Source organism: Bos javanicus, chromosome 17 (assembly GCF_032452875.1).
Source record: "Bos javanicus breed banteng chromosome 17, ARS-OSU_banteng_1.0, whole genome shotgun sequence".
Taxonomy (NCBI): Eukaryota; Metazoa; Chordata; class Mammalia; order Artiodactyla; family Bovidae; genus Bos; species Bos javanicus.
Window position 1 is genome coordinate 914,107 of NC_083884.1, and position 254,265 is coordinate 1,168,371.

At 39.5% G+C, this 254,265-nt stretch overlaps 2 protein-coding genes across 5 annotated transcripts; both read left to right on the forward strand.

Moving 5' to 3' along the window:
- The first annotated feature begins 18,953 nt into the window (after positions 1-18,953).
- Positions 18,954-193,636, forward strand: KLHL2 (kelch like family member 2). 2 transcript variants are annotated; one of them, XM_061383886.1, is made up of 15 exons: positions 18,954-19,206; positions 32,561-32,686; positions 55,242-55,348; positions 83,023-83,144; positions 110,936-111,098; positions 160,700-160,809; positions 168,903-169,019; positions 170,228-170,377; positions 176,323-176,440; positions 185,779-185,976; positions 186,365-186,466; positions 187,741-187,869; positions 188,507-188,647; positions 190,762-190,905; positions 192,521-193,636. In XM_061383886.1, the coding sequence occupies exons 1-15, from the start codon at positions 19,181-19,183 to the stop codon at positions 192,547-192,549; spliced, it is 1,782 nt and encodes a 593-aa protein (XP_061239870.1). In that variant the 5' UTR covers positions 18,954-19,180; the 3' UTR covers positions 192,550-193,636. The 2 variants fall into 2 exon arrangements, with proteins under 2 accessions (XP_061239870.1, XP_061239871.1); XM_061383887.1 differs by lacking the exon at positions 32,561-32,686 and having other exon boundaries at positions 19,078-19,206.
- Positions 193,637-199,753: 6,117 nt separating this feature from the next.
- MSMO1 (methylsterol monooxygenase 1) lies at positions 199,754-216,580 on the forward strand. Of its 3 annotated transcripts, none has more exons than XM_061383889.1 (6): positions 199,754-199,860; positions 204,154-204,439; positions 209,910-210,058; positions 210,991-211,117; positions 212,741-212,895; positions 215,609-216,580. In XM_061383889.1, the coding sequence occupies exons 2-6, from the start codon at positions 204,185-204,187 to the stop codon at positions 215,802-215,804; spliced, it is 882 nt and encodes a 293-aa protein (XP_061239873.1). In that variant the 5' UTR covers positions 199,754-199,860; positions 204,154-204,184; the 3' UTR covers positions 215,805-216,580. The 3 variants fall into 3 exon arrangements, with proteins under 3 accessions (XP_061239873.1, XP_061239874.1, XP_061239872.1); XM_061383890.1 differs by having other exon boundaries at positions 199,801-200,033; XM_061383888.1 differs by having other exon boundaries at positions 199,802-199,932.
- The last annotated feature ends 37,685 nt before the right edge of the window (positions 216,581-254,265 follow it).

The window sequence follows — 254,265 nt, forward strand, 5'->3', positions numbered from 1 at the left end:
GTCTGAAATCCACAGGGCAAGCTGTCAGGAAGGGCAGGCTAAAACTTGCCCACATGAGCCAAAACTGCAATCCATTAGGGGAATTTCATGTTCTTAGGAACACCTCCGTTCAGCTCTTGTGGTCTTTCAACTAATTGAATCAGCCTTACCCAGATTATCTAGGAAACCATATAACTAAGGACTATACCCTAGCCAACTGTCACATAATTTTCTAATTTTTATGTCAATTGTCTGTCTTCTGTACTAAAGATAAATCCCATGAAGGTGAGAGGCCTTTGTTTTGCTTGCTGATGTATTCCACAGTAAATATTCAATAAGCATTCATTCAATGAAATAACATCACACCCTCAGGAAGTCTTCTCTGACTACCTGCTGTCCATCACCCCAGAGACACTCACATCCCCTAAATAAGGTGCTGTTTTTCTTCTCATTGATCTAAAGTTAGTTAAATCCATTCACTTCAATCAGACCAGTCTAACCTCCTTATAGGATACAGCACCAGAAATAACTAAATACCTTATGGTTTTATTTAAACTTCTCTCTTTGCTCACATTGGTCTCTTATTTTCTATCTATTCCTTTAGCTTTCTTCTATGCCCTTTTCCTACTCTACTTTGACAAACTGGGAAAAAATACAAAGAAGGATTGTTACAGTTAAATGTACATACATAAAGAATCCCTTGGACTTCCCTGGTGGTACTGCTGCTGTTGCTGCTGCTGCTAAGTCATTTCAGTCGTGTCCGACTCTGTGCGACCCCATAGACAGCAGCCCATCAGGCTCCGCCACCCCTGGGATTCTCCAGGCAAGAACACTGGAGTGGGTTGCCATTTCCTTCTCCAGTGCATGAAAGTAAAAAGGGAAAGTGAAGTTTCTCAGTCGTGTCCAACTCTTCGCAACCCCATGGAATGCAGCCTACCAGGTTCCTCCGTCCATGGGATTTTCCAGCAAGAGTACTGGAGTGGGTTGCCATTGCCTTCTCCGCCCTGGTGGTATAATGGTTAAGAATTCACCTGCTAATGCAGGGGACATAGGTTCAATCCTGGCCAGGGAAGATTCCACATGCTGTGGAGCAAGTAAGCCTGTGCGCCACAACTACTGAACCCATATGCTGCAACTAATGAAGCCCATGTTCCTAGAGCCTGTGCTCTGCAATAAGAGAAGCCACTGCAATGAGAAGCCCATTCACTGCAACTAGAGAAAGTCCACATACAGCAATGAAGACCCAGGGCAACCCAAAATAAATAAATGAATAAATAATTCAGGAAAAACTAAAGAACCCTATGCACAAAGCCAAAGGCAGTGTTGAGTTGTTAGACACCTTCACCTGCAGAAATAGTTAGCAGCATGCATCCATAGTTTTACCAGCATTTCTTAAGCACCAAATATATCAGACATTGTATGAAATATTGAGACCACAGAGGGAAAAGTCAAGGTATCTGCCTTCAAGTTGTTTACAGACTTGTTCAGAATGATGAAGCAATATCCTAGAGACTGAATCTAGCCCTTATTCATTATTAGTTCAACTTACACATTGTTGGCCTATGTGGTATTTGATATTTAAATTAGTTATTAACAATGGAAAATGAGAAGATCTCACATAAAAATCAGAATTTGGGGTTTCCTTTGAAATATGAGAGGATATAGAAACATTGGCAATAGCCGCTCAGATCCAAGGAGGAACTTCTTGAGTGCTCCGTCTTTAGTTCTCCATCTTTCCTACCATTGTTACTCTGTATCAAGGGCAGAAGCCAGGTCCTATTATCTTACCCTTGGCCTCATCTGCTCATTTAGGTTAACTTCCTGGCTGCCTGTGGGCATTTGCGTTTTAGATTGCTAGACGAGTGGGTTGCATTTGATTCAGTTCAGTTCAGTTCAGTCACTCAGTCATGTCCGACTCTTTGCGACCCCATAGACCAGCACACCAGGCCTCCTTGTCCATCACCAACTCCTGGAGTTTGCTCAAACTCATGGCCATTGAGTCGGTGATGTCATCCAACCATCTCATCTTCTGTTGTCCCCTTCTCCTCCCACCCTCAATCTTTCCCAGCATCAGGGTCTTTTCCAATAAGTCAGTTCTTCGCATCAGGTGGCCAATATATTGGAGTTTCAGCTTCAACATCAATCCTTTCAGTGAATATTCAAGACTTATTTCCTTTAGGATAGATTGGTTGGATCTCCTTGCTGTCCAATGGACCCTCAGGAGTCTTCTTCAATACCACAGTTTAAAAGCATCAATTCTTTGGTGCTCAGCTTTCTTTATAGCCCAACTCTCACATACATACATGACTACTGGAAAAACCATAGCTTTGACTAGATGGACATTTGTTGGCAAAGTAGCATCTCTGCTTTCAATATGCTGTCTATGTTGGTCATAACTTTTCTACCAAGGAGCAAGCATCTTTTAATTTCATGGCTTAAGTCACCATCTGCAGTGATTTTGAAGCCCCAAATATAAAGTCTGTCACTGTTTCCATCTATTTGTCATGAAGTGATGGGACCAGATGCCATGATCTTAGTTTTCTGAATGTTGGCTTTTAAGCCAACTTTTTCACTCTCCTCTTTCACTTTCATCAAGAGGCTCTTTAATTCTTCTTCGTTTTCTGCCATAGGGGTGGTGTCATCTGCATATCTGAGGTTATTGATAGTTCTGCCGGCAATCTTGATTCCAGCCTGTGCTCCATCCAGCCCAGTGTTTCTCATGATGTACTCTGCATAGAAGTTAAATAAGCAGGGTGACAATATACAGCCTTGTCGTACTCCTTTCCCAATTTGGAACCAGTCTGTTGTTCCATGTCCAGTTCTAACTGTTGCTTCCTGACTTTCATACAGATTTCTCAGGAGGCAGGTCAGGTGGTCTGGTATTCCCATCTCTTTAAGAATTTTCCACAGTTTGTTGTGATCCACACAGCCAAAGGCTTTGCCATAGTCAATAAAACAGAAGTAGATGTTTTTCTGGAAGTTTCTTGCTTTTTCAATGATCCAACGGATGTTGACAATTTGACGTCTGGTTCCTCTGCCTTTTCTAAATCTTCCCTGAACATCTGGAAGTTCATGGTTCATGTGCTGTTGAAGCCTGGCTTGGAGAATTTTGAGCATTACTTTACTAGTGTGTGAGATGAATGAAATCGTGCGGTAGTTTGAGCATTCTTTGGCATTGCCTTTCTTTGGGATTGAAATGAAAATTGACCTTTTCCAGTCCTGTGGCCACTGCTGATTTTTCCAAATATGCTGACATATTGAGCACTTTCACAGCATCATCTTTGAAGTTTTGAAATAGCTCAACTGGAATTCCATCACTTCCACTAGCTTTTTTCATAGTGATGCTTCCCTAGCCCCACTTGACTTTGCATTCCAGGATGTTTGACTCTAGGTTGGTGATTACACCATCATGATTATCTGGATCATGAAGATCTTTTTTGTATAGTTCTTCTGTATATTCTTGCCACCTCTTAATATCTTCTGCTTCTGTTAGGTCCATACCATTTCTGTCCTTTATTGTGCCCATCTTTGCGTGAAAAGTTCCCTTGGTATTTCTAATTTTCTTGAAGAGATCTCTAGTCTTTCCCATTCCATTGTTTTCCTCTATTTCTTTGTATTGATCATTGAGGAAGGCTTTCTTATCTCTCCTTGCTATTCTTTGAAAGTCTGCATTCAAATGGGTATATCTTTCCTTTTCTCCTTTGCCTTTCACTCTCTTCTATTCACAGCTATTTGTAAGGCCTCTCAGACAGCCATTTGGCCTTTTTGTATTTCTTTTTCTTGGGGATGGTCTTGATCCCTGCCTCCTGTACAATGTCAGGAATCTCTGTCCATAGTTCTTCAGACACTCTGTGTATCAGATCTAATCCCTTGAATCTATTTCTCACTTCCATTGTATAATTGTAAGGGATTTGATTTAGGTCATGCCTGAATGGTCTAGTGGTTTTCCCTACTTTCTTCAGTTTAAGTCTGAATTTGGCATTTGATTATACACTATTAAAACAGTCTTTGACTCTTCAAAATAATGCTGCTTCTATGATATAATTTGATATTCATAATAAATCTCAGATATAGGTAGGCCAAATATTATTAGTTCCATTTTTCACAAGATGTAATGAAACATTGGAGAGGTTGAATTACTAGTCTGGGCTATAGAGATGGTTCTAAAATTCAAATTTTCTGGTGAGTCATCTGAGGCATTTTACAAAGGTATCTCACCCCCTCCTCAACTTTCTTCCCTACAACATTTCAGACTGAAGTTGTTGAAGGTTGAGGAAGGAAGAAGGATTAACACAAAGCTAAAATTGGAATTTTGAGTATTACTTAAGACTGAGCTGTGGCTTGCTAGAACTATGATTGACTGAACGGTTTTTTTTTATTTTCTAAGAGTGATGAGCCTGTTTAATGCTTCATGTTCTGGCAAGAAAAGATAATATCAATGAAAACATATTGAAAAGGAGAAAAGGACAAAAATTGCATTTTCCATATAATTAAAGTGTTTCATATTTGTTCAATTTACTCATTATGCACAGGGATGCATGCACAACACAACACACATGTGCACATTTTTCTCCTTGCACATGCCTAGATTCATACGATACAGAATATTTCGTAACTTCCTTTTTCCTTCCAACAGTGTCATCTTTCTACAACATTAAATAGTCTTATCTTGTAACAATTTTAATAGTTCTATATAATATGGTGGTATTATAGTATTTGGCCAGTCACTCTTTGGTCAATTTAAATTTCCAATTTATTATTGTATGAAATACTGATTTAATATTCTGACAGATGACTTACTATGTGCATCTGTGATAACTTTTTTAGGATAAATTCCTAGGAGTAGAATTGCCATTACAGGACATATCTATTTTTTAAATATTTTTGATGCATGTGTAATATATCTTAGACAAAGCCATTCCTTCTAAAATCTCCCAACAAGTCTTTCCACTTCAGCTGAAAAAAATCTCACTAAAGTAATGCTTGCATATTTTACTTCCTTGTTAAAGAGCTTCAGTGTCTTTTAGCTTATTAGATCAATTTTAAAACACCCCAACTCAGGATTTGGGAAAACACCTTGCTTTACCTGTCCAACCTCATCTCAGTTCAGTTAAGTTGCTCAGCCGTGTCCGACTCTTTGCGACCCTATGAATCGCAGCACGCCAGGCCTCCCTGTCCATCATCAACTCCCGGAGTTCACTAAAACTTATGTCCATCGAGTCGGTGGTGCCATCCAGCCATCTCATCCTCTGTCGTCCCCTTCTCCTCCTGCCCCCAATCCCTCCCAGCATCAGAATCTTTTCCAATGAGTCAACTCTTTGCATGAGGTGGCCAAAGTATTGGAGTTTCAGCTTTAGCATCAGTCTTTCCAATGAACATCTAGGACTGATTTCCTTTAGAATGGACTGGTTGGATCTTCTTGCAGTCCAAGGGACTCTCAAGAGTCTTCTCCAACACCACAGTTCAAAAGCACCAATTCTTTGGTGCTCAACTTTCTTCACAGTCCAACTCTCACATCCATACATGACCTATGGAAAAATCATAGCCTTGACTAGATGGACCTTTGTTGGCAAAGTAATGTCTCTGCTTTTTAATGCTGCTGCTGCTGCTGCTAATTCGCTTCAGTCGTGTCCGACTCTATGCGACCCCATAGACAGCAGCTTACCAGGCTCCCCCATCCTTGGGACTCTCCAGGCAAGAACACTGGAGCGGGTTGCTATTTCCTTCTCCAGTGTATGAAAGTGAAAAGTGAAAGTGAAGTCACTCAGTCCTGTCCCACTCTTAGTGACCCCATGGACTGCAGCCTACCAGGCTCCTCTGTCTATGGTGTTTTCCAGGCAAGAGTACTGGAGTGGGGTGCCATTGCCTTCTCCATTTAATATGCTATCTAGGTTCAATTCCAGTTAGGGCAGATCTGATATTTCTGCCAGATCCACCAATTGTTTTTTCCTTCCCTGTATGAGGAAACTGGGCTTCCCAGGTGGTGCTAGTGGTAAAGGGCCCACCTGCCAATGTAGGAGATGGAAGAGAGATGGGTTTGATTTCTGGGTTGAAAGATCCCCTTAAGTAGGAAATGGCACCCTGCTCCAGTATTCCTGCCTAGACAATCCCATGGACAGAGGAGCCTGGCAAGGTACAGTCTATAGAGTCAAACACGACTGAAGTGACACAGCACATGAGGAAATTGCTTCCTTTCTTCTCCACTAATACAAATCCTATATATTTCCCAAAACCCAGTTCAAGTTATACCTCTTCCAGAAAGTGCTTCTGGGATAATTTCACCCCCAAATTATCTTTTCACTCATGAATCATATTCCCCTATAATTTTAAGTATGTATATCTCATTTCCTCAGGGTGGGCAAGCTATTCCCAGACAGGTTATTTTTTGAATATATTCCCAAAGCAAACAGAGCTAGATGCTGAATCTTAAAAAGGACTATAAAAGTATAGAATGAGTTACTGGAGAAAATTCTGAAATATTGCCTGAATGCCTTTCAATCTGGTCATACTCCCATATGAAATTGGATGAATAAATCTGGTGAGTTTTCAAAATGGCTTCAGCTATCTTTTCCTAATAACATGACTATAACAAGTTTTTGAGGAAATATAAATAATTTTTAGCTAGTCATTTGAAGGACATTTTCACTTATTTGCAAAAATTAATTGGCATTAAATTCAGTATAAGAGAAATCTCTCAATGACGATTTAATCACAACAATTACAAAGTAGTTAGTGGTGGCCATATGACATGGATTTTGAAAACCACATTAGTGAGATTCTATTGTACAAAGATGTTTTAATTCACAGATTATGATATAAAATAGAAATAATGAATTTTAAAATTACTCTAGACAGTGAACATTAAAAAAACTTTAGTTCATTTAAAAATACATAAATTGTTTTCATTCCACCTCCCCAAAATATGGTACTTCACTGTTCCCAAAATACTACACATTCAAATAAACTGTAATTATGAACATATATAGCTTCTTACAGTTAGAACTTTAAAAGTAGATTGTGCTAAATAAAATGCAAGTTACTGCAATATTTAAATATGCTTTAAAGTAAACATTATAAATGGGCATGTTATTACTAGAGTTTTAGGGAAGTTTAATCAGGAACCAAAACACAAAAGAAAAAAATTTCAGTGGCTCTTGAGCAACATAAAATGAACAGATATTCATCAAATTCATCTCTTCAAGACCTTCCTCACATCCTGAATTTGAAAGAGAAAGCCTTCTTTTTAGATGATGTAATGGGATGAAAAAATATGGAGAGAGAAATTACAGATTGAAACAAAAGATGTGAAAAAAGAAATAGAGAATCTAGAAACACTCAAGATTTCTGGAAATGTAAATCTAATTTTAAAAAACTAATTTATACTGAGGAAGTAGTGACTTTGAATCTTGCTCCCTCAGGATTAGAGTAAAAATGAAATTTCCAAAAGAGTATGTTTGCTTTGGTGAGAGAAGAGGAGAAAATTATCTGTGGTACTAAGATGCAATGGAGTGTTTATCTGGCAGGGTACTATTTGATTCATCAGCCAAACTTCTGATGTTCACAATCTTCCTGTTCACTGATGCTTGAAATTAGCATCAGTTAAAATCCTGGATGCACTGGCAGCTGGCAGCTCAGCTCTCCCTGCCTGGGTCCCAAAGCTACAGCAAATTGGCAGTAAGGTTTCCTTAGCAGGTGCTAACAGGCTAAATGGTACCACACAGCATGATTCCACCTATGTGAAGCAAACAAATACAAACCCATGTATTTTTATATGTACCACACATGTATGTAACTGTGTTGAAAAATGTTTGAAAAGATACATAAAACTGTTAATATGTGTAATTTCTGTTTACATAGAGGATTTGAGGAGAGGTAGATGGATACTTTCACTTTACGGTTTGAATTTTAACTATAAGAATGTAATCATGTATTATTTGCACAACTTTAAAACTTAAAAGTTAAGTAAGCAATACTGGGATGCCAACCTATATAGAGACATGACTGAGTGAGAATAGTTCTCACTTTCACTTTCCTTATTTCCAGGGAGCACTGATTTTATGCTTCCAAAAGTAAAAAGAAAACTAACACATACATGTAGTTTATAGCTGTTAAAATGCACATTGCATGAACTTGAGTTAAAATGTATATTTTTGGAGGTAAACTTTTTGGTTGGTGTACACAACCATGCCAGTTTGTCCATCCAACAGTATTGCTGTGGACATACTATTTGCAGTACTCTTCCAGGCCCTGTGGGTTTAGCAATGACTAAGAAGACAAAATCCATGCTTCATAGATATTACATTCCAAGGGAGAAGTTAGGCAATAAATGAAAAAAAAAAAAAAGTAGAACACATAGTTTATCCAGTGGCAGTAACAGTTTTGGGGAAACATAAAACAGGAAGGAATTTAGGGAGTACTGGTGCATAGGTAGCTGAAGTTTAAAACAGGTCATCAGTATCTCCCCTGACTTGCATAGAAAATAAGTTGATATAATACATAAGATTGCCTGAATCATTTTGCCTCAGAAAATATGACTAGGAATATTTTTCTCTTGACTTAATTTTAGTTGGCTTTTAACAAAGACTTCAAACTGGCACCTTAGGTTCATTTTTAGTTCAATGAAGAATAGTTCTCATATACATGCAGCATGGATTCAATTCTGTTCCTTGGGTTGGATCCTTACCAAGATCTTAAGAAGAAAAATGAAGAAATATGGTTGCCTCAGGAATTGACTAACTACTTAGATCCTGCATTAAACATGCTTCTCTGCATCCAGAAGCTGACTAGTACCAGATTAAGAATGAAAAAGGATTTCTTGGCAAAGGATCTTTACTTGCAAAAATAATTCCAAGACTTGGGCTAAGCTCAAATTTTAGGATTTATGTGGAAACTCAAGACTTTTCTTTTCACATTACCATATGAACAAATTGAACAACAACAAAAAAATACAGGCTCTTAGAGATTTGGTGTCAAAAGGTCTAGAGTTTAAGAAGAATATTTTTCCTCTCTCTCAGAGTGGTCCTTTATTAAAGCATTCCTTTGACAATGTTATACAGAAATACCTCTATTAATGAAAAGGACATACACTTTATTGTCAAAAATGTTGTTATTGAAATAATGTAGAATGCACTGGAAAGCATTCTAGGAGAAATAAGACTAGGGGATAGGGTATAAACATATCATTTGGCTAAAATAATAACAACTTGAAACAATACCAATATTACCCCTTTGTGTTATAGTGTAATCCACTAATCATTCTAAGTGATACTAGATAACTTCGAAGTTTGATTAGGGATGAAGAGAAGATAGTAGAGTCCTGCAGATGGTGAGGGTCACAAATGATAGATATACAGATGCCAAAAGGAAAAAAAAGAACACTGGGGAAAAGGAGAATGGCAAAAATACCTCTTATTTCACAATTTAGCTTAGGCTCCATGCTATTAACAGTTATAAGTGATGGATAAACAGAAACTGTGTGTAGAAGAGTATGTGTATGTATATAACTTGAGATTAATGACACCAAGCTCATAATGCTTTGTATAATTTGTCAAGTGCTTTTACTTGCTTTTTCTTCTTCCAGCATTGCTGACTGTGTAGAAGGAGGTTTGTGGTGTTTCAGTTCAGTTCAGTTGATCAGTTGTGTCCGGCTCTTTGCAACTCCACGGACTGCAGCATGCCAGGCTTCCCTATCCATCACCAACTCTCAGAGCTTGCTCAAACTCTTGTCCATCGAGTCAGAGATCCCTTCCAACTATCTCATCCTCTGTTGTCCTCTTCTCCTCCTGCCTTCAATCTTTCCCACCATCAGGATCTTTTCTAATGAGTCAGTTCTTTGCATCAGGTGACCAATGTACTGGAGCTTCAACTTCAGCATCAGTCTTTCCAATGAATATTCAGGACAGATTTCTTTTAGGATCAGGTTTGATCTTCTTGCAATCCAAGGGGCTTGCGAGTCTTCTCCAACACCACAGTTCAAAAGCATCAATTCTGTGGTGCTCAGCTTTCTTTATGGTCCAACTTCACAACCATACATGACTACTGGAAAAACCATAGCTTTGACTAGATGGACCTTTATGATGTTTAGTCCTGGGTAATTCTATAATGAGGTATTACATCACCAGACTATATAAATAGATACCATATAACTATATACAAGTAAAAATAGATTAAGCAAATTTCCTTTTCTTAAAAAAGTGCAGAGAAACTTCTTACCCGATATACATTAGTGTGAAGTCTATTTGGGGATATTTCCTGTACTTTACAGAAAACAATTTGCTTTCATTTTTTCCAGGAATGTCTGATACAGGATAACAGGCAGGTGTGTTGTGTTGGAAGTAAGATTTGTATCTTAAAGATTACAAAAACAAGGAAGTGACATTTGTAGAATAAACTGGACTCATAGCAATGAAAGGTTCCTTCAATTAAAGATTTTCTACTGGTCTCGAGCAGACTAACATTACCCCCATTTAACACCACAAAGCCTGTAATAAATACCTTCATGTATTGAAAAATCCATTTGCAATATAGCAAAGTCTGACAAAAATAACTTGAAATGCCTCATAATATATTCTGTACACTAAGCTGCTTCCAAATCAAAAGAATAAAAGCAAAACCCTGATTTAAAATTAGAAAAGCAACTCAAGTAATGCATTTTAGACTAACCCTTTAGGATAAAAAATAAGACTTTTTAGAATGTCTCCATCTTCTTTAATATGCCTTTTGTTTGTTTGTTTCTGTCCATGTGGCTTGCGGGATCTTGATTCCCTGACCAGGGATTGAACCCAGTCCTAAGCACTGGATGACCAGGGAATTCCGTAATATCAGTTTTGAATGAGTGATGCTTTTCATCTTGCTACCATTACATTGGTAGGAATTACAAGGACTCTTACTGTTTTATATCCTTTGGTGAAATTAAGTCTTTACAGGAGCAATTCTTCGCTTCCAGATTCTTGCCATGTGACGTTTGTGCTTGCCAGGTCATGTCATTAGTTCCACTGAACCATCTGATTTGACTTAACAGCTAGTGTCGCAGACTTGTTCCTCTGCATGGTTGCATCTGTGGCTCAGCTGGTAAAGAATCCGCCTGCAGTGAAGGAGACTTGGGTTCAACCTCTGGGATGGAAACATCCCCTGGAGAAGGGAGAGGCTACCAACTCTAGGATTCTGACCTGGAGAATTCCACAGACTATAGAGCCAGCCCATGAGGTCACAGAGTCACACATGACTAAATAATTTTTTCACTTTCACTTTCAGTTCAGTTCAGTTCAATCACTCAGTCGTGTCCGACTCTTTGCAACCCCATGAATTGCAGCACGCCAGGCCTCCCTGTCCATCACCAACTCCCAAAGTTCACTCAAACTCACGTCCATCGAGTCGGTGATGCCATCCAGCCATCTCATCCTCTGTTGTCCCCTTCTCCTCCTGCCCCCAATCCCTCCCATCATCAGGGTCTTTTCCAATGAGTCAACTCTTCTCATGAGATGGCCAAAGTACTGGAGTTTCACCTTTAGCATCATTTCTTCCAAAGAATACCAGGACTGATCTCCTTCAGAATGGACTGGTTGGATCTCCTTACAGTCCAAGGGACTCTCAAGAGTCTTCTCCAACACCACAGTTCAAAAGCATCAATTCATCGGTGCTCAGCTTTCTTCACAGTCCAACTCTCACATCCATACATGACCTATGGAAAAATCATAGCCTTGACTAGATGGACCTTTGTTGGCAAAGTAATGTCTCTGTTTTTGAATATGCTATCTAGGTTGGTTATAACTTTTCTTCCAAGGAGTAAGAGTCTTTTAATTTCATGGCTGCAGTCACCATCTGCAGTGACTTTGGAGCCCCCCCAAATAAAGTCTGACACTGTTTCCACTGTTTCTCCATCTATTTCCCATGAAGTGATGGGACCAGATGCTATGACCAGATGCTATGATCTTAGTTTTCTGAATGTTGACTTTTAAGCCAACTTTTTCACTCTCCTCTTTCACTTTCATCAAGAGGCTTTTTAGTTCCTCTTCACTTTCTGCCATAAAAGTGGTGTCATCTGCATATCTGAGGTTATTAATATTTCTCCCAGCAATCTTGATTCCAGCTTGTGCTTCTGCCAGCCCAGTGTTTCTCATGATGTACTCTGCATAGAAGTTAAATAAGCAGGGTGACAATATACAGCCTTGACGTACTCCTTTTCCTATTTGGAACCAGTCTGTTGTTCCATATCCAGTTCTAACTGTTGCTTCCTCACCTGCAGATAGGTTTCTCAAGAGGCAGGTCAAGTGGTCTGGTATTCCCATCTCTTTCAGAATTTTCCACAATTTCTTGTGATCCACACAGTCAAAGGCTTTGGCATAGTCAATAAAGCAGAAATAGATGTTTTTCTGGAACTCTCTTCCTTTTTTCATGATCCAGCGGATGTTGGCAATTTGGTCTCTGGTTCCTCTGCCTTTTCTAAAACAAGCTTGAACATCTGGAAGTTCACAGTTCATGTACTGCTGAAGCCTGGCTTAGAGAATTTTCAGCATTAGTTTACTAGTGTGTTTGATGAGTGCAATTGTGCGGTAGTTTGAGCATTCTTTGGCATTGCCTTTCTTTGGGATTGGAATGATAACTGACCTTTTCCAGTCCTGTGGCCACTGGTGAGTTTTCCAAATTTGCTGGCATATTTACCAGTGGTATATTCTAATTACTTCCATTCACTTTAGGTAATGAATACTAATACAGCAACTGTTCTATTTCAACAGTGTAATAAGTGAATAGACTTCTAAATTAATAAGATCACATCCCTCTGTGGGGGAGTCAAGAGTTCATCTCAATAAAAACTGGTAGATGATTGGAGCTAATAACCTGAGAAGGGAGTCAAACACTTCAGCATGTCCAATTAGTTCTTATGCCAATAGAAATGGAGATAGGAAGTCTTTGGTGGTCTTGGCCTTTTTTTAAAAAATAAATTTTATTTATGTTTTAATTGAAGGATAATTGGTTTACAATTTTGTTTTCTGTCAAACCTCAATACGAATCAGTCATAGGTATACATGTCCCCTCCCTTTTGAGCCTCACTCCCATCTCCCTCCCCATGCCACTCCTCTAGGTTGATACAGAGCCCCTGTTTGAGTTCTCTGAGACGTGCAGCAAATTCCCGTTGGCTATCTATTTTACTTATGGTAATGTAGGTTTCCAGGTCACTCTTTCCATACATCTCACCCTCTCCTCCCCTCTCCCCATGTCCATAAGTTTGTTCTCTATGTCTGTTTCTCCATTGTTGCCCAAAAAATAATTCTTCGGTACCATCTTTCTAGATTCCATATATATGCTTTAGTATACGATATTTAGCTTTCTCTTTCTGACTTACTTCACTCTGTATAATAGGCTCTAGGTTCATCCACCTCATTAGAACTGACTCAAATGCATTCCTTTTTATGGATGAGTTGGTGATGGACAGGGAGGCCTGGCGTGCTGCGATTCATGGGGTTGCAAAGAGTCGGACACGACTGAGCAACTGAACTGAACTGAATATTCCATTGTGTATATGTACCACAACTTCCTTATCCATTCATCTGTCGATGGACATCTAGGTTGCTTCCATGTTCTAGCTATTGTAAATAGTCCTGAAATGAACATTGGGGTACAAGTGTCTCTTTCAATTCTGATTTCCTCAAGGTATATGCCTAGGAGTGGGATTGCTGGGTCACATGGTGGTTTTATTTCTAGTTTTCTAAGGCATCTCCATACCGTCTTCCATAGTGGCTGTATCAATTTACATTTCCACCAACAGTGCAAGAGGGTTCCCTTTCCTCCACACCCTCTCCAGCATTTATCATTTGTAGACTTTTTGGTGATGGCCATTCTTTCTGGTGTGAGGTGATATCTCACTGTAGTTTTTATTTGCATTTCTCTAATAATGAGCGACGTTGAGCATCTTTTTATGTGTTTGTTAGCCATCTGTATGTCTTCTTTGGAGAAATGACTATTTAGGTCTTTTTCCCACTTTTTGATTGGGTTGTTTGTTTTTCTGGTATTGAGTTATATGAGCTGCTTGTATATTTTAGAAATTAATCCTTTGTCAGTTGTTTCATTTGCTATTATTTTCTCCCATTCTGAGGGTTGTCTTTTCACCTTGTTTATATTTTCCTTTGCTGCACAAAAGCTTTTAAGTTTAATTAGGTCCCACTTGTTTACTTTTGTTTTTATTTCCATTACTCTAGGAGGTTGATCATAGAGGATCTTGCTTTGATTTATGTCATCAAGTATTCTGCCTATGTTTTCCTCTAAGAGTTTTAAAGTTCCTTCCAAAGCATTTGGAAGTCTTTGGTGGCCTCATAATCTTTTACTTCAGAAAATGGTGAAACTGACATATAAAGGAAGACATAATAAAAGTCTCCCCCCTCTCCCCGACAGATGGATTTGTGCCCATCTTGCCAAGGTTTGTTTGTTTTTCTTGTGTTTGGTGAGATGAGGTTAACTGTTGAGACTGTATCTGTCCAAGGACCAGTTTTGTGCAGTTACTTGTCCCATACAAAGATGAAAATGGAAACTGGGCTCATAAATTGCTACTTTTCTTAAACAGGTATGCTTATGTCTGAAAGCCAAAGGTCCTATCACTTTTGTCTTTTCAGAAAACAACAAAGGTTCAGTATAAACCAACAAATTTTCAAATTGCTTCAAGACTCACAGATGAGATATTGAGCTGTGGACCTGGTTCTTTCTCTTCTCTGCAGGGAGTGGAGTCAGGGCAGAGAATTGAATTAGGAAAATGGACCATCTTAAAATGCACAATGACCATCACACTAGGAATACTAGAGCATGTGGGCTGATCTTTAACTCTTAGCAAGCTTGAGAATAAAAAAAAAAAAAAAAGTACTCTTTCTCAGGCCTATGAATTTAGGGATGGGTGTGAAAAAGAAAAGGTTTGAGTAAACATTTCACATGCTATCTGAATTGGATCCCTTAAGAACCATAAAATTGTACTGGACTAAACAGAATTGTACCAGACATAATCCAGGGGAGGATGTGAAACTGGCTATGGTTTGGAGTTGTGTGCTCACTTGTCAGATAGATATAGCCTCACTTTTCAGTATTTATTTGTACCTATAACATTATTTTGGTGGGAAGACACACAAGCATTAGAAGAATTTTGTTTTTGTTTTGTCCTGAGACAGCTCCTAAAATGGCTGATTAAACAGTCCTATTCACTCTACTTGCATGTAGAAGAAAAAAGTCAGACCAAAGGTTTGATCAAATCTAAGTTAGTATGTATCTCTTGGGTCTAGCACTTAACTTCAGTTCCCAACTGAATCAAGTATAACTGATAGTCACGTAAATGTGTAGAAATAATGATAGCAATGATAGCCAAAGAATGTTCAAACTAATATACAACTGCACTCATCTCACACACCAGCAAAGTAATGCTGAAAATTCTCCAAGATAGGTGTCAACAGTACATGAACTGAGAACTTCCAGATGTTTAAGCTGGATTTAGAAGAGGCAGAGGAACCAGACATCAAATTGCCAACATTCACTGGATCATAGAAAAAGCAAGAGGATTTCAGAAAAACATCTACTTCTGCTTTATTGACTAGGCCAAAGCCTTTGACTGTGTAGATCACAACGAACTGTGGAACATTCTTAAAGAGATGGGAATACCAGACCACCTGACCTGCCTCCTGAGAAATCTGTATGCAGGTCAGGAAGCAACAGTTAGAACTGGACATGGAACAACAGACTGGTTCCAAATTGGGAAAGGAGTACGACAAGGCTGTATATTGTCACCCTGCTTATTTAACTTATATGCAGAGTATGTAATGTGAAATGCTGGCTGGATGAAGCACAAGCTGGAATCAAGATTTCCAGGAGAAATATCAATAACCTCAGATGTGCAGATGACATCACCCTTATGGCAGAGAGTGAAGAAGAATTAAAAAGCCTCTTGATGAAAGTGAAAGAGGAAAGTGAAAAAGCTGGCTTAAAACTCAATATTCAAAAAACTAAGATCATGGCATCTGGTCCCATCACTTCACGGCAAATAGATGGGGAAACAATGGAAACAGTGACAGACATTATTTTCTTGGGCTCCAAAATCACTGCAGATGCTGACTGCAGCCTTGAAATTAAACGATGCTTGCTCCTTGAAAGAAAAGCTATGACAAACCTAGACAGTGTATTAAATAGCAGAGACATTACTTTGCTGACATAGGTTCTTCTAGTCAAGGCTATGTTTTTTTCCAGTAGTCATGTATGGATGTGAGAGTTGGATCATAAAGAAAGTTGAATGCTGAAAAACTGATGCTTTTGAACTGTGGTGTTGGAAAAGACTCTTGAGAGTCCCTTGGACTGCGAGGAGATCCAACCAGTCCATCCTAAAGGAAATCAGTCCTGAATATTCATTGGAACGACTGATGCTAAAGCTGAAGCTCCAATGCTTTGGCCGCCTGATGTGAAGAACTGACTCCTTAGAAAAGACCCTGATGCTGGGAAAGACTGAAGGTGGGAGGAGAAGGGGACAACAGAGGATGAGATGGTTGGATGGCATCACCAACTCGATGGACATGAGTTTGAGCAAGCTCCGGGAGTTGGTGATGGACAGGGAAGCCTGGTGTGCTGCAATCCATGGGCTCCCAAAGAGTCAGACAGGACTGAGGAACTGAACTGAAATGAATGATAGCAATGAACATTTATGAAGGGACTCCGTTATATACAGTGCCATATACCTAAAATAGATTATTTTAATTCTTACAATGACCTTATAAAGCAGGAAGTTTTATTTTAGATCTGAAGAAAACCATTACTAACACTAGTTAAATAACTCAATTACGTATGCCCTCCTCATGGTGGGTCAACAATGCCACCAAGTTACTGAGGGGTGAGCTCTACTAGATACAGTGTTTTCCTAGCACATATCAGTAGGTTACCAAGACATTACTCCTACTTCACTACTGCTCCCTTTTCTGTTTCCTTTGCTAAATCCGCCTTATCTTATTGTTTTAGTGTTGGAGGGCCCCAGGTTCACTCTTTGGTCTTTTCTTTTCTCTAGTTATATTATATAGTTGATCTTAATCAGACCTTAAACACCATCTATATAGTGACAATGCCCACAGTTATGCCCACTCCAGGTATCTAAATGTCTACACCTATCTACACATGGATACTTAACGGAAAATCTGTTTCTTCTTCATCTTTCAATCTCAGTAAATGTCAACTCCATTCTCCCAAGGGCCCAGACCAAAACTTGAGATCATCTTTCACTCTGCTCTCTTATATTAATGTTTAATCTATCAGTAATTCTGATCTGCTTTATATTTTCAGAAAAATCAGAATCTATAAACTTCTATCACTTTGATCATCCCAGCAGGTAATTTTTTGTTTGCTTTCTTGCATCTGTGGCTCATATAGCAACAGAAGATTCAGCTTACACATAAATGACTAACTCTGTGCACTCATCACTCAGCAACAAAAATTAACACTTTTTGCCATCTTCTTTCTTCCATTCCCTACCCTCCCTTTTTTGGTGGAGGATTTTAAAACAAATCCCAGCAAAGTCATCCTTTTAGTGATCAGATCACCTTGCTCATAGCATTTATTTCTCTTTTCAATAAAAGCTGAAATCTTTTCAAAGGCCTGCTGCTGCTGCTGCTAAGTCGCGTCAGTCTGTCCGACTCTGTGCGACCCCATAGACGGCAGCCCAACAGGCTCCTCTGTCCCTGGGATTCTCCAGGCAAGAATACTGGAGTGGGTTGCCATTTCCTTCTCCAATGCATGAAAGCGAAAAGTGAAAGTGAAGTCGCTCAGTCGTGTCCGACTCCTAGCGACCCCATGGACTGTAGCCTACCAGGCTCCTCCGTCCATGGGATTCTCCAGGCAAGAGTACTGGAGTGGAGTTCAAAGGCCTGCCAGGCCTATTTGATCTGTCACTACACATGGGACACCATCTCCTTCCACTGTCTCCTGTCCTGACTGCTTCAGATACCACAGAGGTCCTTAAACCTTTAGTATCCTCTGGAAGGCTTGTCACAGCACAGGCTGCTGGTCTTCATCCTCAGAACTTCTGATTCAGATCTGAAATGGGCCTCGAGAATTTTCCTTTCTAACAAGTTCCCAGATCCTACCACTGCACAGCGGCATACTTGGGGGAAACATCAGCTGCACTGTACTCTTTCATTTCTTCAAGGTCCAGGAGTCTTTGCACTGCTCTTCCCTCTGCCCTGAGCATTCTTTGATTCGCTTTCTCAAGATTCGCTTTCTTCCATCTCTTCTATATGACATATTTTGAGAGGCCTTTCCCTGGTGGCTCAGAGGGTAAAACGTCTGCCTGCAACGCAGGAGACCTGGGTTCGATCCCTGGGTCAGGAAGATCCTCTGGAGAAGGAAATGGCAACCCACTCCAGTACTCTTGCCTGGAAAATCCCATGGACAGAGAAGCTTGGAAGACTACAGTCCATGGGATAGCAAAGAACTCGGACACGACTGAGCGACTTCACTCCTTGACCACCATTTCGGTCTCCTCACCTGACTATTCGGTATTTTCATGGCAGGCAGGTGCGCGGGCACGGATACCCAATTTTTCTCTGCATCCCATTACAGTGCTGCAGATCTCTCCCAGTAAGTGCAACGAGGGGATCACAGCCTGAGAAGGGAGGCTCCAGATGCTGCTTGGGACTCTGGACAGGCGAGACATTTCTTCTTGCCTCAGTTTCACTATCTGTAAAGGAAGGATCGGCTACGCCCACTCCTCCCGCCTCCCTGGCGGCAAACTGCTAGAGGACAAAACAAACGCGCCTGTGGAGTGGAGCAGTCAGAAACGCCAAAAGCCGGGACCACGCGCTTTCCGGCCGGACCCCGCCCTCACGTCTCCCGCTCAAGGGTTCGGGCGGGCGAACCCACCCTGGGAACCCACCCTGGGAACCCACTCGGCGGCGGCAGGAAGAGGCGGGGCGGGGTCTCGAGGGCGCGTCACACCCGGAAGTGCCCTCCTGCCGCTCCGCCCCCAGCATCGCCGGCAGGCGGAGAGCGCCCGTGAAGTGCGGCTGCAGAGCTGGGCCGGCTAGCGGGGCCGCTTCTGGAGCGGGTGCCGGTGCAGGCGCGGGTGCGGGGCGGCGGAGGGCTGACGCCCGGGCGGATGGGACGCGGCGCGACGGGCGGGCGGGGCAGGCGTCCGCAGCTGGAATGGTGCTGGCGGCGGCGGGCGCCGTAGAGCTGAAGCCCGAGAGGAGCCGCCATGGAGACGCCGCCGCGGCCTCCCGCGTGAGTGAGCGGAAGGGCAGCGGGCGGGGCCGCAGCGGCCGGGCCGGGCGGCAGGCGGAACCCAGCTGACCCGCGGGCGGGGCGTCGCCGCGAGGGGCTGTAGGGAGGGTCCTCTGCTGGCTAGCTGGAGCCCAGGGAGGGCCGAGCATCGGCGGGATGGAGACACAGGATGAGCGCGAGGCCGTCGGAAAAGGAAGCTGCAAAGTACAGACACCGGTGCCGAGAGGAATTCCTCTCAGCTTGCCTGTTTCTCCGAATTCCTAGCAAAATTTTGTCCGAGGAGCTTGCACATCGCTCGGAAAAAGCTGAGCCGCGGCTGTACAGGGCATGTGACCTCTTTTACCTGGCATTGCAGACAATCGTATCTAGAAATCACAGCATCTTCTGTTTCTCTGGCACCTTGGGCGAATTAGTAGTGTACGACCTGCCAGGCACAGGTGTCTTTTCCTTGGTACCCAAGTACATTCAAGACCTGCAACAAAATTGCTTCCAAAATAAGCTGAACAGTTACTTGGGAGACATTGAAGAAACTGCATTATTGAATACAAGATTTTTCTTTTAGCATTTTGTTAAAAATGGACTATTAATCCCCAGGAATTTTGAACATTTCAAGTTTGATTTACTTTCTTTAGTTTAATCTTTATAAAGGGACAAGAGCCCTTTGAATCTGACGTTTCAAACCGCCAGCAAATTTCTTCTGAGGAACCATGTGTATTTTTATGACAGCTTATTCTTGGAGCTTTATCATTTTTCATTTACATTTGGCCAGCTTCACTTCAGGGCAGTTGTATGACAGCAGCCTTTTATAGCTATTTGACAGAATGTCAGCCAAATTTGTTTTGGGCTGGAAGTTTGTTTGGTGTTGAGTCCTTTTGGGAGAGCTAATAGAATTCTGAAACTACAGTTTATAAAAATGCCTTACAGAATTTTTAGCTTTAGTAGAACCAGGTCATGGGGATTAAGGAGTACCTGAGACTCTTGAATTCCTGGACTGGTAGGAACAGGAGCTCAGTTGCTTGATGATGGTTGTGGCTTTGAGGGCTTTGTGATTTGTTCATGTTCTTCAGCAGGTTTGGGAACACTCCTGAACCTCTGGGAAACATGATGGTGATTGTTAGCATCAACAATGTGAGCATAGCGTCAGCATATGAGTTCTGCTCAGGCTCAGAGGCATGAAAGGAATTGCTACCTGACGGTAGACAACACATGGTATAGAGGATATCTTAGGTAGGGTATTATTTGCCGTAAACCTGCCCCATTTTTATCAGTTCCCTGCAGACCCTGTTTTACTTCGGAAGCAAAGTGAACTAAAGGAAAGAAAAGGAGTACCTTAGAATGCAGATGAGAAAAAGGTGTGGGAAAGCAGGCTCTGAAGGGAGGAAAAGAGAACGTTACACATCATTTAAATATAAGTAATGAAAAATGAAATAAATGTGTGCGTGCAAATACTGATAAACTGAATCTAATACAGATCAACCAAGCAGAATTTTAGTGTCCAGCATAGTTCTTTGCTATTAAGACTTCATCAGTAGTGCTGCAACAATGAGAGGCTGAGATGTAATGGAAAACCAGGGGTGAAAGAAAGTTAAAGAAAACCAAAAAACTCCTTTCAGTCTTTGGTGGCTTAAGTTGGTAGACATTTATTTCTCTTCATTTAATGATAAATAGAAATAGGTTTTATTTTCATTTGGTCTATCTAGGAATACTATAATTCCAGAACTGGAGTGTTTTTAGAGAAGGCAATGGCAACCCACTCAGTACTCTTGCCTGGCAAATCCCATGGACAGAGGAGCCTGGTAGGCTGCAGTCCATGGGGTCTCTAGGAGTCAGACACGACTGAGCGACTTCACTTTCACTTTTCACTTTCTTGCATCGGAGAAGGAAATGGCAGCCCACTCCAGTGTTCTTGCCTGAAGAATCCCAAGGACGGGGGAGCCTGGTGGGCTGCTGTCTTTGGGGTTGCACAGAGTCGGACACAACTGAAGCGACTTAGCAGGAGTATTTTTTACCTTTCTGTACATCAAAAATAGTTTTTCTTCCCACCCCTTGGCCTCTTTGCCTCCGCTCCCAATAACTTTGTTTTTTCCTTCGGCACTGACTCATGGGTGCTGGATTTGAGAAATGACAATTTTTAGGGAAGGAACTTTGCTGGGCCTCGCTGTGCTAGAACTGGGCTAGGAGGCCAGTGTGGGTTATTGAGAGGGCTCAGCTTTTTATAAGGTTAAATGTTTAGCCTGAGCATAAGTGCAAAGAAAGTTGGTTGATGGGGACCTATGTGCTTTGGATGATGTGGTTGGAAGTGGGGACTCACATCCTCTTTGTATGAATGTCTTTTTATTTGTGCAAATATTTGTTTCTCCAAATAGTTGAAATGCCTGTCTCTACTGGAGTATTATACTTTTGCTTGTGATTTTTTTTAACAACCAGTTTTGCATCATTTTCAGATCCCACCTTGCTCCTTTTCAGCCTGTTACGTCTTGGAAGGTTGGAGGCGACTGTATCCAGGTCTCTGGTTCCTTTAGATGGGCTTGTTGAGATTAGGTTTTTTTTTTTTTTTCTTTTTCTACTCCTTGCCTTCAAGTCTTCTCATCCTCTTTGATTCTCATGTTGATTGTCATGGACTTTATATCTCTGTTTGTTGTTTTTTGCATCCTTGAGTATATGTGTCTTTTAGATTCTGTTATATTTTTGGGTCTGGGCAATATTAAAACCATGGGATATTTGCCTCTGATTGAACCTGAAAAGTGTTCAAGTAAAATTTATATAGGTTAGCAAATGAGTTGTCTCAGGCAGTACTGAGATGTGTGAAAAACAAATGTAAGCTGATCACCCCTGACCTCAGGAGTGTTTTATATATTTTTAGCCTTTATAGTTACTTTTGTGAAGATTTTCATAATCACTAAGTTGAGGGAAGACTATGAGTATAGTACAGAAGCATCCTTTTGAACTTACTAAAAAGTTTTCTTGGTCTTCGTTTCTCTACTGGCCTTCTTTCACAAGTTAGCTTTCTCCCTACAGGCTTTGGTTTTTTGCTTTTTCTTCATAAAGCTAAGTAAACATGCCTCGGATATACAACTGTATCTTTTTTCAGTTGATTCCACATCACTGGAAGCTCTTGAACATTAGAGATGTTCAGCATAGGCAGACTACCATCTTGTTGACTGTATTCTGAGGGATTTGGAAAGCCAGAAAATTAGTTGAATTAGAGCAGAGGTTCTCATATTTTTGGACTTCACTGACTGAAATTTTTTAAATCCTAAAAGAAGATGCTGTGAAAATACTGCATTCAATATGCCAGCAAATTTGGAAAACGCAGCAGTGGCCACAGGACTGGGAAAGGTCAGTTTTCATTCCAGTCCTGCTGCTGCTGCTGCTGCTAAGTCACTTCAGTCGTGTCCGACTCTGTGTGACCCCATAGATGGCAGCCCACCAGGCTCCCCCATCCCTGGGATTCTCCAGGCAAGAATACTGGAGTGGGTTGCCATTTCCTTCTCCAATGCATGAAAGTGAAAAGTGAAAGTGAAGTCGCTCAGTCGTATCCGACTCTTAGCGACCCCATGGACTGCAGCCTACCAGGCACCTCCATCCATGGGATTTTCTAGGTAGGAGTACTGGAGTGGGGTGCCATTAAAGAAAGGCAATGTCAAAGAATGCTCAAACTACTGCTCAATAGCACTCATCTCACACGCTAGTAAAGTAATGCTCAAAATTCTCCAAGCCAGGCTTCTACAGTACATGAACCATGAACTTCCAGATGTTCAAGCTGGATTTAGAAAATGCAGAGGCACCAGAGATCAAATTGCCAACATCCATTGGATCATTGAAAAACAAGAGTTCCAGAAAAACATCTATTTCTGCTTTATTGACTATGTCAAAGCCTTTGTGTGGATCACAACAAACTGTGGAACATTCTTAAAGAGATGGGAATACCAGACCGCCTTACCTACCTCCTGAGAAATCTTTATACAGGACATGGAACAGCAGACTGGTTCCAAATTGGGAAAGGAGTATGTAAGGCTGTATATTGTCACCCTGCTTATTTAACTTATATGCAGAGTACATCATGAGAAACGCTGGGCTGAATGAAGCACAAGCCGGAATCAAGATTGCTTATATCAATATATAAGCAATATATATCAATATTGCTTATATTATCAATTATCAATTATCAATATCAATATCAAGCCGGAATCAAGATTGCTTATATCAATATATAAGCAATATATATCAATATTGCTTATATTATCAATTATCAATTATCAATATCAATATCAAGCAAAATATCAATAACCTCAGATATGCAGATGACACCACCCTTATGGCAGAAAGTGAAGAGGAACTAAAGAGCCTCTTGATGAAAGTGAAAGTGGAGAGTGAAAAAGTTGGCTTAAAGCTCAACATTCAGAAAACTAAGATCATGGCATCTGGTCCCATCGCTTCATCACATCATGGCAAATAGATGGGGAAACAGTGACAGACTTTAATTTTTTGGGCTCGAAAGTCACTGCAGATGGTGACTGCAGCCATGAAATGCTTGCTCCTTGGAAGAGAAGTTATGACCAACCTAGACAGCATATTAAAAAGCAGAGATGTTACTTTGCCAGTAAAGGTCCATCAATCAAAGCTATGGTTTTTCCAGTAGTCATGTATGTATGTGAGAGTTGGACTATAAAGAAAGATGATGCTTTTGAACTGTGGTGTTGGAGAAGACTCTTGAGAGTCCCTTGGACTGCAAGGAGATCTAACCAGTCCATCCTAAAGGAATCAGTCCTGAATATTCATTGGAAGGACTGATGCTGAAGCTGAAACTCCAGCACTTTGACCACCTGATGTGAAGATGTGATTAGTTGAAAAAGACCCTGATGCTGGGAAACATTGAGGGTGGGAGGAGAAGGGTACGACAGAGGATGAGATGGTTGGATGGCATTACCAACTCAATGGATATGAGTTTGAGTAATCTCCGGGAGTTGGTGATAGACAGGGAGGTCTGGTGTGCTGCAGTCCATGGGGTCACAAAGAGTCAGACATGACTGAGCGACTGAATTGACTGAGAAATTAAAAAAAAAAAAAAAATTAGAGTCCGACATAGAATTGCTAAGTTTTTTGTTTTGTCAAGTTAAAGAAAAATAGTTATAATTATCAACTATCATCTTTTTGTAAAAGAAAGAACGTTTTAGTGCTTCTCCCCAAAGACAAAGAAGGACATAATCTCAGGCTAAAGGATGCTTCTTAAATTGAATACATTTGGTTTTATGACGCTTCCCTGGTGGCTCAGTGGTAAAGAATCCGCCTGCCAATGGAGGTTTGATCCTTGGGTTGGGAAGATCCTCTGGAGAAGGAAATGTCAACCCACTCTAGCATTCTTGCCTGGGAAATCCCACAGGCAGAGGAGCCTGGTGGGCTACCATCCATTGGGTTGCGAAGTCAGACATGACTTAGCGGCTAAACTACAACAACTTGAGGGAGGTTTTTTTTTTTTTTCCCCATATTTATTGGGTGCCTTTGGTGACCAAGCACCCAGTAAATATTCCCAAAGAAATATCTCAGAAAACAAACCAGTCTTTTTCCTCATGGTTGAAACTGACAGTAAACAAATATATGATACAATTACTCCAGAGGGGGGACTCTGAGTACTTTGTGTTATGTGCTTTTCTCTCTCACATTTCAGGCTGTGGGCATTTGCTACAGTATTGTTTTGATCACTGATCCTGTCTTGAAAAACAGGCCCTTGCTCCCTCTGACACTACTTTTTCTTGGTTTCCTGCTCTTGTTTTTAGGTTGTTAAATGAGATTTACTTAATTTTATTACTTTATTTCATTTAATATTGTCAGTAGCCTAGCTTATTAAGTGTGGAAGTGAAGTGGAAATGAAAGTTGCTCAGTCGTGTCCAACTCTTTGCGACCCCATGGACTATACAGCCCATGGAATTCTACAGGCTAGAATACTGGAGTGGGTAGCCTTTCCCTTCTCCAGGGGATCTTCCCAATCCAGGGATCGAACCCAGGTCTCCCACATTGCAGGAGGATTTTTTACTAAGTAGATCTCATTACTTTTCAGGGGTTAAGTTACATTCCTAAGCTTATCAAATAGAGGAGAGACTGTGACTCTAATTTCTGTCTCATCACTTTTTTGGCTTAGAAGGCTTCTGTTCATTGGCAGTAACTGTTTCTCACAGATACAGACCTTGGCCAGTTCTTCTTTTCAATCAACTGTTTATCACTGAGTTGTGGCTCTGTATCTTAAGCCTGATCTCTAGATCTTTGCCTCAGTTTTGAATTTTAAGCTTCTTACTGTACACTTATCCTTAGCGCATACATCAAATTCAGCATGTCTAAAACTGAGTTTTCATAATCTTTTTCTCAAATTGACTTCCGTCTATAACATCTCCACTTATTCAATGGAATAATCATTCTTTTGGTCCTGGATACCCAAAGCCTTGAAATGGTCTTTGATTTCTCTTTCTTTAATTATCCTCCACATTTTATCAGCTCCCAGGAACTGTACATTATTGGTTTCAAGTGTCCATTCTGATTGCTGATACTCTGATGATACTCAGGATTTCATCCCTTGATACCTGGATTGTCTCTCATCACCTTTCAGTTCACCTACTGTTTTGACCGCCTAACATCTAGAGTCAAGTCAAAGACTTTACAAAACCAGGTATTGCAAAGACTGAGGCCAGGAAGTCTCAACCCTCCATCATTTTGGCTTATCTTATATGTTCAAAATTATTTTGTGCCTTAACCTCCTAGAGTAAAGTCTGCCTTATCATAGGCCAGAAGTTTCCAGCATTTTCCTTAGAAAAGCAACTTAGAAATCCTCTAAGTTGGGTGAACTCCGGGAGTTGGTGATGGACAGGGTGACAACTCGGGACAGTTGGTAATGGACAGCCTGGCGTGCTGCGATTCATGGCGTCGCAAAGAATCAGACACGACTGAGCGACTGAACTGAACTGAAGGCCCAGGTGGAGTCCTGTCCCATTCACAAAGTCTTTCATGTTTACTCCAGCTCATTGTAGCTCCTCTTTGCAATTCCTATACTGTTTATAATTGGTAGCCCATAATCTTGCACTTGTGTACTGACTTCGTGCTGTTTTCTGGTGGTTTCTGAAGTGTCTCCTGTCTTAGCTGGTAACTGGAGAAGGCATCTGTGTTTGGCATCTTTTGTATTTCTCACTCTGCCTAGTATAGGGCATTAGTGGGTGTCTAGGCAGTGCCTCCCAGCTTGATTTATTAACAGTGGTGGTGTGGTTTGGAGTATTGTCAGTAAGTTTTAATTTAGTGTTACAATTAAGAATGAGGAAGGCCAAGAAAATTCTTAAAAATATATCTCATGCTTAGTTAGTTTCTAACCCCAACATTTTTCTTAACTATGTGTTTATTTTCACATAGTGTTTAGTGTTTATATGGCTCCCTGAGGCTTATAGGTGAGGTATTACTATCTTCGACTTCCATATGATGTTTACTAGACAGATTTGTAGAATAACAAAACCTTATTTTTAAGTACACAGTCTAAAGCCCAGAGAGGCTAAGTGACTAATCCAAGGTCACTTGGTTACTATCTGGCACAGGCCAGGACTGTGGTTCATGTTTTCCAGCTGATGTTGCTCCTCTTCTAGTGCCTTTTCAGTCAAATGTTGGAAAATGTAGCCCAGTCAACTGAATTGCCAAATCATATTGCTGCCCTCTTACCAACCAAGTGATGGTAATGAGAAACATCGCAAAAGATAGGTCAGAAATATGAGTGATAAAAGACATGGAAATGTTTGAAATGGATCACCAAACTCCTCCCAATTTTAGTATCTCACATATATGCCACTCTGACAGTAACTTTGTTAGTTGTTTTTAATACATTATTTAAAATAAGACTGATCTTGCAGAAGGCAGGGCTTTTTACCCTGGTCACTTTTCTGGTAGTAGTCACTGTCAGGGACAAAAAGTGCTTGCTTGTTCTCTTGTTTGTCATGTAGGTAAGAGGGAAAGTGGGAGAGGGAGCAAGGTTGAACTGAAGCAGCGCATTTTACAGCTCTTATTGTCATTTGATCTGAGAGCTTCCTTCACCTCTCCACCTAAGAGTCCCATTCACATCGTGTGGGTGTTTTGCACACCACATCCTGGGGGAGTACAGGGCAGTGTGTAAGCCTCCATTCTGTCCTCCAGAAGGGTCAGCACTTTGCTTTAAGTGGTAAGCCATTTTAGTAAAATTGGGCATTGTCAGCTTTTCTAGATTTTTTCTTTCTTCCTCTGGGAAATTGGAAATATAACTTTTAGCAGTGTATCTACTATGCTAATGTATTCAGTGCCTTTGTTATGATGTCTGTAAGGTGTTCTGTGGCTGGATGGGAGGTGTTTTTTAATCACATGATGCTTCATAATCAGTTCTAAAAATCTCCGTCCTGAAGGTCTAACTCAAGTTCTTAGATGTCTGTAGGGCAGATGTTAACATTATTTGGTAATACAAGCATATGTTCATAGATTATGGATAGTCTGCTGGGTGTGTACCTAATAAAAGTTTAAATTCTAAGCACTTGAAGGAAATTTGCAGAGCATGTTTTTTTGCCTGTACCTAATTGCAAAATCTGAAAGCACAACTCTACCACAAACCAAAATGTTTCCGGTGGAGAAGGCCTTCCACTTTTACAGCCTCTAAGTAACATGGTGTTTATTTGGGTGAGGTGAAGGATGTGAGGGTATTTTGTTGGGAAACTATAGGTGGCATAACATATGTTAAAATGAGAGTTACGGTTGCGTCTCTACTTCTCATATCCTGGACTTGTTATGGGAGCAGTGTTCTTACGGTAATCAGCTTCTGAATCCAAGTGTACTTAGAAGACAGCAGAGAAAATAGAAGAGATATAAAGTAATGGACAAACTTCATAGCGGTACATCACGGATGGTGACTTTGAAAACAACAGCTTCTGACGTGAACTTGGCAGAAGTTTGTGAGTAATGGTGGGTGACATTGCAGGCAGGGGAATCTTGCAGCTTTTGAGGCGAACAGGCAAAGGAAAGAGCAAAGATAGTGGCCACCCAGGAGCTGAATGTTTGTCTTGAATGTGAAAATGTCTGGTCCACTGTTAAATTTTTCAGCTGCATCACTCACATGACTTACAGACTTATTTCCACCAAGAAAACCTTGAAAGCGTAAACAACCACTGCTTCCTAATGTGTTTGTTCTCAATCTGAGATGATTGTCCTGTGGTAGGAGGTAAGTGGGTGGTGGAGCATATTACATCACTCCCCCCACCCCCTTTTTTTTAATTATACATAGCTGCCTTTCACCTCTATTCCTGGAGATGCTGTCATTCTGGTATACTTAGACCTGTAAAAGGGACTTGCCTGAATCTTCACAGGAAGAAGGGTGATTATGTGTAGTTTAGAAAAATTGCCTGGGTCATGTAGTCCTTCTATCCCCTCCATCCTCCATTGGAAAATGCTGCTGCTGCCGCTAAGTCACTTCAGTCATGTCCGATTCTGTGCGACTCTATGGACAACAGCCCACCAGGCTCATCTGTCCATGGGATTCTCCAGGCAAGAATACTGGAGTGGGTTGCCATTTCCTTCTCCCTGGAAAGTGCTATTCCAGAACAAATAATATGCATCTAAGGAAACTATGTTATTTCACAGATTTCCTCAAAATTTTTGCAGTAGGCTTAAACCTTTGTTTGATTGTGGAATCCTGACTGTTTGAAGAAGACAACCCATATAAAAGTCTTTATTGGCTTCCTCTCTGAGAATCAGTTATTAGTAGTAGTATGTTCTTAAGCAGAGCTAGAAAGGTGGTCTGAGAAGCCAAGCTTGCCTACAACTGGGAGTTTGTAGAAAAGTTAGTCATGGAAGGAAGGCTTCAGGATTGCCTGTTAGAAGTGTTCTGGGATCCAAACCCTTGAGACCTCAACAACTGTAGAGTATGTGTTGTAACAACAGGCTGCTGGGTAATTTTAACACTGGTTATGGGATGTAGAGTTGGGGGAAAGACTTAAAAGTGAAAGAACTTTGAAAAAGTATCTCCTTTAGATACTTTAAAGGTTTTCATAGTGAGGAGCTTTTCTAGAAAAGGTTAGCACTTTGCTTCTCAAGGGAAGCAAGGAGAAGGTGTAACTGCACTTCTGTGTGTGTGTGCTCAGTTGTGTCCGATTCTTTGTGACCCCATTGACTTTATTTTTTTGGGCTCCAAAATCACTGCAGATGTCAACTGCAGCAATGAAATTAAAAGACCCTTACTCCTTGGAAGGAAAGTTATAACCAACCTAGATAGCATATTGAAAAGCAGAGACATTACTTTGCCAACAAATGTCCGTCTAGTCAAGGCTACGTACGGTTTTTCCAGTGGTCATGTATGGATGTGAGAGTTGAACTGTGAAGAAAGCTGAGCGCCGAAGATTTGATGCTTTTGAACTGTGGTGTTGGAGAAGACTCTTGAGAGTCCCTTGGACTGCAAGGAAATCCAACCAGTCCATTCTAAAGTAGATCAGCCCTGGGATTTCTTTGGAAGGAATGATGCTAAAGCTGAAACTCTAGTACTTTGGCCACCTCATGTGAAGAGTTGACTCATTGGAAAAGACTCTGATGCTGGGAGGGATTGGGGGCAGGAGGACAAGGGGACGACAGAGGATGAGATGGCTGGATGGCATCACTGACTCCATGGACATGAGTTTGAGTGAACTCTGGGAGTTGGTGATGGACAGGGAAGCCTGGCGTGCTGCAATTCATGGGGTCGCAAAGAGTCGGACACGACTGAGCAACTGAACTGAACTGACTGTAGCCTGCCAGGCTCCTCTGTCCATGGAAATTTTCCAGGCAAGAATACTGGAATGGGTTGTTATTTCCTACTCCAACTGCACTTATAATGTAACTTAAAAGGTAAACCTTTCCCTCCTATTTGACTGCTTCCTAGTGGATGTTCCTCTTCTGCATTTGTAGTTTTAGACATGTTGTGTTGTTTTCTGTTACTCAGTTCTGCTTCTGAACCAGAGACCATCTGACACAAAATCAAATAGGAATTAGAAAATTGTGGAAAGGAGTTTAGTGTCAGAAATGTAGACCTCTGGCAGGGTTCTTCATTTGAAAGGGACTTTCAATACAGACAATACTTAAAAGAAGCAGTGTTATTCCTTTAATGTTTTGAATAGAATCTTTTCTTTGCAGAGTTTCTGGAGTACATTAGAAAAGCAAGAGCTAAAAATAGCTTTAAGAAAACAGCAATATAGACATTGGTTGTTGAATGGTATCTGTCTTAAAGTGAATTCTTTAATGCAGTAAGTTTTAATTCCAATTTCTTAGCAAATATAAATACTCATGACTCTTAATGATATTTTTTGTATGGCAGAGTTGCTTTTGTTTCCATTGTGAGCATTGAAAGGCCTTATGTGATAGTTTTGCCAGTCTTCAATATTGTATTTTCCCTCTGTTGTAAGCTTAAGTAATTAAACTTGAAGCATATATAAATATCGTCAACTTGCTGCGTATGTGGGTATTCAGTGTTACATGGTAAGAAAGTTTGTGTAGGTTGTACGTATCTACATAATTTTCCCTTTTCCTACTGTTTTCTTAATGAAGTAGTGGTAGAAATGGCATTATGAGAATATGTCTCATACTATTAGGAGTGTTCCCGCTTTCCTCTGTCAGATCTAGATGTTCTTTCTCTCTTGGCTTCTAGACTTACTAGCTATTTCGCTTAGGCCAGGTGTAATTCATCCCTCTGTGTGTTCACACACATACATGAGGCCTCAGAGTAGACACACACACACATACACATATATGAGGCCTCGGAGTAGACACACACACACATATACGAGGCCTTGGAGTAGACACACAGTCTGGGCTCCATTCTCTAGCCCTGCTCTCACATCCTGGAACACATGAGGTGCATAGCGGCCTTTGTGCTGTAGTTATTTCTTCCGTGTTGGCCATTTCCCACCTCCTGGTCCTTGTTCTAATCTCAGTTCTCAATTCAGCCTGTCCTGATCACCCTGTTTAATACTATAAGTTCCATCACCCCCTTATTCCTGACTGTCTTTACCCGACACATTTTCTTTTTTCCATAGTTCTTATCTTCTAACATGCTGTTTACTGGTCTGTTGTGTATATAATTATCCCACCCCCCCCACCCCCCCGCCCCCGCCCCCAGCTACAAATTCCATGAAGACAGGAATTTTTGTTTTGTTTATTGAAAAGTTCCTAGGGCCTAGTGCCTAGAATAGTGCTCGGTACATAGTGCCAAAAATTAGATGCTGAAGTAATAAAATATTTAAAGAATGAGTTATCGTTAGGAAAAGAAGTGGCATGAAGAGAAATGGTGCAATACTAATGATGTTTGCCTTTTGTTCTGTGTGTGATGTATATACAAGAATGTATTTTTTTGGGCTTAATTTAGTATCCTAATTTTTTTATTTAATAGCTGTATTAAGGTATAATTTACATACTGTAAAATTCAGCCATTATAATTGTTAGTAAATTTCTAGAGCTGTGCAACCATCTCAAAAAGTTCCTTGTGTCTGCCCATATGTGGTTAACCCTCCCCACAATGGCACCCTGATTTTATTTGTTAATTTTTTTGGTTCCCAGATCTTGAAATAATAATTTACACAGCCATACTAATAGCTTTGTACTCTTAACAAATTCCATATAACTATGGAATTAACTATCCACTGCTTAATGCAGGAAATGGTATCTAACATTAGTGAAAAGAATGGACTTGAGAGTCAAACTGGCCACATTCTTATCCAACTCTACCATTTACCAAGTTGCGCAAATTATTTTCTGCCTCAGTCTCTTTTTATGTTTTTTGGTGATAATAGTAATTAGCTTACAGAGTTATGAGGATTAAAGAAACAAAATAGAGTACAAAGCCTGCCTATAAGTTAATACTCAGTAAAGAATTAAAGTAGGTGTGAAATACATGTGGTAAATAACCTTGCAGTAGAGAACAAAGTTCAGTTCAGATTCTAAGCTTCTGAAGTATGTATAAAATATGAACCAGTTCCTGTCTTGGTTTGTAAATAGGCCTACTGCAGAATGTAAAAAGCAGGTTAATTTCCAACAGGGAAGATCATTTCTCAGCATTTCTTTTGAAGGTATCTGCCGAACCATTTTACTGAATTTTCTGTGCTCATCTTTGAGAGAGTTTTGACACCAGGGAGGTAATTACCTACTTTTTTTGTTAAAATCACAGTGACCATCAGAAAGTGTTCTGAATTGTCGTTTAGTCCTATGTTGGAATATACTGTGAGACTTCCTCTGAGTAAGTTGGGGAGAGGTGTGATCATTGTATCTCTTGTAACCTGGTAAGTCTGAACTAAACTATCTTTAATAAGATCTTTTTCTGTGTTTTGTTATTTTCTCTTACGAACAGATGCACAAATCAGGGTCATCAGAAGTCTCTCGATTCAAAAGATGATAATACTGAAAAACACTGCCCGGTGACAGTGAATCCTTGGCATATGAAGAAAGCTTTTAAAGTCATGAATGAACTAAGAAGGTATTATTTAACATACTTTTATTTTTCAGTTGTGTATAGGGGTACCCAGGTGGTGCTAGTAGTAAAGAACCTGCCTGCCATTGCAGGAGACTTAAGAGATGTGGGTTCAATCCCTGGGTCAGGAAGATCCCCTGAATAAGGAAATGGCAACCCACTCCAGTATTCTTGTCTGGAGAATCCCATGGACAGAGGAGCCTGCTAGTCTGCAGTTCATAGGATTGCACAGAATCAGACTGACTGAAGCAACTTAGCATATAGCACATAGTGAATATATTCCCTGTCCCTCATGATTGCTTTGTTTGCTACAGAGAACATTTAAAGCTTTTTCTGTGAGTTTTTAAAGGAAGGAAAAGAGCAAGTAATTTATCAGAGGTGTGAATGGTATAAGGCTGCTCTGTCCAATATGGTAGCCACTAGTCATATTTGGCTAGTCTGTTTGAGATATTCTGTAAATGGAAAACACATAATGGATTTTCAAGACTTATTACAAAAAAAATGTAAAATATAAGTTTTAAAAATATTACATTTAGAAATGATTTTTATTATTTTATAATATTGGATATTTTGAGTTAAATAGAATTCTACTTCTATTAAATTAATTTCAGTTGTTTATTTTTAAATGGGATTACTAGAAAATTCTGACTTGCATTATATTTCTGTTGGACTGGCTAGTCTAGGGTTTCTAACTTATCATTGCAAAGCATATGAAAAGAAAACTTTTATTAAAATTTTTTAAATTGAATGGTTAATTTATGTTATTAGTTTCAGGTGTACAACATAGAGACTCAACAGTTTTATAGTTTATACTCCATTTAAAGTCTACAGAGTAATGACTGTATTTCCCTGTGCTGTACAATATGGTCAGTTCAGTTCAGTCGCTCAGTCGTGTCCGACTCTTTGCGACCCCATGAATCGCAGCACGCCAGGCCTCCCTGTCCATCACCGACTCCCAGAGTTCACTGAGACTCATGTCCATCGAGTCAGTGATGCCATCCAGCCATCTCATCCTCTGTCGTCCCCTTCTCCTCCTGCCCCCAATCCCTCCCAGCATCAGAGTCTTTTCCAATGAGTCAACTCTTTGCATGAGGTGGCCAAAGTACTAGAGTTTCAGCTTTAGCATCATTCCTTCCAAAGAAATCCCAGGGTTGATCTCCTTCAGAATGGATTGGTTGGATCTCCTTGCAATCCAAGGGACTCTCAAGAGTCTTCTCCAACACCACGGTTCAAAGGCATCAATTCTTCGGCATTCAGCTTTCTTCACAGTTCAACTCTCACATCCATACATGACCACTGGAAAAACCATAGCCTTGACTACATGGACCTTTGTTGGCAAAGTAATGTCTCTACTTTTCAATATGCTATCTAGGTTGGTCATAACTTTTCTTCAAGGAGCAAGCGTCTTTTAATTTCATGGCTGCAATCACCATCTGCAATGATTTTGGAGCCCAGAAAAATAAAGTCTGACACTGTTTCCCCATCTATTTCCCATGAAGTGATGGGACCAGATGCCATGATCTTCATTTTCTGAATGTTGAGTTTTAAGCCAACTTTATCAGTCTCCACTTTCACTTTCATCAAGAGGCTTTTGAGTTCCTCTTCACTTTCTGCCATAAGGGTGGTGCCATCTGCATATCTGAGGTTATTGATATTTCTCCCAGCAATCTTGATTCCAGCTTGTGCTTCTTCCAGCCCAGTGTTTCTCATGATGTACTCTGCATGTAAATTAAAGAAGCAGGGTGACAATATACAGTCTTGACATACTCCTTTTCCTATTTGGAACCAGTCTGTTGTTCCATGTCCAGTTCTAACTGTTGCTTCCTGACCTGCATACAAATTTCTCAAGAGGCAGGTCAGGCGGTCTGGTATTCCCATCTCTTTCAGAATTTTCCACAGTTTACTGTTATCCACACAGTCAAAGGCTTTGGTGTAGTCAAGAAAGCAGAAATAGATGTTTTTCTGGAACACTCTTGCTTTTTCGATGATCCAGCGGATGTTGGCAATTTGGTTTCTGGTTCCTCTGCCTTTTCTAAATCCAGCTTGAAGAACTGGAAGTTCACGGTTCATGTATTGCTGAATCCTGGCTTGGAGAATTTTGAGCATTACTTTACTAGCGTGTGAGATGAGTGAATTGTGCAGTAGTTTGAGCATTCTTTGGCATTGCCTTTCTTTGGGATTGGAATAAAAACTGACCTTTTCCAGTCCTGTGGCCACTGCTGAGTTTTTCAAATTTGCTGGCAAATAAGTGCAGCACTTTCACAGCATCATCTTTCAGGATTTGAAATAGCTCAACTGGAAATTCCATCACCTCCACTAGCTTTGTTTGTAGTGATGCTTTCTAAGGCCCACTTGACCCACATTCCAGGATATCTGGCTCTAGGTCAGTGATCACACCATCGTGATTATCTGGGTCATGAAAATCTTTTTTGTACAGTTCTTCTGTGTATTCTTGCCGCCTCTTCTTCATATCTTCTGCTTCTGTTAGGTCCATACCATTTCTGTCCTGTATCGAGCCCATCTTTGCATGAAATGTTCCCTTGGTATCTCTAATTTTCTTGAAGAGATCTCTAGTCTTTCCCATTCTGTTGTTTTCCTCTATTTCTTTGCATTGATCACTGAGGAAGGCTTTCTTATCTCTTTTTGCTATTCTTTGGAACTCTGCATTCAGATGTTTGTATCTTTCCTTTTCTCCTTTGTTTTTTCCTTCTCTCCTTTTCACAGCTATTTGTAAGGCCTCCCCAGACAGCCATTTTGCTTTTTTGCATTTCTAGCCATTTTATACATACTAGTTTATATTTCTCATACCCCACCTCAGTCCCTTCTCTCCCCTCCTTTTCCTCACTGGTAACCACGTCTGTTCTCTGTACCTGAGTCTGTTTTTGTTTTGCTATATTCACTGGTTTGTTTTCTTTTTTAGATTTCACATATAAGTTCAGTTCAGTTCAGTCCAGTCGCTCAGTTGTGTCCAACTCTTTTCGACCCCATGAATTGCAGCACACCAGGCCTCCCTGTCCATCACCAGCTCCTGGAGTTCACTCAATTTCATGTCCATCGAGTCAGTGATGCCATCCAGCCATCTCATCCTCTGTTGTCCCCTTCTCCTCCTGCTCCCAGTGCCTCCCAGCATCAGAGTCTTTTCCAACCATGTAGAATATTTTTCTTTGTCTGACTTACTTCCCTTAGCTTATATAATACCCTCTAGGTCCATCCATGTTGTCAATGGCAGAATCTCATTCTTTTATATGACTGAGTAGTATTCCATTGTGGGGTTTTCCCTGGTGGCTCAGTAGTAAAGATTCCGCCTGCAGTGCAAAAGACATGGTTTGATCCCTGGGTTGGGAAGATCCCTGGAGGAGGGAATGGCAACCCTCTCCAGAATTCTTGCCAGGAAAATCCCATGGATGGAGGAGCCTGGTGGGGTACAAAGAGGGTTGCAAAGAGTTGAACGTGACTGAGCACACACATATATATCACCACTATCCAGTATTCCACTGTATAGATAAAACACATCTTTATTCATTCAACTGTTATGGACACTTTAGTTGCTTCTGTGTCTTGGTTATTATGAGTAATACTGCTGTGAACATTCAAATGCATGCATTTTCAAATTAGTGTTTTCATTTTCTTCAGATGTGTACCCAGGAGTGGACTTGTTGGTAGTTCTATTTTCAAGATTTTGAGAAACCTCCATAGTGTTCTTTATAGTGACTGTATCAAGTTATATTCCTACCAACAGTGTAGGAGTGTTTCCTTTTTTCCACATCTTTGTCAACATTTGTTATTTGTAGACTTTTTGGTGGTAGCTATTTTTACAGGTGTGAAATGATATCTCATTGTGGTTTTGGTTTGCTTTTCTATGAAAATTACAGATGTTTAGCATCTTTTCATGTGTCTTTTGACCATCTGTATATCTTCTTTGGAAAATCTATTCAGACTTTCTGCTCATTTTTTAATCAGGTTTTTGATATTGTATGAGCTGTTTACGTATTTATATAAATGATAACAGTTTATCAGATGTATAATTTGCAAATATGTTCTCCCATTCAGCAGGTTTTCTTATCATATGTCAGTGATTTCTTTTGCTGTGCAGAAGCTTTTAAGTAAAATTAGATCCCATTTGTTTATTTTTGCTTTTGTTTCCTTTGTCTTAGAAAACAGATCCAAAAAATATTTCTACAATTTGTGTCAAAGAGTGTTCTGCCTATGTTTTTTCCTAGAAGTTTTATGGTTTGGGGTCTCTGTTTTTTAGTTTATTTTTGTATGAAGTGTGAGAAACTGTTCTAATCTCATTCTCTTACATGTTAACTGTTCAGTTTTCCCAGCACCACTCGTGGAAGAGACTGGTTTTTATAGTTTGTGTATTCCTCCCTCCTTTGTTGTAGATTGACCACAGATGCACGACTTTATTTCTGGACTCTTTATTCTGTTCCATTGATCTATGTGTCTGATTTTGTGCTAGTACCATGCTGTTTTGATGATGATAACCTTTTAGTCAGGGAGTGTGATACTTCCCATTTTGTTCTTTTTTTTTTTCAAGAGTGCTTTGGCTGTGCAGGGTCTTTTGTGGTTCGATGTAAATTTTAGGATTCTATACTCTAGTTCTGTGAAAAATGTCATGAGTATTTTGATAGGGATTGAATTAAATTTATAGATTGCTTTTGATGATGTGAACATTTTAACAATATTAATTCTTCAAAACTTATGTACATGGGATATTTTTTATTTCTTTGTATCATCTATTTCTTTTTGTTTTGTCAGTATTTTATAATTTTCAGAGTATAACCTTTTCACCTCCTTAGTTAAGTTTATTCTTAGGCATTTTATTTTTTTGGTGTGATTTTATTTAATTAATTTATTTTTATCTTTAAAAATAAAGATAATTGCTTTTCAATCTTGAGGTGGTCTTTGTGGTACATCAACGAGATTCAGTCATAATCATATGTATTATATATATACACATATATATGTGTACCCTCCCTCTTGAGCCTCTCTCAAACCTTCAGTCCAGCCTTCTAGATGGTCACAGAGCACCAACCAGGCTGGGCCGTCTTTAACACAGCAGCTTCCCACTAGTTACATATTTTATGCATAATACTGTATATATGTCAGTGCTGCTTTGCCAGTTTGCCCTCTCTCCTTCTCCCACTGTGTCTGCCAGTCTGTTCTCTACATCTGCATCCCCTTTTCTTCTCTATAAATAGGTTCTTCATCAGTACTGTTTTTCTAGATTCCATATATATGTGTTGATATATGATATTTGTTTTTTTCTTTCTGATTTAATTCACTCTGTATAACAGGCTCTAGGTTCATCCATCTCACTATGGCTGACTCAAATTTGTTTTTTTTATGGCTGAATAGTATTCCATTAAATATATGTACCACGTCTTATCTAGGTTGCTTCCATGTCCTGGCTACTGTAGATAGTGCTGCAGTGAACATTGGGGCACATGTGTCTTTTTGAATTACGGTTTTCTGAGGATATATGCCCAGTAGTGGTATTGATGGGTCATATGGTAGTTTTATTCCTAGTTTTACAGGAATCTTCATATTGCTCTCCATAGTGGCTGTGTCAGTTTGCATTCCCACCAACACTTCAAGAAACTTCTCTTTCGCCGCATCCTCTGCAGCATTTATTGTTTCTAGTTTTTTTTGATGATGGTCATTCAGATTGGTGTAAGGTAATATAACCTCATTATAGTTTTGATTTGCATTTTTCTAATAAAGAGTGATGTTGAGCATCTTTTCAAGTGTTTATTGGCCATGTATATGTCTTCTTTGGAGAAATGTCTGTTTAGGTCTTCTGCCTACTTTTTGATTGGGCTATTTGTTTTTCTGATAATGAGCTGCTTATATATTTAGAGATTAATCTTTTGTCAGTTGCTTCATTTGTAATTATTCTCTCCCATTCTGAGGGTTGATTTTAATCTTATTTATTGTTTCCTTGGCTATGCAAAAGATTTTAAGTTTAATTAGGTCCCATTTGTTTATTTTTGTTTTTATTTCCATTACCCTAGGAGGTGGGTCAAAGAGGATCTTGCTATGATTTATGTCAAAGCGTGCACTGCCTATGTTTTCCTCTAAGAACTGTATAGTTTTTGACCTTACATTTAAGTCTTTAATACATTTTGAGTTTATTTTTGTATATGGTATTAGGAAGTGTTCTAATTTCATTCTTTTATATGTAGCTGTTCAGTTTTCTCAGCACCACTTATTGAAGAAACTTTAATCCATTGTTATATTAATGCCATTTTTATCAAAGATCGGGTACCCATAGGTGTGTAGCTTTATCTCTGGGCTTACTATCTTGTTCCATTAGTTTGTATTTCTGTTTTTGTTCCAGTACCATAGTGTCTTAATTGCTGTATCTTTGTAGTATAGGCTGAAGTCAGGAAGCCTGATTCCTCTAGCTCCATTTTTCTTTGGTAAGATTGCTCTGGCAATTTGGGGTCTTCTGTGTTTCCATATAAGTTGTGAAATTTTTTGTTTTAGTTCTGTGAAAAATACCATTGGCGTTTTGATAGAGATTGCAGTGAATCTGGATTGCTTTAAGAAGTACAGTCATTTTCATAATATTGATTCTTCCAATCCAACAACATGGTATCTCTCTCCATCTGTTGGTATCATCTTTGATTTCTTTCATCAGTGTCTTACAGTTTTCTGTATATAGATCTTTTGTCTCTTTAGGTAGGTGTATTCCTAGTTTACTCTTTTGTTGCAGTGGTGAATGGAATTGTTTCCTTAATTTCTCTTTCTGATTTTTCATTGTTAGTATACAGAAATGCAAGGGATTTCTCTGTATTAGTTTTATATCCTGAAACTTTACTGTATTCATTGATTAGCTCTGGTAGTTTTTTGGTTGCAAACGTGGGGTTTTTCTATGTGTAGTGTCATGTCACATGCAAACAATGAGAGTTCTACTTCTTCTTTTCCAATACAGATTCCCTTTATTTCTTTTTCTTCTCTGATTGCTGTGTCTAGGACTTTTCAAAACTATATTGAATAATACTGGTGAGAGTGGGCACCCTTGTCTTGTTCCTAATCTTAGAGGAAATGCTTTCAGTTTTTCACCATTGAGAATAATGTTTTTGTGGATTTGTTTTATATGGTCTTTATTGTATTGAGGTAGGTTCCTTCTGTGCCAATTTTCTGAAAAATTTTTTTTAATCATAAATGCTTGTTGAATTTTGTCAAAAGCTTTTCTGACATGTATTGAGATGATCATGTGTTTTTTATCTTTCAGTTTGTTCATATGGTGTATCATGTTGATTGATTTGTGTATATTGACAAATCCTTGGATGCATGGGATAAACTCCACTTGATCATGTTGTATGATCCTTTTAACATGTTGTTGGATTCTGTTTGCAGGAATTTTTTTGAGGGTTTTTGCACCTATGTTCTTCAGTGATGCTGGCCTATAATATTTTTATGGTATCTTTGTCTGGTTTTGGTCATCAGGATGGTGGTGGCCTCATAGAATGAGTTTGGGAGTTTTCCTTCCTCTGTTATTTTCTGTAACAGTTTGAGCAGGGTACATGTTAGTTCTTTTCTAAATATTTGGTGGAATTCACCTGTGAAACCGTCTGGCCCTGGGCTTTTGTTTGTTGGAAGATTTTTGACGATAGATTCAATTTCAGTGCTTGTGATTCATCTTTTTGTATTTTCTATTTCTTCCTGATTCAGTCTGGAGAAGGAAATGACAACCCACTCCATTATTCTTGCCTGGAGAATCCCATGGAAAGAGGAACCTGGCAGGCTACTGTCCATGGGGTTGCAAGAGTCAGACACGACTTAGTGACTAAACCACCACGACCACCTGATTCAGTCTTGGAGGAATATACTTTTCTGATAATATGTCCATTTCTTCCATGTTGTCCATTTTATTGCTTGTAGCAGTCTCTTATGATCTTTTGTATTTCTGTGTTGTCGTAACTTCTTTTTAACTTTTAATTTTATTGATTTGAGTCTTCTCCCTTTTTTTCTTGATGAGTCTGGATAATAGATTGTCAGTTTTGTTTATCTTCTGAAAGAATCGCATTTTAGTTTTAGTGACCTTTGGTATTGTCTCCTTCATTTCTTTTTCATTTATTTCTGCTCTAATGTTCATGATTTTTCCCCTTCTATTAAAAGGGAGATTTTTTTTTTTTTTTTTCCTGTAGGTGCGAGGTTAGGTTGTCTATTTGATGTTTCTCTTGTTTCTTGAAGTAGGCCTGTATTGCTGTGAATGTCCCTCTCAGCACTGCCTTCACTCGCAGGTTTTCGGTTGTGATGGTTTCATGGTCATTTGTTTCCAGGTACTTTTTGATTTCCTCTGATATCTTCAGTGATCGCTTGGTTATTCAGAAGCATATTGTTTAGCCTCCATGTGTTTGTGTTTTACAGTTTATTTACTCTAGTTGATATTTAACCCTACAGTATAGTAGTCAGAAAAAATGCTGGATATAATTTCAGTTTTTTTTAATTTAGCCAGACTTGATTTGTGATCCAAGATGTAATCCGAATAAAGTGAATTCTGTTATTCTCAGATGAAATTCTTGTAGATGTCAGTTTGGTCTGACTGGTCCAATGTGTCATTTAATTTTTGTGTTCCCTTATTAATTTCCTGTCTGGATAATCTCCATTGGTGTGAGTGGGGTGTTAAAGTCCCCTAGTATTATTGTGTTCCTGTCTTACTTCCCCTTTTATAGTGGTTAGCATTTGCTTTAATGTATTATGGTGCTCCTATTTCTTTTTTGCTTGATTCCTGATGATTATGTAGTGTCCTTCCTTGTCTCTTGTATTGATCTTTGTTTAAAAGTCTGTTTTATCTGATGCAAGTATTGGTGCTATGTTGTCTTTTGTTTTCCTTCTGCATGGAATCTTTCCAGTCCCTCACTTTCAGTCTGTATGTGACCCCAGCTCTGAAGTGGGTCTCTTGTAGACAGCATATACTTCTTGTTTCTGTTTCCATTCAGCCAGTCTGTGTCATTTGGTTGGAACATTTAATCCGTTTACATTAAGGTAATGATATATATTTTTTCCTTTCACTATTCACTTTTCCCTTTCACTATTGTTTTGGGTTGTTTTTGTATTTTCTTTTTCTTGTGTTTCCTCTCTAGAGAAGTTCCTTTAGCATTTGTTTTAAAGCTGATGTGGTGGTGCTGAATTTTCTTAACTTTTGGTTATCTGTAAAACTTCTGATTTGTTCATCTAATTTGCATGAGATCATCGTTGGGTACAGTAATCTTGGTTGTAGATTTTTTCCCTTCATCACTTTAAGTATATCCTATGACTCCATTTTGGCCTGCAGAGTTTGGTTGAAATATCTGCTGTTATTCTTATGGGGATCCCCTTATATGTTATTTATTGCTTTTACTTTTCTGCTTTAATATTTTTTCTTTGTGTTTAGTTTTTGTGAGTGTGATTAATATGTGTCTTGGCGTGTTTCTCTTTGGGTTTATCCTGTATGGGACTCTCTGAGCTTCCTGGACTTGGGTGGCTATTTTCCTTTCCCACGTTAGGGAACTTTTAGACTCTTATCTCCTCAGATATTTTTTCATTCTCTTTTTTTTTTTTGTCTTCTGGTATCCCTCTAGTTCAAATGTTGGTGCATTTAATGTTGTCCTAGAGGTTTCTGAGACTGTCTTCTTTTCATTTGGTTTTCTTTATTCTGCTATGCTTCAGTTATTTACACTATTCTGTTACCTTTTCTTTAAACTAGTTTTTCATTTCTTTTACTTCAGAGGCCCAGATATAGCTCTATGTCCTATCTCAATATGAGCTTGAATAACTCAAAATTATTTTGTTTAAAAACCCTGAGGTCACTTCTAAACAGTGTATTCAATAAGTACTTATAGATATCTAGTTCTCCTTTGAAGTCAGCTAGCATGTCTGGAAGGCTGTGTGGGAGCCAGCAGAGCCAGTGTCTGACATTGCCCATGCCCTTTGTGCAGGAGATGTAGAGAAGAGAATTAGGTGGTGGAAGATTGTGTGCAAAATGTGGGTTCTGAAGAGGGTTCTCACAAGAGAAATTCACAGAAGTGGTTTTAGCTGGGCCTGATAGGGGTGCAGTAGGATTCATAAAAAGTACTGGAGACGAAAGGCAGTTCCTGGTCTAGATAATTGCACAAACTAGGGACGGGCCAAATGTATCTTGTTTGGTAACGTGCATCAAAATAGTTCATGTTGGGGAGTCTGTAGAAAAGGTCAAAATTATGGTAGGCTTAAATGATGATTTATTGGGACTTAATTCCTAGGGCAGTGGGAATCAGTGAAGGTTTCTGAGAAAGGGTGTAGCATTGTAAAGCTAGTGATGTCAGAGGAACAACCTTTCAGTGTAGTGAAAGATGCTGCTGCTGAGTCGCTTCAGTCGTGTCTGACTCTGTGCGATCCCATAGACGGCAGCCCACCAGACTCCCCTGTCCCTGGGATTCTCCAGGCAAGAACACTGGAGTGGGTTGCCATTTCCTTCTCCAATGCATGAAAGGGAAAAGTGAAAGTGAAGTCACTCAGTCGTGTCCGACTCTTAGCGACCCCATGGACTGCAGCCCACCAGGCTCCTCCATCCATGGGATTTTCCAGGCAAGAGTACCGGAGCGAGTCTGGTACAAAAACACATCTCTGGTGGGGAAGTCAGCTCTGTATATTTCCTAGACGTGGCTTGGCAAAGGGAGGAGTTTTTCAAAGCACTAACACACTAACATTTTCAAAAGCAAAGCAGTAACCTTTACAGAGTGCTTAACATATGCAACAGAGTGTATTGGGCCTACAAAGTAGACAGAGAAACAGGCTGTATCCCCAGTACACCTTTACTTGAGGACATTACACTGTGAGCTTTTTGAGGTAACCAGAAGAGAACTCTTGGATTTAACGTTTTGCATTTAAAATAAAGAAAGCAAAAATGACTGTCTTCTGCTGCTGCTGCTAAGTCACTTCTGTCGTGTCCGACTCTGTGCAACCCCATAGACGGCAGCCCACGAGGCTCCCCCGTCTCTGGGATTCTCCAGGCAAGAACGGTGGAGTGGGTTGCCATTTCCTTCTCCAGTGCATGAAAGTGAAAAATGAAAATGAAGCCACTCAGTCATGTCTGACTCTTAGTGACCCCATAGACTGCAGCCTACCAGGCTCCTCTGCCCATGGGATTTTCCAGGCAAGAGTAGTGGAGTGGGCTGCCATTGCCTTCTCCCGACTGTCTTCTAGGATATGGGATAAGACTGGACTTGAATTTTAAAAGTTTCAAAGAGTATTAGTGGGAGCCAACCTATTATTTGTTGAGAAGGAAGCTAATATAGATCCTTGGGCCTCTGTGGTTGCTCAGTGGTAAAGAATCCACCTGCTAAGTAGGAGATGTGGCTTTAATTGTTGAATCAAGAAGATCCATTGGTGGAGGAAATGGTAATATACTACAGTATTCTTGCCTGGGAAATCTCATGGAGAGAAGAGCCAGGTGAGCTATAGTCCTTGGGGTCTCAAAAGAGTTGGACATGACTTGGTGACTAAATAACAGCAACAAATATTGATCCTTAAGTTACATTTAGGAGTTGAAACTTTTTAGTAAATCATTGAAGAAGTTTGAATGTTTGCCTGTATATCACACAGAAGTTGTAAATATTTAATTGTTCAGTTATAACAGTTTTACATTCTAGAAGATAGGATAAACATAAGAGCCTGAGGTCTGTCTTAAGGGATTGCTTATTGTAGTTTTCCCTTAGGACTTGAGACATCCTGGACACAGATCACTACTAAGATTGTATCTGTTTTGCATCTATGAAAACACTGAGTTTTGGCTCTTCTTTGGTTATTTGTACTTTGTTTCTTAGGTCACAAGTGAATTAAACAATAAACTGAAATGAGGCTGGCTTTCTTTCACTTCATAGCTTTATATTGCATATTACTGTTTTTTAAAAGGTTTTAGGAAATTGCACAGGGTGTGAATTTTTTTTTTAATTCCTAACTTATATGTGTGTGTATATATACATATGTTTCTATAGTAAAACATTATCAGCTTCTTTTGTTTTCTTGTTGTACTAAAGTAGAATATAAAACATTCCTTGAAGGATAGAGTAGTTGGGAAGAGCCCTAACTCAAGCAAACTCATTTATTTAAGAAAATTTAAGAGACATTTTGAAGCTAACAGTCTCAAGTTAGCTTATAATCTTCTACAGTGTATCTTAAGCACTTGTGATAGATTTCCTATTAGGTGGTATTTATTGACCATGGATAGAATCATTAAACATTTCAAAGATGTGAAGAATGGATGGTAGTAAGTGAACTTGCTTCTGTTTTTCTCTTCTGTTTTGTGGCATTGCTGATTTCCCACTAGCATGCTTCAGAGTTTGCCTTCAGATTCCCCTCCTAAAAGTCAGAAAACTGGAAGATCTTACCTTGATGTTTCTCATTTGAATTATAGCTAAGAGTATCACCCCTTAGTGAAAGAGGAGACTGAAAAAGTTGGCTTAAAGCTCAACATTCAGAAAACGAAGATCATGGCATCTGGTTCCATCACTTCATGGGAAATAGATGAGCAAACAGTGGAAACAGTGTCAGACTATTTTTGGGGGCTCCAAAATCACTGCAGATGGTGACTGCACCCATGAAATTAAAAGATGCTTACTCCTTGGAAGAAAAGTTATGACGAACCTAGATAGCATATTAAAAAGCAGAGACATTACTTTGCCAACAAAGGTCCATCTAGTCAAGTCTGTGGTTTTTCCAGTGGTCATGTATGGATATGAGAGTTGGACTGTGAAGAAAGCTGAGCGCCGAAGAATTGATGCTTTTGAACTGTGGTGTTGGAGAAGACTCTTGAGAATCCCTTGGACTGCAAGAAGATCCAACCAGTCCATTCTAAAGGAGATCAGCCCTGGGTGTTCTTTGGAAGGAATGATGCTAAAGCTGAAACTCCAGTACTTTGGCCACCTCTTGCGAAGAGTTGACTCATTGGAAAAGACTCTGATGCTGGGAGGAATTGGGGGCAGGAGGAGAAGGGGACGACAGAGGATGAGATGGCTGGATGGCATCACCGACTCGATGGACGTGAGTTTGAGTGAACTCCGGGAGTTGGTGATGGACAGGAAGGCCTGGGGTGCTGCGATTCATGGGGTCACAAAGAGTCGGACACGACTGAGCGACTGAACTGAACTGAACTGATCACCTCTTCATGGAACACAACTTTGTTGTGGTGAAGGGGCTTAGGTAACTCAGTGAAGCTATGAGTCATGCTCTGCAGGGCTACCTAAGATAAACGGCTCGTAGTGAAGAGTTCTGACAAATTGTGGTCCACTGGAGGAGGTAGTAGCAAAACACTCTAGTATTCTTGCCAGGAGAACCCCATGAACAGTATGAAAAGACAAAAAGATATGACAGTAGAAGATGAGCCTCCCCAAGTCAGAAGGTGTGTGGTATGAGGAGGAAGGAAATGCCATGAAATAATGGGCCCAGATACCATGATCTTATTTTTTTGAATGCTGAGCTTCAAGCCAGCTTTTTCACTCTCCTTTTTGTCCTTCATCAAGAGGTTCTTAAGTTTCGCTTCACTTTCTGCCTTTAGAGTGGTATCATCTGCCTATCTGAGATTGTTGATATTTCTCCTGGCAATCTTGATTCCAGCTTATGCTTCTTCCAGTCTGGGATTTCATGTAATGCATTCTGCATATAAGTTATAAGCAGAGTGACAATATACAGTCTTCTCATACTCCTTTCCCAATTTTAAATCAGTCAGTGGTTCCATGTCCAGTTCCAACTGTTATTTTTTGTCTACATACAGGTTTCTCGGGAGAGAGGTAAGTTGGTCTGGTACTCCCATCTCTTTAAGAATGTCACACAGTTTGTTGTGATCCACAGTCAAAGGCTTTGGCATAGTCAATAAAACAGAAGCAGATGTTTTTCTGGAATTCCCTTGATTTCTCCATGATTCAACAAATGTTGGCAATTTAATCTCTAGTTCCTCTGCCTTTTCTAAACCCAGCTTGTTCATCTGGAATTTCTCATTTCAAGTACTGTTGAAGTTTAGCTTGAAGGATTTTGAGCATAACCTTGCTAGCATGTGAAATGAGCACAGTTATACAGTAGTTGGGACATTCTTTGCCATTGTCCTTCTTTGTGATTGAAATGAAAACTGAACTTTTCCAGTCCTGAGGCCACTGCTGAGCTTTCCAAATCTGCTGATACACTGAGTATAGCACTTTAACAGTATCAACTCTTGGGATTTTAAATAGCTCAGCTGGAATTCTGTCACCTCCGCTAGCTTTATAGTAATGCTTCCTAAGGCCCACTTGACTTCATACTTCAGGATGTTCAGTTCTAGGTGAGTGACCACACCATAGTGGTTACCCATGTCATTAAGACATTTTTTGTGTAGTTCTTCTGTGTATTCATCACCACTTCTTATTCTCTTCTGCTTGATAGTTCCCTTACTATTTCTATCATTTATTGTGCCCATTCTTATATGAATGTTCCCTTGATATTTCCAATTTTCTTGAGATCTCTCGTCTTCCGCATTGTTTTCCTCTATTTCTTTGCATTGTTCGCTAAGAAGGTCTTTTTATTTCTCCTTGCCATTCTCTAGAACTCTGCATTCAGTTAGGAATATCCTTCCCTTTCTCCTTGACTTTCACTTTTTTTCTCAGTTATCTGTATAAAGACTTCTTAAACAACCACTCTGCCTTCTTGGATTTCTTTTTCTTTGGGATGGTTTTGGACACTGCCTCCTGTACAATATTATGAACCTCTGTCCACAGTTTTTCAGGCACTCTGTCTACCAGATCTAATCCCTTGAATCTATTCATTAACTCTACTGTACAATCATAAGGGATTTGATTTAGGTCATATTTGAATACCCAAGTGGTTTTCCCAACTTTCTTCAACTTAAATCTGAATTTTGCAATAAGGAGCTCACGATCTGATCCCAGGTCTTCTTTTTGCAGACTGTATAGAGGTTCTCCATCTTCAGTTGCAAAGAGTAGAGTCAATCTGATTTCAGTATTAACCATCTGGTGATGTCCATGTGTAGTCATCTCTTGAGTTGTTGGAAGAAGGTATTTGCTATGACCAGCATGTTCTCTTAACAAAACTGTGTTAGCTTTTGCTTTGCTTCATTTTGTACTCTGAGGTCAAACTTGCCTGTTCTGGTTATCTCTTGACTTCCTACTTTTGTATACCAATCCCCTAAGATGAAAAGCACATATTTTTTGGTGTGAGTTCTAGAAGGCATTGTAAGTCTTCATAGAACCAGTCAGCTTCAGCTTCTTCAGCATCACTGGTTGGGACACAGACTTGGATTACTGTGATGCTGAATGATTGCCTTGGAAATGGACCAAGGTAATTCTGTCATTTTTGAGATTGCACTCAAGTACTGCATTTCATACTCTCCTTTTGACTACAAGGGCTGCTCCATTTCTTGCTCCCAGTAGTAGATACAATGGTCATCTGAATTAAATTTGCTTTTTCCCATCCATTTCAGTTCACTGGTTTCTAAGATATCAGTGTTCACTCTTGGCATTTCCTGTTTGACCATGTCCAATTTATGGACCTTGATTCATGGACCTAACATTCCAGGTTCTTATACAGTATTGTTCTTTATAGCATCAACTTTCCTTTCACCACCAGGCCCATCCACAGCTGAGTGTTATTTCTGCTTTGGCCAGCTGCTTCATCTTTTCTGGAGCTATTACTAATTGCTCTTCACTCCTCATTTTCCAATGAGGTGTACTCAGATTGGAAAAGACCCTGATGCTGGGAAATGTTGAAGGCAAAAGGAAAGGGGCAGCAGAGAATAAGAAGGTTAGATAGTATCACTGACTCAGTGAACAGGAATTTGAGCAAACTCCCAGAGATAATGGAGGACAGAGGAGCCTGGTGTGCAACCGTCTATGGGGTTGCAAAGAGTTGGGTACAGCTTAGTGACTGAACAGCATCAACAGTAACAGCAAGGATATCTAGCTCATATTTTATTTCATCAGATTTTTAAAATAATTTTTAATGAAGATGTTTTCCTTGTACATATTTTCCTTTTTCTGCACGTAGTTTTTTCATCACACGTGTTCAGAACTCACTTCTACCATTACTGTTTCCTCTCTGTAAAATCCTCATGTTTCCACTTTGCTTCATCCCTATTATCTTTTCCCTGTTGCTCATATCTTCTTTCACTTTATTTCCAATTATTGGTGTTTTTTTTTTTTCTCTCTTAACTATGACCAAGTATTCTTAGAAGTCCTTAAATCTGGATTCTTTACCTTCCCTTCTCTACAAATACTCAGTAATGTGCTTCTTGCCACATCTTCTTGTGACATGTTTCTATGTGAAATTCTCTATTCTGGGATCCTGTTCTTGTTTAAGGCACTTTCTAAATCATTGACCATGTTGGCCATCACCCTTTCTTATTTTGCTTTGAAATCTCAGCAGGTACAATCTCTGCTGTTTTTCAGGACTCTGAATGTGGTGGTGAACCAGCAGCTAGGTTTTCCTTGTGCTTCACTGCTACAGAAATTCCCATTCTAACCATCATTGTTTTAAGGAGAAAAAGTTGATGGTGCTACCACTTGTTATGGAGTTGTGTTGCTCTTCAAGATTATTGACATTTTAGCTAGGTTACATCTCGCTTGTCTGTTGAACGACATTATCAGTTATAGGAGGTTTGGTTAAATATGACTTATTTAATTAAAACAGCTTGTTTTTCTATCTCACCTCCTCTTGTGCTAAGCAGCCAGCATTTGATGAAGCAGCTTAACCAGCTCTGAGTCTGCCTCTTCCTGTGCACCTGAGCAAGAAAGGTGGACAGATGCTATGTAATCTCTCCACCACCCCCACCTCCAGTCGAAAGTAAATTCTTGTTTCCTGAAACTACCAATTATTTTAGATACCTCAGAGCCTAATGGCACATTCTAACTTTAAGAAGATATACATTAGTCCACTCTTATCCAAGGTTTTGGTTACCGTGGTCAACTATAGTCTGAAAATATTAAATACAAGATTCCAGAAACAAAATTCATAAGTTTTAAGTTGAGCACTGTTCTGGTTGTGTGATGGTATTGTCCTGCCTGCTCCAGCTTGAAATGGGACTCACCCCTCTGCCCAATGTGTCTCAGCCATTCGTCACTCAGCAGCTCTCTTGGTTGTTAGGTTGATTGTTGCAGTGCTTATGTTCAAGTGACCCTTATTTTACTTCATAATGGCCCCAAGTGCAGGAGAAGTGATCCTGGCAATTCAGAAATGCCAAAACTTTAAGTGAAAAGTGTAAATGTTCTTAAGAAAAAAACATCATATGCTGAGGTTGCTAAGATCTGTGGTAAGAATAAACCTTCCATTTGTGAAATTGTGAAAAACGAAAAAGAAATTTGTGCTAATTTTGCTGTCACACCTCAAACTGTGAAAGTTATAGCCACAGGGCATGATAACTGCTCAGTTAAGATGGAAAACACATTAAATTTGTATAGTAAGGTATTTTGGGAGAGCGAGAGTATGTTCACATAACTGTTATTACAGTATAGTTATTGTTCTGTTTTATTATCACTGTTGTTAATCTCTTACTATGCTTAATTTATCAATTAAACTTTATCATGGGTATATATGTATGGGAAATAACAGTACATACAGGTTTCAGTGCCATCTGTGGTTTTAGGGATCCACTGGAGGTCTTGGAATGCCTTCCCAGTGTAGGGAAGGCTTCTGTATATATATATAGAAACAATAGGGTTTTCCAGTCTTAGGAATTCACTCCTTTGATACCTGAAAACCAAAGAGTATGTTGATATATTTGGGTATGATTTATTTTCAAAGGAGTTTTTTCCTGAGAAGGACCATTTGTTACGATGTTTCTCTTGGGAGATGAGTGTCTATCTTTTTTCTGTATCATTTGAGTTTTATATGAGGCCTGTGTAACCCCTGTTCTTCTCCAGACATGAGCCCTTAGAAGTTATTCTCTTTCCGAAGCTTTCCTGTATGTTAGGGCTTGGCTTGTGTGCTGTGTACTCCAACCTCCCACACTTGCCCTAATAGTTGTCATCTCATTTTGTAAGTGTCTGTTAGCTTGTCTCTTTCCCAGCCTCCAGGGTAGATTCCTTACTATCATGGGCATTGTCTTATTTATTGTGGTGAACATGTGGTAAATATGTTATTGCTGGAATTGAATACTAAAACTAAGCATGTCTTTGATCTATAACGTGGCATGACACTCCATGTGACCTATCCCAAGGTGTGACTTCGTACTGGTTTGCCTTTGTTTTTATCTTACTAGTTAATTAACTGACATTGTCCTTGGTGCCCTGTATGCACTTTAGATATTTGATGAATGAGTGAATAAGTGCAGATTTTACTAATTAGCAACTTTATTTATACCTTCATTCTGAAAGACTTTAATTTTTTTAGTCAATTGCCTCATTAGATTTCACATCAGATCAGATCAGATCAGATCAGTTGCTCAGTCATGTCCGATTCTTTGTGACCCCATGAATCGCAGCACGCCAGGCCTTCCTGTCCATCACCAACTCCCAGAGTTTGCTCAGACTCACGTCCATCGAGTCAGTGATGCCATCCAGCCATCTCATCCTCTGTCGTCCCCTTCTCCTCTTGTACCCAATCCCTCCTAGCATCAGAGTCTTTTCCAGTGAGTCAACCCTTCGCATGAGGTGGCCAAAGTACTGGAGTTTCAGCTTTAGCATCATTCCTTCCAAAGAAATCCCAGGGCTGATCTCCTTCAGAATGGACTGGTTGGATCTCCTTGCAATCCAGGGGACTCTCAAGAGTCTTCTCCAACACCACAGTTCAAAAGCATCAATTCTTCGGCGTTCAGCCTTCTTCACAGTTCAACTTTCACATCCATACATGCCCACAGGAAAAACCATAGCCTTGACTAGACGAACCTTTGTTGGCAAAGTAATGTCTCTGCTTTTCAATATGCTATCTAGGTTGGTCATAACTTTCCTTCCAAAGAGTAAGCATCGTTTAATTTCATTGCTGCAGTCACCATCTGCAGTGATTTTGGAGCCCAGAAAAATAAAGTCTGACACTGTTTCCACTGTTTTCCCATCTATTTCCCATGAAGTGATGGGACCGGATGCCATGATTTTCGTTTTCTGAATGTTGAGCTTTAAGCCAACTTTTTCACTCTCCACTTACACTTTCATGAAGAGGCTTTTTAGTTCCTCTTCACTTTCTGCCATAAAGGTGGTGTCATCTGCATATCTGAGGTTATTGATATTTCTCCGGGCAATCTTGATTCCAGCTTGTGTTTCTTCCAGTCCAGCATTTCTCATAGTAGAAATATAAACTCACCATGTATACTTTGGGTATGGATGGCTAAAACAAATTTCTGTTATTTTTATTGCTGGATTTTATTTGTAGCTCTCTTCTCCTCATCCAAAGTCATTCAACTTCTTGTGAGCATGCACACTTGAAAAGATAAGAATGTGTCTACATTCAGGAGACACAAACTGGCTGAATGATAGGAAGATTGGTCAAATCTCTCTTGTCTGCAAGTACTGTTTTAAAAATATGTTATTGCTGGAATTGAATACTAAAACTAAGCATGTCTTTGATCTATAATGTGGCATTACACTCCATGTGACCTATCCCAGGGTGTGACTTCATACTGGTTTGCCTTTGTTTTTATCTTACTAGTTAATTAACATCAGCTAATAAGCTACTATTATACCTTGGTGGCTCTGATGGTAATGTATCTGCCTGCCATGCAGGAGACTCAGTTTGATCCCTGGATCAGGAAGATCCCCTGGAAAAGGGAATGGCTATCCACTCCAGTATTTTTTCTGAAGAATTCCATGGACAGGGGAGCCTGGTGGGCTATACTCCATTGGGTTGAAAAGTTGGACACAACTGAGCAACTAACTTATATTAATTATCTTACCAGTAGCCAGTAAGGCCAAGATAATTATGTGATAAAAGGTTTGGATCAATGAGTAATTATAATTGAAGCTGAGTGTAATTACGTGATTTTGAGGTGTTCAGTGTAATTCCATTTAAGTTCCATCTTGAAACTAGAGCACTAGGAAGGATTATTGACAAAAGGAAAAGAGACATAAAGATGCAGTTGACTCACGTTTGAGCTGTGTGGAGATGGTTATGGTGGGAAACCTGGATGGCTCTGCTCCCCCCAGCATCCCTCTTCTTCTCACATGCTCTTTTTGTGCCACACTCCCCGTAGTACTTTGCTAATTAAGGTCTCCATCCAGTAGCCTCTGCTCTTCTCTCTGTGTGAGATTCTCTTGCTCCTCTCCATCCAGGTAACACTTATCTGTGATTAGAACTCAGCTAAGTACAGTAGCTGCAGGGTGCCTTTTCTGACCCTGAGTCTGATCTAGATGCTCTCCTGTTCTCCTAGCGTCTTCCCTCTGGCACTTTCTACTTTGTTCTGTAATCCTTGCATTGTCAGACCTTTCTGCTAGTCTCCTTAAGGGCAGAGAAGATCTTTCAGTGCTTTGTTGAATTTGACTTCTCTAACTATTTTTGTAGTGGTAGTGCTAAAAACCCACTAAAACTGGGCCTTTTGTAAACTATACATAAGAATTCTGCATCGTATCTGGTGTACAGTATGTCTAATAAAAAATGGCTGTTGTTTATACTTTCTATTCCCTGTTTTATTCAAGCTTTAACAGGTCTTAAAATCACATAACTTTAGATGGTTTTGTAAACCAGACTCCTTAGATTTGAATCCTGGCATTGCCACTAGTGGTGACTTTAGACTGCTTATTCATCTTTACCTTGGTTTCCCCAGCTATACATTTTAAGGGTAGAAATTACAATAACATGAACCTCATAAGATATTGATTAGAGAAGGCAATGGCAGCCCACTCCAGTACTCTTGCCTGGAAAATCCCATGGACAGAGGAGCCTGGTAGGCTGTAGTCCATGGGGTCGCTAAGAGTTGGACGTGAGTTAGCAGCAGCAGCAGCATAAGATATTGATAAGGTCTAAGTGAAATTATACATGTGGATGGAGCTCCCACATAACATCTTCCCGAAAAACCACTGACTTCCTCCTGCTTACTTGAGAACCCATGGAATTCATAGAATTGCAGAGTGGTTTCAACTGCTCAGAGTGTACTGTGGACTTTGTCAGTTTTCCACATTGATCTGGAGGAATTTCAGAGAGTGATGTGCCACATCTGGAGCCTAACAGGTTATGTCTCATCATAACCCATGCTTCAGCTTACAGGGCACAGTGAGCTTATCTCTGGGATGCTGTCCTCACTGTGGCTGGGTTGGCCCCTTTTCTTACAGTTTCTTCTAGACTTGGAGGGAATGTGAGTACCAGTAGGATCTTCAGAAGTTTTGGTGTGAACTCCACAGAAATAGGGCTTCCCAGGTGGCTCAGTGGTAAAGAATCCACCTGCCAATTCAGGAACTGTAGGAGATGCAGGTTAGATCCCTGGATTGGAAAGATCCCCTGGAGGAGGAAATGGCAACCCACTCCACTATTCTTGCTGAGATAATCCCATGGTCAGAGGAGCCTGGTGGGCTACAGTCCATAGGGTTGCAAAGAGTTGAAAATGACTAAATCGACTGAGCGCGCACAGCACAGCACAGAAAGAAGTTTGAAAGTGGTGTGGGAAATGGAACACTCAACGACTGGGTTAAGCTCCTGTGAAAATGTTTCTTGTAAGCTATTAGAAATTGCAGAAGCTGGTAGGCACCCTTGTGGGGAATGGGGATAGTTTAGCAGGAGGCCTAGTGTCACCTAGGTACACTGTACTCATGAATTCAGTGTCAGGATATTTGAGGTGCAGAAAGGACTTTCGGCTCATCACACCTTGTTTAAGTCATTAGTGACGTGATTGCCAGTAAGGTTGGTGGAGTCCTCTTCTTTTTTCTGAAATTAGTGCCAGCAAAGTTTTACCCCAAAAAGATACTCAGTGACATTCTTATTTAGCTGGAGCGTTTCATCTAGCAGCTTATATAGCTTGTGAAAAGTGTTTACTGCATGTTTTTGAATGCATTAAAATGCATATCCATTAAAATGGATATTTTAGAACTGGAAGTGTAATTATATGTACTGAATAACTTTTAAGGTAACAAAATTCTTTTTAATTTTATGTGTGATAATATTTTCTGACATTGAAGAATGAGATGTTTTGCACTGGAAAATGTTCTGATTAAGTTAAACTTCAAATGCTCAAATGCCTTTCATGTAGCAAGTAGTTGAATATAATTCTACCTTTGCTTCATGACCCAGGACATTTCCTGTGTCTGTATAGTTTTGGTACTTTGACCCAATTTAGTTTTCTCTGTGTGTTTTATTTTGTCTTGTCTTAGTGTCATACCACCATCTGCCACTTCTGCTGATGCAGTTCTTAATATAAACAACTTCCCCTTCCTACTCCATTGATAATTTGCTGCCAGTAACTTTCATTAGGTTGAGATAACACAAGCAAAATTCTGAGTGAGGGCAAAGGCATGTTGGCCTATGTCATGGCTGTTTTATTTGTGCTTCATGTTTGGGAACTCATTTTTAAGGATGGCAGTTTTTAGTTAAGTCTTCAGAAAATTGGGGCTTCACTGTAAAGGTTTTGCATAGGATGTTCAGTACATTTATTGTTGTTATCATTTAAATTTTTTCTCTCTCTCATAAACAGTCAGAATTTGCTGTGTGATGTCACGATTGTGGCCGAAGACATGGAAATTTCTGCTCATAGAGTGGTGCTGGCTGCCTGTAGTCCTTACTTTCACGCCATGTTTACAGGTATGAAATGTTTTGGTTATGGACGTTTATAAAATGTATACTGCCGGGGACCAGCCCCGGCTGATCCAGGGTATTCGAAGGGGAGACGGCGTCGGCGACTATTTATATGCTAATTAGAGATATAGAGAACAATAGAATGAGGATAGCTCAGTAGGAAAATTCAGTGGAGAAAAGAAGCTGAGTAGCTTGGTTTACGCGGGAGACCAATAAAACTTCAAGACAAGAAGTTTGCACCACTTACGTAGGCCGCAGGCGCCCTCTCGAATAGCGGAAGGTGTCTCACCCTAGACACCTTCTCGAGTGGGTCTTAGAAGCCCAGGCATGATTAGTAAGCGTGGTGGGTTCCGCGCTCCAGATGGAGACTCAGCTTTGAAGGAAGAATGACATGGGGAGACCAAGCGTTGGTGAGCAAGGCCCATAGCTTTATTTTTAACAGGGGCTTTTATACCCTAAGTTACACATAGAGGATAATAGGGGATGCAAAGTCAGCAGTCTTTGATTCTTATCAAAAACCAAGGTTTCTTTCCTGCAAATGTATCGTATACAAATGGTTTAGGTGATTTACATCATCTTCTGGCCAGAAGGCCTACTAACATTTTATGACTCTTGACAAGGACTTATCAACAAAGACTTACTTTCTCTAAGAGTAATTATTTCAAGGTTTGGCACCATCTTGCAAAGATAAAATTGCATTCCTATAGGCGGATGTGTAATGGGTTTACAACAAAGAAAGAATTTATTACCTTAAGGGTCTAAAGTTACTAACACCAAGGCCACTACTTATTTTTCTACATACCCACTATTAATTGATACATATTCAAGGATACAATTCAGGGATGTGAAAACTTGGCAACAAGCATTGACTCATCAATGAAATCCTTACTAGTTTATTCTGACAGTTTTTAACTCTCTGAGAGGCTCTAAGCTATTTGAATATCTTAAGCTTCCCATGCCTCTCGAGGCTGGGAGACTGTAAACAATCGTATGCATAGCTGCAGGAGTCCGGGTAAACTTGTCAGGCGAGTTAGAGAGCCATCAGAGGGGTTTGGATTTAAACACTCTAATTGCCCAGGAACTTTATTAATTGGAGCTGTAAGTTAACTCTTTGACAGAGAGAGAGCGAGATGGTGGTGGGGACAGCCCCAGTAAAGTCAGAGGTGAGAGCACAAAGCAATAAAGTAGGCAGACTCTGGTTTTGGGGGGAAATGCTCGAGAATATCCGGGGACTCTGAGGCTCGATCCGCCTTGCGTATGTCGAGCCTCCTTCCTCATGACCTTGTCACGAGTGGAATGCCTCACGGCTCCCCGCATCTCCCCCTTTTTTATTTCTTAAAACAGCCAGATGTAGCTCAGTCGCGAGCCTCTGAATGCTCTGCCGAAGAATCCTGACAATACAAGGAAGAATTGTTATTAGAAATAAAATTAAAACAGCCAACGTAGCATAGCCGAGGAAGGTAGACAGAATATTTTTTCCTGAAATGTAGTTAGAGAAAGTATGGAAGAAATCATTTGCTGTTCCAGCGGCAGTAAAATCTAATCGGGAGTGTTCCAGGGTTGCTATTTGATTGTGAAGTTTCCCTAAGTCTAAGCTAATGTCAGAGCTGTTCCAAATACCTGAAATATGGTTTTTAATCTTTTCCCATTCAAAATCTGTCTCATTTACTTTCAGGGGTGTTACACATATCCACCGGTAGTCAGCATGACAGGACAATGCCATTTTCACCTTTAAAGCCTGCAATTCAGTCCCAATATGTATTACTGCTTCCTCTAGGGCGTCTACCCTCATCTCTAATTTTCTGTCTATAGCTTCCTGTGTTGCCAATGCTAAAGAAACATTTTTGGACATAGAATCAACATATTGAGCAGTATGCACTTGTTGAGTCAATGATATTGCTGCCACAGTAACAGAAGTAATTGCACTTATCAAAGTTGCTATTCCCAAGATAAGTAAGCCTACAAACCGTCGTGTTCGCATTAAATCCTGCAGTTGTTGTAATACAGCAAGAGCATAATTCAATAAGTGGTTACATCATAAGATAAGGTGGACGTTGTAACATTACAAAGGAGCAAACATTATATTGGGGATTTAAACAAGATGAGAGCATACATTTGTTCACAACACCACCACAAAGGAGCAAACATTATATTGAGGATTTAAACAAGATGAAACAAGGAGCAGCTGTAGGCATCGGCTCGGCGGAGCAGTGTCCGCAGCATCAGGAGGCAGAACGCGAACGGCAGGCTGTGGGCCGCGGCGTCTACGGCGGGCGGAGGGGCCGGGTTCGCGGACTCGCTGCCGCCGCCGCTTGGGCTCTGGCGTTTTCCTGTCGCCGGCGGGAGCGCGCTGGTCTGGACTGCATTCCGCGGGCGCGCTTTCCTCTCTGGCCCTCACGCCGCACAGACTTCCTTGCTCTAGGTCGCGGGGTGCAGCAAGGAGGGTGCGGGGCGCCGCTGGCGGCGCGGAGGAGAGAGCTGGCTGGGGGAGGGGGAGCGAGCGAGTGCACGCGCCGCGAACCTGGTCTTTGGGGAATGTGACATGACGAATTTTCTGAGATCAAATCGGAGAATTGCATTCTGTAGAAATATATAAGCATACCTCTCCACAAGTTAGCAACATCTGGCCTTTTACACTCTCCAGTAAGGAGGTCTTTTTACTTGACCAGGGGCAGTCGTAGCCTGTAATTCAGGCATCTAGTGTCTCATCATTGTAGTCTGCCCTGTGTGTTTACCTTTAAGTGATTGATTACAATTTGGACATAACTTTACTATTTGTCCAGCTGTTTTCCTAGGGATATGTTAATTTAGGTCTAATGTTTAATTTAGGTCTCTGTATAAATTTAAATAATAAATGTATAACCTCCTTATCTCATTTTGGTATACAGACATACCTAAATGTAAAATGTATTTATATATGTATTTATATATGGCAACAAGTATAAACTTATTGACATATAATATATATAAATCAATATACTTGAATTAATCTTTATAATTAATATATTAATTAATATATATTACAGCAATACAACACGTACACAGCTAATACCAACCAACACAAACCAATGTACTGTAATAATACATGTCACACACACACAATTATACAGTATATAGAACATATATCATCACAGCACATCAATCCATACCAATCAATATCAGCCACACACACATCATATTACTGCAATATACATTTAATTATACAGTATATATATATGTGTGTATATAGTATGCATATTAATTTATATACAAATTAAGTATAGATCTATAAGTAGAATTAGGTATACCTTTATTATATTTTATTTATACCCATACCTAATTAGGCAAACTGTAATTAGGCAAATATATTTATATTATGTATTTATAACAATATATAAAGTATTGTTAAATGTACCACCTGTATAGCATCCCCACCTCACATACCACTTTCTCTAATCCCACCAACTCATTTTCAGTAGTATGTGTTGGCCAGGAGCTGGGCCAGTCTTTCTCAGCAATGCTAAGAGACGTCTGTTCCTGTGTCCAATAGCCCTGGCATTTTATTCTCTGGAATTAAAAGATCTTTTAAAGGCCTTGGAGCTGTAATTTCCTGCACCCAAAAGGCTAGATCACTAGATCCAAATGTTTTGTGGCTCTTAACTTGAGAAGTCAAGTTTTTTCTTGTCTGATAATAAGGTAAAAGCAAAGGCTGTGTTACTCTTTGACCTTTATTAATTTGTACAGTTTTGTTAGGTGGTGAGATCAAAACTTTAATTTTTCCAATATAATCAGAATCTACTACACCATGCACCACCGATTTTTTTTTTTTTTTTTTTGAAAGAAAGCGAGCTATGCCCCAGGACAAATCTTACAAAGTCCAAAGGTAGGGGGCCAGCCACTCCCGTTGGAATTGGAGTAAGCGGCACATCAGGGGTTAATATTGTTGCTAAATCCCCTTGCCGTTTCGCTTTTCTCCTAGCCTGGGTGAGACCCCCCTGAGGGGGTATTTTCTAAGAAGCATGCTCTGCATATTGTGCACGCAGTCTGTATTAAAAGCTCCACTGTTCAAAAAACTTTTTATCTTCCTCAGGCTTAGGCAACGCTTTGAGAGGCTTTGGGGGCAAAGTGGGGAACTCCTGGGTCCTGGGAGGCACAAACGGAGGCGGTGGCGATCACCTTAAATCAGAAAGTGGTGGATAAGTTTTTTTAAAGGTTTGTGCAGAGGGGGAGGGAGCTCTCCAGGCGCTCGGCCGCAGCGTCCTGTAAGCCCTCTCCTTCCTCGGGAGGTAAAGCACTTTCTCCCTCCTTTTTTTTTTTTTTTTTCCAATAGCAGAAATTATGATCTATGCAGAAAGTGGAGACTCACCACCATCTACCGCTATAGCCTCCCTCAAAGGCTATTTAACAGCCTCATGACAGGGGTCCAGGACATTTCTAATCATATTTCACAGAGCCAATAAACATTTGTCTATTCTTAGATGCAGAGAAACCCATTTTTTTTTAATTTTTTTTTTTGAGAATATTTTTATTTATTTTGTACCTTCTTTACCTATCTAAACTGCAGAGGGACTAGAAAAGAAGCCTCAAGGTGAGGATCAATTTATCCTCGGGACTAGAGAAAACCCTTCTCCGGAAACTCCTAGAGGAGGCCCTTACCCCCACACGGAGGAGGAGGCATGGAGGGATGGGAGCGTCCCATATTTCTCTTCTCCTGCTCCGGAGATCCTTTAACTGTTTGGTGACTAAATCTTACAAACTGTCTGATCGGGGATATTTCCCTCAAGCTCCTAGGAGCGGATGGTCTGACAGGGGAAGTTTCTCTTAGGCCTTTTGGGGCATCTTTGTTTAAGAGATGCCAATCTCCATCAGAGTGATATTTAGCTGTTATCTCGCCTAAATTCTCTTTTTGTTTTGGGGAAGGCTGATCTTGTTCCTCATCCCTATCTTTAGGTTGTTCCTGAGTAGTCACGGCTGCTAACATTTTTCTTAGTTGCCGATAGTCAGACGGGTCTTCGTTTTTCTCATTTTCCTCAGGTTTAATTATAGTTTCGACCTCATTTTCCTCTTTAAAAGTTACTCTTTTAGATTCAGGGGCAGGTTTAGCTACAGCATTTTCTTCACTATCACTTTTAAGATGTACTTTTTCTGAATCAGGGGCAGGGTCTAAGACATCTCTAATAATATTCCATAAGGAAAAGGCGTCATTAGGCACCTTTTCTGAGCCATGTTCTGCATGGTAAGTTTTTAACTGTTTTCCTACTTTTCCCAGACATCTAAGTTAACAGAGCCTTCGTCTGGAAACCAGGGACAGTGCTCTTGTACAAATGAAAAAAATGATTGAATGGCAGATTTTTAACTTTGATTCCTCTTTACCTAATAACTGTAAAATTACTCCTATAAAGAGCTGTCTTTCATTTGATTCAGTATTACCCATGTCAGAAAATTAAGTATAGTAAAGATTTTGCTTTAAGCTATCAAAAGATCAGGCCTTTTTTGTCAGCCTTTTAGAAATCGTTTTTTCTCTAACTCTTCAACACTTTCAACACTTCCCACTCCTCTCTCCCTGTCTATTCTACAGGGGGGTCTGCAGCACCTAAGTGGGGTCTATCCGTCCGAAACTCAACACTGGGGAATGGGGTTGGGGACTTACCTTCGAAGTCCTGTTCGGCGCCACCTGCCGGGGACCAGCCCCGGCTGATCCAGGTATTCGAAGGGGAGACGGCGTCGGCGACTATTTATATGCTAATTAGAGATATAGAGAACAATAGAATGAGGATAGCTCAGTAGGAAAATTCAGTGGAGAAAGAAGCTGAGTAGCTTGGTTTACGCGGGAGACCAATAAAACTTCAAGACAAGAAGTTTGCACCACTTACGTAGCCGCAGGCGCCCTCTCGAATAGCGGAAGGTGTCTCACCCTAGACACCTTCTCGAGTGGGTCTTAGAAGCCCAGGCATGATTAGTAAGCGTGGTGGGTTCCGCGCTCCAGATGGAGACTCAGCTTTGAAGGAAGAATGACATGGGGAGACCAAGCGTTGGTGAGCAAGGCCCATAGCTTTATTTTTAACAGGGGCTTTTATACCCTAAGTTACACATAGAGGATAATAGGGGATGCAAAGTCAGCAGTCTTTGATTCTTATCAAAAACCAAGGTTTCTTTCCTGCAAATGTATCGTATACAAATGGTTTAGGTGATTTACATCATCTTCTGGCCAGAAGGCCTACTAACATTTTATGACTCTTGACAAGGACTTATCAACAAAGACTTACTTTCTCTAAGAGTAATTATTTCAAGGTTTGGCACCATCTTGCAAAGATAAAATTGCATTCCTATAGGGCGGATGTGTAATGGGTTTACAACAAAGAAAGAATTTATTACCTTAAGGGTCTAAAGTTACTAACACCAAGGCCACTACTTATTTTTTCTACATACCCACTATTAATTGATACATATTCAAGGATACAATTCAGGGGATGTGAAAACTTGGCAACAAGCATTGACTCATCAATGAAATCCTTTACTAGTTTATTCTGACAGTTTTTAACTCTCTGAGAGGCTCTAAGCTATTTGAATATCTTAAGCTTCCCATGCCTCTCGAGGCTGGGAGACTGTAAACAATCGTATGCATAGCTGCAGGAGTCCGGGTAAACTTGTCAGGCGAGTTAGAGAGCCATCAGAGGGGTTTGGATTTAAACACTCCTAATTGCCCAGGAACTTTATTAATTGGAGCTGTAAGTTAACTCTTTGACAGAGAGAGAGCGAGATGGTGTAGGGGACAGCCCCCAGTAAAGTCAGAGGTGAGAGCACAAAGCAATAAAGTAGGCAGACTCTGGTTTTTGGGGGGAAAATGCTCGAGAATATCCGGGGGGACTCCTGAGGCTCGATCCCGCCTTTGCGTATGTCGAGCCTCCTTCCTCATGACCTTTGTCACGAGTGGAATGCCTCACCGGCTCCCCGCAGTATACAGATTTGGGCTTTTCTTTCCACATTTTCTTTTTTTATATTTACTTATTTTTGGCTGCACTCAGTCTTCCTTGCTTCACGAGGGCTTTCTCTGGTTGTGGTGAGAAGGGGCTGCTCTCATTGCAGTGACGGGCATCTCATTGTGATGGCTTCTCTGGTTGCAAAGCACAAGCTCTACGTACGCAGGCTTCGGTAGTCGCGGCACACAGGCTCAGTGGGTGCAGCTGACAGGCTTTAAAGCATAGGCTCAGTAGTTGTGGCACATGAGCTTAGTTGCTCCATAACATGTGGAATCATCCTGCACCAGGGATCAAACCCTTGTCCTCTGCATTGACAGGCAGATTCTTACCACTGTGCCACCAGGGAAGTCCCACATTTTCTTTTCTTATTAACATTTTATTGTTATGAAATTAAGCATTGTAGTAGAAGAAAATGCTATTGTTTTGTTTTAAATTACTCTTCATCTTTGTTTTTCATTATTGTTACCATGTTGTGTACATACATGTGTACATTACATACAAGTACAATTTTATGCTCAGCCTCCCCCTTTTGCATTTATATTTGCATATATTGGCTAAGTTTGCCTCCCTGCAGTTTATAAGAGCTTTTAGCATTTTCTTATTTTGACGAAAGTAAATTGCTTTTACTGTTCTGCATTTCTTCAAAGGATTTTCACATTTGCCTCATCACTGTTTATAGTGAACAAATAAATGTTTAGTAAATGCCTTTTGATTCAGCAATATAAGAAAATAGAGTGGATACTTAGTTATAAAAATACATAGAATAATTTTAGTATTTCGGACAAAAAAAAGTAGTTTACTAATGCCACACTAGAAGCCGTTAAATTCATTTTTCTGTCTTTAAACCCTTTAAAAAAATACAGTTGATGTACAATATTTTGTTTTAAGAGCACTGTTTAATGATTTGGCATTTGCATGCTTTATGAAATGGTTAGATGATCACTATATGAGTCCTTTAGCCACGTATCCCCACACAGAATCACTGTAGTATCACTGTCTTTATGTTGTGTATTACATCCCCATGACTTTATTCTTTTCATAATTATAGGTTTGTATCACTTAACTATTCACCTAATTCTCCCCCTTTCCACCGTGCTCACCTGTGTCAATTGCCCGTTTGTTCTCTGTGTTTGTTGATTCTGTTTTCACTTTATTTTGTTTGTTTTGTTAACTTTGATTTCACATATGAAATCATGTAATATTTGTAGTCTCTGTTTGACTTATTTCACTTAGCATGATATCCTCTAGATATATCCGTGTTGTTGAAAATGGTAAGATTTCATTCTTTTTTATGCCTATTCATATTTCATTGTATATATACCACATATTCTTTATCCTTTTATCTATCAATGGACACAGGTTGCTTTTATATGTTGGCTATTGTAAGCAGTGCTGCAATGCTGCAATAAATGTAGAGGTGCACATATTTTTCCAGTTACTGTTTTTGTTTTCTTCAGGTGTGAAGAAAGTTGAATTGGTGAATCATATGGTAGTTGTATTTTTAATTTTTTGAGGCACCTGCATACTGTTTTCCATAGTGGTTGTATTAGTTTATAGTCCTGCAAACAGTGCACAAGTGTTTTTCTTTACATCTTCACCAATATTTCTTATTTGTTAACTTCTTGAAAACAGCCATTCTGACAGGTATGATATAGATCTTATTCTGATTTTGATTTGTGTTTCCCTGGTTATTAGTGATGCTGACTACCTTTTCATATGCCTGTTGGCCATCTGTATGTCTTCTTTGGAGCAATGTCTATACAAGTACTCTGGCCATTTTTATTTTTGATGTTCAGTTGTATGAGTTTTTTGTTTATTTTGGATGGAAACTCCTTATTGGATGGTTCATTTGGAAATACTTTCTTTCACTTGGTAGGCTGCCTTCCTAGTTGTTGATAGTTTTCACTGTGCAAAAGCTTCTTAGTTTCATGTAGTCCCATGTGTTAATTTTTGCTTTTGTTGCCATTCCCTGAAGAGAGAAATCCAATAAATATTGCTTTGATCGTACTGTCTATGCTTTCTTCTAGGAATTTTATGGTTTCAGGTATTATATTAAGTCTTTAATCCATTTTGAGTTTATTTTTGTGCATGATATTAGAAAGCAATCCAGTTGGATTCTTTTGCATGTAGCTGTCCACTTTTCCCAGCATCATTTATTGAAGAGACTGTCTACTCCCCATTGCCTTTTTTGTTGGAGATTAATTGACCATTTAAGTTTTGATTTATTTCTGTACTCTCTATTTAGTTATATTGACCCATGTATTTTTCTTTTTTGTACTAATACTAGACTATTTTGATTACTGTACCTTTGTAATATAAATTAAAGTCAGGGAACATGATACCTCCCTCTTTGTTCTCCTTTCTTAAGATTGTTTTGGCTGTTTGGGATGTTTTCAGACAAATTTTAGAATTATTTGTTCTAGTTCTGTGAAAAGTATCATGGGTATTTTGATAGGGATTGCATTGAATCTATAGATTACCTTTAGGATGATCATTTTAACCTTATTAATTCTTCCAACCCATAAGCATAGTATTCTTTCCATTTGCTTTTGTTGTCTTTAGTTTCTTTCATCCATGTCTTATAGCTTTCAAAGTACAAGTTTTTTTGCCTCTTTGGTTGTATTTATTCCAAGGTATTTTATTCTTTTGGATGAAATTGTAAATGTGATCAATTTCTCTTTCTGATAGTTTGTTATTAGTGTATAGAAACACAGCATGTTTCTGAATATTACATTTTTATTCTAGATCTTTACTGAGTTTATGTATTAAATTAATTCTGATAGTTTTGGGTAGCATTATAAGGATTTTCTATATATGGTCATGTCGTCTGCAAACATTGACAGTTTTACTTCTTCTTTTCCAATTTAGATTCCTTTTATTTATTTTTCTTCTCTGTTTGCTGTGGGTAGAACTTCCAAAACTATGTTGGATAAAAGTGGCAAGAGTGGACATCATTGTCTTGTTCCTGATTTTAGAAGAAATGCTCTCAGCTTTTCACCATTGAGTATGATAACTGTGGGCTTGTCATATATGGCCTTATTATATTGAGGTAGGTTCACAATATATATATTGTGCTCACTTTCTAGAGAGTTTTTTTTTTATCATAAATGGATATTGAATTTTATGAATAGCTTTTTGTGCATCTATTGATATGATCATATCATTTTTATTCTTCAGTGTGTTAAAGTGGTATATCTCATTGATTGGTTTGTGGAGTATTAAATCATCTTTAATCATATATCTCTAGGATAAAGTCTACTTGATACGGTATATGATTCTTTTGGTGCATTGTTGATTTCAGTTTACTAATATTTTGAGAGTTTTTGCACCTGTGTTCGTCAATGGTACTGGCCTGTAATTTTATTTTTGGGGTGGTGTTTTTGCCTGTTTTGGTAGGGTGATGCTGATCTTACAGAATGCATTCCAGAGTGTTCCTTTGTCTTCAGTTTTTTGGCATAGTGAGTTGGTATTAACTCTTTAAATGTTTGATAGAATATCACCTATTGGTGTTGGATTTTTCTTTGTCGGTAATTTTCACAATTATTGGTTCAGTTTCATTACTGGTAACCAGTCTTCATATTTTATGTGTCTTCCTGATTGTCTTTGGAGATTGTATATTGCTTGGAATACATCTATTTTAAATTGCCCATTTTGTTGATGTATACTTGTTCACAGTAATCTCTAAGGATCTTTTGTATTTTTGTGGTTTCACCTGTAATTTCTCAGTTGTTTATTTGGGCCCTGTCTTTATGAGTCTAGCTAAATAGTTATTAATTTTGTGTATCTTTTCAAAGAACTAGCTCTTTCATTGATCTTTCTGGTTTTTAGTCTTTATTTATTTTTGCTCTGATATTAATTATTTCTTTCCTTCTACTAACTTTAGGTTTTGTTTATTTTAATTTTTCCGGTTCCTTTGGGTATAAGGTTAGATTGCTTTGAGATTTTTCTTATTTCATGAAGTAGGCTTGTATGACTGTAAACTTTCCTCTTAGAACTGCTTTTGCTGTGTTCCATAGACTTTGGATTATTGTATCATGTTTGGATTGTGTTTCATTTTAATTTGTCTCCAGATTTTTATTTCCTTTTGATTTCTTCAGTGTCCTGTTGGTTGTTCAGTGGCATATTGTTTAGGCTGCATGTGTTTGTGCTTTTTCATTTTTTTTCTTATTGATTTTTCTTCTCATACTACTGGTATGATTTCTGTCATCTCAAATTTATTCAGATTTGTTTTGTGGCAACATATCCTGGAGAATGTTCTTTGTGCACTTGAATGTGTATTCTGCTGCTTTTTGCTTATGTTCTGATTGAACCCAGGTCTCTTGTGTTCACCATCGGAGCTACCAGGGAAGCCCGTATTCTGTATATACATAGAAAATTTATCTAGTCAAATGTGTTATTTAAGGCTAGTGTTTCCTTATTGATATTTTTTCCAGATGATCTGTCTGCAGATATAAATGGGGTGTTAAAAGTCCCCTACTATTATTGTAATCCTGTTGGCTTAATTTATTTATGTACTCCTGTGTTGGGTTTCCCAGGTGGCACTAGTGGTAAAGAAGCCAGTGCAGGAGACATTAGAGATGCACATTCAATCCCTGGGTTGGGAAGATCCCCTGGAGAAGGGCATGGCAACCCACTCCAGTATTCTTACCTGGAGAATCCCATGAAGCAAGGAGCTTGGTGGGCTACTGAGTCAAACATGACTGAAGTGAGTTAGCATGCAGGCATGCATGTTGGGTGTGTATACATTTACAGTTGTTATATCTTCTTGGATTGATCCCTTGATCGTTAGGTAATGCCTGTCTTTGTCTCTTGATAACATCTTTGTTTTAAAGTCTGTCCTGTCTGATATACATCTGCCACCCCAGCTTTCTTTTCATTTGGGTTTATGTGGAATATTTTTTCCATCTCTTCACTGTTAGTCTGGGTGTATCTTTAGATCTGAAGTAAGTCTCTTGTAGGTTGCATATATGTGTGGTAAGTTGTGTTTTAGTTGTGTCTAACTCTGTATGACCCTGTGGACTGTAGACTTCTTGGCTCCTCTGTCCATGGGGATTCTCCAGGCCAGAATACTGGAGTAGGTTACCATGTCCTCCCACAGGGGATCTTCCTGACCCAGGGATTGGACCCACGTCTCTTATGTCTCCTTCATTGGCAGGCAGGTTCTTTACCACTAGCATCACCTGGGAAACATACAGATAGGTTTTATTTTTTAAATCTATTCAGCCATTCTGTCTTTTGATTGGAGCAGTTTGTTTATTTTCATTTAAACTATTGATGTATATGTAGTTCTTGCCATTTTGTTAATTGTTTTCTGGTCATTTTTATGGTTTTCTTTTGTTCCTTTTTCTTTAATATTCCTATTAAAATATGATGTAATTTAATTAATTTTAAAAGATTTATTTATTTGTTTGTTTCGGCTGTTTGGTCTTTTCTGCTGTGTGTACTTTTCTCTCGTTGCAGCGAGTGAGGTCTGCTCTTAATTTTTGTGAGAGGTCTTCTCGTTGCAGTGGTTTCTCTTGTTGCAGGGCACGGGCTTTAAGTCATGCAGGCTTCAGGTGTTGTGGCAAATGGGCTTAGCAGTTGTGGCTCATGTGGGGTGGTTTTACAGCATCTGAGGTCTCTTCATGGCCCAGAGATCAAACCCGTGTCTCCTTCATTGGTAGGCAGGCTCTTTACCACTAAGCCACCAGGGAATCCCTGGTGATTCTCTTTTGTTATTACCATAAGGTTCATATATAACAACCTGTGCGTGTATATATGTGATTATTTCAAATTGAAGATCTCTGCAGTTCTAATGCATTGTAACAGCCCTGCATTTTTATTTCTACCTCCCTTTATTTAATGTTTTTTGTCATATTTTACATCTTTTTGTTTGTATACCCCTTAACTATTTATTGTAGCTATAAATGATTTTACTATTTTTGCCTTTTTACCTTCCTTCTATCTTTTAAGTTGTTTATCTACTACTTTTACTATTTGTTTGCCTTTACATGTAAGAATTTTCATGTTTCTGTTTGGAGTCTGTCTTTTCCACTTAGAGAAATTCCTTGAATTCATTTCTTACAAAGCTGGTTTGGTGGTACTGAACTCTCTTAGCTTTTGCTCATTTGGAATACTCTTCCTCTTCCCCTTCAAATCTGGATGAGAGCCTTGCAGGTAGAACATTTGTGGTGTAGATTTTATTGTTTCATCACTTGGAATATCATGGCACTCCTGGCCTGCTAAAGTTCCTGCTGAAGAGTCAGCTGACAGTCTGGGGTGTTCTCTTGCTGCTTTTTAAGATTTTCTCTTTATCTTTAATTTTTGCCATTTTAATTACAACGTGTTGTGGTGTGGACCTCTTTAAGTTCCTCTTGTTTGCGATTCTTTGCTTCCTCTCACTGAATGTTTCTTTCTTTCCCTAGGTTAAGGAAGTTTCACCTGTTATTTCTTCAAGTAACTTCTCTGCCCTTTTCTGTCTTTTTCCGGTACCCCTATAATACGAATGTTAGTATGCTTGATGTTGTCCCAGAAGTCTCTTAAATATTCTCATTTTTTTCAAATTCTTTTTTTTTTCCTGTTCACCTTGGATGATTTCCACTACTCTGTCTTCCATGTTGCTATTATACTTCTCTGTATCATCTAAAATACTTTTCCTTCCAGTTTCTTTTTTCTGGGTATTTTATCTTCATGTCTGTTCGGTTTATTTTTATATTTTCTAACTTTCCTAAAATTCTCACTGTGTTCATCTAATTCTTCTCCCACATTCATGGAGCATCTTAATGATCGTTAATGAGAACTCTTTATCAGGTAAGTTGCCTGCCTCCATTTCTTTTAGTTCTTTTTCTGAAGCTTTGTCTTATTCCTTTGTGTAGAGCATATTTTGCTCTCTCCTCATTTTGCCAAATTTTCTGTATTTATCAGGTAAATTGGTTATATTTCTGGATATTGGAGAAGTGGCCTTATATAGTTGACATCCTGTAGGGCCCAGTAGCTTGCTCCCCTCCTATTTCAGAGCTATATGTTCTTAGGGTGCCTCCTATAAGGACCGTGTGACTCCTTCTGTTGTGGTGGGAAGAGTACTATGGGCAGTCTGGTAGGCAGATTCCTGGTTTCTGGCCCGGTTGGCTGCAAGACTGTGCCCTGCATAGTGGCTGTAGTCAGGCTGGAGGTTGGGGTCGGCTTCCCATGAGACTGTCTGCATGACGCTGGTTGGGGCACAGGACTGCTGCCAGCTTGCTGGTGTGCAGATAAGCCCCTGGAGCTAATAGTCTATCGGGTGGATCCCAAAATGGCATTGCCAGCACCAGTGTCCTTGTGGTAGAAAGACATCCTCAGAATGGTTGCCACCAGCATTGGTGCCCTCAGGGTGATCTCTTGCCTCTTGGGAGCCAAGATCAGTATGTAGGTCTAGCCCAGGCTTCTTTCAAACTGCTGCTTCTGTCCTGGGTCTCTGAGTGTATGAGATTCTGCACATCCCTGAAACAGCTGAGTCTTTCCCACAGCCCTCTTGCTGTCCTGCACACAGGCCCTTCTGGCCTTCAAAACCAGATGTTGTAGTGGCTTGTCTTCTTGATGTAGGATTCCTGGGCTGGGGACCCTGATGTGCAGCTCGGAACCCTTGCTCTTTGGGGAGAACCTCTGTAATTGTGATTATACTCTTGTTTGTGGGTTGCTCATTCAGGTGAGTTAGATCTTGACTAGGTCTTGTCATTGTCCCTTCTACCCTTCTCATTGTGGTTCCTTCTCTATGTCTTTATGTGGGAGATATCTGCTAGTTTTCAGGTCATTCTCATTTATAGTTGCTCTGTGAGTAGTTGTAATTTGGTGTGTCTGTAGGAGCTGGTGAACTCCAGGTCTTCCTACTCTGCCACCTGGCCACATCCTCCCTTAACTTCATTCTTAAGAAAACAAAATCGAAACATCCAGTATAGTACTGTTGAAGAAAATGAAGTTATTATCTTTTCCAACAATGAGCTTATAGTCTTAGATTATTGATAGAACAAACAAATGCTTGTAAATACATAGTTATAGAAGAAAGCCCAAATGTAAATCTATTCATACTTTAGAAACTTAAATATTTCCTATGTCTAACATTTTGCTAGATACTTTAAGGGGTAATAAACAAAATTAGCACACTTTTTGTACCAGTAATTTATTAATATCATTGGAGAAATGAGTTGTACACACTTTATTTTTATGCTTTTTTGCTTTTTGTTAAAGGATGGTTTATTAGAGTGGTCAAGGTGCAAGTGTTGAACAATCCAAGCAGACTAACAGCATGGCATGTATTAATAGATGTGCACCCTTTAAATACATAATAGTTTGTGGAAGATCTGTTCAGAGCAGTAATACAGATGGTGAGGACTATGATGGACAGTGTTGAGAGATGGGGATCTGACATTTCCTGAAATGTAATGAGTACCAAGGGTTTATACACATAAAAAAAGTGCAGAGGCAATGTGGAGAGAATAGGCTTGGTGTTTTGAGAGTAGTGAGGACTCTGGAGACCACCTCACTTTTCAGCCTGTTACATTCTTGTTGTTCCTGAACTGAGTTAAATAATCAAGAATGTAAGAAAGGGGACTTCCCTGGTGGCCCAGTGGTTAAGATCTGCCTGCCAGTTCAGGGAACATGGATTTGATCCCTGGTCTGGAAAGATTCTATATGCTGCAGTGACGCCTCAGCACCACAGCTCCCGAGCCCATACTCCAGGGCTCGTGTGTTGCAACTGCTGAGCCCATGCACTGTAACTACTGAAGCCCACACACCTAGAGCCTGTGCTCTGCAACAAGAGGAGCCAGGACAACAAGAAGCCCATTGCAACAAAGACCCAGCTCAGACAAAATAAATAAATAAATAAATAAAATTAATTAATTATAAAAAAGACAAATGTAGGAAAAACAGTAGAGGGGTTGTGAGCCATATTGGGCAAGTGATTTGGGGATGGTGCCTTTAACTGAGGCTGATTAGAAAAGTTATAGAGGGACTAGTCACATTTTTATGTCCTAATTTCACTTCAATGACTGTCTTATTTATTACTCCTGGAGACTTTTTCCAAACAGAATTTCTAGGTTTGTAAAAGCAGTATTTGATCTGCTTTGTGTTGGCCTAATTTAGGAGTTCCCTAGTAAAGTGCCTTCTTTCAAGTCTTTGTTAGAATTACTGAATCTGGGATCATTAGTCTCTTCTTCAGTTTTGGCCTCAGTTTTCCCTTTTGGAAAATGAGCATAATAATGTTACTTCCTAGGATTCTTATAAAGATTATATGAGATCATGTATGTTTGTCCTTTATTTGACACATAGAAAATGTTCAATTAATATTGGCATTTTCGTGGTTATCATTATTATTTTTTACCCTCAATTCCTAAAGGTTGTTGTAAGGGTAAAAGATTGAAAATGTCTTAAAGTAGACTTCTTTTGATAAAGATTTTATTTTCCAGTTACAAAATGTAATGATTAATTTAAAATTACAAGATCAGAGTTGGTTTCCTTTCCCTTCAAAAGATAACACTTAAGAGTCTCGAAACTCCCTGAGCCTTTGACATCCAGAGACATGGATGCTGGTGATAGGAGATCTCATTATGTCTCTGTTTTTCTTCCCTCTTTACTTTTTAATCTAAACTACATTTCAGCTTCCCTCATTTCTTTCTTTCTTTCATCCTTCCTTTTTTTTTTTTTTAACCTAATGATTCTCACCTCTTCATATTTTAGTTGACATGCAATTTTTGAATTATGCGTAACGATGGGGATGGGACCCTGAAGATGTTTTGATTCTATAAGTATTCCTAATGTCTCAGTTAACTGGTAGCTGGGTACTTCTTGCAGTTCAGCCTGTTTCTGCCTGAGAATACTTGGTCAAATCTTAGATTGCTATGCCACGGTGCAAAATGGGAATATTATGTTAATTTCTGGCACATATAAAATATGAATTGAGTACCTTGATTGTGACTTTTACAATTTTATTGAGGCATATTTTACATTGTAATTTTCAGTGATTTTTAATAAATTTACTCAGTAGTACTGCCATCACCATAAATCAACTTTATAGCATTTTAGTCCCTATGTATTATTTTTGAGACTCATCTATATTGTAGTATATATCATCAGATTGTTCCTCTTTATTGCTAAGTAGATTCCATTGTATGAAAACAGCAAATTTTGACTATATATTTACCAGCTGATGGACATTTAGATTGTTTCCAGTTTCTAGCAATTATGGCTAATGCTTCTATGAACATTCACAGGTAGTTCTTTGTGTGGACACAAATTTTTATTTCTCATGGTGATAGATACATATGTGTGGAATGTCTGGTTATGTGGTAAATTTATATTTAACTTTTTAAAAATTGCTATATTATTTCCCCAAGTGACTGCATCATTTTATATTCCTACATTATGTATAAGTGTTTCCATTTTTCCACTTCCTTACCAACATTTGTTACTTTTTTTTTTTTTCCAGTTGTGGTCATTCTAATGGATGTGAAGTGGCATCTCTTATAGTTTCATTTGCACTTCCCTGATGACTAATGATGTTGAGCATCTTTTCATGTACTTGGTAGGCTAGAATTTTATGGTTCTTTGGTAGTAGATATTATTTACCTTTCTGGCAATCTTTGTTTATTTTCTTCTTTTGAATCCACTAAATAGCAGTTTGGCAAAGATTAGGTAAAATAAGACATGGAGATTTGGTCTGGGGGGTTTAGTGTACATGTATTTAAGATTTGCTAGACTATGAACCCATTGTTTGTCTGTTTTCCTGTCTGAAGTCCTACTGTATTTATATTATCTTTCATAAAAAATATGAGGAGGCCCACAAGTAGACCTTGGCGTGCTTCCATGCTATTACGTGCTGTGATGTTTGAGTCCTCTGGCTCAGTGATGAGCTATACACAGACGTGTCTGCAGTGGCACAGGGCTACCTTGTACTCCTCTTGTTCCTTGTGATTTGCCTATTTAGAAATGGGGACTCTGCAGATACTCTTTTTGGCCCTTGTTTTTCATCTCCCTTAAACTCAGAAAAATTTTCATTCAAATTATATCACCTAAAAAAGAATTCTATTACTCTTCTTAGTTCCAAGTATTCTGGTAGAAGAAGGGAAGTGAAAAGTAATTTTGTGATGTATCACCGGTTTTTCTTTTGTGAAGTTTAGATTAAGGCCAGGTTGTTTAATTGTTACTTGAAAAAGAATATATCAAATTGATTTCTTGTGTTTTTATTCATTTATCTTATCTTTTTTTGCTTGTTTTGTTTTGGTTGATGGTGGCATGTGGGATCTTTGTTCCATGACCAGGGATCAAACCCATGCCCACTGTAGTGAAAGTGTGAAGTCCTAACCGCTAGACCACCAGGGAAATCCTGGGTTTTTGTGTTTTAAAATTACTTGCTTGTGTACAGATGTGACATTTAGAATGCCCTTTTCCTTAACACATATATTTGAGGCTTCTTTTGTGCCACAGGCTAAAATATCTGAAATCTAGTGGGAAATAGGAAATTATTTTCATTCTTCTTTTTGGGGAGTGCTTTTTGATCATTTTCTTTTGTCACATTGAACATCATTTAGTAAGGTAAATTAGAATAGGAAGAGAGATTATCATTTGTGTAAGATGTGAGTTTTTTTAAAAGTTGCAAGCATGTTATATTTGTCTTAAGATTTGTGCTTTCCTTCATCAAGGAGTACTCATTGAGCACCTTCTGTGTGCTGGGTGTTATCCTAGTCTTTCAGAAAGGAAGAAAGGTTAGACAGAGAGGAAACAAAGTTTCTTATATTGCTGACTGCTGTAAAGAACATCACATAGGGTATTGCACATAAAGTGCATATGTCTTTAGTCTGCATATGACAGAGAACTCCCCTTAAGGTGGTTTAAATAGCAAGGAAATACATTCTCTCATAACTAGAAAGTGAGCTGGTCACCAAGGATCCTCATCTGTCTGTGTTATCACCAAGCTGTACTCACTAAAAATTTTATCCTTTAATTGCTTCCCCCATGAATGCAAGATGCCTACTAGAGTGGACTAATATCTCAAGGAAGGAAAAGGGTTATCTCTTTCCTGTTTTCTTTTAGGAAGTAGGAGACCTGTTCCAGAAGTTATTCAAACTAGAGCCAAATTGGCAGGGAAATGCAGGTACCATGTTTGCCTTAGATTAGTTATAGAATTGGGGAATTTTGTATCATACCACCATAGCCAGTGCCTGGCAGGGCCATTCGGGTCATCTTGCCAGAAGGAAGATACCAATATGTTGGTAGTGTCTTTGTAACCTAAAAGCTAAAGAGCAATAATGATTGGAGGGGTTGACACATGTAACTTGAAGAGTAATGGAATACATTTTATTTATTAAATGTGGCTGTAATTTGTCATTCAAGTCTTAGTGTTTCAGCATAGTATAAAGTCTGTATTATACTTTTACTATTTTTTCAGTTTTTGTGTGCTAGGTAGTAACTAAAGTTAGAATCATATGCACTTTTTATTGATCCTAGGATTTGCCCTCTTATATCTATTCACTTCTTAGAACTTCAGAATGGGTAAACACAGTTATCAGTTTGTTCTGGGCTTCAAGAGTCCCGATTATGGTCCTTGAGATGGAAATGTTTACGTCCATACGTGTGTCCGTAAACGTTTACAATTTGGAGGTCTTCATTTCTTTTCTCAAGAAAAGTACAGTGTTCACTAGTCAAAGTGCTTAGCTCAACCTGTATAGTAACTTTTCAGTAAATGTTTGATGCCTGAAATCCTTCAAAGCTAGAACACAATAACTTAAGTGTTACTGGGTTGGCCAAAAACTTCCTTTGGTTTTTAAGTAAAAATACTGGATTGGCTAAAAAGTTGGTTTGGATTTTTCTGTTAAGATTTTATGGAAAAGCCTGAATGAACTTTCTGGCCAACCTAATAAAACACACATTTCTCATTTTTACCAAGAACTTTATGAACAATGTCATCACTGTTTTGTTCCATTGCTGTTGTTCAGTCGCTCAGTTGTGTCCTACTCTTTGTAACCCTGTGGACTGCAGCACACTGGGGTTTGCTGACCTTTACCATCTCCTGGAATGTGCTCAAACTTGTATCTGTTGAGTTGGTGATGCCATCCAGCCATCTCATTCTCTGCTGTCCCCTTCTTCTGCCTTCAATCTTTCCCAGCATCAGGGTCTTTTCTAATGAGTCAGCTGTTCGCATCAGGTGGCCAAAGTATTGGAGCTTCAGCATCAGTTCTTCCAGTGTATATTCAGAGTTGATTTCCTTTAGGATTGACTGGTTTGATCTTGCTGTCCAATGGACTCTCAAGATTCTTCTCCAGTACCACAGTTCAAAGACACTCAGCTTTTTTTATTGTCTGGTTCTCATGTCCATATAAGACTATTGGAAAAACGATGCTTTTGACTAGATGGACCTTTGTAGGCAAAGTAATTTCTCTGCTTTTGAATATGCTATCTAGGTTTGGCATTGCTTTTCTTTCAAAGGAGCAAGCGTCTTTGAATTTCAAGGCTGTGGTCACCATCTGCAGTGATTTTGGAGCCCAAGAAAATAAAGTCTCTCACTGTTTCCATTGTTTCCCCATCTATTTGCCATGAAGTGATGGGACCGGATGCCATGAACTTAGTTTTCTGAATGTTGAGTTTTAAGCCAGCTTTCTCACTCTTCTCTTTCACTTTCATCAGGAAGCTCTTCAGTTCCTCTTGTTTTCTGCCATGAGGGTGGTGTCATCTGTATATTTGAGGTTATTGATATTTCTCCCTGCAATCTTGATTCCAGCTGTGCTTCATTCAGTCTGGCATTTCATATGATGTACTCTGCATATAAGTTAAATAAGCAGGGTGACAATTACAGCCTTGATATACTCCTTTCCCAATTTTGAACCAGTCTGTTCATGTCTGGTTCTAACTGTTGCTTCTTGACCTGCATACAGGTTTCTCAGGAGACAGGTCAGGTGGTCTGGTATTCCCATCTCTTTAAGAATTTTCCACAGTTTGTTTTGGTCTGTACAGTCGAAGGCTTTAGCATAGTCAATGAAGTAGAAGTATGTTTTTCTGGAATTTTCTTGCTTTTTCTATGATCCATTGGATGTTTGTAATTTGATCTCTGGTTCCTCTGCCTTTTCTAAACCCCGTTTGTACATCTGGAAGTTCTTGGTTCAAATACTGTTGAAGCTTGAAGGATTTTGGACATTACTCTGCTAGCATATGAAATAAGTGCAATTGTGCAACAGTTTGAACATTCTTTGGCATTGCCTTTCTTTGGGATTGGAATGAAAACTGACCTTTTGCCGTCCTGTGCTCACTGCTGAGTTTTCCAAATTTGCTAGCATATTGAGTGCAAAACTTTGACAGCATCATCTTTTAGGATTTGAGATAGCTCAGCTGGAATTCTGTTACTTCCACTAGCTTTGTTTGTAGTGATGCTTCCTAAGGCCCACTTGACTTTGCATTCCAGGGTGTCTGGCTCTAAGTGAGTGTTCACACCGTCATGGTTATCTGGGCCATCAAGATCTTTTTTGTATAGTTCTTCTGTGTGTTCTTTCCACCTCTTCTTAATATCTTCTGCTTCTGTTAGGTCCATACTGTTTTTGTTCTTTATTGTGTTTACCTTTTCATGAAATGTTCTCTTGGTTGGTATTTCTAATTTTCTTAAAGAGAGCTCTAGTCTTTCCCATTCTTTTGTTTTCATCTATTTCTTTGCATTTTTTGCTTAAAAAGGCTTTCTTATCTCTCCTTGCTAGTCTCTGGAACTTTTTGTTCCATTATCCTCTGCCATTTCTCCGACAACTTCATAATTCCATCTTCAGGAAACTTTTTATCTTTTTGAGTGAAAAACTGTTCCAGATGCCTTTTACAGTCTTCCAGGGAGTTGAAATTTTTTTAGTTAAGAAAATTTTGTAAAGACTAAAATAAATGGACATCTGAAGGTGCAATATCTGATGAATATGGCAGATGAATCAGAAATTCTCAGCCAAGCTGTAACAGTTTTTGCCTGGTCATCAAAGAAACACACGCTTATGTATTAGTATCCTGATGGAAGATTATGCATTTTCTGTTGACTAATTCCAAATGCTTTTCTTCGAGTGTTGCTTTCACTTTCCCATCTAGTTGGAAACAGTACTTGTTGGAATTAATCATTTGGTTTTCTCCAAGGAGCTCATTATAGAGGATTCTCTTTCTGTCCTACCATATACACAGCATCACCTTCTTTGGATGAACATTGGCCTTTGGCGTGGTTAGTAGTGGTTCATTTCTCTTGCCCTATGATCTCTTCCATTCCACATTCTTGTACATTATCCACTTTTCACCACTCATCACAATTTGTTTTAAAATTGGAACGTTTTTGTTAACATTTCAGTAGAAAATTGCAGGTGGAAATATTGCCAAGAAGGGTTTTTTTTTCCACTTAACTATGTGGGACCCAGACATCAAAAAATTAATATAATGAAGCTGGTACAAATGGTTTTCAGTGCTTAGGTTGGATATTTTTGAGTATATTGATTATCTCCCATGTGATGTAATATTGATTGTGTTCAGTTAATGTGTCGATCAATTTCAACTGGTCTACCCAACTGTGAGACATAGTCCAGCGAGAAATTTCCAGCACAAAACTTCACAAATCACTTTTGATATATTTGCTGAGTCATAACACCTTCTCTATACATTGCAAAAATCTTTTTTTTTTTTTAGTTGCATTTTGTGTTTCAGTTGCAGTAATATGCTGAAAGTATTCCTTTTTTCAGTATTAAAATGGCTATACAATAATTCGCCATTTTAATGTTTTTTAAAATGTATGCTGATATGATATCACATATACAGTACACAATACTGTACTGTACTGTATGTGCTTGGTCATGTCTGACTTTTGCAGCCCCATAGACTGTAGCTTGCCAGGCTCCTCTGTCCATGGGATTCTCCAGGCAAGAATATTGAAGTGGGTTGCAATACATAATACAAGCTAACAAAATTTTTCAAATGAAGTTAAAGACAACTAAGTGCTACTAGAGCCAGCTCACTGAAAAAACTGGACAAACTTTTAGGCCAACCCAGTGCTAATTGTGTTGAAAGGTGCTGCACTTCAAATTGGCACTTGTTTTACTTCTCACTTTTCTAGTCTTTTATGTCTCCAGCCATTACTTACTGGATATCTGCCATAGGTCAGGTGTTGTGGGATACAGAGGTAAGAAAGATATTATCTGTACTCTCAAGAGGCTTAAGAATCCAGGTGGGGAGAACCAGATGTTAGTATGACAGTGGATTTGTAGGAGGTAACCTAGGGTAAGAGCCTAACCTAGCCTTGGGTTATCAGCGGATAAGCCTACTTGGAGAGGTTCCAGCTGAGTCTTGAAGACTCTGTGGGAGTTAGCCTGGGGAATGAGGGACTAGAGGAGACGGATGGTGAAGCTTGACAAAGACAGTAAGGTAGGAAGTTGCTAGATGTGTGTGGAGAGCTATACAAAGTTCCTTCCTTATATAAATTAAGACTGGAAGTGGCAGAGAGGAGACTAGATGGTGAGGCAGGGGTGGAATGTGGACAGGGCCTGCATGGTTTAAATGGGAGGAGCTGGAGGCTTTGAGCATCACAGTCAGTGGTGTGGGGTGCATCTTACAGCAACACCTTAGAAACTATAATATGAAAAACAGCTTGCAGGTAACTGATAATTTTTTAATCATACATATAAATTAAAGTCAAATTGGCTTTTGTCTAAATTGTGCCCGAGTCCTGAGGAATGAATTTACTCCTTGAGGACTAAGTACACGGCTTTATGCTTGTGTGACACCAGGCCTTGTGGGCTTTTGCACATCGCTGGGGCCATAGAGGTGAATTAAGAATGGCCTTTTGTTAAAGTCCAAGTAGGAATTAGGAAAGTATTCTCATGTTTGTCACAAAAGAACTTTTAGATGACACAAATCCTGTCTAGCTACAAGGTCCAGAGAGAGTAGGACAAAGGAAGGTACCTTATATGTAAGTTAGGAATTATGTTTCCGTATTCTTTGCTTTCCTCCTTTTCTGGAAAGGAAAAAAAGTGCTGAGGCAGCAGACACATAGCCCAATACTTTGTCTTCCTGGCATTTAGTATGTAACAGAAGCATATCATTAACTTTCTCTCTTCCCTTATAATACCACTGGATGTTTCACTCCAGGAGGGAACATAGTAATTTTTCAGATATTTTAGCTCTTAGGAGAACAGCTATTTTTTGAGATCTTGTGAGAGATAATCTCCAAGGAAGCAGGTAGTTAAATATGTGTACTGTGCTCAGTTGTGTCTGACACTTTGTGACCCTATGGACTGTAGTCCGCCAGGCTTCTCTGTCTATGGAATTTTCAAGACAGCAACACTGAAGTAGGTGGCCATTTTCTTCTCCAGAGGATCTTCCTGACCCACAAATAGAACCTGGGTCTCCTGTGTCTCCTGCATTGGCAGGCGGTTTCTCTACTACTATCTTCTTTACTACTGTTTCTTTACTACCTATCTCTTTCCAGTGTTTAAGTTTGCAAAAGAATTTTGTATACTTATGGATTTCTCTAGGCTTTTGTGATAGTTTACAGTACAGTATAAGTTCAGTTCAGTTGCTCAATTGTGCCCGACTCTTTCCGACTCCATGGACTGCAGCATGGCAGGCTTTTCTGTCCATCACCAACTCCCGGAGTTTACTCAGACTCATGTCCATTGAGTTGGTGATGCCATCCAACCATCTCATCCTCTGTTGTCCTCTTCTCCTACCTTCAATCTTTCCCAGCATCAGGGTCTTTTCAAATGAGTGAGTTCTTCACATCACATCAAGTATTGGAGTTTCATCTTCAGCATCAGTCCCTCCAATGAATATTCAGGACTGTTATCATTTAGGATGGACTGGTTGAATCTCCTTGCAGTCCAAGGGACTTTCAGAGTCTTCACCAACACCACAGTTCAAAAGCATCAATTCTTCAGCACTCAGCTTTCTTTACAGTCCAACTCTCACATCCATACATGACCACAGGAAAAACCATAGCTTTGACTAGACTTAAGCAAAGATGGTACAGTATACTGTACCTGAAAAAGAAACAAATTTTCAAGAAATCTGGAAACCATTGTGTTGTTTTTCTAACAGGCAAGGGATGATGGCATTGTTTTCATACTTCTTTTATCTTTGATGCTGAAAGCTTGGCTTCTCTGTACAGCGGTGCCAAATCAAATGTCAGGGACAGAGTTTTGGGTGAAGTAGAGAATTGCTTTATTGCTTTGCCAGCAAAGGATGACACGATGGCCTCATGCCTGCAAAACCACGTCCCTTCTTGGGAAAGAGAGAAGTTCTGTAATAATTGTTCAAAGAGGGCATTATCAGTGGATATTCTGATGGGTTGATAGTGAGATTAGTAGGAGTCAGCATCATCAAACATCAGGTTCAACTGGCCTGGGATCTACATGCTTGTGGGTGACGTACCATCGTTAATCATCTACCTCTGTCATCCGGAGGGAATTTCAGTATCTGCAAAATAGCTAAAAAATATTGCTGTGTGTATCCTTTGATGCGGAAATAGGACCTTGCCCCAAGGCTGCTGTTGACTGTTTCACCTCCTTTCCATAATTAACAACTGCTTGAATCTTCCCATTGGAACTCGGGGAAAGTCATGGAGGCTGAATAAAGGCTGTGTCTATAATGAAAGAAATGGAGGACAAAAAGGCCTTGTGACCAGGAGCCCCACAGGACCCTGCACGGTATCAAAACCTGATGAATGTAGAACTAAACCTTTTTGCCAAGGTGTCCCCTAGTGCTCAACATTATTTTTAGACTGTCTCATTTTTGACTTTCTTTCACCAGTGATTATGTGTTCCTATTCTTGGGCCATTATATGTCCATGCATGTGTGCCCAAGCCTGCTTCTAACTCTTCATAAGTCCCCTGGGTTAAGAAGCAATCCCTTCTCTTTTCTGCTTCTCCATTTGTTTCCATAAGAGAGCATCTTACTTAGGATCCCTGAATGCTTAACTAGTTCAATGGGTAGTAGGAAGGAGGTCTTGTACTAAGTCTTTAGTGCAGTGATGTAGAAGGCATCCGGCTTTAGTAATAAATTGTTGTTGTTCAGTTGCTCAGTCATGTCCAACTCTCTATGACCCCGTGGACGGCAGCACGCCAGGCTTCCCTGTCCTTCTCCATCTCCCGGAGCTGCTCAAACCCACATCCATCGAGTCGGCAATGCCATCCAACCACCTTGCCCTCTGTGGTCCTCTTCTGCCCTCAGTCTTTCCCAGCGTCAGGGTCTTTTCTAACAAGTTGGCTCTTTGCATCGGGTGGCTAGTGTATTAGAACTTCAGCTTCAGCATCCAGTGAATTCACTTCCAGTGAATATTCAGGACTGATCTCCTTTAGGATGGACTGGTTGGATCTCCTTGCAGTCCAAGGGACTCTCAAGAGTCTTCTCCAACACCACAGTTCAAAAGCATTAATTCTTCAGTCCTCAGCCTTCTTTATGGTCTAGCTCTCACATCCTTACATGACAACTGGAAAAACCATAGCCTTAACTAGATAGACTTTTGTTGGCACAGTAATGTCTCTGCTTTTTATTATGCTTTCTAGGTTTCTTCCGGGGAGCAAGTGTCTTTTAATTTCATCGCTGCAGTCACCATCTGCAGTGATTTTGGAGCCCAAGAAAATAGTCTGTCACTGTTTCCATTGTTGCCCTATCTATTTGCCATGAACTGATGGGACTAGGTAACACTGTGTTCTACTCATGAGTCGAAATTCAAAAGGGAAAGAAACTGCTTTAAAGCATTGTCAACTAAAAAAATGCACACATTAGAAGTTGAAGATTATGTTTTATTCATTGGACTTTTGGAGCCCAGGGGGTAGCCTCTCAGATCTTTCTGCGGGAATGATCTGAAAAAATAAGAGAGGAGCCAGGATATGGAGGAGTTTTTGCAAAAAAAAAAAAAAAACCCAGGTAGTCGGAACATCTAAAAATGAAAAACCAGACAAGTCAATTTAGTGCTTTTCTATGTATGAGAAGATACACGAGTCTGGGCTCATTGAAATAATTCCTTTATTTATATTCGTTTGCCTGTTTTTTTTTCCCCCCATTATGAATTCCCTCATGGCGTACAGTCTGGGGTGGCCTGCAGTGACTGATGGCTGCAACATCCTTTGTTGACTGGTATGGCAGATGACATTGTTTATCCACAGCATGGACCAAAAAACGGCATGGACAGATCAGGCTGTGAATCTATAATGCCACAGGTGTTAAGAGTTCATGCAGTTGGACATGTGGCATATTCATCACCATGATGTAATTTTCAGGTATAAGTGGGTAACAGAGGTACCTTGTATGGTTTGTTCCGGTAAGCTTTTACGGGAGGTAAGGGAATGTTGTTGGAGAAGACAGTGGCACCCCACTCCAGTACTCTTGCCTGGAAAATCCCATGGACAGAGGAGCCTGGTAGGCTGCAGTCCATGAGGTTGCTAAAAGTCAGACACGACTAAGCAACTTCACTTTCACTTTTCACTTTCACACATTGGAAAAGGAAATGGCAACCCACTCCAGTGTTCTTGCCTGGAGAGTCCCAGGGATGGGGGAGCCTGGTGGGCTGCCGTCTGTGGGGTTGCACAGAGTCGGACACGACTGAAGCGACTTAGCAGCAACAGCAACAGCAGCAGCAAGGGAATGTTGTAGGTTTGCTGAAGGGGCTGACCATTTTGCCTACTGAGTACAGTGAGTGGCTGGCCATCTGCCTGGCCTTGGTCTTCCTGCTGGGTGTCTGGTGCAGTGTCAACAATGCTCCTTATGTTTTAGGTGAGATGAGTGAGAGCCGAGCAAAGAGAGTTCGCATCAAGGAGGTGGATGGCTGGACCCTGAGGATGCTGATTGACTATGTTTACACGGCAGAGATTCAGGTGACAGAAGAGAATGTACAGGTAAGGGTGACAGCTTATACCATTTGGTTCTTCACACGACAGTTTTCTAATGCAAAAAAGCATACCTATACATAGATACTTTGTATTGTGAAGTGGAATGTCCCCTGCCATATCAGTAAACAGTGCCACAGCTATCTGAGATTCTGGCCCTCTAATGTGAATTTCTAAGTGATGCCGGCAAGCAGCAGCCATGAATTCCTGAGCTTCCTGACAAGCGGCCCCACTCCCTGCACAAGGAACTTAAGGATGTCACAGTCATCAGCAATTACAGCCCTCCTGTGTGAACCAGAAGGCCCCAAGGGAATTCAAGAGCGAGAAAAAGATCTCTGTAAATATGCTGGATGCTGACCCCAGATAGCTGAGATGCGTATGAAAGGCATGACTTCAATAATCTCGGACCCTCGCACCTTCCCTACATAGAAGAATGCTAAATTCATTAACTTGATATCTGGTTTTTCTTACTTACCAATAATCTTTTGATGTTCAGACTGCCTGCCCCTTTGTGGCAAACTTATAGATAGCCTGACTCTCTCCCTCCTGCCTCCTTGGAGCACTCTCTCAGGGCTACTGAGACGCTGCCTCCTATACTCCAAGTCCTAAATATTCCCACCAAATAAAATAACTCTATTTGAGGTTCTGACTATATTTTGTAGTCAACAGTACCAAAGTAACAGAATTTGTTGTTATAACTGTGTTTTTAAGAGAATGATTATAGCTTTTTAATAATGTTTCTGATTTCAGTATCTTTTCTTAAAGTTCTAAGACACAAAGCCCTTAGTTCTCTGAATGATGCTTGTTCTTTTATGAAAACATGACATGTTCATTCATAAGTACTGGTCAGTGCTGCCCACATTTTCCATTATTTCCTGGAAGGTTAAGTCTGTAAAGGGTGTTTCTGATGCCCAAGAGCCTTCTTACTTCTTTGACAATTTCAGCATCCTCTGTTAGTGATTCTACAGTTCAGCTAAAATTTGACATTGCATCTCTCTTACTTTCTATAAAGAATCAATGTTTTATATGTATGATGCAAATGTTTAATACAGGTGTATAGTGGAGTAGAAAGTAAAAGTCCCTGTTTAAAACTATACTTCTCTTTGTACTTACCCATCCCACTCTGTGATTTACATTCTTTCCCTAAAGATTAGGCTCTGTTTGCTGTTAATCTTTAAGACTGTTTTCTGTGCGATTACACACACGCGCATACACAAGTTTCCTGACAAAAAAGAGACACTGATGTATAGAACAGGCTTATGGACTCTGTGGGAGAGGGAGAGGGTGGGAAGATTTGGGAGAATGGCATTGAAACATGTGAAATGTCATGTATGAAATGAGATGCCAGTCCAGGTTCAATGCACGATGCTGGATGCTTGGGGCTGGTGCACTGGGACGACCCAGAGGGATGGTATGGGGAGGGAGGAGGGAGGAGGGTTCAGGATGGGGAACACATGAGAAATAAAGGAATAAAATTTATAAAAAAAAAAAATAAAAACAACAAAAAAAAAGTGTATTTTTACTATACCTGCTTTTCTGTAACTTGCTCTTTCACTGAGCAAGGTGTCTTGAAATTCTTTGTATGTCAATACATATGGGTCTAGCTCCTTTCTTTGGTGGGATGTCCCATGTGTTAGTTAGCTACATGATTTTTCACCTTTACAAAAAATGTTGCCGTGAATGAGCATTTTTATATTTGCATTAAATTTCATGGGATAGATTCTTCAACATATAATTGCTGGATCAAAAAGTACGTGCATGTTTTGATTTCTGATAGACATGCCAGACTGCCATCTAAAAGCTTGTATTTATTGATACTCCTTCCAATAGATTGACTGTGTTTTGAGGATAGTAAAAAGAACTAGGGCTAACTTCTTAAGAAATAATCTCTCTAAATTCTACTTGCACAAATAGGAAATCTTTTTTGTTCCTTGTAATTATGTCCCTATGTAATCATGGCATATGAAATATGCCACAGAATATTTGAGTTGGGAGACTGAAAACTTTGCACTTTAACTTGTTAGGATGTGGTGTTATTAAGTTTTAAATATTGGCAGTGGTAAGGCCTCCTTCTGATCTTTCCTAGATAGCCTCAGTAAACCTCTGCTTGGAAGTCCCATTCATAAGGTAAAGCATTTGAAAAGCCTTGGTTGAGCCTGAAGTCATATATTAAGGTGTGAATCAGATGCTCTGTGAACATTTTTTTAAACATGGAGGAAATGTTTGGTACATGTTATCTCATTCTGATCTTTTCTGTACCAGTAATGCTATTTGCTGGATTCTGGGGCATTATTTCAACAAGAACCCTGATCTTGGGTTTCTTTTGTCCCTTCTTTGTGTTAGTTTGAGTGCAGAGTCTCATTGTGCCCTGTATCTGTCCTTTAGTAAATGAGTTACTGATTGGTTTCTTTGATTCACATAATGTGTCACCTGGGTAAAATTACAAAAGCTGGTTTAGGCCTAGAATACTGGACTGTGTGAATTCAGCCCTGAATGCTGTTTGTAGTAATTCTTGCAATAAAGACATTGGCCTGTGAGGAACTGGGAACGCCTTTCATGTTTCTTTTAATAGCTGTCACGTTCCAGTCCTGAAGTGTTAGTCATCACACCTCTCAGAAAACCTTTTGTCCTGCTTGCCTTTGTGTGTATTGCTGACTCTTAGAGGAATACATTCAAAGAGTTGTATTTGGTTGTATTGTTTTGTTGTTTTTTGGAAGAGGGATGTAGGGGTATCTTGGTATATAAAGCCTTATTTTATGCTCCATTGAAAAATACTTGTTTTGGAAAACTCAGTTTGGAAATAAAGTTGGTTAAAATAAGCTACCTTTTCTGTAACAAGTATTTTTAAAAATAAAGTACAAAGTAAGGGCTTAACTATTGAGATATACTAAACTGCAGTTTCCTCTATTTTGTGTATTTTTGTCTGTCTGCGCTTTGGAGATCTTTCTTCTAGATGCTTTTCACCTTAAGGAAAGAAACAATTCTGGGGAGGTATATGGTGTTCTTATTAATGTGAAGCTGGAGTTTTCAATGGTCCTAACTAGAAGCCCTGCTCTGAGTATATCTGCCTTGAAAGTGCTAGCAGTGGGAATAGAACTTTCTGTAATTCAAAGGTTTATTGTTGTGGATAGATTTTCTCATGAGACCTAGAATCATATCTTTTGTCAGGTAGGTAGGTAAACTTCCTTTTGTACATTTCTCTTTTAGTAATATAGTCTTAGGATAGCAGGTATCTTAGTATTCTACTTTGGGATTGCATGTTTCATATAGAATCATACCTAGTGCCATAGAATGCTGAGCAACTGACTCTTTACAGCTGTCTTTATAGAGTCTGCTGGTGACAGAGCAGGACCATAACCCTGGTTTCCCTGATTCCTACTTAAGGGTCACTTCTCTGATACCGTACAGTCTCCTTATTATGCAAATTTAAAATATACAAAAAAGCTGTTTGAAGTGAAGGTTGTTAACTTTGAGTTGGAATGAAGGAATTAAGTAGTTTGAAAAATTAATTCTAAAGGAGGAATAAATGTCACTTTATTATTATAAGTATTAATAATAGGGTTTTAAATTTTGACTGTTTAAGGTTTTTTTTGGTATTGCTATTGTTTTTTGTTTAGGTTTTCAAATTTTGATTTTGACTTTGAGTAGTTGCTTTAATAATTTGAGTCAAGTGAATTTTTTTAAGAGAAATAGAAGGAGAATATTTTACCATGACCACACTTTTAGTTGAACTTTTATTTGCTGTTGTTGCTGTTGAATAATTTAAATTACTTGTGTCTAGAGTATCCAATCAAATTTTATAAACTTTATAAATCTAGGAACAGAAAATAAAGCCAAAGGCTTTTAAACTTTTTTGGGGTCATGGAATCTTTGAGAAGCTGAGGAAAAACTGTGAACTTTTCCCCAAGTGCACTAAAGCATATATGCACAGAGTTTTGCGTACATGTTCAGAGAATTCTGGTACTTTGTCTCCCCTTATCTCCCCCACTGAAAATACTTGACTCTGTATGTGTGTGTGTGTGTGTGTGTATGAAGGGTTTTTACATGGCTTTATTTTCAGTTGTATGCTAGGCATTTTACATGTCTTTGTTGATATTCATCAGCATAGTAGATAGGTATTACTACTCCATTTTTCAAATGAGGAAGCTCAGGAGGGTTAAGTAATTAGTTCAGCATCACACAACACCTATTAAGTTGTCATTAACTACTAGTGTTACTTAAAAAGTTTGTGAATTCAAAAATAAAAGCACATTTATAACTGAAAAAAACCTTTTGTATCCCCCAAATTATTGAAGGTTTTGTATTCTTCATTTGATGTGTTGATTAACATGTTGAAGAATCCTAAAGGATACTGAATTTTTAAAAGCATTTACTTTATTGCTAAATTTTTCGTTTTGTTACATGCATTTTTACTTCTCAGCTTTTGGATATTTGTTTTGACTTGCTAAAGGTAGATAAGAGTTTTTCAGTACCAATGTAAGTAAATGATTTTGTTCCCAAATTAATATTATGAGAGTTTGTCTGCAGGTTCTGTCTACAATAAAACTTTTATCATACCAGAATTTAAGAAGCATCTGATATAATTTTGAATGGATTGGTTTTAAACAGTTCATGAAACTTGTGTGTTGCATAAACTGAAATTATTTGAGATAGAAAAGCTCATCCCTTTTCAAAAGGAACAGAATTTAAGCAAGAGTTTTTTAAGAGAAACACATTGGAATGTTTAACACAATCTCAGTACAATAGAGGGAGAAAGCAATGGCAACCCACTCCAGTACTCTTCCCTGGAAAATCCCATGGATGGAGGAGCCTGGTAGGCTACAGTCCATGGGGTCGCTAAGAGTCGGACACGACTGAGCAACTTCACTTTCACTTTTCCTTTCATGCATTGAGGAAGGAAATGGCAACCCACTACAGCGTTCTTGCCTGGAGAATCCCAGGGACGGGGGTTCCTGGTGGGCTGCTGTCTATGGGGTCGCACAGAGTTGGACACAACTGAAGCAACTTAGCAGCAGCAGAAGCAGCAGCAGCAGTACAATAGAAAATTGAACATGGTTGTGTCCATTTTCTTGATGGTGTAGACTAGGATGTCTGTTTGAGATCAGAAGTGTCAGTGGTGTGTCACTGTCGAGCCTTTTACTTGAGGGCTCCCGAAAGGAGGATATTACAGGAAGGGCTTCCACGGTAGGTAGGATGCCTGTTGATACAGTTGAGCACTTAATAAAAAAAAAGGCTGTCGAAGTGGAGAAATTATTAAAGAGCACTTGTTTACCCTAAATATTTAACCCCAAACATGTTACTTTATAAATTATGCCAGTATTTTGTTGTAGAATTAAGTAAAGCCAGCTGCTTGGAGAGACACATGCTTGTTCTTAAAGTACAGCAAGAACTGGGAAACTTGAGGGCTTCCTCAAGTTTCCTCACCTCTGGGAAACAGAGGTGGTCCACTGGTTAAGAATCTGCCTGCCAGTGCAGGGACACAGGTTCCTTCCCAGGCCCAAGAAGATTCCACGTACCATGAGGCAACTAAGCCCATGTGCCGCAACTACTGACCCTGCAGTCCAGAGCCTGTGAGCTGCAACTGCTGAGCCCGCCTGCTGCAGCTACCAAAGCCCTCTCGCCCTCGAGCTTATGCCCTGCAACAGGATGATGTTGTTGTTCAGTTGCTCAGTCGTGTCTGACTCTTTGCGACCCCATGGAGTGCAGCAGGCAAGGCTTCACTGTCCTTCACCATCTCCCGGAGCCTGCTCAAACTCATGTCCATTGAGTTGGCGATGCCATCCAACCATCTAGTCCTCTGTCACCATCTTCTCCTCCTGCCTGCAATCTTGCCCAGCATCAGGGTCTTTTCTAATGAGTCAGCTCTTCGCATCAAGTGGCCAAAGATTTGGACCTTCAGCATCAGTCCTTCCAGTGAGTATTCAGGACTGATCTCCTTTAGAATTGACTGAATTGATCTAAATTGATCAATTTAGAATTGATCTACTTGAAGTCCAAGGGAATCTCAAGAGTCTTCTCCAGCACCACACTTCAGAAGCATCAATTCTTCGGTGCTCAACTTTCTTTATGGTCCAACTCTCACATCCATACATGACCACTGGAAAAAATATAGCTTTGATTATATGGACCTTTGTTGACAAAGTAATGTTTCTGGAACAGGATAAGCCATGGCAATGATAAGCCTGTGCACTGCCCTCCGCTTGCTGCAACTAGAGGAAGCCTGTTTACAACAACGAAGACCTAGCATGGCCAAAAATAAATAAATAAAATTAAATTAAAGTTAGAAAAAGAACTGAGACACTTGAAAAGAAATTTCAGTGCAAAGTCATCTTCGGACTATAGACTTTCTCTGACTTTCTTCACACGTCTAATATGATTAAAATTTTTTTTTGTGGTAACATAGTGATCAAACCTTTCTAAAGCAATCAAGTTAGATTTCACATAAAAGCACTCTTTTTATACTCACATTTCATTGGATTACATATAGTTGTTTGAATTATTTCAGTAACAAGTGCATATGTCCCAAACATATCTAAGAACATGCATATGTTGATGAATTGCATGTCAGCTAAGAGGAGAGGTAGAAGTGTGCAAGCCTGTTCGAGTGCACAGAGGACTGGAAGAGTTGGTCAGTCAGGCCACTAGTTAAGTGCGGGTTGGTAAAGGATACTCTTTCTATATTTCTGCATTGGATAGATCAACACTGAGATGAGATGCCTGTTGATGAAAATGTATTTTAAAATGGGCATTGAAGATATCCTGTCAGTTAAACAGACATTGACGGAATATCTGCTGAGTACTCTGGCCTGTGCTTATGGTCCTGATGCTACAAGAATAATAGAGTATAGACTTTAAGCTGGATTTGAATCTTGGTTTTACTATTTAAACACTGTGTAACCTTGTTCAAAGTCCTTAACTTCTCTGAGCCTGTCTGCAAAGAGGGCATGATTCTGTTCTTTCTTATGTAAGAGCTTGTGGAACATCGTGGTTGGATAACTGGTTTATATAGGGGTGAGACATGCTGGGACTTCATTAAAAGTCCAGTTTGGATTGAGGTTTGAGCCAGAAATGAATGGAGCTAGGAATAAGGGTGCTGATCCGGGGTGGGACAGGGGCAAGTACTCGATAAATATCTCTTGAAGTTGAGAGTGGTATGCATTCCAAATTGAAATGTTCAAGGTTGAGTGATAAATTCAGCTATAAATGAGGTGCCACAGGATGAATGGCAATGGGGTCTTGTGGTGGTGATACCTGCTGTTAGACTGATGACAGTGTCTTTGATGATCCAGAAAGAGCTGCCCTGAGTGAACAGTGATTCAAGCCTAAAGCTTCTGGGTTCTAGCTTGTCTGGAAAGAGGCTTAGTAAGGGCTAGGCATTTATTATTACCAGAGGTAAGTAGGTTGGTATTGTCATGTCCGTATTCCCATTAGGGAACAGACTGTAAACCTAGAGTCTGGGACTGTGCTCAGTCCTATGGGGCTTTAGGGCCATACCTGGCTTAGTAAGCCTGAGGGTGTGTTGGGGAGCCTTCTGTGTTTAGAACAGCAAGTTTAATGACAGACCATACTCACTGATTAGGTTACTAATAAATTTTGCAGTCTTGGTCAGGATTAGTTTAGGATTGTAGTTGAAGATCTAAGCCTTTTATGGTCTGCAACTAGATCAGGCTAGTTCATATACAGATTAATAACCATTTTACTGCTGTTCATGCATGACTTGCTCTTCCCTTTTCATTCTTCTAAGGTTTTGAGCTTGCTTGTATTTTCCACTGCTGGTATTGATTCTGATAAATTTCAGTTTTCAATAATAGTTCATTAAAAATCTATGGAACATCTATTTTATGCCAGATAGTGTTCCAGGAATTGGTGATGCAATACCAAGCAAGACAGACAAGGCTCCTGTCCTGAGAACCTTAAACAACCTATTACTTTACAGCTAATTGAGTGTTTCTAGTGACTATAGATGTGTGTAGTGTCCAGTGTACATCACTTCTAAGATCTAGGTCCCTAGTGATAGCATTAGTAATCAGAGGATTGTGTAGTTAATGTGGAATCACAGAGAAGTCACGGGGGGCGTGGGAGTTACTTCTGATGGGTAAGAGAGGGCTGTAATGAATTGTCATCCCACTATCAAACATACATTTCTAGTAAGGAATATTGATTCAGTGCCATCAAGTCTAATGTATCTCCACCTTGTGTGATATCCAGAAAACTTCTCTTCAGATAACCCATGTCTGAACATTTGATATTCTAGTAGTTGTCTTTCCTACCCTCACACTCTTGAAAATGTGGCCAATTTGGTATACCAGCCACAGTTCTTACTTAGGCCAAAATTCCAACCAGAGGGTAGAGGACTAGTATTTTTGAACTCTTATCTGTCTCCAGATGGAAATTAAATAATGTTTCTATAATTAATAACATTGTAAGAATTGTTGGGAAAAGTTCTTATTCTTCATTCAGTCACTCAGTTGTGTCCAACTGTTTGCGACCACATGGATTGCAGCATGCCAGGCATCCTTGTCCATCACCAACTCCCAGAATTTACTCAAATTCATTTCCATCAAGTTGTTGATGCCATCCAACCATCTGATATTCTGTCATCCCTTCTCCTCCTTTCTTCAGTCTTGCCCAGCTTCAGGGTCTTTTCAAAAGAGTCAGCTCTTTGCATCAGGTAGCCAAAGTATTGGAGTTTCAGCTTCAACATCAGTCCTTCCAATGAATATTCAGGAGTGATTTCCTTTAGAATGCACTGGTTGGATCTCCTTGCAGTCCAAGGGACTCTCAAGAGTCTTGTCCAAAACCATAGTTGAAAAGCATCAATTCTTCGGCACTCAGCTTTCTTTATAGTGCAACTCTCCCATCCATACATGACTACTGGAAAAACCATAGGTTTGACTATATGGACCTTTGTTGGCAAAGTAATGTCCCTGCTTTTTAATATGCTGTCTAGGTTGGTCATAGCTTTTCTTCCAAGGAGTAAGCGTCTTTTAATTTCATGGCTGCAGTCACCATCTGCAGTGATTTTGGAGCCCTGAAAAATAAAGTCTGACACTCTTTCCCCATCTATTTGCCATGAAGTGATGGGACTAGATGCCATGATCTTGGTTTTTTGAATGTTGATCTTTAGCCAGTGTTTTCACTCTCCTCTTTGACTTTCATCAAGAGGCTTTTTAGTTCCTCTTCACTTTCTGCCATAAGGGTGGTGTCATCTGCATTTCTGAGGTTACTGATATTTCTCCCGGCAATCTTGATTCCAGCTTGTGCTTCATCCAGCCCAGCGTTTCTCATGATGTACTCTGCATATAAGTTAAATAAGCAGGGTGACAATATACAGCCTTGACGTACTCCTTTTCCTATTTGGAACCAGTCTGTTGTTCCATTCCAGGTCTAACTGTTGCCTCCTGACCTGAACACAAATTTCTCAAGAGGCAGGTCAGGTGGTCTGGTATTCCCATCTCTTTAAGAATTTTCCACAGTTTGTTGTGATCCATACAGTCAAAGGCTTTGGCATAGTCAATAAAGCAGAAATAGATGTTTTTCTGGAACTCTCTTGCTTTTTTAATGATCCAGAGGATGTTGGCAATTTGATCTCTGGTTCCTCTGACTTTTCTAAAACCAGCTTGAACATTTGGAAGTTCATGGTTCATGTACTCTTGAAGCCTGGCTTGGAGAATTTTGAGCATTACTTTACTAGCATGTGAAATGAGTGCAATTGTGTGGTAGTTTGAGCATTCTTCGGCATTGCCTTTCTTTGGGATTGGAATAAAAACTGAACTTTTCCAGTCCTGTGGCCACTGCTGCATTTTCCAAATTTGCTGGCATATTGAGTGCAGCACTTTCACAGCATCATCTTTTAGAATTTGAAATAGCTCAACTGGAATGCCATCACCTCCACTAGTTTTGTTCATAGTGATGCTTCCTAAGGCCCACTTGACTTCACATTCCAGGATGTCAGACTTTAGGTTGGTGATCACATCATCATGATTATCTGGGTCGTGAAGATCATTTTTGTATAGTTCTTCTGTGTATTCTTGCCACCTCTTCTTAGTATCTTCTGCTTCTATTAGGTCCATACCATTTCTGTCCTTTATTGAGCCCATCTTTGCATGAAATATTACCTTGGTATCTCTAATTTTCTTGAAGAGGTCTCTAGTCTTTTCCATTCTGTTGTTTTCCTCTATTTCTTTGCACTGATCCCTGAGGAAGGCTTTCTTATCTCTCCTTGCTATTCATTGGAACTCTGCATTCAAATCGTTATATCGTTCCTTTTCTCCTTGCCTTTCGCTCTCTCCTATTCACAGCTATTTGTAAGGCCTCTCAGACAGCCATGTTGCTTTTTTGCATTTCTTTTCCTTGGGGATGGTCTTGATCCCTGCCTCCTATACAGTGTCACAAGTCTCTATTCATAGTTCTTCAGGCACCCTGTGTATCCGATCTAACCCCTTGAATCTATTTCTCACTTCCACTGTATAATTGTAAGGGATTTGATTTAGGTCATACCTAAATGATCTAGTGGTTTTCCTTACTTTCTTCAATTTAGGTCTGAATTTGGCAATAAAGAGTTCATGGTCTGTGCCACAGTCAGCTCTCAGTCTTGTTTTTGCTGACTGTCTAGAATTTCTCCATCTTTGGCTGCAGAGAATATAATCAGTCTGATTTCAGTATTGACCGTCTGATGATGTCCATGTGTAGAGTCTTCTCTTGTGTTGTTGGAAGAGGGTGTTTGCTATGACCAGTGTGTTCTATTGGCAAAACTCCTTTAGCCTTTGCCCTGCTTCAGTTGCTCAGTCGTGTCCGACTCTTTGCAACCCCATGGACTGTAGCCTATCGGGCTCCTCCATCCATGGGATTTTCTAGGCAAGAGTGCTGGAGTGGATTGCCATTTTCTTCTCCAGGGGATCTTCCCGACCCAGGAATCGAACCTGGGTCTCCCACATTGCAGGCAGATGCTTTATCGTCTGAGCCACCAGGGAATCCCTCATTCTGTATTGCAAGGCCAAATTTGCCTGTTACTTCAGGTATTTCTTGACTCCGTAGTTTTGCATTCCAGTCCCCTATAACTAAAAGGACATTTTTTTTGGTTATTACTTCTAGAAGGTCTTCTAGGTCTTCATAGAACCATTCAACTTCAGCTTCTTCAGCATTACTGGTTGGGGCAGACTTAGATTACCGTGATACTGAATGGTTTGCCTTGGAAATGAACAGAGATCATTCTGTCGTTTTTGAGATTGCATCCAAGTACTACATTTCAGACTCTTCTGTTGACTATGATGGCTACTCAGTTTCTTCCAAGGGATTCTTGCCCACAGTAGTAGATATAATGGTCATCTGAGTTAAATTCACCCATTCCAGTCCATTTTAGTTTGCTGATTCCTAAAGTGTTGATGTTCATTCTTGCCATTCCCTGTTTGACCACTTCCAATTTGCCTTGATTCATGGACCTTACATTCCAGGTTCCTATGCAGTATTGCTGTTTACAGCATCGGACTTTACTTCCATCACCAGTCACATCCACAACTGGGTGTTGTTTTTGCTTTGGCTCCATCTCTTCATTCTTTCTGGAGTTATTTCTCCACTCATCTCCAGTAGCATAATGGGCACCTACCGACCTGGGGAGTTCATCTTTCAGTGTCTTATCTTTTTGCCTTTTCATACTGTTCCTGTGCCTTATGTCAAAATAATTTCTAAAATAATTTCTTTTGAGAGAGACTGTAACTATACTCGTAATCATGGTGTAAGCTTGGTTACAGTCATGTTTGAGATCTGCCCTTAGTTATTTTGAATGAATGATCATTTTCCATTCTCAGCCCCACATGTAGAAGTTGTCCGAATACCAAAGGAGTTTAGTAAAGGAAGGCTCGTCTCCAAGGTGAAAAAACATCTACTGAATAGTTTACCAGATGTTGACAGTGGCATTTTAGCATAAAATTATTTAGTGAGTATATAATACTGCATATTTAAATTATCATTGAACAACTTAGAAGATAATAAGAAACCTGTAGATTGACTCTCTGCTGGAAACTTCATGAGTCAGTAGACTCTTGATAGTTGTTGTCCTATTAGAATTCAAAGCTGAAATCATGAACTCACTATCAACTTCAATAATGGCTTTGAGTAAGACGTTAAATTTTCTGTCTGATGTACAGCTATTAAATGAGGCTAATAATGATTCACTACCTCATAGAAATGCTGTAAAATGTCACAGCTAACACTTCTAAAAACACTAAGATGTTCTATGATGTTAGTTAAGCTTCGTAGGTGGCTCAGTGGTACAGAATCTGCTTGTTAATGCAGGAGACATGGTTTGGGAAGGTCTCGTGCTGAAGTAAATGGCAACCCACTACAGTATTCTTGCCTGGGAAATTCCATCGACAGAGGAGCCTGACAGGCTACATACTTGAGGTCTCAAAAGAGTCAGATAAGACTTAGTGACTAAACAACAACAACAGTGGATGTTAGTCAGAAAATGCGACAGCAGTAAAGGACTTGAGTCCTTGAGGAGAAACTCATTTGAGATTGTTTGGGATCAATGTATAAAAAGCGCTCATGTCATCTTTCCCTTACTCTTTATATTTTCACTCTTTATAATCAGCATATATTATCTGTGATTCCCTCAAATAAAGAATCATAATTTGCTATTGCTTCCTCTCCACCCAACAAGTCTTATATATTTGGATTAGTTTGGAGATAGCACTCTGGTATTGATTGCGGTACTGTTTTCTTTAACAGCCTTTTCCATTGGTTTGACTATGGTGGCTGGAGTTACTTATAGCAGAATCTACGGAACGCTTGCTGTTTTTCCATTCAAGTTCTGTTTCTCTTAGGAAATAGAGAGTAAGTGCCTTGTGTCTAAAAGGATTTTTGGTAGATGATATGCTTGGAAAACATGGTTAACACTTAAAAAATAGTAAAAATGCATTGAATCATACCTTTAGGGTTAGTGGTTGTTTATGGTATAGCAATGGAAGTCTTATGGGAGTGAATTTATCTGATATTCTAATACCTAGAAATCTGTTAACTTAGTATTTTATCACTTTACTGGAATAGTGATACTTATAGTTTATTATTATTATCTAGAGGCAAAACATGGTGAATTTAAAATGTAAAATTTTAAATTACTTACAGTTGAGTTTTGAGCTTATGTATTAGTTGCTCAGTTGTGTCCAACTCTTTGCATCCCCATGGACTGTAGCCCACCAGGCTCCTCCATCCATGGGATGTTTCAGGCAAGAATACTGGAGTGGGTTGCCATTTCCTTCTCCAGGGGATCTTCCCAACCCAGGGATCGAACCCAGATCTTCTGCATTGCAGGCAGACTTTTTACATCTGAGTCACCAGGGAAGCTTGAGTCTGATCTTAGTTATATTTTATTGTGTTTTTAGTTAGAACTCTGTAAGCCTCATAATTTTAATCAAAATATTTGACTAGTGAGAATATCCAGTTTTTAGTCATGCCAGTTAAATTATGTTTTACTCTATATACGTTAAGATACAGAACAGATAAAGAACTTATTCAAAATTTAATATGGAAAAAATCACTGGGGTCAGCTAGTTTGAGAAAATCTAGAAGCTTTATTATAAGAACATCCTATAGAACTAGATGGACATCACACTTGAAGTGGTTAAGTTCTTGTTTGGAGAAAAGCTAGTTACTCCAGAAGCATTAGTAATTATGTTATTTATTATAGCTTCATATCATTGAAATATATAACCTTTGAAGATGTTGACAGTTGAATCATTTTGCAGTTCATGTTTCAAGAAGCTTCATGTGGTATATATGAGGTATATATCTTGATGAATAAAAAATAAGTCTACCCTGATTATGATTTAGCATCTTATAAACAATATTGAATAATTTGAGCAGGGATGAGAAAAATTAGAAATAAGTCAAAATCCTTATCATGTGGGTTTTTTTTCCTTGATCTTTGCCTCATGTTTAGGTATGGAGCCTGCATGGGAGATAGCACGTTTGCATCAGGCATGTGGCAAGTGTGAGGGAAGAGTCTGTCTCACCAAACCAGTTTAAGTGCTTAGTCTGGAGTTCTTAATTTATCTGTGATTCTGGCATATTTGGTTTGAGATAAGCCAAAGGTTTTATAAACCCTAGCATTATTTACATAAAATTTTTTACCTTTTGAACCTTGATGATTAATCCCTTGTCAGGTTAGTAAAATTAATGTGCTCCTCTAGTTTAAGTGTACTTGTGCCTTCCTCTGGGATGTATAAGTTACAATTATTTTACTTTGTGTCACTAACATGTATTTATAAGCTGCTGTTTTAAATTAACTTTATAATGACTAGTGTAGAAATTTGGTCATATAAATATGTTTGATTTGGGGGGACGGGTTACATTCTTATTTTGGATTCTATCAGATAGGATTATTATTTTCCATTAAATGTGTTTCATAATTTATAGAAACCTTCCATTGACCTTTGGTTAATCTCAGCATTTGCTTGAAGCAATCATTTTCCACCACTTCATGGGCTGTAGCTTATATTCCATGGATTTTTTTTTTCTTTTTTCTTTAATAGAAAATTATTTAATTAGTATACATGTGTTAGGGGCTGGTGCACTGGGACGACCCAGAGGGATGGTGTGGGGAGGGAGGAGGGAGGAGGGTTCAGGATGGGGAACACATTCCATGGATTTTAACTTTTCAGTTTGCTAAGTTTTAACAAATGCGTATACCACACCCAGATCAAGATATTGAGCATTTATAACTTCAAGCCTCTTCCCTGTAAATCCCTCACCCCAAATCTAGGGTGATATGATTTCTATTATAATTGATTAGTTTTGCCTATTGAACTTCATATAAATAGAGTCACACAGAATGTACTCTTCTGAGGGTGACATTTTTGGCACAACATAACATTTGTGACAGTCACTTATATTAGCACACATTCCAGTAGTTTGTTTCTCTTAATAAATATGCCGAGTATTCTGTTGTGTGTATTTATTGCAGTTTTCCATGTATACAGGTAAGGGCTTCCCTGGTGGCTCAGATGATAAAGAATCCACTTGCAATGCAGGAGACCTGGGTTCCATCCCTTGGTCAGGAAGATCCCCTGCAGAAGAGAATGGCTACCAGTCTAGTATTCTTGCCTGGAGAATTCCATGGACTGAGGAGCCTGGTGGGCTACAGTCCATGGGGTTCCAAAGAGTTGAACACGACTGTGCAACTAACACTTCACTTTCACTATGTTGATGAATATATGTTTAAAGTTTTTTGGCTGTTATGAAGAAAACTTAAAGCACTCTGATAAGGAACATTAACAATAATGCTACAATTTAAGTGCTATTTGGGGTCAGGTAGAAGCTGTGATTAAGATGGATGATGTTACTTAATTGCCTATTAAATATGTTTTTATTTTTTTCTTTGGTTTGCTTCACATGTGCTTTCTTATCATGTATTTTCTCCCTTTTCCTTCTCCAACAGTAATTTAATTTTATCTTAGAATCTCTTCTTATGTCTAGGCTTTGAGAAACAAAGTTGAGATAGGATGTATGAATATTGATTGCAGACAGAGTTGAGAGGAGAGAGTATAGAATAATTTCTGATGAAAAATAACATGTACCTGAAAAAAGTTATTTATTTAAGGAATAAGAGTGTATTATGTGGGAGAGAGTTTTGATTTAGCATTATATTTAGCAAAAAAAAAAAAAAAACCAAAACCAAAAAAATCTTTAATTAGCAATCTCTTCATCATTGAAAAAAAATCCCATTGAAATAAATTTGGTAATTTGTGGATCATAAAACAATTTACAAAGACGATGGAAAAGTAATAGGCATAGACAAAAGGAGCAAGAAGGAGAGGAAGAGGAGGGTGTAGTATATAAGCGAGTCATGCTGTGCCATCACATGACCCCGTTTTTCTTTTAAGACAGAGATCTTGCTTAAGGACTTACTTATTTTATTACACATGTGAAATTGTTCCCCATTAACTATTTTGTGGAACCTACTGAACAGTGATGGTTGGATAAAATACTTTCCCATTTTAATCAACATTATAGATTTTGGAACAAGGAAGAAATATTTGTTGGTGGAAAAATAATGAACCCTTGTTAAAGGACTTCTCAAATGGATCATATTGAGATTTTCTTTATTCACTTAAAAATTTTCCAATTTTCAAGCACGTTTGAATGAAAGTTTAACCCAATCCTGTATTTATAATGCTTTGGATGATTATTTGTTTGTAGGCCAGATGACTGACACACAAAAGAGACAATGAATATAAACTGTTTTGACAGTTATATTTGGCAGTTAATTTGGTGATTATCATTCATAGTTGTAAATATATGCAGCACCTTTGAAAAGTCAGAGTTGTCCTTAGTCCCTGATGTTAAGAGATAGTCTGTTCTTTGAGTTAACTGTAATCATGGCCTTTTAAACTTGTTTCTATTTTAATTAAAAAAAATTTTTTTTGAGGCCCACTGGGGGCACTTGTCAATTCCTATTTTCTTGTTTAGATAGTAACTTGAGGCCTCAACCTCACAGCCATGATTTAACCAGCTTAAGTTCTGGTTTTGCAGGTAATTATTTGTGAAATTCTGAGGTTGTTGAAAGGAAGAATCTTTGAGGATCAGATGGAGATACAGAAGAGAATTTTGACCTATAGGAGTAAAACATACATTCAGTTTTTTGAGAGATCAGCAGTCATGTTTTTTTGTTTGTACTGATTTTAGAGAGGAGAGACTAAAGGAAAGGAGATTGAAGTGGATTAATTCTGAGTAATGATAGGAAAACTGGAATGAAATATTCATTTTGGAAGAGGGGGTTACCTGCCTTCTGTGTTCCAGTTACTTTGCTAAATGCTGAAATGCTGACCTCATTTAGTTTTTGTAATATCCTAAACAGAGGGTTGTTTTTTTTCTTTTTTTACACATCAAATAATTTGCAACTTTGGTTTGACTTTCTAGGGTGACACAGTGAGTATGTTGCTCATACACCCTTCAAGGCCAGAGCTCTCTGACTCTGGAGCTTGTGAGTAGTTTCCATTCTCCATTCTTTGCATATAACTCCAGTCTGCCCCTGAAGCTGTACAGGAACTCAGTAACAGATTGGGGATTAATATCTATGGCTCCTAAGTGCTGTCATACCTGTGAACTTTAGACTCTGAGATCCAGAGACCACTGTGAAGGGCAGAAGAACTTGAGTGATGGAAACTCCACATGCCCCTACTAAATGTAAGCACTCCCTTTTAGAATCCAGGTTCTAGAGGGGCTGATCACTTCCCAATCCCCTGAACTTAGACTAGTGATTGGTATTAATTAGAAGCTTGATAAACAATCATCAGAGAATAATGAGGGAACGCCTGTAAGATAGGCTGGCCCTGTGTGATAAATAGAGGCTGCTGAGACAAGCAAGAAGTCCTGGGAGGACAGGAGGAAGGTACCTGAGAACAACCATTCTGTATCTTCTGAGCACGATTTTAGTTTCTTGGAGAAGTGGTCAGTGCATAGTAATGTAGGGTCCACTGGGATAACAACCCTAGATAGAGGCATCGAGGGGCACGTGAACTAGAACTAGGTCTGGAGAGCAGAGCATTAGTGTCCAGGGCCACATCAGTGTGGGCAGAAATAAATGTCCAGTGGATCGAGCTGCTTAATTAGAGCTAAGACGTTCTCTCTGCTTAGAGATAAGATTAGATTCAGATCCAAAGCTGCCAATTATGCAAATGATGGATGCAAGGGTGGGAAGGCAAGCTGGCATTGGAAGGCCCTCTTTATTTATTCCACTGTGTGTCAGGAAAAATGAATCATGTGGGAATGTTCAGTGTTTTGTTTGTTCAGCATTGTCTTATGTTCCTTGAGATCAAAGCAAATGTAATTGATGTCTATTAAACTCTTTTTAATGTGACTGTAGGTTAAAGCTGTATATTCATTTACTTTTATAATATGATTGTATCTTATTGCAAATATTTTAGAAATATTAGTGTGTTCAATCATTATTAGTCTTCATTGTCATTGATTATAATATTTCATTACGTGAGTGTAGCCTAGTTTAGTAAATTGACATACTATTAAACCTTTAGCTTTTTTCCCCCATACTCTAATAAGTAATGCTAAAGTAGAATTCATGGACGTAGAGCCTATTTCATTTTTTGAACTGTTTCTCAAGGTAGAATCCCAGAACATACTTTCAGGGCCAAAGACTTTAAACTTTTATTTTTTTGGTAACTCTTGATGACTATTGCCTATTTCCTTTCTAAAAGAACTGACTAGTTTACAGTGACAGCAGAAATGAGCTAGGGGCCAAGGCTTACTATACTTTGACTTGAATGTTTGATGTTAATCATTTTTAATTAATAGTCATAAAATACTTTCATTTTAATTTATATTTATTTGATGACTAGTGAGGTATCAAATGTATTTCCTATTTTTGTATATTGTGTTGCTTTTTTCCAAATTGTCCCTGATTATATCTTTTACTTTTAGAATATTTGATATGAAAAGAAAGCAATTTTATGTTTATTGTGAATGATCTGGCATAGAATGTCGTCTTGTGAGGGAGAATAAATTGTGGCATTTCATTGTAATGGGACTGAATGTTCAAATAACAGAAGCCTTGAATCAGCGCTAATGTGCTACTCTGGTCATGTGTCAGGCAGTGTTGAATGGTTGACCAATTTTTAAAATTTTTTCAATAACTCTGCAGGCAGATGCTGTCTTCATTGTAAATTTGAGCCAGCAGCTATGAAAAGGGTAGTATAAGAGGGACTTTCATTCTGTCTGAAAGCTGTATTGCTCCCATATTTTTTGTGTGTGTGCTCCCTTTGCCTTTCCCCCTCATTTATAATATCACTGGAAATGACATCAATTACAAATATGTTCTGCATAAGAGTCAGCTGCTTGTAAAGCTTTTACCTCTGGAAGAAATTTTTCCTGGAAGGTGATATGTTATTAACTCTAAATATGAATTAATAATAAGATGTTTTTTCTTTTGACCCTCCTGGCAGTAGCTATCCCAAGGGATGAAGCTTGGGTATGGGATGTATTGGGGGGTGAGGTAGGTGTATTTAGAGAATGAAATGAAACACTTAGCAGGAAAGACAGATTGGGGTGTAAAATCATAGCTGGGTGCACAGAGCAGAGAGCTGGCTGCCTGTGACCCAGCTTTAGGGCTTTGAGACATAGCAGTGTGTATGAGGGGAAGCCCTGGTGGCTCAGTGGTAAAGAATCCACCTGCCCATGTAGGAGACGCAGGAGACGTGTGTTCGATCGCTGGGTGGGGAAGAACCCCTGGAGAAGGACATGGCAACCCACTCCAGTATTCTTGCCTAGAGAATCTCATGGACAAAGGAGCCTGGCGGGTTACCGTCCATGGGATTGCAAAGAGTTGGACACGACTGAGTTACTGAACACACAAACAGCACAGTGCGAATGAGGTGGCAGGATGCCAGAGACAAACATTTCCTATTTCAAAACTCTGTCCCCAGCCAGGCCTACATCCCACAAAGAGGAAGGAAACTTTCTTCTTTCTTCATTGCACCTACTGCCCCCTGAGGTCATAGCCATCAATAAGTAATACTGTGTTCATTGCTATTTTGGTTTGTAACTATTTGTAATACTGTTTCTATGAGTAAATGTGCAAGGTGTGTCACATATCCAATTACAAAAATAAAGTTGTGGCATATGACTTACTTGTAACTTGGGGACTAAAGGGAGGTTTTAATTTTTATTTATTTTAAAATTTTTATTATTAATTTTTCAGCTGTGCTGAGTTTTCATTTCTGCACATGGGCTTTCTCTTACTGCAGCCAGTCAGGTTTACCTTGTTACAATGCACAGGCTTCTCATTGTGGTGGCTTCTCTTGTTGCCGAGCATGGGCTCAAGGGCTCAAGGGTGCGTGGGCTTCAGTAGTTGTACCTCCTGGACTCTAGAGCACAGAATCAGTAGTTGCAGTGCTGCATGTGGAATCTCCCCAGACTGGGGATGGAACCCATGTCTCCAGCATTGGCAAGCAGACTCTTTTAACATTGGAAAGAAAGTGAAAGTGAAGTTGCTCAGTTGTGTCCAACTCTTTGCAACCCCATGGACTGTAGCCAACCAGGCTCTTCAGTCCATGGAATTTTCCAGGCAAGAGTACTGGAGTGGATTGCCATTTCCTTCTTTAGGGGATCTTCCTGACCCAGTGATCAAACCTGGGTCTCCCGCATTGCAGGCAGATAGACGCTTTACCATCTGAGCCACCAGGGGAACTACCTTAACCACTACCTTAACTACTGGGCAACCAGGGAAATCCCAGATTTTAGAAGAGGTATGCTAATGAAAGTTATAGGTTATATTTCATAATGAGGCTTTTTTAGTCTAACAATACATAGCTTCTTTAACTTTGGGGATAATTTCTACCCTCTGCTCATGCCCTTTGGATAGCTGTTTTCCTTGTTTTCACATTATTCCTGGCATACAAGGCCCTGGCACTTTAAAACAAACAGGTTCTTCTGATACGGTTATAAGATGGCTGCAAAATTAATAAAAATTTGCTTTTTGGCAGTGCACTAACTGTAATGTTAACAGTGACTGAGCTGTGAGCATCATGTAAGCATCATTCTCAGACATCTGGAAATCTTACATCTATGGAATAATCAGACCCTGTGGTAGTGTCTTCTAATAAACATCCCTTAAAGGCTCAAGATTTAAAAGATTTACTACATAAATTATTTCACTCTATAGAGTAGGTGCCCAAGCTAAAAATAAACTGCATATCCTAATAGCCAAGCAGAAGGCGTGTACTTGTCTAAGCAAGACATCTTATATGTAATTTGGCTTGTCAGATAATGTGAAGTAGGATGGAAGCTTCTTACTTTAAAATGTGCAGCTGGTGTAAGATGTCATTTGGGTGCTTATTGTTTGGCTCGGGTGTGTTCCATGTCTGATGTTCCACTTGTCTTCAGGAATCATTGGTAGCTTTCCCCCTACTTCTTTGTTCGTTAAAGAAAACATCTCCACAGTATAAGATGTTTAGGCTTTATGTGTCTCCATATACTGGAAATCAACATATCTAGATGGAAAATTTTTTTTCTGCTTAACAAAACGGTGACATATGAAGTTAAGTTTATTTAATCAGCTATCATATTCCTCTGAGCACTTAAAGAGATGCTATTCATATGGACAAGAAGAGGAACGTGCAGAACCTCTTATGGCTCTACAAAACACTAGCTTGAGAAAGACTAAAGGTCTTTCAGCCTCACAATACTCAGAGGACAGGCCAAACTGTGGTAGTCCCTGGTGAGTGTGGTAGTCACTAAATAAACAGCTCCCCTTACAATTGTGAGATTGGCTAGAATTCTGGAGATCCAGGAAGGCGTTTCTTTCTTTGGCTGCATTGGGTCTTAGTTGTGGCAGGTAGGATCTTCGTTGCTCTGTACAGGATTCTCTAGTTGCGACACGCAGGCATTTCTCTAGTTGTGACTCGCAGGCTCAGTTGTTGCTACATGGCATGTAGGACCTTAGTTCCCAGACCCAGGATTGAACCCCTTCACTGGAAGGCGGATTCGTAAGCATGGGACCACCAGGAGAGTTCCCAGAACGGCATTTCTTTACTTGTTTCTCCCTGACTTTCATTAGAATGTGACTATTTAAATGGTACAGATATATTATTGAACTTTTAGAAAATAGAAATCAAAAGAAGACAATAGAAAAGCCTCCATACTACTGTTAACCACAGGTAATCCCAAATAACAATTGTGGACTATTCCTCTAGTACTGTCTTTGTAATCATGTATATGTGTGCTTACAAAAAGGGAACTGTTTAAAAATTAGATTTTTTTACACTAAATATATCAGGAACAAATGTCCTAGTCATTAACTATTCATCTCTTTTAATTCAGTGGGCCCTTCATATCTTCAGGTTCCACATCTGCTGATTCAACAAACCACAGGTTAAAAATTTGAAAAAACAAAACAAAACCAATTTCAGGAAGTTCTAAGAAGCTTTCTGTTGGCAGCTGTTCACATAGCATTTCAGTGAGATGTTGTTGCCTGTCAAGTGCCTGACGTAGTAATTACTCAGTAAATGGAAGCAACTGCAAGAATGCAGTTGAAGTCATTGTCGTCTTTATTGTTGTTGTGGTTGTGTCCTGTACTTTTGCAGCACTCTGGACTATAGCCTGCTAGGCTCCCCTGTCCATGGGATTTCTCAGGCAAGAATAATAGAATATATTGCCATTTCCTTCTCCAGGGGATTTTCCCAGTCCAGGGATCAAACCCACGTTCCCTGCATTGGCAGGCAGATTCTTTACCACTGAGCTACCAGGGAAGCCCATCATCTTTATTCTACCGAAAAGAGCAGTATTGCAGATTTCGAAATTAGACAAGCACTTCCTACTTACAGATGGGTATGAAGGTAGTGGAAAGAATACTAGACCAAAGAGTTAGTGAATTTGAATATATCCTTATTCCCAGATGGCACAGAGGTAGAGACCCTGTCTGCCAATGCACGAGATGCAAGTTCAATTCCTGAGTTGGGAAGATCCCCTGTAGGAGGAAATGGCAACTCACTCCAGTATTCTTGCCTGGAAAATCCCATTGACAAAGAAGACTGGCCGGCTACAGTCCATGGGATTACAAAGAGACATGACTTGGCGACTAAGCAGTTACAGCACGCACTAGCTCTCTTCTGATAGGCTGTGGAACTTGGTCAGATCTTTTGGCCTCTCTAGGATTAAGTTTCTTCATCAGACAAATTCAGTTCAGTTCAGTTCAGTCGCTCAGTCGTGTCCGACTTTTTGCAACCCCGTGAATTGCAGCACGCCAGGCCTCCCTGTCCATCACCAACTCCCAGAGTCTATTCACATTCATGTCCATAGAGTCGGTGATGCCATGCAACAGTCTCATCTTCTGTCGTCCCCTTCTCCTCCCGCCTTCAGTCTTTCCCAGAATCAGGGTCTTTTCAAAAGAGTCGGCTCTTCGCATCAGATGAACAAAGAATTGGAGTTTCAGGTTCAACATCAGTCCTTCCAATGAATATTCATGACCGATTACCTTTAGGATGAACTGGTTGGATCTCTTTGCTGTCCAAGGGACTCTCAAGAGTCTTCTCCAACACCATAGTTCAAAAGCATCAATTCTTTGTCACTCAGCTTTCTTTATAGTCCAACTCTCACATCCATACATGACTACTGGAAAAACCATAGCCTTGACTAGATGGACCTTTGTTGGCAAAATAATGTCTCTGCTTTTTAATATGCTGTCTAGGTTGGTCATAACTTTTCTTCCAAGGAGTAAGCGTCTTTTAATTTCATGGCTGCAGTCACCATCTGCAGTGATTTTGGAGCCCCCCAAAATAAAGTCCTGTCACTGTTTCTACCATTTCCCCATCTATTTGCCATGAAGTGATGGAATGAGATGCCGTGATCTTTGTTTTCTGAATATTGAGCTTTAAGCCAACTTGTTCATTCTCCTCTTTCACTTTCATGAAGAGGCTCTTTAGTTCTTCACTTTTGCCATAAGGGTGGTGTCATCTGCATATCTGAGGTTATTGATATTTCTCCTGGCAGTCTTGATTCCAGCTTGTGCTTCATCCAGCCCAGCGTTTCTCATGATGTACTCTGCATATACATTAAATAAGCAGGGTCACAATATATAGCCTTGACGTACTCCTTTTCCTATTTGGAACGAGTCTGTTGTTCCATGTCCAGTTCTAACTGTTGCTTCCTGTCCTACGTACAGGTTTCTCAAGAGGCAGGTCTGGTGGTCTGGTATTCCCATCTCTTTCAGAATTTTCCACAGTTTGTTGTGATCCACTTTGACAGAGTCAAAAAGCAGAAGTAAATATTGTTCTGGAACTGTCTTGCTTTTTTGATGATCCAGCAGATGTTGGCGGAGAAGGCGATGGCACCCCACTCCAGTACTCTTGCCTGGAAAATCCCATAGACGGAGGAGCCTGGTGGGCTGCAGTCCATGGGGTCTCAAAGAGTTGGACGCAACTGAGCGACTTCACTTTCACTTTTCACTTCCATGCATTGGAGAAGGAAATGGCAATCCACTCCAGTGTTCTTGCCTGGAGAATCCTAGGGACGGGGAGCCTGGTGGGCTGCCATCTATGGGGTAGCACAGAGTCGGACATGACTGAAGCAACTTAGCAGCAGCAGCAGATGTTGGCAATTTGATCTCTGGTTCCTGCCTTTTCTAAAACCAGCTTGAACATCTGGAAGTTCATGGTTCATGTACTCTTGAAGCCTGGCTTGGAGAATTTTGAGCATTACTTCACTAGCATGTGAAATGAGTGCAATTGTGTGGTAGTTTGAGTATTCTTTGGCATTGCCTTTCTTTGGGGTTGGAATGAAAACGGACCTTTTCCAGTCCTGTGGCCACTGCTGAGTTTTCCAAATTTGCTGGCATATTGAGTGCAGCACTTTCACAGCATCATCTTTCAGGATTTGAAATAGCTCAACGGGAATGCCATCACCTCTGCTAGCTTTGTTCGTAGTGATGCTTCCTAAGGCCCACTTGACTTCACATTCCAGGATGTCTGGCTCTAGGTGAGTAATCACACCATCGTGATTATCTGGGTCATGAAGATCTTTCTTGTACAGTTCTTCTGTATATTCTTGCCACCTCTTCTTAGTATCTTCTGCTTCTGTTAGGTCCATATCATTTCTGTCCTTTATTGAGCCCATCTTTGCATGAAATGTTCCCTTGGTATCTCTGATTTTCTTGAAGAGATCTCTAGTCTTTCCCATTCTATTGTCTTCCTCAGTTTCTTTGCATTGATCAGTGAGGAAGGCTTTCTTATTTCTCCTTGCTATTCTCTGGAACTCTGCATTCAAATGGCTATATCTTTCCTTTTCTCCTTTGCTTTTTGCTTCTCTATTGAAGTTTAGTCCTAGTAAAATTGTATCATAAAACTGAGGCATTTTGATGGATTTATTGATAAAAGGAAAATATAAAGAAATTGATTTTCTACATTTTACTAACATTTATGGTGTGTATTGCCACCATAATAACTACATGTGAATTTCTAGCCATGTGGGCAACAATTTAACTTTTATATCCCTGGCCTACATGACTTATTATATCCTTTCCAGATTTGGGATTCAACAGTTTTATGAGTTTCAGTCTCCTGTTGGATAGGTCTAGTCTTGGTAGTCATGAAGTTGAAATTGGGGAAGCAAAATAAATTCTTAAAAGTCTACTATAGCTGCTTTTTTTTTTAATAGATGTATATATAAATGTGAGTGGGTATGTATAGTTTACCATGTGTGTTTGTGTGTTCAGTTGCATCTGACTTTTTGCAATCCCATGGACTGTAGCCTGCCAGGCTTCTCTGACCATGGAATTTTCCCAGCAAGAATACTGGAGTGGATTGCCATTTCCTCTTCCAGGGGATCTTCCCAACCCAGGGATCCAACCTGCATCTCCTGCATTGGCAGCTGGATTCTTTACCACTGAGCCACCTGGGAAACCTGTATGTTAGCATAGTATCAACCCGTTGCTGATATTTTTTCATTTAAGAATAAATCTTAGAAATTGTCCTATTCATATAGCTTTCTCATTAATGTATACAGAGTGTTCCATTGAATGGATGAACACCAGTGTTTAACCAATCTCCTTATGGTGGGCATTTAGGCTTTTTATAACTTATGCTATTACCCATAATAATACTGTAATACACGTGGTGTGTATGTGTGAGCTTTTGTGCATATGTTAGGTATCTGTGCTTCCCTGGTGGCTCAGATGGTAAAGCGTCTGTCTGCAATGTGGGAGACCCGGGTTTGATCCCTGGGTCGGGAAGATCCCCTGGAGAAGGAAATGGCAACCCACTCCAGTACTCTTGCCTGGAAAATTCCATGTACAGAGGAGCCTGGTGGGCTATAGTCCATGGGGTCGCAAAGAGGCGGACACCACTGAGCAACTTCACTTTCTTTCTTCAGTGTATCTGTAGGTTAAATTGCTGTATTGGAGGATATATGCATTTGTGATTTTGATTAAATAGACAAATTGCTCTTCATGGAGATTGAACCAGTGTACACGTCCGCCAATAATGTGTGGGTGAACTTGCTTCTGCTTGACTGCTTTCCCCCTCAAGGATTCCCATCTTTCTGTATTACAAAGCAGTTTGCATTATACTATATTACACTATGGTGTCTCTGGGAAAATGCTGATTAGATGGGTGATCATTACCATTTTTACAAGTTTCACAGAGATTGAATTTTACACAGAAGACCACTTTCTTAATATATGTATTTGCTGAATTAAATGGCTGCACAGTTAAGCGTCATGTAATGTACTTTACATTGCTTCAGAGCATAATTATACCACTGTAGAAAAACTCCAGTTTGCAAATTGTCAGCCTTCCATGGAGATTCATTCCCATAACATAATGAAGCACCCTATCCATATTATATAAAAGATTTGAGTATAAACAGAGTTATTTGCACTTTATTTCTCCTATTCAGAAAGAAAAGGCATTATCACCAAATACTGTTTTCATAATTTTCAGAGAAAAGTTATTCAGTTGGTGGAGTTGAATTAAAAAACACAAAAAGTTGTCCTCTTCATCCTTGATTCATGACTATTTGACTGTATATGTGGACACACACACAGTTTTTAGCTGAGAGAGTTAAAGCTGCTATGGTTCCTTTAAGAAAATAAAGCAGTTTGTATTACAGAAAGACAAAAGATGCACTTTTTCTCTTCTACATTTAGGACTTACTGCATACATTTAGGAAAATTTTGAAGGATATTTAAAACTACTCTCTTTTCTCATTTTCTCTTTGGGCCGCAACTTGGAATATATGAAAATCAGTTCCTGAAGGAACTTAGAACTTAACTTAATTTTTATGCTAATATGCCCAGGTTACCTTTTCTAAAATTGACTGTTGTTCTAATAGTCCCCTCCCCCCCACACACACACCTTTTTGGCTTTTATAGAAGGATTTGCCAGCTTCTTTTTTATAAAGTTTTCCAATTTGACTTTCCAGTATGGTCCTTTACATAGCATTGTACTAATTTACGTACAAATAAAAATGTTTCCATTATTGGCCTATTTGAAAAGTAATTGTGTTGGATATCATATTTATAGTGAAGACACTGATTAAATCCCAAAGAATAACCTAATTAATACAGAGTCTTATGGAGATACTGAAATAAAAATATAAATTAAAAAGTTATTATTAAATAATTACTCCTTTTGTTTTCTTTTTTAGCACATATATTTCAAAGAAGTTGCTTGCATTTAGACTGTTGAGTTTTAAATCGTTCTACCCCGCTAAGGAAAGTAGTTTGTGGTGTTACTTAGTGGAATAACAAAAAGATGAAGCTTTGGTGTGGGCTTTCCTTATGGCTCAGACAGTAAAGAATCTGCCTGCAATGTGGGAGTTCTGGGTTCAATTCCTGGGTTAGGAAGACACCCTGGAGGAGGACATGGCAAGCCACTCTAGTATTATTACTCTGTGCTCACCCCTTCTTCACAAATCACTGAATCTCATGACTACTCTAAGGGAAGAAAATCATTTTCATGGAACCATGGCACCCCCTAGCAGTCTAATAATTTATGTTTTTAAAATTCAAAGGAACATTTGTTTAGATCTATGAAAAGAATTGTTAATCTAGTATAATCTGATGTCTCTTATATTCTTGTGACCAAGAAGAAACCTTTGAAAGATTCCATAGATATTACGGAGATTGGAAGGAGGCATCATCCTTTTTGCAAATAATAGTTACATTACTTCTCTATGGGATGCTGGGGTCTGGGTGCAGATATTGAGCTGTGGCTGAATCCCTGAGCTCTCTGTAGACACAATGAAGAGTAAACTTCTAGCCAGTCGGATAAGCATGCTCACTTGTTGTGTTACAGGTACTTCTCCCAGCAGCTGGTCTGTTACAGTTACAGGATGTGAAGAAGACTTGCTGTGAATTTTTGGAATCTCAGCTTCACCCTGTCAACTGCTTAGGAATCCGGGCTTTTGCTGATATGCACGCATGCACGGACCTCCTAAACAAGGCCAACACCTATGCAGGCAAGTGGAATAAATCTTGACTGAATTTGAGACAGGAAGAATCTGAAACTCTTGATTTCTAATATGATTCTATAGTGATTTCTGGAAATTTGTCTCATGTTTTTAGATCTGCACATTAAAAAAATACATTTAAAATCTTATACTGGTATTATAGCACTGCATAATTGAAGCATACTTATAGAGTTCTGAATTTTAAAGAAAAACATAAACTGTACATGATATTCGGAGAAGGTGATGGCACCCCACTCCAGTACTCTTGCCTGGAAAATCCCATGGATGGAGGAGCCTGGTAGGCTGTGGTCCATGGGGTCGCTAAAAGTTGGACACGACTGAGCAAGTTCACTTTCACTTTTCACTTTCATGCATTGGAGAAGGAAATGGCAACCCACTCCAGTGTTCTTGCCTGGATAATCCCAGGGGCGGGGGAGCCTGGTGGGCTGCCATCTATGAGTCACACAGAGTCAGACACGACTGAAGCGACTTAACAGCAGCAGCAGCAGTACATGATATTAGGCCTAAATGATAGAGTAGATCATTTTATGCAAATATTGAATCTCTATGTTTTTCTTTCACACTGTCAAATTAATAGGGTTTAAAAAAGTGTTTACATATGAAATTAAGTCATTTTATCCCTGCTTTTTGCAACCTTTTCTTGTATCCAAGAAAACAACTTGTGGCTTCAGTTCAGTTCAGTTCAGTCGCTCAGTCGTGTCTGACTCTTTGCGACCCCATGAATTCAGCATGCCAGGCCTCCCTGTCCATCACCAACTCCTGGAGTTCACCCAAATTCATGTCCATCGAGATCAGTGATGCCATCTAGCCATCTCATCCTCTGTTGTCCCCTTTTCTTCCTGCCCCCAATCCCTCCTAACAGCAGAGTCTTTTCCAATGAGTCAACTCTTCGCATGAGGCGGCCAAAGTACTGGAGTTTCAGCTTTAGCATCATTCCTTCCAAAGAAATCCCCGGGCTGATCTCCTTCAGAATGGACTGGTTGGATCTCCTTGCAGTCCAAGGGACTTTCAAGAGTCTTCTCCAACACCACAGTTCAAAAGCATCAATTCTTCGGCATTCAGCTTTCTTCACAGTCCAACTCTTACATCCATACATGACTATTGGAAAAACCATAGCCTTGACTAGACGGACCTTTGTTGGCAAAGTAATGTCTCTGCTTTTGAATATGCTATCTAGGTTGGTCATAACTTTCCTTCCAAGGAGTAAGCGTCTTTTAATTTCATGGCCGCAATCACCATTTGCAATGATTTTGGCTTAAACATTTTCAAAGCAATGAAATCTAGTTGACTGTGAGTAGAGGAGAAATGTTGACTTCAACTAGAGGCAGCCCTCTGCTTAGATTAAATGCTGGTTTTCAGGACCTCCTGGTGGCATCCTCTCCTTATAGTGGGCAGAGGCCTGTGGCTGTCCAGTCACGGAGCAGATTATTGTCACAGCTTTGGGTGTAGCTAAAGTACACAGGAGTAACCTATAATTTATTTACCTCTGAGTTTATAAACATTTAAAAAACTCATATTAAAAATGATTATTAAAAAGTTTCTAATTAAAAAAAAAACATTTTCTAGATGATAAACTTGGTGAAAGATACAGTCCACATCTCCACCCTCTATCTGTGAGACCCAGTAGAAGCAAGTTACTAAAGAACGTTCCAAGACTGCTGCCCCTTAGTAAATTGTAGGGCCCCAACTTCCTGTACCCTTCAAATGCAAAAGCCCCTCATCTAAACTCTCCTCCACTCTGCCTACTCTGATAACTAAGGAACATAGATTCATGCAAGGCAGAGTATCTGACAGGAGCTTTATTCCTAGAATCCCTATTGCGTTTATCAAAGTAATAGTAGTACAAAGGGGTTAGTTGGGGGAAAAAAAGTGCTGCAATAAACCATACCAGGTCCAGTAATTTTGAAATTTATAGATTTCTCTGGGGTGGCCTGATTGGCTTAACTACCCTTTGTAAAATTGTTTCAGTGGGAAAATGTGATCTGAGTCCCAGAATGCTTAATTACAGGTAAACTTTTAGAATGTAATTTCTGTAAGTTGGGCAATACATTATAACATGTAGCAATATTCATATAGTTCTTTTGAGTGGGATGAGGTATTTTAAGAAAACCAAACACAAATTTGTATTTATTGATGTGTTCTCCAGTGCAGCCAATTCTGTTCTTCAGCTAAATAGAAATCCATTAGACCTGTTAATTGCTAGACATAATGCACCTGTTCTAAGTGATTTATATTACGAAAGCCAAAGAGGCTTTGTGCGGTTTTTTGGATAGTTTTTTCTACATAAAGCAATCTCTAGTTAATATCTTTCTTGGACTGCTAGTTGTCCTTCGTACTTGATCAATGTTACTGAGTTTTAAGAGATAGAAAGAGAAGGAATAAAGTAGGATTAATGCAAAAAATTTCCATACATAGTTCTCATGCTGTGGTAGAACTCTTAGTTTTACTCACATCAGAACAAACTCACTTACTGTGTTTTAGAATACAATAATATTTTATTATTTCTTTCTCTTCTTTACAGTTTTAAATTTATTGTAGTTTATGACAGAATGTCAACAATTTTCTACTAGAATTACAACACCTCTACATCTTAGTATACAGACTCTTTCTACATAATTATGCCAAGAATTTTTTATGAAAAAATTATCACTTTCAACAAAATTACAAATAAAATTTGATTTATCATATTTACACACTATAATCAGTCTTATTTTAAAAGATGTACTGCATCTCATACCATGCATCTGAATCTTAAAATTGCTCATTTCTAAGTAACATTTTACAGCATCTTTTATTATGAAAAGTTGCAACCATGCAAAAATGGAATAGTATTCACTACCCAACACTGAGAGTTGTCAATTCATGAATAATTTTATTTTAACTACACCCTTCTTGACTTCTCTTTCCTATGTTATAATTTTTTCTGTAAACTTTTTAGTGCAGACTAGTAAACATGTAAAGTATGCAAATTAGACATCTACAGCTTGATGAATTTTTGAATTCTTGTATTATTTTGGAGCAATTCAGTCATATTATTTCATCTACATATTTCTTATACTTATAAAGAAATAAAATTGCAGTGACCAATTTCATATAATCAAGCTGTTTCCATAACTTTGGTGTATTGATAACTAGCTGCAGGAAACTTTCTAAAATAAATGTGTGTGTGTACTCAGTCACTTCAGTCATGGCCAACTCTTTGCAACCCACAGGCTCCTCTGTCCATGGGATTCTCCAGGAAAGAATACTGGAATGGGTTGCCATGCCTTCCTCCAAGGGATCTTTCCAACCCAGAGATCAAATCCATGTCTCCTGCATTGCAGGCAGAATTCTTTACCCACTGAGCCACCTGGGATGCTCTTTCTAAAATAAATAATCCAGTATAATACTGAAGTAGTTCTTCATAATGAAAATATCTGAATGTTGTTTTTATCTTAAGCAAACAGAAGGTAAAGAGTCAACACAAGAAAATACCTAGAGTTCTCTTTTTCTGCCTTATTGTTTTTCAATCCCTTCCTCTTTTATGTTTACAATTCAAGTACTTATGTGTCCAGAGGCCTACCCAGACACCTAAATTGCTTTCAAGTTCAAATTAGAACATGTGAATAGATCTAGGAGAGTGAAGGTATTTCCATAACAATGGTAATAGATGGAAGTTAAAATCTTAACTTTTTTCCCCTCTCCTAGGCTTTTAAGTAGGGTCTGAGACATACAAGCAAGAAAGAAAGAAAGGAAGAAATAAAGAGCAATAGACAAGTTAATGCATATAGAAGTCCATACATACATGGAAAGAAGGAGAGGGGAGAAAGAAGGTTGAGAGAGAGGGTGGGAAAGTAAAGAAAGTTACATGACCTCAGCGTACTTTCTGATCTAAGGTATAACTGTGTGTTGAGACTGGAGCATCCTTATCCTCTGAAAATTCACCAGGGCTCTGGGCACAAGATCTGCATCATTCCTTTCTCTTGGAGTTTGGGAATGAGCTCTGTTGTATTCATTATAGTTAAATTGTGCAGGTATAATAGAAGAGTGAAGATATTCTATGGGAATCTCTGTGAATGGTGCTTGTTTTTCTTAGTATCAGCATCTTTAGAAAAAGTAAAAAATGTGGGAAACCAGGTGGAGAAGGTAGGAGGTCTGAGCAGTGCAGGAGAGTCTGCTCTGCCCAGCCTGGTGCCCACCTCCCTTGGTTTCAGTCCCAGCCCCACGCCCTGGCCCATGCTATTTTCTAGGGTTGTGAACAGCCTCAAACCATAAACAATCAAGGGTCACCAGACCAGCCAGGCAAAATGACCTGCATATTGAAGCCTGGTGTTCTGGACTGTAATCAACCTTTGTTATGTTCTTGAGTGGTGGTTTTCTTAGCTAAAAAGCTGTATGAAATTATTTTTGCTGTATACCTAAAAATGAAAACTTTCACATCTCCTAAGAGTGTGGACTTGTTTGGAGAATGCTGGTTTGTGGACTCTTCTGATGTGTTTTGAGTGATGTCTATATTTAATTCATTCCCCAAATCATTAAGACTTTGAGCATTTTTGCTGGACTGAAAATATAGAGGAGATAAAAACTGAACTTACAACTTCAGGTGCATTTTAATAGTCTCAGTAAAAGATGCTTTTGGAAGTTAGATTTTAATTTGAAATACAAATTTTATTCAGCCTTCTTTGTTGATAAACAAAAGTTACCAGTGGTTGAATTGTGAGAATTTCTAACAAATTTAAGGGAAGCAATAAATTCCAGATTCTTAGTCATTCCAACATCTCAACACTCACCACACTAAAAATCTGAGAAGCTGGTTAATATAGATTCTAACTGACCTTTGGGGAAATATTTACTCTCATTTTCAAACCAGCTGAAACTCTGAGGAACCTGGCATTCCTCTGTAATAAAGCTACCTGTGAAGAAGTCCCTTTCTCCTGTCTCTGACATGCTTTCAGTTTATTTCTCATTCTCCTTGCACTTAACCCTATTATCTGTTTGTATATCCTAGGCCTGTCCATGAACCCCATACTGCCCTACTTTAGCCTTCCCAATGTGCTTGTGCGATGATCAAGCTGTTTTCATGTGTGCCCTCTCTCCCGTTATTTTAAATGAAACTTTGCTTTTTCCCCTACCTGTTTGTTGGGGGCAAACTTCTTTAAGTGGTACTCCCCCTTAAAGAGAGTGACTCACCAGGAAGGTGGGTAGGAGGGTAGACTTCCAGACTGTTCCTCTCTCACTGTCACCATCCTCAGTTCTGCACTGGCTCGCTGTCAGTCTGCAGCACTCTCTCTGCAGCCTATTTTCTCTCTACGCCTTCAGGCCTCCGTTGTTCCTTCCCTCTGCACTTTGTTTCTCTTGCTGCCAGCAACTTCAAAATCTGTACTGTTGTCTCTACTGAGACTCCCTCTTCCTACCTCCTTGTGACTACTGTCTTCCTTCCATAAACCCATTTGTCACACAACTCTAGGTCATTTTGAGCCTTGTTCCCATTTGGAGCTCCAAGGTATCAACCTTTCTGGGGACCATAAACTACCGATGCTGAGCATTTCCTGCCCTCATGCTCTTTTATTTCTTCATAAATCTGTGTTCTCTGGTCCCAATTCTTCTAGTTATCTCTTGGCTGCTGAGCTTAGACCCAGTAGTCAGTTCTTTCAAAACTACCATCTGTGTGCCTGGTATTGCCTGAACTGCTGTGGATGATAACAGGTTCAGTGTGATTTAACCCCTGATTCCAAGGAGTTTATTGGCCAGTAATAGTCAACTCACACCCAATTTTAGTATATCCAGATTATGCTCTATTCTCTGTGAGAGCTCATCCCATGACATTTTCTTCTGCTGTCAGTTTCCATTAGTCATTTTTGCATTCCTATAATTTAGGCTAGGAATCACTACTTGGGGTAAACATCTGTCAAAATAAACTCATGATTTTGGAAATAGCCCTCTTGAAAGAAACTTGAGAGAGTGGTTCTAATAATGGTGTCACCAGCCTTGACTTTGTGATATTCATAATAAAGAGTAGATGCTGTTTATTGAAAGTCTATTGCTATGTTAATGTACTACTAAAGAAAATTCTTCCTTTGGAAGATAATGAAAGCATTTGATGTGCACCGCTGCTTGATTGTTTGCTGACTTAAATGACAGCTCTTAAAAGAATTAATCATTTTTATATTCTTAAATTCATTATAGTCCTCATTTATGTCCTAGTTAACTATATGCAGTCTGTTTTGCTTTGTTGACAGTTTTTCTAGCTGACATGAGTTAGCTGTTCTCAGGTTTCACCAAATTGTGTGTTAATGGGGACTGCTGGAGATACATATATGGGTTTTTTCACCCCTAGAAACTAATAGTTGGAGAAGGCAATGGCACCCCACTCTGGTACTCTTGCCTGGAAAATCCCATGGGCAGAGGAGCCTGGTAGGCTGCAGTCCATGGGGTCGCTAGGAGTCGGACACGACTGAGCAACTTCACTTTCACTTTTCAGTTTCATGCATTGGAGAAGGAAATGGCAACCTGCTCCAGTGTTCTTGCCTGGAGAATCCCAGGGACGGTGGAGCCTGATGGGCTGCCATCTGTGGGGTCGCACAGAGTCGGACATGACTGAAGTGACTTAGCAGAGCAGCAGAAACTAATAGTATTCAGAATGAAAGACTCATGGAGTGCTAGCACTAGTTGGGAACTTAGCAGTTATCTAGTCTAACACTTTAATTGTATTAATTAAGAAAATGAAGACTAGAGATATCTTTATTTTCCCCAGAACACTTTCTCAGAGGTAAGCTGTTTGTGGACTTAAAATACTGTTGTTATCCAGTCACTTAACCTCACTTTTCAGATAGGATTCTGCCCTAGATGGAGTATAGAGGAATTATATGAACCCCTCTTGGTATTTAATTTTGATCAAAAAGGTTCTTGTTGTGTAGAAATCAGGTATGAAGACTACTTTGTTTCTTATCAGAGGGTGCAAAACAAAAAGAACTTTGGGCTTGTATTGTTGACTTCATCAGCTTAATTTGAGATGAGCGACTTGAGCCTTTTAGACCTGGTGTGATAAATCCTAGTGAGTATCTCTCATTTCTGACAAACTAATTTTATTTGTAGGAGGGAATAAAACAGGAAAATTCAGTTGCTCTACAGAGTGAAGAGATTTCTTATATATAAGGAAGAATGCTTGTGTACATTATATATGTATAATATATATGTTTAATGTATACTGCATGGCTATAGCATAGTTAATACTGCTGGGAATCATGCTCTTTTAGAGAGAAGGAACTGATCATCAAATGGCAGTGTGATTACTGGTTGGCTTTACTCAGTGGCAGAGGAAACTAGTAGAGGCAAATCACTAATACCACAATAAAAGCTCTGTGCCATAAACAGAATATTCTGTTAACATATGGGTGGGAGGACTGGAAAGAGTAAGTAAGGTTGGTAACAGAATTAGGGTAGTGAAGATAGAGAGAAGGTTGTGGCTCTTGGAACTGACCCTGGATATAAGTACAGGAAACAGACTAGACTGAAATGTTCTGCCCTTCAGCATTACATTTTAGGTAAAGCTTTGTAGGTACATTTCAGTGGGTGCATATGTATTGCCAATGTGCAGTAGCTGCTTAATTTTACTATACCTTACTGAGATACAGAAATCTGAATAACAATTCATTTAGTGAAAAGGAAGAATCTCTTATCTCAGCTTTATGACAAGGAAGGAAGGAAGGAAGTGAAGTTGCTCAGTTGCTCAGTTGTGTCCAACTCTTCATGACCCCATGAACTGTAGTCAGCAAAGCTCCTCCGTCCGTGGGATTCTACAGGCAAGAATACTAGAGTCGGTTGCCATTTCCTTCTCCAGGGGAACTTCCCGACCAGGGATCGAACATGGGTCTCTGGGTTTGTAGATTTCATGGTAAAGAGTTTGCAGGCAGACTCTTTACAATCTGAGCCACCAGGGAAGCCCTTGTGACAAGTATTAGGCTTATATTGGCCAAACCAGTCCAAAGATATTAGGGTTTTTGTTGATCGTGGATTCAATAGCAATCAGAAATGTAATTATATCTATAAAGATGTAAGGTGATTATCTCATTCTCTTCCACCCAGGTCAGATTATATCTATGAAATTGAGCTCATTTTCAATTATATGTTTTAAGAGAGAGTGATGAACTGAAGCACTGAATTCAGAGCCAGGATGATGTTGAAGACCTGAAACTATGTTTTACAAGGAGTAGTCAAAAGAATTTGTAAAATTCTGGAGAATATAATGTTCTCTGTAAAAGTTTGAGGGAATTTCATGAGAGAAAGAGCTTAACCTTGTTCTGTGGTGAGTATAAGTAGAATCAGTGTTAAAAATTAAGGAGAAAGATTTTAGTGCAACATAAAGAAGCTTGTAGTGAGTGCTCAAGGGTGATGTGGCTGCTTTGCTCTCTGCTCATGTCTGCAAACGATAGCCAGATACCCATTGAATGTGAACATTTTAGAGATTACTCTTTCATACGGAAGTTGTGGTCAGGTCCCTTGTATCACTAAATCTTATGACTTTCCAGAGTTACTATTGAGGATTCCCAGGATTTGAGAAGCAATTTATTTTAGAGGTTATAGAGAGGAGGGGATGGAGGAAGAGAAGAGTTGTTTACTGGGTACACAGTTTTAGACTTTACAGTGTGAGCATACATAACACTGCTGAACTATATGCATACTTAAAAGTGGGTAAGTATGACTATACAGTGAGCAAAAACAAGACCAGAAGCTGACTGTGGCTCAAATCATGAACTCCTTATTGGCAAATTCAGACTTAAATTGAAGAAAGTGGGGAAAACCACTAGACCATTCAGGTATGACCTAAATCAAATCCCTTATGATTATAAAATGGAAGTGAGAACTAGATTTAAGGGACTAGATCTGATAGACAGAGTGCCTGATGAACTATGGACGGAGGTTTGTGACATTGTACAGGAGACAGGGATCCCCAAGAAAAAGAAATGCAAAAAAGCAAAATGGCTGTCTGAGGAGGCCTTACAAGTAGGTGTGAAAAGAAGAGAAGCGAAAAGCAAAGGGGAAAAGGAAAGATATAGCCATTTGAATGCAGAGTTCCAAAGAATAGCAAGGAGAAATAAGAAAGCCTTCCTCAGTGGTCAATGAAAAGAAATTGAGGAAAGCAATAGAATGGGAAAGACTAGAGATCTCTTCAAGAAAATTAGAGATACCAAGGCAACATTGCATGCAAAGATGGGCTCAATAAAGGACAGAAATGGTATGGGCCTAACAGAAGCAGAAGATATTAAGAAGAGGTGGCAAGAATACAGAGAAGAACTGTACAAAAAAGATCTTCACAGCCCAGATAATCATGATGGTGTGATCATTCACCTAGAGCCAGACATCCTGGAATGTGAAGTCAAGTTGGCCTTAGGAAGCATCACTACGAATAAAGCTAGTGGTGGTGATGGAATTCCAGTTGAGCTATTTCAAATTCTAAAAGATGATGCTGTGAAAGTGCTGCACTCAATATGCTAGCAAATTTGGAAAACTCAGCAATGGCCATAAGACTGGAAAAGGTCAGTTTTCATTTCCAGTCCCAAAGAAAGGCAATGCCAAAGAATGCTCAAACTACCACACAGTTGTCCTCCTCACACGCTAGTAAAGTAATGCTCAAAATCCTCCAAGCCAGGCTTCAACAGTACATGAACCGTGGTCTTCCAGATGTTCAAGCTAGTTTTAGAAAAGGCAGAGGAACCAGAGATCAAATTGCCAACATCTGGTGGATCATCAAAAAAGCAAGAGAGTTCCAGAAAAACATCTATTTCTGCTTTATTGACTATGCCAAAGCCTTTGACTGTATGGATCAGAACAAACTGTGGAAAATTCTGAAAGAGATGGGAATACCAGACCACCTGACCTGCCTCTTGAGAAACCTGTATGCAGGACAGGAAGCAACAGTTAGAACTGGACATGGAACAACAGACTGGTTCCAAATAGGAAAAGGAGTACGTCAAGGCTGTATATTGTCACCCTGCTTATTTAACTTATATGCAGGGTACATCATGAGAAATGCTGGACTGGATGAAGCACAAGCTGGAATCAAGACTGCCAGGAGAAATATCAATAACCTCAATATGCAGGTGACACCACTCTTATGGCAGAAAGGGAAGAAGAACTAAAGAGCCTCTTGATAAAAGTTGGCTTAAAGCTCAACTTTCAGAAAACAAAGATTATGGCATGAGGTCCCATCACTTCATGGGAAATAGATGGGGAAACAGTGGAAACAGTGGCAGACTTTATTTTTGGGGTCTCTAAAATCACTGTAGATAATGATTGCAGCCATGAAATTAAAAGACGCTTACTCCTTGCAAGGAAAGTTATGATCAACCTAGATAGCGGTTCACAGGGTCACAAAGAGTCAGACACAACTGAGCGACTGGACTGAACTGAAAAATGGTTAAGGTGGTAAATTGTCTTATGTTTTTACTATAATAAAAAGAGGAGGGACTAGTGAGGAATCAACTGTGACTGAGACAATTTAGATTTGGAGTCAGTGTGGGTAACGAAGCCATTGATACCCAAAAGAAACACGAGAGATCAGGCAGGTGTCTGGAGGAAGGTGTAGATGGGTTTTAGTCTTGATTGCTCAAGGGCCAGTCAGCAGTGAAATGTGTTATCAATTTAGAGGTTCTCACACTTGGCAAGATTATTAGCAGTAGCCAAAGACAGCTTGGCCAGCAGAAGACCTTGATTTGTTTTGAGGGAGACAATCAGTAGACTCAGCCAGAGCATCTTTGTTGAGCTTCAAGCCAAGAAGTGAAGCAGTGCCATCAATGGAAAGATGCATAATGATTAAAAAACATCACAGAACTCAAAACAGATGAAAATAAGTGATCTATGGCAGTGAATAATGTGAATCTTACAAAACTGCTTTTATATGTTGCAGGTGCATGATATAGGGGTGGATCTATTTGTTTAAAAAAGCCATGACAGTTAGACAGATCATATAGAGACTAAAGATGGCTGGAAATTCATTTATTGGGGTTTGGGAGAGAGGTTGAGTCTGGGAACAAACCATACTGGGGTGACAAGTTGACAATAACTGGGACACACACAAATGTGGATGGAATGATTAAAGGAGATTGAACAGAGAATGGAAGGGGATGTCAGGGCAGGCAGGACCATAGGTAACATCTAGTTTTAGGGAACTGTTAGAGACAGAGTAGTTAGAAAGGTAGAAAGAAGTGTTATAGAATCCAGGCTAGGAGAAAGAGTTCTTAGGTGAAACACTGCACAAGGGTTGAGACAGATTATACTAATCTCAATAAAAGAACTTCCAAAGAACAATTTGATGGGAAAGGGGGCCAGAGGCCGTATTACCACAGACAAAGGTGTGCGTGCATCAGTATGTAGGCGTCAGTACTAAGGTCTGCCCTAAAGAATTTTGGTGTGAAGGCCAGCAAGGTAGGGCAGTGGCCCAAGTAGGGGAGGATAGGAGATGTTTGGTCACTGAAGTGAACACAATAAAATGCATTAATTCTCTGTACCAACACTTATCTTTCTCACTGGGGACAGAAAGTAGTTAGGCTTAGTTGGGTGACTTTTTTTTCCTTTTGTTTTTAAAATTTCAATCAAAAATATTTCACACAGTTAAAAACATTTTTTTAGTCATGAGCATAACACATCCCTCATTCTTGTCTTCCCTCTCTATGCACCAAATATCCTGTATCCACCCACAAATGAAAGTGTCTTTGTGGCAGCTGTGGGATCCATCACCATACATTAAGGGACCCAGAAGGAGCCTTGCCCACTGTGCATTAGGCAATAGGCAGGCAGACTTTGGTCCTGGCTGTGGCTCTCAAGTGATCTGTGAACCAGTTTTAGTCCCTCTTGACTGCAGTCTGGGAGCACCCAGAGAACACTGATCTAGACTGTTCCCACAGATGAGGGAGCTTCTGTGGAAGTCTAGGTTTCCAGAGGAGACGATTTAGCATTCCATTGGAGCAAAAACAATATCAACACATGTTTGGACATACTGAAGAGGCTGAAAAAAGCAGTTTGACTTCACCTGTGTCCCCTCACCATGTGGCAGCACAGCTTAGTGCCAGGAGAAACCTTCCTTCTTTAGTCCATGATTCACAAATGAAGGAGAAAGATTTCTCAGACACAAAGGCTGAAGGAGTTCATCACCACTAGTTCTGCCATAAAAGAAGTGTTGAAAGAAGTTCTTGTAGCTGAAATAAGAGGGTGCTAATTAATAAAATGAAAATGCATTAAAATACACATACAACTAACATGATAACATGAAATAACATGAAAATGTATAAAAATATAAATACAACACACTGGTAAAGGTAAGTATATAATCAAATTAAGAATACTCTAGTACTCTAAAATGATGGTATAAGATTAAAGAACAAGTGTATTAAAATTAACTGTAGCTATAATAATTTGTTAATGAATATAAAATATAAAAAGAGGTAAACCATACATCAAAATACACTAAAGGTAGAGGGGAGTAAAAGAGTAGTTTTTGTATGTGATTAAATTTGTCATCAGCATAAAATAGATTGTTACATCAATAAGGTGTTTTATGTAAGCCTGGAAACCACAAAGCAAAGCAAAAACCTAGATACACAAAAGATGCACAACTACAGAAAACCATTAGTTTACTAAGGAAGACAGTGAGAGAACAAAGAAACTAAAAACAGCCAGAAAACTGTAAGATGGAATTTGTAATATCTTATCTATCTATAATTTTGCTAAATATAAATGGATTGAATTCTCCAGTCAAATGGCATAGAGTGGCTGGATGGATTTAAAAGACAAACAAACAAAAAGTAATATATGGTACTTACCAGAGACTCACTTCAGCTTTGAGGACACACACATGGGCTCAGAGTGAAGAGATGAAAAAGATACTTCATGCAAGTGAAAGCCAAAAGAGTACAGGGGTACCTATACTGATGTCAGACAAAACAGATGTTAAGCCAAAAATGGTCATTAGAGACAGCAAAGGTCATTATATAATGATAAAGGGTTCAATTCATTGAGAAGATATAACAGTCATAAATATATGTATACGCAACTTTGGAGCACCGAAATGTATTAAATCCTCAAACGTCTGGAAAGAGAAACAGACAACAATAAAATAATTTTCAGGAACATCATTACCCACCTTCAACAATGGGTAATCATCTAGATTATCAACAAGGAAACTAGACTTCAACCAAGCTTTAAACCAAATGGACCTAAAAGATATATTCTTCTCAAGCACACACAGAATGTTCTCCAGGATACACCATAGGCTAGACCATAAAGTGAGTCTTAACAGATTTAAGAAAATTAAAATCATACAAATATTCTTTTTGACCATAGTGGTACAATACTAGAAATCGTTAACAGAAGGAAATTGAAAAATTCACAAATGTGTGAAAATTAAACAACACAGTCCTGAACAACCAGTAGATCAAAAAAAGGACATTTAAAGAAAACAGCTAAAGAAGGAGAAATCAAAAAGAAAATTGAAAAATATCTTGAAGCAAACGAAAATGAAAATGGACCATACCAAAATCTATCATTTCAGTTCAGTGGCTTAGTGGTGTCTGACTCATTGTGACCCCATGGACTGCACCTCGCCAGGATTCCCTGTCCATCACCAACTCCTGGACCTTGCTCAAACTTATGTCCATTGAGTCAGTGGTGCCATCTGGCCATCTCATCCTCTGTCAACCCCTTCTCCTACCTTCAGTCTTTCCCAGCATCAGGGTCTTTTCCAGTGAGTCAGTTCTTTGCATCAGGTGGCCAAAGTATTGGAGCTTCAGCTTCAGCATCAGTCCTTCCAAAGAATATTCAGGACTGATTTCTTTTATGATTGACTGGTTTGATTTCCTTGTAGTCTAGGGAACTGTCAAGACTCTTAACACCAATTCAACAGCATCAGTTCTTTGGCTCTCAGCTTTCTTTATAGTCCAATTCTTACATCCATACATGACTACTGGAAAAACCATAACTTTGACTAGATGGACCTTTGCAGGCAAAGTAATGTCTTTACTTTTTAATATGCTGTCTAGGCTTGTCATAGCATTTCTTCCAAGGAAGAATTTTTTTAATTCTTTTAATTTCATGGCTGCAGTTACCATCTGCAGTGATTTTGGAGCCCAGGAAAATAAAGTATCTACTGTTTCCATTGTTTCCCTATCAATTTGCCATGAAGGCTATGGTTTTTCCAGTGGTCATGTATGGATGTGAGAGTTGGACTGTGAAGAAAGCTGAGCGCCGAAGAATTGACGCTTTTGAACTGTGGTGTTGGAGAAGACTCTTGAGAATCCCTTGGACTGCAAGGAGATCCAACCAGTCCATCCTAAAGGAGATCAGTCCTGGGTGTTCATTGGAAGGACTGATGGTGAAGCTGAAACTCCAATACTTTGGCCACTTGATCCTGATGCTAGGAGGAATTGGGGGCAGGAGGAGAAGGGGACGGCAGAGAATGAGATGGCTGGATGGCATCACCGACTCGATGGACATGAGTTTGAGTGAACTCTGGGAGTTGGTGTTGGACAGGGAAGCCTAGTGTGCTGCGATTCATGAGGTCACAAAGAGTCGGACACGACTGAGCAACTGAACTCAACTGAACTGATGGTACTGGATGCCATATTAGTTTTTTGAATCTTGAGTTTTAAGCCAGCCTTTTCACTGTTCTTTCACTTTCATCAAGAGGCTCTTTAGTTCCTCTTCACTTTGCCATAAGAGTGGTGTCATCTGCTTATCTGAGGTTATTGATATTTCTCCCAGCAATCTTGAGTCTTGCTTGTGCTTCATCCAACCTGGCATTTCTCATGATGTACTCTGCAGGGTGACAATACACAGCCTTGACGTACTCCTTTCCCAATTTGAAAACAGTCCATTGTTCTATGTCTGGTTCTAACCATTTTTTCTCGATCTGCAATCAGGTTTCTTAAACAGCAGGTAAGGTGCCTAATTCCCATCTCTTTTAAGAATTTTCCACAGTTTATTGTGATCCACACAGTCAAAGGCTTTAGCATAGTCAATAAAGCAGAAGTAGATGTTTTTATGGAATCCTCATGCTTTTTCCATGATCAATTGGATCTTGGCAATTTGATCTCTGCCTTTTCTAAAACCAGCTCGAAAATCTGGATGTTCTCAGTTCAGGTACTCTTGAAGCCTAGCTTGGATAATTTTGAGCATTTCTTTGCTGGCACATGAAATGAGTGCAATTGTGCAGTTGTTTGAACATTCTTTGGCATTGCCTTTCTTTAGGATTGGAATGAAAACTGACATTTTCCAGTCCTTTGGCCACTGCTGAGTTTTCCAAATTTGCTGGCATATTGAGTGTGGCACTCTAACAGGCTGATAGTGACATAAATATAGACATGTGGACCAATGGAACAGAATCGAGCACGTGGCAATAACCCCCTCATATATAGCCAACCAGTATTTGGCAAGGAGTGAGAGAATATTCAATGAGGGATATCACATGTCTTCAGTAAATGGTGTTGGAAGAATTGGATACTTAAAAGAATAAAATTGGACCCCTATCTTGCATCACTTAAGGAAATTAACTTAAATAGGTTAGAGACTTATACATAAGACCTGAAACCATAAAGCTCCTAGATGAAAACAGAGAGTTTTTGTGAAACACATTGGTGTTGATAGCAATTTTTCAGATATGGCAAAAAAAAGCAAAAATTACTACATAGGACTTTATAAAAACCAAAAAGCTTCTGCACAACAACAGGAACAATCAGCAAAATGAAAAGGCAACCTACAAGGTAGGAGGAAGTATTTGCAAATCATGTATCTGTAAGGGATTGATATCTAAAATATATGATGATCTCATACAATCCAGTAACAAAACATAATTACTGTTGATTTTTTGAGTACATGAGATTTATTCTGTTAGCAGCTTTCAACTGTGTAATGTCCTATTGTTAATGGTAATCACCATTCTATATGTTAGATCCCCAGAACTTATTCACCTTCTAGCTAGAAGACTGTCCCCTTTGACCTAACCCCTCCAAGCCCTGGTAACTGCTCCAATCTACTGTGTTTATATTGCTTTGACTGTTTTAGCTTTCACATATAAGTGATATTTGTCTTCATGTGACTTATTTCACTTAGCATGATGCCCTCAAAGTCCATCCAAGTTGTTACAAATGGCACAGTTTTCTTCTTTCTTCATAAGTAATGTGTGTGTGTGTGTGTCTATCACATCCTTTTTCATTCATTTGCTAATGGACTCTTAGGTTGTTTCCATATTTATTGGGAGACTGATGCTGAAGCTGAAGCTCCAGTACTTTAGCTACCTGATGCAATGAGCCAACTCATTGGAAAAGATCCTGATGTTGGGAAAGATTGAGGGTAGGAGGAGAAGGGGACAAGAGAGGATGAACTGGTTGGATGGCATCACCGACTTGATGGACATGAGTTTGAGCAAACTGGGAGACAGGATAGGTAAGGATTGCGTACTGCAATCCATGGGGTTGCAAAGAGTTGGACACGACAGCAACAACAATATGTTTGCTATTGTGAATAACACCGCAGTGAACATGATAATATAGATATCTCTTCAAGTAGTGATTTCATTTCCTTCAAATATATACCAGCAGTGGGTTTGCTAGATCATATGGTAGTTCTACTGTTAATGTTTTAAGGAACCTCCATAGTGTTTTCCACAGTGACTGCACCAGTTTACCATTTCCATCCGCAGTGCAGGAGGGTTCCCTTTTCTCCATGTCTTCATCAGTACTTGTCTTTTTGATAGTAGTCATTCTAACAGTTGTCAGGTGATATCTCATTGTGGCTTTGATTTATATTTTCTGATGATTAATGACGTTGAGCATCTTTTCCTGTGCTTGTTCACCATTTGTATATCTTCTTTGCAAAAACGTCTGTGCAGATCCTCTGCCTATTTTTTAATCAGATTTTTTTTTTTTTTGCTTAGTTGTAGGAGTTATTTTTATATTTTTAATATATTACACCTAATCAGAGGTATGATCTGCAAGTATTTTTTCCCATTCCAGTAGGTTGCTTTTGCACGTTGATTATTGTGTCTTGATGCACAACATTTTTTTGTTCAATATAGTCCCATTTGTCTAGTTTTGTTTTGGTTTCCTGTTCTTTTGTTGTCATATCTAAGGAAAAATTGCTAAAGAATATAAAATAACAAATAGTTAGCCCTAACCGTTTTCTTGCCTTTCTTCCTACAGAGTTCCTTTGACCATATTTCTACCCAAACATGTTTTCAGTTGCTTTTGGTGCCTAGAAATTTGAATATGCATATAAGAATCATTAAATTTAGAACTGCTACTGTCAGTCATGCCAGGCTTATGTTATTTCAATGTTTTAGAAACATATTGCAAGATTTTATTCATTCGTTAAAGGTATTGTTAGGAAATCATATTATTTTTTTAAAAAAACTATATATTGGAGAAATAGCTTGCTGTATTGTTATTGTCTAGCACTGATAACTTACAGTGAATGATGTCAGATTTGTGATTTCTGAAGAAGATTTAGCTCAGGACCAGGGACCAGGCTTGATCACTCAAGAGCTTTTATGTAGCAGTTTATTAAAGTACAAAAAGGGACAGAGAAAGCTTCTGACATAGACATGAGAAGGGAGACAGAGAGTGGCCCACTAACTAGTCTTATCAAGGCCTTATGTACTTTCACAGACCCACTCCCATAGCATACATCTTAAGTTAACAAGATTAGAACTAACAATAGGACCCACTCCCACAACATACATTTTAAGGTAACAGGATTAGTCAGAAGGTTCTTCTGAAGGAGAAACAAGTCCTCCAGCAGGATACATTGTTACATAGTTTCAGTTCAGTCCCTCAGTCCTGTCCCACTCTTTGCCACCCTAGGGATTGCAGCACGCCAGGCCTCCCTGTCCATCACCCAACTCCTGGAGTCCGCTCAAACTCATGTCCATTGAGTCAGTGACGCCATGCAACCATCTCATCCTCTGTCATCCCCTTCTCCTCCCGCCTTCAAGCTTTCCCAGCATCAGGGTCTCTTCAAAAGAGTCAGCTCTTTGCATCAGGTGGCCAAAGTATTGGAGTTTCAGCTTCAGCCATCAGTCCTTCCAGTGAATATTCAGGACTGATCTCCTTTAGGATGGACTGGTTGGATCTCCTTGCAGCCCAAAGGACTCTCAAGAGTCTTCTCCAACACCACAGTTCAAAAGCACAGTTCAGTGCTCAGCTTTCTTTATAGTCCAACTCTTGCATCCATACATGACTACTGGAAAAACCATAGCCTTGACTAGACAGACATTTGTTGGCAAAGTAATGTCTCTACTTTTTAATATGCTGTCTAGGTTGGTCATGCGTGGAAAATCCCATGGGCAGAGGAGCCTGGTAGGCTGCAGTCCATGGGGTTGCACAGAGCCAGACACGACTGAAACAACTTAGCAGCAGGTTGGTCAAAACTTTCCTTCCAGGAAGTAAGTGTCTTTTGATATCTTGGCTGCAGTCACCATCTGCAATGATTTTGGAGCCCCCAAAAATAAAGTCTGCCACTGTTTCCACTGTTTCCCCATCTGTTTGCCATGAAGTGATAGGACCAGATGCCATGAGAATGTTGAGCTGTAAGCCAACTTTATCACTCTCCTCTTTCACTTTCATCAAGAGGATCTGTAGTTCTTCACTTTCTGCCATAAGGGTGGTGTCATCTGCATATCTGAGGTTATTGATATTTCTCACAGAAATCTTGATTCCAGCTTGTGCTTCATCCAGCCCAGCGTTTCTCATGATGTACTCTGCATATAAGTTAAATAAGCAGGGTGACAATATACAGTCTTGACAGACTCCTTTCCCTATTTGGAACCAGTCTGTTGTTCCATGTCCAGTTCTAATTGTTGCTTCCTGATCTATATACAGATTTCAAAAGGCAAGTCAGGTGGTCTGGTATTCCCATCTCTTTCAGAATTCTCCATAGTTTACTGTGATCCACACTTTCAAAGGCTTTGGCATAGTCAATAAAGCAGAAATAGATGTTTTTCTGGAACTCTTTCTTTTTCGATGATCCAGCGGATGTTGGCAATTTGATCTCTGGTTCCTCTGCCTTTTCTAAAACAGGCTTGAACATCTGGATGTTCACGGTTCACGTATTGCTGAAGCCTGCTTGGAGAATTTTGAGCATTACTTTACTAGTGTATGAGATGCGTGCAATTGTGTGGTAGTTTGAGCATTCTTTGGTATTGCCTTTCTTTGGGATTGGAATGAAAACTGACCTTTTCCAGTCTCTTGGCCACGGATGTGTTTTCCAAATTTGCTGGCATATTGAGTGCAACACTTTCACAGCATCATCTTTTAGGATTTGAAATAGCTCAACGGGAATGCCATCACCTCCACTAGCTTTGTTCGTAGTGATGCTTCCTAAGGCCCACTTAACTTCACATTCTAGGATGTCTGGCTCTAAGTGAGTGATCACACCATCGTGATCATCTGGATCATGATGATCTTTTTTGTATAGTTCTGTGTATTCTTGCCACCTTTTAATATCTTCTGCTTCTGTTAAGTCCATACCATTTCTGTCCTTTATTGAGCCCATCTTTGCATGAAATGTTCCCTTGGTATCTCTAATTTTCTTGAAGAGGTCTCTAGTATTTCCCTTTCTATTGTTCTCCTCTATTTCTTTGCATTGATCACTGAGGAAAGCTTTCTTATCTCTCCTTGCTATTCTTTGGAACTCTGCATTCAGATGGCTATATCTTTCCTTTTCTCCTTTGCTTTTCACTTCTCTTCATTTGATGGCTATTTGTATGACCTGTTGAGACAGCCTTTTTTTTTTTTTTTTTGCATTTCTTTTTCTTGAGGGCAGTCTTGATCCTTGTCTCCTGTACAATGTCATGAACCTTCGTCCATAGTTCTTCAGGTACTCTGTCTATCAGATCTAGTCTCTTAAATCCATTTCTCACTTCCACTATATAATCGTAAGGGATTTTATTCATGTGATACTTGAATGGTCTAGTGGTTTTCCCTACTTTCTTCAATTTAAGTCTGAATTTGGCAATAAGAAGTTCATGTTCTGAGCCACAGTCAGCTTCTGGTCTTGTTTTTGCTGACTGAATAGAGTTTCTCCATCTTTGGCTGCAAAAGAATATAATCAGTCTGATTTCAGTGTTTACCATCTGGTGATGTCCATGTGTAGAGTCTTCTCTTGTGTTGTTGGAAGAGGGTGTTTGCTACGACCAATGCGTTCTCTTGGCAAAACTCTATTAGCCTTTGCCCTTCTTCATTCTGTACTCCAAGGCCAAATTTGCTGGTTACTCCAGGTGTCTCTTGACTTCCTACTTTTGCATTCCAGTCCCCTATAATGAAGAGGACATCTTTTTTGGATGTTAGTTCTAAAAGGTCTTGTAGGTCTTCATAGAACCATTCTACTTCAGCTTCTTCAGCATTACTGGTCAGGGCATAGGCTTGGATTACCATGATATTGAATGGTTTGCCTTGGAAATGAATAGAGATCATTCTGTTTTTGAGATTGCATCCAAGTACTGCATTTCGGACTCTTTTGTTGACTGTGATGGCTACTGCATTTCTTCTAAGGGATTCTTGCCCAAAGTAGTAGATATAATGGTCGTCTGAAGATCATGGCATCTGGTCCCATCACTTCATGGGAGATAGATGGGGAAACAGTGGAAACAGTGTCAGATTTTATTTTTGGGGCTCCAAAATCACTGCAGATGGTGATTGCAGCCAGGAAATTAAAAGACGCTTACTCTTTGGAAGGAAAGTTATGACCAACCTAGATAGCATATTAAAAAGCAGAGACATTACTTTGCCAACAAAGGTTCGTCTAGTCAAGGCTACGGTTTTTCCTGTGGTCATGTATGGATGTGAGAGTTGGGCTGTGAAGAAGGCTGAGCGCCGAAGAATTGATGCTTTTAAACTGTGGTGTTGGAGAAGACTCTTGAGAGTCCCTTGGACTGCAAGGAGATCCAACCAGTCCATTCTAAAGGAGATCAGTCCTGGGTGTTCTCTGGAAGGAATGATGCTAAAGCTGAAACTCCTGTACTTTGGCTACCTCATGCGAAGAATTGACTCATTGGAAAAGGCTCTGATGCTATCAGGGATTGGGGGCAGGAGGCGAAGGGGACAACAGAGGATGAGATGGCTGAATGGCATCACCGACTCGATGATCGTGAGTTTGGGTGAACTCGGGAGTTGGTGATGGACAGGGAGGCCTGGCGTGCTGCAATTCATGGGGTCGCAAAGAGTTGGACACGACTGAGCGACTGAACTGAACTGAGCTAAAGTCACCCATTCCAGTCCATTTTAGTTCACTGATTCCTAAAATGTCAATGTTCATTCTTACCATCTCCTGTTTGAGCACTTGCAATTTGCCTTGATTCGTGGACCCAGCATTACAGGTTCCTATGCAATATTTCTCTTTATAGCATTGGAGCTTGCTTCCATCACCAGTCACATCCACAACAGGGTGTTATTTTTGCTTTGGCTCTGTCTCTTCATTCTTTCTGGAGTTATTTCTCCACTGATCTTCAGTACCATATTGGGCACCTACTGACCTGGGGAGTTCATCTTTCAGTGTCCTGTCTTTTTGCCTTTTCATACTGTTCACGGTGTTCTCAAGGCAAGAATACTGAAGTGCTTTGCCATTCCCTTTTCCAGTGGGCCACATTTTATTAGAACTCTCCACCATGACCCATCTGTCTTGGGTGGCCCTACATGGCATGGCTCATAGTTTCATTGAGTTAGACAAGGCTGTGGACCATGTGATTAGATTGGTTAGTTTTGTGTGATTGTGGTTTTCAGTCTGTCTGATGGAGAAGGATAAGAGGTTTATGGAAGCTTCAGGGTGGGAGAGACTGACTGAGGGGGAAACTGTTCTGATGGGCAGGGCTATGCTTAGTAAATCTTTAATCCAATTTTCTGTTACATAGTTTAAGATGAGTTGTTTTGTTGTGTAATTATCACTCTGGTCTTGAAGACAGTTAGTCTTAAAGATTGTTGTCACTACAACTTAGAGTTTAAGAAAAACACATCTCATGTGATTAAGGGAAAGCAGTGTAGGAAAAAAAAATTTGCCCTTTCTCCATCTTGAGAGCCCTGGACCCCTACCTCCTTGAGGGCCCCAGACTCTTTATCAGCCTACCTAACAATTAGCTCTCAGCATTAGCTGAGTAACATTTGTGATCGTCTCACCCAAAGCTCTTCCTTTTGAGATGGCCAGGAGACTCCCTTTATAAGTATGGTTTGGATTTTATATGTTCTTGTAACAACTTTGTAAAGCTGCTTTTTCTCTTTCAAGTGTGACAACAGGTTTTTTGTTTTTGTTTTTTTCTTCACCAGATACAGAATTAAACTTTTCTATTCAAATGACAAGGCTTGCTTTACTTTCGTTCAAGATAATGGGTTATAGGTACTTTAAAACAAACTACTCTTGATTCTTCTTACTCTAAAGCATTTTGAGGCATAAAACTAAATTGTGGTGAAGTGTGGCCGGCTAACAGGGCTCAGATGGTAAAGAATCTGCCTGCAATGCAGGAGACCCAGGTTCAGTCCCTGGGTCAGGAATATTCCTTGGAAAAGGCTATTGAACCCATTGTGGTATGCATATGTCTGTGCACCTGGACAGATGTGCCGTTTTTCTGCACATCTTTTGCATGTGATACTACTACTCTATATATAGTTGTCCTAACCCACAATCAAAAAGAAGGATGGTTTCATGGCAACAGTGGAACTATCATCTTCAGCATAAGCTTTGCGAATGACGGTGGAGATAGTGGTAAAGAACCTGCTTGCCAATGCAGGAAATGTAAGAGACTCAGGTTCAATCCCTGGGTCTTGAAGATCCCCTGGAGGAGGGCATGGCAATCCACTCCAGGGTTCTTGCCTGAAGAATCCCATGGACAGAGGAGCCTGGCAGGGTCACAAAGAGTTGAACATGACTGAAGCCACTTTATACACACACACACACACACACACACACACACACACACACACACAGTAAAGGTAGTAGATTAAAGCACACCCTAATGTAGTTTAGAGAAGAGTTTATTAGTACATTATTTAGATGTTCTGTATGTGTTCTCTTGGCCATTCATTAGTACTTTCTCATTAACTGAGTAATAATTAATTCCCTCCTCTGTTCTCAGTTTCCAGTCATACTTTGTCAGAAGCTTGAATCAACAAACTGTTTTTCACAAAAAAATTTTTTTCTTATAGTGCAAGGGTTGCAAAGAAGTAAAGAGACATGTTATATGCTTTTGAAAATAATATAATAGGCTCACATACTTTTTATGTAGATATTAAAAATTATTGGAATACAATTCCTTTATAATGTTGTGTTAGTTTCTTCTTTACAATGAAGTAAACCAGCTGTATGTTTACATTTCTCCCTTTCCTCTTGAACCTCCCACTCCCTGACTCACCCCTCCCAGGTCCTTACAGAGCACCAGGTGGAGCTCTCTGTGCTTTATAGCAGCTTCCCACTCACTCTTTACATATGGTGATGTGTATATGTCAATCCCAGCCTCCCAATTTGTCCTACTCCACCCTCCCTCCCCTAGCCACATGTCATTTCTCTAGGTCTGTGTCTCTATTCCTGTCTTGGAAATAGGTTCATCTATACCATTTTTCTAGATTCTATGTGAAAATGTTAGTTGCTCAGCTGTGTCTGACTGCGGCCCCATGGGCTATAGCCCACCAGGCTCCTCTGTCCAAGGGATTCTCCAGTCAAGAATACTGGAGTGGGTTGCCATTCCCTTCTCCAGGGGATCTTCCTCACCCAGGGACTGAACCCAGGTCTTCCACATTGCAGGCAGATTCTTTACTGTCTGAGCCACCAGGGAATATATATCCATTAATGTATGATATTTGTTATTCTTTTTCTGACTTACTTCACTGTGTATAATAGACTCTAGGCCCATTTATGTCTCTACAAATGACCCTTTTTCATTCCTTTGGTGGCTGAGTAATAGTCCATTGTGTTTATGTACCACATTGTCTTTATCCATTCGTCTGTCGTTGGATGGACACTTAGCTTACTTCCATTGCTTGGCTATTGTAAATAGGCTGCAGTGATTGGGGTACATGTGACCTTTTGAATTATTATTTTCTTGGGGTATATACCCATTAGTTGGATTGTTGGGTCATAGGGTAGTTCTGTGTTCAGTTTTTTAAGGAACCTCCATACTGTTCTCCACAGTAGCTGTATCAGTTTGCCTTCCCACCAGTGGTGTAAGAGCGTTCCCTTTTCTCCACACCCTCTACACCATTTATTGTTTGTAGACTTTTTAATGATGGCCATTCTGATCCATGTCAGGTGATACCTCATTGTAGTTTTGATTTGCATTTCTCTTATAATTAATGATGTTGAGCATCTTTTCATATGTTCGTTGGTTATCTGTAAGTCTTCTTTGGAGGGATGTCTATTTAGGTCTTCTGCCCATTCTTTGACTGAGATGATTATTTTTTTGATGTTGAGCTCCATGAGCTATTTGTATATTTTAAAGATTAATCCTTTGTTTGTTGCTTTCTTTGCAAATATTTTCTCCCATTCTGAGGATTGCCTTTTCATCTTGTTTGTGTAGAGCTTGTATGGGGAGCCTAATTCCTCCAGCTTTAGTTTTCTTTCTCAAGGTTATTTTGGCTATTTGGTGTGTTTTGTGTTTCCATACAAATTTTAAAAGTGTTTATTTTTAATTAATAAAAGATTCTTTAAATTCTGTCATGCTTTATAGTTTTCAGAAGTTTTCCTTCCATAACAAAATACCATAGACTGGGTGACTTAAGCAATAGAAATTTTCTTCCTCATAGTTCTGTAGACTAGGAGTCAAAGATCAAGCTTCCAGTAGGGTTGGTTTCTGGTGAGACCTCTCATCCCAGCTTATAGATAGCCGGCTTCTCACTGTGTCCTCACACAGCATTTTCTCTGTGCATGTCCCTCTTTTTATAGCGACACCAGTCCTATTCATTTAAGGCTCTCTTGTTACCTCATTTAAATTTAATTACCTCCTTGAAGAATCTATCTCCAAATACAACCATATTGAGGGTTAGGGCTTCAAAATATGAATTTGGGGGGGACACAGTTCAGTTCACCGGAACAATCCATAATGTTCAACAATGAGCCAAGAGATATCATAAAGTGATGGCAAATGAGTAGTTTGAGGGAAAACTGATTCAGCTAACCATCAGCTAAGTTTATTATGAAGTACAAATAGAGGTAGATCAAAGAAGTTGGTATAAAAATACGAAAATGTATGTAATGGCTTTATAAGATAGGCTTGTTTTTTACTGTTGTTATGTCCTATAAATGCTATACTGAAAGTAGATTCCCAGACAAATATATTTTGCTCTGAAAGAGCCTTGGGTAAAGATTTGAACCTCAGGCAGAGAAATATCTCTTCTTTGCCTCAGTTTCTAGGAGGTAATCTCTAGACCCTTGGAATGTTATGCTGATAGGAATGTCTTCTTTTACTCCAAGGCCTTGTGATAGTAATTATGTAATTAGATAGTCAGATAGTAATTATGCGATTTTGCCTGGGGCCTCAGGCCACACCCACAACTTAATGAAGGGTGTGGGCTTTCAGTCCTGCAGCTTGATTTCCTCAGGATTGGAAGCTGAGGTGGTCAGATCAGCCCTGATGGGCAGGCAACTATGCATGCAAGATATTTAAGGCTGTTGACACCAAGGCTTGGTTGGGTTTCCTGTTTGGCAACAGTTCATGCTTTTTTCACATATCATTACCAGGAGAATCATGCTGTCTTGATTCTATGAAAAAGACAACTGGAAGCTCTGAATTTAGTTTTCTGGACTCTTCCCTATATGCTTTTTCCTTTGGCTGATGTTAATCGCTATCCTTTTGCTGTAATAAAATAAAACTGTAAGTAACACACATGTGTACATTCACACACACATACAAAAAGTTTGCCACAAATGATTTTATATAATAACCTTTTTCTCCCTACCCTTCCCCTGTTCTCTCTCCCCTCTGATAACCACTAGTTTGTTCTCTAAATCTGTGAGTCTGTTGCTTTTTGTTTTATTCACTAGTTCGTTGTATGTTTTAGATTCCACATATAAGTGATATCATATAAAATTTATCTTCCTCTGACTTACTTTACTAAGCATAATGCCTTTCAGGTCTATTCATTTTGCTGCAGATGCAAAATTTTCATTCTTTTTTATGACTGAGTAAATTCCATTGTGTGTGTGTGTGTATACATACAAATATATAGATATATATGTACACACCCCACATCTTCATCCATTCATCTGTTGATGGACACTTAGGTCACTTCCATACCTTGGCAATTGTAAATGATGCACTCTTGAACATTGGGGTGCATGGATCTTTTCAAATGAGTGTTCTTGAGGTTTGTTTTTTTTTTTGATATTTACCGAGGAGCAGAATTGCTAGGTCCTATGGTAGGTCATATGGTAGTTCTCTTTTTAATTTTTTGCAAAACCTCCATACTGTTTTTCACAGTGGCTGCACCAATATACAATTTACATTCCACCAACAGTGAGCAAGGATTCCTTTATCTCTACATCCTTGCCAACATTTGTTATTTGTGTTCTTTTTTAATGATAGTCTTTCTGACTAGTGTGAGCTGATACTTCATTGTGGTTTTGATTTGCATTTCCTGATGATTAGCACTGTTTTATTGGCCACCTGTATGTCTTCTTTGGAAAAATGTTCAGTTTTTCTGCCCAATTTTAATTGGATTTGTCTTTTTGATGTTGACTTGTATCAACTGTTTATATATGTTGGATATTAACCCCTTATTGATCATTATTATTTGCAAATGTTTTCTCCTACTCGGAAGGTTGTTTTTTAGTTTGTTGATGGTCTCATTTGCTGTCCAGAAGCTTTCAAGTTTAATTACGTCCCTTTTGTTTTTGCTTTTGCTTCCTTTGCTTTAGGAGACAGATCAAAAAAGAAATATTGCTGCCATTTATGTCAAAGAGCAATCTGCCTATTTTGTTTTAGTAGTTTTATAGTGTCGTTTCTTACATTTAGATCTTTAATCTATTTTGAGTTTATTTTTGTATGTGGTGTTAGAGAGTGTTAATTTTATTCTTTTACATGTAGCTGTCTAATTTTCCCAGAAGCACTTATTGAAGAGACTGTCTTTTCTCCATTGTTTATTCCTGCCTCTATCATAGATTAATTGACCATCAGTGTGTGGGTTTCTGTGCTGTCTCTTCTGTTCCATTGATCTCTGTGTGTTGTGCCATTAGCATACCATTTTGATTGCTATAGCTTTGTAGTGTGGTCTGAAAACAGGGAACATTATTCTTTGAGCTCTGTTCTTCTTTCTCAAGATGGTTTTGGCTATTTGGGGGTCTTTTGGGTTTCTATAGAAATTTTAAAATTATTTATTCTAGTTCTGTGAAAAATGCCCTTTTGTTTTGATAGGGATTGCATTGACTCTGTGGATTGCCTTGCGTAGTATGGTCATTTTAGCACTATTCTTCCAATTCATGATCATGGCATATCTTTCATCTGTTTGTGTTGCCTTTCATTTATTTCATCTATGTCTTATAGTTTTCCAAGTACAGATCTTTTATCTCCTTATCTTTTCTGACCTCAATACTATGACATTAGAAGTTAACTACAGGGGAAAAAACTAAAAAATGCAAACATATGGAGGCTAAATGGTAAGCTGCTAAACAATCAGTGGATCAGTGAAGAAATAAAAGATGAAATTTAAAAAAATATATCTGAAGACAAGTGAAAATGAACACACAGTGATCCAGGACCTGTGGGAAACAGCAAAAGCAATTCTAAAGGAAAGGTTATAGCAATACAATCTTACCCCAAGAAACAAGAAAAGTTTCAAATAAGCAACCCAATCTTACACCTAAAGGAACTAGAAAAAGAAAAACAGACAAAATCCAAAGTTAGTAGAAGGAAAGAAATCATAAAATTTAGAGCAGAAATAAATAAAATAGAGGCTAAAGGAAAAAAATAGAAAAGATCAATGAAACGAAAGCTGGTTCTTTGAAAAAGCAAACAAAACTGATAAATCTTTAGCCAGACTCTTCAAGAAAAAAAGAGAAAGGACCCAGATCAATGAAATCAGACATGAAAAAGGAGAAGTTACAACCAGCAGCACAGAAATGCAAAAAAATCATTATGAGGCTACCTCAAGGAACTATATGACAATCCAGTGGACAACCTAGAAGAAATGCAGACGTTCTTATAAAAGTATAATCTCTCAAGACTGAACAAGGGAAAAATAGAAGATATGAACAGGTCAATTACAAGTAATGACATTGAATCAGTATTTTTAAAACTTCTAGAAAACAAAAGTCCAGGACCATATGGCGTTATAGGTGAATTCTATAAAACACTTAGAGAAGAGTTAACACCTGTCTTTCTCAAGCTGTTCCAGAAAATTGCAGAGGAAGGAACACTTCTAAAGTCATCCTGTGAGGGCACCTGAAACCAAAACCAGACAAAGATATCACACACAAAAAAGAGAATTACAGACCAAAATCACTGATGAACATAGATGTAAAAATCCTCAGCAAAATACTACCCAACCGACTCCAATAGTACATTTGTAGTTGTTCAGTCGTGTCCAACTCTTTGCGACCCCATGGACTGCAGCACACCAGGTTTCCGTGTCCCTCACCATCTCCTTAAGCTTGCTCAAACTCATGTCCTTTGAGTTGGTGATGCCATCCAACATCTCGTCCTCTGTCATCCCTTTCTCCTCCTGCCTTCAATCTTTCCCAGCATTGGGCTCTTTTCCAATGAATCGGTTCTTCACATCAGATGGCTGATGTATTGGAGCTTCACTTTCAGCTGAAGTCCTTATTAATACCATCACATCATAAAGAATGGATGCTTTCAATGTTTTTAGCTTGATACTGAATAAATTGGTTAAACTTTTAAGGTTGGTAGGATCATCCAGAGCAAACATGGCCTGATAAGAAACAATATGGAGATTCCCTGGCACCTCAGTGATAAAGAATTCGCCTGTCAGTGCAGGAGACACAGGTTCAATCCCTAGTCCAGGAAGATCCTATGCTTTGGAGATCTAAGCCTGTGTGTCACAGCTATTGAGTCTGTGCTCTAGAGCACAGGAGCCATAACTACTGAAGCCCACACACCCTAGAGCCCGACCATGAGAAGTCTGTGGACTGCAACTAGAGAAAAGCCTGCACAGAAACAAAGACCCAACACAGCCAAAAATAAACAAATATTTAAAAAAAAAAAAAAAAAAAAAGGACTTCAAAGCACAAATGAGGAACAACAAAAAATCCCGATAGGAACTGGAGACCAAGGCTTCAGAATATATAAAGTAGCAGATTATTGGCAATGTCAAGTATAAGCTGTTTTGGAAACAGTTTAGTGAAGATTGTGTCAGGGATAGTGGCCCTAGGATATCCCCAAGTCCTGTTGGCCTGTGGGATGATCGGGCAAGACAAATTGTGTAAATTGCTGTAGGTAGGTAAGTGGAATCTTCAAGTTTAGTGGGAAAGATCAGTAAATCCTCACATTAGATGACATTAAATTAAAAATATTTTTCACAGGACAAACTTTTGTAACCAAAGACATTTAAAGTGTCCCAGAGTGCCTTTCAGTGACTACACCAGTATTCTAGTGTTTCTGGGCACATGTGGTGTATTACACAAAGAGTTCTGTCATGCTGCCTGCCAATTAATACAGCAGAACATTTGAAGACTGATACTGTCAAATAGAGTTCAGTTCAGTTCAGTCACTCAATCGTGTCCGACTCTTTGCGACCCCATGAACTGCAGCACGCTAGGCCTCCCTGTCCATCACCAACTCCCGGAGTCCACCCAAACCCATGTCCATTGTGTCAGTGATGCCATCCAACCATCTCATCCTCTGTCATCCCCTTCTCCTCCTGCCCTCAATCTTTCCCAGCATCAGGATCTTTTAAAATGAGTCAGCTCTCCACATCAGGTGGCCAAAGTATTAGAGTTTCACCTTCAACATCAGTCCCTCCAATGAACACCCAGGACTGGTCTCTTTTAGGATGGACTGTTTCCATCTCCTTGTAGTCCAGGGAACTCTCAAGAATCTTCTCCAACACCACAGTTCAAAACTTGCTCAAATTCATGTCCATTGAGCCCATGATGCTATCTAACCATCTAATCATCTGCCACCCTCTTCCCTCTTGCCTTTGATCTTTCCCAGCATCAGAATCTTTTCCAGTGAGTCAGCTCTTTGCATCTGGTGGCCAGAGTATTGGAGCTTCAGCTTTAGCATCAGTTCTTCCAATGAATATTCAGGGTTGATTTCCTTTAGGATTGACTTGTTTGACCTCCTTGCAGTCCAAGGGACTCTCAAGAATCTTCTCCAAAACCACAGTTCAAAAGCATCAATTCTTTGGTGCTCATCCTTTATGGTTCAACTCACATCTCTACATGACTACTGGAAAAACCATAGCTTTGACTATACAGACATTTGTTGGTAAAGTAATGTCTCTGCTTTTAATACACTCCTAGGTTTGTCATAGCTTTCCTTCCAAGGGACAAGCATCTTTTAATTTCTTGGCTGTAGTCACTGTTCACAGTGATTTTGGAGTCCAAGAAAATAAAATCTGTCAGTATTTCCACTTTTTTCCATTCTCTTGCCATGAAGTGATGGGACCAATGCCATGATCTTCATTTTTTGAATGCTGAGTTTTAAGCTAGCTTTTCACTCTCCTCTTTCACTCTCATCAAGAAACTCTTTTGTTCCTCTTCACTTTTTGTCATCAGATTGATATCCTCTGCGTGTTGAAGTTTTTGATATTTCTCCTGGCAGTCTTGATTCCAGTTTGTGATTCATCCAACCTGCAGCTTTTCATGATGTACTCTGCATATAAGTTAAATAAGCAAGGTGATGGTATACAGCCTTGTCATTCTCCTTTCCCAATTTTGAACAAGTCCACTGTTCCATGTCCAGTCCTAACTGTTGCTTCTTGACTCGCATACAGGTTTCTCAGGAGACAGGTCAGGTGGTCTGGTATTCCCATCTCTTTAAGAATTTTCCATAGTTTATTGTGATCCACACAGTCAAAGGCTTTAGTGTAGTCAATGAAGCAGAGATAGATGTTTTTTCTGGAATTCTCTTACTTTCTCCATGATCAAATGAATGTTGTCAATTTGATCTCTCATCCCTCTGTTTCTTCCAAACCCTGCTTCCAGAACTTCCAAACATGTGGAAGTTCTGGGTTTGCATACTGCTGAAGCCTAGCTTGAAGGATTTTGAGCATAATCTTGCTAGCATCTGAAATGAGCACTGCCGGAGTCCAACTCCAGTAGCCAGGGATTCAACCTGAAAAGATTAATGGTGTCGGCGATGAGACAGCCTCTCATTTTTCTATGGACTGCCTGTTTATTTCAAGTTTAAGATTCTCTTTTATACTTTTACAAAAACTTTAGGCCAGAGGTTTGACATTTTCAGTTCCCCCTCTCCCAGATTTATTATCTCCATAAATCGCTGTTGCTCTTCAAACAGAGTTCCTGCTTCAGTGATTCTCTGGAAATCAGCCTTATCATCTATTATCTACCTCTTCTAATGTGTCCTATAGTTAACTTGTGATTACATTGTAACTCATGCTACATTCCTCAGTTTACTACTTATCTTCCTAAGTCCTGTTCGCCCCTAACATCCTGAGCTCACTATCTCTTAAAAAAGGCTTCTAGCTATAGTGTCTCTAAAAATTCCTAACTTCTATAAGCTATGGTAAATTTTGCTAACTTTACAACATTCCTTAAATCTTTAACTTATAAGTATTTTAATTATTTCTAAGCCCTAAATTCAGTAAACTCCTTTGCCATAAACATTTTCCTCACAAATAAGCTTCAGATAGTAATCCCTCCCATGGCCTCAAGCTATGGCCTATGTGCTTATCCTGGAACACTCTTTTGTAAAAGTCCTTGAACAAATGTCAATGATTAACTTTATGAATTATTTTCTGAGCAATGCTGCAGAAGGCTTTGTGCCTTCTCATGCTCCTCTCAAGAACAATAAGCACCTTAGTATTCCTTTTCGGTCTACTCAGCCGAAGAGAGGAAAAGACAAGTCAGAATTACAAGGCCTAACTCCTTCATCCTGGGATCTGTGCCTGCGGAATGAGGAGAGGGGGCTGGGGACCGTGCCTCCATTTTGTCAGTAATGCCTAACGCGCCTCCTGACAGAGCACAATTGTATGGCAGTTGGAACATTCTTTAGCATTGCCCTTCTTTAAGATTGGAATGAAAACTGACCTTTTCCAGTCCTGTAGCCACTGCTACATTTTCCAAATTTGCTAGGATATTGAGTGCAGCCCTTTAACTGCATCTTCTTTTAGGAATTTTAATAGCTTAGCTAGAATTCCATCACCTGTACTAGCTTTGTTCATAGTAAAGCTTTCTGAGGCCTATGACTTCACATTCCAAGATGTCCAGCTCTAGGTGAGTGACCACAGCATTGTGGTTATCCAGCTCATTTCTTGTATAGTTCATCTGTGTATTCTTGCCACCTCTTCTTAATCGCTTCTGCTTCTGTTAATGTCCTTTCCATTTCTATCCTTTATCGTGCGCATCCTTGCATGAAATGTTCCTTTTGTCACGCGAGTGTATGTTCCTCAGTTCTTTGTCTCGTCACAACAAAGATTTGGAGTGACGGACATTAAAGCCCTCGGCATGTCACAGCTCTCGGGTCTTGGACAAACCGTGCTACAGCTCTTAGGCAAATCAGTGTTACAGCTCTATTTTATTTAGAAATAGCAGGAGAATGAGAGAGAGAAAGAAAGAGAGAGCGTGCGCGCACGTGGGAGATAGAGTCTGAGAGAAAGCGCTTTGGCTCCTCCTTTTATATGTTTTTTCCTCCACCTGGGCCTGCCCTATGCAAATTGGGCTTAGCCAGGAGTGCTCTTTGTTCTGCCTGAAGTTTTCACTCTGGTCCTCGGACCTTCCTTTGACCTTCCTTGTCTTTTAGCCACCACCATTTTGGACTCCTTTTCCCTATTCTACCTACCTAACATTCCCCCCTCAAGAGATGGAAGGCCCAATTCTTTGGGAATAGGGGCGTCGAGGTCTTTTTGGCTACTTCCTGCTGAACTGGGGTGGCGAGGGGTATTGGGCCTCTCCTTCTTGCTAGTCTCAATCCTCAGAGTCCTTATAGAGGTGTCCAAGGGTGTGTGATATTTTCCATGGTCAGCTGTAGTTTTATATCTTTGTTGAACTGACACTGCATGTTGTAGCTGGTTGACCTGGGCAGAGACAAAACAGGTTATACAATTGACAGTACATGGAATAATCATAAGCATCATCAATATAGCATGACAAGGACTAGTAGGGACATTGGTCAATTTTAAATTCACATCGCCAGGATAGCTCAAGTCCCTCCTTGTTCAGGGATCAGAAGATCTATCTCCTGTCTGTCTTGGAGTACGGTCTCTGTCAAGCTGTGTTGGCTCCTTAGAGTTATCCTGAGAAATCTTATCCCCAGAAACCATATTTTGGGGGTTTTCATTAGAATGGCACTCATTGGTAGTTTTGAATAGGTATTTGAGATCTCCCAGGGGCTCACAGGTGTATCGAGTGTCCTCTTCTGTTTTCTTCCACGGCTTGACTCGTGAGTAGTGGATCCAGAAGTCATTTCCTGGTACCTTGACTGCTGTGGGGGTAGAAAGTATTACAGGGTAGGGGCCCTTCCATGTGGGCTGGAGTTGAGCCTTTGGGGACCCATCTTTCCAGACTTTAATTAGGACTTGAGTTCCTGGAGCATATAGTGGTGACTCTTTAGAATCTTTTGGGTCCTGGTTCATACCCCCACAAGCGTATATCCTGTTGGAATTGCCCAGTGGCCATGGTATAAGACTGGAGGGTCTGAACCTCTGGATCTAGGAAGAGGTCATTGACATAAACAAAAGATCTCCCACATAGCATCTGATAAGGACTAAGACCAACCTGTTCCTTAGGGGCAATGCGGGTGTGGAGGAGAGCTATTGGTAAAGCCTCCTTCCATCCCAGGGAGGTCTCCTGGGTTATCTTTTTTATCCCTGATTTTAAGAATTGATTGGCTCTTTCTACTTTTCCTGAAGATTGAGGCCTCCAGGCACAATGGAGATAATAAGTAATGCCCAATGCTTTCGAGACTCCTTGGGTGACCTTAGAAGTAGATGATGTCCCATTGTCACTTTGTAATGACCTGGGCAGACCAAATCTTGGAATGATTTCATGGAGCAGTTTTTTTACCACCTCCTCAGCCTTCTCAGTCCAGGTGGGAAAGCCTTCAATCCATCCTGTGAATGTATCTATCATAACTAATAGGTATTTATATCCTTGAGAAACTGGCATCTGGGTGAAGTCCATCTGCCAGTCCTCTCCTGGGTAGGCCCCACGTCATTGGATGGGCTGGGCCAGCTGGGGTCTTCGAGCTCCTTGGGGGTTGTTTATTTGGCAAATGGGACAAGAGGAGACCACCTGTCTTATAGTTGTTTGGAGGCCTGTTCCTCTGAAGGACCTTTCTAGTAATATTTGGAGGGCCTTTTCTCCTAAATGAGTAGTGGCATGTAAGTAGTTAACCAACTTCCATTGGAGGTTTCCAGGCAGAAAAAGGAGTCCCTCCTTTTGGAACCACCCCATATGATCTTCTTGAAAGCTCTCGCTCTTAGCTTTAAGAGTCTCACCTTCAGTATATGAAGGAGTTTCTGGCAAATTAGTCTGTGGAACTAAGGTGGCAATCCCTGTTAGGTCATGGTTCTGTAATACTGCTCTCCTAGCTGCCTTATCAGCTGCTTGGTTCCCTCATGCCACTTCCGTGTTCCCTTTTTGGTGTCCTTTACAGTGGGAGACTGAAACCTCAGTGGGCAGATGGACTGCCTCCAAGAGTCGAAGAATCTGATCACCATATTTGATTGGGGACCCTTGGGTGGTCAAATGGCCCCTTTCTTTCCAAACAGCCACATGTGCATGTAGCACCAGAAAGGCATACTTGGAGTCAGTGTAAATGGCTATCCTTTTTCCTTTTCCCAGCTCTAAAGCTCGAGTCAGGGCTATGAGCTCAGCTAATTGGGCTGAAGTACCTGGTGGCAGAGGCTTAGCATCTATGTTCTCAAAATTGGAGACTACTGCATACCCGGCTCTTCTTTTTCCATCCAAGACAAAGCTGCTTCCATCAGTGTACCAGATTTTCTCAGGATTGATCAGAAGATCTTCTGACAATCCCTCTTGGGGTTTTGTTCAGTGGTCCAAGGTTTCTAGACAAGAGTGAAACGGGAGAGAGCCCTCAGGGGTAGGTAGGAGGGTGGCTGGGTTAAGAACCTCACAAGGGGATATAGTGAGGCCTGGATTTTCCATCAGCATTACTTGATAGCTGAGGATTCTTTGATCAGACATCCATAAGTGGCCTCTCCCACTTAGGAGTTGTTTTATTTGGTGGCTGGTAAAAAATAGTTTGCCCCCAAAGGAGAGTTTTAAAGCATCTTCTATCATGATTGCAATAGCTGCAAGATTTCAAAGGCAGGGGGGCCAACCTTGGGAAGTTGGATCGAGCCTCTTGGATAAGTAAGCTACAGGCTGGGGCTCAGATCCCAACCTTTGAGTTAACACTCCCAAGGCTATTCCCTCTCTTTCATGGATATAAAGTTGGAATGCTTTTTCTGGGTCTGGCAACCTCAAGGCAGGTGCCTGAGTTAAGGCCTGTTTTAGTGTAGCCTCTGCCTCCTTTTGAGGAGTTCCCCACATCAGTGGGATTGAATCATCTCGTCCCTTTAAGCTTTCATATAAAGGCTGGGCAATTAGACCATAGTTGGGTATCCAGATTCTACAATAACCAGTTAGCCCCAGGAAAGCTCGCAATTGTTTTCGAGTAGTGGGGGAGGGCAACTGGAGGATTCCTGGTACCCCATCAGAGGATGGCCTCCTGGACACGTGTATAATATGAACTCCCAGGTAAGTGACCTTTGTCTCGACCATCTGTGCCTTAGCACAGGAGACTTTATATTCCCTTTCTGCCAAGAAGTTTAGAACCTGAATTGCATGTTGTTGGGCACTTTTCTCATCTGGAGAGCAGATTAGTAGGTCATCTACATATTGTAATATTTTCCCATTAGGTCCCAGGTCCAGATCTAGGAGATCCCTGCTAAGGGCCTGTCCAAACAGGTGGGGGCTATCTCTGAACCCCTGAGGTAATACTGTCCAAGTCATCTGTTGGTGTTTTTCTCCTGGGGCTTCCCACTCAAAGGCAAAAAGGTATTGGGATTCTTTAGCCAGTGGTATGCAAAAAAATGCATCTTTGAGATCCAAGACAGTAAACCACTTGGCACTGGGTGGGATTTCTCCCAAGATTACATAGGGATTGGGTACTGTGGAATGGAGGGGGATTACAGCTTCATTTATGATCCGGAGAGCTTGAACCATTCACCAGGTTCCGTCTTTTTTCTTTACTGAGAGGATTGGGGTGTTACATGGCGAACTGGTAGGGACCAGTAGCCCACAAGCAAGGAATTTATTTATTAAAGGCTGTAGTCCCTCCCGAGCCTCTCTTTTGAGAGGATATTGTTTCCGGTTAGGAAACCGAGTAGGATCTTGGAGGACAATGATGACCGGTTCAGCTTGGTGGGCTCGTCCAGGAATCCCCTGGTCCCACACCTGGGGGTTAATTTTGTCTTCCCATAGTTTTTGGTCCCTCTCTATTGAAGGTGTAACGGGTTCTTCAGTAGTAACCAGGAGCTGTAGAGCTCTAGGGGCTGAAAAACTTCCCATCACAAGGGTGGTCCCCAGTTTAGTGAGTATATCTCTTCCCAATAAGGGGGTAGGATACTCAGGGACCACCAGAAACTGGTGGGAAAATATTTGTCCATCCCAGCAACAAAGAAGTGCTCGGGTGAATCTTTTAGTAGTTGCTTTTCCTGTAGCACCCAAAATGGTACAGGTTTGGGAGGAGAAGGCTCTGGAGTAGGAGATCAAGACAGAGTAGGTAGCCCCTGTGTCAACCAAGAAATTCTTGGACCTACCTGCCACATCCAGTTGCACCCTCGGCTCCAGCCCTGTGATGGTTATCTGTGACAGGCGGGCTGGCTGGAGTGGGCCGCTTCAGTCCTCTTGAACCATCGTGAGGGTAGGCTTGGTGCTTGACCTTGAGGCTCTTGGGTCCCGAGGACAGAGTGCCGCCCAATGTCCCAGTTGATGGCATTTGTGGCAAGCCGTTCTAGGAGACTTGTCATGGTTTGGACACTCTTTGGCCCAATGCCCCGCCTGTCTACAGATCAGGCATCTGTCTTGTGCCTTGTCCCTCAAGGACTCGGGGTTTGCCATAGGGCTTCTCTGGAGGGCGGCCAGCATCTGGGCATGCCTTGTCTCTTTCTTTCTCTCCTTCTCCTGGACCTTGGCCTCCCTCTCCTGTTCTCTGTTATAAAAGGTATTGGTGGCTGTCTGGACCATCTCATCTAAAGAGGCAGCAGAGTCCTGCTGTTGTAGCTGCTGTAACTTAATTCTGATATCTGATGCACATTGGGACAGGAATTTGTCCTTTAAAATCACCCGTCCCTCGTAAGAGTCTAAGTCCAGGTTGGTAAACTTTAGGAGTGCCTCCTTTAGCCTCTCCAGAAAGGCAGTGGGGTTCTCATTGGGCTCCTGAGTTATTGCTGAGACCCGGGCATAGCTAATTACTTTTTGTTGGGCTGCTTTCAGTCCTGCCTTCACACAGATTAGAAAATTATCTCTTTCCCAGATGTGCTCAGGGTCATTATAATTCCAATTAGGATCAGACGAGGGGACTGCAGTTTCCCCTACTGGGTATCTATCACTGGACATGTGGAGCCTTGTTGCATACCTCCAGGCTTCCTTTAAGACCCTGGTATGTTCAGGATCAGATAAAGTTTGACTAAATATGACCATGATGTCTTTCCACATCAAGTCAAAGGCCAAGGTAATATGTTGGAATGTATCTATATATTTGCCTGGGTCATCTGTATAACTTCCCAGGTCTTGTTTGATCTGCCTTAGTTCTAAGAGGAAGAAGGGCTTATGGACCCAGGTTGGTCCGAATTCTCCTCCAGTTTCAACTAAGGGACATACTCGAGCTGGCTTTTACGGAGGAGGTGCTCCCGGATATGGGGGCACGTTTGGGTACGAGGAAGGAGCACCAGACAACTTGGGAGCTGTGGGAGGTGAGCCTTCACGAGGGGGTACTCTGAGGCTTGAGACTAGCAAGAGGGGGAGGCCCATTACCCCTCGCCGCCCCAGTTCAGCAGGAAGTAGCCAGAAAGACCTCGACGCCCCTATTCCCAAAGAATTGGGCCTCCCATTTCTTGAGGGGGGAATGTTAGGTAGGTAGAATAGGGAAAAGGAGTCCTTTTGGTGGTGGCTAAAAGAAAAGGAAGGTCAAAGGGAGGTCCAAGGACCAGAGTGAAGACTTCAGGCAGAACAAACAGCACTCCTGGCTAAGCCCAATTTGCATAGGACAGGCCCAGGTGGAGGAAAAAAATATATAAAAGGAGGAGCCAAAGCGCTCTCTCATGGACCCTCTCTCTCCCGCGTACGTGCGCTCTTCTCTCTCTCTCTCTCTTTTTCTCTCTCTCTCTCACTCTCCTGCTATCTTCTAAATAAAATAGAGCTGTAACACTGATTTGCCTAAGAGCTGTAGCACTGTTTGTCCAAGACCCAAGAGCTGTGATGCGCCGAGGGCTTTAATGTCCGTTGCTCCAAATCTTTGTTGTGACGAGACAAAGAACCAAGGAACATACACTCGCGTGACACTTTGATATCTCTAATTTTCTTGAAGAGATCTCTAGTCTTCCCATTCAATTGTTTTTGTCTGTTTTTTGCCCTGTTTATTTAAAAAGGCCTTCTTTCCTCTTCTTGTTGTTCTCTGGAACTCTTTGTTCATTTGGGTATATCTTTCCCCTTCTCCTTTGCTTTTCACTTCTTTCCCCTTCTCCCTTGCCTTTCACTTCTTTTTTCTCAGCTATTTGTAGAGCCTCCTTAGACATCCACTCTGCCTTCTTGCATATCTTTTTCTTTGGTCACCACCTCCTCTACAGTGTCATGAACCTCTATGCATAGGTCTTCAGGCACTCTGTCTGTCCGATCTAGTCCCTTGAATCTGTTTGTCACCTCCACTGTATAATCATAGGGGATTTGACTTAGCTCCTACCTGAATGCCCTGATGGTTTTCCCTACTTTCTTCAATTTAGGCCTGAATTTTGCAATAAGGAGCTCATGATCTGAACCACAGTCAGCTCTTTTTGCTGAGCTTCTCCATCTTTGGCAGCAAAGAACATGATCAGTCTGATTTCAGTATTGACCATCTGGTGATGTCCATGTGTAGAGTGGTTGTTTACTATGACCAGTGTGTTCTCTTGACACAACTGTTAGCCTTTGCACTGCTTAATTTTGTACTCCGAGGCCAAACTTGCATGTTGTGGGTATCTCTTAACTTCCTACTTTTGTAGGAATCTTTTGATGAATCTTTTTTGGTGTTCTAGTATGTGTTGTAGGTCTTCATAAAACCGATCAGCTTCAGCTTCTCTGGCATCAGTGGTTAGGGCATAGACCCATTCCAGTATTCTTGCCTAGAGAATCCTATGGACAGAGGAGCCTGGCAGGGTATAGTTCATAGCATCGAAAGGACATGACTGAAGTGGCTTAATACACACTGTGTTGTTGAATGGTTTGCCTTGCGAATGGGGATTGCAGCCAAGTACTGCCTTTCTGACTCTTGTTGACTATGAGGGCTACTCCATTTCTTCTAAGAGATTCTTACCCACAATAATAGATATAATAGTCATCTGGATTATTATAAAAGTTGCCCATTCCTGTCCTTAGTTCACTGATTCCTAAGATGTTGATGTTCATTCATCTCCTGCTTGACCACAGCCAATTTACTGTGATTCATGGACCTAACATTCCAGGTTCTTATGCAGTTTTGTTCTTTACGACATCAGACTTTACTTTCACCACCAGATACATCCACAACTGACTGTTGTTTCCGCTTTGGCCTAGCCACTTCATTCTTACTTGAAGTGAAGTGAAGTGAGCTCGCTCAGTCGTGTCCAACTGTTTGTGACTGTAGCCCATCAGGCTCTTCCATCCATGGGATTCTCCAGGCAAGAATACTAGAGTGGGTTGCCATTTCCTTCTCCAGGGGAACTTCCCGACCCAGGGATTGAACCCGGGTCTCCCACATTGCAGGCAGGTGCTTTACCCTCTGAGCCACCAGGGAAGCCCTCCAGTGGCATATTGGACACCTTCCAACTGGGGTTGGGAGACTCATATTGTGTTGAAATATCTTTTTGCCTTTTCATAGTGTCCATGGGGTTCTCGATGTAAGAATGTTAGACTGGGCTGCCATTTCCTTCTCCAGTGGACCACATTTTGTCGGCACTCTTCACTATAACCAGACTGTCTTGGGTACTACTAATGAAGAGTACCTGATGAATTCAGAGCCCAAACTTGACTTTGGATAGGTTACTAGTGCCCTTGCTTCAAAATTTATTAATGAATAGTTATTTATTTTTAAAAAGTCACCTGGTTTATTTTTTAGCAAGTCCATTGTTTTGATTGGTGAGGCAGAGGCTAGAGTAACCCGTACAGTCATGATTTGGAAAAGTAATATATTTGTTACTATTAGGGATTTTTTCCCATGGTGGCTCAGATAGTAAAGCATCTGCCTGCAATGTGGGAGACCCAGGTTCGATTCCTGGCTCGGGAAAATCCCCAGAGAAGCAAATGGCAATCTACTCCAGCACTCTTGCCTGGAAAATCCCATGGACGGAGGAGCCTGATAGACTACAATCCATGGGGTCACAAAGAGTTGGACACGACTGAGCAACTTCACTTTCACTTTCATTAGGGATTTTTTCCCATGTGAAAAGTATGTAGAGGTAACCTCTTTCTTTGATTCAGATTTTAAAATTATAAAAGGAACTTAGTGTAAAATCACTGCAGACCTGTATTTGGAAGTGAAATATTTTATGATTAGGAAGTAAAGAGGCTTATATTCACTTGTCTTTTATTCAGTAGCTGTTAACACATTTATCTTTGAACTTCAAATTTGTTATCACAAGCATTTTAAAGTTTATATGAGTTTATATGCTATTTGCCAGATTTTCGCTAAAATGAATTTATTTGGGAACTTTAAATACAAAGGATCTCTCTGTGCTTTTTTTTTCTTTGAAACACAGATCCAACCACTGAAAAAAGGTTTTCCTCATTTCTTTAAAAAGAAAGTATAAAAACTTCTGAAGTAATTTTTTTGTGTCAATTTCTTTTGAGATCATGAAAATTAGGATTTTATTTTAGGTGTAGAAATGATCTTTGTAATTAATCATGATGGTTTATTAAAATCTTTAACCCTATTAAATATTTCATGCTAGGTGTTGAAGTACTGTTGTGAAGTAATACGCTATAAAGACTAGGTATCTCTTCAAATTGGGTATTTAAGTTTAATCTTTATTTTTTTTTTAATTTTATTTATTTATTTATTTTTTTAATGAGATCGAAATAGGTAGAATCCACCAGATTTATTGGGCTTCACTGCCAGATGTAATCTTTTTTTTGATTGGTTCTCTGAATCAGAGAGCAGAAAGGTTGTATCTTTATTTTTAGCATAAGAACTTCTATTCAACTTATGCCTTTGAGCCTTGAGATACATGATTATTGAGTATCAATTACTGTAACTAATGGACTTTTATTTTGTAGATCATGTAATGATATGGCTGGAACCATCTGTGATGGGTAGAAAAATTTCTCTCAGTATTTTTTTTCATTCAATAACTGGGTGACAGCTTTAATTTTTCAGCATTTAGATAAATTTAACGCCTTTTATTGCCTCATTTTACTGTGCTTTGCTTTAGTGAGCTTTATAGATACATGTTCCTTGTTAATTTTCTGTTTAGTTGATCTATCCATAAGTGTGAATTAAAGTCTCCCACTATTATTGTGTTATTGTTAATTTCTTCTTTCATACTTGTTAGGATTTGTCTTAATACTGCGGTGCTCCCATGTTGGGTGGATATATATTTATAATTGTTATATCTTCTTCTTGGATTGATCCTTTGATCATTATGTAGTGACCTTCTTTGTCTCTTTTCACAGCCTTTGTTTTAAAGTCTAATTTATCTGATACGAGTATTGTGACTCCTGCTTTCTTTTGAATTTGCATGGAAAATCTTTTTCCAGCCCTTCACTTTCAGTCTGTATGTGTCCCCTGTTTTGAGGTGGGTCTCTTGTAGACAACATATGTAGGGGTCTTGGTATCCATTCAGCCAGTCTTTGTCTTTTGGTTGGGGCATTCAACCCATTTACGTTTAAGGTAATTACTAATAAGTATGATCCCGTTGCCATTTACTTTATTGTTTTGGGTTCGAGTTTATACACCATTTTTGTGTTTCCTGTCTAGAGAATATCCTTTAGTATTTGTTGGAGAGCTGGTTTGGTGGTGCAGAATTCTCTCAGCTTTTGCTTGTCTGAAAAGCTTTTGATTTCTCCTTCATACTTGAATGAGATCCTTGCTGGGTACAATAATCTGGGCTGTAGGTTAATCATTTTAAGTATGTCTTGCCATTCCCTCCTGGCTTGAAGAGTTTCTATTGAAATCAGCTGTTATCCTTATGAATTCCTTGTGTGTTATTTGTTGTTTTTCCTTGCTGCTTTTAATATTTGTTCTTTGTGTTTGATCTTTGTTAATTTGATTAATATGTGTCTTGGGGTGTTTCTCCTTGGGTTTATCCTGTTTGGGACTCTCTGGGTTTCTTGGACTTGGGTGATTATTTCCTTCCCCATTTTAGGGAAGTTTTCAACTATTATCTCCTCAAGTATTTTCTCTGGTCTTTCTTTTTGTCTTCTTCTTCTGGAACCCCTATGATTTGAATGTTGTAGCGTTTAATATTGTCCTGGAGGTCTCTGAGATTGTCCTCATTTCTTTTAATTCGTTTTTCTTTTATCCTCTCTGATTCATTTATTTCTACCATTCTATCTTCTAATTCACTAATCCTATCTTCTGCCTCTGTTATTCTACTATTTGTTGGCTCCAGAGTGTTTTTAATTTCATTTATTGCATTATTCATTATATATTGACTATTTCTTCTAGGTCCTTGTTAAACCTTTCTTGCATCTTCTCAATCCTTGTCTCCAGGCTATTTATCTGTGATTCCATTTTAATTTCAAGATTTTGGATCAATTTCACTATCATTATTTGGAATTCTTTATCAGGTAGATTCCCTATCTCTTCCTCTTTGGTTTGGTTTGGTGGGCATTTATCCTGTTCCTTTATCTGCTGGGTATTCCTCTGTCTCTTCATCTTGTTTAAATTGCTGAGTTTGGGAGTCCTTTCTGTATTCTGGCAAGTTCTCTTTATTGTGGCTGAAAGGTGGCTTGTCAAGGTTTCCTGGTTAAAGCTTGTGTCGGTTTCTGGTGGGTGGAGCTGTATTTCTTTGTTCAAAGAGGGAGGGATGCTAAACAAATGACACTGGCGTGCGCTCGCAGTAGCCACACTTCTTTGTAGCCTCACACTGCTCAGGCTCTAGGTTGTTCTTGGCCCTGGGTGCATACACCTCCCAGGTCCAAGCCGCTCAGGTTCAGGCACTCAGTTGGTCCTCAGAGGCGCAGACTCAGTTGGGGCTGCGTTTGTGCTCTTCCCAGGTCCGAGCAGCTCAGGTGATGAGGTGTTTGGCGGACGCCAATGCTTTATCGCCTACTTGGTTATCTAGCATGGGCAGGATGGCGCCGGCTGCATTAGAGTAAGAATCTGGCCTGAATACCCTGAGCACTATCTGAAAATAATTTCTAGCAAACCAGACTGTGGGATATCTACCATGCGTGTTAAGACAGTACCGGCTGTTGTGACAGGCAGCCATACGAGAGACATTATCTATAAAACTGAACTAAAACTTATTGGTCTGGACGGTCAACATCTGCCTGAAATTGGGTATTTAAGTTTAATCTTTAGTTTGTAGTCTTTCACATACCAATTTTACTTTCTTCCATTGACTTTTGATTTATTACATATTCAGTTACAAAGTATTCATTTCTGTTTTTCTTTATTAGTGCACTCTTTTTTCAGTAAAATTTGTTAGAGCAGTTGTAGGTTTATAGACAGAGAGGGGCAGAGCAGAGTTCTTCCTGTGTGCTCTCTCTTCTTACAGCCTCTGCTATTTTCAACATCTTACATTAGTGTGGTGTATTTGTTATAGATTCTGAGCCAGTATTGATACATTATTATTAACTGAAGACCATAGTATTTATTATGGTTTGCTCTTTGTGTTGTATATTCTGTGAGTTTTGACAATGTATAATGACATGTATCCACCATTATCCTCAAAGGCACAGGTTCTTTTCTCAGCCCTGTCTAGTCTACTGATAAGCTCATCAAGGACATTCTTCATTTTTCTTATAGTGTTTTTGTTTTCTAGCATTTCTTTTTGATTTTTTTCTTAGACATTTCCATCTCTCTGTTTACATTACACATCTATTCTTTCATGCTGTCTACTTTATCCAGTAGAGCCCTGAGCATATTTATCATGATAGTGAAAGTTAAAGTGTTAGTCACTCAGTCGTGTCCAACTCTTGAGACTACATGGACTGTAGCTCACCAGGCTCCTCTGTCCATGGAATTGTCCAGGCAAGAATACTAGAGTAGGTTGCCATTTCCTTCTCCAGGTGATCTTCCCAACCCAGGGATTGAACCCAGGTCTCTTGAATTACAGGCAGACTCTTTACCATCTGAGCCACCAGGGAAACCCTGAATTTATCATAGTTGTTAAATTGTGTTTTAAGTTCCCAGTTTGATAAATGCAGCATCCCTGCCATATCTGGTTCCGATGCTTGGTCTGTCTCTTCAAGTTGTGTCTTTTGCCTTTTGGAATGCCTCATAATTCTTCTCTTGATAGCCATTTGTGACGTACCCAGTGAACTGCTATAAACAGGCCTTTAGAGATCTGGCAGTGAGATGTGGGGAAAGAACCCTTCTATATATGACTAGAAGGGTTTGTTAGTGAGCTTTTGGCTCTGGACTGAGCTTCACAAGTGTTTCTCTGGTTTCTTTCTCCCTCCTAGGTGGAACTGGTTAGGCAGAGTGGGCTGGAGTTGGGTGTTTCTCTAACTTCAGTCAGTTAGGCTCTGGTTAACTGGATTCTCCTGAGGGCAGATCTTGTTAATGTAACAGATCAGAATGAGCACAGGCCTTAGCAGGCAGCCATTGCTGTTGTCATTATTCCCCACCCTGTTACTAGGCAACAGGTCTTACTCAGCCATTGGTTGGTGCCACCTCACTGCCCCCTCCCCACCCCAAGCAACCAACTGTCCTGCCCAGCTATTGGTCAGCAGCACAGTGGGCCCTGCCCACAAGGAACTGTCAATGAGGGACCATTAGGGAAGCGATTCAGCCAGGTTCAGTGGTGTGGTGGTCATCAGGTGGAGAGTGAGGTAAGAGACAGATTCAGGCCTTCTCCTGGAGGCCCTCTAGCTTACCCAGCCTTGGGCCAACGGGTGAGCAGGTGGGCCCAGGGAGCAACCTGGACACTCTGTCCTGCAGGGCTCCAGAGCCCTCACTCAGCCCCTCCACGCCGAGGCCCAGGCCTTGAGGCAGCAGTGAACCCGTCTGTGACCTAATAGCAGTGTCCGTTTGTCTGGGTCACAGTCTGTGAGACCTGGTCTCCCCTACTTGGGCAGCCTGAGGACACTGAGGGCCAGATGGGTTGGATGCCCGGCTCCCTCAGGGGTGACAGGTGGGCAGTGTGTGGGGAACCTGGCCCTGAGGAGCTGTAGCTGAGCTCTGCCTCCTCTTAGCCATGATTGTGACCTCGGAGGGTGAAAGTTGTGCTTTGGGACTTTGCTCTCGTCAGGACAGAGTAACATTATTCTGTTAACAATAAACAAATAACATTCGTTTGGTAGACATTTACAGGAAAATTGTTACCTGTACAATGACCTGACCTCAAGAGCAAAGGATCTGACACCAAGAAGTTTGCAACAACTAACTACCCATCCCTCAGTTTTTGCTTTTAAAGGGGCTTGCTAAAAGCTTTCAGTAACTTTGTGGTTCTTAGGGTGTGAGCCACCCATCTCCCTGTATGAATCTGTAATAAACCTTTCTTTGTTCCAAACTCTTAATGTTTTAGTATTGATAGGTGTCTCTGTGCATCAGACACACAGACTTAGCGATTCGGTAACATTAAGAACACAATACATTGGGTATTTCAAAATCGTTTCATTTCTCCTCTCCCTACAGAAGCTACAGGTGGTTCTTGTCTCATATTTACTGTGGAAACGTTTGAGCTTCTGGAGGAAATCTCCCGGTATTGTAGAATCCCCCTGTGACTGGGTCCCCATGGTGTTTTTAATGCTTAAATTTCCACACTGAGATTTTCCTACACTTGCACCAGTTCCCATACGGTTTCCACTTGTGAGTCTCTGCTCCAATCAACTGCACTTCCCTGTATTCTCCTTTTAATGTCTTCAGTCTTGGGGACATGGTTTGCCCTGTGTTTTCTACAAGGGAAGCCAACTATTCATTTTTATGGTATGTTAAAACATGTACTTGAATCTTCTTTAAAAAAACCTTTGAAATAAATTGCTAGTAGAATACAATTAATTGTAAAGACCTAGAAAATACCTACAATTCCTGGCAGATTTTTACTTTAGAACATAGGTATCACAATACAGTAGGAGCTGAATTATCGGATCTTTACCATTTACCATGTGCATGTGTGCATGCTCAGTTGTTATCTGACTCTTTGCGATCCCTTTGACTGTATATAGCCCAGCCAGGCTCCTCTGTCCATGGAATTTTCCAGGCAAGAATACTGGAGTGGGTTGCCATTTCTTTTATAGATGCTTATTTATAAGCTATTAAGGTATTTAATTCTCACAGCATTCTTTCTTATGTAAAGTATTTTTATTATCCCCATTTTACAGTTGAGGAAGCCAAGACTTAAAGAAATTACAAAACATGCCCAGGGTTTTACAAGCTAGCAAATGGCAGAGCTGGGATTTGAAAACCACATTTCCTTGTGAGTTCACACTTTAAAATGAGAGCTGGGTGTGGAGGAAAGGATACTTTGTAAATGATTATTTATTTATTTACTTTTAAGTTTTTAAGTTACTGGTTGTGTTAATAGTCCTCTCTTCCCCTTTGGAGGAATGAGTATATTTGTGAAATCAAAGAAAGGTGTTTTTTTGTTTGGGTGTTTTTTTTTTTTGGTTTTTTAAGAATTGTTAATCTCACTGGTTTCTGGAATGTAGGTGAGGATATAAAATAGTATATAACTTGATCCCCAAATAAGTTGCTTACATAGTATTCAGAGCTATCTATGAAAGTAAAAGTGTTCAGTTCAGTTAAGTCGCTCAGTCGTGTCCGACTCTTTGCGACCCCATGAATCGCAGCACGCCAGGCCTCCCTGTCCATCACCAACGCCCGGACTTCACTCAGACTCATGTCCATCGAGTCAGTGATGCCATCCAGCCATCTCATCCTCTGTCGTCCCCTTCTCCTCCTGCCCCCAATCCCTCCCAGCATCAGAGTCTTTTCCAGTGAGTCAGCTCTTCACATGAGGTGGCCAAAGTACTGGAGTTTCAGCTTTAGCATCATTCCTTCCAAAGAAATCCCAGGGCTGATCTCCTTCAGAATGGACTGGTTGGATCTCCTTGCAGTCCAAAGGACAGTCACTCCATTTTATCTGACTCTTTCAACCCCATAGACTATAGCCCGCCAGGCTCCTCTGTCCATGGGGTTCTCCAGGCAAGAATACTGCAATGGGTTTCCATGCTCTCCTCCAGGGGATCTTCCCAACCCTGGGATCTAACCCGGGTCCCTTGCATTTCAGTCAGACTCTTTACCATTTGAGTCACCAGGATAGCCCAGAGCTATCTATATCATAAACTAATTCTGTTTTTTTAAATAATGGTCTTATATTCAGACTGATGAGCTTTTAAGATGTGTTTGTTTAGTCTTTAGTTTTTAAATAAAGCAGCTTCCTCTCCTTACATCATTATGTTCTAAAGCCCTCTGATATTTTACATAATACATTCAAATGTGTAATACATCATGCTGTTCATCTGATTTTACAAAAGGTTTTACAAATTTCAATCCTGATAGTCTTATTAACACATAAGGAATAGATGTTTAACTCTAAAATACTCCCTAGTGGCAACAGGACTGGAAAAGATCAGTTTTCATTCCAATCCCAAAGAAAGGCAATGCCAAAGAATGCTCAAACTACTGCACAATTGCACTCATCTCACACGCTAGTAAAGTAATGCTCAAAATTCTCCAAGCCAGGCTTCAGCAATATGTGAAGCATGAACTTGCAGATGTTCAAGCTGGTTTTAGAAAAGGCAGAGGAACCAGAGATCAAATTGCCAACATCCACTGGATCATGGAAAAAGCAAGAGAGTTCCAGAAAAATGTCTATTTCTGCTTTCTTGATTATGCCAAAGCCTTTGACTGTGTGTATCACAATAAACTGTGGAAAATTCTGAAAGAGATGGGAATACCAGACCACCTGGCCTGCCTCTTGAGAAACCTATATGCAGGTCAGGAAGCAACAGTTAGAACTGGACATGGAACAACAGACTGGTTCCAAATAGGAAAAGGAGTACGTCAAGGCTGTATATTGTCACCCTGCTTATTTAACTTCTATGCAGAGTACATCATGAGAAACGCTGGGCTGGAAGAAACACAATCTGGAATCAAGATTGCCGGGAGAAATATCAATAACCTCAGATATGCAGATGACATCACCCTTATGGGAGAAAGTGAAGAGGAACTAAAAAGCCTCTTGATGAAAGTGAAAGAGGAGAGTCAATACGTTGGCTTAAAGCTCAACATGCAGAAAACGAAGATCATGGCATCTGGTCCCATCACTTCATGAGAAATAGAAGGGGAAACAGTAGAAACAGTGTCAGACTTTGTTTTTTGGGGGGCCCCAAAATCACTGCAGATGGTGACTGCAGCCATGAAATTAAAAGACGCTTACTCCTTGGAAGGAAAGTTATGACCAACCTAGATAGCATATTCAAAAGCAGAGACATTACTTTGCCAACAAAGGTCTGTCTAGTCAAGGCTATGGTTTTTCCAGTGGTCATGTATGGATGTGAGAGTTGGACTGTGAAGAAGGCTGAACGCCGAAGAATTGATGCTTTTAAACTATGATGTTGGAGAAGACTCTTGCCGAGTCCCTTGGACTGGAAGGAGATCAGCCCTGGGATTTCTTTGGAAGGAATGATGCTAAAGCTGAAACTCCAGTACTTTGGCCACTTTATGCTAAGTGTTGACTTATTGGAAAAGACTTTGATGCTGGGAGGGATTGGGGCAGGAGCAGAAGGGGACGACAGAGGATGAGATGGCTGGATGGCATCACTGACTCGATGGACGTGAGTCTGGGTGAACTCCAGGAGTTGGTGATGGACAGGGAGGCCTGGCATGCTGCAATTCATGGTGTAGCAAAGAGTCGGACATAACTGAGCAACTGAACTGAACTGAATAAAATAAAAATAGTCCATCTGAGTGTACAGTCAGACAGCCTTCTTGCCCGGGCTGCCACTGAGTTTGTTTGAGTTGTTACTAATTACTAGTTCTCACTTATGAAATGCACTTGGTTTTCTCATTCATAGGTTAGATTAAGAAAAACCTCTTCTTCTCTAAGTAGTTTGAAACTATGATAATAGAATCAATTCTCTTTGTAACCTCCAAACAGAGCAACATTTTGCAGATGTCGTGCTCAGTGAAGAATTTCTCAACCTTGGCATTGAACAAGTGTGCAGCTTAATCTCAAGTGACAAACTTACCATTTCTTCAGAAGAGAAGGTACGTGTATTTTTCTTTTTCTGGTGTACAGTGATATAGTATTTTTCCTTTTTCCTTTTTTTGCTTTGTTTTGTGACAGCCAGTTATCTTTGATCAGAAGTTGAGAAACTCAGTTAGTTGACTTGTTGGTTGTGTAAATGACTGTCTTCTCATTCCATAGGAGCTTCCCTAACTGTTTAGACACTGAAGTTTTGTACTGGACCCCACAGTAAGAGCTTGCACACATTAAACTATCTGAAACAAAGGACATTTTGGGAACTGGATTTCTTCTCACAGCTTAGATAGATACCTGGAATAATTGTGATCTAAAACATAATATTCTCGAACCAAACTGAATTCATCATCTTGTGAGTTGGAAGACACCCAGGTGGCAAAGTTTAACTGGTTCCACACTAAGCTTCTTCCCTTAGACTGGGCCCTGCAGCTTACACAGTATTCTCCCTGCGTTTTCTCCCCCCTCCCCTTACAGAGCCATCTGCAGTTCCTTTGTCTGGCTGTATAGCCTGTCTCTCCAAATTGGAAGTCGCCTCTGTCAGCCACCTGGACCTTTCATATCTGTGGAGAGAGAAGCTTCTCAGTGGCTTTTATTCTTTGGATAGGGTTTATACCTTGTGCAAATCAGGGCACGGAAGTTTATGCACAGGCTGTGTTTGGATGAAGTAAAACTTTAGTTTTTCTTTTATATGCTTTGTTGTATAAACTTTAGTTCTCTTCCTCAAGGATATTCATCCTGCTTGGGGGCAAGACACATTTCTCATAATAGTTACCAAATGAAAAAATACATGAATGTCATGAAATGTATAATCTTTTAACATCCCAGAAATATAGAGGAAGACACTGCTATTCATGTTTAATAGATGTGTGTTGAGTTTCTACTGTGTACCAGATATTGCTATGGAATTCTGGATATAAGAAGATTGACAACATAAAATTCTTTAGTTATGACCAGCAGAACAACCAGTGAGGTAATACATGATCACAGAATGCTGTATAAGATCCAATAGGAGCATGTAATCATTCCTTGGATAAAGATTGGCATTTAGCATGACTCCAGTGTATGATCTGAGTTTTTTTAAAGTGAGTATGAGTTTTCCAGGGAAATAGGATGGGTGGGAGTGAAAAGGGAAGCCCAGGTAGAGGGAAAAGAATATGCAAATATAAAGAGATGTGAAAGATTGATTGCATTTGGTTGGTTTAGTAAGATTAGAGTTTATAGTGTATCTTTGTAGTTTATACTGTAGTGTCTATACCAGAGAAGGCACTGGCACCCCACTCCAGTACTCTTGCCTGAAAAATCCCATGGACGGTAGGCTGCAGTCCATGGGGTTGCGAAGAGTCGGACACAACTGAGCGACTTCACTTTCACTTTTCACTTTCATGCATTGGAGAAGGAAATGGCAACCCGCTCCAGTGTTCTTGCCTGGAGAATCCCAGGAATGGGGGAGCCTGGTGAGCTGCCATCTCTGGGGTCACACAGGGTCAGACACGACTGGAGCGACTTAGCAGCAGCATAGTGCACATGCACTATGGAGTTTGTGTGTGTAGGCACAGAGAGTGTGTAGGTATGGGTACAGAGTTTGTGTGTGTGTGTGGGCAGAGTGTGTGTGTGTGTGGGCACAGAGAGTGTGCATGTGTAGGCACAGAGTGGTGTGTGTGGGTATAGACAGAGAGTGTGTGTGTGTGTGTGTGTGTGTGTGTGTGTAGGCACAGAGTGTGTGCGTGTATGTGTGTAGGCACAGTGTATGTGTGTGTAGGCACGGAGTGTGTGTGTGTGTGTGTAGACACAGAGAGTGTGTGTGTGTAGGCACGGAATGTGTGTGTGTAGGCACAGAGAGTGTGTGTGTGCGTAGGCACGGAGAGAGTGTGTGTGTGTAGGCACAGAGAGTGTGTGTGTGTAGGCACGGAGTGTGTGTATGTGCAGGCACGGAGTGTGTGTGTGTGTGTGTGTGCAGGCACGGAATGTGAGTGTGTGTAGGTACGGGGTGTGTGTGTGTGTGTGTGTGTGTGTGTGTGTGTGTGTAGGCCCAGAGTGTGTGTGTGTAGGCACAGTGACTAGAGACAAGATGGGAGATGACATAAAATACTTCCTGAGCCTTGTTAAAGAAAATTGACTTTATCTTGGTGATAAAGAGCATCTGAAGAGTTCTTAGTAGTAGGAGAATGCCATAATACCTACTCTGTAGATATGTCATTGGAGAAGGCGATGGCAACGCACTCCAGTACTCTTGCCTGGAAAATCCCATGGGCAGAGGAGCCTGGTAGGCTGTGCTCCATGGGGTCGTGAAGAGTCAGACACGACTGAGTGACTTCACTTTCACTTTTCACTTTCATGCATTGGAGAAGGAAATGGCAACCCACTCCAGTGTTCTTGCCTGGAGAGTCCCAGGGAGAGGGGAGCCTGGTGGGCTGCCGTCTATGGGGTCGCACAGAGTCAGACACGACTGAAGCGACTTAGCGGCAAACATGTCATGGATACTATTCTGGTTTTCTACTACTATATAACAACCTCACCGACCATTTTCTTAGGCTCACAATCTGCGAACAGAATTCATCCAGGGCACATGGGGACAGTTTGTCTCTGCTCTACAGGGCCTGGGGCTTCAGCTGGGTTGTCTTGACAGGTGGCATGGTTCTAACTGGAGCCACATTCCTGAGGCTTCAGTCCCTTTGCACATGGCATCTTATGTGTCTGGAACACCCAGGATAGTTTCTTCACTCACTTGTCTGGCTCTTGGGCCAATTGTTGGCTGGTATTGTTCTACCCACTTATTCTTTGTAACTGGCTTGGATCTCTCATGGCATCTCACCACCAGTAATCAGACTTCTTACATGACATCTGGCTTCCCCTCAAAGGAGCATTTCAAGACACCAGAACAAATATGACTCCATAATACTGCCTCCACAACCTTCCCTGTTGGTTTCTCGGGGCCAACTTAGATTCCTGTGTGTGAGGTTACTATATAAGGTACGGATACTAGAGAAATGGTTTTACTAGGGACCATTTTTAGAGACTAACTCTAAAATGGTGATATACATAATAGATCAGAAGTTGGGTGAGGATCAGATGGGAGGATGCTGAAGTTACCAGTGTGCAGTAAGATCTGTTTGGTGTAGGGTGGCAGAAAGAGAGGTGGAGAAGAGAGAACAGAACCAAGAAATAGCAGATAAAATTGGCAAGACCCTCTTAATCTCTAGCATCTGGCACATAAAGGTAGTTGTGGACTGAATGAATTGAAGAAGCATGTTAATTATAGTGTAGATTATTTTTAGTGTCTTGCTCTATACTTGCAGTACAATAACCTAAATAAAAAAACCTAAATAAAATAACCTAAATAAAAACCTAAAAAAAATAACCTAAATAAAAACCTAAAAAAAAAATAATTTTTGCTCTCCAGTTATTCATTTACATATCATCAAACATTTTCTATAACCCTTTAAAGATTATTGGGTTATATTCTCATCAATCTGGAAGGAAATTATGTGGTTAAATACCATCTTCTTAATAGCTCATTAACTTTTTCATAGGTATATGTTTAATGTCATTATTTAGATTTTTAAAATTTTAAATATCACATTTAATACATTCTACTATTATGATGAAAGAAAGTTAATCTGTTCTGCAGATTATTTAGAAGTATGTGGTCCAGCATTTTGCAAACCCAGAGGAAAACCAAAAATGCTAAGAGTAGATGATTGTTATTACAGGTATCACTTTGCTTTATTATTTTGGGTGCTTTATTCAAAAGGGACTTTAGATTTTAATCTAGTAGAAGCAAGTTCAGTTTGGAAAGGTTGTCAACAATGAATTAGGTCATATATCTTCAAATTATCACCTCTGTTACTGAAGTTCAAGAAGATTAGATAATGTACTTGGTGAGTTCAGTTCAGTTGCTCAGTCACGTCCAACTCTTCGCGACCCCATTAATTGCAGCACGCCAGGCCTCCCTGTCCATCACCAAATCCCGGAGTTCACCCAGACTCACATCCATCGAATCAGTGATACCATCCAGCCATCTCATCCTCTGTCGTCCCCTTCTCCTCCTGCCCCCAATCCCTCCCAGCATCAGAGTCTTTTCCAATGAATCCTCTTCGCATGAGGTGGCCAAAGTACTGGAGTTTCAACTTCAGCATCATTCCTTCCAAAGAAATCCCAGGGCTGATCTCCTTCAGAATGGACTGGTTGGATCTCTTTGCAGTCCAAGGGACTCTCAAGAGTCTTCTCCAACACCACAGTTCAAAAGCATCAATTCTTCGGCGCTCAGCTTTCTTCACAGTCCAACTCTCACATCCATACATGACCACAGGAAAAACCATAGCCCTGACTAGATGGACCTTGGTTGGCAAAGTAATGTCTCTGCTTTTGAATATGCTATCTAGCTTGGTCATAACTTTCCTTCCAAGGAGTAAGTGTCTTTTAATTTCATGGCTGCAGTCACCATCTGCAGTGATTTTGGAGCCCAGAAAAATAAAGTCTGACACTGTTTCCACTGATTCCCCATCTATTTCCCATGAAATGATGGGACCAGATGCCATGATCTTCGTTTTCTGAATGTTGAGCTTTAAGCCAACTTTTTCACTCTCCACTTTACTTTCATCAAGAGGCTCTTTAGTTCCTCTTCACTTTCTCCCATAAGGGTGGTGTCATCTGCATATCTGAGGTTATTGATATTTCTCCTGGCAATCTTGACTCCAGATTGTGTTTCTTCCAGCCCAGCGTTTCTCATGATATACTCTGCATAGAAGTTAAATAAGCAGGGTGACAATATACAGCCTTGACGTATTCCTTTTCCTATTTGGAACCAGTGTGTTGTTCAATGTCCAGTTCTAACCGTTGCTTCCTGACCTGCATACAAATTTCTCAAGAGGCAGATCAGGTGGTCTGGCATTCCCATCTCTTTCAGAATTTTCCACAGTTTCTTGTGATCCACACAGTCAAAGGCTTTGGCATAGTCAATAAAGCAGAAATAGATGTTTTTCTTGAACTCTCTTTTTTCCATGATCCAGTGGATGTTGGCAATTTGATCTCTGGTTCCTCTGCCTTTTCTAAAACCAGCTTGAACATCTGGAAGTTCACGGTTCACATATTGCTGAAGCTTGGCTTGGAGAATTTTGAGCATTACTTTACTAGCGTGTGAGATGAGGGCAATTGTGCAGTAGTTTGAGCATTCTTTGGCATTGCCTTTCTTTGGGATTGGAATGAAAACTGACCTTTTCCAGTCCTGTGGCCACTGCTGAGTTTTCCAAATTTGCTGGCATATTGAGTGCAACACTTTCACAGAATCATCTTTCAGGATTTGAAAGAGCTCAACTGGAATTCCATCACCTCCACTAGCTTTGTTTGTAGTGATGCTTTCTAAGGCCCACTTGACTTCACATTCCAGGATGTCTGGCTCTAGGTCAGTGATCACACCATCGTGATTATCTGGGTTGTGAAGATCTTTTTTGTATAGTTCTTCTGTGTATTCTTGGCATCTGTTCTTAATATCTTCTGCTTCTGTTAGGTCCATACCATTTCTGTCCTTTATCGAGCCCATCTTTGCACAAAATGTTCCCTTGGTATCTCTTAATTTTCTTGAAGAGATCTCTAGTCTCTCCCATTCTTTTGTTTTTTTTCCTTTCCTTTTTTGTTGTTTTCCTCTATTTCTTTGCATTGATTGCTGAAGAAGGCTTTCTTATCTCGTCTTGCTATTCTTTGGAACTCTGCATTCAGATGCTTAAATATTTCCTTTGCTCCTTTGCTTTTCACTTCTCTTCTTTTCATAGCTATTTGTAAGGCCTCCCCAGGCAGCCATTTTGCTTTTTTGCATTTCTTTTCCATGGCGATGGTCTTGATCCCTGTCTCCTGTACGATGTCACGAACCTCATTCCATAGTTCATCAGGCACTCTTATCTACCCAGCAAAAAGTACTCACTAAATATGTAAAAGTACTAAGCATAGTTATTAAAGTACATACTTAATTAAAAGTAGATCTATCATATGATCCAGCTGTCCCACTTCTGAGTATATATCCAAAGGAAATGAAAACAGTCTTGGAATATCTACATTCCCCTTTGCCTGTAGCATTTTTTACTATAACCAAGATTTGGAAACAACCTGAATGTCCATCAGTGGTGAAAGGTTGTTGTTGAATCATGCAAGACGCCAGGATTCTTGGCCACTGGAGGAGAAGAATTCAATCTGGGGCCAGAGATGAGGCTTGATTGGTCAGAGCTTTTGTGTAATAAAGTTTTTTATTAAAGTATAAAGGAGATAGGGAAAGCTTCTGACATAGGCATCACAAGGGGGCAGAAAGAGTACCCCCCAGCTAGTCTTCAGTTGGATGTTATATAGTCACTAGCAGTCTGTTAATGAAAGAAAGGAATGTCTTAAAACTCAGCATGGCACCAGGCCCCTCACCCATAAGGTGTATTTTGGGATAATCTTGGCACCAAATGTTTCATCCTGGGCCATAAAATGATTAATTTGAATCTTGAAGAAGGGCAGATCACCATACAAATAGTTTCATTTATATAGATTAGGGAAACAACATCTGAGTATAACATACTGGTTTGTCAAGTAAGTTCTGAGCCAACAGGCGGAACCAAGTTGAAGACAGAGTTTGGGGGTAAATGCATAGTACATTAGCATGCTGCTGCTGCTGCTGCTGCTGCTGCATCACTTCAGTCATGTCCGATTCTGTGTGACCCCATAGACGTCAGCCCACCAGGCTCTCCTGCCCCTGGGATTCTCCAGGCAAGAACAGTGGAGTGGGTTGCCATTTCCTTCTCCAATGCATGAAAGTGAAAATGTGAAAGTGAAGTCACTCAGTCGTGTCCGACTCTTCGCGACCCCATGGACTGCAGCCTACCAGGCTCCTCCATCCATGGGATTTTCCAGGCAAGAGTACTGGAGTGGGGTGCCATTGCCATAGCTTAAGACAAACATTTCCATAAGTAAAAGGCATTGGTTATTTCTAGGTTTGAGAATAGTTAACTTCAGGTGAAACCAGGTATCATTATGGCAACACAGTATTTTAAGAGAAACCTCCTTTTAAATTTGTATAGAGAAGGAAAAAATATTGCTAGTTTGTTTCCTCCTGCCGCTTAAGAGAGATAAAAATGTCTGACACCTGCAGGCTATTTCCTTAGTTTGGAGACCCCTGGCCTTCCTGCCTTTTACCCTCTCAGTGGCTGCATGGATAGAGTGGTGCTAGAGTGAAAAAGCTGGCTTAAAACTCAGCATTCATAAAACTAAAATCATAGCATCCATTCCCATCATTTCATGGGAAATAGATGGGGAAGAAGTGAAAACAGGGACATTTCATTTTCTTGGGCTCCAAAATCACTGCAGACAGTGACTGCAACCATGAAATTAAAAGATGCTTGCTTCTTGGAAGGAAAGCTATGATAAACCTAGACAGCATATTAAAAAGCAGAGACATTATTTTGTTAACAAAGGTCCATCTAGTCAAGGCTATGGTTTTTCCAGTAGTCATGTATGGATGTGAGAGTTGGACCATAGAAAAGCTGAGCACTGAGGAAATGATACTTTCTAATTGTGGTGTTGGGGAAGACTTGAGAGTCCCTTGGAGAGCAAGGAGATCAAACCATTCTATCCTAAAGGAAATCAACCCTGAATATTCATTGGAAAGACTGATGCTGAAGCACCAGTATTTTGGCCATCCACCTGATATGAAGCACCAGCTCACTGGGAAAGATCCTGATACTGGGAAAGATTGAAGGCAGGAGAAGAAGGGGATGACAGAGAATGAGATGGTTGGATGGCATCACTGACTCAATGGACATGAGTTTGAGCAAAGTTTAACAGGTTCCACACTGAGCCTCTTCCTCTAGACTGGCCCCTGCAGCTTACACTTGGGGAGACGGCGAAGGACAGGGAGGCCTGGCGTGCTGCAGTCCATGGGGTCACAAAGAGTTGGGCACAACTGAGTAACTGAACAGCAAAAGCATAGTCATGATTTGAAAAACTTCAACCATTGATAAAACTTGGATGTCTTAGCAAGAGTGTTATATAAAATGTAATCTCCTTATATTTTATTCAGATACCTTGGTACATAACTCATTACTTTTCTTTCCTTCATATTCTCTGCAAGGTATTTGAAGCAGTAATAGCTTGGGTGAATCATGACAAGGATGTAAGGCAAGAATTTATGGCTCGGCTGATGGAACATGTACGGTTACCTTTGCTTCCTCGGGAATATTTAGTTCAGGTAAAAGTATTTGCATAACACATAAGTATGCACTAGCACCATGTCCCTGGGGCAACAGTGTGTAGATTCTCGTTACACAGTGGCAACCGGGCATAGGGCAGTAAATATACCTGAAGTCCTTGGCAACTGCTACCTCTTGGGCTACTTTCTGGTCTTAAAGTTTGCTTCTCCCCAGTATCTGGTTTGCATAAGCAAGTACTGGAGCTTGTGGAAGCATTGTCTGTGGTGATGTGAGTACATGCAGAAACCACATCTGTAGTTGTGTGTCATTTCTGCCTCTCTTTTGCCTTCCTTCTAATAGCCTCCTCTAATTAGTGAATGGAATGGAATAGAATGGAATTCTAAGCTGAAGAAAACCAGGTTATTTGAAACAAATAGCAATAAATGGATCTTTAGTAGTCTCTGAAAAATTTTAAATTTACTGTTTTATTATTAGCATTCCTTTATACTAGGGTCATTTCAACATTTTAATTTATAATTGAAGCCATCCAGTGAAACTTTTTTTTTAATTATTTGTTTTTAACTGGAGGATAATTGCTTTACAGTGTTGTGTTAGTTTCTGCCATTTATCAATATGAAGAAACATTTCTTTATTAGCATTAGATCTGAACATTTTAGAATTGTTTGAAGCTTGTTTACTTGTTGTCATATGTGTAATCACTGGTACTCTGCCTTTAAGAAAACGAACAGAAAAAAAAAAAAAAAGAAAACAAGAAACCTATCCTGCACTTGAGGATAGGGATAGGAGGGACAAGATTTATTTGTGGTATAGGTACATTGTCATAAAGTATTTCGAATCCCTTTACTGGATTTTTTTTTTTCAAGTTTTAAAAGGTTGTCTTTATAATATTACGTCCCCTGCTTGAAGGACTCATTATCTCAATTTTCTAATTTTTCTTACTGTTTGGCCTAAACTATTTCTTAATTTGGCTTAAAGATAACAAATAGATGAACATAGTACTACTAAAGATTATTCTATAACTGACATTGAAGTATATGATTTTCATTGCAGTTCTTCTTTATTATTTATATATTTTTCTCTGTAGACCAGATAGTCAAGCATTTTTTTAGTGATATTTATAAACTTGCCTCTGAAACTTTTAGATTGAATCAGAAGATAGTTATTCTTTTTTCTTATTCTTGTTTCTTTGTCATTTTATCATGAATTAGCTATCCCCTCATAGGGTGAGTCTTATTTCTTCTTTCAGAGGGTTGAGGAAGAAGCACTGGTGAAGAATAGCAGTGCTTGCAAAGATTACCTCATTGAAGCTATGAAGTACCATCTGCTACCTACAGAGCAGCGTATATTAATGAAGAGCATCCGGACCCGATTGAGGACACCCATGAACCTTCCCAAAGTAGGATCTGCTGTTCTTATCTGTTACTATCTCATCTGAAAGGCCCATAATGAGGCTCTTAATTTATTTTACTCATCTGAATTTCCATGTATCCAGGAATTCATTGTAGTGTATGTAATTCAACTTCTTTTTTGATTTTGTCTGTGGAGGGTGGGTGTTGTTTGACTCATTTAATCTTTACAAACCACATGATACTGCTCTTCTGGAACAGAGGCCACTGGTATTTATCCCTTCTGAGTTTCTTCAGCTCTAGTTAACAGCAGAGAAGATAATCAGAGTATGTAGATCTAAAGATTTCTTTGTAAGCTACATATTTGGGTGATAAGTGAAAACTGAGTAGTTTCACAGAATTGCTTACAACTAAGGATGCTAGCTTGTTCCTTTTGTTGCCTCCTATTGTCTGTTGTGTACAAATAGTACACAGTTTGATGGTTCACTCACACATCATACATAGCCATTTCAGTGTAGATTTCCCAGATGTCTTCCCAGATCTCCAGTGTTCCTAAATTTCCTATGTGAAAGTTTGTATTCTACCTTTATCTTTTTAGTTGAACCCATTCATTTCTTACTGATTAAATTTTCTTTACAAATAACCCCTCATTTCTGTCTTTCTGTTTGCAGTTTCTTCTGCTCTGTGTGCATCTTTATAGTACTAGGAGGCCAGCACTTTAAGCACCGTTTTGTGTATGGTTGATCAAAATGATCCATACATAATATAATACTTTTATTTATGTATTGATTTCTAGCTCTCGTGTGTTTGGGGGCAATGATGGATTAAGAAATTATAATTAATCTGTTGTCTACTGTTTTCTTACATCATCTTTAGTTGTTTTTATATTTCCATTAAATTATATCTTTTATATTCTTTCACTTTAATACTTTTATTTAGTATTTTTTCAAAGTTTTTTTTTTTTGAGCCTACATTTTAATTGCTTCAAATTCATATTAGTAGTGTTTTTCTGTTTTGCCCAGTGTTAAGAGTTCTCAATTTAGAATTGACTATATTTTACCAGTGCTACTCCCTCCTTTTTTCTAAATTATTAGTAAATATTTTAATTTAAAATGGACTTCAGTACTCTTCCTGGTGATTCCTCATTAGAAATACCCACTTAGCAATATAGTCCATTTATAGTCCATTTATAGTGTCAGTCCGTATTATTGTGTTTATTATCTAAACCAAAACAAGTAATTTGGCAAATAGCATCTGATGAGATCTAGGATCATATAGATTCAAATTTAGCATGATTTTTTTTTTTAATGTCCCTCTGTGTGTTACTCATTTTCATAGGCTCCTAGAAATTTGAATGCTTTTCTCAAAATATTCTAAAGTTTTAGTGAAAATTATTGTCACTTAAAAGATATTTACAAGGCACTCACTTCCTACCCTATTTTGAAAATTGGTATTTGCCGTTTTTAAATTTTCTGATCTCTCCTCAGTTCTCCAAGATTTTTCAAAAATAATTGTAAGTGGCTCAGTAAGTACATTAGCTAGTTCCCTTAATACCTTAGTATGCATGCCATCTGGGTCTGCTGATTTTATAAGTGTTTACATTTTCCAAATACCTTTTACCTCCTTTTATAAGAAGTCATCTCTATTAAGTCTTCATTACTTCATATCTGTCCATATTGTTTGGTGTCAGTTTTTGTTCTTACCAAAAAATACAGATTTATAAAAGCCATCTATAGCCTTAGCCCATTTGAATTATTATTTCTTTTATGCTGGTCTTTGTAACTTCCTTCTAAAAGGTTTGTCTTATCTTTAATACTTTTTAAACATTGCATATTTTTAAAAGGTCTCTTCTTAACCTGTATATTCCCTTAGCTGGCATCTTTAGCTTTGCTGTCTTTAGCTATGCCTTAACCTTTAGAGTGAAAACTAATTCTCTTCTAATTTCTGTAATAAGCATGCTACTTTTAAAAACATTCTAAAGAGTTCTTGGTGAAATCCTGTCAATTATTTTCTCTTTTGTGATCATCTGTTCAGTTGACACGGTCTCTGGGCTCTTCTCTGCCAATGGGTTTGGATGGCCCTCCCAACTGTATTAAACTTTGGATTTCTCAGTTCTTTAGCTTTGATTTCATGGTGGGTATGCCAATCCATGAAGGTTCTCTTCTGCTCTCTCAGGGTGACTGGAGAGTAGGGCGGCAGACCTGACAGGTAGCAGGGAGATATACTGCTGCTAGTTTTGTATTTGCATAGTCTCTCCTGAAAGTTTATTTACCTGCACATAGTTTTGAAAAGTGCTTCTACTGGATGCTTAGAGGGTCTATATTCAAGATTAATTCTAACTAGATAGTTAAGAATGAGGCAACATGATTAACAGTAATGACGCATTTTATTACAATCACAATAAGACACATCAGACAAAATGTGGTAGCAGTCCTGGAATAACAGATAATATTTCTACTATGACAGTGACTTATTAGTCTCTGATTCTGTGGACTCACACGTATTTGCATAAGATAAATCTTTTTATAACTCAGACATTAGTTTTGTATCTTCAGTAAACTATCTTGGGGTTGTGTAAGGCACTCATGGATTTGGACAGTATAATGAAAAACCGTGTATGTTTTGCTACTATATGTTATTGTTTAGTTCAGTCTCTCAGTTGTGTCTGATTCTTTGTTACTCCATGGACTGCAGCACGCCAGGCCTCCCTGTCCATCACCAACTCCTGGAGTTTACTCAAGCTCATGTCCATTGAGTCGGTGATGACATCTAACCATCTCATCCTCTGTCGTCCCCTTCTCCTCCCGCCTTCAATTTTTCACAGCATCAGGGTCTTTTCAAATGAGTCAGTTCTTCGCATCAGGTGGCCAAAGTATTGGAGTTTCAGCTTCAGCATCAGTCCTTCCAGTGAATATTCAGGACTGCTTTCCTTTAGGATGGACTGGTTGGATCGCTGTGCAGTCCAAGGGACTCTCAAGAGTTTTCTCCAACACCACATTTCAAAAACATCAATTCTTTGGTGCTCAGGTTTCTTTATAGTCCAACTCTCACATCCATATATGACCACTGGAAAAACCATAGCCTTGACGAGACGGACCTTTGTTGGCAAAGTCTCTGCTTCTTAATATGCTATTGAGGTTGGTCATAACTTTTCTTCCAAGGAGCAAGCGTCTTTTAATTTCATGGCTGTGGTCAGTATCTGCATTGATTTTGGAGCCCCCCAAAATAAGTCTGTCACTGTTTCCACTGTTTGTCAGTAGTTGTGTTGTGTGGGCTTAGTTGCTTCTTAGCGTATGGGACTTTAGTTCCCTGACCAGGGATCAAACCCACATCCCCTGGATTGCAATGAAGATTCTTAACCACTGGACGACAAGGCTTAACAATAACCACTGGACCACCAGGGTTAACTATAACACCACATGTTATTGTTAGCTTCTTTTTTTATTTGTAATCTGTATTTTTGTAAATGCTATCATGTTATTTCTATTTTTCCTTATTTTACCCAGGATATCTAAATTTGATATTTCAGGAGGCAATTTAAACTAAACTAGTATTTAATAGGTGAAGAAAATGAAAGAACAAAGTTTAATTGATCTACATTTCAGAATGCTCATTTGATTTTGTATAACTAACTCCCTACTTCTTACCTTCCTTAAATATGTCATATTTAACTTTTCCATACACATGTCTTCATAGTTTTCAATTCCTTTATATTAGCATAATAAGTCAGAGAAGGCAATGGCACCCCACTCTAGTACTCTTGCCTGGAAAATCCTATGGACGGAGGAGCCTGGTAGGCTGCAGTCCATGGGGTCGCTGAGGGTCGGACACGACTGAGCAACTTCACTTTCACTTTTCAGTTTCATGCATTGGAGAAGGAAATGGCAACCCACTCCACTGTTCTTGCCTGGAGAATCTCAGGGACGGGGGAGCCTGATGGGCTGCCATCTATGGGGTCGCACAGAGTCGGACACGACTGAAGTGACTTAGCAGCAGCAGCATAAGTATGGTGTTTCTCATGTGAAACCAGCTGTCTCTTACAAACAATTGGGATGTCAGAGTCATGACACATTTTTGTTGGTAGTAGCACTGTCTCTTGATCTCATACAAATATCCCTGCTCTCGTCTTCCCATTATACATTCTTCCTTTCCTGGTTATCTCTGATTTTTGGAGTTCCAAATCCTCAACCCTAACTTCTCTTGGGCGAGTAAAGGACAGATATTACTACCTTTCTCTGTAATCAGTAGCACATTTTCCCTTCCCATTTTGATCTACAAGAAGTGAAATGTTGCATGGAAATCATAAAATTCATAGTTGCAAATCATGAAATCTATTCAACTATTATGTTTCTCAAGGATTTTTTGAAAAGTATTCCCTTTAGAGATTTTTTTTTAACTGATCTTCATCAGATGTTAACCAAGCCTCTTCTAACTATTGTGTAACTGCTGGGCAGAGTTTAAAAGTTTAAGCACAGATAGATCTTCTATAGATCCCTAGATACAGGATTGATCTTACTGTCTGTTGCACCTCTGTGATTTCACAACTTCTCCCCCTCCTCTTTTTCCTTTAAGAATAGTAAGGAAGGGTAATGCAGATTTTCTTCGTTAATTCTGCCTTTTATTTATTTGCATTCAACACTAGGGGAATGACAGGTCTGAAAAATCTTATATATTTGTGCTGTATCCGATCTTCTTTTCAAGACCTTTAAAATTCTTTCTCCTTTCCTGTAAATTACTAGAATAAGCTTCTTTTTGGAAATAGGACTTACTTTGATTTCTGTGTACCCATCTTTTCTATAGTTTTAAGTACAAGTAGACCATTGCTCAGTCAAGGTGCAAACTTCCCCTTTTTGTGTCTATGAAACATTCCATCTTCTGTTTGAGTTTGTGTTTCTTTTGAACATTCTTTTTCCTGTGCTTATCTAACTTTCTGCTTGAAATGTCCCTGCCGTTCTTTACAGTGTTCTAATTGTGACATCGTTAACTTTTACATTCTTCTGAATTGACAGCTATCCAAAGAGTACTCAGTGTGCTCATTTATGTTCATTAAAAGACAAACACATTGATTGCTAAGTCCCATCTATCTCTAAAGGTTCTCCCCGCTCCAGGAAGTTTTTACTAAATTATGGCTACATTTCTGATCAGGAATAGCAGTTAATGTCTATAATCATATATAATTGTATATTATTCTTGAACTACTTTAGAATCTTGTCTCCCTAGTGAAATCTATAAGCTCTTAGGGATAGAGACCATGTCTTATATTTCTTATGTAGAACACCTTAGCACAGTTCTGATTAAACACAGATAATAGACACTTAATGAATAGTTGGTGAATTGAGTTGAACTCACTTATTCTCTGCTCATTCATTTGTTATGATTTCTAGTATCTCCATTATCTGGCCTCTTGTTTGTTTTATTTGTGGGACATCCATGGAGATCTCTTTACTTGATATCTAGGAATCTGTACTCTCTCGTGAATTTAAATTTAATTAGTGCTCCTTTTTCAGTAGTTTTTTTTTCTTCTTCTTCCATCTTTCTTTTAATACCATACTGTCCTCTTCACCTCATCTACCCACTAACATAAATTTCACTTTTGTCTGCTCTCCTAGGTTGTGGAGATCTAATCCCTAGTCATTACAAAGCTGGGATCTAGTTTTTAGCAAGCCCTATGACATACTGCAGCCTTGCCAGTGCTGATTGCCTGCTGTTTTTGGCTTAAATACTGCTTTTGCTTGAAGGATCAGAAACTTATTTTAGTTTCTGATATCCTTATTTTTGACTAAATGTGCTAGAAAATAGAATTGTAGTTCTAACATATGTGTGCCCCCTTGGTGATGTTTATTAAATGTTTATTAGGTGGTTGTTTTCCCCCAGCTCACCCTACCATCTTCATCCTAATACTCTCCATGTCATTGTCTTTGTGTCAGTAAGACATTCTAAATCCCTGAGTATGCAGTAGTTATTTGTTCAAGTGCTTATACTTCTGCCCTTCCAGTTAATGGTGGTGGTTGGGGGCCAAGCACCAAAGGCTATTCGAAGTGTGGAATGCTATGACTTCAAAGAAGAGAGATGGCACCAAGTAGCAGAATTGCCTTCTAGGAGATGTAGGGCAGGTAAGCATGATGCATTGTGATCATTTCCCTATTGCTGGGTCATTGGGAGTTTCCTCTCAGGTCTTATCTTACTAACTAGAAGAATGTTTATTGGAAAAACTTTGATTAAAATAGCTATGTGATTAAACAGTGATTCAGGAGCCTCATACAACTCACAAGACATTGATGAAGTTAGCAGCTTCTTTCTTTAATTTACATATTTTTCTGATTCTAATGTAAGGTGGAGTAGCTAACAATTTGCTGGATATTTTCCTAGTTACCTTTATTGAAGTATTGAGAAGCAGTTCTTTAGCTTGGGACACTTATTGCTAAGAAATTCCTAACTTAGCTATAAGCCACAGGTGCTTTCTTCCAGGCATCTGCTTTTCAAGCATTTGTTGAAATGGACCTTAGTTTAGCCAAAACTGCAATCAGAAAAAGACGTTTGCAGTTTCTAAGAATTCTTTCTGAGACTCAAACCTGGATCTGTAAATTCATGTCTCTCATAGCAAAATGAGTTGTAACCGTAACAGAACATTTCTATTGTGGTAGTCCTTTAACAGTACATCCTGGAGCTTGTTATATAAGATGATAGATTTAACTCATTCCTTTATAGCTGTCTAGTATGTGGGAGGACGGGTTCTGGATGTAGTATAATTTTTACTAGTTTTTAATTGAACCTTAAAATTGTTTTTAATCTTTATGAACAGTGCTGCAATTCCTTATACATATATCATTATGTATGTGTGCTAATAGATTTAAGTTGGATAAAACTCTAGAAATGGAATAATTATTAAAAGGGTATTTTAAGATATACTAATTATTACTTCCACTAACAGTAAATATGAAGGTACTAATTTCCCTACATACCCTATGAAAGTGAAAGTCACTCAGTCGTGTCCAACTCTTTGCAACCCCATGGACTATATATAGTCCATGGAATTCTCCAGGCTTCCGAACCCAGGGATTCAACCCAAATCTCCCGCATTGCAGGTGGATTCTTTACCAGCTGAGCCACAAGGGAAGCCCAAGAATACTAGAGTGGGTAGCCTATCCCTTCTCCAGGGGATCTTCCCAACCCACAAATCAAAATGGGGTCTCCTGCATTTCAGGTGGATTCTCTACCAACTGAGCTATCAGGGGAGCCCCTGTAACACCTTATAATTAAATGTTTGAGTTTTGCAAGCTGGTAGGTGAAAAATTCTTTCACATCTAGTTTGTACTTCTATTTTGAGGAAAGTTGAACATCTTTCTAAATGGTCAGTTCATGGTTTCATGATTTTTGCCATTGTTTTATTATTGATTTGATATGTTAAGGAGAATGGCCCTTTTTTCCTGTCAGTTGTGGTGTGAATATTTATTTGTATTAATCTTTTGACTTTATTTGCATTATTTTTGTGTTATTTTTGCCATGTAACACTGTTACTTTCTATGTGTTCCTGTACCATTAGACTTTTGTCCTTGTACTTATGGATTTCTTTCTTGTATAGAAAAGTCTTCCTTAAAAATTATTTGTGTGTATAATTCATAGTATTAATATATTATATAGCTGTGATAGTTCTCAAAACTTAAGAAATCAGTATTGGTATATTACTATTACCTAAGCTACAGGCTTACTGTATTTTACAATTTTTTGTGTTAATGTTTCTATTCTGTTTCAAGACCTCACATTGCATGCATGCATGTATTTATAATTGAAGTAAATATAGTTGATTTACAATATTGTGTTAGTTTCAGGTATACAGCAAAATGATTCACTTATGTTTATCTTAAGACTATTTTCCATTATACATTATTGCAAGATATTGAATACAGTAAATCCTTGTTGCTTATCTACCTTATGTGTAGTAGTATGTATGTGTTAATCAGCCATAAGTTTGTTTTCTGTGTCTGTGAGTCTGTTTTGTATGTAGATTTGTTTGTATCATGTTTTAGACTCCACATATGTGATGTCACGTAGTATTTGTCTTCTGACTTACCTCTGTATGATATTATCTAGGTTCATCCATGTTGCTGCAAATGGTAGTATTTCGTTCTTTGTTATGACAGAGTAATATTCCGCTGTATATGTAACACACATTAAACCAATCATCTATTGGTGGACACTTGGTTTGTTTCCATGTCTTTGCTATTGTAAATAGTGCTGCTCTGAGCACTGAGTGCATGTACCTTTACAAATCACAATTTTCATCTTTTCCAGATATATGCCCAGGATGGGGATTGCTGGATCATATTGTAGTTTGCATTTTTAGTTTTTCAAAGAAAACTCCATACCATTTTCCACAGTGGCTGTACCAATTTACATTCCCACCAATAGTGTAGGAAGGTTCCCTTTTCTTCACATCCTTTCCAGCATTTATCATTTGTAGATATTTTGATGAAGCCATCTGACCACTGTGAGGTAATACTTCACTGTGGTTTTGATTTGCATCTCTCTGATAATCTCAGATGTTGAACATCTTTTCATGTGCCTGTTTGAACATCTATTTATCTTTGGAGAAATGTCTATTTAGGTCTTCTGCCCATTTTCTGATTGGGTTGATTTTTTTTTTCTTTTTGTATTGACTTGTATGAGTGGTTTGTATATTTGAGATATTAACCCCTTGTCAGTTGCATCATTTGGAAATGTTTTCTCCCATTCCATAGGTTGCCTTTTCATTTCGTTGATGGTTTTCTTTGCTGTGATTGTGTTTGTGATGGTTTCCTTTGATTCCTTAAAAATCAAAATTTTTAAGTTTTGGCTACCTCATGCAAAGAGAGTTGACTCATTGGAAAAGACCCTGATGCTGGGAGGGATTGGGGGCAGGAGGAGAAGGGGACGACAGAGGATGAGATGGCTGGATGGCATCACTGACTCGATGGACATGAGTCTGAGTGAAGTCCGGGAGTTGGTGATGGACAGGGAGGCCTGGCGATTCATGGGGTCGTGCTGGTGATGGACAGGGAATGCTGCGATTCATGGGGTCGCAAAGACTCGGACACAACTGAGCGAGTGAACTGAACTGAACTGAGGTCCTGTTGTTGTTATTTGCTCTTATTTCTTTTGCCTTGGGAGGCTGCTCTAAGAAAATGTTGCTGTGGTTTATTTCTAAGAATGTTTTGCCTGTTTTTTCTTCTAGGCATAACATGTCTTACATTTTGGTTTTAAACCATTTTTGTTTATTTTTGTAGGTGATATGAGGGAGTGTTCTGATTTCATTGATTTACATGTGGCTGTTTAGCTTTCCCAACACTACTTGTTGAAGAGACTGTCTCTTTTCTATTGCTTTGTCTTGTCTCCTTTGTTGGATTAATTGACCATAGGTATGTGGCTTTTTCTGGGCTCTCTGTTCTCTTCCATTGATCTATATGTCTGTTTTTGTACCATTACCATAGTGTTTTGTTTACTGTAGCTTTGTAGTTTTGTGTGATGTCTAGAAGAGTTATACCTCCAGCTTTATTCTTTTTCCTCAGTATTTCTTTGGCATTTCTGGGTCATTTCTCTGAAAACTGTCCTGAGTATTACAGATTGCATTTAACCTATAAATTGTATGGTCATTTTAGCAATATTATTTTTGTAAGAGCAAGAGATTTCTTTCCAATTCTGAATCATCTCCAGTTTCCTTCATTGTTGTTTTATAGTTTTCAGCATATAGATCTTCCACCTCCTTGGTTACGCTTATTCCTAGGTTGTTGGAATTTCAAATGGGACTTATCTTTTAAACTTTGTTTTTCTGATGTTTCATTGTTTGTGTAAAGGAATGCAACAGATTTCTGTGTATTAATCTTGTATCCTGCCATGTTGTTGAGTTTATTTAATAGTTCTAATAGTTGTTTGTGGAGTCTTAAGAGTTCTCTATAGAGAATGTCACATCATGTGCAAATAATGACAGTTCTACCTCTTTTCTTCCTATTTGGATACATTTTATTTCTTGTCAGACTGATAAGACTAGGACTTCCAATACAGTATTGAGCAGAAGCAGTAAAAGTGGGCATCCTTGTCTTCTTCCTGAATTTAGCAGTAAGTTTTCCAGCTTTTCACTGTTGAGTATTATGTTTGCTATGGATTTGTCATAAATGACTTTTATTATTTTGAGATATGTTCCCTTTATACCCACTTTAATGAGATTTTTTTGTCATGAGTAGATGTTGAATTTTATTAAATACTTTCTTTGTGTCTGTTGATATGATCATCTAGTTTTTTTGGTTCCTTTTGTTAAATGGTGTATCATATTGATTGATTTACTTATCTTGAACCATCTTTTTTAACCTGGAATGAATGCAACATCAATATGATCCTTTCTGTGTATTGCTGGATTTGGTTTGCTAATATTCTGTTGAATAATTTTGCATCGATATTCTTCAGAGATACTGGTCTGTAGTTTTCTCTTTTTTGTAGTATCTTTGTCTAGTTTTGGTATCAGGATGATGGTGCCCTCATAGGATAACTTTGGAAGTATTCCTCACTTTGAAATAGTTTGAGGAACACAGATAAGCTGTATGGTCCTGGACTTTTGCTTGCAGGGAGTTGTTTTTATTACAGATTCTATTGTTATCTGTTCCTTCAGTTTTGGCTGAGCTTTCCAGGTGGCTCAGTGGTAAAGAATCCTCCTGTAATACAGGAGACGTGGGTTCAGTCCTTGTGTTGGGAAGATCCCCTGGAGAAGGAAATGGCAGCCCACTCCAGTATTCTTGCTTGGGAAATCTCATGGACAGAGGCACCTGGTGGGCTACATATAGTCCACCAGAGTTGGACATGACTTACCGACTAAACAGCAACACGTTTCTTGAAACTTTTCCATTTCTTCTAGGCTGTCCAGTTTGTCATTATGTAAGTGTTCACAGTATTCTAATGATTTGATTTTATTTTTTTGTATTTCTGTGGTTGTTATTTCTCTTCTTTTACTTCTTTGTTTATTTGGATTTGCTCTCTTCTTGTGGAGCCTAACTAGAGGTTTGTTGATTTTTGCTTATCTTTTCTAAAAACCAGCTCTTGGCTTTATTGATCTTTTCTGTTGTTTTTCTTTTTAATCTTCATTTTCTTTATTTCCTCTCTAATATTTGTTGTTTTTCTTTCTGCTAACCTTGAGTTTTGTTTATTCTTCTTGTCCTAATTCTTTTAGTTGGTAGGTTAGGCTGTTTGAATTTTTCCTTGAGGAATGCCTTTATAGCTATGAACTTCTCTTGTAGAACTGCTTTTACTTCATCCCATAGGATGTAAGGTTCTGTTATCATTGTCCTTTGAAGTCAAGGCATTTTCTGATTTCTTAATTGAGTCCATCATTGACCCATTGGTTTTTTAGTAGCATGTTGTTTCATCTCCATATGTTTTTTCCTCTGTTTTCTTTCTGTAGTTGATTTCTAGTTTTACACTATTGTGGTCAGAAAAGATACATGAAATAATTTCTGTCCTCTTAAATTTGTTGAGGCTTGTTTTGTGACCTAGTGTATGGTGTATCCTAGAGAATGGTCTGTGCACACTTCAAAAAAATGTAATGTGTATCTTGGGTATTTTTGGATGTAGTGTCCTATAGATATCAGTTAAATCCAACTAATGTGTTGTATTATTTATGGTCCGTCTTTCCTTATTAATTTTTTTGTCTGGAATGTCTGTCCATTGATAGCAGTGGGGTATTAAATTTTCCTACTATTATTATATTCCTGTCAATTTCTTCGTTTATGCCTGTTAGTATTTTTTTTTTTAATTTTATATTGGGTACATGTATCCTCTTCCAATATTGATCCCTTTATTATTAAATAATGTCCTTCTGTGTCTTTTGTTAGAACTTTTAAAGTCTATTTTGTCTTATATGAGTATTACAACCTCTCCTTTCTTGTCAGTTCCATTTGCATGAAGTATCTTTTTTCATCTTTTCGCTTTAAATCTCTGTGTCCCTCACACTGAAGTGGGTCTCTTTGTAGGCAATACAGTGTAATTTCTTGTTATATTTTTTATTGTTGTCATTCAGTCTGCCAATCTATATGTCTTTTGATTAGCCCATTGACATTTGAAGTAATTATTGATAGGTATGTACTTATTAGGATTTCCCCAGTGGCTCACCAGTAAAGAATCTGCCTGCCATGCAGGAGACTCAGGTTCAATCCCTGGCTTGGGAAGATCCCCTAAAAGGAAATGGCAACCCATTCCTGTATTCTTGCTGGGAAAATCCCATGGACAAAGGAGCCTGGTGGGCTGTAATCTGTGGAGTCACTAAGAGTCGAACGCAATGAAGCACGTACACAGAGAGCTGTCAAATCCCTGTGTAGACTGTGTAAGTCCAATACTTTTGGTGTGAGGGCTGTTTCTGGTCTGTATGCCAGCCACATCTCTCCTCAGAATGTGCTGGCTGTTAACCCTTGATAAGGAGATGTGATTGGAGTTGTTGTGTCCAGAACCTGCTCTAGATGTTGAGTGGGGCCTCCTCTTTTCTTCTTGGCTGTCACAGCCTTGTCAGGGGCTGGATCTGCCCCCCTCCCCGTTGTTTGAGTAGAAGCCCTGAGTCTCAGGCTCAATATGGCACCGTTGCCCTTGCTCTGTCCCAAAGGAAGTGAGCTCTAGAAGCAAGTGAGGATCATATGGTCACAGTGTGAACCCCTGTGCAGTCATTTGTGGTTCTGCCTAGAAACAGCCCATGGTCATGTCCCTTTCTCCATGGCGTTCATCCCAGATCTATTGCTAGGCTATGGTGTGTGGTATGGAGTAGGCTGGTGCTTGGGGCCAGGGTGCTGTAGCTGCAGGAATCAAGATGGTTGTGCTGCTGCTGATACTTGGGCTGCCTCTGTGACAGGCCTCTCCCAGGACCTATCTGCTTTAGATCTGGCTCCAAGCTTCAGTGTCAGATGGGCAGAACCAGAGTGCTCCATCCAGAAAAGGAACCCCTGTGTACTCCTCCCCAGGGACTGTTTCTGTTTCATGTGTTTCTGTGGTGTCACCCAGTGTATACACCAAGAGTATCCACTGGGGCTGGACCTGCCCTCACGGTGTGAGTACTGACAGTGGGCTCTGAGATTCAGTAAGGCCATACACAAGGCCCTCCAAGCTGTTTCCGTGCAGATAGACTGAGTCCTCAACCTGGGCCCATCTGCCCAAGATTCAGCATCTAGCTGCTGTGCATACTAGCATCCCCACCCATTGTGCATTTTAATTTAGACAGGGAAGCATGGTGAGGTTGCAGTGATCAGCTCCAGGGTGTCTCTGCTCTGATTGCTAGTAAACCAGCACCCATACACTCCTCAAGAGCAAAGACCAGGCCACTTTGAGACAGACTGGGACCTGGGACATGGCATCCTTTTCTGTAGTCCTTATATCTGGAAACACCCTTAGCAACAGAATATAAAGAAACTCTGGTGGTAGTTTAGTTGCTAAGTCATGTCCAACTCTTGCGACCCCATGGACTGAAGCCTAACAGGCTCCTCTGTCCATAGCATTCTCCAGGAAAGAATATTGAAGTGGGTTGCCATTTTCTTCTCCAGGGGATGTTCCTGACCCAGGAATAGAACCCAGGTCTCCTGCATTGCAGGCAGATTCTTTACTGACTGAGCTATGAGGGAAGCCCACTTCACACATGCATAGTCAGGGCACTTATGAACAAGGCTAAAACACAACTGCCACGTCTGACATGCTGGGAGCAAAAGCAGGGTCCTGCACACAACACTACCAAGGGGTGGGCAGACCATCTAAGTCACATGCCCTGTGCAGCCCACCAATCCTCTCTCACCTTCACACCATTTAAGAAATCAGCTCTCCTCTCTTCAGGGAGTGAGCAAGGAAACCTGTTATTTGTTTTTGCTCCCTTTTGCTAAGCACATATCCCACATATTCAGGCCTTCCTGAATTCCTGATCTGGCCTCTTATCAATTTCTGTTGCTTAGAGAGTCCAGGAACCCACATCTGTAACACCTCCAGCCCCTCTCTTTGTCCTAGCAGACCTTGCAGCAAGCAAGGGGGGCTCCCTAGGACGAGGTCCTGCCCATGTGAACCTTTCCTTCTTTACAGCTCCCTCTCAGGTGTGCTAGGCCTGTTCTGAATGCCTTTTTTCCCCCCATCCTCCTTGGTTACATGGAAACCTTCCTTGCAGCTTTGGTTGTAAAAGAGATCTCTTGCCAGTTTCCAGTCAGTTTTCTGTGAGAGTTGTTCCAGATGTAGATGCATGTTTGATGCATTTGTGGGTGAGATGAGCTCCATTTCCTCCTGCTTTGCCATTTTGATCCTTGTAATATGGCATTTAGTTGTCATGTTTTCTTAATCTCTTCTGACTTGTGACAGTTCCATAGTCTGTCTGTATTTTCATGCCCTTTTGAAGGGCACTTGATCAGATATTTTGAAGAATGTTTTACAATGATACTGCAAAGTGTGTAAGATTTATTAACCTTGAAATAGATGTTATTTGCTCTGGTGGTTCAGGAGTTAGTGATAATCCCTTCAGGATTAGTGGTTTGGGGAAGGCCTCATAGAAAATATGTAACTTTCATTGGGATTTCCAACTTGAAGAGGAGCTTCTCAGAACAGGACAGCAGCACGAAGAAGTTTGGGAAGGTGAAGAAGTGGTGAAATCCAGAGTCTGCAATTTAGTTTCTCCACCTAGGGACCCCCAGCACCTCACTAGCCCAGGGGCTAGCAAACTTTTTCTTAAAGGACCAGAGAGCAGATATTTGTGGCTTTGTGGGTTATATAATCTTTGTCACAACTAATCAAGTGCCACCATAGTTGAAAGCAGCATGATGAATGTCTGGAGCTGTGTTCTAATAAAACTTTATTTATGGATACTAAAATTTTAATTTTATGTAACTTTTTGTGTATCATGAAATATTCTTTTCTTCTTGACTGCTTTTCAACCATTTAAAAATGTAAAAATCATTCTCAGCTCAGTGAGCTTCTACTGAAATAGCCTACTGGCTATAATTTGCTAACCCCAGATTTAGCCCACTAACATGATAAACTAGAAGCACATTATGCAAATTAAATATAAACATGTTCAGTTGGTTGGAAAATTCTTGCTCATTGTTTAAGTCTGTGTATATCTTTGAAAAAGTCAGGAGTCAAAGTAATACCTCACCCCATGCCATTGCATTTTTTCATAGCAGAAAGGAGCACAATCTAGTTATTGTTCTGTATTCTCACTAATGAATAGTGTTTCTTAGGACCTATTCAGCCAAGCTTCTCCTTAGGGGAACTTAAAATCTGACAACAGTTTTAGACTGTTTGGAATGCAGTCTTTAGGTGGTGGCAGTGTTCTTGCCTGGAGAATCCCAGGGATGGGGGAGCCTGGTGGGCTGCTGTCTATGGGGTCGCACAGAGTCAAACACAACTGAAGTGACTTAGCAGCAGCAGCAGCAGTTGAGTTGCACACTCACTATTAACTGCTTTTTTTCTTTTGCAGGCATGGTTTACATGGCCGGACTCGTTTTTGCTGTTGGTGGCTTTAATGGTTCCTTGAGGGTCCGCACTGTGGATTCTTATGACCCTGTGAAAGATCAGTGGACCAGCGTTGCTAACATGCGAGACCGGAGAAGCACTCTGGGGGCTGCTGTGTTGAATGGACTGTTATATGCGGTGGGAGGCTTTGACGGGAGTACAGGCAATTTTCTTTCATCTTTTCTAAATTACTGTTAGAAATTAACATAGCAATCATATTTATGGAACAAGGCCTGGCATAGTTAGGAGTGAGTTGAGTGTTTTACTAGGTATTATAACCATAAGTTTAAAATTTCCATCCAGAATTCCTTTAAATGATGTTAAGAGTGCTGAGTATATGTTTTTCTCATGCTTCAGTATCAGTCATCTTCTCAAGTTTAAAAAGCCAGTGAATGTCAGTCGCTTGTGTAGGTGTTCTCTAGAAAAGAAATTAATTCTCTTCATCATATAATTGGATGTTAGCCCATTTTAATGCAACTGAAGTATTTCCCTAATGTATATATAAGGAACCTGAGGAGGAGATGAAGCACATTGCGCTTTGTTCATTACAGGGCTGTCCTCTGTGGAAGCATACAACATCAAGTCCAACGAGTGGTTCCACGTGGCTCCCATGAACACCAGGAGGAGCAGTGTGGGTGTCGGTGTTGTTGGAGGTGCGGGCAACCTTCTGGTGGTTAAGAGTGTTTCTTCCAATAACCCAGACCCCAGTTTTCTAAATGGGCAAGCAAATGATTTTAAAAGGGAAACATACAGTGGTTATTATGAAATGTTAGTCGTCCTTTTTTGCCTGCCCCCTGGCCTCTCTCTGTCCTCCCTCCCTCTTTTTCTCATCTCTTTGTATAACGTATGTAAAATTATTAACTGATCTTAGTATACTCATTTGGGAAGCAAACCAGATGGCATGAATATGAAGTTTTACATCTAGAGAAGGGCTGTTTAACTTTTAAGTGATGGGTTGCGACAGTTATTTGTGTATATGCTACTTTGTTCCCCCAAAGAATTAGCGCTGTAAGTATGAGTTTTTTTTACTTGTTGGGCAGATTTGTGGCTTCCCACCTACCTCTCCATGGTGGGTATAATTCTCTGCACTGACTTTTTTTTTAAACCAGATGTATTGTATTTTAATTCACATACAATACATTTCACTCAGTAAAGTGTACAATTTGGTGTGCATCTGTCATAACAGTTCATTTTAGAACATTTTTATTACCCCCAAAGCAACCCTATTGCCCTCAGTTATCATCCATATCCTCCCAGCCCTTGGCAAACACTACCCTACATTCCTGCCTCTGTATAAATTTTCCACTTATGGACATTTTCATATTAATGAAATTATAGAGTATGTTGTCCTTTTGCAGCTGGCTTCTTTGACTTGGCATAATGTTCAGGATTTATTTGTGCTGTAGCATTTACCAATACCTCATTTCTTTTTATTAGCAAATAATAATTTCATTGTATACTGTACTGACTCCTAATATTACTTTTTTAAAATGGCAACCCACTCCAGTATTCTTGCCTGGGAAATCCCATGGACAGAGGAGCTTGACGGGCTACAGTCCATGAGGTTGTAAGAGTCAGACACAACTGAGCACACACGCACACATACAAGATAACTTTGCTATTTAATTTGGTTTTCTAGGATATTGTTCACTTAGCAGTTAGTGTTATCCATAGATATAATAAATGTACTTTCTTTTCTGTCAGATTATTGATGAAAGTGTTAAATTAATATCATGTATATTCTACAGATCTTTATAATGTGATTTGGTAACTCCATCTATCACCATTAGGCAAGATTTTAAATAGTTCATAAAAATCAGTAATACTTTAAAGGTCAACTCTGCTACCATGGAGGAAAATTCAACATTTCATGACTTGGAAAAATAGCTGTTTATGAATTTGACTTTCTTTGTGATTCCATGTTTAGGTCTGCTCTATGCTGTTGGGGGTTATGATGGAGCTTCACGTCAGTGTCTCAGCACAGTAGAATGCTACAGTGCCACGGCAAATGAGTGGACCTATATAGCGGAAATGAGCACTAGACGGAGTGGAGCAGGTGAATAGGAACCTCATTCAGCAATTGAAACACAAAAATGATGGAAAAGAATTAAACAAGTGAAATAATGACATCTCTTTATATTATCAGAAAGTGTATACTGATTCTAGTGACACTGTTAAAATGTCTTTTGCATTATACAGGTGGAGTGGTAGGTAGATGCACTTAAATTCACTTTGTAAAATTTCTCATGTGCTATATTAAAGGCTTATTCAGTTTCATTTAATTATTCATATTGTTTGGCATTACTTTTAGGTTTTTGTTTTTAGTGCTTATTGGAGAACTTGCTTAATAATCAACTCCCTTCATATCCATTTCTTACAGATTTAATACTCTTAATACTCATTTCCTTTTGTCATGAAAGTTGTTTTCAAAAGGATTTTGTTGTAAAGGACTTCCCTCTGTTTTCACCTAGACATTATTTTTATTGTATTTGACCATAACAATAGTTCTTACTAAGATTCTCATTTGTAATTATTTTCATTTCTGTTTTCTAGGTTGAATGCTTTAATCTTGATTTTTAATATGAATAATTTCAGAAATTTTATTTACAAGTCATTTGAATAAACCCTAAAATGTTACAAATTTCCCGACCCTTTTACTCTACTACTATAGGTTGGTTTTGTGTGTTTTATAGGTGTTGGTGTGTTAAACAACTTATTGTATGCTGTAGGGGGTCATGATGGCCCTTTAGTACGAAAAAGTGTTGAAGTGTATGATCCTGCCACCAACACATGGAGACAGGTTGCAGATATGAACATGTGCAGAAGAAATGCAGGTATCTAATTTAAGATTATTAAATTTGTATTGAATTGTATTCAGAGTTTTACTGATATCACTGTGTATTTCTGTTGTTCTTCTACTGATCTGAGTTCCTAATAGATTTGCCCTGTAAAGGCAGAAACTCACAATGATCAGAGGCAGTAAATGCCAAGCATGATGTGGGGCATGTGGTTTAATGTCATCCTTCCATCAGAGCTTACCTTTTGGTGATGACCATAAATACTAAGTTAGAAAAAGAACTCTATGTGATACTTGAATTCATTCTTTTGTACCACAGACATTTTTGAATGTCTGCCTGTATCATATTTTGGAGTCCAGTTTTCAGGGACTTTAGTCTAGTTAAGTAAATACTTATACCAGATTAAAAAGCTGGTTGTTTATCTGAATCTGGAGGGGAAGCCTAAAGAAGGCAACCACAATTTAATACAGTTCAGGGTTTCTAGAGAATGGAAAAGCTAAAACAACGACGACAGCAATTTTAAGAAACCTGAGGTCTTCAAGACCAGGGAAGTACTATCTTAAAAAGAAAATCCATGGAAGGGAAATAGAAATAGGAAATAGGAAAATAGATTCAGGATAGCTAGATAGTCTTTTGGGGAAATGCTCATCTTCTTAAAAACGCCATTGTCTTCATGCCAGGTCCTATAATCCAAAATAATCCTGATGATTCTCAGAATCACTGTGTACCATTGATTGATGTTGCAAGATGCACCCTCCATCACCCCAGAAATGCTCTTCTTATTTCTCTTTACTTTAAATGGGATCACTAAGGAAGATAAGTATGTGGGACTCCAAGAACTCACTCAGCAGAACAAAATATATAATTCACTTGACCTCTTGTACTTCATCCAGTCAGTGGTACTAGGTGAAGTACTAAAGCTCTCTCAGCTATGGATAGTCCAAAACTAGTAAAACCCCACAAATCTGGGCCCCAGCACATGTGAAGTTACAAAAGCATATGTGCTTGTGCTTCCTGGATTAGGAAATTCATTTGCAACAAGAGCAAGAAAGCTGAAAATAAAAGACAAATGAATTATGGTAGTATCATACGTGGAATCAGAGAAGGCAACGGCGCCCCACTCCAGTGCTCTTGCCTGGAAAATCCCACGGATGGAGGAGCCTGGTAGACTGCAGTCCATGGGGTCGCGAAGAGTCGGACACGACTGAGCGACTTCACTTTCACTTTTCAATTTCATGCATTAGAGAAGGAAATGGCCACCCACTTCAGTGTTCTTGCCTGGAGAATCCCAGGGACGGGGTAGCCTGGTGGGCTGCCGTCTATGGCGTCGCACAGAGTTGGCCACGACTGAAGCGATTTAGCAGCAGCAGCAGCAGCATACATGGAATACCGTGCAGCCATTAAAAATAATATAAATCTGTATTTATTAACTTGAGGAAATATCCAGGTATATATTGTTTGGTGTGAGTGTGTAAAAAGTAGCTTATGTAGCATGAGCTACTTTGGGGTTAAAAAAGAGTCTGAGAATATATGCATAGAAAAGAGCCAAAATTTCAGTGATCGGGATTCCAAGTGGTCTAAGATTAGTGGTGGTCTTTTCTTCTTTGTACTTTTCTAGGGGTTTTGAATTTTTCCAAAAAAGAACAAAACATAGTATTCTCATAATAAATAAATAATACTGTTCTCCCTTTAAAGAAGATAAAATAATTAGCTAGTCAGTATAATAAAATTCAGAATCATTTTTACCTTCTACGAATATATATATTTATTATTTTCTCTTTTTCCGTAAGATTTCCTTAGAAGCTGACTTTGGGAGAATTACTAAACTTCTTTGACTTTTAAATTTTCTACTGTTTTTAATAAAGTGGGAAATAAAATAGTTTCTGGCCTATAAAGGTTATTGTGAAGATTAAGTGAAATAATGCATATATAGAGCAACTGCTGTATAAGTAACTTGAATAGAAGCTTACAGTTGATATTAGAGAAATTCCTTGCATAAAGGAATTCTTTTCAGCTTCCCCCATCTTCTTTTCCTGCCTCTTACACAGAAGTAAGTATATCTGGATCACTTGACCAGACACGTTCAGAGCCATTTATAGTCATCCGAATTTTTTAAATAATTGTTTTCTCTCTGTTTAATTTTTTTAAAGGAGTTTGTGCAGTTAATGGTCTGTTATACGTAGTTGGAGGGGATGATGGTTCCTGTAACTTGGCATCAGTAGAATATTATAACCCAACAACTGATAAATGGACAGTTGTATCATCTTGTATGAGCACAGGGAGAAGTTATGCAGGTAATGATTGTTCAGTTTTCTTACAGTCTTCTATTATAATACAAAATCATTATGATTTTTCCATTAAGAATGGTTTTCTCATATAAGAAGAAAGTCTTTTCTCAAAGTATATCTTCTTATTCTCAAAATAATTAATGTCAGATATGTATTTTCTAAAATAAGGTACTAGTATTCTTTTGTCATTGTGTAGTCATTTGTATTCGGAGAAGGCAATGGCAAGCCACTCCAGTACTCTTGCCTAGAAAATCCCATGGATGGAGGAGTCTGGTGGGCTGCAGTCCATGGGGTCGCTACGAGTCGAACACAACTGAGTGACTTCACTTTCACTTTTCACTTTCACACAATGGAGAAGGAAATGGCAACCCACTCCAGTGTTCTTGCCTGGAGAATCCCAGGGACGGCAGAGCCTGGTGGGCTGCTGTCTATGGGGTTGCACAAAGTCGGACACAACTGAAGCGACTTAGCAGCAGTAGCAGCAGCGGTCATTTGTATTCAAAATTACAAATATTTCCATTGTAGAAGGTAATTAACTATGTAGCAAGGCTTTAATTACTCAGATATCTAAAAGATATGGGAGCTTCCCCGATAGCTCACTGGGTAAACAATCTGCCTGCAATGCAGGAAACAGTTTGGATCCCTGGGTTGGGAAAATCCCCCTGGAGGAGGAAATGGCAACCCACTTCAGTATTATTGTCTGAAAAATCCCATGGACAGAGGAGCCTGATCGGCTGAGTCTAAAGGGTCTCAAAGGGTCAAGACGTGACTGAGCAACTCGTCACGCATGCTAAAAGAAATCTCCCTTTGCAGGGCTCCATGTGATAGTATTATGGTGAGGCTACAGAGTAATTTTTTTTAAGCACAGCACTGATTGAATTATAAAATAATCATTTTGGTCCATTCTCTTCATAAGAAAAATGGTAATACTCTTATAATATGAGCCTTTAAAACTATTGCATATGAATTTTCTGGTATCTATATTTATATTGCCTTAAATATTAGAATGTTTCAGTAACATTCTAATACTGATTTACTACTGGAGAAAAAAGAAATTTATACTAATTAACCATCACTGTTATTTATGTATCATCCAAAACAACATGTAATAGAACTATATACAGTAAGCTTCCAGGATAGCATTCATCAAAATTATGTAAAATTTTTTAAAACAGCTTTAGTGAGATATAACTGATATAGAATAAATAGCTTATATTTAAAGTGTACAATTTTATTAGTTTTGACATATGTATGAAACCATCACAACAATCAAGATAATGAATATTCATCACTCTCACAAATTTCTTTGTGTCCCTTTTAGTATTAGGTGGATCTTAGTATTTCTTGAGTAAAATTGTTTTCCCTTCATTATATAACTGTGAAGAGCAAAAGATGAGTTCTGGATTAAATAGTCTGACATAGTTTTGGTACATAATTTTTAAACAAAGATTTCATTGTCATTTAGATTAAAATGATAGTAATATTAAAGTTTCTTAGAGATTTTGAAACATCATGATCTGTTCTGTCCTTGTCACTTAAGTTATAACATAAAAAAATTCAAGATATTCTCAGAGAATGCTTCCTGTGACTTCAGTTTTATTTTTTTTGTTTCTTTGTTCAGGGGTCACAGTTATTGATAAACCATTATGAGCCTAAAGGACATTTTCGGCGCATTTACACATGAGAAGCAGACTTCAACAAGTACTTCTGAAGTTACTGAGAGTCTAGCACTTCTCCACTTGTAGCTGCACGTTAAGTCTCTGCAGAGGATAAGATCATCTGCCTCTCTAGGCCTCAGATACTGAAGATTATTTTTGGTAGATGCACCGTGTAGGCTTTTTCTGCAGTGAGCAGCAGCTGACTGAATTTTAATAAGAAACTTGGATTGCAGTATTATTCTGTAGTCTTTGGACAACGGTTGCTTTCACAAAGAGTAGTTATCAACCTTGAATAACTATGGATTATTTTGTGAAGGGGGATAAAGTAATATGTGTTCTTGTAAAATTAAATTTTATCTTTATTCCTTCTTCTGAAAATCTGTATGCACAGGAACTGAAAATCTTTGAACAGGTATTAAACTCTGTGTAAGTATATAAACTAGTTGAGGGATAAAACCATTTGCTTTTATAAAATATGTTTGATTACATGAGTATAATAAATTGTATGCATATAAATGTGTGTCTATATGCTTTCCTTTAAATATGTTTGAAAAGATGTTTGAAACTTGATTATACTATTTATAATTGGCACAGTACTTTGAATTATGCCAGTACTACATTGTAAAACAGAGTTGTATTTTTTGATATTTAACAATGCTTAACACTTTAAAATGCCACTTCTGAGGAATGAACATGGTGTAACACTCTTGAATACTTGTGTGATGCCAAACTTTTTAAAATAAAATATAAATTATGCTTATTTATTATTTTCTTTGGTTTAATATTGGTCATGTTTTGGTGTGAATTTCGAATTTTTTTTCTTAACACTTTGGCATGAACATTATTGCAGGTTTTTGATGAATATAATGAATGTATGGAATTCAACTGAATTTGCATGCTCTTAAGAATTTTTTCTGTGTGTGTATAAATTTAGCTGCTATTAACAGAAGAGAGAACTTTCTGTGAGTAGCCATATGCATTGATCAGATAGTTTTTCTGAGATCTTCAATTAATCTCACCTTCAAAATGACCAAAATATGTCTTTATTGAATTAACTTTGAATAAAAGTTTGTATATTATTTGTTTCACGTTGTCCTTGATTTTTATCTAGTTTGTTATTAAGAAAGTTGCCTGTTCACTTCTTGTATTCTTTTATAAAATTTGCATTTTCTACTTCATAAATCAGTATTTAAAATTTGTTGTCAAAGAAACCTACAAGGCAAGTCAGTTAAGTCACTGAACTAAAGTCACTGAAAACTGTTCTCCAAGAAAAAACTACCTTAATTATCAAGGAGAACATCTCCCAAGGATTGGTAAAACTTAAAGTTTTCATAGTGTTCTCTCCCTAATATGGGCAGGACACAAGATAAAAGTAAAAGAAATAGCACTGAATCAAAAGGAAGCCAAAGGGAAAATATCTACTCTGACACAACTGAGAAATAAATTGTGGTTTTGATACCAAATTGAAGGAATTGAGGAAATGGACATAGGGAAGTTGGGTGGATACCTGAGGTGCTGAACACAGGAGGAGGAGATGGGATGGGGTGATGGGATGTGGTGGCTGTTCCTCGGGGATTTAGAAGGTAGTAGACCTGAGCTCTTGCCAGAACAGTCAATAAGAGGAGAGAATTATACCTGTGATGAAAGTTCTGTGTAGTTAATAGAGTCGCATTTAAACATAGAACCACCTTTATTTTATTATTACCAACTTAGTTGAATTTTCCATTGTAAGTGGAATTATAAATAATTAGGAAAAGCAAAAGCCTATGCTCACCTTATGAAAATAAATTTCTGCATTAGTGTTGCTCCATGCACATCCGTAGTCAACAAACATGTTGAGGATCTAATGAACTTGGAGCACTGTTAAGTACTTCAGACAGTGGCACCAAAAAAAGAGTCATCTCTCCTGATCACTTCCAAACACTAATATTCCATGAATTAGTCAATTAACGATTTATCGAAAAATTTTTAAAGCTTTTCTTAAAATACAGTCTCCTAGGGTGACAAAGTTCTAAATACTTAGCATGTCAGATACCTCTTTATCTTTTCTCTCCTTAAAGATTTAATAAGCTCTACAGCTATACCATAAAACAGTTTGCCAAGGTTTAGTAACTAGATTCATAACTCTTGATTTCAAAGGATTTGAATTTATTCCCCTCCCCTCTATGCCAGTCTTTATCTCTCCAGTTTGAAACATCTTGTTTTGTTCTCTTCAAGCTTATACAAGTGTTCCTGGGTTGTTTGATTATTGTCCAGAAAAGAGGTCAGAAGTCTAATCCTGCCAGGAGAACCACCAGATATGAGCAGAGTTCAAGGCTAGTTCCATGAAAATACATTTTAAAGCAACTCTGCTACTTGCTCCACTTGACTCTGCACCTTCGTAACTAAAAGCAGTGATGATTTGGGTTTAGATAAATGATGTGTATATTTTCACTTCCCTTCCCATGAACTCTGGTATATGATTCCAGGTTTTTATTACCACCCCTAAAGATAGCCTGAGGGCCCATGTATTTATAATCTCAGCTGTAGATGAGTTAGCATAGTACATAGTGATATAATGGATTAGCCTGCCTGTTGTTTCAGTTTGTTGAACAGATTCCCTCCTACTGGTTTATATGGCTGACTGTGTCTGATTTCAGAGAGAAGGCTAGATGGTACTGTAGAATCACACTTTGAATCAAGTTTCTGGCATTCTAATTCTGGCTTCACAATTCTAAAGGGAAAAAAAGCAGTGTAAGTGTTGCAGGGCTCATGGGCATAGGAATCAGATGGCTCTGAGTTTGCATCCCCTTCTTGCAGTTACTGGCTCTTGTGGTGGCTCAAATGGTAAAGAAACTGCCTGCAATGCAGGAGACCTGGGTTCAATCCCTGGGTGGGGAAGACCCCTAGAGAAGGGAAAGGCAACCCACTCCAGTGTTCTTACCTGGAAAATTCCATGGACAAAGGAGCCTGGCAGGCTACAGTCTGTGGGGTCACAAAAGAGTACCAACAACTGAGCAATTAACTTATCTGTCAGTTGCTAATTGTAACTAAACACATTTCTTAACCTCTGACCCTTATTTTGTGTTCTCTAAAATGGCAACATAAGTATCTGTATCTTAGTTTTTTTTAATGTTGAGTTTCAGACCAGCTTCTTCACTGTCCTCTTTCACCCTCAAGAGGCTCTGTAGTTCCTCTTCACTTTCTGCCATTAGAGTGGTATCATCTGCATATCTGAGGTTGTTGATATTTCTTCCAGCAGTCTTGATTCCAGATTGTGATTCATCCAGCCTGGCATTTCGCATGATGGACTCTGCATATAAGTTAAATAAGCAGAGTGATAATATATAGCCATGTTATACTCCTTTCCCAGTTTTGAACCAGTCTGTTCCATGTCCAGTTCTAACTATTGCCTCTTAATCCGCATACAGGTTTCTCAGGAGACAGGTAAGGTGGACTGGTACTCCTATCTCTTTCAAGAATTTTCCAGTTTGTTGTGATCCACACAGTCAAAAGTTTTAGTGTAGACGGTGAAGCAGATGTTTTTCTGGAATTCCCTTGCTTTCTCTGTGATCCAAAGAAGTGGACACAACTGAATAACAACAACAACAACAAAAAAACAATGAAAGTGTATCACTTACAAGGTTATTGTGGAGTTTCAAAGAAATGATGGATAGTAGTGTGCTTGAAATACCAAAGACCCTCCATGTTGTTGTTCAGTAGTTAAATTGTATCTGACTCTTTGAGACTCCCTGGACTGCAGCACACCAGGCTTTTCTCTATCAGCACTCCTCCACATCTGGAATTAGCTCAAACTCAGAGTCCCTTGGACCGCAAGGAGATCCAACCAGTCCATTCTGAAGGAGATCAGCCCTGGGATTTCTTTGGAAGGAATGATGCTAAAGCTGAAACTCCAGTACTTTGGCCACCTCATGCGAAGAGTTGACTCTAATGCTGGGAGGGATTGGGGGCAGGAGGAGAAGGGGACGACAGAGGATCAGATGGCTGGATGGCATCACTGACTCAATGGACGTGAGTCTGAGTGAAGTCCGGGAGTTGGTGTTGGTCAGGGAGGCCTGGCGTGCTGCAATTCATGGGGTCGCAAAGAGTCGGACACGACTGAGCGACTGATCTGATCCGATCATGTCCATTGAGTCAGTGATGCCATCCAACCATCTCATCCTCTGTTGTCCCCTTCTCCTGCTTTTAATCTTTCCGAGCATCAGAGTCTTTTCCAATGAGTCAGTTCTCGATATCAAGTGGCCAAAGTTGAGCTTCAGCATCAGCCTTCCAATGAATATTCAGGGTTGCTTTCCTTTAGGATTGATTGGTTTGATCTCCTTACAGTCCAAGGGACTCTCAAGAGTCTTCTCCAATACCACAGTTCGAAAGCAATCAATTCTTCCGCATTCAACCTTCTTTATGGTCCAACTCTGACAGCTGTACATGACTGCTGGGAAAACCAAAGCTTTGACTATATGGACCTTTGTCAGCAAAGGGATGTGTTTCAATAAATTACCACTATTGTTGAAGTTCTCCGAACTGCCCATTTCTTTTTTTTTTAATTTATTTTTTTATTGAAGGATAATTGCCTTACAGAATTTTGTTGTTTTCTTTCAAACCTTAACATGAATCAGCCATAGATATATCCCCTCCCTTTTGGACCTCCCTCCCATCTCCCTCCTCATCCCACCCCTCTAGGTTAATACAAAGCCCCTGTTTGAGCTTACCTTCTGTTTGAAGAAGCCTCCCAATTCTTCACTGGAAGGAACTGGGTTGAGCATATTTCTGTTCTGTTTTGTTTTTTGGAGTTATATCTATGTTTCCTTTCAGTTTTAAATCTCCAAGATTTAAAATAATCACTTGACCCTTTCACATACTTGCATCTTCTCTAATATCAAAAATAATATATCTTTAATAAGTTCCAAATAGGAAAAGGAGTACGTCAAGGCTGTATATTGTCACCCTGCTTATTTAACCTATATGCAGAGTACATCATGAGAAATGCTGGACTGGAAGAAACACAAGCTGGAATCAAGATTTCCAGGAGAAATATCAATAACCTCAGATATGCAGATGACACCACCCTTATGGCAGAAAGTGAAGAGGAACTCAAAAGCCTCTTGATGAAAGTGAAAGTGGAGAGTGCAAAAGTTGGCTTAAAGCTCAACATTCAGAAAACGAAGATCATGGCATCTGGTCCCATCACTTCATGAGAAATAGATGGGGAAACAGTGGAAACAGTGTCAGACTTTCTTTTTCTGGGCTCCAAAATCACTACAGATGGTGACTGCAGCCATAAAATTAAAAGACGCTTACTCCTTGGAAGGAAAGTTATGACCAACCTAGATAGCATATTGAAAAGCACAGACATTACTTTGCCAACAAAGGTCCATATAGTCAAGGCTGTGGTTTTTCCTGTGGTCATGTATGGTTGTGAGAGTTGGACTGTGAAGAAAGCTGAGCACCAAAGAATTGATGCTTTTGAACTGTGGTATTGGAGAAGACTCTTGCGAGTCCCTTGGACTGCAAGGAGATCCAACCAGTCCATTCTGAAGGAGATCAGCCCTGGGATTTCTTTGGAAAGAATGATGCTGAAGCTGAAACTCCAGTACTTTGGCCACCTCATGCGAAGAGTTGACTCATTGGAAAAGACTGATGCTGGGAGGGATTTGGGGCAGGAGGAGAAGGGGACGACAGAGGATGAGATGGCTGGATGGCATCACTGACTCGATGGACGTGAGTCTGGGTGAACTCCAGGAGTTGGTGATGGACAGGGAGGCCTGGCGTGCTGCTATTCATGGGGTCACAAAGAGTCGGACACGACTGAGCGACTGAACTGAACTGAACTGAATGTAGTAAGTAGGACTCTTAAGTCAGGGATAATAACCGACTTAGTATTACTGAGCACTTCCTGTATTCCAGATACTGTGTAAAGGGCTTACATACATAGTCACATTTATTGTCACAAACTGTTATAATACCCACTTTAATAAGTACTGGATAAAATTTTGAGAAATAAATTATCTAAGAGCACACTGCTAATAAGTGGCAAAGCTTGGTAGGTCTCACCCCATGGCATATGCTCTTAATCCTCCCTTAAAAGAGTGCAGCATGTTTAAGCAGAGGGAAAAATAGGCTGCTTCCCAGTTACACCCACAGCCTCAGTCACTGGGACTGTGGGTAGTGGTGGTCTGGAGCTAAGCTGGCCAAAGGAATCCTAAATTAGGTTGCGGGTCTGGGCCTTTATACTCCCCCTGGGAAGAAAAATGCTTCATGGGAAAATGGCTTTACCCATACTCGGTTACTGAAGGCCTGCTTCAGTCCTGAAGAGACACACAGCATCTACCCCAGGATACCACAGGCCTCCTGAAGACAGAGCTCTGAGCACGCAAGGGACAGATCCCATTTCTATCCATTTGATATGACTTTTCTGTCGTGATACTTTACAAAGAACGTGGGTGTCAAATACATGGGACAGTTAGATGAATGGGTTGAGGGATTTCCTAAAGCAGATGGCACCTGGCCTGTTAGGCATGAGAGTCAGTCTGATCACAGCCATGAGAAGCGACAGCGTCCCGTTTGCACAAAGTCCTGCATATAAAGTGCCTTAAACGAGAGCAAGTAGTGCCCTTGTGCAAATTTTAAAAGGCTCTCTGAAGCGAAAGCTTAATTTCGTGGATTACCCCCCATCCGTGCACACCTCTGCATCCCCGTAGGGGCGAGGCGGCCGACCCTGGCAGCAAAACCAACTGCTGCGCGTTGTCTCTTCTAAACCTCCGACTCTTGGCTTTCCGTCTTCAAACAGGAATCGCGCTGCATTTGGAGTTCCCCATTTCCCACGTACATACAGGGGTTCTCAAAGGACGCTGGGGTTGGGACGAGAAAGAGGTCTAAACTTTCGGCGCAACAGCGTTAAAGGGGCGCCAGTGAATACAGCTCATAGTAAAGATTTCAGGGCCGGTGCGCCTGCAAACTCCCCGAGTTCGCATGCTCCTGGAAGGGGTCGCGTGTGCTGGGCGGGGCTGAGGTTGCTAGGCGACGTCTCAAGGCCCTGCGTCAGCCTAGCCCGGCTGGCGGACCAGCTACTGGCCGGACGCCTAGCTCTCACGATCCTCACTCCATCTGAGCAGCCAATGGCCGCGCTTCCAGTTCCGCGTTCTCATGAGTCACACGATGCCGGCAGATGCGTAGGCCAATCACGGCTCTCAGAAGGCGGAACGCAGCCAATGCAAGCCAATACCAGCGGAGGAGCCGGTCGACCCCCGAGTGGTAGCGCCTAGCGCAGCTCTGGAGGCGGCGGCTGCAGTGGGTGGCGCGCAAGGTGAGGGACTGGGGTGGAGTGGCCTCGGTTGGCTCCCGCGTGTAGAGGCCGGGACGGACGGCCTGGCGGCAGGTAGGGGTGAAAACGACTGAAATCTCTTAATGTCGGAACCAGGCAGTGGTCACAGCACAGAGTGACCAGAATTCTACAAAAGGAAGAAGCAAGATCTGTTTGTATGCGCGGCGGGGCGCGCGGGTGGGAAGGGCGCCCTGGGAGGGTTCTAAAGGATGAATAGCAATTGAGCAGAGGACTATACCAGCAAGAGATGCTATTTCGTGGCCAGAGAGGCCCGAAGCGGAGGACAGTCAGAGGCCTTGGTGCGTCAATACGGAGTGTGAGAGTAAAGGAGAGCAGAGGCCCAGGTGTTTCATCTTGTGGGGAGGCGCTTCCTCACACTGTAAGGATCTAAAGAAGGGCTGAACCCTGTCTGCTGTTCGCATGAATGCTGGCGTCGTGTTTTAGAGGGAGGGTTTAAGAAGGGCACACATGGAGGTGCCAGGCGTCCGGGCCGGGCAAAGGCCAGGCACTGCTGGCAGGTCTCAGAGACAGGGAAACTTCAAAGTTTCTGGGAGGGGGGTGGGGGGGCGGTGATACACAGACAACTACATTTCTTTTTTTCTGAGTCTGCCTCAAGTCAGTCCAGTTGTGCAAGGATGAAAAAAAGAAAGAAAATTCGCTCGTTATTTCCCCTCTCCTCTCTTCCTTAGTACCTATTTTTTGCTTTTGTTCGGTTGGCAGTAGTGTATCCGTTTCCCTCCCTCAAATCTAGAGAGTAAAGTCCTGAGTGTTAATTCAACCAGTTGTTTCTAAGTTGGGAAGTGCTATCCAGGCAGCAGAGATAGAGATCCGGAATATTCTGACCTAGATGACTAGGTAGTGGCATCAGTTCACAAAGTTAAAGTAGGCGGGAGGGAGTATGTAGGCAGGGTTGCAAGGCGTAGGGACCGAATTTTGGGACATGTTGACTTTGCCCTGCCTCCAAACTGCCTACATTGGAGATGGCCAGTATACTTTTGGATAATCAGAACCTGGGGTTTTAGAGAGAGAGAGAGGATATCAACATATTCTCACAACAGGGAGTAGATATGATCACTCCTGACAATCTAGAATAGTTGGAAGGAGTAAATCAAGCATCTCTGGGAAACTGTTCAGCCTCAATTCTTGAGCCTTTCTTTCTCAAAAGCTGTACCACAGACATACTAAATGGGAAACTGCTGTATCCTTTCTTATCTCCTGGTTGAGTCTCTAGAACTGATATTTCTTCTGCTCAAAACCACCCATCGACCCCATCCAGCCTACTTTACTCTCTTTTAATCTAGTTAAATTAGATTTAACTGCCTTCCCTCCACACTCCAGGTTTGAGTTTACATGCCTCTTTCTCTAGGATCTGTTCCCTGGGCCTCTCTGTTTTATATTTCCAACCTCTTATTGTTCTTATCACAGATGTTGTGACAGTCTTGTTACTTCTTTGTATTCCTCCCTAGATTTTATGATTTGAATAAATCATATTTATTTTATGATTTGAATAAATCATATTTATTTTATCATTTGAATAAATCATATTTATTTTATCATTTGAATAAATCATATTTATTTATCAAGGGTGAGAGCAGCAGGAAGTGCAATCGCCACAAATAGTACCACATGTTAGTTAAATCAGAGTGAATACATGTGAATCCCAAGAAGCGAGAAAGGCAGATATATCAAGATGAGAAGTATCAAATTTTCCATAAGGGCCAGATAAAATAAACTCCAAAATATTTTTGTTGGTTCTGGCAGCTGGGAAACTTAATGATTTTATTTAGTAAGAATAAATTCAGTGCATTGATTAGAATACAAAACTGATTTTAATTGCTAGAGAATGGATGTGAAATCTGAAAATGAAGACAGCCTATATGGAATACTGTTTCAGGAGGCTTGGGTGAACTTTGAGAATTATTCCCCTGTTACTATACTATTTATTGTGTGCTTTATTATTTAGGATCACAGTATGATACAATGGATGAGAGCACAGACTCCCCCACTTAGTGTTTTGTAATTTGGGAAAGTTACTTAATCTTTCTAAACCTCAGTTTTTTGTCTGTAAAATGAAAATAATAAAAGTGCCTACCTTGAAGCTGTGGTAAGGAGTAAAGTCTATACTATAGAGAGAGCATGTGACACTCTTAGAAGTTACTGGTGTATATAAAGCGCTTAATAATTGTTAGCTTCTTTTAGCTTATGTGTCACCTCAACATAAGTACTTCACATGTATCATTTCTTGGACTCTTTAGAAGAACTATAATTGTTATTCCTTATTTTTTCAACTTTATTGAGGTTCTGTTAGCAAAATGTACATTGTGGTAATTTGATATACATACACATCATGAAAAGATTCCCATCATCTACTTATTGTTATTATTCTTTACATTTTGCAAATAATAAAACTGAGGCTTAGAGAAGTTACTTAACTTGCTCAGGGTCTCACAGCTAGTAAGTGGTGTTGATTCAACATTATTAGATTTGGAATCTGCCTGCAATGGAGGAGACCCAGGTTTGATCCCTGGGTTGGGAAGATCCCCTAGAGAAGGGAATGACTGCCCACTCCAGTATTCTTGCTTAGAGAATTCCATGGACAGAGGATCCTGGCACACTACAGTCCATGTGATCACAAAGAATCAGACATGACTGAGAGACTAACACTTTCACAGTTTCATATATTATGCATTCAAGACATACCTAACTTTATTTTTTTTTTATATTTCTAGGCTATGCAGTTTATTTGTGAGTTTTTTTCAAATTGTCACAAATCTCCCCAAGTTTTTCCAATTTGTTTTTTGAAAAAAACCTAAGTCTAAGTGGACCTGCCTGCACAGTTCAAAGCTGTGTTATTGAAGGGTTGGCCATAGTTGAGTGGGTTATGGGGTGGTGCACAAGGACAAAGGAGCATTTTAAACAATATTAAGAATGCTTTTGAGGCTTAATATATTTATTTTTAGAGTGGCCCATCATAATTTATAAACTAGGGACAGCAGTAAATATTTTTAGGAAAGTGACATTCTTCATAAGTTTCTCTGTTTTTTGACTTGGTGACCTATTAAGGTTATTTATAAGTAAAACATACTCATGAAAAAATTAAAATTATAAGAGGTATAAAATGGAAAGTAAATTTTTTTCTCCTCTTCATAACCCCTCCCTACCATGTATGCATATGCATTTTCTGTACATTTTCTGTTTGTGTGTTTCTCCTATGTATATATGTGTAAAGTGCATAGATAAAGACATAACCTTTTCACAAAAACATAGGTGAGGCTCTTCCTATACATTCTGCAACTTGCTATGTCACTTAGATGTCTTTCCATGTAGAATATGTAGATCTTCCTCCTAGGTGGCAGTGTCTTGGGAAGGACCTGATAGAATTTATTTAATTCATTTCTTGTTGATGGCCCTAACATCTTGCTGTATTTTCCTTTGTTTTTGCTATTGTGAGCAATGCTTCCTTCAGTCTTAGTGTGCTCATCTTTGTGTACTTAAGTGAGAAAACTGCTGGATCAAAAGGTGTATTCATTTTGAATTGTAATAAATACTGTGGTTTTTTTCCTTAAAGAATAAACTAATCCTCCCATCAACAATGTACAGTGGTGCTGGTTTCCCCAAACTGTTACTGCTAAGGCGCAGTGTGAAACTAAATTTTTGTTGTAGGATGCCTTTCCTATTTGAGTCGAACTGAGCTGTTTATTTGCTTAGTATTTGTATGTATTTTTCTGTGAACTTTCTGTGAGTAGTCTGTCATTTTCTATTGGGTTTTTAGGCTTTTTCTAAAGCACTCATTGTAGCCTTTGTCATAATTCTTGGAAATATTTTTTCCAGTTTGTTGTTTGATCTTTGACTTTATTTATGGTTGTCTTTGTATTCCCAGTTATAAATATTTAGTATTTATGTAGTCATATTTGGCAGACTTTTTCTAAATAAGTTCTTAAGTGATACTTTTCAACCCAGCTATTGCTCTTTGAAATTACAAGTGTTTCCTGGGAGACCACACTGATAAATCTCCTTAAAGATGGCTTGAAATTTCTTATCCACTATTCTTTAGATGCTGCTGTTGAACGTTAACATGTGGCTTTTAAATCCTATCTACAAATGGAGGCGGTGATGACATCCTGTAGACTGGTGTTTTTAATCATGGGGTTAGGATGACCTGAGAGATTGGCACTCCTTTAGCAATTTAAAAATTAATCAGAAGCATTTTAAAAACTGTTATCTTATACTTTTGTTGTTTAGCTTGCTTATTTACTTATTTATTTATATTTACAGAATAATAAGGCTGTCTGCAAAGATTTGAAAAATGGCAACAAATGAAAGTATCAGCATCTTTAGTTCAGCATCCTTGGCTGTGGAATATGTAGATTCATTTTTGCCTGACAATCCTCTGCAGGAACCATTTAAAAATGCTTGGAACTATATGTTGAATAATTATACAAAGTTCCAGATTGCAACGTGGGGATCTCTCATAGTTCATGAGGTCCTTTATTTCTTGTTCTGTTTACCTGGATTTTTGTTTCAATTTATACCTTACATGAAAAAGTACAAAATTCAAAAGGTGAGTATAATGGACTTACATTGGAATATTATCATTAGTCTTGTTGAATATTTTTAAAGTAAATATAATTTGTAACTGAAAATAGACTGTACCTCAGGGCTGTCCAATAGACATGTAATGAAGCCACATACATAATTTCCTACTAGAATATATTAAAAAGTAACAAAAGGGGGGGGAATCATGTTGACAATGTATTTAGTTTAATCCAGTAAATCTCAATTATATTTCAGTAAGTAATCAAAATTAAAAAGTATTTAATGGGATATATTGTGATCTTATTCTTACAATAAGTGTTCAAAATTTAGTGTATATTTTACACTCATTTCAGCTCATCTCAGTCAAGACTAGGTGTATTTAAAATGTTCACCACATTTCTAGTTGCTACCATATACACAGCACAACCCTAGGTCATTGCTGATAAGGTTTCAGAAAGAATTGGTTGAATTGTGCCTTCAATAGATGTGATGTTTATCTAATTTGAGTTTATAAGTTTTAATTAAAAGAAATTTTTATTGAGTTATAGTTGATATACAATAAATTAGTTTCAGATGTACAGCATTGCAATTCAGAATTTTTGTACATTATGCTCCACTTAACATTATTATGAAATACTGGCTATATTCCCTATGCTATCCTTTTTTGCTGTGCTTAATCATTCAGTTGTGTCCAACTCTTTGCAACCCCATGGACTGTAGCCTTTGAGGCTCCTCTGTCCATGAGTATTCTCCAGGCAAGAATACTGGAATGGGTTGCCATGCCCTCTTCCAGGGGATCCTCCCAACCCAAAGATCTCCCATATTGCAGGTGGATCCTTTACCATCTGAGCCACCAGGGAAGCTAACAAGGAAAATAACAAATAACAGGGAAGTAACAAGGAAGTAATAGCCTTGTTACTTAACTATTTTATATGTAGTAGTTTGTACTTCTTAATCTCCTACCTCTATCTCACTCCTTCCCTCTTCTCTCTCCTTGCTGGTTGTAACCTCTAGTTTGTTCTCTGTATCTGAATCTATGTCTTGTTTTATTCATTCGTTTGGGTTTTTTTCTTACATCTAAGTGATAACATACATATTTGTCTTTCTCTGACTTATTTCACTTAGTATAATACCTTCCAGGTCTATCCACATTGTTGCAAATGGCAAAATTTCATTCTTTTTAATGGCTGAGTAGTCTATTGTGTATATATAATCCATCTTCTTCCACCATTCATCTGTTGATGGACACTTAGATTGCTTCCATATCTTGACCATTGTAAAGCATGCTGGTATGAATGTATGGTGTGCATGTATCTTTCCTAATTAGTTTTTTTTTGTTTTTTTCAGAAATATACCCAGGAGTGGAATTACTGGGTCATAAGATAATTCTGTTTTTAGTCTTTTGAGGAACCTGCATACTGTCCACAGTATCTGCACCAGTTTACATTCATGCCAACTGTATACCGAGGTTCCCTTTTCTTCACATCCTCACCAACATTTGTATTTGTAGTCTTTTGATAATAGCCATTCTGACAGGTGTGAGGTGATATCTCATTGGGATTTTTATTTGCATTTCCTTAATGATTTGTGATGTTGAGTATTTTTTCATGTGTGTATTGGCCATCTGTATGTCTTTGGGAAAATGTCTGTTCAAGTCTTATGCTCATTTTTATATCAAATTATATGAGCTATTTTTATGTTTTAGATATTAATCCCTAATCAGTCTTGCAAATTAAATAACTTGCAAATATTTTGTCCCATTCAATAGTTGCCTGTGTTGTCAGGAGTTTCCTTTGCTGTGAAGACATGCTTTAAAGTTTAATTAGGTCCCATTTGTTCATTTTTGCTTTTGTTTCCTTTGCTTTAGGAGACAGATCTAAAAAGGTATTGTTGTGATGTGTTGTCTTCTATGAGTTTTATGGTGTTCCCATACAAATACTAAAATTATTTGTCCCAGTTCTAAAAAAAAAGCCAATGTTGTTTTGATAGGGATTGTATTGACTATACAGATTATCTTGGGTAGTGTGGTCATTTTAATAATAATTCAATTCAATATAACAGTTCTTCCAATCTAAGAACATGATGTATCTTTCCATTTGTGTTATCCATTTGTGTTTCTTTCATCCGTGTCTTAAGAGTTTTCTGAGTACAGATCATTCATCTCTTTAGGTAGGTTTATTACTAGGTATGGTATTTTTTTTGCTGAAATGGTAAATGGGATTGTTTCCTTAATTTCATTGTTAGTGTATAAAAATCTATTGATAGAGTTCTATATATTAATTTTGTATACAACAGCTTTACCAAATTCATTGATAAACTCTGATAGTTTTCTGGTGGTGTTTTTAGGATTTTTCATGTCATCTGCAAACAGTGACAGTTTTACTTCTTCCTTTCCAATTTGGATTCCTTTTGTTTCTTTTCCTTGTCCTATTGTTGTGTCTAAGACTTCCAGTACTATGTTGAATAAAAGTGGGCATCCTTATCTTGTTCCTGATCTTAGAGGAAATGTTTTCAGGTTTTCACCATTGACCTATGTTAGCTGTGGACTTATCATCTGTGGCCTTTATTATATTGAGCTATGCTCCCTTTATACTCACTTTATGGAGAAGTTTTATCATATGTAAATTGTAATTTTTGAATAAGCTAGAAGGGAATCTTATGGGGATTCGTGAGTATTATTTTGCAGTTCACTACGATTCTTGATGTCTCAACTCTTCAATGTTGTTAATATGTTAAGACTTTGATCAAGACTGTTAAGATTTTGTTTTTATTCCAAATATAGCATGGTATTTCTGCAGCATTCATGTCATCTTCCCCAAAATGATGATGTTCCTAACTTCTCAGTATTTGCTTCAGTACTCTAAGTGTTTCTTGAGAGCTTGCATACATGGTACATCTTCTCAGGTTTAAACATAGGGAAAATAATGAACTCTTTTAACTAAAGAGTTTGACACAGTTCTCAGGAAGGAGTCTGTACCATATTGTTAGAGAAAGAAAGAAAGAATTTATCAACACTTGGTAAACCTATAATAGTTTCTAATGCTTACTATTAACTTTTTTCAAAAAGTGATGCCAAACTCAGACTCAGGCACACAGTCCTGATGTAAAGTAGGCATTTTGGGAATGTTCATCTAAAGCAGACTGGTTGCACTCATTGAGTTCATGTCTGATGGCAGTCAATACACACATCCTCTGTAATCAGTCTCTTCACTTCGTAGCCTCTCCTGGTGAGTCTCAACTTTAAGCAACTATTAACATTGATCCTTTCTGGGGATACTGCATGGGGCCAGCTGCTTATAGACTCCAGGTCAAAGGAGGGAAGAACAAAGAGTAAAGGGAGGAATTAAAAGGGCTGTGGCCTAAAGAAGAGTATCCTGTTACTGTATATAAAGGACACAACATTTCCAAAATGATTTTTATAAAAAGGCCTGCTTTGAAAGGCAGAATTGTGTTTGAGTGTCTTAAGTTCTCATGCATGTTTGGAATTCTCATGCATGTTTGGAATTTGGACTGCAGTGGGTCACCCACTGCATTATTTATGGGGCTGATTGGTTGGTTGTATGACTGACTGTCCAGGCCAAACTATCCCTCTCTGCCTTCTGCCCTCTACAGTTGACTCACTGGTCAGAGGTGGTAACTTTTTCAGAGAGAAAGGCCTGTTTCAGTTAAGATTTTATGAAGACTCCAGAGAAAAATGTGACAAAAGAAAGGACAAGCAATAATCTAGCTTACAACTAGTTACTTATAAACAGATCGAAAGCCTTCAAGTCTGTGCTTAGCATATGTTTCTTGAGTTTTGCAACCATTAAAGTCCCTGCTTTGAGATTTTTTAATAATAAAATTAACTGAAGATTAATCAATACAAGTTTTCACAATATAAAGGGATTTAAAAACAAGCCAATAAGTCAGTATAAGTTAATTACAGAGTTATGCATTTTGAAGGCAGATACCCTGAAACACTGACACTGGTGGAACAACACCAAAAATTCTGCTTTGAAATAGAATAGACAGTTAATGTACATGCTTGCTAGGGGGAAGGGTGATATTCACTTCTGTGAAAGTAAAGAAATGGACCTTGCAGGATTTTTTTTTTATTTATGTCATACATCTTAATAATTCTCTAGGAACTTTCCTCAAGGATTTATACATTAAAAACATTCTTTCTGAAATCTATGACCCTCGTAAATAGTAAACCATGTGATTTCTTTGTAGTTATAACTGACATCAGTGTTAGATTCTAGCCAAGGTATCACCAGTTACTTAAACATAGTTCTTTGGGGAAAAGAGTGGCTTTTCCCACCCAAGCCAGAATCTTTCATTTATTTTGTCCCCAGTCACAGACTGGAAGTTCAGAGGGGAAAGGTCAGATCATGCTCAGAGCAGAAATAGACAATTATAAAGTAATCTTGCCTAATTCCTTCATTTTATTGTTGAGACTGAGATATGAGCTTCACAGAGACCCTGAGGTTAGAATCAACTCTGATTACCAGTTGAACTCTTCCTTTTTTGTCAGGGAAGGAAGCTCTTCTAAAGAATTTCAGGAACAATACTGGAACCCTAGATTTTAGTTAGTCACAAGTTCTGCTAATAACTGCCTATGTGATCTGGGCAAGATGGTTGACCTCTGGGCCTCTGCTGAGGTCAGTGGTTTCCATTGCAGATTTCTGAATTTAGGAGTAAGGACATTTAAAAGAGCAATGGCTATTTATTATTTACTATCTTTTTGTAAAGCCAAAAGCACTTCTTAACTAAGTACAGCCCTTTGAATTGAATACATATTCACTTTTCTTTATGGCTTGCTGAGCAAGTTGATAATCCTGATGGGGTTTTGTGAACATTTCTCTACATTGATCACTTCCTCATTTAACTTTAATCTGTGAACTTCATCTGTTCCCATTCTTTGAGAACCACCGGACACATTTGTTTCTGGAGTTCTTTCAGCTCAGAGAGTTTCTAATTCTGTCAATGTGTATGAAGAAAAATGCACTTATTTCTGGGAATGAAAACCACTGAATGGTGTTGCCTGCCTGTGTAGTAAGGCTTTCAATGCTGTGTGTATAGCTCCCTCAGCATTTGGGAGAACTCAGCTGTGATTGTAGCATGACACACGTCTTCATCTCTGGAATTCCTGATAAAAGTAAATGATCCATGGGCAGCAAAAACAAGACTTACTTATTCTGTAGTGTTGCTTAAAGATCATTTGGACCATTATGCCTGGGCCTGAGTTTTGACAATTTTCTTCATCTGTTTATAGTAGTGATAATAGTTGTCAAGAATTTAGAATATTGGGAGTGAGTGTTATAGTTCCTGGGCCTTAGTTACTGTAACTTAGCAATTATAATACAGAATCTACATAACATAAGATTAATTAAATAACATAAATTCCAGGTCCCATATAGACTTTAGAGAAAAATCTAAGAATTTACTTTTAGTTTTCAGGTGAAACTTCTGATAGCAGAGGCTAATACTAAACGTTTTAATTTTTTTCTCCATAGGATAAACCAGAAACATGGGAAAACCAATGGAAATGTTTTAAAGTGCTTCTCTTTAATCACTTTTGTATCCAGCTTCCGTTGATTTGTGGAACTTATTATTTTACAGAGTATTTCAGTATTCCCTATGATTGGGAAACAATGCCAAGATGGTATGTAGATAAAGATTTGATTTTTATACTCAGTTATGGTTTATCATCCAATTAAAATATCCTTAGTATTACCTTCTTTCTTCATTTGGTTAATGTTTGCTCTTAACTTTGAAGTAAATAAAATATAGAAAACTATAGTAGAAACTTGAAATGTTCCCATTTTTATGTGTTTCTATATTTTAATATCTTTATTGGAGGGTGAGTTTCTTACATCAGAAGTTTCCATGGCATCCTTTATATGATTATGTACAGGATACAGGGGCTTATAGCAAGAAAAAATATATTTTAAGTCTAAAATGAATGAAAAAAATGAATGAGGGTAAAGTTTATAAAAATTGTGTCCATATAGACATACACACACACACACACACATATATATATATGTATGTATATTATCTGAGCATATTTATGTTCAAATAATTTTTGTATTCTAGCTTTCTGTTCTGATGAAACCTGAATACAGATGTACAATATATAGATATGTGCTTTTCCTATTACTCTGTATGCAACATATAAGAGAATTTGTGTATTTGTTCCTATATAAATAAAATACTTTTGCCCATTGCACTTACATGCTTCTCTTTGGCAGAAGAAAGTGATTTTACTATTATGAGTAGTAAGTCCTTTATCAGTGTTACTCTTTGCCTAGAAATTTTGAGTTTTCTTTCTTAGCTCTGATTTTATAACTTTTTTTTTTTTTTAATAATAGAATTAGAATTGGTATGGTGGTCAGCCTCTTTAACCCTTCTTCAGGTGGTATCATATATCTAGCTTGTATCTATATGTATTGTTTTGAGAATTTGTTGATCAATATAACCAGTTAAGTCAAGATAGTATTTGATTTTATGCAGTGTCCAGCAGTGATCCTAGGTAAAAGTCTAGATTGTTTTAGTAAGTTATTTTATCCTCATTACAGTATTTTCATCTTAAAGGTACATGCTTTTGGCAAGATGTTTTGGCTGTGCAGTGATCGAGGATACTTGGCACTATTTCTTACATAGGCTTTTACATCACAAAAGAATATATAAATACATTCATAAAGTTCATCATGAGTTTCAGGTATGTTCGAATTATATTTAATATATTTTTTACTCTTTGAGGCAAAAATGTTATTTTTTTTAAAGAATCTGAACTTAAAAAAAATTGTCAGTGATGTCTTTATTTCATTTTCCTTTGCATGATTGTTTAGAATACATACACACATAAACATGAACACAAAGCTAGTTCTACAGATTTTTTTCTAGTATCCTGATGTCGTCGTAAATTGAGGCCTGAAAGAAAAATACTCATTTTTGTATTTTGGTTCAGAGCACTGTACTCACACAGCTGGGTACCTGGCAGTTTGATGGAGGCTCTAATGCTGTTATGGTTATTTAAGTGGGACCCCAAAACAACAAACCTTGAATCATTAAATTTCTAAAACAATTTTCAACTTAGTTTTAATGCTTTTCCACCTCATTGCTAACTTCTTCCCACAAAACAGGGTTTTTGTTTTTTTTTTTTAATCAGAACTGCTTTGTTGTTAGCTTTGTCAGATTTGTTACGCTGGTATGTTCTGCATTGATCCTGATTACCTGATATGATAAATCAAATATCCCTATCTTGACAGAACAAATTCAGGTGCATAAACCAAATGTAGAATTCAAGCCAGTTGTTTTAATGCCTTTATCTCAAACCATTAAAATAGATCATATTAAGGACATCCCTAGCCCTTTTAATGTTTGGTAAAAACAGAGAGATATCTTTATTGAGAATTACTGTTAATGTTTATATAGGTATGACTAGATATACAGTTGACCCTTAGTATCTATGGGTTCTGAATCCATGAATTCAACCAACTAAATATGCACATCCTCTGAAAACCCTCATTGAAAATATTTGGGGAAAAAATTTCAGAAAGTTCCTAAAGGCAAAACTTGAACTTGCCTTGAATGGGCAACTATTTACATAACATTTAAATTGTGTTTACAACAGTTACACAATTACATAGCATTTATATTGTATTAGGTCTTGTAAGTAATCTGTAGATGATGTATATGAGAGGATATGCATAGGTTATGTGCAAATACTGCCAAATACTGCCTTTTCATTAAAGTTCGGTGTCCATGGAGGTCCTTGAACCAATCCCTTTAGAATACTGAGGGATGACTGTATTATCATAACATATAGAAGGGATATAGTATTATAAAATGATATGCACAAATAAATTAAAAATACGTATGTATATTAGGGTTCTTCCAAGAATCAATTGGAGATACATACACGCAGATTTATTTTAAGGAACTGGCTCATGCAGTTGTGGGGGCTGGCAAATCTGAAATCTATAGGGCAGCTAACTGGAAATGCAGGAGAGACTTGATGTTGCAGGCCTGGATCTGAATTCCTATGGGCAACAGGCTGGAAAGCACACAGGTTTTCTGTACTGTAGTCTTGAGCATTCCTTCCTTCCTTGGGAAGCCTCAGTCTTTGCTTCTAAGGCCTTTAGCTGATTGAATGAAGCCCACCTGCATTATGGAGGATCCTCTTTACCGATTTAAGTATTAAATATTGATCACATCTAAAATAGACCTTCACACCAAATCTAGACTGGTGTTTGACCAAGCAACTGGGCACCATGGCCTAGATAAGTTGATGCATAAAATTAACCATCACAATATATTAAGCAATTCTTATTTATTTTAGGCTCCATTTGGAATGGAAGCTGAATATGCACATCCTCTGGAAACCATAATTCTTGGAACTGGATTTTTCATTGGAATCATGCTTTTATGTGATCATGTTATTCTTCTTTGGGCCTGGGTGACTGTTCGTTTGATAGAGACTATTGATGTCCATAGGTAAGGTTTGGTTTCTATTCAGGTAGAAGGTATCATAAAATATCCTTTCTTCATGGTCATAGATTATCTTTCTTATTTTTTTTAATTGAGATGTAATTGACATATTGTGTTTTAGGTATACAGTGTAATGGTTTGATATATATATTGCTGATCCATCTTTATACATTGTTATAATTTTGTGTGTGTGTGTGATGAGAACTTATAAGATTTACTCTCTTTGCAACTTTCAAATTCACAGGACTGTTGACTTCAGCCTTTATGCCCTTCATTACATGCCCAAGGCTTATTCATCTTACAATTGGAAGTTCATACCTTTGACCACTTTCACCCATTTTACACACTCATAGTCATTGTCATAGATTATGTTTTTTAAGTAGACTAATAGTAAGAGAAGTTAAACATTGTTAATGTTACTGTTTTTAAGAAAACAGGAGAACATAATCATTGGGACAAATTCAAATAATAGACTTTTTTTTGCATTCTTGTCTATAACTGTTGTCATTTTTATGGTGAGATTGTATTCATGTATTATTTGGGAAAATGAAACAAAATTTTTGGAAGTGCTGCAAAACTGCTCTCCAAAGGGCCCCTCTTTACATGCCCAGCAGGAGCCTGCAAGAATGCTTTCCCTGCTTCTGATACCTTTTCCAGCCTGGACATTACAGTCTCATTAATCTTGGTTATTAGGAGAGCAGAGAACCTTCAGGGCTGTGATCTGTGTTCCCCAGGGACTGGTGAGGCTGCACGCCTGTGTGCTTGTTGACAACAGTTATTTTCTTCCTTGAATTAGCTTTTATTTCACTTGCCTACTTTTTGTTAGATTATATGTTTTATAACCTATTATGAAAAAAGTGAAAGTGTTAGTCACTCTGTTGTGTCCTACTCTTTGTGACCCCATGATGTGTAGCCCATCAGTCTCCTCAGCCCATGAAATTCTCCAGGCAAGAATACTGAGGGATGGAGTGGGTAGCCATTCCCTTCTTCAGGGAATCTTCCCAACACGGAGATTGAACCCAGGTCTCTCCTGCATTGCAGGCAGATTCTTTACCACCTGAGCCACCAGGGAGACTTATAACATTTTGGTTCACGTGTAAGCTTTGTTCAGTTCAGTTCAGTTTGTTCTCTCAGTCACGTCTGACTCTTTGCAGCCCCATGGACTGCAGCACGCCAGGCTTCTCTGTCCATCACCAACTCCTAGAGCTTGCTCAAACTCATGTCCGTCGAGTCAGTGATGCCATCCAACCATCTCATCCTCTGTCATCCCCTTCTACCTTCAATCTTTGCCAGCATCAGGGTCTTTTCTAAGGAGTCAGTTCTTGAATCAGGTGGCCAAAATATTGGAGCTTCAGCATCAGTCCTTCCATTGAATATTCAGGACTAATTTCTTTTAGGATTGACTGGTTTGATCTTGTAGTCTAAAGGATTCTCAAGAGTCTTCTCCAACACCTCAGTTCGAAAGCATCAGTTCTTCAGCGCTCAGCTTCCTTTATGGTCCAACACTCATATCCATACATAACTACTGGAAAAATTATAGCTTTGACTAGGTGGACCTTAGCTGGCAAAGTAATGTCTCTGCTTTTTAATATGCCATCTAGGTTTCTCATAGCTTTTCTTCCAAGGAGCAAGCATCTTTTAATTTCATGGTTATTACATGAAATTACAAAGTAGGTAACTTTGTTACATATTTTGTAAATATTTTCTCTTCCATCTGTCATTTCAGTTTTAACTCTTGATGGTTCTTTTACGGTACTGAAGTTTTAAATTTTTATATAGTAAAATCTATCAGTTTTATTTTTTTCTGGCTTTTGGATTTCATGCCTTGATTGAAAAGCAGGTTTAATGTTCCTGAAACACTGTTGAAAGAAATATATTTGTGGTTTTAATAAAAAATTTGGTTAAATAGTATAATTCAGGCCAGCAATTATTTTATTCTTCTGTAATGACCCTTTGGAGAAGGAAATGGCAACCTACTCCAGTGTTTTTGCCTGGAGAATCCCAGGGATGGAGGAGCCTGGTGGGCTGCTGTCTATAGGGTCGCACAGAGTCAGACACGACTAAAGTGACTTAGCAGTAGCAGCAGTCTTAGGCAGAGAAGTGGTAGATGATGTGTCCTTCTTTCTTTCTTTCCATTGCTCCTTTCTATTTCCTTCCTTCTCAGCCTGCTCAAGGGAGGGAAGGATTGGGGTGATTCAGACTGGTATAATTATAGATATCAGATTTTAGACTTGTAGTTAGAAATAAAGACAGGTACTCTAAAAAGAAGTTGCAAACAGTAATCCTCAGATTTAACCTTTGTAATGCTTGGTGCTAATTTTGTACAACTTTTCCTAAAAGACATATGTAGTAGTATGGGTGTTACAAGTTTGGTAAGCAAATTCCTCTAAAAGAGAAAAAATTCATGAAAATCTGTGTCTAAGAATTCATTACTATAATCCTTCCTTCATCTCCTGATTGTAATATCAATATTAAAATATTAATATTACATTAATACTACATTAATATTCTATAAATTGTTCAAGTTTTTCTTTAATTACTGAAAGTGGTTTCTAGAGTATGTACCATTTGCTGTGAACTTTTGTACACATCAGAAATAAGTGACTTAGGTAGAGTGGAATGTTATTTGAATGGTTAACAAGCATATTATGGTCAATGAACAAGTTAATTATTGAAGGTGTACTTACTTCCTTAATAATCTTTATCATTTTCATTTCAGTGGTTATGACATTCCTCTCAACCCTTTAAATCTCATTCCTTTCTATGCTGGTTCTCGGCATCACGATTTCCACCACATGAACTTCATTGGAAACTATGCTTCAACATTTACATGGTGGGACAGAATTTTTGGAACAGACTCTCAATTTAATGCCTACAATGAAAAGATGAAGAAAGTTGAGAAAAAGACTGAATAAGCATCTCATATAAACCTTCCGGAAAATATGCATTTCCTGAATTGAAGCTAGTAGCTAACATTGCTTCTGGGGAGCAGAAATATACATATGACTTGGCCACTAAGTGATTAAAAAGACTATTAACAACTTTTAATTAATTTCCTAGTGGGAGCTTTCATATATTTAAATACAGTTTTCCTGAGGAGGCTTTAAGGGCCATTTTGCTAATCTTACAAAAAGGATTTAAGTAACGGAGTATTAATTGAAGTCTTTCCCCCAACATTGTACCATGGGCCTGAAGCCAAAATTGGTCTTTAAACCTTTTAAATATATAGTGGCCATTTCAGGAACTCTTGGTAGTGGTGTTGGCCTCCTATTGAACTTACCAAAAAGGTATTTACCTTTTTGGAATTTGCATAAAAATCAAATGCCATGGATTGAACTATACCAGTCTGTACAGTATGAGTGAGTGCCGAATCCCAGAGTAGCCACTGCCAGGAATTTCTTATCTGGAGCTGATCAGTTCGAAATGACTCTTTGGGAAGTCCTTTTTGATTACAATGTACCACTGTTATCTATAAATTAAGGCATTTATGAATTGATGTAAGACTCTTTTAGTCTAAAGGTTTTCAGGTTACTTCAACTTTTTTAAAAAATCGAGCTTTATTTCTGCTATTTCTTCTTTCATTTTTGTATATCAAGTTTTCTTTGTACTTAAAGCAGTGTCCTGAAACTGTGTACTGGCTTGCTGTATTTGCACTTGCAGCTATTGAAATAAATGTGATTTTGTTTGATTATTCCGTTTCCAATTTAAAACATCATTTTTCACCTTTTATTTATTCTTATCAGGAAAAGTATAAAAATCACTAAATTATTGTTTTGTAACAAAAGGAATAATTTTATCTTTTTAAATGCTTCATTTCTTAAACTTTTTGACAGTTTCAACATGTATTTATCAGGCTATTGTGGGAAATTCTGTTGACCTAATAAAATGGAGGATACTGAAATAGCTCATTACTCCACTTAGAAAATATACAGATGGGAGAATAGAGACAAACTTTATGGGGCTGACTTAATTTCAAGTAGGTAGCCCAGTGGAAAAAATCCACCTGCCAGTGCAGGAGACATGGGTTCAATCCCTGGGTTGGAGAGAGCCCCAGGAAAAGGAAATGGCAGCTCATTCCAGTACTCTTGCCTGGGAAATCCCATGGACAGAATAGTGAGGTGGGTTACAGTCCATGGGGTCGCAAAGAGTCACATGACTGAGCACATGTACATGCACCGTTTTTTGTTTTTTTTTTTAATACTTATACAGTAAAGAGGTTCAAATAAGGACTGAGAAAGTTACAGCTGAGACTCTGGCTGTTGTTTGGTTGCTAAGTCATATCCCACTCTGTAACACCATGGACTGTGGCATGCCAGGCTTCCCTGCCCTTCATTATCTCATGGAGTTTGCTCAAATCATGTCCGTTGAGTAAATGATGCCATCCAACCATCTCATTCTCTGTTGCTCCCTTCTCCCGCCTTCAGTCTTTTCCAGCATCAAGGTCTTTTCCAATGAGTCAGCTCTTCACATCATGTGGCCAAAGTATTGGAGCTTCAGCATCAGTCCTTCTAATGAATATTCAGGGTTGGTTTCCTTTAGGATTGACTAGTTTGACCTCACTGTCCAAGAGACTCACAAGAGTCTTCTCCAACACCACAGTTCAAAAGCATTGTTTCTTTAGCACTCAGCCTTCTTTATGGTTCAACTCTCACATCTATACATAACTACCGGAAAAACCATAGCCTTGACTAGATGGACCTTTGTCCACAAAGTAATGTCTCTGCTTTCTAATATGCTGTCTTGGTGTGTCATAACTTTATTACCAATGAACAAGCGTCTTAATTTCATGGCTACAGTCACTGTCCAGAGTGACTTTGAAACCCAAGAAAATAAAAGTGTCACTGTTTCCATTGTTTCCCCATGTATTTGCCATGAAGCTGTGGGACTAGATGCCATAATCTTAGTTATTTGAATTAAGTTATTTGAGTTAAGCCAGCCTTTTCACTCACCTCTTTCATCTTCATCAGGAGGCTCTTTAGTTTCTCTTCACTTTCTGCCATTGAATTGGTATTATCTACATATCTGAGGTTGTTGATATTGCTCCCAGAAATCTTAATGCTAGCTTGTGATTCATCCAGCCTGGCACTGCACATGATGTACTCTGCGTGTAAGTTAATAAGTAGAGTAGCAATATACAACCTAATGTACTCCTTTCCCAATTTTGAACCAGTTGGATGTTCCATGTCCAGTTCTGTTGCTTCTTGACCTGCCTACAGATTTCTCAGGAGGCAGGTCAGGTGGTCTGGTATTCCCATATCTTGAAGAATTTTCCATGGTTTGTTGTGATCCACACAAAGGCTTTGGCATAGTCAATGAAACGGAAGTAGATGTTTTTCTGAAATTCTACTGCTTTTTCTATGATCCAACAGTTGTTGACAGTTTGATCTCTGGTTCTTCCGCCTTTTTTAAAGCCAGTTTGTACATCTGGAAGTTTTCGTTTCACATACTGTTGAAGCCTAGCTTGAAGGATTTTGAGCATTATCTTCCTTGAATGTGAAATGAGTGCAATTGTATGGTAGTTTGAACAATCTCTGGCATTGCCCTTCTTTGAGATTGTAATGAAAACTGACCTTTTCCAGTCCTGTGGCCACTGCTGAGTTTTCCAGATTTACTGACATATTGAGTACATATTGAGTACAACACTTTAAGAGCAATATCTTAGGATTTGAAATAACTCAGCTGGAATTCAGTCACCCACACTAGCTTTGTTGGTAGTAATGCCCACTTGACTTCACATTCCAGGATGTCCGGCTCTAGATTTGTAGCCACACAATAGCGGTTATCTGGATCATTAAGACCTTTTTTGTACACTTTGGTATATTCGTGCCACCTCGTCTTAATCTCTTCTGCTTCTGTTAGGTCCTTAGCATTTCTACCTTTATCATGCCCCATCTTTGCATGAAATATTCCCTTGGTATCTCAAATTTTCTTGAGATCTCTCATCTTTCCCATTCTATTGTTTTCTTCTGTTTCTTTGCATTGTTCACTTAAGAAGGCGTTCTTATTTTTTTTTTGTTTTGTTTTGTAGTCTTGTTTATTTTCTTTCATTTTTTTTAAAAATTTTATTTTATTTTTAAACTTTACAATATTGTATTGGTTTTGCCAAATATCGAAATGAATCCACCACAGGTATACATGTGTTCCCCATCCTGAACCCTCCTCCCTCCTCCCTCCCCCTACCATCCCTCTGGGTCGTCCCAGTGCACCAGCCCCGAGCATCCAGTATCGTGCATTGAACCTGGACTGGCGACTCGTTTCATACATGATAGTATACATGTTTCAATGCCATTCTCCCAAATCTTCCCACCCTCTCCCTCTCGCACAGAGTCCATAAGTCTGTTCTATACATCAGTGTCTCTTTTGCTGTCTTGTACACAGGGTTATTGTTACCATCTTTCTGAATTCCATATATATGTGTTAGTATACTGTATTGGTGTTTTTCTTTCTGGCTTACTTCACTCTGTATAATAGGCTCCAGTTTCATCCATCTCATTAGAACGGATTCAAATGAATTCTTTTTAATGACTGATTTCTTATCTCTTATTGCTATTCTCTGGAACTCTGCGTTCAGTTGGGTCTATCTTTCCCTTTCTCCTTTGCCTTTCACATCTTTTCTCAGCTATTTTTAGTGCTTACTCAGACAACCATTTTGTTTTCTTGCATTTCTTTTTCTTGGGATGGTTCTGGTCACCACCTCCTGTACAATATTACTCACCTCTATCCATAGTTCTTCAGGCAGTCTTTCAGATCTAATCCCTTGAATCTTTTTGTCACTTCCCCCGTATAATTATAAAGGATTTGATGTGGGTCATACCTGAATGGCTTAGTGGATTTCCGTATGTTCTTTATTTAAGTCTGAATTTTGCAATAAAGAGTTTATGATCTGAGCCACAGTCAGTACCAGGCCTTGTTTTTGCCCACTGTATAGAACATTTCCATCTTCAGCTGCAAAGAATATAATCGATGTGATTTCAATATTGACCCATCTGGTGATGTCCATGTGTAGAGTCGTCTCTTGTGTTGTTTGAAGAGGGTGTTTGCTATGACCTGTGCATTCTCTGGGCAGAACTCCTGTTAGCCTTTGCCCTGCTTCATTTTGTACTCCAAGGCCAAACTTGCCTGTTACTCCAGGTATCCCTTGACTGTCTACTTTTGCATTTCAATTGCCTATGATGAAAAGAACATCTTCTTTGGGTGTTAGTTCTAGAAGGTCTTGTAGGTCTTCATAGAACCATTTGACTTCAGCTTCTTCAGCATTAGTTGTTGGGGCATAGACTTGGATTACTATATTTGAATGGTTTGCCTTGGAAATGAACCAAGATCATGCTGTTGTTTTTGAGATTGTACCCAAGTAATGCATTTCAGACTCTTTTTAACTATGAGATCTACTTCATCCCTTTTAAGGGATTCTTGCCAACAGTAGTAAATGTAATGTTCGTCTGAATTAAATTAGCCCATTCCCATCCATTTTAGTTCACTGATTCCTAAAATGTCGATGTTCACTCTTGTCATCTGCTTGACCACGTCCAGTTTACCTTGATTCATGGCCCTAACATTCCAGGTTCCTATGCAATAATCTTTTTTACAGCATTGGACTTTACTTTTTCTTTTCATCAGACTTTATTTTCACCAGACAGACAGGGCATCTTTTCTGCTTTGGCTCAGCCTCTTCATGCTTTCTGGAGCTATTTATCTGCTCCTCCCAGTAGCATAGTAGACACCTACGGACCTGGGGGGTCACTTTCCAACCCTCCTCCAACGTGTATGTGTGTGTGTTTAATAAGTCTGTTCTTAACTCTCAAACAACAATTTTGAGGCTGTACCTAAAGCTATGCTGTTTAGTTGTAAGGTATCTAAGGGAATTCTTTTATCATGTACTTTCATTCCCTAAAACTCTTGGAACACAGGGGTCTGAACTAAGAGTAGAGTGACACCTACTGTTGAAAATGGTGCTAAATATTTTTAAACAACTTATGTTCTAATTATCTTTTCATACTAGATAACTTTTACTGTGAATTGTGCTTGATCTTACTTATTGCTCTGGAATGTAAGTGCCTTTTTTTTTTTTCTTCTATTCATATGTGAAGGAATTGTCTCAGAGGTGAAGTTAATCCGGATGTATGGGGCCAGACTTTTAACTTTAGAAACCATGATTGTGGCCACTACATGCACACACTGCAGACTTGCATCTTCTATAAAATCTCAGAAAATGCTTCTCAGAATTTCCCCCTTATGCACAATTTTTTGAGAAGACAGATGCTTTGAAAGGAGAGAAAAAGTTCTAAGCCAGTAGCCATCAGAAAGAAAGACTCATTAATAGGCACTTCAGTACAAATGAATTTTTATATGATTTACTGACCAGACTTCTTTTAAGATTACCTGAATTAAGCTGTCTTTTTTTAGCACTTGATGTGGGATAGAAACAAATAAATATGAAGACTAGAGTACAAAAACAATATGTAGATCTGTCTAGAAAACAAGGGATTCTCTGTTTCTTAGATTATTTTTAATTTTGCTGAAGTAGTAATTTGAAAGCTTAAAGTTAATATCATAATTAAAATGAGAGTGTAGGATATGCTTAGTATCTATAATATTATAATTAATTAATATTTTGAGCTTCCCTAGTAGGTCAGTGATAAAGAATCTGCCTCCAACACAGGAAACCCAGGTTTAATTCCTGGGTAGGGAAGATCCCCTGGAGGAGGACAGGGCAACCCACTCCAGTATTCTTGCCTGGATAATCCCATGGACAGAGGAGCCTGGTGAGCTATAGTCCATAGGGTTGCAAAGAGTCAGACACCACTGAAGTGACTGAGCATGCACACAATTAGTATTTTACTCTCTTGTATATAATCTGGCTAAAGACATTTTAACCTTTGGAAAAGCTTGGATCTGCAATACTTAAAGAAATTCCTATCTCAACTTCTAACTCCTAAACTCACATAAAGCCTAGAGCTTTTAAATTTCCCAAGTTGGAGAAATACTCTGTTCAAAGTCTTCATGTGTGAATGCACAGAGGGCTGTATGTTTGTCTCTGAGGATTTAGTCCCAATCTATTCTTTGAAAAGATTAAAATCTTCCAGTTAATGTTCAGAAGAGTGAGCTATGCCTTTGGTCAAATAGATGCTGTGGCAAGTGATTGTCAAATGCTGACATTCTCCCATAAAATCACCAGATTGTGGTAAAATGTCGTAGGACGCACTGAGTACTGTTGTGCTCCCCATGTTGAAAGGAAGAGGATGTAAGAGGGTAGAACCCACTATACAAAAACCCACTACTTTCAAACTATTGAAAAAATAAAAGGGTGGAGTTCACTGTGCAATTGGAGGCTCAGAGCCTAGGCTATTGCTCACAGGAGAATGAACCCAGTACCAGGCAGGACTGAGCTGTGGCCTTGTCCCTTTGCTCCAAGTAACTGATCCACTTGCTGGAAAACCTTTCCCTCTCCTGCTACTATACACCAATTTCCTCATCCTGAAATGAGGATGATAACGTTTCATAGGGAGTTTGTGAGAATTGATTAAAATGTTACATGTGAGGTACGTGTTGCTGTGTGCAATAAATGTTAGCTATTGTGTTATAAGTTCCCTTCTAATTGAACCAGCTCCAGCCCCCACTCCCTCACTGAGGTCTTGTGCTGCTTCAGGGAACAGCAGCCTCCAACCCTCCTCCCTCCTCCCCATTCTGGATCACTAACCTCTGTCTGTCATGCTTCAGCACATTCTGCCTTGGGTTGCTACCTCTTTTAATCCAAAGATTTCTATGTACTTTCATTCTCCTGTAACATTGTTCTTGCTAATCTCTTTCTGAGCCTTTAAGAGGTTCAGTGAGGGTTATTAATAAGGTCAAAGTCATGCAGGTCATGAGTGACTGTGGAGCTGGGACCTTGCTATTCTCCATCTTTCCTCCCATATCCTCTGTACACCTGGCATGATACCTTGTACATGATAGGAGATCAAGAAATGTTCTATTAATTAAAAAAAGTGGAGACTATTGTAATAGGAACTTATAGGATTTGCCAATTATATTGCCATTTAAACAATTCAGAGTGTTTTAAGTAATAAGAGCCAATAGTGGGGGTGCAGGAGGGGAACGAGGGATGTTTGAAGTGCATGACACCAGAGCTAGGTGTGGGGCTGCTTGGGCCAGCTGAAGTCTTTGTGCTAATTCTTCAGGATCCTAAAGTTTGATATCACTGGTACAAATTCTCATGGAATATGCAGTTTGATGTGCTCTTTTAGGGAACAAGTTACAGATTAGAGGGCATATGTATTTAACTTGACAAAAAACCCTACCTAACTAAGATCATGGCATCTGGTCCCATCACTTCATGGGAAATAGATGGGGAAACAGTGGAAACAGTGTCAGACTTTATTTTGGGGGGCTCCAAAAATCACTACAGATGGTGATTGCAGCCATGAAATTAAAAGATGCTTACTCCTTGGAAGGAAAGTTATGACCAACCTAGATAGCATATTCAAAAACAGAGACATTACTTTGCCAACAAAGTTCCGTCTAGTCAAGACTATGGTTTTTCCAGTAGTCATATATGGATATGAGAGTTGGACTGTGAAGAAAGCTGAGCGCCAAAGAATTGATGCTTTTGAACTGTGGTGTTGGAGAAGACTCTTGAGAGTCCCTTGGACTGCAAGGAGATCCAACCAGTCCATTCTAAAGGAGATCAGTCCTGGATGTTCTTTGGAAGGAATGATGCTAAAGCTGAAATTCCAGTACTTTGGCCACCTCATGTGAAGAGTTGACTCATTGGAAAAGACTCTGATGCTGGGAGGGATTGGGGGCCGGAGGCGAAGGGGATGACAGAGGATAAGATGGCTGGATGGCATCACCAACTCGATGGACATGAGTTTGAGTGAACTCCGGGAGTTGGTGATGGACAGGCAGGCCTGGCATGCTGCAATTCATGGGGTCGCAAAGAGTCGGACACGACCAAGTGACTGAACTGAACTGAACAAGAAAAATGTAGGGGGGTGGCCCCAAGATCGCAGAGGAATAGGATGGGGAGACCACTTTCTCCCCCACAAATTTATCAAAAGATAAGTTGAATGTTGAGCAACTTCCACAAAATGACTTCTGAACACTGGCAGAGGACACCTGGTACCCAAAAAGGAAGCCCAATCTCTTCAAAAGGAGGTGGGAAAAAATATAAAAGATGAAAATAGAGACAAAAGATTTAAGGGTGGACACCCATCCTGGGGAGGGAGCTGTGAAGGAGAAGTTTCCACACAGTAGGAAATCCTCTTACAGGCGTGTCTGTGGGGAGTTTGGAAATCTCAGAGGGCAACATAACTTGGAGGAAAACAAAAACCAAAAAACCCACAGAATATGCACCTAACCACAACCACTAGTGAAGTCAGAGAAGTGACACTGATGCTCGCATCCACTACCAGCAAGTAGGGACTGGGCAGGAAGGCACAGGCTTCATCATTGGTCCTTAGCTTAAAGACCGGGCCCGAATGCCCTGAGGGCTATCTGAGGAAGCTAATGTGAGATAGCAACCCAAACTGTGGGATCGCCACAGAGACAGAAAAAGAAGACCTTTCTAAGAAAGGCTGTCATGTTGCACAGTGACCCCTGGCACACTCACAGAACAAAGGAGTGAGCAAATACCCAAGGAGAGCAAGCTGGCTGCCATAGAGGGAGGGTCCTCCCTCCCTGGAGGCAGAAAGGCAGGCGTGTGACAGCCAGAGCCGGAAAGCAAGAGGCTGCTGCAATCTTGGCCCCAGAGACTGCATCTTCCACCAAACTCTGAGCAGGCTGCCAGTTGCTAACCACATCTTCCTGGTATACTAGTCGGTTCACATCTGCCAGGAGTGTCACAGTATGAGATCAGCTCCCCAAAGGAGACACACAGCACACCTGGGACTGTGCTCTCGTGGTGCACCTGGGAACTGAGCAGCCAGGACCAGCGAGCGTATAAGATGCATGAACCGCTTGGGATGGGGTGCTCAACAAGCACCCAGTCGCCTGAGCTGCTTGAACCTGGAAAGAGCACAAAATGCACAGCCCATAGGGGTCTGTGCCTTTGCAGAGCACCTGAGAACCTGAACAGCTTAGAGCTGGTAAGTGCTTGAGACACAGGGTCCACTTGGGACAGTGCCCTTGCAGAGCAGGCTGGAGCCTGAGCAGTGTGCCTTGGGCTGTGGCAAACCCAGTGTGGTCCATCCACTGTAAGCACTCCCCACACATACCAGCAGTATTTGTCTGTAGTGTCCCTCCCTCCCCACAACACAACTGAACAAGTGAGTGTAAGTAAGTGGCCATGTTTGCTCCCTTGTGTCAGGGAAGAAATTAGACACTGAAGAGACTTGCAAAAAGAGGAAGCCAAGATAAGCAAAGAAGGGGGAACCACTCTGGAAGTGACAGATGCAACAGATTAAAAACCTGAAGTTAATGCTGAGACGGTACATTTGATAGACACCTATAGACCTTGAGAACATGTACAAACCAGAACAAAGGACTATCTGACACTGAACCAACCCCACACTGCCCACCACAGCTCCAGAGAAATTCCTAGACATATTTTTATTATTATCACTTTTCAATTTTTAAAAAAATTTTAGTTCTTTATTACTCCTCTAACTTTCATTTTTATAACCTACTATTACCTTTCAAAAAAACTATTTTTTAAAACAAATTCCATATATATTTTTTTAATTTTTGTGATTGATTTTGTTTTGTATTTTTATATTGCATTTTTGAGAGTCTAACCTCTATTCTAGGTTTTTAATCTTTGCTTTTTGAGATTTGTTATCAATTTTGTACCTTTAAGAATCTAATCTTCAGTATCCATTTTCACTTAGGGATTTGATTACTGTCTTGATTGCTATCTCCTCTTTTGACTCACTCCTTTCTCCTCCAGGTCACCTCTATCTCCCTCCTCCCTCTTCTCTTTTCTATATAATTCTGTGAATTTCTCTGAGTGTTCCAGGCTGTGGAGAGCCGTTAGGGATTTGATCACTGGCTATATTGCTCTCCCCTCTTTTGACTCCTTTTTTTCCCTCCTGGTCACCTCTATCTCCCTCCTCCCTCTTCTCTATATAATTCTGTAAATATCTCTGGGTGTTACTGTCTGTGGAGAATCATTTTACCATTAACATAGAGGTCTTATCTTCTGTGCTGTATGGATGGAAAAGTCTTGAGTCTACTGTAAGAGAAGGACTGAGCCAGAGGCAGGAGGCTTAACTCCAGAACTTTAGAACATCAGAGGACTCCCGACTCCAGGGGACATTAATAGACAAGAGCTCACCCAAAAGTCTCTATACCTACACTGAAATCAAGCTCCACACAGGACCCAACAAGTCCCTGTGAAAAACACACCAAACTAATTCTCCAGCAAAACAGGAACACAATCATGAACATTAAAAGACGGACTCCCCAAAGCTATGCCAAACACATGGATCCCCCCAAAACTTGCTACTGGATGCTTCATTGCACTCCAGAGAGACAAGATCCAGCTCCACCCACCAGAACACAGACACAAGTTCCCACAACCAAGAAACTGTTACAAGACACTGGTCCAACCCCACCCACAGGGCGCAGACTCCACAATTAAGAGGAACCACAAAGTTCCATTCTGCAGAAAGGGCACCCCAGACACAGCAATCTAGGCAAAATGAAAAGGCTGAGAAATATTCAGCAGGTGAAGGAACGTGGTAAAACCCACCAAACCAAAGAGGAGGAGATAGGGAGTCTACCTGAAAAAGTACTCAGAACAATGATGGTAAAGATGATCCAAAATCTTAAAAACAAAATGGAGTTACAGATAAATAGAATAGAGACAAAGAATCAGAAGATGCCAGACATGTTTAACAAAGACCTAGAAGAAATAAAGAAGAGTCAATCAATAATGAACAATGCATTAACTGAGATTAAAAGCACTCTGGAGGGAACCAACAGTAGAATAACTGAGGCAGAAGAGAGGATAATGAGGTGGAAGATAGAATGGTGGAAATAAATGAAGCAGAGGATAAAAGAAAAAAAGAATTAGAAGAAATGAGGACAACCTCAGAGACCTCAGGGACAATGTAAAATGCCCCAACATTTGAAACATAGGAGTCCCAGTAAAAGAAGACAATAAGAAAGGGCACAAGAAAATACCTGAGGAGATAATAGTCAAAAACTTCCCTAAAATGGGGAAGGAAATAGCCACCCAAGCCCAAGAAACCCAGAGAGTCTCAAACAGGAGAAAAGAAACCCAAGGTGAAACACCCCAAGACACATATTAATCAAACTAACAAAGATCAAACACAAAGAGCAAATATTAAAAGCAGCAAGGGAAAAGCAACAAATAACACATAAGGGGATCCCCATAAAGATAACAGCTGATCTTTCAATAGATATTGTTCAGGCCAGAAGGGAATGGCAGGACATACTTAAAGTGATGAAAGAGAAAAACTACAACCAAGATTACTCTGCCCAGAAAGGATCTCATTTAGATATGGAAGAGAAATCAAAAGTTTTATAGACAAGCAAAAGCTGAGAGAACTAGCACCACCAAACCAGCTCTTCAACCAGTGCTAAAGGATCTTCTCTAGACAGGAAACACAGAAAAGGTTTATAAAAATGAACCCAAAACAACAAAGTAAATGGTAACAGAATCATACTTATCAATAGTTACTTTAAATGTAAATGGATTGCTGCTGCTGCTGCTAAGTCACTTCAGTCGTGTCTGACTCTGTGTGACCCCACAGAAAGCAGCCCACCAGGCTCCCCCATCCCTGGGATTCTCCAGGCAAGAACACTGGAGTGGGTTGCCATTTCCTTCTCCAATGCATGCAAGTGAAAAGTGAAAGTGAAGTCGCTCAGCAAAAGACAAAGATTGGCCAAATGGATACAAAAACAAGACCCCCATATATGCTGTCTACAAGAGACTACCTCAAACCTAGGGACACATACAGACTGAAAGTGAGGGGCTGGAAAAAGATATTTCATGAAAATGGAGACCAAAAGAAAGCAGGAGTAGCAATACTCACATCAGATAAAATAGACTTTGAAATACAGACTGTGATAAGGACACTACATAATGCCCAAGGAATCAATCCAAGAGGAAGATATAACATTTATAAATATATATGCACTCAACATAGGAGCAACACAATATGGAAGGCAAATGCTAACAAGTATGAAAGGGGAAACTAACAGTAACACAATAGTGAGGGACTTTAATACCCCACTCAACCAAACAGAAAATTAGTGAGGAAACATAAGCTTTAATTGATACAATGGACCAGTTAGAGTTAATTGATATCTATGGGCATTTCACCCCAAAACAGTAGATTTCACCTTTTTCTCAAGTGCACACAGAGCATTTTCCAGGACAGATTGCATCCTGGGCCATATCTAGCCTTGGTAAATTTCTAAAAATTGAAATCATTTCAAGCATCTTTTTGATCAAAATATGGTAAGATTAGATGTCCAAAATCACTGCAGTCATTAAATTAAAAGATGCTTGCTCCTTGGAAGAAAAGCTATGACCAACCTAGACAGCATACTAAAAAGCAGAAACATTACTTTGTCAACAAAGGTCAGTCTAGTCAAATATACGGTATTTTAAGTAGTCATGTATGGATATGAGGGTTGGACCATAAAGAAAGCTGAGGACTGAAGAACTGATGCTTTTGAACTGTGGTGTTGAAGACTCTTGAGAGTCCCTTGGACTGTAAGGAGATCCAACCAGTCCATCCTAAAGGAAATCAGTCCTGAATATTCATTGGAAGGACTGATGTTGGAGCTGATACTCTGATACTTTGGCCACCTGATGGGAAGAACTGACTCATTGGAAAAGACTGAAGGCAGGAAGAGAAGGGGACAACAGAAGATGAGATAATTGGATGGCATCACTGATTCGATGGCCATGAGTTTGAGTAAGCTCCTGGAGTTGGACAGGGAAGCCTGGCATGCTGCAGTCCATGGGATCACAAGGAGTTGTACACAACTGAGAGGCTGAACTGAATGGAACTGAACAGGAGAAAAAACTATAAAAAATATAAACATATGGAGGCTAAACAACAAACTTCTGGATAACCAACAGATCATGGAAGAAATCAAAAAGGAAATCAAAATATGCATAGAAACAAATGAAAATCAAAGCACAACAACCCAAAACATATGGGATTCAATAAAAGCAGTGCTATGAGAGAGGTTCATAGTGATATGAGCCTACTTCGAGAAACATCAAATAAACAACCCAACTTTACATCTAAAGCAACTTGAAAAAGAATAACAGAAGAACCCCAAAGTTAGTAGAAGGAAAGAAACCATAAAAATCAGAGCATAAACAAGTGAAAAAGAAATGAAGGAGACTATAGCAAAGATCAACAAAACTAAAAGCTGGTTCTTTGAGAAGATATCTAAAATAGACAAACCATTAGCCAGACTCATCAAGAAAAAAAGTGAGAAGAATAACATCAATAAAATTAGTAATGGAAATGGTAAATCACAACAGCCAACACAGAAATACAAAAGATCATAAGAGTCTACTGTGAGCAACTATATGCCAATAAAATGGATAACTTGGAAGAAATGAACAAATTCATAGAAAAGTATAACTTTCCAATATTGAACCAGGAAGCAACATAAAATCCTAACAGACCCATCACAAGCACGGAAATTGAAGCTGTAATGAAAAATATTTCAACAAACAAAAGCCCAGGACCAGATGGCTTCACAGGTGAATTCTACCAAAAATTTAGAGAAGAGCTAACACCTATCCTACTCAAGCTCTTCCAGAAAATAACAGAGGATGGTCAACTTCCAAACTCATTCTAAGTGGCCACCATCACCCTAATACCAAAATCAAACAGTTCAGTTCATTTCAGTTCAGTTGATCAGTCGTGTCCAACTCTTTGCGACCCCATGAATTGCAGCACGCCAGGCCTCCCTGTCCATCACCAACTCCCGGAGTTCACTCAAACTCATGTCCATCAAACAGAGATGCCACAGAAAAAGAAAACTACAGGCCAATATCACTAATGAACATTGATGCATAGATCCTCAACAAAATTCTAGCAAATAGAATCCAACAACATTAAAAAGATTATTCATTACCAAGAGGGCTTTATTCCAAGGATTGAAGGATTCTTCAATATTCACAAATCAATAAATGTGATACACCGTATTAACAAATTGAAAGATAAAAAGCATATGTTTATCTCAATAGATGCAGAAAGTCTTTGACAAAATTCAACACCCATTTGTGATAAAAGCTCCAGAAAGCAGGCAAAGAAGCAACATACCTCAACATAACAAAAGCCATATATGACACACCCACAGCATACATTATCCTCAAAGGCAAAAAACTGAAAGAATTTCCCCTAAAGTCAGGAACAAGGCAAGGATGCCCACTCTCACCACTACTCTTCAACATAGTTTTGAAAGTTTTGGCCACAACAGCCAGAGAAGAAAAAGACATAAAAGGAACCCATATTGGAAAAGAAGAAGTAAACTCTCACTGTTTGCAGATGACATGATCCTCTGCATAGAAAACCCTAAAGACCCCATCAGAAAATTACTAGAGCTAATTGGCGGATATAGTAAAGTTGTAGGATATAAAATTAATATACAAAAATCCCTTGCATTCCTATACACTAGCAATGAACAAAGAGAAAGATAAATTAAGGAAACAATCCCATTCACCATTGCAATGAAAAGAATAAAATACTTAGGAATAAGATTTACCTAAAGAAACAAAAGACCTAAATATAGAAAACTATAAAACACTCGTGAAAGAAATCAAATATGACACAAATAGATGGAGAAATATGCTATGTTTGTGGGTTGGGAGAATCGATATAGTGAAAATGAGTATAATACTCAAAGCAATCGATAGATTCAATGCAATCCCTATCAAGCTATCAATGGTATTTTTCACAGAACTGAAACAAATAATTTCACAATTTGTATGTGAAACACAAAAAACCTCGAATAGCCAAAGCAATCTTGAGAAAGAAGAATGCAACTAGAAGAATCAACTTTCCTGACTTCAGACTATACTACAAAGCTACAGTCATCAAGACAGTATGGAACTGGCACAAAGACAGAAATATAAATCAATGGAACAAAATAGAAAGCCCAGAGATAGATCCATGCACCTATGGACACCTCATCTTTGACAAAGTAAGCAAAAATACACAATGGAGAAAAGACAACCTCTTTAACAACTGTTGCTGGGAAAACTGATCAACCATGTGTAAAAAAATGAAACTAGAACACTTTCTAACACCATACACAAGAATGGATTCAACTCAAAGTGGATTAAAGGTCTGAATATAAGACCAGAAGCTCTAAAACTCTTAGAGGGAAACATAGGCAGAGCACTCTCTGAGATAAATCACAGCAAGATCCTCTATGACCCATCTCTCAGAGTAATGGAAATAAAAACAAAAATAAACAAATGGGACCTAATTAAACTTAAAAGCTTTTGCACAATAAAGGAAACTATAAGCCAGTTGAAAAGGCAGCCTTCAGAATGGGAGAAAATAATAGCCAATGAAACAACTGAGAAAGAATTAGTCTCCAAAACATACAAGCAGCTCATGCAGCTCAATACCAGAAAAATAAATGACCCAATAAAAAAGTGGGCTAAAGAAATAAACAGACATTTCTCCAAAGAAGACATACAGATGGCTAACCAATACAGGAAAAGATGCTCAGCATCACTCATTTTCAGAGAAATGCAATGGAGAACCATCTCACACAGGTCAGAATAGCTGCCATCAAGAAGTCTACAAACAATACTAGAACCTATCATACAGATGAAGTGAGTCACAAAGAGAAAGATAAATGTCGTATTCTAACACACATATATGGAATCTAGAAAAATGGTACTGAAGAATTTATGTACAGGGCAACAATGGAGAAACAGACATAGAGAATAGACTTATGGACATGGGGAGAGGGGAAGAGAGGGTGAGATGTAAGGAAAGAGTAACACGGGAACTTACATTACCGTATGTAAAATAGATAGCCAACAGGAATTTGCTGTATGGCTCAGGAAACTCAAACAGGGGCTCTGTATCAACCTAGAGGGGTGGAATGGGGAGGGAGATGGGAGGGAGGTTCAAAAGGGAGGGGATATATGTATACCTATGGCTGATTCATGTTGAGGTTTGACAGAAAACAGCAAAATTCTGTAAAGCAAATATCCTTGAATAAAATAATAAATTATATATAAAAAAAAAGTCTACAAACAATAGATGCTGGAGAGGATGTGGAGAATAGGGAACCCTCTTCCACTATTAGTGGGAATGCAAACTAGTTCAGCCACTATGGAGAACAGTGTGGAAATTCCTTTAAAAATTGGAAATAGAACTGCCATACAACCTAGCAATCCCACTGCAGGCCATACACACCAAGGAAACCAAAATTGAAAGAGATATATATACCCCAATGTTCATTGCAGCAGTGTTTATAATAGTTAGGACATGGAAGCAACCTAGATGTCTGTCAGCAGACTAATGGATAAGCAAGTTATGGTACATATACACAATGGAATATTACTCAGCTTAAGAAAGAATGCATTTGAGTCAGTTCTAATGAGGTCGATGAAACGAGCCTATTATATAGAGTGAAGTAAGTCAGAAAGAGAAACACCAATATAGTATATTAATGCATATATATGGAATTTAGAAAGACGACAGCAACGTGAAACAGCAAAAGAGACACAGAGGTAAAGAACGGACTTTTGGACTATGTGAGAGAAGGTGAGGGTTGGATGATTTGAGAGAATAGCATTGAAACATGTATATAATCATATGTAAAATAGATGACCAGTGCAAATTCAATGCATGAAGCAGGGCACTCAAAGCCAGTGCTCTGGGACAACCCAGAGGCATGGGGTGGGGAGGAAGGTGGGAGGGGGTTCAGGACGAGGGTACACATGTTCACCCATGGCCGATTCATGTTAATGTGTGGCAAAAACCACCACAATATTGTAAAGCAATTAGCCTCCAATTAAAATGACTTAAAAAAAAAAAAAAGAAAAATGTAAAACTTTGTTTCATCTTTTGGCAGATTTGAGCAAGCCTTCTTGTATTCCATGAAGAGTCTCTGAGCTTTCTCTTGCTAGAAAATAACTCATCTGCTAGTGATAGAAGAAGGTAAAGAGGAAGCCTGAGGAATAGGTGCAACATCATTAATATCTAGGGGGCTTCAGAACCACTCAGTGCTTGCCCTTCTTCATCAAGGTAAATCCATGTACAAGGTGGAAAATGAATCAAATAGCCCTGCTGAAAGGGAATTGAATCCCAATATAGAGGAGGAGATATTTCATCAAGTGTATAATAGCTTTAAATGAACTATGAAGTTACCAGCTTCAAATGAGTTACATTTCTGAGAAGGGGAAGGATTTGCAAACATGATTCTAAAACCACTTTAGATGATCAGGCAGCACTCTGTTTTTTCAGACTTTGTCTCTTTCTTTAGGTTGAATTCAGTTTCTCCAGCGAAGAGTCTCCTAATTTCTGCATGGGGAAGAATATGCCCCAATGTCATCCTTCTGAGGATCAGCTATGGAAAAGGGACTTAGGATCCCTGAGTTCAGCAAAATGCTTCTGTTCTCAGCTGTATGCCCACCTCACATGAGGCCTCTCCAGTATCTGGAGAATCCTCAGCCTCTCTTTTTCAATTTCTATTCAATTTCTCCAGAGAATAATCTGCTCCCTTTGAGGGATGTCTCTGGAGAGCTAGGGGAAGAGGCCTGTGACATAAAGCCTTTGTGAACAGAGTTCTGAATAGAGATTGCAATGCTTTTGTCACTATTTTTCAATACTGTGTTAGAGGGTTTTAACTGAAATACATCATGCAAACAAAAACCCACAGCTTGATAAGTGATCACATTCATGCAGTCACTACCGAGATCAAGAACTTGACTACCTCTTTATCACTTTTGACCAGGAATATAGTTAGATTCTTATGGGCTTCCCTGGTGGCTCAGCAGTAAACAATCTGCCTGCAATGCAGGAGCCACAGGAGATGCAGGTTTGATCCCTGGTCCAGAATATCCCCTGGAGAAGGGCATGGTAACCCACTCCAGTATTCTTGCCTGGAGAATCTCATGGACAGAGGAGCCTGGCGGTCTACAGTCCATAGGGTTGCAAAGAGTTGGACACAACTGAAGCGATTTAGCATGCACACGTAGTTAGATTTTTACCTGGTTTAACAACAAAATACAAATTATCTTGATTAGTGAAAGTTTCTGTGCTGTGACAGGAAGCTTTGTGGTGGTATTTTCCTGTTAAACTCATATATCATTCATTTGGATAACACTATTGAAGGCTAACTTATCAAATTATTGATCAAGACAAAGGCAAAAAAGAAAGCTAACACTTTGTTTTACATGACAGACTCAAGAACCAATAATTTTTTTGCTTTCATTTTAAGTTCAGCTGTTCAAATGGAAGCTTAGAGTTACAGACTTAGATAAATAGCAATATATATCTGAAGAATTTATAGAGTTTTAGTAGAGTACAAGCACTAACCTACTCCAATGTTAAAATCTTAAACTGAATTATTGGCAAGCCCAAACTTTGGAGAGAATAATCAGTCACCTCATTTGACTGCTTGGTTGACAGTACCTGGAACAGTATATCATGATTACTATGGTACATTTTGACTCAAAATGATAACCAGGAAGGGCTTCAGGCCCAGCAATAATGACACCAAAATAGTTATGAGTGAATGTAGAGACCTAGTCTAGAGCTGCTTTATCAAGTATGAAAGTGACTGGCTACATGTAGCTGCTGATGCAATTGATGGCATAAATTATAGAACATGTTCATCATTACAGAAATTCTTTTAGAAAGCACTGATTGGTGACAAAAGGACTAAATACAAATTTTTCTGTAGAAGAGGATGAGGCATTCTTTATTGCCTCAGAGAGAAAAACTTTACTAGGAAATAAAGTTATAGAATTCTTTTTTAATAGCTCAGACTTTGAAAGTACTTTATAGCCATTAGAGTTTGTTGCTTGTTTCTTCCTTGATGGTTTAGGCAGCAGCTGCTGCTGCTGCTAAGTCACTTCAGTCATGTCCGACTCTGTGCGACCCCATAGATAGCAGCCCACCAGGCTCCTCCATCCCTGGGATTCTCCAGGCAAGAACACTGGAGTGGGTTGCCATTTCCTTCTCCAATGCATGCATGCATCCTAAGTCGCTTCAGTTGTGTCCAACTCTGTGCAATCCTATGGACAGCAGCCCACCAGGCTCCTCTGTCCATGAGATTCTCCAGGCAAGAATACTACAGTGGGTTGTCATTTCCTTCTCCAAGGCAGCAGCTATAGGATCATTAATCAGTATTTCACAGAAGAAATCCCTGAGTTGAGGGAAAGTTTGAGCAGGGTTGTTTCCAATGATACTTCCAGCTCTGCCCATGATTCTAATGGAGATATTTTAACTTATTGTTATAATCATTTTCATATGGTTACAGGGTTTTATCTCAATTGATCCTACTTGTACCACTCCAATCAGGTCCATACCAAGCTGCTCAGCCCTGCAAAGAACCTTATGCTCTCTTGCCTCTTGGCACTTTAATTTTCTCTTCTTTATCCCTAGAACAGTCTTTCATCACCCAGATCTGGCTAATTCCCATGCATTCTGTCTCAGATCAGGCATTTCTGATGATCATTTTCTGATCTCTTCTCTCCAAGTCTGATATGGGTACTTTTCTGATGTACTCGACACTGTTCTTTCCCTATCATGCCACTGAGCATATTGCATTGCAAAGGCCAATTTGCTTGTCTTTAAAATTTCCCTCAATGTCTGTTGTAGTGGTTATTTTACTCACAGTAGCCTTCTCAGTTCCTACACAGTGTCTGGGGGTACTAGGAAAGCTAAATAAAATGAAAATATGACTATTTCTCACTGAAACCAGAATAGGTTGACAAAAATGCTAAGAAGAAAACTGATTTCAATGTAAATATTAAGTGGATGAATATTTAGTCATTGTTGAACAAAATGACACCACCCTTATGGCAGAAAGTGAAGAAGAACTAAAGAACCTCTTGATGAAAGTGAAAGAGGAGAGTGAAAAAGTTGGCTTAAAGCTCAACATTCAGAAAACTAAAGCCATGGCATTGGGTCCCATCACTTCATGGAAAATAGATGGGGAAACAGTGGAAACAGTGGCTGACTTTATTTTTTGGGGCTCCAAAATCACTGCAGATGGGTGACTGTAGCCATGAAATTAAAAGACGCTTACTCCTTGGAAGAAAAGTTATGATCAACCTAGATAGCGTATTAAAAAGCAGAGACATTACTTTGCCAACAAAGGTCTGTCTAGTCAAGGCTATGGCTTTTCCAGTAGTCATGTATGGATGTGAGAGTTGGACTATAAAGAAAGCTGAGCACAGAATAATTTATGCTTTTGAACTGTAGTATTGGAGAAGACTCTTGAGAGTCCCTTGGACTGCAAGGAGATCCAACCAGTCCATCCTAAAGGAAATCAGTCCTGAGTGTTCATTGGAAGGACTGATGTTGAAGCTGAAACTCCAATACTTTGGCCACCTGATGTAAAGAACTGACTTATTGGAAAAGACCCTGATGCTGGGAAAGATTGAGGGCAGGAGGAGAAGGGGACGACAGAGGATGAGGTGATTGGATGGCATCACCTACTCAAAGGACATGAGTTTGAGTAAACTCCAGGAGTTGGTGATGGACAGGGAGGCCTGGCATGCTGCAGTCCACGGAGTCGCAAAGAGTTGGACACGACTGAGTGACTGAACTGAAGAGGATTTATCCCAGAAATATCAGTTCAGTTCAGTTCAGTCTCTCAGTCATGTCAAACTCTTTGCAACACCAAGGACTACAGCATGTCGGGCTTCCCTGTTCATCACCAACTTCAGGAGCTTGCTCAAACTCATGTCCATCAAGTCGGTGATTCCATCCAACCATCTTATCCTTTGCCATCCCCTTCTCTTCCCACCTTCAATCTTTTCCAATGAGTCGGTTCTTCACATCAGGTGGCCAAAGTATTGAAGTTTCAGCTTCAGCATCAGATCAGTCGCTCAGTCGCGTCTGACTCTTTGCGACCCCATGAATCGCAGCACGCCAGGCCTCCCTGTCCATCACCAACTCCCAGAGTTCACTCAGACTCACATCCTTGAGTCAGTGATGCCATCCAGCCATCTCATCCTCTGTCATCCCCTTCTCCTCCTGCCCCCAATCCCTCCAAGCATCAGAGTCTTTTCCAATGAGTCAACTCTTTGCATGAGGTGGCCAAAGGACTGGAGTTTCAGCTTTAGCATCATTCCTTCCAAAGAAATCCCAGGGCTGATCTCCTTCAGAATGGACTGGTTGGATCTCCTTGCAGTCCAAGGGACTCGCAAGAGTCTTCTCCAACACCACAGTTCAAAAGCATCAATTCTTTAGCGCTCAGCCTTCTTCACAGTCCAACTCTCACATCCATACATGACCACAGGAAAAACCATAGCCTTGACTAGATGGACCTTTGTTAGCAAAGTAACGTCTCTGCTTTTGAATATGCTATCTAGGTTGGTCATAACTTTCCTTCCAAGGAGTAAGCGTCTTTTAATTTCATGGCTGCAGTCACCATCTGTAGTGATTTTGGAGCCCAGAAAAATAAAGTCTGACACTGTTTCCACTGTTTCCCCATCTATTTCTCATGAAGTGATGGGACCGGATGCCATGATCTTTGTTTTCTGAATGTTGAGCTTTAAGCCAACTTTTGCACTCTCCACTTTCACTTTCATCAAGAGGCTTTTTAGTTCCTCTTCACTTTCTGCCATAAGGGTGGTGTCATCTGCATATCTGAGGTTATTGATATTTCTCCCGGCAATCTTGATTCCAGCTTGTGTTTCTTCCAGTCCAGCGTTTCTCATGATGTACTCTGCATATAAGTTAAATAAGCAGGGTGACAATATACAGCCTTGACGAACTCCTTTTCCTCTTTGGAACCAGTCTGTTGTTCCATGTCCAGTTCTAACTGTTGCTTCCTGACCTGCATACAAATTTCTCAAGAGGCAGATCAGGTGGTCTGGTATTCCCATCTCTTTCAGAATTTTCCACAGTTTCTTGTGATCCACACAGTCAAAGGCTTTGGCATAGTCAATAAAGCAGAAATAGTTGTTTTTCTGGAACTCTCTTGCTTTTTCTATGATCCAGCAGATGTTGGCAATTTGATCTCTGGTTCAGTCCTTCCAAAGAATATTCAGGATTGATTTCCTTTAGGATGGACTGGTTGGATATCCTGGCAGTCCAAGGGACTCTCAAGTGTCTTCTCCAACACCGCAGTTCAAAAACATCAGTTATTTGGTGCTCAGCTTTCTTTATGGTCCAACTCTCACATCCAAACATGACTACTGGAAAAACCATAGATTTGACTAGACAGACCTTTGTTGGCAAAGTAATGTCTCTGCTTTTTAATATGCTATCTAGGTTGGTCATAGCTTTTCTTCCAAGGAGCAAGCATCTTTTGATTTTATGTCTGCAGTCACCATCTGCAGTGATTTTGGAGTCCCCCAAAATAAAGTCTGTCAATGTCTCCATTGTTTCCCCATCTATTTGTTATGAAGTAATGAGACCAGATGCCATGATCTTTTTTTTTTTTTTTTGAATATTGAGTTTTAAGCTAGCTTTTTCACTCTCTTCTTTCACTTTCATCAAGAAGCTCTTCAGTTCCACTTTGCTTTCTACCATAAGGGTGGTGTCATCTGCATATCTGAGGTTATTGATTTTTCTCCCAGCAATCTTGATTCCAGCTTGGGCTTCATCCAGCCCAGCATTTCACATGATGTACTCTATGGATAAGTTAAATAAGCAGTGTGACAATATACAGCCTTGACATCTTCCTTTTCCAGTTTGGAACCAGTCTGCTGTTCTATGTCTGTTTCTAACTGTTGCTTCTTGACGTGCATACAGATTTCTCAAGAGGCAGGTCAGGTGGTCTGGTATCCCCATCTCTTTCAGAATTTTCCACAGTTGCTCCACAACTGTCAAAGGCTTTGGTATAGTCAATAAAGCAGAATTAGATGTTTTTCTGGAACTCTTTTGCTTTTTCTATGACCCAATGGCTATTGGTAATTTGATCTCTGGTTTCTCTGCCCTTTCTAAATACAGCTTGAACATGTGGAAGTTCTTGGTTTACGTCCTGTTGGAGCCTGGCCTGAAGAATTTTGAGCATTACTTTGCTAGCGTGTGAGATGAATGCAATTGTGTGGCAGTTTGAGCATTCTTATGCATTGATTTTCTTTGGGCTTGGACTGAAAATTGACCTTTTCCAGTCCTGTGGCCACTGCTGAGTTTTCCAAATTTGCTGGCATATTGACTGCAACACTTTAACAGCATCATCTTTTAGGATTTGAAATAGCTCAGCTGGAGTTTCATCACCTCCACTAGCTTTGTTTGTAGTGATATTTCCCAAGGCCCATCTGACTTTGGACTCCAGGATGTCTGGTTCTAGCTGAATGATCACAGCATCATGGTTATCTGGGTCGTGAAGATCTTTTTTTGTATAGTTCTTCTGTGTATTCTTGCCACCTTTTCTTAATATCTTCTGTGCTTTATTGAGCCCATCTTTGCATGAAATGTTCACTTGGTATCTGATTTCTTGAAGAGATCTCTAGTCTTTCCCATTCTATTGTTTTCCAAAATTTCTTTGCACTGATCCCTGAGGAAGGCTTTCTTATCTTTCCTGGCTGTTCTTTGGAACTTTGCATTCAGATGGGTATATCTTTACTTTTATCATTTGCCTTTAGCTTCTCTTTTCTCAACTATTTGTAAGGCCTTCTCAGACAGCCACTTGGCACATCCTAGAAATATAAAGGTTAGTTTAACATTCCCAAGCCAATAAACATCATGTTAATAGAATAAAAGAATAAAAACCATCTCAATGGGTGGAGGAAAAGTTATTCTACAAAAATCCAGCAGTATCATGATGAAAAAGCTCAATAAACTAGCACTAGAAGAGAAATACCTCAACCTGATAAAGGGCATCAACACAAACCCTACCAAACATCTACCACAGCTAGCATATTTAATGATGAAATACTGATGGCTTTTCCTGTAAGATCAGAAACAGAACAAGGATGTCTGCTCTTGTCATTTCTATTTGTCATAGTAATGGAGGCTCTGGACAGGCTAATTGAGCAAGAAAAAAAATAAAAGGTATCTAGATTGGAAAAGAAGATGTAAATTTACCACCGTTTGCAGATGGGATAATCTTTTATTTTAAAAAAGTCCTCAACTAAAACTAGTTAGAATAACTAATTAGTTATAACTAATAATTATAACTATTAGTCAATTGAAAGTAATCAGAATAACGATCCCATGGACTGTAGCTTGCCAGGCTTCTCTGTCCATGGAATTCTCCAGGCAAGAAAACTAGAGTAGGTAAACCATTCCCTTCTCCAGGGGATCTTCTCAACCCAGGGATCAAAAATGGGTTTCCTTCATTGCAGACTGCTTCTTTACCATCTAAGCCACCAGCAAAATCCTTTAACAATAACTAAATGGGTTTATCTAGGATGCAGAGTACAAGAACAATATACAAAAATAAATTGTCTTTCTATGCACTAATGAAATCAAGCAGGACCCTGAGGGGCCCTCCCGCGTACAAAAGCCCTTATTTGTTCCTTGTTTCTTGTTTGCAGAGAAAGGCTTTAGTCTCCCAGGGGCATCCCCCAAGCCACAAAAGCATAGCTCAAGAATTAATGATTGAAAATATACAGACATATATGACAAAAATAGCAGGCCAAGAGAACTGCTAACAATTTAAACAGTGAATCAATCATATGACAATCACAGAATCTTTAGTTTTCCCACTGAAGGACGTAGACAACAGTGTCAGATAGATACACATTCCTAAGCTGCTTTGCACAGTTCAAGAGGCTAGAAGCTGAGATCAGGTGTTGCCAGAGCTGATTTCTTCTCAAGTCTGTTCCATGAGCAACATTCTGAGGGAAAGTCTGTTTCACCCCTGTCTCCCAGGTTGTGGGGGATATTCCAATCTCTGGTGTTCTGTGATGTATATTGATAGATGCATCCCTCAGATCTATGCTTTCACATTCACAGTGTTCTGTGTGTGTGTTTATGTCTTTTTGTCTAAATTTCCCCTTTTTATAAGGACACCAATCCTATTGGATTAGGAAAGTGAAAGCAAAAATGAACGTGATAGTGTGGCTCAGTTCTGTCCAACTGTTTGCGACCCCATGGACTGTAGCCCACCAGGCTCCTCTGTCTGTGGAATTCTCCAGGCAAGAATACTGGAGTGAGTAACCATTCCCTTCTCCAGGGGATCTTCCTGACCTAGGAATCAAACGTAGGTCTCCTGCATTGCAGGCAGATTCTTTACCATCTGAGCCACCAGGGAAGCCACTGGACTAGAGACTTACCCTAATGACCTGATCTTAACCTGATCTTCAAATACCCTATTTCCGACTAAGGTCACATTCACAGATCCTGGCGGTTAGAACTCCAAATTCTTTTTTTAGGGGGGGGGTGGAATATTACAATGCAGTAAGAAACAGTTAGGACATTATTATTTTCTTTCTTTTTCTTTCTATTTCTTCTAAATAGAGGCCAAGATGTAAGAATCTTGTTTCCTTCTAAAAAAGTCACTGCATTCTCTTTTTAAGACTTCAAGACTGTAATACAGAGAGAAGATATTCTCCTTTTTAACCTCCTGTTAGCTTGAATACTTACTTGGAAGACATGGAACTTTTCCAGATGAAATTTCGGAATGTTTCTGTGTCCTTCAATGACCTTAAAAGTAATTTAATTTAGTCACCTTTCTAGACTTGAGTTTCTTTTATGTAATGATAGACATGAAACAGGGCTTGGAACTGGGACCATCCGATTCCAAGAACAATTCAAGTAGCTCCCTTTCCAACTGGTGACAGTATTTTGCTTGAAGCCCTGCAGTTTGAGGAAAGGGCATAAGAACTGCAGTGTTCCCTGGTTTGGAGCCAGTTTATTGTGAGGCCTGTCTGTGTTGCTTAACTGAGTCTTTGTTTCTTTGTGTATAAAATGAGACTATTAATGCTTACCTTGCACAGTTAGCTAAAAAAAAAAAGCTTTTTTAAAATAGCAAAGTACCCAATACAAAACAGAAACAAGACCAACAAAAAGCTGCAAATTAAACAAAGCAACTGAGATTTGATTTTCCAAATTAATTGACCAATGTTTCTCAAATGCACCATCAAGGAAATTAAAAGTTTGGAACCAATACTTATCCTTTTCATTGCAAGTTCTGTTTTCCCACAGACACACCAACTGAGCTTTTTTTTCTGTTAAGTGGTGGGTAGATATACTCACTAAATTAAATTGATATAAGTATAAAATGCACATTTAAACTAAAAATAGTTATTAGTTCACAATATTATAACTAAGCAGATTTATTAAAAATAAAACCCTGAAAAATTTGTCTTCAACTCTTTTTTACTTCCTTTTCCCCCTGCTTTGGTCTTGCTGTGCAGCACATGAGATCTTTGTTCCCTAATCAGGGATTGAACCTGAGTCCCCTGAAATGGAAGCAAGGATTTCTAACCACTGAACTGCCAAGAAATTCCTGATATTTCTTCAATTTGACTGGAAATTGTATGCTGCAATGATGTTTTTCAGCCATTTTGTCAGTTTTTCTTATTTTAGTCTAAATAAATCGTTTTTTTATTTTTCAGTATCTCTTATAACACTGCAGAAATGAAAGTGATGTTCCTTCTATGCTGAATTGAAAGCATAAAATAAGTCTGAAACTAGATGGTCTAGGTGGCTATTCCCCCAGATGATTACACTGACAAAAGTGAATAGTCTTCTTAAATTGTGTTCATTCTATTCCACTTTATTTTCACCTTCCCTCTCTCCTTTCTTCTTTCCCTTCCTTTCTATTTACTTATGCTGCTTTTAATTCAGCTTATTTAAATTGCAACAAAGGGGGAACTGATCACTTCACCTACTCAGGACCTTATAGTCAGTGGACTACATTCCAGGTTCCCTTTGGTTTCAGGTGTATTTCTACACAGACTGACTGAAGTGATAGTGAGAAAGGGGTCCTTTCTCAAGCTCATAACACTATTCCTCTTGGATCTGCATATGTCTATAACCATGGGCTGCTTCCTGTGGTAATGGAAATGTTACAGCTTAGTGAACATAGATTTTGAGCAAGTTAATTTTGAATTGATAAGGCTTAACTTTACTGGTGGTATCCATTATCAACTAAGACACAGAGCTTGATGTTTAAGAATTTATATATTCTTTCAGGAAATTTTTACTTAGTTTTAATTATATATCAAACTCTGCTAGGCACTAGGATAGTCTAGGAGGCATGAGAGAGTGTTTCCTGTCTTCAGAAAATGTATAGTATAAGGAAGATTAAGGTTGATTAAGCAAATATTAATAATTATGAAAGAGCTCTGAGAAGGAAGAGAGGCACAGGGAACTTTGTTGACACAGAGTAGCAGGATCTTTCTTGCCTGATGAAGGCTGTTAGAGAAGGTTCCCATAGAAAGTAATGTTTACCTGAGACCTGAATGCATGATGGCAGGTTATCCAGGAAGAGGGGGGAGGGAGGGCAGGAGGGGATGAGTCATCCAAATCAGGGGACCTTGTGCTAAGATCTGATGGTGAGACTATGGATTACATTGCCACCCACCGAGAGAAGGATGGAAGCAGTAGGGTGAAGGTCAGAGAGAAAAACCTTGTTTGTGCTTGGGAGGTATTTTAGGCAAGGGAGCTTGCCCTTCCCTGAAGCCAGTAACTAGAAGTCAGGTGAGTGGAAAGATAATTAAGAGATGTGCAGTTCATGTTTCATCAGAGCACCTGTTACCACCACTGATTCCCTCTTTCCTCTCCTATGTAATCCCATCAGTTCAAGGTACCATTTATTTGGTGCTGTCGCCCAGAGCCTATTGGCTGCCCAGTTGAACCTGGGCAAGTCATAGACATCCAGGGGTAGACATTAAATGGTTAACTAAATAGAAGAGACTGGGAGGCAGCCTAAACAACATAAGGAGATAAAAACTTCTACAAGCTCTGTGTTAATCAGTTTTGTATTCTTCACTGACCGCATTCCACCAAGTAACTACCAAGCACATGGTTCTAAATAAAAGTTTGTCTAGTGAACAAATGTAAAGCCCTTTAGTACTGCATGGAAATAAAGCCGTGTTTCTCTACCATCTTGCTTTCATCACTTCCTATACATATAAACTTATACTAATTATTTATACTCTACACACCTTTGGAAAAGGAAATGGCAACCCACTCCAGTATTCATGCCTGGAAAATTCCATGGACAGAGGAGCCTGGCAGGCTACAGTCCCTGAGTCACAAAGAGTCGAACACGACTGAGCACTTGTCAGCAGCAAACCTTAGTCTTCTTATTTGTAAAATGCAGTAAAATGATGAAAGATTAAAAACAACAATTAGTACAGTGTTTAGTTCAAAGATTTTATATATTGAGACTACTAGAAATCATATTCTTCTTTTACAGGTAAATTGGTTATTTCCCCGAAATCTTTAAAGTCTAAAAGACATAAAGTTTTTGTGGACTTAATTTAAAATGTTAGGACATGTCTTACTTTTCAGCAAATGTTTATCATCTTCTTTACGGATTAGATTTTAGCTGCCATCAAGACGCTCACCTTCTCAAGGGAAAAGAAACAACCCAAGTAAAAAACATCAACTTTTGCTGAGTGTGAAGAGAGAAATGAGCCCAAAGCCTGACAAGTGGTAACAGGAGTGCCTGGGAGATCTAGGAGAGGAGATGGTAGAGAGGAAATAGGGGAAGGAAAGGAGAGGGGGGCAGGGAGAGGTGATGGGGGAGGCGAGACACAGGAGGGATGTGCTGTGCACATCTGTGCATTTTTGATTTCTGAGCAACTTAGCTCACACCATAAAGATCTTATTTATTTACAAGACTGATTAATTTACAATATTTAAAAGTTTATAAGATGGCCAACTTATAAGTGCTGCACTCAATATGCCAGCAAGTTTGGAAAACTCAGCAGTGGCCACAGGACTGGAAAAGGTCAGTTTTCATTCCAATCCCAAAGAAAGGCAATGCCAAAGAATGCTCAAACTACAACACAATTGCACTCATCTCACATGCTAGCAAAGTAATGCTCAAAATTCTCCAAGCCAGCCTTCAACAGTATGTGAACCAACAACTTCCAGATGTACCAGCTGGATTTAAAAAAGCAGAGGAACCAGAGATCAAATTGCCCACATCCATTGGATCATCGAAAAAGCAAGAAAGTTCCAGAAAAACATCTACTTCTGCTTTACTGACTATGCCAAAGCCTTTGACTGTATAGATCACAACAAACTCTGGAAAATTCTTAAAGAGATAGGAATACCAGACCACCTGACCTACCTCTGTATGCAGGTCAAGAAGCAACAGTTAGAACTGGATATAGGATGATGGACTGGTTCCAAATTGGGAAAGGAGTACCTCAAGGCTGTATATTGTCACCCTGCTTATTTAACTTATACGCAGAGTACATCATGAGAAACGCTAGGCTGGATGAAGTACAAGCTGGGATCAAGATTGCCAGGAGAAACATCAATAACCTCAGATATGCAGATGACACCACCCTTATGGCAGAAAGTGAAGAGGAACTAAAAAGCCTCTTGATGAAAGTGAAAGAGGAGAGTGAAAAAGCTGACTTAAAACTCAGCATTGAGAAAACGAAGATCATGGCATCTGGTCCCATCAGTTCATGGGAAATAGATGGGGAAACAGTGTCAGACTTTATTTTTTTGGGCTCCAAAATCACTGCAAATGGTGACTGCAGTCATGAAATTAAAAGGTGCTTGCTCCTTGGAAGAAAAGTTATGATAAACCTAGACAGCATATTCAAAAGCAGATACATTACTTTGCCAACAAAAGTCTGTTTAGTCAATCTATGGTTTTTCCAGTAGTCATGTTTGGATGTAAGAGTTGGACTATAAAGAAAGCTGAGCACCAAAGAATTGATGCTTCTGAACTGTAGTGTTGGGGAAGACTCTTGAGAGTCCCTTGGACTGCAAGGAGATCCAACTAGTCCATCCTAAAGGAAATCAGTCCTGAATATTCATTGGAAGGACTGATGCCGATGCTGAAACTCCAATACTTTGGCCACCTGATGTGAAGAACTGACTTATTTGAAAAGACCCTGATGCTGGGAAAGATTGAAGGCAAGAGGAGAAGGGGATGACAGAGGATGAGATGGCTGGATGGCATCATGGACTCAATGGACATGAATTTGAGTAAACTCTAGGAGTTGGTGATGGACAGGGAGGCCTGGCATGCTGCAATCCATGGGGTTGCAAAGAGTCGGACATGACTGAATGACTGAAATGAAGATAGCCAACATCTCATCTAAAGAGAAAACCAGTCATCTTTTGTGATACTTGTCTGATGAGAGTGTGGCATTTGATTTTTTTTTTTTTTTTTTGGTAACACCATTCTCAAACGTAATGGATGTAAAAAATTAGCAGAAAAATTAAGACCTATAAAGCAAAGCATTCCTGTAGCTACTAGGGTCTAGCATAATATTTTATGTTTTTGTTATCTTTTTTATTATATTTCTGGAATGTTGTTTAAAATAGCAGAGTATATCATTTTAAGTTAAAAGTGGTGGCGGCGAACACCATCACCACATTTTATAGTTGTTAAAGACATATCACAATTTATCATTGACAAAGCCTGAGGAACAATTTCTTCATGGAAGGAGAGGAGTAGGCAGAAAAAAAATTCATTCTTGGCTCCAGTAACATATTAAGCCTCTAGATTTATAGTATGTTTTTCTAAAATATAATGATTCAGATCCAAAAGATTAAATGAAGGAGTAACTGTAAAATATATCTTTGAATTATAATAATTCCGTTTGACCCAGTGTACCCTTGCTTTGGAATTTATCCTCCATAAATTTAGGTGACTGGTCTCTAAAATGTGGATAATGAAATGAGGTCATTGTGAGAATCAAGTTAGAAAATGCAGGAGAAACACTTTGTAAATGTTACAGATTTTATTTGTTGTTGTTGTTATGCAACTGTGTATCTCAAATAAGATATATGAAGAGATTCTTCAGTTTGATTTAGGACTAGTCTTCCAAATTTCCCACACTTATCACAAAGTAGATGAAGTTCATTAAACTTCTAAGACCCTTGAATAGAGAAATTACCAGATTTTCAACTGCCTTACATTTTCATGTTTTCTTCCCCTCTTCCTCTTATTTTTTCATTCTCCCCCTTGCCCTCCTCTCTCTCTCACTATTTCTCTCCTCCCACCCCAATCTTCCTCTCTTACACAAATCCCACCTATGTTCTCAGCTACACTCTTTTCCTTTCGCCATGGGATTTCCCCTAAAGAGGACAGTCTACTAAGGCACTCATAAGAAGATATGACTGGCCAGCAGAGCCTTCTGGGCAGCCACTACTCCAGACCTCCTGGCCCCTCATCTCCTAGTGAATTAGTCTGCCCTCTCCCTCTCTGGATGCAGAGTCATGGAGTAAATCATGCAACTGAGAGAGGAACAAGCCAAACCGTTTTCTTCTTTAACTTGGAGCAAGACTCAACCTATGAGTTACTTTTCAACAAAAAGGCCAACCCCAGTCCTATGTAAGGGGTGTAGGAGAAGTCTGATTTAACTTCAAAGACTGATCAATCCACACCGAGGTGCACAATAACAATGACTGCAACTGTACCATGTTAAAGTCATAGATGTCTATGAACAGTGTTTGAGCATCCACTTGATGAATGTGCTATACTTTTTTTTTCTCGCAAAAAATGATGTGACTGACTGCTCACCCACCCACAGGATGATGTAAGTCATTCCTTCAGTGGGTTTGTTGTCATTCACAAAGCTTCTTTGAAATTAAAGGTACAGTCTTGGTAATGAGTGACAAATTTGCTTGTTGACTTTCTTGTTTTCCTCTCTGTAGCAGAGTCATCAGTCAGCCTCAATTTCAATCTCATTAGTACCTTGGTCTGTCCCTCTAGAAGCAGAAGCTTCCAAATGTTGGCCAAGGCAGAAGACACCTTAACTTATATGTGTGGGTGCAACATATATTTATTTATATTAATAATTTTGAGTTTACAGGAAAGTGGGCAGCTTCCACATATAAGAGACTGTTTCACTTTGACATTTCATATGTTCTATAAAGGCGTTTTCCTTGTGGTTCAGAAGGTAAAGACTCCACCTGTGATGCAGGAGATCCAGATTCGATCCCTGTGTCAGGAAGATCCCCTGAAGAAGGGAATGGCTACCCACTCCTGTATTCTTGCCTGGAAAATTCCATGAACAGAGGAGGCTGGTGGGCTACAGTCCATGGGGTGGCAAAACTAAGAGGTGAACAACTTTCTTTCTTGGACATTTGAGATTTTAAAAGATACAAGAAATATTATGTAATAGACAAGGCATGTTTATTGTTTGTAATGAGGAGTTTCAGTACTTCTTCATGATCTACATAATGTTTAATATTCCTGAGCTCCATAAAGTTGGCATCCTGTGTATGAAGTTGTTATGAATTATTCATGTTGATTGGCTTCCAGCAGTTGAAGGGAAAACCAATCATTCTTTGAGAGGTTTACATGATGGAAAATGACAATTTGATTTTCATTTCAGTAATTTGGTTTCCAAAGGTAAGAACATCATAGAAAAATCTACCTTTCTCTTCTGCATATTATATGTGAGATGCGGTTGACTTAAACTGACCATATGAACAACAATGTTGACAAAGATAGGAACTACGTTGAAGAATTACACAGATAAAATGAGATCACTGGCAAATGTATTGTTACATGCAAGCAACTTAGTGCATGTGGTTGATGAGTGAAGAGAAAACTGGTTGTGTCAAACCAAGGAAGGGAACCTGCAGAAGAATGAAAGAGCCCAGGAATTCAGTGAGTAATCAGAGCATTAAAAACACAGGTATTAGTCTCAGTGCCAAAAGTAGAAGGCAGCTGGAAGCAAGTTAGCAGTTTATCCACTGCCTGCAAGCCTGTTGAGTCCCATTGGCTGTGGCTCTCTTTTTGCTGGGCTGTGGAGGCAAACACACAAGCCAGGCTAGTCTCTGTCTCTCAGTGGGAGGGAATGGATAAAGGACTCAACGTTAGGAGTGACAAACGGAGAGGTGATAATTGATACGGTAAGCAAGGATAAGGTCACCCAGACGGAGCATGTGAAGAGGGAGCAGGACAGTACTCCCAAGTGTGGACCTGAGGAAGCCCAGGCAAGGCCAGGGGATGTTCAGTCTGGGTGGGGGGCAGAACCCACAGAGGAGAATTCACGTGGGAGAGAGGATGTGCTGTGAGAAAGCTGAGGTGTTTGGATGATAACTAATGGGGAAAGTAAAAAGCGAGAATTTCAGTGCTTTCTAGAGGAGAGAAGAGAGTTGCTCTCTCTTTGCAAGGAGAGCAGACAGCTGTAGTTTCAGGAGAGAGGAAGAGTGCTTGGTGGGGAAGTGAGGGCAGGTGTAGGTTAGTAGATTGAGGTTGGACTAGGGAGGAGAAAGGGACAGACAGCACAGGGGTAAAGGAAGAGTAGACATAAATGTGTTGTGGTTTGAGGGGAGATGGTGCAGGAATTTGAGAGAGAAAAGGTGCTAGTGAAAGAAGCAGGAGGAGCACAAAAAGTGAGCTAAGGAAATTCTCTGAGGAAGAGGATCACAGCTTTGGCATTGATCCACTGGGTGATGGACAGGACAGGATGGTGGATGGCATAATCCAGGTGAATGAGGAAAAAGTGGTTTTGGCAACAAGATTAGAAACTGAGGTTAACCGCTGATAAGAGGAATAATCTTCAGGGGAGGATGTTGCCATAGTCCAGGCAAGGAATAACCAGAGCCTGTGCTAAGGCATTATCTGGGAAGATAAACAGAAAGAATAATTTTAGAAGATAGGAATATAAGAAAAGCAGGATAGCCCACCTGTCCAACATAGCTGTCACCAGCCACTTGTGAGTTGTGAGCTCAGGAAATATGGGTAGTCTGAATTGTGCTGATGTGCTATAATGTAAATTACACAAGCGATTTTGAAGACTTAGAATGAAAAAATTTTATTAATAATTTATGCTATTTTCAAGTTGAAATGATAGTATTTACAATATATTGGGTTAAAATTATTATTAAAATTAATTTCCCCTCTTTCCTTTTTAAGAAACATGGCTACTAACAAGTTCAAAATTACATATATGACTCATAATATGTTTGTGTTGAGTTGTGCTGCTGGGAGATCAAAAATACTGGGGTGGCCACTGGGATACAGAGAAATTGATATAGATAGAGCTGTAGAAGGGGCTTTCCCAGTGGGTCAGTTGTAAAGAATCCACCTGCCAATGCAGGAGACATGAGATGCAGGTTCGATCCCTGAGTCAGGAAGATCCCCTGGAGAAGGACGTGGCAACTCACTCCAGCATTCTTGCCTAGAGAATCCTACAGACAGAGGAGCCTGGTGGGCTACAGTGCATGGGATTGTAAAGAGTCTGACACAACTGAAGCGACTGAGCACTAGAGCTATAGAATGCTTCCCAGGTGGTACCTGCCAAAGCAGGAGATACAAGAGACAAGAGTTTGATCCTTGGTCTGGAAGATCCCTTGGAGGAGGGCATGGCAACCCACCCCAGTATTCTTGCCTGGAGAATCTCATGGATAGAGGAGCCTGGCAGGCTACAGTCCATAAGATCTCCAAGAGTCAGACAGGACTGAAACAACTTAGCACCCACACATAGATCTGTACAATAACACTGATAAACCCTTTGGATTATATTTAATTTGAGCTGGTTATTAGGTTTTAGGCTGTGATATCTGTAAATGGGAGTTTTATCTTGCTGATTCATGTGGTAGGTTCAGAGTGCCCTGGCTGTTACCTGTCTGCGTGGTACATCCACCCACTAAGCTGATACAACTGGAATATGCAGTGGGTATTTAATGAAAGAATCAGGTAAAAAGGAGAGTCATTTTTTAAAAAAGAAGAAAGCACATTTTAACTTATTTGAGCTTAAAACATAAGTGTCCAGTTATTCACCTGTTGGTTTTGGTTGTTGGGATGAGAACTCCTCACCATAATGTGTTTTCTACCATTACAGTTTTAGTGTCAGATTTTTGAACAAATCTAAAAGCAGTATCTTTTGAGATTTTTAAATCTTTTCCTCAGTCCTTCACTGTTTTCTTATTCATACCCAATTCCATTTTTAAAATTCAAGTGCTTCCAAGGTATTCAACATTTTTCTACTCTTGTATTTATCAGTTTACTCAGTTTTGTTTTGTTTTATTAATTACACAGTGACAAGTAAAAGTGGCATGAATATTTTGGTGACACTTGCCTGATGCTTGTTTGCACACAACCCAATGATGAGAGAAATGAGAAATGGGAAAAATGGGAGACCCATGAGACCAGATGCAGCCCTGGTCAAGTCAGGGACACAGGCTTCATGGTGTTGATGGAGAGAAAGTCAAGCAGAGTTTGATCAGAGAATTTCTCCAGGGCTTGCCAGGAAAGCCCTGCAGTGTGTTGGGAGTTCATGGGAAGGAGGAAGGATTCTGAAGTAGGATGACTGAATGGTGCTGCCAGGCCAGTGAGAGTACTGGCCACTGACCATGACTGGAGGCTGTCCTAGCAGGGAGAGAAGGAGCTCAGAAGGCTTCTTTACTGAGCACTCCTCTTGTACCCACCAGCTGGGAGGCAGGGGAGTGAAGTGAAGTCACTCAGTCGTGTCTGACTCTTTGTTACCCGTGGTGTATAGCCCACCAGGCTCCTCTGTCCATGTGACTTTCCAGGCAAGAATACTGGAGTGGGTTTCCATTTCCTTCTCCAGGGGATCTTCCCAACCCAGGGATCGAACCCAGCTCTCCCACATTGCAGGCAGATGCTTTAACCTCTGAGCTACGGAGGATGGCTATAAAGGTGGAGCTCAGCTCTGTGGACCAGAAGCTGAGCTCACTGCAGTCTCTGCTGGCCCAGAGGCCCTTCCCTGAGGTGCTGTCTGGCCTGGGCACTGTCGAGCTGCATGAGGATGAGTGTGGGGACCTGAAACTTGCTGCCCTCCTGATTCATGCCCACCCATGGGGCATCCACGTGCACTCTGTGTCAGAAAGAGAACAGTGTGGTTGTTGAGATCTTTTACAGAAAATGAAGTGAGTTTACATGGAGATAAATTCTTATTTATTCAGCATGGAAGCTAGGGGAACAAAAGGCTTAGTTCCTTTTCCATCTTCTAGTGCCTGCCAGCATTCCTTGGTTTGGTGGCCTTTTCCTCCATCTTCCAAGCCAGCAGCATACCATCTTCTCTCTTTGACTCTGCTTCCCTCTGCTTGCATTATTATGAGTTCATGAAATGCTGTGTCCCTTATGTTAGGGAGAAGTCATGGAGCAGCTTCTAGGAATAAGCAGACCTGGGATTAGAATGCTGTCTGTCAAACCTCAACACTAGTCTCCTTAACTGGACAGTATTCCTCTAATCCTATTATGCACCACAGTCCCCCTGAGAGAATAGGGGTGGGGTGAGCTTGCTCAAATGCAGACTTCTAAGCACCAGCCCCAGAAAATTGTATTCAACTGGTCCAGAATGTGGCCATGCTCACCAGGTGATTCTGATGTGTAAAGTTTATGAACCCTGAAGTTCAATACAACCTTGCCTCTACGGGGAACTACAGAGGAGGGCCAGGCTGGAAGGGGTCCTGTTGAGTGCAGAGTGGAGCTGGAGAGGGAAGAGTGAAGCCATCCTGTATGGAAGGAAAATCAAACACAGTAGGCACTGCTAGAGGTGCTCTGAAACAAAGCCTCAAGGCCACCGAGGAAGTGATTCTGGATGGAATCTAACATTTTGACCACTTACTGTCTTAATTTGAGCATCCAGAACATCTGCCCAATGTCCCAGAAACTCAAGATGCTTATTGGACCCTTACCCTAAATAATGCAGACATCCTATCCTTTAAGGAAAAATATCTCTTTCTTGCATCGAAGTCCATCATGATTTTTGCCAGAAAACTTTAACAACTTTGTGGCTTTTGCCTTCATACATCCCTGACTCCTGCTCTTCCTTTGAACTCTTGGTTTTACCTGAATCTGTGTCTCCAGTATTGCATTTTCTAGGACCTCCAGATAACGCTTTTCTTATCTGCAACTCCTGGGTTTCTTGGTTGACACCTGCAAGAGGCAATGGTAAAACTGAAGGAATCTTATGACTCACTTGTTAAATACAGTCATTATTTATTAAAAAATAAATTATATAAACTTACAATTAAATAAATTATATGAAAAACTTACAGATGTACAAGCTGGCTTTAGAAAAGGCAAAGGAACCAGAGATCAAATTGCCAATATCAGTGGGATCATAGAAAACACAAGGGAATTCCAGAAAAAACATCTACTTCAACTTCATTGACTAGGCTAAGGCCTTTGACTGTGTGGACCACAACAAACTGTGGAAAATTCTTAAAGTGCTGGGAATATGAGACCACCTTACCTGCCTCCTGAGAAATCTGTATGCAGGTCAAGAAGTAACAGTTAGAACTGGACATGGAACAATGAACTGGTTCCAAATTGGGAAAGGAGTACCTCAAAGCTGTATATTGTCACCCTGCTTATTTAACTTACCTGCAGAGTACATCATGTGAAATGCCAGGCTGGATAAAGCACAAGCTGGAATCAAGATTGTTGGGAGAAATATCAGTAACCTTAGATATGCCGATGATACCACCCTTATGGCAGAAAGTGATAAGGAACTACTAAAGAGCTTCTTGATGAAGGTGAAAGAGGACAGTGAAAAAGCTGGCTTAAAACTCAACATTCAAAAAAATTAGATCATGGCATCTGGTCCCATCACTTCACAGAAAATAGATGGGGAAACAATGGAAACAGTGACAGACTTTTCTTGGGCTCCAAGATCACTGTTGATGGTGACTGCAGCCATAAAATCAAAAGATGCTTGCTCCTTGGAAGAAAAGCTATGACCAACCTATACAGCATATTAAGTAGCAGAGGTGTTACTTTGCCAAAAAAGGTCTCTATAATCAAACCTATGGTTGTTCCAGTAGTCATGTATGGATGTGAGAGTTGGACCATAAAGAAAGCTGAGCGCAGAAGAATTGATGCTTTTAAACTGTGGTGTTGGAGAAGATTAACAAGAGTCCCTTGGACTACAAGGAGATACAACCAGTCCATCCTAAAGGAAATCAGTCCTGGGTGTTCATTGGAAGGACTGATGCTGAAGCTGAAACTCCAATACTTTGGCCACCTGATGTGAAGAGCTGACTCGTTTGAAAAGACCCTGGTGTTGAGAAAGATTGAAGGCAGGAGGAGCAGGGGACGACAGAGGATGAGATGGTTGGATGGCATCACCCACGCAATGGACATGTGTTTGAGTAAACTCTGGGAGTTGGTGATGGACAGGGAGGCCTGGCGTGCTGTGGTTCATGGAGTCACAAAGAG

Excerpts from the sequence above, each read along its gene's own strand:
- KLHL2 (XM_061383886.1), top strand. The coding sequence starts at position 19,181 with ATGGAGACGCCGCCGCGGCCTCCCGC. Across the intron at positions 19,207-32,560 it reads ACGCCGCCGCGGCCTCCCGC|ATGCACAAATCAGGGTCATC; the intron begins GTGAGTGAGCGG and ends TCTTACGAACAG. Across the intron at positions 188,648-190,761 it reads CATGTGCAGAAGAAATGCAG|GAGTTTGTGCAGTTAATGGT; the intron begins GTATCTAATTTA and ends ATTTTTTTAAAG.
- MSMO1 (XM_061383889.1), top strand. The coding sequence starts at position 204,185 with ATGGCAACAAATGAAAGTATCAGCATCTTTAGTTCAGCATCCTTGGCT. Across the intron at positions 210,059-210,990 it reads TGGGAAACAATGCCAAGATG|GTACATGCTTTTGGCAAGAT; the intron begins GTATGTAGATAA and ends TTCATCTTAAAG. Across the intron at positions 211,118-212,740 it reads AAGTTCATCATGAGTTTCAG|GCTCCATTTGGAATGGAAGC; the intron begins GTATGTTCGAAT and ends TATTTATTTTAG.